At 38.6% G+C, this 288358-nt stretch overlaps 1 protein-coding gene across 5 annotated transcripts; it reads left to right on the top strand.

The window, feature by feature from the left end:
* The first annotated feature begins 2204 nt into the window (after nt 1-2204).
* Nucleotides 2205-236491, top strand: negr1 (neuronal growth regulator 1). 5 transcript variants are annotated; one of them, XM_055018587.1, is made up of 8 exons: nt 2205-2849; nt 67982-68220; nt 107746-107871; nt 142728-142859; nt 159503-159623; nt 166449-166597; nt 186760-186801; nt 224709-236491. In XM_055018587.1, the coding sequence occupies exons 1-8, from the start codon at nt 2680-2682 to the stop codon at nt 224807-224809; spliced, it is 1080 nt and encodes a 359-aa protein (XP_054874562.1). In that variant the 5' UTR covers nt 2205-2679; the 3' UTR covers nt 224810-236491. The 5 variants fall into 5 exon arrangements, with proteins under 5 accessions (XP_054874562.1, XP_054874565.1, XP_054874567.1 ...); XM_055018592.1 differs by lacking the exon at nt 224709-236491 and adding an exon at nt 189132-189190 and having other exon boundaries at nt 2207-2849; XM_055018597.1 differs by lacking the exon at nt 224709-236491 and adding an exon at nt 191765-191808 and having other exon boundaries at nt 2208-2849.
* The last annotated feature ends 51867 nt before the right edge of the window (nt 236492-288358 follow it).

Consider the following 288358-nt stretch of genomic DNA (forward strand, 5'->3'; position numbering starts at 1 on the left):
ACTTTAAAATAAACTAATATTTCTATTCCTCCCTTGAGCTCTTTATCACTGATTCTAGATGTGATGCAAACTTGGAGGAAAAGAGTGAAAAATGTCAATAAAATGGATGTTTTTCATTCCTCTGCTGCTGTTCTGTGTAATATTCTTCTTTTTCAATCATCAAAATCTGTTATAAACTGAAAAATAAGCAGATTTCAAACACAAAATATAAAACAAACAATAATAGAAGTGATTATTCTGAACCTAAATGATTAAAATGATTCGTATTCGGGTCATTTTGGACCCACTGATGGAGGAATCTGATCATTGGAGGATCTCAGAGTTAAATATCTCCAGTTAATCAGCTGCATTTTTATGTTTTTTTTTGCTAAATATCAACTCTTTTTTTTTTTATTAAATAAACTCTTTTGTTTGTTGCTAAATATCAACTCTTTTGGATGTCTTTTGCTAAATATCAAATTCTTTTTAAATGTTTTTTGCTAAATATCAGCTCTTTTCTATGTTTTCTGCTAAATATCAACTCTTTTCTCTGTTTTTTGCTTCATGGATGCTTCTGGACAGGTTTTCTTCTGGTCTAACGTGGGACAATATCAGTGTGTTTATGTTATTACATCATGAATATTTGTATTTTTTTAAGTCCACTATGGGGAAACGCTGCCTCCAGTTTGTGTAAAATAAAGAACATATAGGATTCAGAAGAAGGAGAATTTTTATTCAGGATATAAAGTCAGGAATAAATCCAATAATAAAAGTAATGGAAGCAGAAACAGCAGCTCTGAGGACCAACATCTGGTCCAAAATGAGCCGAATAGGAATCATTTTAGTCATTCTGGTTCAGAATAATCACTTCTATTATTGTTTTATATTTGTGTTTGAAATCTGTTTATTTTTCACTTTATAACAGATTTTGATGATTGAAAAAGAAGAATATTACACAGAACAGCAGCAGAGGAATGAATAACATCCATTTTATTGACATTTTTCACTATTTCCTTCCAAGTTTACATCACATCTAGAATCAGTGATAAGGAGCTCAGGGTACGAATAGAAATATTATAGTTTAATTAAAAGTATTAAAGGGAACTGAAAAATGTAAATGGAATGATGTCAGAAACACATTTTTAAGGAATAACTGGAATATAAAATGATAAAAACTTTTCATTCCACAGATGTTGTGATAAAATGTCACACTGATGATCTGAGGGTTAAATATCTACAGTTAATCAGCTGCTTTCACTTTCTGTTTCTGTTTTCTAGACTAAAACTAGTGTTCAGGGAACGTTCCCTAAAGTTTCCTTAAGGTTCCCTGAAGGTTTCTGTTTTCCGGACTAAAACTAGTGTTCAGGGAACGTTCCCTAAACATTCCCTAAAGGTTCCCTGAAGGTTTCTGTTTTCCGGACTAAAACTAGTGTTCAGGGAATGTTCCCTAAAGATTCCCTAAAGGTTCCCTGAAGGTTTACATTTTCTGGACTGTCTTTTTGTAAATGTCCACAAACACTAACCTTTAGGGAACGTTTCCTGGACTGTTTTTTTTAAACTGCAAGTTTCTTGTATGATTCCATAAAAACTACCCTTTCAGCGGGGAGCATTCCCTTAAAGTTCTCTGAAGGTTCTCTGAAGGTTTCTGATGCGTGGACTGTTTACAACAAACTACTAAAGTTACCATCAGGAAACCTTCAGGAAACGTTCCCTTAAGGTTCCTTTAGTCGAAAGAGGACAGTTGAGAAAAAAGAAACGTTTAGAGAACCTCAGGAAACACTGTGTTGTCGTGTTTTCTGGGCTTTATTTTTTTTATGCCTTTATGTTGTTTTTTTTAATGTTTTTTAGTAAATATTAAACTCTTTTTAATGTTTTTTGGACAGCTCTTCTGGTCTAACATGAGACAACATGAGTGTTTATGGTTCTTTCTATTTATTAATAGTAGTATTTTTGGGGAGATGCTGCCTCTGGTAAAGGCTATTGTCTTCTATTTGCTGTATTGTGGTGGCATCAGTCTAAATGTGTGTCGTTGCCATGGTTACAGGCGGTAAATGTTATGTAGGTTAAGTCAGAGGCTTAAAGCAGCACAAAGAGGAACTTTCTGCAGCTTAATGAGAAAAGAAGAATCCCTCTCAGCTCTGGCTCTGTCTGCAGGGATGATAGAAACACAGATCTGTGTGTTTTTGTGTTTATTTCTGTAGGACTGAGCGCATTTCCAGCAGTTCCCGGGACTTCTCCTCCTCCATCTCCTCCTCCATCTCCTCCTCCTTCTCCTGCTAAACGTTCATTTCCTTAAACAGAGGAGCTGCTCCGGTCGATGCCTTTAATTGCTCCCGGGTTCCGTCGATACCTGCCGGTTTCTCCGCTCCATCACGAGCCACTGGGATACGGGTTGCCCGGGAAACGGCCGCATGGCAACAGGATCAGAGCCTGGGGGTTGTCTGCTTCTAGCTCTGCTCCCATTTTGCATCGCGTTTCCTCACTAGATGGTGTGAGAGCCACTGGAGAGACGCTCCGCTCCGCTCCGCATCCAGCCAGAGAACCACCGGGGAACCGGACGGAGGCGCGTTTCTCCTCCTCCTCCTCCTCCTTCTCCTCCTCCTCCTTCACGGGCTGAGAAAAGTGCGCACACGAAGCGCGTCCACCGGGCCGACCCCCTCTATCAGCACACCGGAGGAGAAGCGACGGAACGCCGCTGTGATGGACATAATGACGGCGGTGCAGGACGCGTGTGTCTCCGGTCAGTGGCTCACGGCGGTCCTCCTCAGCCTGTGCTGCCTCCTGCCGTCCTGCCTGCCCGGACAGACCGTACCGGACTACTCCTCGGTGGAGAGCGTGGTGAGCAGACAGGGCGACACGGCTCTGCTCAGGTACGGTCCTCCGCTTCCTCCGCCGGTCGGTAGATAGATCTGCTAAAGATAGATGGATAAGTAGATGGGTAGATCTGTGTTAGATAGATGACTAGATGGGTAGATCTGTCTGTTGTTGTTCGGAAACACAAAGGGCGCTTTTCCCTCCATCTGCTCGGCCTGACCGGGAAACTTTACCAGCTACTTTCCCTCCGTGCTGCTCGGTTACCGGCACCGGGAGCCGCTGTTCGGGCTGCTGTGAGGCTGTTGGTGAAGTTTTGCTGCTTATGTAACGCAGGAGGTCCCTGAACGCAGCGTTTTAACGCATCGGAGAAAAGCTGTGATGTCGCAGTTTGAAAAGCAGCTGAACGGAGAGTGTGGTCCGAGTCTCCCCCATTATCCTCCCCCATCCTCCTCCCCCATCAGCTGCACAGGTATCTGCCCGTTAGGGAGAGCTAGATAACCGTGGGTGTGGTTCTGGTTCTGGTTCTGGTTCTGGTTCAGATGAAGCTGCAGGATTCTGGAGGGAAACTCAGCTTTTAGTTTTTCTGCCATAAACCTCAAGAAACATGATTATTTCCTCTAGAAACATCTTTATTTTTAATATCAGCACGTTGTGTAACCTACACAAGAACTATCCCGAACTAAAAAAAGACCCCCCAGCAAACAGAAACCTTCAGGGAACCTTACTGGAACGTCAAAGAAACCTTCAGGGAACGTTCCTGTTTGTTTTTTGGACTCTGCTTGGACAAAATGCGACTTTCTTGTGAAATTCAGCAAAAACTGCTGTCAGGGAATGTTCCCTGAAGGTTCCCCAAAGGTTTTTCTTCGTTCAAGGAACCTTTAGGCAGCCTTCAGGGAACGTTTCCTCACAGCAAGTTTTTGTAGAATTTTGATACAAAGTTTGTTGTAAACATTCAGGGAACCTTCTGGAAATATTCCCTTAAGGCTAGTTTTTGCAGACTTTAATAACAAAGTTGCACTTTTTGTAAACACAATAAAATGCAACTTTCTGGTAAAAGTCTACAGAAAACAGGAAACCTTTAGGGAACCTTCAAGGAACCTTCAGGGAACGTCCCTGTTTCTGTTTTCTGGACTCTGCGTGGGTAAAATGTGACTTTCTTGTAAAATTCGTCAAAAATTAGTTGTCAGGGAACATTCACTAAAGGTTCCCTGAAGGTTTTTGAGTTCTTGACCGTGTTTACAACAAAATGCAACTTTCTAGCAAAATTCTGCAAAAACTAGCTGTTAGGGAACGTTCCCTGAAGGTTGCCTAAAGGTTCCTTGAACGTTTCTGTTTTCTGGACTGTTTTTACAATAAAATACAATTTGCTTGTAAAAGTCTACAGAAAACAGTAAAACCTTCAGGGAACAATGAGGGAATGTTTCTGTTTTATGGACTCTGCTTGGACAAAATGCAACTTTCTTGTAAAACCGACAAAAACTAGTCATCAGGGAACATTCCCTGAAGGTTCCTTAAAGGTTTTTGAGTTTTTGACTGTGTGTAAAACAAACTACGAGTTTATTGTAAAACTCTCCAGAAAAGAAAAAACCTTTAGGGAATGTTCCCTGAAGGTTTCTGGGGGTTTCTGTGTTCTTGGCTGTGTTAGCACAAAAGGCAACTTTCTTGTAAATTTCTACACCATCAAGTCTACAAGGAACATTTGTTGAATGCTCCAGGAAGGTTCCCTGGTTTGCTTCAAGGTTCCTTGAAGGTTTCTGTGTTCTTACTTGTGTTTACGACAAAATGAGACTTTCTTGTTAAAACTACAAAAATGTAAAACTGGACCCTTCAGGAAACTCTCCAGAAAAGAGGAAACCTTTAGGAAAGGTTCCCTAGAGGTTTCTGTCTTCTGGAATTTCTTGTAAGTCTCAAAAACTAACCTTCAGGGAACGTTCCCTGAACAAGTACTTTCTTGTAAAGCTTGACAAAAACAAAGGGACGTTAGGGAACTTTACTTTAAGGTTCCCTGAAGGTTCCCTAAAGGTTTCTGTCTTCTGGAGTTTCTTGTGAATCTTTGCAAAAACTAACCCTCGGGCAACGTTCCTTGAATGCTTCCTGAAGCTTTTTGCTTTCAAGGAAGCATTGTGTTTCCAACAATGCAAGTTAATTGTAAAATCTGAGAAAAACTAACCTTCAGGGAATGTTCCCTGAACAAGATGCTGTGATTTTCTTGTCAAACTTGAAAAAAACAAAGGGATGTTAGGGAACATTACTTTAAGGTTCCCTGAAGATTCCCTGAAGGTTTCTGTTTTCTGGACTGTATTTTTAACAAACTGTGACTTTCTTGTAAAACTCTCCCAAAACAAACCTTCAGGGAATGTTTCCTAAAGGCTTTTGTTTTGTGTATTGCGTTTCCTGAAGGTTCTCTGACAGTTTGTTGTAAATGCAGTCCAAAGACGTAAACTACAACTTTTCCAAAAACAAAAAAATAGAAACCAGCTATCAGGCAATGTTCTTTCTAGGACAGTTTTCAGCTAACTGCCACTTTCTTGAAAACCTCTATAAGAACTATCAGGGAACGTTCCCTGAAGGTTTCTGTTTGCTGGGTTTAGAATCTAAATAAATCCAACTACAGCCTTGTTTTTATGAAGCTAAATGTTAAATCTCTAGCATTACTACCAAAATCAGCAGCCAGTAGAGATGTTTAGCTGAAACTAGCAAAGAATTCAAGCAAGTCAGCTAGCTAGCTAATGCTACAGCAAGCTCATGTTATTAGCTTAACCTAAAGTGTAGCAGCTAGCATTTCACACACATAATTATAGATTTTCAACAGCTGGTTAGCCGTTATGCTACAGTATTAGCTGATGCTAAACCTAATTTATCACAATGATTCCATTCATATTTTCCCTCTAAAGTTCTGATCCTACGTCTTTACATGTCAGAGTTATTTTTTTGTGCAAACAAATGGATTTCCCTTCATGTGACTCTCATGTAGACAGTAAAAATAGTTTGAATATGTTTATATATATTCTTTAAAACACACACAGAGGTAGATTTTGAATCGTCAACCTGCAGCTGATGGTTATTTCCATCATGGAGTCATCTGTTGATTGTTTTCCTCTTTAATTTTTGGTTGATTAGTGTGTAAAATGGTGAAAAATGTTGGTTAGAGGTTTCCAAAGTCTAAGATGTTGTTGTTTTACCGTCCAAGAAAGTTAAGATGCTAAGAAGCTGAAATCAGTGAATTTAGTTGTTTTTTTCTATAAAAACCACTCAAACTGATGAATTGATTGTCAGAATAGCTGGTGATTGATCTGATAGCTGACAGCTAATGGATTATTTGTTGCATCTCCCACTAGGTAGGGCTAGGGTGTTTATTTCTGGCTCTGCAGCGGTCGTATGGAGCTTTGTGGTGCTGGTTTCATGGCTGAAGATGTTAGTCGTGTTGGAGAATCAATTTTTGGTCCTTTCTGGAGCTGGAATGATTGTTTTTATAATCAGATCTTCCTTCTCAGTATTTCTCATTTTGTTGTGGATCCTGCATGTCAAAAAGCACCTTATTTCACATGAAAGTACAGAAAAAAGATTGATTAGTTATGGAAAATGAGGAAATGCAAGTTTTGTTTTTGTAGCAGCAGAAGAAGTTGCATCCTGAAGTGTTTGAGTGAATTAGCCTTCAGACAAAGTTTAAACACTGAGATCATTTAGTTCTCTGTGATCGCTGAAGTGTTTCTGTTTCATCCTAATAAGAAAATCACAGAACACACAGAAAACACTGAGAGTCTTTGGATGTGTGTGATAAGATCTTGTTGTGCTGATATCAAATATCCGCTGTGCAGCTGAGAGGAGGCTGAGGGTCGCTGCCCCATTTCAGTATGAATCCTGTTGACTCGGAGACGCTGCCGTCGACTTGAATACTGAGCAGCCTGCCGTCCAAACTCAGCTTTTAGTCGCTGATGTCTCGCGCCTGATTGCGGCTTCAGGTCGTCGGTTTTATTCGCGATGAGGAGGGTCAAGCTGCTCATCACCGTGGCAACGACGGAGGGTAGCTCACTTTTTATGGTGGTGCCGGAGGGCCGTCCCTTCACCTCCAACTGTCTTTTTAGCGTCTGATTCCCTGGTGTCAGGCCGGGCTGTGATCAGCCTTATTGGACCAGAGATTATCCCGCCGCTACATCGGCTCAATAAACAAGTCGGCAGCACTCAGTCTGCAGCAGCAAAGGTCACCACCCCAGTAAATACCATCTGGAAGCCCAGAGAATGGATCGTGGAAATATTTTAGATGCTTTGGTTGCAGTTAATTAGCGCTCGGTGTAAATGCTCACTGGTTCGGTTGGTGTTGAACTCTGCTGGGCTTTTGCCCCACAGGCCAAAAGATTTACACAAAATAAGATCCTAGTTTCACTGGTGCACTTAATGATTATTATATAAAGAGTTTTTACTGTAATTATCAGATGTCTGGACTCCTGTTCCTTCACTCAGCTGGTTCTTTCTGTGGTTCTTCTAGAGATGTGGACACAGTTGAGATTAATTTTTTTCTGCAAACTCTCAAAAGCCAAGAGCTAAAGTGAATAATGCAAACTGTGATTGGACTTTTTTTAAACTTTGCACTCTTGTAAATCTTCTAAACTCTAAAACTGAGTCCTTCTGTTCTTCTGTTAACATTTATTCAGCAGCTGTCTGGTAGCTTTAATGTACACCTGAAGGTAAACTGAGGAAAATGATTCCATGCCAGTGATCCTGCAGTAAATACATCCCAGAATAATCCATAGAATTCATTCTGGTTTCATAGACCAGACCGTTGAGTTGCTTCCAAACATACCTGTTGACCCAGCAGAGATCCTGAACATCCTAATCTCTGCTTCCATCTGATTCCTGAAGGCTGTCGTCAGCAGATCCTCCATGAAGCCTCCTCTGTCCTCGCTGGTCATTATCTCAAACCAAACAAAGCATGAATCATCTCTTTTAGGGCCGATGGCAGCAGCTGGCTGTCGTGTTGTTGAGGCTCTCCGACTGGTAGAGGGTAATTTCACCCTGAAACTGATCGCCGGCTAGAAATGTTCTCAAACACGACAAACCCAGAAGCACACATTTAGTCAGCAGCTCTGGATTATGGAGGCTCCCAGAGGTCTGCTGTCTTCGTTAATTTCCACCTCCTCGACTCTTAGCGGCGCATGTCGGACGTCTGGTCACATCAATTAGACCAGAGGAGTCAGAATCATCTTAGTCCAGCTTCCACATCCAGGACCGGACCAGTAAAATCAGTAAAACCACAGCATAATAACCTCTAAATAACCACAACTCCTAATGCTTCCTTTGTTTTAGTGCAAAAATGTTCACATTTAAGGAATTATCTTTTAACTAAACATCATCAACAACCTGAAATTTCTGAAGAAAAATAAATTTGGTTTCATCAACATTCAGCCTCAGTTCATCCTTTCCACATTACAACTTCCAGATCACAGAGTGTCTACACAGGTACACAACATTTAGTCATCTGGAACTGAACCATAGAGGATTTACTGGAGGATCAAAACCACAAAATCAGACAAAAAAAGACAAAAAAAACAACAAAAATAAGACAAAATATTATAAAAACGAGACACAGAATGACAAAAAACAAGACAAATGATATAAAACAAAACAAAAAGACAAAAAAATTAGACAAAAAAGTTACAAAGCGACAAAAAATAGACAAACTACAAAAATGAGACCAAAAATTACACAAAATTACATAAAGGAGACAAAAAAATTACAAAAGCGAGAAAGAAAATGACAAAAGTCAGACAAAAAAAGAGTGAGCAACAGTGAGCAATCTAGTATTTTACTTTATGATCAAAACAACTTGTCATGGTCTAGAAATTATTTTAAATTTATAGTTTTACTAATTTACAATCTGCAGTTAATGTCTTCTCTGGAATTTCTTACACTTTGAGGACCAGATTGGACCCTCTGGAGGATCAGTTTTGGCCCGTGGGCCACATGTTTGACACCCCTGATCTAGATGGTTTGATCTTCCTGGAGATAAGGACAGGGTTGGGGTTAGAGGAATGTTCTTCTTGTGCCTTGTTGCCTTTTTAATCTCCTCGTTTGCATTTAAGACTAGCACCTGCAGCAGGAACCTCGTTTAGAGCAGCAGGACGTTCTTCTTTCTTTCTGCATCCTTCGTTCTTTCTGCATCCGTCTGCAGGTTTGCTGTGGTTTGGATGCAGCTGAATAAACTCGACTCTCCCAGTAAATGACTCATCTGCTGTGAATTTGAGGACAGTTTCACAGCGCTGTCAGGAAACAGTGTCGATGGCAGCCTCTTCCACATGGATAAGCAGCTGTAATCAACAGCAAAGAGCTCAATCTGTAACTATAGGTTCCTGCCATACGTTCTTTAACTGAATCTGTGTTTTTATCTGCCGTTCTGCATTTATCTAAGAAATATGTATGATGCTGAGACTAAAGACACGACGGTTTATGCTGTAAAAGCTCTATTTTACATCCAGCAAAAGGCAGAAAACAGCAGCGGGACAAATAAAGGGCAGAATAAGACAATGATCCCGGCTTATTCTTGTTATTTAGTTTGACAGCCGGCGCCCACCGGCCTCAGACTCTGTAATGGTGCTAAATTGACCTGTCACCAGTTTAAAGTCTGGTATTGGTATAAATCTGGAATCATTGCCTTGTGTCAACAGAGCAGTTGATGAAAATCTCTTCTGTCTGAACATGATTGTACTGGAGCTGTGTTTTCCAGCCTTGTGCAGGACAAAGGAACGCTGCCATGCATCATTCTCCTCCACTGTGTCATTATTATGGCTCTGAAAGGTCTCGACATTTACCATTTGACCAGAGACTAGATGTCGTTTCAACCAGATGCTGCTAAGACGGAGGAATATTAAGAGACTGTTCAAACTCCACAGGACACCATTTAAAGGAGGGATTGTTGATGATCCTGACCGCCGCTGCTCCTCTTTTCTGCTCTTCAGCACTTTTTTAATTAGGCCACAACCACTGGAGTTAGAAAGCGGAAGCAGCTCGGTGGGCGAAGCGTCAGTTAACTGCCTCATATCAGCAGTTTACCTCCGATGACACATCTGGAGACACACCTGAGTCTGTCGCTGTTAATTAACCGCCCAAATCCTCGCCTGTTTGCTGCATCGCATGTTTAACGTCAGCACAATCCTCCCGATCAGCCCTGATGCTTGTCCTGATCTCAGGATCGAGTGTTCGGCCTCGTTTGTTTGGATGGAGAGCGACGGACGCGTAGAGAAGAAGCTGTTTTATCCCAAAAAGTCTGAATCTCCTGTTGCCCTGAAGGGACCTGGCTGCTCTAAAGTATTCATCAGATTCATTACTCCGCCATCCATCTAGAACAGATGTGCTCCTGCGTGGATGGAAACCAGTCGCCAAGGTGACATGCAGGGGGTTAAGGCTTTCACAGCACCTGCCTCCTCCAAGACCTGCAGTTAACCTCCTCCACTCCAAGCACTCGAACCACTCGAGTCTGACTTGTTTTAGTCGTTCAGCGGTTGGCTGGATCAGGTTAATCTCTGCTGGATGGAACTACATTTCTACACAACTAAACTGAATTCTCCAGTATCTGTGAAGGGAAATGCGGCTTAAATATGAAATAAATCAATGTTCTCACCTGTGATGTTGTAGAAAAGACGTCCAGGTTGACGTTTGGTCACCAGACTGTCACTAAAAAACAGGGTTTTCATCCAGTGATGGCCGAGGGAATGTCAGTTTCAGAACTCCGCTTGGTTTTCTGTTGTTGTTGTTTTCTTCCTGGGTCGGTTTGGGAACCAACACTGCTTGATTAGGTTCAGTAAAATATCCTGTTAGAAGCTTGTTTAGGCAGCAAAATGTATCAGTTCGGGTTAAAATACGGCCGTTTTGCTCCGTTTTTGAAGCTTCTCCTCCACTTCCTGTTACCAGGGAAACAAGGCCTGCCCCATTTAACATAAAACAACAACAATAATTATTTATTTATCTGTTTGCCATCTGTGGAAAACAGACTTAAAAAATGCTTCATCAAAAGACCAATAATGAAAACAAATTCAAACAGTTATATAGGTCAAGTCATTTTTAAAACAACAGCTGTTGTGTCAAAGTGTTTTCCAGTAAAAAAAAAAGATGATCATTAGTGTTAAAGGGACCTAAACAGTATAAATACTGGAGTTCAGACCCTATAATTTCATTTATGGTGTCATTTTACCAGAATAGTTTACATTTTAGGGATTAAAACCTACTAAAAATATCTAAAACTATGTGTATAGAGAAAGATGATTGGTTGGTTGAGAGTAAACTAAATGGGAAAGACGTTCTTTAGAAGCAAACAAACGTAACACAAACAAAGCATGACTGAGAATTCACTTTAGTCTCATAAGAACATGATTTTGTGGAGTCTTGGTTGGAAAATAAAGCCGTCTTCAATCTGCTTACTACCTTAGCAGTATCTACTGATTAGGCCAGAATGTAGCCTGTAGGATTCAGTGTGTAAAAAATACCCAAATGTGGTTCTGGTTTGGAAGAAAGTCCCTCGGCATGGACCGGATTAGTCCACCTCACCTTCCCCGTCCCACAATGCAACACTAGAATGTCTGGAACACCAACTAGTAGTTCCATGACAACGTTATGTGAGTATACATACTTCTACCACCAGAGGAGTTATTAGACGGCTTCTGTTGTAAACTGTGTTGTATGTCCACAGAAAACATGAGGTCATTTTATTTCAACTATAGAGCTGCTAAATAAAGGGGAAAGTGTTGACAGTACGACCCAACAAGGACCAGAATCTGATGTTACGTTACGCCTCCAAAGCATCACAAAGACGAGTCGAAGAGCCAAAACTCACGTTTATAATAAAGTTTTGAGACTAAACACAGATGACTCTGGTAACTTCTGGTTGACTAACAGGCAGATAAATGTTCATCTTTGGGAAAATCATCCGCGTTTTTAACTTCTCTTGGGTTTTTAAAGCATAAATAGATGCTACACGTCAGCCGTGTTTTTTACTTCTAGTTTCCCAAACCAGAAACCGACTAAACTTGCAAAATAAGATGATTTACCATTTCCATTCTGCACGTTGTGTCTGTCAGCAGTTTGCAGTTGGTGGTTTTGTGTCTAAAACAAGCATTTTTTAGTATCGAGGCTGTTTGTAGTAAACAAACCTCCGAAAGTGATACTCACTCAGTGATGAGAAACATGCTTACCTGTTTTCTGTCAATGTAGAAAGACGCTTTTTTAGAAAAATCAAGTGCTTTTTGAAGATTTCGATTTGGCCCCAGCTCCTCAGTCAGAGTCTATTTAAAACTGGATCTGGTGTTAGAAGTAAAGCAACCCACTTATTTCTGGCTCCTACGAGGCAGATTCCAGGACGCTGCCAGAGCTTTTCACATGCCGCCATTCATCACCTCATGCTGTAGCTATGTAGCAGGGGGTGCTAACATGCATTAAAAAGCCAAATTTACACACTACAAACAATTTCCAAATGGATTACATTCATGGCTGTCATTTGTCAGCCAAGTCAAATCATTGTACTTTCTAAAAATTAAGCATTTCTATTTCTAATATATTTCAATTAGCACTAAAGTGATTGAGTGCCCTGGTGAATTAAAGCCTAAATGGAAATGCATTCTCAAGGTAAATCCTTTGAGGGAAATAGATGCTATGCTAGGTTTTAAAGCGTCTTTCTAATACTCGTATAATCACCACAATTATGGGGGATAGGGAAAATGATTTGGGGTGGAAAATGGAGCTTTTACCCATCTCCAGCTCTGAGCGTCCACGTAATTGCAATAATTCTACAGGAGCTTCTCAGAGGAGTGTTTCTGTGTTGTGAGGAGCTATAAGCCTCAAAATTAAACTTGACAGACAGAGAGCGGCGAGGCAATAACAGGTTATCTAACGGGCAATTCTAAAGAGAACTTACTGCAAACTGAATTCAGAAGAAGTTCCTCCTGTGTGGAGACTTCTGTCTTTACTAATGTCACTGTAGGGTTTAAAGTATTTAATATTTATTATAAACAAATATTAAATACTTTAAACTCCGTCCACCTGTTATTTACTCGTGCATTTATTCCACCAGTGGGAGTACCTTAAACCAAACTCTGAGAAGTGACTTTAGTCTCATAAGAACGTGATTTTGTGGAGTCTTGGTGGGAAAATAAAGCCGTCTTCAATCTGCTTACTACCTTAGCAGTATCTACTGATTAGGCCAGAATGTAGCCTGTAGGATTCAGTGTGTAAAAAATACCCAAATGTGGTTCTGGTTTGGAAGAAAGTCCCTCGGCATGGACCGGATTAGTCCACCTCACCTTCCCCGTCCCACAATGCAACACTAGAATGTCCTGAACACCAACTAGTAGTTCCATGACAACGTTACGCAAGTATAGATAGTTCTACCACCAGAGGAGGTATTGGACGGCTTCTGTTGTAAACTGTGTTGTATGTCCACAGAAGACGTGAGATCATTTTATTTTAATTATAGAGCTGCTAAATAAAGGGGAAAGTGTCGACAATACGACCCAACAAGGACCAGAGTCTGATGTTACATTATGCCTCCAAAGCATCAGAAAGACGAGTCGAAAAGCCAAAACTCACGTTTGCATCCATTCATTCCTCCAAATGCTGCAACTTCTTCCAGGCTGCTTAAGCTCTGATTGTGGGCTGGATCAGAAAAGATGCCATTTTCTGAGTATGTTCTCCCAGATATCTGGAGGTTTTCATATGCAGGAGATTAAGCTGCTCTGTCTGACAGCTCTTGCGGGGTAAATTTGTTTTATTCGGCTCTTTGTAGGGTGCCGTGCAACCGTTCCTGCTCTGAATCAAATGCCAACACTCGCAGCTTTCATCACACAGAGAAATGATTCCTCAGAGCCCCTTCAATTAAAATCCTTAATCAATCAGTTAGTATCTCCATGTGTTCTGCCGTAATTAGTTTTGCTGCACTGACAACATTGCATAATCTCATCGTGGGTTGTATGGCAGGGCCTCTGGTGTCAGCAGGTTGTTCTCTAAACCTGCTGACGGTGGAGTCTGAAGCCTGACTGATGGAGAAGCAGTGAAAAGGATTTCAGTTTGAGGGCTGGAGCACTTTGCTGAGTGTAAAAACATCTCAACCTTCTGTGAGCTCCTGGTAAATTCCTGCATTTCTTAGCAGCAGCAGTAGGTGAAAATCACAGAATTCTGCTGCGTTCAGCCCAAGTTCTCCCCATTTATCTCACCTGTAGAGATGCTCTCCAGGTTTACCTCACCTGTAGGATGTTCTCCAGGTTTATCTCACCTGTAGAGATGCTCTCCAGGTTTACCTCACCTGTAGGATGTTCTCCAGGTTTATCTCACCTGTAGAGATGCTCTCCAGGTTTACCTCACCTGTAGGATGTTCTCCAGGTTTACCTCACCTGTAGGATGTTCTCCAGGTTCATCTCACCTGTAGGGAAGTTCTCCAGGTTTACCTCACCTGTAGGGAAGTTCTCCAGGTTTACCTCACCTGTAGGATGTTCTCCAGGTTTATCTCACCTGTAGGGAAGTTCTCCAGGTTTACCTCACCTGTAGGATGTTCTCCAGGTTTATCTCTCCTGTAGGATGTTCTCCAGGTTTATCTCACCTGTAGGATGTTCTCCAGGTTTATCTCACCTGTAGGATGTTCTCCAGGTTTATCTCACCTGTAGGATGTTCTCCAGGTTTATCTCACCTGTAGGGAAGTTCTCCAGGTTTACCTCACCTGTAGGATGTTCTCCAGGTTTATCTCACCTGTAGGATGTTCTCCAGGTTTACCTCACCTGTAGGATGTTCTCCAGGTTTATCTCACCTGTAGGATGTTCTCCAGGTTTACCTCACCTGTAGGATGTTCTCCAGGTTTATCTCACCTGTAGGATGTTCTCCAGGTTTATCTCACCTGTAGGGAAGTTCTCCAGGTTTATCTCTCCTGTAGGATGTTCTCCAGGTTTACCTCACCTGTAGGATGTTCTCCAGGTTTATCTCACCTGTAGGGATGCTCTCCAGGTTTACCTCACCTGTAGGATGTTCTGATCAAGGTGGGTAAAGGTGGATTTTTTTAGCTAATGAAAACCTCAGCCTGATTTAAAGGTAGATATACATTAAAATCATAGAATAAAACAGTAGTAGTAATGTGGCTAATGTTAGCTTTGATGGTAGTAGTAGTAATGTGGCTAACGTTAGCTTTGATGGTAGTAGTAGTAATGTGGCTAACATTAGCGTTGATGGTAGTAGTGGTAATGTGGCTAATACTAGCTTTGATGGTAGTAGTGGTAATGTGGCTAATGTTAGCTTTGATGGTAATCATAGTATTGTGGCTAATGTTAGCTGTGATGGTAGCAGCAGTAATGTGACCAGTGTTAGCTTTGATAGTAGCAGTAGTAATGTGGCTAATGTTAGCTTTGATGGTAGCAGTAGTAATGTGGCTAATGTTAGCTGTGATGGTAGCAGTAGCAGGTAGATTCAGTAACAGCCTTCCAGTGGTCCTTAAAGTTCAGGCCTGAGTCGAAGCTGACGCCGAGCTTTCTGGTTTGATTTGGGGCTTTTAGTGACATCTGTGATTTTTGACCTTCCATTTTTGGGTCCAAATACGATCACTGGAGTCCAATCCATCTTCTTCATTTGGTTTGATTGGAAGTTGATAAACTAGCCTAAAGGTGCGGTACTGCCACCTACTGGACTGGAGTACAGAAGAAGAAGAGCGCAGTTTGTGGCTAGTCACAGCTAAAATGTCTGTAGTGTGGAAAACAGAAGCAATCTAGCAGCCATGTGAGTAGTTCTAGAGGTGGAGGTACCAGAGCTACGTTCAGTAACAGCGGTTTGATACGACGTTATGAAGGAAACTCTCAGGGAACTCAGGTAAAAGCTGCACCAACACACACTGGAAAAGATGTCAAATGAAAGAGAAATGCCCTTGATACAGCGATAAAGCTAACAGATCATAGAGAGAGTACCAGGATTCATTGCCATGGTAGAGAATACAGGTTTTTATGGTGTTTTGGAGCTTGTAGAGCCACAGTAAACTCTCCACACGGCATTTCATGCTGGAGATGCACATTTTTAACACTTTTCCTAACCGATAGTTGGCAGCCTTATCAATCCGTAATCTACTGATATCACAGAAACCTTTCTGTCCTGATATTGCTTTGAATCAGTCACTAGATCTCAGTTACTGTTTTAGTTCATCTTACCAGCAGGTGAGAAGTCTCTGTCATGGTGCTCATTATTAGGTGTACTTCACTGTGAGCAGTTATTAGGCCACTGGGATATTGGAAAATTGTTCTAAAAGAGCCCAGATTGTTAGAGGTCATTAATCGTAACAGAAGTCTCTGTCATGGTGCCTGTTGCTGCTAAACTGCCACAATGCGCTCTGCTTTAACATGACCTGCCCGTATACAAGACAAATCGATCGCTGTGGACAGCTAAGTTAGCCTGTTCGATGTTTCACTGGGATGTAGAACACTGTTAGGAAGATCCTAGTTTGTCAGAGGTCATTAATCATAACAGAATTCTCTGTCATGTGGTGCCTGTTGCTAGCTAAACTCTCATAATGCTCTGATAATAATAAGCCTGATTCACACAAGCATCATAAAGGTAGAGCACAATCTGCGGCAGGACAATGAGAATGTAAATTAATAAGCCTATAACTGTCTTCATTTTTAACCACTAATCTCTTAATTCAAAAGTAAATAGGCCACTGAAATGTTCGAACACTTTTCTAGAAGGTCCCAGATTGTTGGAGGTCATTAATCCTAACAGAAGTCTCTATCATGGTGCCCATTGCTGCTATACTCCCTGCTCTCTGCTGACCACCCCTCAGGTCCTACAGCTCCTCTACATGTTCTGACCTGCATGTTTCTCTGAATATTGGTTCATTAAATAAATTATTGATCAATAACAGTTGCTCATTAACGTCCCTATTTCAGACGAAGCTTTCTGGAGCTTTTCCATGAGCTTCTTCACCACCTGAGGAACACGAAGGTACATTCACAGCTATTCAGCATATGCATTTAATTGTTTTTTCATTAAGTTAATTGCAGTAGAAGTGTGCGTTATCTGGGAAAATGGAATCAGATAGGGACTGGGTATCAGCAGTTATTCAATATTAAATGATTCTGATCTGATCGGGGCAGAAACACTTGATGGGAACATCCTTAGTCGCCAGGATAATCTGTTTCTCCTGTATTAGACCTATTTATAATGAGTGGAAGTGAGATTGAATCATCACCAGGGGAGATGTTCCCTCAGGATAGCGTCTGATGACATTATCTCCAGTCCTGATCTGTGTTTGCCAGGCCGGGTGGAGGCTGCAGGGAGCTCAGGTAAACATCAGGCTGAACCTGCGGGAATAATAAGTCAGAAGTGTTGACACGTGGATCTCATAGTGATGCCCTTCAGTGAATTAAAACAATCCAGAGGGATTCCAGCCCCTTGTAGAGGGTATCTGCTCGTCCTTTAATGAAATTCAGCAGTGGCCTTATATCTTGGGCTCACAGACGCTTCTATCGGGGAGAAATATGAATTTATTCCAGGAGAGAACCATTCCGGAAACTGTGAAGCTCGAATTTAAGTTGGATTTTTCAGCATTTGTGGCATTCAAGAAATGTCCTCATCTCATATTATTCCTGATTCCTAATGAGACGTCTTTATTAGTGTGTTTTTTTTAACTCTCTGTCCAGGAAATTCTGCGTAATAAAACAGTCATATTGACTGTAATTTCTGTTGCTCATGACGGCTGTTCCCCCACCGGCAGCTGGAACTTCTTATTGTCATGTTTGGTTTTATGTTGGCATGGCCAGAGAATTTTAATTGGAGTCGCAGCGAGCAGGTTCTGCTTTTTGTTTTCTGCATAATGAGTGTGTGGATTTCAGACTGCTGTAAGTGTAATTGGAGAGAGTGCATTGGTAATTATTAGTAAATGGAGGAAGAGTCTCTGGAACGCTGCTGGCTTTTGTTTCCGGAGGGTCAGGAGTTAAAGCAGCACCGGTGTCATGTTGAGATTAGTAAAAACAATTTGTGATTCATTAATACGGTGCACAGTAAACGTAGCCTCATATTCCATCCTCTGCTGCTGCTGACGACACGTCGAAGCGTTTTCTGCTGCAGAGCTTTAGTTTCTGGTTGGTGAGAGGCAGCCAGGACAAATTCACTGCTTCAGACAGGATTCATGACAGAGCATCAACTCTTTCTGCAGATGCCACCAATGGTTTGTTCCTGGAGACTAATCCAATTAAAGAGAACACAATCTGGAGTTACTCAAGTAGAATTTAAAACAGTCGCCCTGTACTTGACTTATTCCAGGAGTCCAACGGTTAGAGAACGCTTTCTGTAGAAACCCTCGTTGTGTGGTTGTAGTTTCAGCATCAGAAGGTTGTTTCAGCTCTTTGTTCAGTTAGACCAGAGGAGTCAGAATCATCTTAGTCCAGGTTCCACATCCAGGACCGGACCAGTAAAATCACAGCATAATAACCTCTAAATAACCACAACTCTTAATGTTTCCTTTGCTTTAGTGCAAAAATGTTCACACTTAAGGCATTATCTTTTTACTAAACATCAACAACCTGAAATTTCTGAAGAAAAATAAATTCAGTTTCATCAACATTCAGCCTCAGTTCATCATTTCCACATTACAACTTCCAGATCACAGAGTGTCTACAAAGGAACACAACATTTAGTCATCTGGAACTGAACCATAGAGGATTTACTGGAGGATCAACACCACAACAGAACAATGAACAATCTAGTATTTTACTTTATGATCAAGGCAAATTGTCATGGTCTAGAAATTATTTCAAATTTATAGTTTTACTAATTTACAATCTGCAGTTAATGTCTTCTCTGGAATTTTTACACTTTGAGGACCGGATTGGACCCTCTGGAGGACCACTTTTGGACCCTCTGGAGGGACGGTTTGGTTTGGACCCTGTGGAGGGCCGGTTTTGGCCAGCGAGCCTCATGTTGGACACCCCTGCTGTAGCAGATCCAGAGAAAGCAAAGACAGATGATTTAATTAGAAAAACTGTGACATTAATCGGTTGTCGGCTCCATCTGCGCTAACGCTAAATAGCATCAGCTGATCCCTGCCACTCGTTAGGATTCTAATTTTAGACTCTCTTCATTTCCTCCAGTCTTCTCTTTGTCTCTTCGTTTCCTCCAGTCTTTTCTTTGTGTCTTTGTTTCGTCCAGTCTTCTCTGTCTTTGTCTTTGTCTCTCTGTCCGACTGGCTCTGGTCACTTCCTCTTTTCTCTTTGTTTTCTGGCTGCAGCGTCTCTAAAGGTGATGAGGTGTTAATGGATGAGCTGCAGTCTGTGCTGTTTGGTTAGAGATGTTCTCTTCACTGTTTAATCAATAATTAATTATCAAATTATCAATTATGCCATTCCAGGACGAGGCTGGAGGCTTTCAGACAACCTCATTACCCATCAGCGTGTCAGTGGAGGCTCAAAAAGCAAACGGCCGTCTCTGCTTTTCCTTTTAGTTTATTTTAATAAAACGTCAGGAATCCAAAACTTCGAGGAAAACTGCATCCGACTGAACACTCCAAGAAAGAACATTTATAGCTGAGTGTCAGTAAAATCCCAGATATCTCATTGTTCTGTAGTTGTTTTGTGTCTCGTTTTTCTAATATTTTGTCTTGTTTTTGTTGTTTTTTGTCTTTTTTTGTCTGACTTGCCGCTTGTCTTGTGTTTTTGTGATTTTGTGTTTCCTTTTAGACTCGCTTGTGTTGTTTGTCTATTTTTGGCTCCTTTTTGTTTTGTTTCTTGTCGGTTGTCTCATTTTTTGTAGTTTTGTTTCTCATTTTTGTAGTTTTGTGTCTCGTTTTTGTAACATTTTGTCTTTTTTGTTATCTTTTGTCTTTTGTGTCTGACTTTTGTCGTTTGTTTCTCGCTTTTGTTGTTTTGTGTTTTCTTTTTGTCACACTTGTGTTTTTGTGTTTTTTTTGTTGCTTTGTGACTTTTTTGTGTGTTTTTTGTTGCTTTGTGACTTTTTTGTGTAATTTTTTGTCTCTATTCTGTTTAGTCTTGTGGTAATCTGTTGATCAGACTCCAGGATGTATGAAGAGTTAATAATGTGTTGAAGTTTACCCAAAATGCAGGTGAAGCAGTTTTTTCATGCCAGTCTTTGTGTGGTGTTGGTCGTATAATGTCCTTAAAATCAGGATTTAGCTGCATTTACATCTGCCACAGTTCACCCAGAGTATAAATATAAACTCACTACACAACAATCATCATTACTTGGGTTTGCATCACATCTAAAAATAAATCAGTGTAAATACACACTAGAATGACAGCGTTTAACATGTGGCTCTTTCATACTGATCCTCTGCAGTATTTGTGCTCTAATATGAATGGGGATTGTGCTTTTCCTTGAGTGCAGCGTATTTATTTATGAATGTTAGTGAAAGCAGATCCAGTCTTCAGCCCAGTTTCTTAACGACATAACGAGCTGCAGCGCTTCTCAAACCCGCAGAGCCTGATCTTGGCATCACTAAAAGCCACGGCAGAAGCTTCACAGCATTTCTCTCGGTACTCGTTTTAAACATATCAGAGTTACATGCCAGAGCTTATGAAAAAACACAGAATTAACCTTCTTCTCTGCGTTTTACCCAGCTAGCGTCATGAAAAGGGGATTACGGCTCCCAGCTAATTAGCATCCGGCTTTAGGAGCTGCTTCTGCATTTGTATTTGTAGATAATTCAGCACATGTAGCTCCACACCTCTGTCATGTTGGATTGAACACGCCAGTTGTTGGATTGAACACGCTGCACCGTTTCATCTTACTGTACTTCCTCATGAGCCACAATAGAAGCTCCCTGAGGCATGCAATCAGTTCCCAGCCTCTGCAGCTCCACTCTGCAATCTCTAAAGCAGCCTGTTGTCCTCTGGAAGTGTGTGGGCCTCGTCTTTCTGCTGCAAACCTCCATCCAGGCGTCGTCTTTGATTCCAGCACAACGCCCCACTGCCTTCCTCTCTGCTGACTGTCACTTTCATTTCAGAACATTCACCCGTCTTTTTTGGCGGTGCGGCTGCTAATGGCTCGTGTTTTCAAACCCCAGAGGATAGTCCTGTCATCTTTGTTTTCTCGGTCTCCTCAGGGCATCCAGCTCCTCTAAAGGAGGACTTCTGTTTACGAGGTCCGTCATTACAGGAGAAGCTTCATGTGAACAGGTCTGAGCTGGATGACTCTGAAGGGAACATCTCAGATCTTTATTACGTCTCTGATGCTGCTGCTGGTCCACAGACAGCAGAGGTTGAAGCTGCTGCAGATCAGGGCTACCACCGTGGCTGGTTTTTCCATCAGATATGTTAACATTTAAAACCCTGAGATGACTCCAGTTCTCTACAGCGATGCTCCTGTGGGTTAGGGTTAGGGTCTGTTTCTACATACTGCCGGTGCTTTGCATTACAAGGTGCTTTAGAAAACAGAAAAATAAAAGGTTTACAGAGAAGAGGTCTGCTGAGATGTTCACTTCAACCTGATTAGACTTTTATGATGAAGTTCATCTCTGTGGATATCCAGGTTAATATTATTATTATATAAATTATTATTAATATTAGTAATAATATTAGAGAAAGAAACCCAGACACTCCCCTTTAGAGTGAAAGAACCCAATCAGTAGAGTCTGTTCCAGTGTTCGTACTCTCAGGGATGTTGTGATTGATCACAAATATCACAATCAGGGTCGATCAAAGAATTTTTAAACTGATCTGATTCTTTATGTCTACCATCACACAGGTAAAGGTAGACAACTGTTTGTTGTAGGACACTAAGGATGCACATTTTCAATATATTTCTAAATAACTGGCAGCATTTTCAATCAATAATCTATTAACGGACAAAAGGACACTACAGAACATCTGTACTGTTGTACCTGTATATCTATAGTAGAAGAACCCGGTTTATCAGAGGTCATTAACCACCTCATGAGTTTCTGTCATGGCGCCCGTTGCTGCTAAATTCCCACAATACAGGTCAGGGGACAACTGGCAATGCTTTTAATCACTAATCACTCTTTCATATGGACAGAGGAACGCTGGTCTAGAAGATTCCAGTTAGTCAGACGTCATTAACCACCTCATGAGTCTCTGTCATGGTGCCCGTTGCTGCTAAACTCCTGCAATGCTCTGATAATAATACGCCTGATTCATACACCTGTCACAAAGGTAGACAACAATCTGTAGTAGGACAATAGGACCATAAATTTTGAGCAATTTTCTGAATAACCAGCATAATTTCCAATCAATAAACTATTAGTTAACAGCACAAACTGAGCACATTGGGTAAGCTATACAGATACGCTAGAAGATTCAAGCTGGTTGTAGGTCATTAACCGCCTCATGAGTCTCTGTCATGGTACCCGTTGCTGCTAAACTCCCACAATGCTCTCTGCTTTACCTGTAGTCTGAGTGACGCCTCCTCTGGTCTCTACAGGATTAAACAGGAAGAGGCTCCCCCTGGTGGAACAGCCAGGAACTACAGCCAATCTACATTTACTGACATCATGGAGAGAAAACAGGTTTTCTACAGTTTTTTAGAGCTTTTGGAGCCACAGTAAACCTGTTCTGACTCACCAGATGCTGACTGCTAGTACAATCCTCCTATTGGCCACTCCTGTCAGCTGACTTTCACCGTTTGTTTTCTGAAACTTCCAGCAGCAGCATTAACGCTAAAACATTCAGGTTTCAGTTGCAGTTGGACAGTTTTCTGTTGGTTTATCCACTTTAATGATGAAGCTCGCCTCCCTGCAGATGTTCCATTAACACAACTCAAACACCTTATCCTTTGTTTCTTTACTTTGTTTTTCCTGAAGCAGAATGATGCTGAGCTTCAGGGAATAGCTCTTTTTTCTGATGCATTGATCAGATCTATTCACTGGACTGATTTTAATAACTGTACCTGAAGAATTTTATTGAGGAAAACACATCATATCTGAATCCACGAAACATTAAATTTAAAGATTTGGATTGAGGGCAAAGAGAAATTCTTACCATACTACATAATATTCCAGAAAAAAGATTTCGTATCTCGAAATACACAGAATGACATAAAGAAACCAGGAAGTGCTGCCGATTGGATTTTACAATTTTCAGGTTAGCGTGCAGAAATCTCCTGCATCTTTCTGGGATTTTACTGTTAGCATCGCAGCGTACCATATTTTACTGTTAGCATCATGGCGCAGGATATTTTACTGTTAGCATCGCAGCACTTGATATTTTACTGTTAGCATCATGGCGCAGGATATTTTACTGTTAGCATCGCAGCACTTGATATTTTAATGTTAGCATCACAGCACACCATATTTTTCTGTTAGCATCGCAGTGAACCATATTTTACTGTTAGCATCATAGCGCACCATATTTTGCTGTTAGCACTGTAGCACACAATATTTTACTGTTAGCATCGTAGCACACCGTATTTTACTGTTAGCATCACAGCACACCATATTTTACTGTTAGCATCACATCACACCATATTTTACTGTTAGCATCATAGCGCACCATATTTTGCTGTTAGCGTCGCATCACACCATATTTTACTGTTAGCATCACAGCACACCATATTTTACTGTTAGCATCACAGCGCACCGTATTTTACTGTTAGCATCGCAGCGCACTGTATTTTACTGTTAGCATCACAGGGCAACATATTTTACTGTTAGCATCACAGTGCACCATATTTTACTGTTAGCATCACAGTGCACCATATTTTACTGTTAGCATCACAGTGCACCATATTTTACTATTAGCATCGTAGCGCACCGTATTTTGCTGTTAGTATCACAGTGCACCATATTTTACTGTTAACATCGTAACACACCATATTTTACTGTTAGCACTGTAGCACACCATATTTTGCTGTTAGCATTGTAGCGCACCATATTTTACTGTTAGTATCACAGCACACCATATTTTACTGTTAGCATTGTAGCACATCGTATTTTACTGTTAGCATCACAGCGCACCATATTTTGTTAGCATCGTAGCACACCATATGTTACTGTTAGTGTCGTAACGCACCGTATTTTACTGTTAGCATCACAGCACACCATAATTTACTGTTAGCATCGTAGCATACCATATTTTACTGTTAGCATCATAGCGCACCATATTTTACTGTTAGCATCTCAGCGCACCATAATTTACTGTTAGCATCATAGCATACCACATTTTACTATTAGCATCATAGCGCACCATATTTTACTGTTAGCATCACAGTGCACCATATTTTACTATTAGCATCGTAGCGCACCATATTTTACTGTTAGCATCACAGTGCACCATATTTTACTGTTAGCATCACAGCACACTGTATTTTACCATCATGCTTCTTTTTGGTTCAACATGAACACATTCACAGCTGGGAAGTAGGAATATGTCTATAAACTACAATCTGTTTAAGGTTGTTATTTTTGTACTTCCGTACAAAACTTTGCAGAATTAATACTTCTATGTCAGTATTTATAATCATAAAGAAATAATTCATAAATATATGTATTAATGTTATTTTGACAATCTGAACTATTAATTTAGCATATTTTTGATTTATTTTTGTATTTTTCTGCTGATATGCCATAAATCTTTGCTGTACCGGTCGTGATAGTCTGAGTTTCAGGCTAGCATCCAGGTGAAGTCGTGTTCATGAAACTGAACGTATCTAATCAGGACAGTTTTACTGTGGAGGTAAAGATCTGGAAAACAGCTGAAGTCTAATCGAGGCGTCTGGCTGAGAGTAAATCTGAGAAACAAGAGGATAAAAGCTCAACCTTTCAGAGCATCGCTGTTTGATTTGACTGAGGACTTTCCTGTGCTGAAGGAATATTTCAGATCGTTGTGAAGGAGAAACTCCAGAATCAGAAATGTTTACCTCGCTGCTAATGGCGGAACATGACAGGAATACTGACAGAGAATCTAAAGGTCTGAGACGAGGTGATGCCAGAACTTCAGAGGGATTCTCACTAAGAGCTGCTGCTTTTATCGTTTCACTTTTACACAAAGATTACACCAGAATATTAGTTAGATGAGGCGATGAAAAATCAGAGAAAACAGATAAAAACTGAACTAATTAATGCCATACGAGGACTGAAATCTGGAATATTCAGACATGTAGCAGTAAAACTAAGGGTCTGTACAGAAAAGAGGCTCTCTGAGAAGTGAAATTATATTATTGAGTCAACGGAGAACAGCAGAACTTTGAGGAGAGGAGAAAATAAAACATCTCTGCTCTGTAATTTGACAGCAAGCTGCTTTGAAATATGCATTATTTTTTATTTATTACGACATAGTTCTTCTAGGAGACTGAATTATGCAGAAGACAGAGTTAAAAAATAAATCTAATAATTATACGAAGACTGTGGAAAATGCAGAAATATACAAAAACAGTAGATCTGGAGAGAAGCGATATCCTTCCATCCTCCAGCAGAGGAAGCTTCCTCTACCTGTCGACAGGTGAGTTAATTAACTGCTGTGGCCTGGATCAGACAGACGAGAATGTGAGAGTCTGATGACACATAAATGAGGGGAATTTAATGCAGCTGTGCAAACTTTTACCTTCATACTGTGAATATTTTCTGTTCATTTTCCTCTTCTTAATTTGCTTTTATTATGAAATTATTCGGCCACAGAGTGAGTTCTGGGATCTAAAGCTGGTAAAATATGAGGATGACGTGTTCCGATCCTCCGTCCTTCACACCTGATGACAGAATCAGAACTTTACTGTTATCCTAACTGAACGTTTCACTGTTTCACTGCATCCTGGGGAAACTCAAACCTTCTCAACTAAATTATCAGCACATTTCTGCACATTGCAAACATTTTTTTTAACTTCTATTGTCATTATAATAAATAAATAATAAATTGGTGCTTTTGCTTCTTATTGGTTTTATTTATTGACTTTGGTCACTCAGACTTTCTATCTAGGGGCTGCACAGTGGTGTAGTGGTTAGAACTTTGGCCCCGCAGTGAGAAGATCCCTGGTTTGTGTCCCGGCCTTCCTGGGATCTTTCTGCATGGAGTCTCCATGTTCTCCTGTACATGTGTGAGTTTTCTCCAGGTTCTCCAGCTTCCTCCCACAGTCAGTCCAGAAACATACTGAGGTTAATTGGTGATTCTAAATTGCCCGTAGTATGAAAGTGAGTGTGATTGTTTGTTCCTATATGTAGCCTTCCGACAGACTGTTACCTGTCCAGGTGTCCCCTGCCTTCACCCGAGTCAGCTGGGATAGACTCCACCCCCCATGACCCTGATGAGGATTAAGCGGTGTATAGATGATGGATGGACTTTCTATCTTCTGTTCTTCACTGTCAGGACTATGCTTTTATTGTGGTAGTCCTGGTAACAAGAGACACAAAATGACCACACAAACATACAAAAACACTGTTAAAGTTTACCCAGAATGCACTCCATATCATCACACTCCCACTTCTGGTCTTCACTGTCAGGACTGTGCTTTTATTGTGGTAGTCCTGGTCAGAGGAGACACTAAACAACCACAAAAACACTCTTAAATTTAAGCAAAACAGTAAAACTGCAGCAGTTTAATGTGTATGACTTAGAGTCCTAGAAACAATCATTGGTTCCCTGGATGGTTTCTGATCATTTACCAGAGACAACTTTAAAAATCACTTCTAGGTCAATTTTAAGGGTGTTTCTGTGTCTGTTAGTGACCATTTTCTGTCTCTTTGTGGTTGTTTAGTGTCTCCTCTGACCAGGACTACCACAATGAAAGCATAGTCCTGACAGTGAAGCACAGATGTAGGAGTGTAATGATGTGGAGCTGGAGAAAATTTTAAAAAATGAATGCTGGGTAAACTTTCAAGGGTGGTTTTGTGTCTATTTGTGGTTGTTTTGTGTCTCTTCTGACACTTTCTAGCCTTCTGTGTTAAAATTGTTGTTTTTTTTGGAGGATGTGAACACAAAATGGAAAGAATCTGAATTTCAGCATGTCAAATGTCAAAAACTTGGATATTAACGCACCACAATGTCAAAAAAAGAAGAATAATGCAGCAAAATGTAAAAAAACCCCTAAATGTCACGGTCAAAAACGTCACCAACCCAACCTCACCAGTAAAAACCTTCTAAACTGAGAGCAGGATGTTTTATTTTAGGACGGAGCAGCGAGCCGAGCTGCTATCAGAGCTCTGTTTGTTTGTCCTGACTTCATTACGGCGACTTCCATAACCTGCGATGTGCATGAAGCCGTTACGAAGATGGATATTAACTGACACACTGTAGATGAAGCGCCTCGCTCAAGGACACATCAGCAGTTTGAACCGGACCTGGGATGCTTAATCCATTTAGGGCTGCAGCAGAGCAAACAGAAGGCTGCCGTCCTTTAGAGCTGTTTGCTGAACATGTTCACATCATGAATTCATCCACGGTGTCCTGTAAAGCAGCGCCGGACAATTACCAGCCTGGAAACCATATGGCTGAGAGACATCTAATAACGGCTGCATGTTCTCTGGGTTCCACTGAAGGACAAAGGTTCAGCTTTACTGATCACAGAGTATTATGTAAAAATGTCCTGGATAAACATACAGGATGGGCCTCCAAATCAGATTACGATATCGAAACACTCCATAGAACCGTTACTGTCGCTTCTCTCAGCAAACCCAGCAAACTGTTGTTTTCTTTAGTTTTTAAATCCTGTTCTGGTTCATTTTCTCCTTCACCCTCTTCCTCTCCTTGTTATTCTTCTCCTTTCATGTGCTGCTTTTATCCGATGTAATTGTTAATGTTTAAGTGTCTCCGGGCCCCGAGACTGAATAATTAGGACCTGTCACTTCCTCTGTGGCGAGTAAACCACGGCCAGCAGAAAATCACAAGAATGGAGGAGGAGATAAAGATAGAATGTAGAGGAACCTCTGGATGTGATGGATGAGGAGGTGAAGATAAAATGTAGAGGAACCTTTGAATTCGCTCTCTGGCTGCTTCAGAGAACGAACTCAGAACTTCAGGACGGCTCTCCTGGTTGATTAGCTGCTTCTAACAGCATTTATGGAAGCTTATAGCGTGAATTATTCTTATTCCATGTTTAATCTCTACAAAGGAACGCTCATATGAATTATTCATGCTGCTGTGTACAGTATCGCTCCTATTATTAACTCTGAGATCAAATAAAAATACAGATCTATCTGCAGAATAACTTTAAGAACTGAAGCAGACTGAAGAGCAGATTGGATCTGATCATTCACCGCAGAAACTTTCAAAACTGACTTCTGGGACGATTTTAATGGAGATTTTCTGTCTCTTTGTGACCATTTTCTGTCTCTTTGGGGTCATTTAGTGTCTCCTCTGACCAGGACTACCACAATAAAAGCATAGTCCTGACAGTGAAGCATGGAGGGGGGAGTGTGATGATTTGAAGTGCATTCTAGGTAAACTTTCAAGGCTGGTTTTATGTTTTTTTTGCGGTCGTTTCGTGTCTCTTCTGACACTGTCTAACCTTCTGTGTTAAGTAGGTTTTTTTGGTGGATGTGAACACAGAATGGACAGAATGTGAATATTAGCACATCAAATGCTGCTGTGTACCACATCTGTCCTGTTATTAACTCTGAGATAAAATAAAAGTACAGATCTGCAGCAGACTGACACACCAGAAGAGCAGATTGGAGCTGATCGTGGAAAATAAAATCAATCTGGAGGAACTGGCGAGTGTCCATCAGAAGCTCTCTAAATATTTACTCTGGGTTCCAGATGTGGTTGACAGAAATGTCTGCTTCAGCTGCATCTCATCTCTAATTCAATAAACAGTATAAAACACAGCATTTCTAGAAGTCAGATCCAGTAATCAGTATCTGTTCCTGCTGTTTCTGGTATTTCATGTTTCTGTGATCGCTCTCTCTCCGGTGTCAATAAAATGTTCTGTCAGCACCGGTTTCTGCTCCAGGCTCTGGACAGAACTCACCCTAACAGACTGCAGGGATTATACCAGCAATGGAAGAACACTTTATAGATGAAGAACGATTTAGAAAGGCTGCAGGAATTTCTAAATCTATCAGCAACCAAATATGAAAAAAATTTCCCTCTGACATCTTCAGAATCAGGCTGAATAACTTCAGAATATTTAATGAAGTCACGTGAAACTGTTCCTTCACACCAGGAATGTTTTCAGTTACAGACCCTTGAAATAAATTTTTAATCTGCACTTCTTCCCATCATTTCTGAGCATCAGAACTTCATCATAAAGCAGATAGACACCTGACATTTAGGAGGACAAACTGACCCCAGATCAGTTTAAATCCATCCAGGGGTCTCAGTCTAACACTGGATCTGGTTTTCTAATTGAGTTTTTCCAGTTTGTCCCCATGAATCAATTCAAAAACTTGATAAAGGAAAATGTAATCTATGTGTGTAGCTGCTTTTCCTGATCTGTTTTTTTCTTTTTCTTTCTTTTGCTTTTGTTTGAACCTGTTTCAGTATCTCTTATTTATATAAGTATATCTGAATTGTCTGAACAGTTTTTATATATTGTCAACATTTTACATTCTCTGAAATGGTGTGCTGCCTTGGCCAGGGCTCCCTCGGAAAAGAGATTTTTCATCTCAAGGGACTTCCTGTTAAAATAAAGGTAAAATTAAATAAATCTTGTCTATTGATGATTCTGGTGTCTTCTGGACGTAAATATGATCCTTTCATCATCTAGAACTTGTTCTGACCACCTGCCAACATACGGATATGAGCCTTAAAGTTTACCCAGAATGACCCTTAAAAGTTTCCTCCAGCCTCATATCATCACACTCCTACCTCTGTTCTTCACTGTCAGGACTATGCATTCACTGTGGTAGTCTTGACCACAAAAAGATACAAAACAACCACAAAGAGACAGAAAATGACCACAAAAAAACACCAAAGCAGCCCTAAAATTTACCCAGAATCACTTTTTAAAGTTTTCTTTGGTGAATTATCAGAAACCAGAAACACATCCAGGGAACCAGTGATTGTTTCTAGGACTCTAAACTGTTCACACTCGGATACATCCCATAATACTGATGATCACACTAGGATACATCCCATAATACTGATGATCACACTAGGATACATCCCATAATACTGGTGATCACAGCTGGTTATAGAGAAAAAGAACAGAAAGCAGATCGAGTCTGTGGTGGTTTTCTGTATTTGTGGTCTTATTGTGTCTATTCTAAACCAGGACTACCACAATAAAAGCATAGTCCTGACAGTGAAGACCAGAGGTGGAGTGTGATGATATGAGGCTGGAGATAAAATCTTCATAAAGGCTTTATACACATGGCAGGTGATGTAAGTCACATTTAATAAAGTCAGGAGAAGCTAACAGTGCTAGCTCTTTGTTTCGCTGCTCCGTCCTGGAGAACATTGATCTGTCTGGATTCTGTTCTTCATTGTCATCGTTGGACGTCTCGGTCATGATGTTTCTGTACGGCTGCTTTTTCAGATCTAAAATAGTCCACAGGGAGGTTCTCATCTTCTGTCGATATTATCTAGTAGATGTTCTGGACAGGAAAGAGAAGCAGAGAGCTGCTGACATGCTGGAAGGCTGGTGGACACTTCATCAGTTCTTCATCGGTTCTTCATTGGCTCTTCATCAGCTCTTCATCAGTTCTTTACCAGCTCTTCATCACTTCTTCATCACTTCTTCATCAGCTCTTCATCAGCTCTTCATCACTTCTTCACCAGCTCTACATCAGTTCTTCATCAGCTCTTCATCACTTCTTCATCAGTTCTTCATCAGCTCTTCATCACTTCTTCATCAGCTCTTCATCAGTTCTTCATCGGTTCTTCATTGGCTCTTCATCAGCTCTTCATCAGTTCTTTACCAGCTCTTCATCACTTCTTCATCAGCTCTTCATCACTTCTTCACTAGCTCTTCATCAGTTCCTCATCACTTCTTCATCAGCTCTTCATCACTTCTTCATCAGTTCTTCATCAGCTCTTCATCAGTTCTTCATCAGCTCTTCATCACTTCTTCATCAGCTCTTCATCACCTCTTCATCAGTTTTTCATCAGCTCTTCATCAGCTCTTCATCAGTTTTTCATCGGCTCTTCATCGGCTCTTCATTGGTTCTTCCTCGGCTCTTCGTCACCTCTTCATCACTTCTTCATCAGCTCTTCATCACTTCTTCATCAGTTCTTCATCAGTTTTTCATCAGCTCTTCATCACTTCTTCATCAGCTCTTCATCAGCTCTTCATCACTTCATCAGCTCTTCATCACTTCTTCATCAATTCTTCATCCTCACTTCTTCACTTCTTCATCAGCTCTTCATCAATTCTTCATCAGCTCTTCATCAGTTCTTTGTCAGCTCTTCATCAGCTTCTCATCCTCTCTTCATCGTCTCTTCTCTGAGTGGGCGGCTGGCTGAGACCTGGACCCCACATTCACAGGGAGGCCGTCCAATTAGTGCTGGGAGTGTAGCAGAGTGAGAGGGTGTCAGCAGGAGGAGAGTGCACCAGAGGAGGCGTCATCCATCACGGCTGCAGCTCCTTCCAGCCTGTTTCCCCTCTGGCAGGAGGAGGAGGAGGAGGAGGTCTAGCTCAACAAGAAATACAGAAAAACATCCCTTCAGTTCTGTGTAGAACTCAGATCTATTCAGAAACACTAAACTACACCTAATATGAAATGAAATGTCCCTAATTGTACCATTTTTCTTTAGTTTCTGTCTCTGAACATCGCTTCCATGTGATGCTGTTTAATATCGTGTTGCCCGGCTCTTTTCCTGCTTTTATTTTTGCTCTACTTAGGAAAAAAAAACAGACAGAGCCGAGGATCTGCACTAAGCCTGGATGGGAAGTTCTAGCTCAATAAGAAATACAGAAAATAAAAGCTGCCAGCTACATCCTTCAGTTCTGCTCAGAGTTCAGAGACAATAAATAGAGCAACCAATCAGTAACATCATGTTTTATCTGTAAATAAACGTCACTAATGGTTCGTTCCAACTGTCATCACCAAACACCGCAGGTATGCAAGATATCATTATTTTTAAACCGACAATTCAGTAAGAAAGGATGGTTTTACCTTGCCGACATGTTTTGACAGCATCTGTCGGCTTCTTCAGAGCGTCATCTGACGTGTGATGACTTGTCCTTTTTTTATCGCGTGAAGCAGCAGATGCTGTCGAAACATATCGGCAAGGTAAAACCAGACTTTCTTACTGAATTGTCGGTTTAAAAGTAACACTATCCTATAACAAGAAGCGATAAAATGAACATCATCCAATTACTGCAGGTATGCGACGCCACGACCTCCCTGAAATATTCTATTTTCCTACTATTATTTTAGCTTTACTTGGAAAAAAACTGAGAAACAGGCTCCAGGATCTGTGCTAAGCCTGGATTAGGAAGTCAGAAAGACACCATAGCAATGCTGCTCTTCTTTTATCAACAATAAAGAAACTAAATCTGAAAGCTACATCCTTCCAGTTCTTCGGAAACAATAAATAGAGCAACCAATCAGTAACACCACGTTTAAACTTCATCTGTAAATAAACGTCACTAAAGGTTCATTCAGTCCAAACACTGCCAGTAGTCAAAGCCAGACGCTGCTAACTCCATCAGATATTAGATTCCCCACTCGTTTTCCAGCCAGGACTTTAGTCTTATTTTAAAAAAAAGATGCAGATTCAAGGTTTTGCCCTAAACCTTTATTAGGAAGTCAGAAATGATTGAGGGTCTTCTTCAACAGCCAAACCTAAAGAACCCTTCCATCCTCATCCATCAATTCTGATCATTAATGAGATCTATTCACTAAAAACAACACAACCAATCAGTAAAGCTGGTTTCAACTCCATCTGTAAAGGAATTCTCTCCGACAGTAAATGAGACGTCAGCAATTATTCATCAAGGATCGATGGCGATGATGATGGTGATGGTGGTGATGGTGGTGATGATGGTGATGATGGTGATGGTGGTGATGGTAATGATAATGATGGTAATGATGATGATGATGATGATGATGATGATGATGATGGTGGTGATGGTGATGGTGATGATGATGGTGGTGATGGTGATGGTGATGATGATGGTGGTGATGGTGATGATGGTGATGATTGTGATGGTGATGATGGTGATGATGGTGATGATGATGGTGGTGATGGTGATGATGGTGATGGTGATGGTGATGATGGTGATGATGATAATGGTGATGTGATGATGATGATGGTGGTGATGGTGATGGTGATGGTGATGATGGTGATGACGGTGATGACGGTGATGACGGTGATGGTGATGATGGTGATGTGATGGTGGTGATGGTGATGATGGTGATGATGATGATGATGATGATGATGATGATGATGATGGTGGTGATGGTGATGGTGATGGTGGTGATGATGGTGATGATGATAGTGATGATGATGATGATGATGATGGTGATGATGATGATGATGATAGTATAGATGGTGATGATGATGTGACGATGATGATGATGATGATGATAGTAATGATGGTGATGATGATGATGATGATGAGAGTGATGATGATGATGGTGATGATGATGATGGTGATGATGATGGTAATGATGATGATGATGATGGTGGTGATGGTGATGATGATGATGATGATGATGATGATGTGATGATAAGGATGATGATAGTAATGATTGGTGATGATGGTGATGATAGTGGTGATGGTGACGACGACGATGATGATGATGATGGTAATGATGATGTGATGGTGATGTGATGATGACGATGATGACGGTGATGGTGATGATGGTGATGGTGATGGTGATGATGATGATGATGATGATGATAATGATGGCAATGATGATGGTGGTGATGATGATGATGATGGTGGTGATAATGGTGATGATGATTGTGATGAAGATGATGGCGGTGATGGCAGTCCATCATCCTATAAAATCATCTCGTTCAGCTGCTTTGTCTCAGTGCTTTCAGAGTCAGTGCCGCTAATGAAATCTTAAAAATCTGAATCTCATCTTTGAGGTGTTTTATCATGGATGAACTTCTAACAGCTTTCTTCTTTCACATTAAAATGATGGTTCCACTTCTGGCATGAGTCCTTTTGTTCATTTCACGCCGAGTCCTTGCGGAGGAAGCTTTCAGATAATCTTTTCTCTGGGAGGCTGTCCAGTAATAGAACACAGAGGCTGACCTCACATGGAGGGAATTCAGCTTTTATGGCTTCAATCAGGGTTTTAAAACACCTGCAGATCGTCGTTTTAGCATCAAACCAACATGAACTCTCTGACATCCACTCTTCATGATCATCAGCATTAGCTGGATGTGGAGTAATTAAGGTTTGTCCTCCATTAGAGCCATATTTCATCCCTCAGTGTTATCTCCGTGGTAATGGCCGGATGGGGATTGCTGGAGAACGTTATGAGAGGAAAGCAAATGACATGATTTCAGGAGGATGGCCGGCTTTATGAGGTCAGAGTTTGTGGTGTTTACAGAAACGTGATGTAGACCAGAAACAGCAGCATGTTCGTGAGGAGAGCTGGGATGGAATGACGTCTCCTCTGGTTTCTGGTTCTGGATCTGCTGTAATAACATCTCCTCTGGTTTCTGGTTCTGGATCTGCTGTAATAACGTCTCCTCTGGATCTGGATCTGGTTCTGGATCTGCTGTAATAACATCTCCTCTGGATCTGGATCTGGTTCTGGATCTGCTGTAATAACGTCTCCTCTGGATCTGGATCTGCTGTAATAACGTCTCCTCTGGTTTCTGGTTCTGGATCTGCTGTAATAACATCTCCTCTGGTTTCTGGTTCTGGATCTGCGGTAATAACGTCTCCTCTGAATCTGGATCTGGTTCTGGATCTGCTGTAATAACGTCTCCTCTGGATCTGGATCTGCTGTAATAACGTCTCCTCTGAAATGCAGCGCTGACCTACATGGAGGAGGAGTCACTGGTTCGTGTCTGCTGAGGAATGGAGGTCTTTCTGTCGGGGGGAGAAACGACGCAGCTGCAGAGTTTCAGCACAAAGAGGAGAAAAATCATAGAGAGGCGTGTGGTTGTGGGTTCCAGGATCATGTCTGTGGACGTGTTTGTACACGCGTGTTTGTGGTTTCATGTCTGTGTTTTTGACTGACGGCCTCCATCTCCCTCCATCCATCATTAATCACTGACAGAAAGGAACGTTCTGAGGATCATTTAGGGCTAAGAGAACATCCTGACAGAACGTCCAGACAGAACGTCCCGACAGAGCGTCCCGACAGAACGTCCCGACAGAACGTCCCGACAGAACGTCCCGACAGAGCGTCCCGACAGAACGTCCCGACAGAACGTCCCGACAGAACGTCCCGACAGAACATCCTGACAGAGCATCCAGAAAGAACGTCCTAACAGAACGTCCTAACAGAACAGGCCTATCGTCAGCAGCATTAACTCTGTCACCTACAACATTGCCAAACATGTAGCCACCATCTTGGCCCCGCTGGTGGGGAAGAATCCCCACCATGTACAGAACTCCTTGGACTTTGTGGAAAAGGTGAGAGGACTGAGATTGGATACGGATGAGACCATGGTATCCTACGATGTCACCTCCCTATTCACATGTTCCTACAATGGAGGTGGTGGAAACAGTGAGACAGCGGCTTTTACAAGACAACAACCTCAGTGACAGAACAAACCTCAACCCAGACCAGATTTGCCAACTTTTGGACCTCTGCCTGAACATCACCTATTTCCAGTACAGAGGGAGCTTCTATAGGCAGAAACATGGATGTGCCATGGGCTCGCCAGTATCTCCTATTGTGGCCAATCTGTACATGGAAGAAGTGGAACACAGGGCCCTGACCTCGTTTAACGGAGCAACACCAAGCCACTGGTTCCGATACGTGGACGACACATGGGTCAAGATCAGAATCCAGGAGGTGCAAACTTTCACCAAACACATCAACTCTGGTGGTTGATAAGCTGAGGCAACATCAACCACCACCAGAACTGAAGAAGCCTCTTGGATGAGAGGTGAAACGTCTTCAAGGAACTTTCTTAAAGTCCAGTTGGATTGATTTAAACAACCTTGGATAACCATGACCTGGATGAATGAGAAACTACACAGACAGCGTCCTAACAGAACGTCCTAACAGAACGTCCTAACAGAATATTACAGGTGAGGATTCTCCACCAACCGGGTTCTGAGCTGTGTTTGTTCATCCACCATGACGGATGAGCTGGTTGTCAGGAGTTCTCCTCCAGGATGGTTCTATCTGTGAAGGTCAGGGTTAGCAGGTTTATAACAGAGAGGAACCCAGAGAGCTGAAGCACCAACTTCTCCTGAACATCCATCATGGTAGATTTCAGGTTCAGAACCACCACACCTGGAAGATCTGACCTGAACAAAGATCTGACCTGAACAGAGGCAGGAATGAGGCTGAAGTTATTCAGAGTTACAGACTGCTTAAGAAATCAAACAGAATGTGCAGGTTGACAGATTTTTGCCTATTTTCTCCTCCAACCAGTTGACTGGAGGAGGAGTTGGTAGAACATCAGTGGATGAGAATAGTCTCCAGTTGGGTCCAGCCCTAAAGGTTTCTGCTACTGAAATGTTAGCTTCTAAAAATATTCTACAGGAGGTCCTCGGTGTACAACCTCTTTCTATCGGTTCTATCTGGTCTTATGTCGGTTCTGTCCGGTTATATCTAGTTTTATATCGGTTATATCTGGTTTTATATCAGTTATATCTGCTTTTATATTGGTTATATCTGGTTTTATATCGGTTATATCTGGTTGTTTATCGGTTATATCAGGTTTTATCTGGTATTCTATTAGTTATATCCGGTTATATCTGGTTTTCTATCGGTTTTATATGGTTATATCTGGTTTTCTATTGGTTATATCCGGTTTTCTATCCATGATGTTCAAACATGCATCCTGACATCAGGGTCCTCACACTAAAACAATCTAGAATATTTTATGCCTGACTTTGCAGTTTCTCTTTCTCTGTTTGCTTCTTCTGCTGGTTTTTCCTTTTTTTTTTTTTTTTAAAACACACATTTCGCTGGTTTTTCCTTTTTTTTAAACACACGTTCTGCTAACTTGGAGTTTTCCTGCTAACCTGCTGATCACTCTTTCAGTTGATTGCCTTCCGGAGGAGCTGCTGCAGCTCCTTTCAATCTCCTGGGCCACTAAAATTACCGTCCAGAATTCAGCACTTTCTATTGTTTTCCTCTCAGGCTGCAGATGATGATGCCAGAGACGATGCTCTGATGGAGCTGCTTACCCTCAGCAGCTTCACCGTTTCACTGCCGGATTCACAGAATTAGAAGACGGTAGAAAGACTTTAGGTTTCTGTGTTTATTCCTGCTGGTGTTCCTGCTCATAGATTCTTCATTTTAGTGGAAATTACTCTTCGAGAACATCAACAGCTGATGTTTTCTTGCTCCCATGAAACATCTGTAGAGCTCCAGGCTGATTGGTCGGTCAGTCTGCTTTGTGATTGGCGGGTCAGTCTGCTTTGTGATTGGTCGGTCAGTCGGCTTTGTGATTGGTCAGACAGCTGCTGTCGTTCTAACAGCCTTCCAGGATTATTGGTGTTATTTTTAGTGGTCAAATGAACCAACTACCTGTCAGTGTTTATAGAACCTCAATAAAACCTAAATAGAACCTTTGAACCAGAACTAGGGTCTACAGAACACTCTAGTGTCTTTCCCATCCATCATCCATTCTACTAGTTGCTGTAAAGCTGCTCACCCACCATCAGAAACAACTTCAGGATCTATCCCAGCTCACCTCGGCTCATGAGGGATCGAACCGGCAACCTTTCAGTTAGTGGGAGACCATCTCTATACAGGCTGTTATATTCCTCAGTAGTTCTAGTGGATCTAGTTCTATGTACATGAGCAGCTTCATGCTTCAAATCTGTTTGTGTTGTTTCAGGATCAGATGAACAGCTTCAAGTGATTAAATCAGAGCTTTACATGTTGATTTAGGCTAATAGGGTCATTCCAGAACTGGAGGATATTCTACGTTCCACCATCAAATGTCAAATAATCCATGTATTAAACCCTGAAACATGCAGTAGTTGTGTAAATGTTCTAGTCCTGAGACCAAATCTATAAAAATATTTTAAATACCAGGTAAGTCTGGAGTTCCCCTAAAATACCATTTTTCTCTTGTCCCACCCCGAGATGACCAAACTGAATCTCTAATAAAACAGTTAGAATCTAATTTAAATCTCTGTTTTCTAGTTTTTTTTCTTCATTCATGTCTCTTGTAATTGTGGGAACATTTTTTAATCAACATATTTTAAGTAATTATTATTCATGGTTAGTCTGGACCGTACTGTCACCAGCGGTTAGTCTGGACCGTCACCAGTGGTTAGTCTGGACCGTACTGTTACCAGCGGTTAGTCTGTAATGTTACCAGCGGTTAGTCTGGACCGTACCATCACCAGCAGTTAGTCTGGACCGTCACCAGTGGTTAGTCTGTACCGTCACCAGCGGTTAGTCTGAACCGTACTGTATTTAGCGGTTAGTCTGGACCATATCATCACGATGATGCTGTGTTCAGTGATGGTGTGTTCAGTGATGGTGATGGTGTGTTCAGTGATGGTGTTCAGTGATGGTGTGTTCGGTAATGGTGTTCGGTGATGGTGTGTTCAATGATGGTGTGTTCAGTGCTGGTGTTCGGTGATGGTGATGGTGAAGGTGTGTTCGGTGATGATGATGGTGTTCGGTGATGGTGTTCGATGATGGTGTGTTCAGTGATGGTGTTCGGTGATGGTGTTCGGTGATGGTGTTCAGTGATGGTGTGTTCGGTGATGGTGTTCGGTGATGGTGATGGTGTGTTCAATGATGGTGTGTTCAGTGCTGGTGTTCGGCGATGGTGATGGTGAAGGTGTGTTTGGTGATGATGATGGTGTTCGATGATGGTGTTCAGTGATGGTGTGTTCAGTGATGGTGTTCGGTGATGGTGTTCGGTGATGGTGTTCAGTGATGGTGTGTTCGGTGATGGTGTGTTCGGTGATGGTGTTCGGTGATGGTGTTCGGTGATGGTGTTCAGTGATGGTGTTCGGTGATGGTGACGGTGTTCAGTGATGGTGTGTTTGGTGATGGTGTTCGGTGATGGTGTTCAGTGATAGTGATGGTGTTCAGTGATAGTGATGGTGTTCAGTGATGGTGTGTTCAGTTATGCTGTGTTCATTGATAATGTGTTCAGTGATGGTGTGCTCAGTGACGCTATGCTAAGCTGTGTTTATAAATAGACCCCATTAATCCCTGATTCTCACAGCATCGGTTTGATTCATTGCCAGTAGAGAAGGTGAGAGTGCGATCAGTCTGGCTAAATATTTCCTCCGATCACTCCCTAAAAACGCCTCCAGACTCACTGCCAGATGTTTAATGAGCAGGTTGGGTTTCAGCGTTTCTGTTGAGCATTTATTCAGATGAAATCCTCCCGTCCAGCTCCAGGTGTCCGAGGCGTGAATTCAGAGTGAGAAAAGAGTTCCATCAGAAGCATGTCAGTGGAAAAAGCCATTACGTGTGGCTGCAGGCGCTTTCCTATTTAACACTCTTCTTTTAATGGGGTTATTCAGTGAAACCTGGCGGCCGTCTCCAGCTAATTGCATGTTTCATAAACTGATAAGAGGAATCACACAGGTTACGTCTTATTTAGATTCCTGCACTTCATCTGGAACCGTCCAATTTAGGAGCTTAGCTCACTTTCTTCCTTATCATCTTAAATTACATCCTCCATAAACGGGCTGCAGGGAGTTTCATGTTCTTATGAACCCAGTCCTGATGGAGAGGACGGAATGGTTTCAGTTTGTAGAATCATGGAGCCGTGTCGTACGTTTAACGTTGAGTTTGTTGTAGAATCATGGAGTCGTGTCGTACATTTAATGTTGAGTTTGATGTAGAATCATGGAGTCGTGTCGTACGTTTAACGTTGATGTAGAATCATGGAGTTGTGTCGTACATTTAATGTTGAGTTTGATGTAGAATCATGGAGCCGTGTCATACGTTTAACCTTGATGTAGAATCATGGAGCCATTTCGTATGTTTAACACTGAGTTTGTTGCAGAATCATGGAGCTGATTCATAAGTTTAATGCTGATGTAGAATCATGGCGTCGTTTCGTACGTTTACCATTGAGTTTGTTGTAGAATCATGGAGCAGTGTCATACGTTTACCATTGAGTTTGTTGTAGAATCACAGATCCATTTTGTACGTTTACCATTGAGTGTGTTGTAGAATCATGGAGCTGTTTCGTAAGTTTGTCTGTGGCTCGTTTGAATGCAGTGAGCAGCAGAATAATGGAGGAGAAGATCAGATGGATCCTCTTCCTCCCCTTGTTCTTCTCCAGGTTCAGAAATGCTAAAAGTCCCAGATGCTGAGCTTCATGAAGCTGTTCCCTCACGTGCTTCCTCCCTCCACTGCTGCAGAATTCCTCCTGTAATAGCTTCAGATCACAGCGGTAATATCTGGAGCTGTTTCAGTGACTTAATGCAACTGATCGAACGCTCTGAGCACGAGGAGACATTTTCTGCAGGGTTTCTGATTGGTTTGGTCATTAAGGAGATTAAGGGAAGAACAACAATCGATCATTGTTGTGTTATTGAATTAAAGCATCCAAGTGCTGCTGCATGGAAAAAACAGACATAAATAGACAGAAACCACTCCCAAAACAACACCAACAAGTTCACAAAATGACGAAAATGACAAAAACCAAACACAAAATAACAAAAACAAGACAGAAAGCAATAAAAACAAGACATAAAATGACAAAAATGACAAAAACAGACAGAAACCAAACACAAAATGACAAAAATGAGACACAAATGACAAAAACTAGAGACAAAACAATAAAAACAAGTTCACAAAATGACATAAAACAGACAGAAACCAGACACAGAATGACAAATGGACACAACACGAACAAGACAAAAAAACAACACAAATGACAGAAACCAGACAAAATAACACAAAATGACAAATTTTTTTTGTAGTTTTCGGTCTCGTTTTTGTTGTTTTCTGTTTCGTTTCTGTGGATTTTTTTCTCGAAAAAAAAAATTAAAACCAGTTTAAATCAATGCTGAGTTACGACGATAAAATAACGTTCAGTCAACAAACTCCATGAAGTTAGAAGAGTTAACTTCCCTTTATAATCAGATATTTTCTAAATTAGCAGCTTTAACTGTCTGTAATTGTCCAGATGTGTTCAGAAGGAGGAGACTTGAAATCCTGAACTCAAAATGAAGAAAAATGAAGCAAATTTAATTAAGCTGCATCAACTTGAATGTAGTTTTAATCAAACTAATGCAGGCATTTGAGTTTAAATCACACAATGTTGGATTAATGGAAGATTTTTGGCAGCACTGAAGGTTTATCTTCTAAATAAATTCGATTTTTTGTCGTGCAGCCGCTGCCATTGTGTTTTTATTTCTTCATTCTCCACAATAACAATCATTTCCAGAATCAGCTCCAACTAATTAAATTTAATGAGCTCATTCAGTAACAGGAGCCTAAATATGACCGGCAGGTTTGGGTACAACCAGAACAGTGTTAGGATGTCATTTAGAGTGAAACTGTAGAACTGAGCTTTATTTAAATCCTGTCCATCAACATTAACAGCATGTCTGAGAGTCTTTCTAACCGATAGTCCTCTACAGACAAACAGCAGAATAATAGAACATATCTTTATTTAAACCTGTTTAATAGCAGCATGTCTGAGAGTCCCTCTAACCGTTGGTCCTCTACAGACAAACAGCAGAATAATGGATCCCAGCTGCTTCTGTCCAATTATTTCCTGTCAGGTTTCTCTCTGTCTTTACAGTACAGCCACAAATCATTCAGACTGGAGCTGAACAATAGAACATCGACTCACTTCCAGGGTTTACAGGGAACCATGTTCACGTCTGATCTGGTGGAACATGAGAATCTTCAGTGTTTTTAACCAGATGGATCATTTTACATCCAATAATCCATGTATTAAACCCTAAAACATGCAGTAGTTGTGTAAATGTTCTTGTCCTGAGACCAAATCTATAAAAACTAGGAGAAAAGAATGTTTCAAATATTTTAAATACCAAATAAGTCTGGAGTTCCCCTAAAATGCCATTTTTCTCTTGTCCTCCCCCCTGATGACCAAACTGAATCTCTAATAAAACAGTTAGAATCTAATTTAAATCTACTTTTTCTGGTTTTATTTTTTCATTCATGTCTCTGTAATTGTGGGAACATTTTTTAATCAACATAATATTTTAAATAATAATTATTATACATGGAATGTTTCCCACAACATGCTAGCAGAACCTGTAGATGACGCTTTTTCGTGTCTCGTTTTTGTCGTTTTGCATCTTATTTCTGTTAATTTATATCTAGTTTTTGTCGGATTAGCAACCCTGTTACTGTGACTAGAGTAGGGTTAGCAAACAACACAGAAAACATGGAATAAATATGCTACCATTGATGTGGAAGCTGAGCCAATCAATACCTATTATTGATCAATATGGAGCAGAAACCTGGAAAACACAAGGCTGATTTGTTCTTGTTTTCTGGAATAATGACCCAGATAAATTGATTTATAAGGAGTATTTTGTGGCGTATTTGAGTTATGCTGTCACCTCTGGAAGCTAGAAATACCTCCTGGAACTTTAAAGGTCATCAAAGTTTAATTTTAAGTTGCTCTGATTCAGTCTTTGTGCTTCTGATTAATAATATTGTGATAAATTTGCTGTAAAACATGCAGGGAATCCACTCAAGTTTTAGTCATTGTGTTTTGTGTTTTAATCACAAAAACTAAAATCATTTCAATCTACTTGTCTCATTTCTGCTTTTTTAAAACATTTTTTTTTTATCATCCCAGTACTTTGAGGCCACAGCTGTCGCCATCTCTGTGTGTGGTTGCTATGGTTACGTGTGTTATTCACATCCACGGCAACGGTAAATAAAAAGTCTGCAACAGACGGACTCTCTTCAGTCAGACAAAACATCAGAATCACTCTGCCACCTATCATTAGCATTAGCATAGCATGACTTAGTGCTCTCTCAGCAGAAAACTAACTCACTGTTTCACCAAAGTTCTTCTAGTTGTCATGTTTTCCGTTTACCCAGCAGGATTTCTCCAGTTAATCCTGGAACTCCTTCTGAAAGCAAGAAAACATTTAGCTTACCTGTGTAGCATTAGCATGGTCAGATTAGCATTAGCTTAGCTGCTTTATTGATGTTTTTTGTTGTAATTTGAGTTTAATGCACAAGTTTGCTTATTTTAAAGGGACTCTGAGGAGATTCTAATTAACAGCAGCAGAACACACTTTAAACAGAAAATAACACCAGTTTGAATCAAAGTTGAGTTATAACAATAAAATAGCGTTCAGTCAACAAAATTCATGGAGTTAGAAGAGTTAACTTCCCTTTATAATCAGATATTTTCTAAATTAGCAGCTTTAGCTGTCTGTAATCGTCCAGATGTGTTCAGAAGGAGGAGACTTGAAATCCTGAACTCAAAATGAAGAAAAATGAAGCAAATTTAATTAAGTTGCATCAACTTGAAGGTAGTTTTAATCAGACTAATGCAGACATTTGAGTTTAAATCACACAATGTTGGATTAATGGAAGATTTCTGGCAGCAGAACTCATTAAAATAAGACTTTTCTAAAGCAGCAGTGTAGATTTTAGTCTTTCAGCTGCATTTAATCAAGTTAAGTTGAATTTCTTTAAAGAATTTAGATTTAATTAATAAATCTACTGAACATTTTGATTATTCTAAACATTACATTATGATTTAGTTTTTATTCAGTGAGGAAAGGAATGCAACATTTCCATCTAGAGACTTTTGATTTAGTTTTAGTCTTCATCATGACAAATATTTCACCAGCAATCATTTTTTCCCTCATAGTTTTTGTTAGATTATATATTATATATCTGTTCTGGTATATGTGGACTGGTCCGGTGTATCTGGTCTGGTGTATCTGGTCTGGTCTGGTATATCTGGTCTGGTATATCTGGTCTGGTATATCTGGTCTGGTATATCTGGTCTGGTATATGTGGTCTGGGGTATCTAGTCTGGTCTGGTATATATGGTCTGGTATATGTGGTCTGGTGTATCTGGTCTGGTCTGGTATATCTGGTCTGGTATATCTGGTCTGGTATATGTGGTCTGGTCTGGTGTATCTGGTCTGGTGTATCTGGTCTGGTATATCTGGTCTGGTATATCTGGTCTGGTATATGTGGTCTGGGGTATCTAGTCTGGTCTGGTATATCTGGTCTGGTATATGTGGTCTGGTATATGTGGTCTGGTGTATCTGGTCTGGTCTGGTATATCTGGTCTGGTATATCTGGTTTGGCGTATCTAGTCTGGTCTGGTGTATATGGTCTGGTATATCTGGTCTGGTGTATGTGGTCTGGTGTATCTGATCTGGTCTGATGTATCTGGTCTGGTGTATCTGATCTGGTCTGGTGTATCTGGTCTGGTCTGGTGCATCTGGTCTGGTGTATCTGGTCTGGTTTATCTGGTCTGGAATATGTGGTCTGGTGTATCTGGTCTGGTGTATCTAGTCTGGTCTGGTGTATCTGGTCTGGTATATGTGGTCTGGTGTATCTGGTCTGGTGTATCTAGTCTGGTGTATCTAGTCTGGTCTGGCGTATCTGGTCTGGTGTATCTGGTCTGGTATATCTGGTCTGGTATATGTGGTCTGGGATTCTGGCTGAGGTCCTCCAGCGTTTCATCAGACCTGGACTCTTCTGGTCTCTGGAGTTCATATATTTGGAGAGTAAACAGGACAGAAAGCTGACGAGGAAGCAGAGAACTCAAACCATCTTTCCTCATCTAGTCCACATTGTGGGGTCCAGCTGTGTATCCTCGTTTAGTCTACATTGTGGGGTCCTGCTCGGTGTTCTGCCTCTTTAGAACCGGACGCTGGTGTAGACTCTCCTGGAGGAACTGGATTGTTTGTCACCCTGCTGACCAACTCTTCAGCTGGTTAAGGTGGACAGGGGAAATAAGAGCCTCTCTATCCCATAATAAGAGCCTCTCCATCGCATAATAAGAGCCTCTCCAGCCCATCTTTAGCCCCCTGTTGGCTGTCATCAGGAACACATGTTCACTACTTCTTCGTCCTGAAGTCCACCTACAGATGCTCCACTGACTGATGGCTTTAATTAACGTAGAAGCATCATAACTGGAGAACATCTGATCTTCAACATGGTATCAGAAATCAACCTTCTCTTCTCCAGTTTTCTGCTCCATATTGATCAATAATAGGTATTGATTGGCTCAGCTTCCACATCAATGGTAGCATTTTTATTCCATGTTATGTGTTGTTTGCTAACCCTACTCTAATCACAGTAACAGGGTTGCTAATCCATGCTAATGTGATCTTTTTCTCAGCAGTAGAAGCTAGATATTTAGCTGTTACTGCTGACCAAGAGGACAAACTGACTGATGGAAAACAGTCAAAAGAATTAGTCTGATCCTGATAATATGAGGTAGAGTGAGACATTCAATCAAGGCTGACAATGGGATGAAAAGATGGAAAATAGAAGAGAGGACATAGCTTTGCTCTACCCATTCTTTAGGAACACTGTTGGATCATGGAAACAACAAAAACAAGACACAAAACGACAAAAACAAGACAGAAAATGACAAAAAGACACAAAAGGACAAAATAAGACAGAAAACAACAAAAAGAGACAAAACGACAAAAATGAGACAAAAATGACAAAAATGAGACACAAAAGGACAAAATAAGACAAAACAACAAAATGAGACATAAAACGACAAAAACAACACAAAAATGACAAAAATGAGACACAAAAGGACAAAATAAGACAGAAAACAACAAAATAGACATAAAACGACAAAAACAAGACAAAAATGACAAAAATGAGACACAAAAGGACAAAATAAGACAGAAAACAAAACGCTTCATGAGTAATGATTATTTAAAATATTATGTTGATTAAAAAATGTTCCCACAATTACAGAGACATGAATGAAAAAATAAAACCAGAAAAAGTAGATTTAAATTAGATTCTGTTTTATTAGAGATTCAGTTTGGTGGGATGTAGAATATTCTCCAGTAGTATTTTCAGTATTTTTATTCCAACTCAGACCTTCTAGTGATGAATCTCAGGATGGAATATTTGCTCTCTCTGTTGAATCTCTGACTCAGACCAGCGTTCTGAATCGGGGATCCTGTTTGTTTGGACCTGGATCAAGACGGACTGTCGATGAGCTGAACTGAGTCTTTCTGGTCCTGATAACAGCCTCTGCATCCAAATCACACTGATTCACTGAGCTTCTGTCTTCACCTCCTCCCAGACTAACAGGCTGATTTCAGGATTCATGACTCTGCTTTTGAATAATAATAATAAAGTCTGACATGTTCAGTTCTGTCCTGATAATCATTAATAATAATAATAATAATAATAATAATAATAATAATAATAATAATAATAATAATAATAATAATAATAATAATAATAATGTTAGCGGGTTTGGGCTGAAGTGTTCCCTGACGCTGTGGCTGTTGAAGCTGCTCCTCATGTAAATCCTCTAAACTGTGAAACTATGTGACTGTGAGCTTAGAGCGACTCGGCATAAATAGGGCATGTAAGATGTGAGTGAACCCGCAGGGAGTTCTCCTCTCCACGTTTTTATTCCAATATTTGCAGACGACTGAAGGCAGTTCAGTGTTGTAGCGATTGTCAGGATGATGAATGCGGTCCCAACTATCGGACTGTTCGGGGTTCTCGAGCTCTCTGACAGTGAAGGATTGTCCATTTGTTCCTGAGCCAATCAGACGGCTGGATAAAACCCCGCAGGACGCCAACAACAAACAGCTGTTTATGACGCTTTTAAAGCAGGAAGTGAAAGTTTGACATGAGAACATCTTTTATCAGGATTCAGAGAACGTGACCTACAGTATGTGAACATGGACGCAGTGGACTGACTGCAAATAACACCGTCCTCATGGACATGAACGTGTTTAAGATGTTAACGGCTGCAGGGCGCTGTTTGCTGCAGGACTGCAAGGAATCATGGGAATGTTAATGTTCACATCCAGACTGGTGAACCAGTCGTTTCTGATTGTTGTTCCAGTCGGGTTGCCACTGAATTTAGATTTTTGAGAATAGAACAGGTGTTTTTTGTTGCTTGTTGTTGTTCAGAGCATTGCAGGGTTTTAGCTATCAAAGGGCCACCATGACAGAGACTTCTGTAGCGGTTAATGACTTCCAACCAGCGCTTATAGAGTGTGAACCTGACTGAACTTTTATTTTAATTGAGAATAGATGACATGTTTTTTGGTGTTTGTGTTGCTGAGAGCATTGCAGGGTTTTAGCTATCAAAGGGCCACCATGCCAGAGACTTATGTGATGATTAATGACCTCCAACCAGCGCTAACATACAGAGAGTGAACTTTACTTAATTTTTATTTTAAATGAGAATAGATGAGGTGTTTTTATTGCTTGTTGTGATTCAGAGCCTTGTGTGATTTTAGCTAGCAAGGGGCCACCATGACAGAGACTTATGTAGCGGTTAATGACCTCTGACCAGCGCTTACAGAGTGTGAACCTGACTGAACTTTTATTTTAATTGAGAATAAATGACGTGTTTTTTGGTGTTTGTGTTGCTGAGAGCATTGTGGGGTTTTAGCTAGCAACAACCACCATGACAGAGACTTGTGGTGGTTAAAGATCTTCGGCTAAAGCTAACATACAGACAGTGAACTCAGCTTAAAATAAAACTTTAAAAAAATATTAGTTTCAGTTTTGTTCTAATTGAGAATAGATGCATTTTGTCAAGGGCCACCATGACAGAGACTTCTGTAACGGTTAGTGTCCTTCAGTCAGAACTTACATACAGAGAGAGTGAACTTTAACTTTTAATTGAGAATAGAACAGGTGCTTTTTGTTGCTTGCTGTGGTTAAGGGCATTGTTTGATTTTAGCTAGCAACGGACCACCATGACAGAGACTTGTGTAATGGTTAATGACCTCTGTTTAGAGCTTACATACAGACAATGAACTCAATTTAACCAGAAATAAAACTTTAAATGGCATTCCGAGTGTTTTTTGATATGCATGCATTTTTGATGTATTCCTGTTAGAAAGTAGAAACATGAATTCTCAATATTTCAAATTAATTTTTCAACTAAGAAGCTGTTCCTGATAAACCCAGATGTCTTAAATAACAAGTTAATTCAATAAAACAACTAGTTTAGCCAACTTTTATTATTATGTTTTGCAGAATTAAACATTTCAAATGAATCCAACAAGCTTCTCGGTTTAAATAACTTTTATTTTTGTCAAGTCCAGATGTTTTTGAAATGTTGGTTTCAATAGTCAGTCTGTTGGATTTAGTTTCAGATGTCTTGTCTCCAAAAATGAGTTGTTGATGGAACTTGAAACAACTTTTGTATTTATTCTGAGTCTAAAGAACTCTAGCAGCTGCTTATCGTGTGCTGAGACTTTGGGAAGTTTGGTAGAAAACAGGTTTAGAGACGATTTTGGTTCCAGATTTTACCAGTTTTTTGGTATAAAAGTAGACATTTCAACAGCTTCTTATTGTCTGGTTGTTTTCTGACTTTGTGAGCAGCTCTCAGTTTGATGAAAATTCTCACCACAGCTGTTGCCTTTAACTCGTCTGTTTGATGAGTTTGTCAAACAACTTCAGAAAATCTTTGTTCAGCTTGAAGTCGCTGCTGGTTAGCGTGAAGTCTTAATGAGTTTCAGTTTCCTCCTCGTTCTGCCGTCAGACGACAAACAGAAAAAACCTGTCAATGAAAACAGCTTTATTAAAATATACCAAAGCAGATCCTGTTTCCTCTTCGGGCGTCTGATCTTCAGCCAAACTCTGCTCCGTTCACAAACTGCCGTCTGGTCCGGATCATCTCAACTTCTGCCACATGAACGTTTTACGGTTAACCGAGTCGGACTAACACTGGACTAAAACCGAAGCAGCCGACCGACATCTGGAGCCAAAAACGTGGTCAGAAGTCAACAAATATACAAAACATTTGGTTTTCTGAGTTCAACTAACAACCAGGAATAGATTAATCAGAATATTATTGATCATGACAACTGATTCAGCAGCTCTACTCTGGTCTTCAACTTTATCAGAACCTTCTCAAAGTCTAGAAAACTCACCTGAAAGTGAGTCTCATAACAGAAAACTACACGTTTTAAACCCTGAAGATTTAATTCCACTGAGTTTTTTCACATATTTATTCCCTTCACTATTTATTTGCTTTCTTCTCATTTTTTGGCTAATACTGGCATGTAAGAGTTAAGTTTTTAGTCATATTTGACACAATATTGTTTTAAATAACAGTAAAATGTCTTTTTATTACTTGAGATCTTCATCAGATGGAAGATCTGATGCTGAAAAACATTCATTTTATTTAGTTTCTGGTGTTATTTTGTCAGAATATGTGCGAAAATTGTAGAATTTCAGCAGTTTTGACACCGACTACTAAAGAACTGGTGTTGTGACATTGGGATTGGAAAATAACTTGAAAAAAGGAAAGAAGAATTATCCTAATTGAGTTTTGTAGAGTTTTGTTGATGGATATGAACGTAGTCAAGGGTGTAAGAGCTCGTCAGTGGGATTAGAAATCAGTAAAAATGGTAAAAATGCACTCAAACACCAACTTTAAACGTGTTTTTAGTGCTTCAGATAAGAACACACTGCAGGTAACCGGCTGGAAGGACTCTGGCTCGTATTAAATCGAAGATTGAGTTGTTGTGAACAGAATAAAATCTCTCCTCTACAATCCGTTGAGTCCAGAGCTGAGCTCAGATCAGACGGAGGACGAATCTGTCAAGTATTTTCTTCGCCTTCGTTCCCTGGTCCGTCGCTGTGGAAACTCTGACAGAAGTGAATCTAAAAAAATACTTCAACTTTCATCCTTTTCTGAATGATTCCTTCTTCCTCCTAAAAGGAAACTAATTTCTGCCAGTCTTCTGTTCTTTATTAGAGATTAAACTGAACCGCTTCCTTTTTAGTGTTTATTAAAATGCAGTATTTAGTTTTTTATACACCAAATATCTGCTGAAAACTCAATTTACTGTTTGTGAAAATACAGATTTTTAAGGCATTTTTAAGGTGTTTAAAAGAAAAATGAAAGTCTACAGATTTACTGAGGTTATTTTATGTTTTTTATCTTGAGTCTACTCTGTAAAAAAATCTGTCAAAAAGTAAAAATCTGAATGCAGAGATCTCAGAAAAATACATTCAAAAGTTGTGAAAATAACAAATATCTGCAAAATAATGAGATTTTAGCTGATTAAAAAGTCAAACAGTTTAATTTACAGTCACAAATGGTAAAAAAACAAATTTCTGTTTGTAAAAATATAGATTATTGATGTGGACAATGTTTATGTTTTAGTTTTCTTGTGTTGTTTTGTTTGTTTTACCAACAATGTGATCTGTAATTATATTATTATGTCTAATTTAGTCAAACAACAAATTCATTAAAAAAAAGTTAAAGATTATTTGCCATTTTTCAACCCCAACATACATGTTTTTCTTTAAATTCATGGAAAATATCTGCAAAATAATGAGATTGTAGTCGATTAAAAAGTCAAACAGTTTAATTAACAGTTGAAAACTCTACAAGAAAAAAACACACATCAATGACAATATTTACTTTTTAAATTTTTTTGCAGGGTCTCAGAAATATACATTCAACAAACTAAAAATAACAGCAAATATCTATAAAATAATGACATTTTTAGCTGATTAAAAAGTCGGACAGTTCAATTTACAGTCACAAATTGTAAAAGAACAAATTCCTATTCATAAAAATCCATATTTTAGATGTGTACATTATTTATATTTTATGGTTTTGTTTGTTTTTTACAGTCAACATTTGCATTAAAACTTTTTTGCCAAAAACTTAAAAAAAATACAGTAGAGATGGTGTAATTTTATTAATATTAATAATAATAATAATAATAATAATAATAATAATAATAATAATAATAATAATAATAATAACAACAATAATAATAATAATAATAGTAATAATTATCATAATAACTTGAATACATTTTATTTATAGGAGCCTTCAGAAGACTCCAAGTCACCGTAGTTAAAATGAATCAACAGCATAAAACCTAAAGATGTAAAAAGTTTAAAAGAAAAAAAATAGCGATTTTAAAACAACAGAAGAAGAAAAAGGAAGGAGGTCAGAGAGAGGGGGATGATTTGGAGGGTTTAGAGATTAAAAATGTCCAGCGTGTTGATGGTTCTGATGTCAGGCAGGGAGGTCCAGAGGCTGAAGGTTCTGGAGTCCATGGAGGTCATGGTGGAGGGATGGTGAGGCTGAAGGTAGAAGATTATCTGAGATTCCAGCTGGGCGTGTTTATGTGGAGGAGATCAGTGAGGTATGGAGGGATGAGGTTATGGAGGACCTTGAAGGTTAGGAGAATGGTTCTATAGATGATATGGTGATCGGGAGCCAGTGAAGGTGACGGGGATGAAGGTTGATGTTACAGAGATGGACGTTTGCAGACCAGTGATGTTACTGATGTGGGTTTGGAATGAAGATGACACCCAGACTCTGGACCTGTGTGAGAGCGAGGAGCTGTTGATGGTGAAACTGCAGGTTTTAGTGAGAATGGATTTAGAACCAACGAGGAGAACCTCAGTTTGGTCACTGTTGAGTTTGAGGAATTTGGAGGAGAACCAGGATATGATTTCCTGGAGGTGGTCACAGAGGGAGGTGGGTTTGATCTAAAGGTAGAGCTGGGTGTCGTCTGCATAGCGGTGAACCTAAATGTTGTATTTATGGAATATATGACCGAGGGGGAGAAGACAAATGATGAAGAGGATGGGACCAAGAACAGAGACTTGAGGAACACCAGATGAGACAGGAGATGATGGGATGTAGAAGTTTTTAACTGAATGAACCAGAGATCTGATGAGAACCAGTCCAGGAGTGATCATGATGAACCGATAGATGGCATCTGTAGAGGAGCATGATGGGAGATGGAGTCAGGAGGTCAGGTAGAGGAAGACGATGGGAGATGGAGTCAGGAGGTCAGGTGGAGGAGGATGATGGGAGATGGAGTCAGGAGGTCAGGTGGAGGAGGATGATGGGAGATGGAGTCAGGAGGTCAGGTAGAGGAAGACGATGGGAGATGGAGTCAGGAGGTCAGGTAGAGGAGGATGGAGAAGAGTCTGGAGTCTGCTGCCATCAGGAGGTCGTCGGTTATTTTGAGTAGAGCTGTTTCTGTGCTGTGGAAAGGATCTGTTCATAGAGGTTATTATGGGATAGCTGGGAGTGGAGCAGGGAGGATGAAGGTAGATGGAGTTAGGACAGCAGGTAAAGTTCTAAAAGAGGAAAAGATTAAAAATCTATTTTTAATGTAAAGATTCTGTAGAGTTTCTACCTTTTCATGTCTTCTAACAAAACAAGATAAATCTGTAGAATAACAGTAAATGTTCAGTAAACGTCAGCGTTGTCCACATCCTCATCCTGTAGATCATCTGTTTAGTCCAGAGCAGCTCTAAAGTGCATCAGCTCTGGTTTCTGACCCATCATCTCTGGTTTCTGACCCATCATCTCTGGTTTCTGACCCATCATCTCTGGTTTCTGATCCGTCATCTCTGGTTTCTGATCTCTGGTTTCTGACTTGTCATCTCTGGTTTCTGATCCATCATCTCTGGTTTCTGATCTTTGGTTTCTGATCCATCATGTCTGGTTTCTGATCTGTCATCTCTGGTTTCTGATCTCTGGTTTCTGACCCGTCATCTCTGGTTTCTGATTCGTCATGGTGGGGCTTCCTCGTGTTTGAGGCTGTAGATGAACGATCAGACGGCAGCAGAGGGAGGAGGTAGAAGGTTGACAATGAGTGGAGGATTCGGAGCTTCAGGGACAGATGGTTGTGGAGACAGATGTCCCGCCGAGATGTTCAGGAGAACGCCAAGCAAACAGGAAACCTCCGAACGGGTGGACGGATCTGGGAAAACAGATGCTAAAAACTGTCCCGACAGGAAAACAACAAGCCTCTCACCAGCCCTGAAGTTTTAACTCCTCAGAAAACAGAAGAGAAATCCTTTCTCCAGTCTGTTCAACTTCTAACAGATTCAGCTTCGGCATCTCTGCAGGGTTCCGATAAAAACAGAAGCTGTTATTAACTGTTATTAACTTCAGTATCCTGTCACCTCGTTCCTCCAATAAATAAAGTTCTTCTGCAACTAAACTATAATCAGGACAGATTTTTATGAAGTAGTTTGAATTTTTTCCAGTTTCAAAAAACACAAAGTCTGAATTCTGGGTTTTGGTGCAGAACTGGAAAAATGAGACGTTCTTTCAGGAGATCTGGGTTCATCTGGGATCATTGTTCTCAGATTTAAGTTTCATTTAAAGTCTCTCTTTACTTTGATCTTCACCTGATGTTTGGTTAGATTCAGGGAAATACTTCGCTTTGGGTTCAAACTGACCGCCTCATAGTGTCGACTGCATGCTAGAAACCTGGTCAGACTTAAGAAAATATCTCAGTTTTTGTGGACGTTTAAAGCTTTAACTCTGTTTCTTGGATTACTGGAGTCCTGCTCCAGCTGATATCTGATTGGTTGGTTGAAAAGCAGTGACATTAGTTCTGTTTTTACGCTGCATTCAGACTTTTAATGCTTTTTTTTTACTGTAAGTAGCAGCGATTCTGCACTTTTTTCTTGTAAATATCAGCATTTTTGGCACTTTTTTCTTTTACCAGCTTGATTTATTGCATGTTGTTTTGTGCCATGGTAACCGATGCTACACAGCTACGTCTCCATGGTAACCGATGCTGCACAGCTATGTCTCCATGGTAACCAAAGCTGAACAGCCAGGTTACCATGGTAACCGATGCTGAACAGCTAACCTGCTCTGGATGAGTTTCCATTCAGAGTTTAGATTTCAATCCGCTGCAGTTCTTCTACTGATTCAGATTCTCAGGTTTTATCTGGAGCCTGGTGAGCTGATGTTGGAGGTCCACTGAAGGAACCAAACACTTTATGTGCTGCAGCAGAAACCTTCATTATTCAGCTGGAGAAGCAGGAAATGATTGAGTATGTTTGGATGTTTTGACTTCATTTCCTCGTCTCCTTTATTCTAGGATGGTGTCAGAACTAAATGTTGGTGTTTAAATGAATGAAGTTAAAGTTTCAGAGCTCTAATAAATAAATAAATATATTAACTTACATTATTTAAAGCTTCTACCAGCATTTGTCTTTTACATAATTACCAGAACTTCTCACATAATGTTTATTAATAACTCTCCTTTATAACAACCTGTTATTATCCTGAAGTAGTGCTTGTTCTGTTTGGTCCATTTGGTCCATTTAATAATTAGAGTCTGATAGAACAAAGTGGTTAAAGGAAAGTAACTGATTGAGGCTTTAGGTCTACTTTATGTTTTTCTGTTGGCTGTCTGGAAGTTTTTGGAGCTTTTTGGTCATTTGTGGCAAATCAGAATACTCTTAATTAGATTTTCATTTAGTTTCTTTCAGCCTCGTCGTCTGTTGGTTCATTTATTTCCATTATTCTACATCCAACTGAAAAAATACAGTTCAGATTAGTCCTGGATGTTCTCTCCATGATGGATACTGAACGTAGAACTCAGTTATTGGACAACAGGCTTTAATTTAACTTTAAAAAGCAGCTTCATGTTGTCTAGTGTGATCTTTAACTGAATATTTATGACTTTGGTTAAACACTAAAGATGCCATTTTGCTTCAGGACTTTATCTGTTCATTGATAAATCAATAAATTTATGAGCATATGATCAATAGCAGAATGAAAGGTTTCAGTCAGAGCTGCTTTCTGTCTGAGATGAAGCTGATTAAAAGGCCTCCACGTCTCTGGACTTCATCAGGTTTGAGCTCCAACTCTTTAACAGACAGAAATGATTCTCCTTTTCTTCAGAGATTCCATAGAAGCTCCTCTCCATAGGACAGATGGATTATTCATGGAGAATGTCACATTCCAGTCATTAGGATTAACAGTCGCTGCATTAATCAGACTATGAATGCTCGGTCTGTTTTCAGCTCCAGACACGTTAAAGACCACCCAGCTGCCATCCGTCCAGAGCTTCTGAAGTACGGTGGTCTTCTAATTGCTGGTGGTCTCAGAAACCTCGAGTCCTTAGAGCCACAAGACAGAAAGCTGTTTTATTAAAGCTCCTTTATGGGTTATTCATCATCATAGTAGAGGAGTTTTCCACCAAAACACATCCTGCTAAATGACAGGCGATGTTCTACTGACCTCTAGGATGCTGTCCACCTGTAGAACATCTGTCCTCCTGTAGAACATCCATCCTCCTGTAGAACATCCATCCTTCTGTAGAACATCTGTCCACCTGTAGAACATCCATCCTCCTGTAGAACATCCATCCTTCTGTAGAACATCTGTCCTCCTGTAGAACATCTGTACACCTGGAGAACATCCATCCTTCTGTAGAATATCTGTCCACCTGTAGAACATCTTTCCTTCTGTCTCCTGTAAATGTATTTCATCACAGCTGATTTACAGTAAATATGTTTGAAAGTGCCGTTACGTCTGAATGTTCTAACATACTGAGGTCATGTTAATATTTGGTGAGTCTGTGTTGAACTGAACTGAACCACATCAACTGGTTTTAACTGGGAGAGCATTAACTACCCATTTCATCTCTGTCATGGTGCCCGTTGCTGCTAAACTCCCACAATGCTCTCTGCCTTAACTGTAGTCTGAGTGGCGTCTCCTCTGGTCCTAATCCTGGTCTTTAATCCTCTACAGGATTAAACAGTGAGAGATGACAGATAAACTACAGTTTCTGACATGAACAAACTTCTTCTTTTTTTAACCTAACTGGGTGAATTATTAACTGCACTTAATCAGCTAACTGTTGCTCATTAGCATCCTGAATTACTACTGTTTGACTGAAATGTATGTTTAGATCCACCAAAGTTGTTTCTACATTTCATAGCCAGAAGATAATTTACTATAGTTAAAATGTTAGCGTATCAGAGACTAGTTTTGTCATGTTTATGGATGATTCTGGTATCAGATGATGGTAAAAATTATCCTAGTTCTGACCAACCACCTACCAACATGCTGATATGAGCCTTAAAGTTTACCCAGAATGACCTTTTTAAAGTTTCCTCCAGCCTCATATCATCACACTCCCACGTCTGTTCTTCACTGTCAGGACTATGCATTCACTGTGGTCGAAACCAATTTGTGCCAAAATTATTCAAATTTTTGATAGTTTTGGTCCTTTTTGTGGTGATTTTGCATGTTTTTGCTGGCATATTTGAACCTTTCAAGGTAGGTTTGGCTCTTTTTGTGGCAATTTTGTGTCTTTTTGGGGTTATTTTGCATGTTTTTTGTCCCAAATTTGAGTTTTTGTTGCAATTTTACTTGTTTTGTGGTAGCTTTGGTCTTTCTCATGGTAAATTTGGCCATTTTTGTGGTTATTTTCCATGTTTTTGCTGGCATATTTGAATCTTTCAAGGTAGTTTTGACTCTTTTTGTGGTAGTTTTGGTACTTTTCGTGATGATTTTAGTACTTTTTGGTGTTATTTTCCATGTTTTTCCTGGCATATTTGAAACTTTCAGGATAGTTTTGGCTCTAATTTTGGTGATTTGGTACTTTTTGTGATCATTTTGGACATTTCTGTGGTGGTTTTCCATGTTTTTTTGTTATTCTAGTTTCAGTTTATAACATCTGTTTTCCTCCTAAATGCCGTGTCTCTGCTGGACTGATGAAGTCTGAGCTGAATAAATCTTATTTCATCACTGAAGTAAACTCTGATGTTTCCGTGAGGATTCCTGCCATGTTGCTGCTGAGATGCTGCAGGCTTCCTATCTTCTGAAACCTTTAGAGAACCTTTGTGGAATGCTCAGTGCATCGTGGAAGTAGTCGAACGTCTTGCTTTGCTTTGCTTTGCAACGCTCGGAGCAAACTTCAGTGAAGTGGTTTAAAGAGCGTCTTCAGCCTACAGCTTCCTTCACACTTGTTCATCTCATCTGTGGAGCTTCAGAGGAATAAATGCTCTGCAGGAGAACAGAAGTCCTGATCACTAAACACTGATTTTTATGTAGTGGTTCGATCGTACAGATGCTGATGTCCGATAGAGAGCTCTAAGAATGTGACTGTTCTATTGAATAAGTGAGGAACCAGCCTGAGGAAATACATTCCCAGACAATCTGCTATTTGTTTAGCAGATAATGGAGCAGCGGACGGGTAAATGTTCAGTCATGCTTTGTCTAGCGGTGGCATTTAGCGGTATCAGAGTGAGCAGAGAGTCTGGATGTAGCACAGAGCTCATTCTCATATTTATTAGTGGGGAATGCTGGGCTATTATTCCTCTGCAGAGGCGACTCTTTATCCTCAGAATTCCTGCTCTCTACTTTTATTCAGACTCATTTGTAAGCCCCTTTCATTTTTATTCACTCATTCAGTCAATGTCAGAGCCTGAAAACAGAAGAATCAATAACGTGAATTAATCCACAGATTACTGGGCTACGACTCACAACGATTTCCTGTTCATGAATCAGTCGGAGCAGAAAGACTTCTGTTGACTTCTGCTCACATTCACAGAAACAACTCCTGAAATCCTCCAGTGTGGGAGGAAACAGCAGAAAAAGGATTTTATTCAAGGAATGATTCTCCTGTTACACAATAACGGGAATAAGTTGGACTAGAATGATGATTCCACACATGTGAAGCAAAATAAAACCATGAAAATGTTCCCTTTATATCAGGAATATCTTTATAGTTCGCAATGTAAGTACAGCAGATAGACACAGGATCAGAGCTGATGAACACATTTTAGTGCTGAAACATCAGGTTTACATCCAGTAGATCTGAGATTCTGTCCTTTGAAGAAATGAAAACCATAATAATGGTTTTGGTCATTTTTGTGGTAAATTTGGTCCGTTTTGTAGTGATTTTACATGGTTTTGCTGGCATAGTTGAACCTTTCAGGGTAATTTTGGCTCTTTTTGGTTTGATTTTGTGTCTTTTTGTGGTAATTTTGTAATGTCATGTGTCTATCTGCTGGACTGATGAAGTTCTGAGGCTCAGAAATGATGGAGAAAGTCCATTAAAAAGTGATAAATCTGGACCCACCTCTATGGAATTCAAGGACCTGGAACTCTGGAAATATTCCCAGTATGAAGGTAGAACTCTGATCATTGATAAAGTTACTGGAGATGAAGAACCAGATGTTCTGAGGAAGTTCTGGAGTTAACTTTAGTCCTTTTGGGTTGATTTGTTTGTGCTGAATTTGAGTTTTTGTCGCAATTTCACCTGTTTTGTGGTAATTTTGGTCCTTTTCGTGGTGATTTTCCATGTTTTTGTTGGCATATTTGAATCTTTCAGGGTAATTTTGGCTGTTTTTGGGGTAATTCTGCACGTTTTTTGTGCCAAATTTGAGTTTTTGTTGCAATTTCACCCGTTTTGTGGTAGTTTTGATACTTTTGGAACAACCTAAAACCATCGGGTTGGTACCATTTAAACCGGGGTTGCTGTGAGTTGGACTGAATGGGACTCAAACCTGGAGGAATAAAAAGATGCAGAAAAGGACGGAGACTTAAATTTTTTTGAATATACAGAGTTTCTCTCATTTCTCAGGGAAGAAATAAAAGCGCCTCAGAATGAATCCACTTCAAAGTGTCCTTCGTGTCAGCCATCTTCTGGACTTTAATGGTTTCTGTCCTGTTCTGTGACATTAGTTGCTACCTCTTCTGTCCCTCTCAACCCACCCGGCCAGCAGGCAGATAGGTCCCCCACATAAAGAGCCGGGTTCTGCTCGAGGTTTTTTCCCTGTTAAAAGGGTGTTTTCCTTGCCACTGTCACCTTTTGGCTGCTCTGCGGGTTCAGGCATATGGGTTCTGTAAAGCGTCTTGAGACAATTTGACTGTAATTGGCGCTATATAAATAAAATTGAATTGAATTGGTTGGACTGTCTTTTTGTCCTGTTCTGTGACGTTAGATGCTGGTTGGACTGTATTTTGTCCTGTTCTGTGACGTTAGATGCTGGTTGGACTGTTTTTCTGTCCTGTTCTGTGACGTTAGCTGCTGGTTGGACTGTATTTTGTCCTGTTCTGTGACGTTAGATGCTGGTTGGACTGTATTTTGTCCTGTTCTGTGACGTTAGATGCTGGTTGGACTGTATTTTGTCCTGTTCTGTGACATTAGATGCTGGTTGGACTGTATTTTGTCCTGTTCTGTGACGTTAGATGCTGGTTGGACTGTTTTTCTGTCCTGTTCTGTGACGTTAGATGCTGGTTGTGTGGATTACAGTTGCCAGGCTTCAGATGTCCCACCGGCCACGCTCCACAGGATTATTTCAGGGATTAAGAGGCTGCTCTGTACCTACTGTATGTCCTCATTCCCTCTCATCCTCTGGAATAACTCAATGCTCCTCCTCTGAATACCAGGAGACCAAGCAGCAGAAACTAGTCTCATATTTACAGAACAGGAGGATCCTGATTTAACAGATTCTACTGCAGTGTTGTGCATAAATCTTTCTGGATGTCGGTCATTTTATTAATAATTCTGCTGTTATGTTGTGCATCTGTCTGTATTTTTCCATCTACTTGTGCAGGAGTCTTCCTCCAGTTTAACTCACTGTTTTTCATCTAATATTCTCTTATTTTGCCGAACAGCTGCTGCCAGATGTGTCTTCTTAAACATTTAAACATGAAGCAGATTAGTGCAGGGAAAGAATCCCACCAGTGAATTTTATTATCCTACTGGGTAGACGGAGGAGTGAAAAACTCAAGTTTACGACTTCAAATGTCTGATTTCTGCTCCAAAACCAAAAGATTTAGATTTTTATGTGACAGAAGACAAAGAAAACTAAAATATATTCCAGGTAGTGAAGCTGAAATGTTTGCATGTTTTACCTTAAATATAAATATCTGTGATATATGAGCCAACGAAGGACCATGACCTCCTAATATACACTATTTATAATAATATACACTATATATATCATAATATATACTATATATATCATACTGAATACTATGTATATCCTAATATACACTATATATAGCATATTATAGACTATGCATAATAATAAACACTATATAGATCAGGACTGCCCAGCCAGTCGATCGCGGTCTACTGGTCAGACTCATCCTAAATCGACTGTGAGGGGTGTAGGAAAAAATGAAAAAAATTAAGTTTTTTTTATGTGTAACTGTATGTTTTCATGGCTTAAAGTATTCCGGCACCGTGCCAGAATGCCGGTGTTGGCGTTTGGCTCGGAAAAAAAAAGATAGGACTACATTGCCAATGGAGTTCATCTACCAATGGAATGAGGGGAATGCAGCTTTTGCTGTCATCCAAACTAACATCAGTAGCCAGTGGGAAGCGGGGGGGCGGGGCTTAGAAAGACGTTGCGATCCAGCTGCAGTTGAGTCCATACGGCACTCAGAGCGCAGTCCTCCTCCAAGGCTGCTCAGTCGTTGTATGAGTCCTGATAAGTCCTCAGCGGTGGATTTGTAGTAGGATCACAATCAGCTGACGTAGTGTTCGCTTGTTGCCATAGTTACAGTGACGCCATGCTGCCATCTGGCGGATGGACGGACGGACGGACAGACGGACGGACAGTCAGACAAACGAATGGACGTACGGACAGTTAGACAGACAGACAGAAGGACAAACGTACGGCAATCATCACAGAACTCCACTGCGTTCCTTGATGGAGTAATAAATAAAAGGTGCTTCACCTGGTTGGAAGAGTTAAACATAGACAGCGGCCCTTTGGTTACTGGAGCAGATAAATGAAGGAACCGGATGCTTGTGGACCTTCTGCTGAAAAACTCATGTAGCAACCAGCAGCAGAAAGGTTAGTGAATCAGGAGTCAGACCTAAAGAGCTGCTATCAGTCAGGAGTCAGACCCAAAGAGCTGCTGTCCTCTGAAACTCACAACTGGTTTACCGGCAGCAACATCCACCGCTGAGGTACCGGCATCAGACTGACCGGGTTTGTGATTTAAAAACACGCGTGTGCTCGTTCATTGCAGAACACGCCTTTACCAGATCTCAGCCACTCGTTAATCTGTGTAGAAACTGGCTGAAGATGAAAATGCTTTGTCCAAACTGTCCGTGTCAGATCAGCTGCTGGATCCATAAATACACAATATAGCAGCAGCATGAAGAAAAGTCTTTCTGAACAGCTCAATAAATGAATATGATGAAGCCACTAGCCAGAGCATGGACACAATTCTGAATATGTTTGTTTGTTTTTATGACGATGATGTGTTCAGAGTAACTCTACAAACAACATCATGTGTGTGAGAGAAGGAGGGTTTGTTGTGATGTCTGGAGGTTGTGTTGTTAAGTTAGTTACTGACGCCTGGAAACCATGTGTGGGTTTGGGATGTTGATAGATATATAGATACATTTTACACTATATATAATAATATTATACATTATATTTAATAATATGCACCATATATATCATATTATAGACTATATATATCATATTATACGCTCTGTTCCTTGTTTCATCCTGGATCATACGTCAGAACTTCCCGTTTTCCAGCCTTTGGATGAATCTGGTTTCTATTTTTACTGGATCATTTCTGTGGTTCTCCATCAGAACGTCTCAGCAGAACTCAGATGGATTTAAATTAATAGTTAAAGCAAATATTCTTCAAAAATTTTGGTTCCAGCTTCTTAAAAGTGAAGATAAGCAATCTGAGTATAGAAGTCTCATTTTTACTGAGTTTTATTATGAAAATGTTGTAAAAAATGTCAAAAAATTGTCATTAAACCAGTAATTCCACCTCAAATTACCAGAATCTGTTAGTTTTAGCTCATGTTTTTGATAAGAACTGTCCTAGCGGAGCTCAGATGGATTTAAATTAATAATTAAAGGAAAACTTATCCATAAATTAAGAGTTTCCAGCTTCTTAAAGTGCAGATTTGCAGCATTAATAGTCTAGCCTTGGCTTTGAGATGCTGTGATGGTCGCTGGCTGCAGGTGTTCTGTCTTTTTAAACATCAAATAATGAATCATTTCTTTAGTAAATCACTCTGTGGCCTCGATGCCATCGATGAGCTGCAGGTTTATGATACAGAAACACAGCTAATAAAATAAAAGCAGCGAAGCTCTCTGGTGATTCTACAGCAGCAGGATTTTAACATCCTGCTGCTGTTAAACGTCTTCTCTGAGGATCGATGGAGGTTTGAGGCTGCAGAGCTCCAAGCGGAAAGCTTCAAACATGCAGCCCTGAATTCCACCTTCTCACATCGTCTAAATACGAGTTTCATTCAGCAGAAGTTCCACCACGCCGACTTATTCTGTTTAAGAAAGAATCAGCTCCAGGTTCCTGATGGATGCGATCACTGCATCGATCAGATATTTCATTATTTCTCAGACCTTTGTGGTAAAAACATGCAGCTGAACTGTAGTTCTCCTCCTCTTCTTCTGCTTCTTCTTCTCTCAGCTAAATTTCAGATCCTCCTCCACAACATTTCACTAAAATAGAAGATTCAACTGAGAAAACTGGAGAGATTCTGGCAGCTCTCTATCTGGGAACAAATGTTTGGTTTTTTTTTATTTTTAGAAAAGCCCACAGCGGAGATATTGTAAAAAAAAAACAATAAAATAAAATAAACCTCCAGTGGCAACAACAGTGTAAAATAAATAGATAAACTTTGGCAACAAAGATATTTTTCAAAAATTTGATAAAATCTGGCATTAAAGTTTTCTTTAAATGTTAAAAAAATCACTTCTTTCTGTTTTAATTTCCACTAATTTAGTCCAATTTTAGAAATGTAATTGCAGTAATAAATAATTTAACTGTTTTATCAGGAGAATCCAAAAAAATATGATAAGTTAACAAAAAACTTCACATTTTCTTTAAATAAATTTAATTTTATTACCGTTCTAATGATGTTATTTTACATCTAAACTGCAGCTTATTTTTTTAAATTTTATTATTTTTGAGTGTATGAAAAAAGCAGAAGAATCCTGAAAATCCTTTAAAATAGAATTTTTTTCTGCAGATTTAGAGTTTTTCTGCTTCCTTTAATGTGAGTTCAGTGAAATGCAGAGAAAAGGTGAGATTTCAGCGTAAACATCCCGAGTGTTTGTTAGAGGATTATAGAACGTTACAAAACCCAGAAACCGTCCAGAAAGACAGAAAAGGAAAAAAATCCAGAAAAACATCCAGGATTTCTGCCAGAAACACAGAAAAGAGAAAATAAAACCTGCTGGATGTGAACTAGTCGAAACAAGACGCAGAATATTTAGCGATAATAAAGATGTGGGTCAGAGTGGTAATTATGGGATGTCATCAGAGTTTAGCAGCAGCTGAATACTGGAATTAAACAGCAGATCATCAGCACGCTTTCTGTGGGTTTGAACTGAACTCTGGTCTAAAAAAGAGGAGAACTCATATCAGAATAAATAAAATAAGAGGAATAATTATCTGATCTGTATCTGATCCGTGGAGTTTAAAGCAGCTGGATGAAGAAAAACCCACCAGAGGTTCATCGTTCAGAGCTGAGAGGGAAAGAAAAAAGATCCACCTGATGGAGGAATAAATTCAGAAGGTCAGGGTTTGGGTGCATGATACTGTAAAAAAATTAAACTTATAATAATAAAAAGATACTGCAAAATAATAATAATAATAATAAGATAAAAAATAAAATGTATAATAATAATAATAATAATAATAATAATAATAATAATAAAAAGATACTGCAAAATAATAATAATAATAATAATAATAATAATAATAATAATAATCATAATAACAACATACTGAAAAAAAATAAGATACTCTAAAAAATATTATTATTATTAATAATAATAATAATAATAATAATAATAATAATAATAATAATAATAATAATAATAATAATAATAATAATAATAATAATAATAAAAAGATACTGTAAAAAATTATATTTTTAAAATAAAATCTGGCAGCACAGATATTGTAAGTTTAAAAAAATTTATTAAAATCTGGCAGCAAGATACTGTAAATTTAAAAAAAATAAATTACTTAATATCTGGCAGGAAAATATTTTAGAAAAACAAAACAAACAAAAATAAAATAAATTAATTGATTAAAATTTGTCAGCACAGATATTAAAAATGAAAATAATGGCAAATATCTACAGACTGATGATATTTTATCTGATGTAAATACAGGAAGATGGTAATTTTATAGTCAGACATTTTACAAGAAGAGCAAATGTTAAAAAAAGCCTTTTAATGTGAACTTTTTGTGTGTGTGAGCAAACGGCAGATCAACACAGGATGCATGAAAACATAGAAGGTTCTATCACTTCATAAAGTCTCTATAACTGGAGTAATAAGTTCAGTGAACTCTAATAAATTATGTTGACTCAACACGAGGACATCAAGCTGGACCAACAGAATTAATTAAAGCTGAAATAGAGAGAGCTCAGATGCTAGCGAAGGCTAAAGTCATAAAAGACAGCTAGCTAGTAGCTACAGAGGTAGCATCATAGAAAAAATACGTTTCATATTTTTGAGACCAGTTTAATATATTTACAGACCACAACATGAGTCAGATTAACTTAAAGTGAATTAATGTCTTTATTTTAACACTGCATGAAGCTGGAGCAGCTTCATTTACTTCATTTATTAATGTAGTTTTTAATAAATTAGTTAAACTGAGTTGGATGAAACCCTCTGACTGTTGGAGCAACAGGAATCCCTGATGCTGAGAGAACCTAAGTGGAAATACGTTCTCTGATGTTTTTATGTTCATTCAGTTATTTTTATGGAAAACCCTCTGCAGAGTGTCTTTAAACCTCTGAAGCTCTTTGTAATGATGAGTATTCAAGCCGAGCGAAGCTTCAGATCTCAGACGTTTATCACACGGTGGATATTCTGAAAGCAGCGGAGAACAGAGGAGTCGATAGAAAGTAGAGGAACGTTTTCAGGATGCATTGATGAAAGGTTGTCAACACGTTGTTCACATCGGTGGACCAAACGTTCAGCCTTTAGCTCCACAAAATCCATTTATTAGTCCCTGAAAAGCAACACAGCAGTCTGCCAGCAGCAGAAAATACAGAACTGCACAGCTTTATTTACATTTTATACACAAAAATTCAGAAACAAGCAGCTTTATTTACATTTTATACACAAAAATTCAGAAATAAACAGCTTTATTTACATTTTATACACAAAAATTCAGAAACAAGCAGCTTTATTTACATTTTATACGCAAAAATTCAGAAATAAACAGCTTTAGTTACATTTTATACACAAAAATTCAGAAATAAACAGCTTTATTTACATTTTATACACAAAAATACTGAAATAAACAGCTTTATTTACATTTTATACACAAAAATACAGAAATAAACTGTTTTATTTACATTTTATACACAAAAATAAACAACTTTATTTACATTTTATACACAGAAATAAACAGCTTTATTTACATTTTATACACAGCTGTTTCAGGCAGGAAGGAGCTGAATTTTCTCCTTTTGTGAGGACTCTGGGGTTTGTTGAAGCAATAAAACACGCTAAAAGAAAAGCAGAAACCCAAATTAGGCCAAATGATCCCATAAAAGCTCACATATTTAGCATTACTTGAAGGTGTAGCATGTTAGATAATCAGCAGCTCTGTAAGGCTGGCTAAAGTGAGACATCTAACAACACATGAGGCATCATAGAAAGATGGCTACAGTGATGGCTAACATGCTAAAGGTATACAGAGAGCTAAGATGCTAGTCAAGATGCTAGCCAAAACTACAGTCATAAAATACAGCTAGCTACACATGAGGCATCATAGAAAGATGGCAACAGTGATGGCTAACATGCTAAAGGTATACAGAGAGCTAAGATGCTAGTCAAGATGCTAGCCAAAACTACAGTCATAAAATACAGCTAGCTACACATGAGGCATCATAGAAAGATGGCTACAGTGATGGCTAACATGCTAAAGGTATGCAGAGAGCTAAGACGCTAGCCAAGATGCTAGCCAAGACAAAAGTCATAAAAGACAGCTAGCTACACATGTAGCATCATAGACAGCTGGCTAAAGTGATGGCTAACATAGCTCTGAGGGCTGAACCAGCTGCTAATGCTAATGCTACTGTGTACCATGGTGACGTAGATAAATAAACAAGGACTTTGAAGGTGTTTCAGGCAGGAAGGAGCTGAGTTTTCTCCTTTTGTGAGGACTCTGAGGTTTGTTGAAGCAATAAAACACACTAAAAGAAAAGCAGAAACCCAAATTAGGCCAAATGATCCCCTAAAAGCTCCCGTATTTAGCATTACCTGAAAGTGTAGCATGTTAGATAATCAGCAGCTCTGTAACATCTGTGTTAAGTTGGAAACAGGAAGCAGGAATTCTGCCTGAGGCTTCTCCTCTAAATCTGGCCTGAAGGCAGAAACGCTGCAGCTCAGGTGGTCGTTGTTCTAACTAACCGACTAACCTCCGCTCTGCTTCCCTTACCTCCGTCTTCTCTCCGGGATTTGGAACTTTCCTCTGAGGGTGGACCGGTCCGGACCGAACCATCGTTCTCCCAGACGGACGGTCGGTGCCGGACTGATTTCCTCGGTGGCTTCGCTGCTTCGTGGCTCGTTGTCTAACCGCCTGTTTCCCTCCTCATTATTACACAGAAAATGATGCGATTTTTAAAAAAGAAAAACCCAAACGAGGCTGAAAACAGCTGCTGACCCTCGGCCTCATCATGTCCTCCGATTCACGGAGCCTTTGTGTCGCCATGACGAGCTCTCAGGAGTGATTTGTGTTGGATTTGGTCTATAGAACAGAAGAACGCTGCTTTAATCCGACGTTTTCAGGCTGAAGTTCTCTGATTATCTGCAGCAGTTTGTTTACTGGACGGCTGCAGTGATGAACATGAAAAGCTGCGTCTTCATCCAGCACTAGAAGTAAAGAAAATTAATAAAAAATATGAACAAACTTTAAAGATCCAGAACCATTTAAGAACCAGAACCATTTAAGAACCCTTATTTTTTGGTAAAACACATGGTGAACACGTTGAAAAGCTGCGTCTTCATTCAGCACTAAATAAAACCTGTTAGTTTCCACTGTTGTGTTTTATTTCACTACAAAATGAACAATTCTGAATGTTCTCGCTGTGAATCAGACTTTTATATTAAGATGCAAGAAAAAACTCCAAATAATGGAGCCAACTGGAATCTAGAATGGATGTTTGTAGAATTTAATTTCACAAAACACCTTTTAGCAACAGGTTCTTGAATAAAGTCCTAACAGAATCATTGAAATCTGGCTCATTTAGGGACCATATCTGACGTTTTTTAAATGCTTTTTGAGTGTTTTTTCCAAATCAGATGGTACTTTGAGCATTTTAAATCAAATTATGTACGGACGTTGAAAAACAAGTTTTTGGACGTTTATTCAGTTCCTTTTTACTCTTTACGTTCAATTTCAGGCCATTAAATTCTAAAAAATGTAACCAAACACAAAATCTGTGAATGTGAGAAGGAATGTAGAACTTTAAAACCCTAAATTAACTTCTGAATCTGATGCATTGACTTTAAGAACTTCAAGTGTTTCAAGTGTAAATGTATGGCTTTGCAGTGTTTCTGGGTTCTTTTCATTAGAACAAATTTAAAATTTTAGGTTCCAGAACAACATTCCGGGTTGGGATTTGAGAAATTGTGGACATTTCTGACTGTTTTCTGATGTTTTTAGATGAAATAATTAGTTGATTAATGGAGAAAATAACCTGCAGGTTGATAAATAATGGAAATAAGTGGTAGTTGCAGCTTTAATTGTATGATTTTAACTGCAACGAAACCAAATAAGTCAAATTAAAGTGAAAAAAAATCTCATAAAGTACAAGAACAAGTATAAAAACTCTTATTTTTACTTTTTAAAGTAGTTTCTTGCATACATTTCCAGTAAAACTCCACCTTGTAAAGCCGGTTCCTCATATTCGGAGGCAGCTCCACCTTTAATCAGCCGCTGGAATAGAAATAAAGTCTTTGAACCCGTTAGTCAGCAGGAAAAGCTGCACTTTTCACCCGATGTTCTCCTTTGAAGCTTCGACAGCAACACGGCAGCAGCTTCTTTCTGCTCAACTATCACTCATGATTCACGCTTTTTTTCTTCTTTTTAGCCTGGAGGCAAATCAAGTCTTAAAGCAGCTCTAGCGGGTCGAGTCACGACCAGAGAAGCAACGATTTCTGTCCCGGATTATTCTGGCTCCAGAAAAAAATCAATACTGAGCGAACAGTTAGAGTGTAATAAACCAGAGAACAGCTGAAAGTGCTGCTTGTTTATTAACTCTGGGATCGTCTCTAATGGATGATTTGAAGGCGTTCTGCTCTGACAGGTGATCTAACTGTCTTCTGGTCCTCCAGGTGCTACCTGTTGGATGGGATCTCTAAAGGCGCCTGGCTCAACCGCTCCAGCATCATATTTGCAGGGAAGGACAAGTGGTCTGTGGACCCCCGGGTGTCCATCGTGTCCAGCGTGGGGGACAAACACGAGTACAGCCTCCAGATACAGAAAGTGGATGTTAGCGATGACGGCCAGTACACCTGCTCCATCCAGAGCGAACGCAACCCTCGGCCCAAGCTGCTCAACCTCATCGTCAAAGGTGAGTCTGTCTTCTTGTTTTAGCTTCAGATGTTGTTCTCACCGCTGCAGGCTTCTGTTGTCTGCTGAGAGATTGATAATATCTGTCATCCTGTTTGCTGCTAACAAGAGAAAAAGCTGCAGAATTTCACTCCCGGCGAGTTCAAACCCTCAGTTTGTGCCTGCAGGCGATGCGACAAACTAGAAGAAAAGATTCAGACTGGGCAGCTTTAATTAGGCCACAAAACTCATACAGGCAGGAAGCAAACAAAATTTAAAATACAAGAAATGAGCTTTATTCACATTTTACGCAGTTTCTGGTTTGTTCTTTAGTTTTAGGGTCTACTTGAATATTGTTTCATGCTTTAACAAAAAAGCATTATTTTTGTCATATAGTACACTGGAAAAAATTTAAAAACAAAACTTTTTGAAATATTTGTAACAGATTTTTTGGAACAATATACAATTTTCTTATTCTTTTTGTTTGTTTGTTTGTTTGTTTTGTTTAAACAGAGATAAATAACAAGTAAAATCACTCAACAAAAGTCCACTACTGATTTTTATCAGTTGGTTTTACAGCATTTTATGGCAACTTTACATTTTTTAAACATGCTTAGCAGATTTTTTTGAACAATGTGCTGTTTCCTTATTCTTTTTTTTGCTCGTTTCCAACCATTTCTAGAAAAAAATATTTATTTAAACATAGTTTTTTATTTTATTTTATATATTTTACCTGTTTTGGTCAATTACAGATAATCACCAATAAAATTACCTAAAAAATGTTATAATTTATATATTAAACATTTAAAAACAGCCACAACTGTAAAAGAAAAAAGTCCACATTTATTTTCTTTCGCAGGTGATTTTTACAGGCCTTTAATTGTAGCTTTACTCTCTTGAATATAATATGTTTTCTACTAATTTTAATATATTTATGGCATTTTTCTTTTACTCTTCAAGATTCTGTTGTTTGCCTGTATTTTAAAGGTGGTAAATATTGTATAAGTAATATTTTTGGTCTTTGTTATGTTTGTTTTGCACTAAATTACTATAAATTGATTAATAAAAACACATTTATGCTATATTTAAAGTCCATACAACAGGTTAGCTGTTCTTAAACAGATTTTTAACAGTCAGTGGAGTCTGTTTTTAGATATCCGGTGATAAATTAGAAATTTTAAGTTTCAATACGTCTTATATTTAAACCTAATCTGTTGTCTAATCTATGTGTTGGATTAATGTCAGACTTTTTCTTGTGTCTCATAGAAGATGCTTGTAGTTTTTTAACCACGATGATAAAATTCAGACTAAATTCTAAATGTTGTGTAGATTTTGTAAAGACAAGCTCACATTTCCTGTGTGTCATAAGTTAAATATTAGTTGTAAACATTATATCTGGAGGTTTCTGTTGTCTGCTGAGAGATTTGTGATATCTGTCATCCTGTTTGCTGCTAACAAGAGAAAAAGCTGCAGAATTTCACTTCCGGTGAGTTCAAACCCTCAGTTTGTGCCTGCAGGCGATGCAACAAACTATAAGAAAAGATTCAGACTGGGCAGCTTTAATTAGGCCACAAAACTCATAGAGGCAGGAAGCAAACAAAAAATGCAAGAAATGAGTTTTTAAATATTTTATGCACCATTACAGGTTCAGCTTTTTCTGCTTTAATGCTGAAAAACACGTTAAACACGTCACTACACCGGTCTGTCAACAGTACAATAATATTCAAAATGTGCTTTATTTACATTTTATGCACCATTACAGGTTTTTTTTTTTTTTTTTTTTAGTTTTAGAGTCACTTGAATAACGTTTCGTGCTTTAATGCTCAAAAATACATTATTTTTTTCGTATAGTTCACTGGAAAAAATGAAAAATCAAAACGTTTTTAACAGATTTTTTTTGACCAATATACAGGTTTTTTTTAAACAGACTTTCCCAGATTTACTTAAATACAGATAATAAGTAGTAAAGTAACTCAACAGAAGTCTAGTATTGATTATTCTCTGCTGATTTTATCTGCATTTCATGGCAACCATTACCTGAAATTTAAAAAAAAAACATTTATTTAAACATAATTATTTTTTATTTAATTTATAGATTTTGCCTGTTTTGGCAAATTACAGGTAATCACTAATACAATTACCTAAAAAAAGTTAATAATTTATATATTAACCATTTTAAAAAAGGTCAAAACTGTAAAAAAAAAATCAATATTTAATTTCTGTTTTGCAGGTGATTTTTTTTTACAGGCATTTAATTGTAACTTTACTCTCTTGAATATATAATTGTTTCTACTAATTTTAATATATTTATGATATTTTTCTTTTACTCACTAATAAGCTTCTATTATTTGTGATCATAGATCTGTTTGGGATTTGTGTTAATTACAGAGTTTTTGGAACAAAACTGGTTTTAATTCTGGTTAAACGGTGTCCAGCTGGTTGTTCCGGTTTCTTCCTCCTGGATAGTCGGATTTATCAGTCCTGTTGGTAGAAGATTCCTCTTGGATGGTCGGGTTCTAATAGTCCTCCTGTTGGTAGAAGATTCCTCTTGGATGGTCGGGTTTATCAGTCCTGTTGGTAGAAGATTCCTCTTGGATGGTCGGGTTCTAATAGTCCTCCTGTTGGTAGAAGATTCCTCTTGGATGGTCGGGTTCTAATAGTCCTCCTGTTGGTAGAAGATTCCTCCTTGATGGTCGGGTTCTAATAGTCCTCCTGTTGGTAGAAGATTCCTCCTTGATGGTCGGGTTCTAATAGTCCTCCTGTTGGTAGAAGATTCCCCCTGGATGGTCGGGTTCTAATAGTCCTCCTGTTGGTAGAAGATTCCTCCTTGATGGTCGGGTTCTAATAGTCCTCCTGTTGGTAGAAGATTCCTCCTGGATGGTCGGGTTCTAATAGTCCTCCTGTTGGTAGAAGATTCCTCTTGGATGGTCGGGTTCTAATAGTCCTCCTGTTGGTAGAAGATTCCTCTTGGATGGTCGGGTTCTAATAGTCCTCCTGTTGGTAGAAGATTCCTCTTGGATGGTCGGGTTCTAATAGTCCTCCTGTTGGTAGAAGATTCCTCCTTGATGGTCGGGTTCTAATAGTCCTCCTGTTGGTAGAAGATTCCTCCTTGATGGTCGGGTTCTAATAGTCCTCCTGTTGGTAGAAGATTCCTCCTGGATGGTCAGGTTCTAATAGTCCTCCTGTTGGTAGAAGATTCCTCCTGACCCGAGCAGATGTTCTGTGGTTCTTCATCAGCGTCTCTGCAGCTGATTGGTTTCACAGTTGGATGAACCAGATGTGTTCAGACGTGGTCATGTGACAGATTTTAGACGGTAGACGGTTTAGTTTTGGACATTTAAGAGTCCGTCTGCAGCAGAAACTGACCTGCAGCATCCCCATGTCCTCGTCTTCCTCCTGACATTTGAATAAAAGCTGCTTCTGGAGGCGACTTTCTTTCTTTCTTTCACGCTGTTTGATCTCCGTCCTTTAAAAACTCCTGACCAGAGTCTGGATTCACTCAGAGTCTCTCAGCAGCTCAGAAACTTCTGCTGAATTCAACCTGTTTTATTTGCAACAATAGAAAAATTCTGAGCTGTTTGTCAGAAACATGCTGTGTTTTTAGATTCTCTACATGTTCATACGGCTTTATAGTGAGATGTGAGTTTTGTTTTCTGCTGTTCTTTAATTGTTCTTGGTGCATTTATTCTTAAAGCTGTAATAGAAGCTGTTCTTATGATTCCAAACCAGTCAGCTCCTCGTGATCTGGCGGTTCTCTTCTGCTTTAGTTTGCATTATGAGTTCACTTTACATCTGTGCACAAAATATAGAAAATACATGTAATTATTTCACCACTATGATGAAATTCAAACTCATTTATTAATGCTGTGTGGAATTTGTAAAGAAATTAAGTTTAACCATTTAACCATTTTTGCATTTTCTGACATTTTTACAGACTGTAATTGAGTTTTTTGAAATATTTTTCATTTGCTTTCCATCAACATAACCCTTATATCTCAAATTTTAAAAATATGTACTGAGTTATGTCTGAACTACAACAATAAATAGCTTAAAAGTGCAATAAACCTAAAAAAGAACAGCAAAAATTAGCAACAAGTAGACACAAAACAACAACAAATCTTGATGGTGTTCAGGCTAATCAGAGAAGCAGCTCTAAAGGTGGATATGAGCTGTATTTGGTCAGAAACCTTGTTTAACCCTCCTGTTGTCCTCATTTATGGGCACCCAAAGATATTGTTTCATTATCTGAAAAAAAATCCCAAAATTTATCTAAAAATTTCCCCAAATTTCTGAAAATTTGCAAAACCTTCAGGAAGAAAATTCCAATAATTCCTTAAAAGTTTCCCTTAAAAGTTTTATTTTAAAAAAAAAAAAAAAAAAAATTTGGCAAGAAAATTCTTGTAAATATTTTCAAAAATGAGTAAAAATCTTCCAACAAAGCTAAAAATATCTAAAGTGATTACATATATATCAGTAAAACTTCTAATATTTTATATAAGAACATTCACAAAAAATGTGAAATTTGCTGGATTTTGGTTGATTTTTCTGTGAATGTTCTGAAGAAACATTTTTAACATTTCTTTTTTTCCACCAAAAAAATTTCAAAAATTTCCCAAAAATGTTGAAAATATGGACATCAGAAGTTTCACTGTGAAAATATATTTTTTTCCCATATTTTCAAACTTTAAAACAGGTTAATTTTGACCCGCCACACGAGGCTTAAAACTCCAGAACCAGAAATACAGTTTATTTTTTACAGGATGAATATTAAAGATGGAGTTCCTGAGATGAAAACAGGATTTAAGACCTACCACTGTTCCAGTCCTCCAGGACATTTTCTTACATTTCTACAGACTGTAGAGGAATTTTTTGGAGTATTTTTAATTTGCTTTACATCAATATAACCCTTATATCCCAGCTTTTAATAATATGTACTGACTTATGTCTGAACTAGTACATAAATTGCTTCAACGTGCAACAGACCTAAAAAAAAAAAAGAAAATCATTGTTGTTTTGTTCACATATATTTCAAAACAAACCCATCAGTGCAATGAAAAAGCTCTGAGACCTGGTGAATGAAGAAATGTCAGTGGAACTCCCCAGGTTTATATGCAGAGAGAATGATGGATCTATCTGACCTGGTTTAAATCTACCACCAGGCAGATATTAATATGCTATCGTAGCCACGCTGGGCTCCACAGGGTTCATAGTTTTCCACATCTGTACATACAAACTCATACATACTGGTGGAATATCTTGAGGTGTAGAGTTTTATTTTTGCATTTTTATCCTCCACATTTGAACAGTTTAGTTATATTCCTAACCCTGTGATTTATTATATCCATGTTTTTGGAATCAGCTTGAAGTGGTGGCTGAACTGAACCGTATTAAATATATTATATATATATTATATATGAGCAGAGCAGCTTCTGAATGCTGCGTTTCCACTATTAATCACCTGCTTCATACATGGAGCTCCCCGTGTGACCCACTTTGGTGCAGGTGTAGCCGGTAAAATATCCACTCTATATCTGGGTCAGTCCATAAAATAATCAATCAGAACATCCCATCTACCTCACCTCTCACATATCAGCTGGTTCTGTCAAAACATGCCTGATTTAGAAAGTCGTTTTTTCCACAGAATGAATCATAGAACATGATTCTGGTATCAAATGATCTGAAAAAGGATCCTTTCATTGTCTAGAATTTCTTCTGCTAAAATGAGCCTTAACGTTTACCCACAATGCACTTTTTAAAGTTTTCTTCAGCCTCATATCATCACATTCCCACCTCTGTTCTTCACTGTCAGGACTATGCATTCACTGTGATAGTCCTGGTTAGAGGAGACACAAAGCAACCACAAATAAACACAAAACAACCACAAATAAACATAAAATGACCACAAAAACACACAAAACCAGCCTTAACATTTCCCCAGAAGTCACTTTTTAAAGTTTTCTCTGGTGAATTATCAGAAACAAGAAACACATCCAGGGAACCATTGATTGTTTCTAGGACTCTAAACTGTTCAGACTAGGATACATCCCATAATACTGATGATCACACTAGGATACATCCCATAATAGAATTTTCAAGTTAACTTCTCATCTGGAAGTTTTAATAATAATGTGCTTCCTTTAAGTTACTTAGTTTGAAATTGTTAAAAACCGAATTCCTCTGGTTTGATGGGTTCAGGTCTTTAATGTTCTGGTTCCTGTTCAGGTGTTGAAGGTTTCCTTGGTTTTGGTTTTATGAATCCTTTAGAAAATCCTTCAACTCTGTGGCTTTTATTCACGCCTTTATTGTGTTTTCAAAACATGTATTTCCAGTTTTTCCTTTTAGACACATTCCAGTATTTCCCTGTTTGTTTTTCATCCAGTTCTTTCCAGAAATTTGAGTTTAATTTACAGAAATCATGACCGACATTATTACATCAAACCAGCTCATGAAAATAATGTTTGCAGCTTCATCTGAATGAATGACTGGTTTAGATTCTTTTTAGGTCCCATTATTACGCCTCTTTAATTACTGTCCCCTGTCGAGTCGCCACCTTATCGCGGTGGAGGGGTTTGAGTGTCTCTGTGGTCCTGGGAGCTGTGTTGCCTGGGGCTTTAGCTCCTGGTAGGGTCTCCCAAAGCAAACTGGTTCAGGGGGAGGGACCAGACTAAGAGCAATTCAGAAAACCTCTATGAAAGAACAACAAGATGAAGCCGCCACCTCGCCCGGGTTAGGGATACCGGAGCCTTCCCCTGGAGCCAGACCTGGTTGGGGAGCTCATCAGAGCACATCTGGTCTGGCACGCCTTTGGGCCCCATGGGGCTCGTGGGGCACAGCCCGAAGAAGAAACACGGGGCCCTGTAGACCCACCACCTGCAGGGCAAGAAATCGGGGTCTGGTGCTATGCCCACCTGGGTAGACAGGATCGGGTGCCTGGGAGCACCGCCCCCTGGTGGCGTAGACCAGCTCTGGGGATGTGGAACGTCACCTCACTGGAGGCAAGGAACCTGAGCTGGTGGAGGTGGAGCTAGATATAGTTGGGCTCACCTCCACGCACAGCAAAGGTTCTGGAACCAGAATCCTGGAGAGGAGTTGGACTCAGGGTGAGAGGCTCTGGGTGGGTGTGGGGATACTCATGAGCCCCTGGCTGAATGCTGCTTTGTTGGAGTTCTCCCCGCAGAACCAGAGGGTCGCCTGTCTGAGGATAAACTCTGACTGTTGTCTGTTCTCATGAACCGAACAGCAGCTCAGAGTATTCGGCCTTCTTGGAGTCTCTAGGTGGTTCCTGGAAGAGGGACCACCTGGGGACTCCATAGTTCTCCTGGGGGACTTCAACGCTCACGTGGACAACGATGAAGAAACCTGGAGGAGGTGATTGGGGGAATGGTCTGATCTGAACCTGAGCGGTGTTTAGTTATTGGACCTCTGTGCTAGTCATAGATTGTCTATAACAAACACCACATTGGAGCAGAAGGCTGCTCATAAGTGTACCTGGTACCAGAGCACCTTAGGCCAAAGGTCGTTGATCGACTTCGTGGTCGTATCATCAGACCTTCGGCCGTATGTTTTGGACACTTGAGTGAAGAGAGGAGCAGAGCTGTCAACTGATCACCACCTGGTGATGAGTTGGATCCGATGGAAGACTGCCAGACAGACCTGGTAAACCCAAGCATGTACTGAGGGTGAACTGGGAACATCTGTGGAGGACCTGTCCATGGGGTTTTCAACTCCCACCTCCGGAAGGGTTTCTCCTGCATCCCAGGGGAGGTTGGGGACATGGAGTCTGAGTGGTCCATGTTCAAATCCTTCATTGCAGAAGCAGCTGTTAGGAGCTGTGGCTAGGTACCTGTCGTGGCGGCAACCCAAAAACCTGCTGATGGACACTAGCGCTGAGGGAAGCCATCAGGTTGAAGAAGGAGGCCTTCAGGGCCGGGCTGGCTCGGGGGTCTCCTGAAGCTGCTTACAGGCACCGGTTGGCCAAAAGGGCTGCAGCTGCGGCAGTAATAGAAGCTAAAACTCGGGTGTGGGAGGGGTTCAGAGAGGCTATGGAGAAGGACTTTCAGTTGGCCTCAAGGAGGTTCTGGCAAACCGTTGGATGGGGAGGGGGAGGCAGGGCTTTGGTCAGACTGTGCACAGTCAGGGTGGAGAACTGTTGACCCATACTGGGGACATTGTCGGGCAGTGGAAAGATCCCTTTGAGGAACTCCTAAATCTGGTAAACATGTCCTCTGTGAAGGAGGCAGAACCTGTAGACTCGGGGAAATCTTCCTGCATATCCGTGGCAGAGGTCAACGAGGTAGTGAAGAAGCTCCTCGGTGGTGGCAGGTGTGGATGAGATCCTGAGATGCTGAAGGCTCTGGACATTGTTGGACTGTTTTGGCTGACACGTTTCTACAATGTGGCGTGGGCATCGGGTACAGTACCTGTGGAGTGGCAGACCGGGGTGATGGTTCCCATTTTCAAAAAGGGGGACCGGAGAGTGTGTTCCAACTGCGGGGGTATCTCTAGTTGCAGCCAGGGTGAGGGGGGTGTCTGGTTTGGGGACCTCAAGATCGCATCTCTGCTTTTAGCAGATAATGTGGTTCTGTTGGCTTTCTCAGACCGTGATCTTCAGGAGCACTGGAGCGTTTTGCAGCTGAGTGTGAAGCGGCAGGGATGCAGATCAGCACCTCCAAGTCTGAGGTCAGCAGTAATGTGGGCGTTGTACAGAACCGTCATGATGAAGAGGGAGCTGAGCTGCAAGGAGAAGCTCTCAATTTACTGTCCATCTACGTTCCAACCCTCACCTATGGTCATGAGCTCTGGGTAGTGACCAAAGAATGAGATCGTGGATACAAGCGTCCGAAATAAGCTTCCTCCGCAGGGTGGCTGGGCTCAGCCTTAGAGATAGGGGGAGAAGATCAGACATCCGGAGGGAGCTCAGAGTAGAGCTGCTGCTCCTTCACCTCTAAAGGACCCAGTTAAGGTGGTTTGGACATCTGATTTGGATCCTTCAGGGAGACTTCCTTTGGAGGTTTTCTGAACATGTCTGCCTGGGAGGAGACCCCAGGGTAGACCCAGAACCCGCTGGAGGGATTATATATCTCATCTGGCCTGGAAACGCCTTGGGATCCCCCAGGAAGAGCTGGAAAGTGTTGCTGGGTGGAGGAACGTCTGGAATGACCTGCTTCATCTGCTACCTCCAATGGATGGATGATGGACGGATGGAGGGATGGATGGATGATGGATGGATGGATGGATGGATGGATGGATGATGGATGGATTGATGATGGATGGATTTAATTACTGTGAGTGTTTATTACCGCACTTCAGCTTTTTTCCCTGGGACCATCTTTTCTTGATTATGCAGTTTTTGGTCATATTTAGCTAATTGTTTAGCATTTCCTGACCTTTTTATAGCTCATTTCTGTCTAGTTTCTGCTATATTTACTCGACAGTGTGACGTTCTGACCCACATTTGCTGTAAACAGGAGTCAGACTAATGGAGATCAGGTCCGTGTTGTTGTGATTGGAGGCCAGGTTAGCTTCAGAGCATGATGTTGGAATCTGCATCGAGCAGTGAAATGTGAAATGTGTGAGCAGAAGCAGCTCCAGCTGGCGTCTCTGCTCCAGCATATGGAGAGATTTATTTTCAGCGTGTGATCGTACCTTCAGTTTGTTCCGTTTGTTGTAAACCCTAAATGAAAGTATTTGTTCATCCACAGTTAAAACCTAAAAACTCAGCAAAGAACAGGAGAACGTCCCTCAGGATGGAGTCTGGATGGCGTTTAGATGAACCTCAGAGGATCAGAGGATCAGTCACAGCAAATCTTCCTCCTCAGGTGTTCCTACCTGGACTAAAAAAACAAAAAACAAAAAACATCACAGCAGGAAACAGGAAGCAGAGAAACACAGCGAGACTCATGATTTCATGATTTCCTGATCTGACAGTTTTCTTCTCAGGGTGGAATCATTCAACTGAGCTTCTGCCTGGAAGATCTCATAGTCTGAAATTATTCTGATGGTTAATGAGAGTCTGACTCACCTCTCACTGGAATCATCCTGCTGCTTAATGATAATAATAATAATGATAATAATAATAATGATAATAATAACAATAATAATAATAATAATAATAATAATAATAATAATAATAATAATGATAATAATAATAATAATAATAATAATAATAATAATAATAATAATAACAAATAATAACCAGTAGACAACAGAAGGCCAGTCAGTCCAAACAGACAAACTGAATTAAACATTTTTATAAGAATTTAATAAATTAATAAACAACATTCGATAGAATAATAAAGGAAAGTTGAATAAAATAAAATGTAGGATAAAACAATAAAAACAGGGATAATAATAATAGTAATAATAATAATAATAATAATGATAATAATAATAATAAGAAGAAGAAGAAGAAGAAGAAGAAGAAGAATAACAGTAAATAAATAATAATAGTAAATAAATAAAATGAATAAAGGTTAAAAGAGAAAAAAATGTACAATAAAATAAACAAAGAAAAAATAGACAATAAAAATAAGCAATAAAAATATAATTTTAATTTAAACTAAATAAATATAAATATACTAATAGTAGTAGTAATAATAAATAAATAAATAAATAAATAAATAAATAAATAAATAAATAAATAAATAAATAAATAAATAAATAAATAAATAAATAAATATAAATATAGGAATAAGTAAATTAATAAAGGGTGAAAGAGAGTAAAATAAATAAACTAATGAAATTTAATAATAAATTAGATGATAAAATAGAGGCTAAAAATTAAATTTAAATTTAAAAAAGCAAGGCTAAGAATAACAAGAGTAGGATAGTAAATCAATAAAATAAATATGTGAATAAATAATAAATAAATTAAATGGACAAATGAAATAAAAAGAATAAAGGTATGAATCAATTAGATGATGAAAAAAAGTAGTTTAAAAGCAAGGCTGAAAATATTCACAGTAGTAATAGTAGATAAATAAGATAAATATCTTAATAAACAAACAAATAAATAAACAAACAAACAAATAAATAAATAAATAAATAAAGGATAACGAGAACAAAATAACCAAACAAAATAAATAACATTTAAAATCAATCAGATGATAAAAATAGATGATAAAAAAGTAATTTAATTTAAAAAACAAGGTGAAGAATAATGATAGTAATGATAAATAAATAGAATAAATTTGAAAAAAAGGATAAATGAATAAAATGAAATAAATAAAATCTAAAAATCAGTCAAGTGATAAAAATAGATGATAAAAAATTTTAATTTTAATTAAAAAAAACAAGGCTAAAAATAATAATAATAATAATAATAATAATAAATAAATAAATAAATAAATAAAATAAATGGATAAGTAGCCAAATAAGTACAGGGTAAAAGAGAAGAAAACAAACAAATAAAATATATAAATAATGATTTAAAAAATAACATTTAAATTTTAAAAAACAAGGCTAAGAATAATAACAATAGCAGTCACAGTATATAAATAAAATAAGTATTTTAATGCGGAAATAAATTAGATGTAAAAGAAGAAAATGAAAAAAAAAATTATTTGTTTAAAATCAATCAGATGACAAAAATAGACAATAAAAAATTACATTTGAATTAAAAAAAGCTAACAATAGTAATAATAATAATAATTAAATAAAATAAATCTGTAAATAGATAAATTAGGGCAAAACATAAGAAAATATACAATAAAATTAACAAGAAAGCATCAGTTTGTTGATAAAAATACAAACTAAACAATAAATGTAAAAAATATAAAAAATTTAAATAATACTTGACAACATCACATAAAAACAAGCCGATGCAAACGAGTTTTAAGAAGTGATTTAAAGAAAATTCTGCAGCTTCATCTCCTCTGCTCAGGGTTCAGGTCAGGGTTAGAGTTATCCTGGTCCAGAGCTCCATTACCTTTATTTCAGTCTCACCTGAGGATCAGGACTCATTTCTGATCAATAACTGTCAGACCAGTGGAGGCAAAAAAAACAGTAAATCTTCCAGATGCAAAATTAAAGCTGATTAAGACTCTGAACATGTTGGTCGGCCTGGGTTCTAGCAGGAACTCTCTGATGGAACCCACTGATGGAACTCTCTGATGGAAGTCTCTGCTGTCTAGTCTCACTTTCATTTTCATTTTCAGTTTCAGTCTCTGCTGTCTGGAAGGTCAGAAGGAAACTGCTGCTGCCAAACCGTCCATCATCTGCTTCTGCTTCGTTAAAACTTGCTTCTTTCTTCTCCTCTGTTGGGTTCTCCATGTTTTAGAACCTCACCTGTCTGCTTTTATAGTTTCATCCAGCTAACCTTGGAGCTAACGGTATTTGGCATCAGCTGGAGGAACAAACATCACATAAAATTAATAACATTTTAACAGCTTCCATCAGACTCTGTTTAAAGGATGCATCATGTGACCGAATGGACCAATCAGAAGAGGAACAGGTCATTATGACTGAGAGCTGTGAAGAAACGCGATAAATTATAGAAAATATGCAAATTAGCAGCGCTGCTAGAAAACTGCTGTGAGTTAATGCATTTATTTTCATCTGATTTATCTCAGGGTCCACGGCATCAGGAAGGAAAACAGAAAGTAAATAAACAATAATAGAAAAACAAAACAGAAAATAAATAAACAATAATAAACACAAACAAAACAGAAAATAAATACACAATAATAAACACAAACAAAATAGAAAATAAATACACAATAATAAAAAATAAAGAAAAGAGAAAATAAATAAACAATAATTAAAAACAAACAAAACAGAAAATAAATAAACTATAGCAAAAAATAAAGAAAACAATATAAATAAACAATAATTAAAAAACAAACAAAAGAGAAAATAAACAATAATTAAAAGCAAACAAAGGAGAAAATAAATAAACAATAACAAAAACAAAGAAAACAATATAAATGAACAATAATTAAAAAACAAACAGAAAATAAACAATAATTAAAAATAAACAAAACAAATAACAATAACACAAACAAAGAAAACAATATAAATAAACAATAATTAAAAAACAAACAAAAGAGAAAATAAACAATAATTAAAAATAAACAAAAGAGAAAATAAATAAACAATAATAAAAACAAACTAAACAACTAAAATAAATAGACACTCATTTTTTCTTCTCTTTACATCTCGTCTCTTATTACTTCCTGTTTACATCAGATCTTCTACTTTTATTCTCTTTTGAAACTCGAGAACATTTTGACTTTTAGACGTTATCAGAGTTTTCAGGTTGAGCTGTTTTTTAGTTGGACTCATTTTTTAGATTCTCATCAGTTCTTTTTTTTTTTACACAAACAGAAACTTTTAAATGAAGCATTTCTTCTGTTTTACTTCTGAACAGTTGTTGTTTAAATTTTATTTCCTGCAGTAAATCAGGAAATGTCACATCAGCGTTCTCTTTATATCCTTCATTATGTTCCATCCTTATAGCTGTGTTTACTGGATTAATGCAGGTTCAGGATGGTAAAACCAGTAGAACCAGTAAAACCATGATTCATGGACCAGTAGGTTTGTGGTTGGAGAACATGAAGATCTTTGTAGATGATTCATGGACCAGTAGGTTTGTGGTTGGAGAACATGAAGATCTTTTCCTCTGAGGCTCCTCCTCACCTGCAGGAATAAAACCGTTCAGCAGCAGCAGGAATCTGCAGCTTCCTGTCATCTCTGAAGAACCTCTGGATCTCTGAGGACTTTTGTTCCCCTCTGAGACCTTCTGTCACCTCCACAAATTAGATGTTTGCATCTTTTCTGGCCCTGCAGCTTCTCTGGCATTAAAAAGAAGCTTCTGACGGCTGAGATGTTAAGGCCACGGGCATCTTCAGTCCTGCTGCATGTGAAGGAAACATTCAGAAGGTAGAAAACAACCTGAGATGAACATAGAGGGAAATATTCAGAAGGTAGAAAACAACCTGAGATGAACATAGAAGGAAATATTCAGAAGGTAGAAAATAACCTGAGATGAACATAGAAGGAAATATTCAGAAGGTAGAAAATAACCTCAGATGAACATAGAAGGAAATATTCAGAAGGTAGAAAACAACCTGAGATGAACATAGAAGGAAATATTCAGAAGGTAGAAAATAACCTCAGATGAACATAGAAGGAAATATTCAGAAGGTAGAAAACAACCTGAGATGAACATAGAAGGAAATATTCAGAAGGTAGAAAACAACCTGAGATGAACATAGGGATCTACACGTCATCAGGATGATATTCTGCTATTTATATCATTTTTATGAAGAGATTACTCTCTGATGCCCCGCCCACAGCTCTCTCTGATTGGCTGTGTGTCACCAGTAACAATCAATCAGCATTAGAGTTATTGGGACAGGAAGCTGCTCAGTTTTACTAAAAACGTCTAAATAACACAGTTGGTTTCATGCTAAGCTAACGCTAACGCTGAGAGGGATGCCATGTTTGCAGTTTTTCTTGTTTTGTTTCTTGTTATTCTTTAATATCTCATTTGTGTCTCGCTTTTGTCATTTTATGTCTCATTTTTGCTTCATGTGCATTTTCTTCATGATTCTTTTTTTCTCCTCTGTCATTTTGTGTTTTGTTTTTGTCGTTTTCTGTCTTGTTGGTCCATTTTATTTATTTATTTTTCCATTCCCATTGTGAGTTTTCATACCAGCCTGCTGTTAACGCTCATATTCTTGTGTTTGGATCTATAAATGCATCAGATTTAGCTGTTTTTTTTTTAAACTTTATTTGAGAAAACTAATCATTATGTCATATTTTTGATGCATAATAAATAATACATTTATTACAGCGTGAGATCATTTTATCAGTTTTTTTCTAAGGGACAGACTTTAGCAGAGACACAATCTGCAAAAACTGAACAAAAAAACCATCAAAAAACATCCCCACAAATCAGAGCATTCATCTATATTAATCATCAATAATATTCATCAAAAATAATAACTGATAATAATCTGTATTAATAAACAGTAATATACGACAGGCTTCCTGTTGCTAATTAAGGGTTGGGACTGAATTCTGATATTAAACTAAATGTTTAAATTCTGGAGAATCCACATGTTTATAAATGAGGAATAAATAAAACAGATTTCTTCTTTATTATTTCTCAGTGGAATCGATGTCGTATACGAGGGCTTTGGGTGAATAAACAGTTCTGTAACCCAACTGAGAGACTAGAAGGTGTAAATATGAGAATCAGAGGAAGCTTCCTGCAGCTCTGGACATTAAACTGGATCAGAGTTAAACCTCCAGACTGAGTGGTTCTGCAGCAGATGAAGGGTTAAACCTCCAGACTGAGTGATTCTGCAGCAGATGAAGAGTTAAACCTCCAGACTGAGTGATTCTGCAGCAGATGAAGAGTTAAACCTCCAGACTGAGTGGTTCTGCAGCAGATGAAGGGTTAAACCTCCAGACTGAGTGGTTCTGCAGCAGATGAAGAGTTAAACCTCCAGACTGAGTGGTTCTGCAGCAGATGAAGAGTTAAACCTCCAGACTGAGTGGTTCTGCAGCAGATGAAGGGTTAAACCTCCAGACTGAGTGGTTCTGCAGCAGATGAAGAGTTAAACCTCCAGACTGAGTGGTTCTGCAGCAGATGAAGAGTTAAACCTGGAGGTCACGACTCGTCTGTAATGTCGGCTCAGAGATGGAGGATAATAACAGAGGAAGAAACCACAGTTTAGTCCTGAGGTGCTGGGATTCTGTCTCTCATTAAATGCGTTTAAAAAAAGATTTAATTTCCTCGTGACCTGAGTCCTAAAACTCCGCCCACGGGAGAAAAAAACACCTTGATGGTGACACGTTTCCCTCGTTTATAGTCGAGGATCCTCCGGAGGATTCCTGACATTAGCATTAGAACGTTTAAACTCTGCTGTTCTTTATTTAAAACAGATCAGGTGGTAAAAACATACAGTTATTATTATCACTATTGATTGCTTATTAATCAGTAAACTTTAGAAAACTGAGAAACTCAGTCAGGAACCAAAGATCCTAAATATAAGTTCTATTCATTCATCTATTCGTGTGTGTGTGTGTGTGTGTGTGTGTGTGTGTGTGTGTCTTTACTTTTCTCAACATCCGTTCATCTGATCCACTTCACTTTTGGAGGGTTTATTACTAGATAAATGAGGAAGTGTGCTGTAAAGTTTGAAGTCATTTGGATTAGCGGTTCTTGACAGCATAAAAAACAAAAACATTAGACAGCGACTTGTTGATTAGAAAATCTGTGAATCCCAAAGATGACGGCGTGCAGCTGAAGAACCATGTAGAGTTTAGGAGTATTTCAGCTGATCAACACTGGTAGAACTTCTAAACAAACACTCGAAGTGAAAGCAGTGAGTTTTGCACCGTTATTTATCTAAATGGAGTAAATCAAGGAATGTGTGTGTGTCTGTTCTTTTTTCTCAACATCCGTTCATCTGATATACTTCATATTTGGTGGGTTTGTTTCTGTAGAAGCGAGGAAGTGCTGTGTAAAGTTTGAAGTCATGGGGATTACTGGTTCTCAAGAAACACCAAATAAAACAAAAACAGAAGCATAAAATGACTGCCATGTAATTTCACTGGTTATAACAATGATGTATCACAAAAATGACTTTTCCTAGTCAGAGTATGGATTCCCTGCAGCTGAACTGTAAATAATAAATACATTTATATTTTGTCTTTACGTTAATGGACGTGTGTGAGTGAGAAAAAACTGCATAATTAATCATTTCTGTCATATTTTTTTACATTTCCAGTGATTCTCTTCAGTCCAAATCACTTCAGAGATAAATTTAATCATGAATAACACTGATCTTTTCTAGTTTATGGAACTTTTACTGTGATTAAATTCATCTTTGTGTTCTCTTGAAGGTGAGGCATCTGATAAATGGGGTTTATTTTTTAAGATGAATGTCAAAACAAAATGAGAAGATAATAAGATAATAATGAGACATGTTGTTTTTAAAATATTTATCAAGTAATTAAAAATGTTCTTCTGAATAATTTATAGATTGGTTGTTATATTATTTGCCTAATTAGAAAAAAACATTGTATTAATAAATAAAAGATGAGGATTGTAACTGTGTTATAATGAGAGTCGTTGGAGGGTTTGGGTCAGCGCTGGTTCTGGTTCTGGTTCTGGGTAATGAGGAACCGGTTAAACCCAGTTTTCTTGGTGGATGTAGACTGTGGAGGGTTTGGGTCAGGCTGGTTTTGGTTCTGCTTCTGGTTCTGGGTAGTGAGGAACCGGTTAAACCCAGTTTTCTTGGTGGATGTAGACTGTGGAGGGTTTGGGTCAGACTGGTTCTGGTTCTGACTGGTTCTGCTACTCAGGAACCAGTTAATTCCAGTTTTCCTTGTGTGTGTGTAAACTGGAGTTCTTTGTTTTGTCGGTCGACCTCCCAGAAAGCTGATGAACATGAAACCGAGCATCGACCCGTTTGAACGCTGGAGTTCTGCAGCCTGATTGAAATTCCTCCAGGATGTTGTTTTCTTCTTCTGCTGGTTCTGAAAATATCTTTTCCACTGTGGTCCTAATGAATGTAGGCTGGACTCAGAGAATCACTGTGTGGGTTCAGAACCAGGACTGTGGTGCATCAGACAGAAAACAGGTTCTATTTGGAGGAATATTGATTTAAATAGTCAAATTAATGCCGTTTACTCTGTTCATGCAGTTTATACCGCTATTGGGGGGCTGTGGCAGGTGGTAGAGCGGGTCGTCCAATGATCGAAGGGTCGGCGGTTCGATTCCCTCTCTGTCCTGGTCATGTGCTGTTGTGTCCTTGGGCAAGACACTTTACCCACCTGGCCTCCAGTGCTGCTACTCACACTGGAGTATGAATGTTGGTGGTGATCGGAGGCCGTTTGTAGCAGATTGGCAGCCACACTTCCGTCAGTCTGCCCCAGGGCAGCTGTGGCTACAAATGTAGTTTACCACCACCAGAGTGAGAATGTGTGAGTGAATGAATAATGGATTCATTGTAAAGCGCTATATAAATCTAATCCATTATTATTTATCTGTAACTGTAGGTTTAGATTTAGATCTGTATTTATCCACATTATATTTCATGCTGCTGTCATTTTGTTGGGACAGTTGCATATTAGACTTTATTTTCATTTTTCTGATTATCGTATCTGTACGTTTATTGACTGATTATTGAGAAATCAGGTGTGATGCAGCCTCGTCTCTCTGTCTGTCCTCTGTGGTCTCAGAAACGTCTCTTAACGAGCAAAAACTGACCAAGAACCAGGAAATTAGCTTCTCTCAGAATGGCTAAAGCTATGCTAACAGCCAACGGCTTGTGGCTAACAGCTAGAGGCTAGCGGCTAACAGCTAGAGGCTAGCAACTAACGGCTAGCAGCTAACAACTAGGGGCTAACGGCTAGCGGCTAAGCTAGTAGGCAGCCACACAATAACCTGAAAGTGAATCTGGATTTCTGCATTCATTTTTATCTCAGTACTTCTTCTTTGTGCAACGACAGTAAAGTTGAATCTATGCTAAGTTATGCTGAGCTAAGCTAAGTTAATATCACAGCTCCAATTGGAGAAATGTGCAACAAATTTGTTTATTTTGTCAGTTTTTACAAAAAAATTAAAAATACAAAAGAATTTAAAATGAAATGAAAATAAATGCAGCTCTAGTCACCCTTATTAATGAAGAAGTCTAGTTGTTAATGACACGTTTTCTACTGTTAAAACATCACATTTTTGTAAATATCTGCTCCAAATCTCGGTTATCAGTCTTTCTGGATTACCAATGATCAGCATCAGTGTCGTCCCTGAAACTAAACAAACACTCATGTAGATTAATGCACTTTACTGATGCTCAGCTGCATTCTGTTGTCTTAGTACTTGGACTTTAATATGCTAAGCTAATCTCACAGCTACAGTTACAGAAATGTGCATATAAATTAGTTTTTAATACAAAAAACACTGAAGAGTAGAGCTGATGATGTTAAATGAGGTTTTCATACTTTTGGATGTATTTGTTGTTTTATGTGACACGAGATGCTAACGCAGCTAATGGTACGTTCCATTAGAGTTCTCCAGAGGTTCTCAGTGTTTCTGTCTCCAACTGGACTAACGTGCACGAGGTGGAATAATGTGCACGAGGAGGAATAACGTGCACAAGGCATCTGGGAGAATCAGGAAGCACTAGATTGGAGCTGCAGGTTTTTAATTTTTTTTCAGTTTTTTTTCCATTTTTTTTTTTCAAGTTTTGAGTCTAAAGCAGCAGATCTGCCTTCATGGCCGCTGACATTTAGTGAGACACTAATCACTGACACTGTGTGTGTGTGTGTGTGTGTGTGTGTGTGTGTGTGTGTGTGTGTGTGTGTGTGTGTGTGTGTGTGTGTGTGTGTGTGTGTCTCATGGAATGGGCTGATATTAGCGCTGGTTAATTAAAAGCAGAGGTCAGAGGTCAGACTCTCAGCTCTCTGGAGAGGGAATAGATTTATTCCTTCTCCTGGATGGTTTTTACAGATGGAATAGTTCCTTTATTTTATTTTCAGTTTTCCAGATCTCACAGTGATCTAATGATGATTCTACTCCTGGTTTATTCACGGTGAACAGCAGGCTGATGTTTTCTGATCTTTGTGATTTAAACGCTGGAAACTGGATGACAGAATTAACTTCAGGTTAAATAATAATAATAATAATAATAATAATAATAATAATAATAATAATAATAATAATAATAATAATATTAATAATAATAATAATAATAACAATAATGGGTTGTTCCAAACAGTAAATTCTAGATTTACTGCCACAGAATTTCCTCTTCAGTTCCTGTTTCTGTTGAAAGTTGCTGTCTGCATGTTTATATCACTGAGAGCAGAAATGGCAGAAAATATTTAATAAAACACAGATCATAGGAGTTCATAGAACAACAACAATAATAAAAAATAAAATAAAAAATAGAAAAAGAAAAAAGTAAACTCAAGAAGAACACTGAAGAGATTTTCAAAATAAAAGAGTACAACAACACCAGATAAAATAATAAAAAGCCACATTCAAGTAAAGGAAAGAACAAGTGGAATAAAAGAAAAATATAGAGGATAAAACCATCAACACAAGCCAATAATAGCAGTAAAAGTAAAATTAATGCATAAATAAGTAAATTAAATATATATATAAATAAATGAAATTAAAACATTTAAAAACTAATTACACGATAAAAATAGGTGATAAAAATAATAAAAAAATAAAAATATAAATGTGAATTGTGTTAGTTTAGCTCCCAACAGGCCACCATGACAGAGACTTCTGGAGCAGTTAATGACCTCTGCTGACATGCAGAGAGAGAACTCAACTTAACATGGTATCAGTAATTAAGCAGAATAAATGTTCATTAATGGTTTCTATGTGGGACTAATAGGAACCAGAAAGATCAGCGACATAAATACTGGACTGTACTGATGTTTCTGGTTGGATGCTCAACTGCATTCGGCTGTTTTAGTACTTATACTTTACTAAATGACAGTAAAGTTGAATCTATGCTAAGCTGTGCTAAGCTAAGCTAATAGCACAGCTACAATTAGAGAAATTCACCCACAAATGAGTTTATTTTGTCAGTTTTAGCTAAAAAAAAATACCAAGTGTATTTGCGAATGACTGCTTTTCTGTTAAAACATCACATTTTTGTAAATATCGGCTCCAAATATCAGTTATCAGTCTTTCTGGTTTACCAATAATCAGCATCAGTATCGTCCCTGAAACTAAACAAACACTCATGCAGATTCATGCACTTTACTGATGCTCAGCTGCATTTTGTTGTCTTTGTACTTGGACTTTACTAAATGACAGAAAAGTTTAATCTATGCTAAGCCAAGCTGTGCTAAGCTATGCTAAGCTAATATCACAGCTACAATGAGAGAAATTCACCCACAAATGAGTTTATTTTGTCAGTTTTTGCCAAAAAAAATCCAAAGTTCTGAATGATAGATTCTTGATAATAATAGAGTAATAACTGATAAAATCTGATAAATAAATATAATTACTACCAGGAATTACTAACAGTAGATAAAACATGATGAATAAATATGAATATTACCAGGAGCTGCTAACAGCTGTCCAGGAGGATGTAGAGGATATTAAACATACATCCCCTCATGATATGTTCAGATATTTAACCACAAGATGACATCTGACAGTGAAATGCATTCATATCTGGATTTTATTTTCCAGTTTGATTTGGAGTCTGTTTGAAAGTTAGACTAGTGTGAAGGATCTAAACTCAGCTTCTCCTCTGCTGCTGTTAGCCGGTGGCTTTGTGCTGTTGAACCTCTAGATAAGGAACACGGTTCCTTCCTCTGCAGGCTGATCTGATGGAGGTGGAGCTGGATGGTGTTTATCCTCCAGCTCCACCTCCATCAGATCAGCTGGAGCAGACGTCTCAGAGATGCTCCGGCTTTAACTGGGCAGATAAATATCAGAGGTGGTGCTCTCTGGCCTCTGTGGCAGGCGTTAGAGTCTGATGTTAACGGACAGTCATTGGTTTACAGTGAGTCCAGCAGAGGGCCCAGCACACAGCCCTGGGGGACGCCGATGTTCAGGTGAGGGGGACGCCGATGTTCAGGTGAGGCGGACAGGTGTTTTCCCTCTCCATCTACCTGGGGTCTGCTGGTCAGACAGCTGGTGATGTATATAGAATAAACAACACATGGATTTAAATCCTGGAAATTAGTTTTACTGCCAAACACTGTAAAAATTCTAACTATTCAACCAAAAATACTAACTCTGGTCACTGACATTATTCACAGTTTTACTCATTTATGTAGATTAATACTTATTTTTCTCAGATTTTACTCGTTTTCTGTAATTTAACAAAACCATTTACTATTTTTCAATTTCAAAGTTAATGACAAGTATCTGTAAAACTACTGATTTTATTGTTGGCTGATAAAAATGCTGTAATATTACTGTCAAATGCTGTTCATGAACAAGTAGCAATAATAAAAATATACACATTTTAAGTTCCAAAATTATGCCTGTTTTTTTCTTCTTTTTTTCTTTTTTATGGTTAATGTTTTAAATAATTTTAATTAGTAAAGTAAAAAAAAAAAAAATCTTTACTACTTTTTTACCCTTAATATAAATAATGTTTCTTTAAAATACTGGACAATATCTGTAAGAATACTAAAAGTTTTTGCAGTAATGTGATTTTCAAATGTTGTAAAAGAGTAAGTTATTTAAAAACAAGAAAATAAAACAAATAAGCAATCTCTCTCTCTCCATATATATATATATATATATTTATTTATTTATAAATATACAGTACTTTTTTCCTGATCTGTAAAATAATAATTGACGCTGATTTAAAAACAGTAAAATTGTGTAATTTTATTGTAAAAATGGTTGTAAAACAATAAATTAGCAATTAGAAATATATTAACTTTTGATGTGAACATTATTTACAGTTTTAATGTAATTAATTAATTGTAATTAATGTTTTTGTGAATTCAGCGGATAACTGTAATTTAACAGAGACAGGAATAAATCAGTAAAATGAGAGAAAATCTTTCGTAAAATGATAGACTACTGAAAATGCAGCTGGAGGATTATTATTTCTGCCAGACTGATTGTAGATGTTTTAGAGAAGCAGATCTACGCAGCATTTCTGATCACAGACACACAAACTATTCAGAGACTCAATATTTCAAACATCTTCATCCTTCCAGAGCGTGAACTGAAACCGGAGTTTAATCTGCATTCAGAGCGACGCTGAGCTTTAATGATCACTTCTACTGAATATTCATGACTGTGGCCTTTAGGTCCTCAGCTGCTGCCTTCAGACCTCCTCCAGCCTCCATCACCCACAGAATGTGGCAACACACGTGCACACAAACAGCCGTGCACGTGCCTCTGTGTGTGTGTGGGCGTGCACGGAATAATCACTAATCGTCTCCAGCACTTGAACTCTGAATAGTTTGGCAGCCGGAGCTCTTTATCCAATGAGAGAAATAAATCAGAGATCCATAAACAAAGAAGGAACGTTTCAGAGCTTCAGAGCTCTTTCAAAATAAAACACTAATCAGAGCTTCATCCCTCAGAACGTTCCTGGTTCCTCCTTCAAAATAAAATAAATAATCAGAGCTTCTTCCCTCAGAATGTCTTTATTCCTGGACAATCTGCTGCTCTTTCTGAATAAAAAAACTAATGAGAGCTGGAGTATTTCAGCTCAGCGTCAGGACAAATGGAGGGACAGAGGAGATTCCGGCCACATTTCTCAGCATCCAGAGGAGGAAACGTTGAGACTACGTTTGTAGACAACCATCAGAAGAATGCTGCAGAGCTTCCACTTTACTTTAAATTTAATTTCCCTGCAGTAGTCGATTCAAACACTATCTGTGAAAATGCAAATGGAGGTTCTGTATGAGTGGATCTCCTGTAGGTTCAGAGATAAAAAGCTCTTTGTGTTCAGTTCTATTCTACACTGAATTAAACACTAAACGGTCTGCAGTTATAGAACATTAGACCATGTTCCAGCAAGCACCAGGTCCTTAAATCTTGTCGTAAATGACCCAAAAGCAGTCCCAGAAAACTCTTTATTCAATACTGGTACAAAATGACTCAAAATCTGTCTAAAATCATTTATAAACCCAGTTGAAATTTTTCCAAAACTACTTGAATTGTTGTAAATGACTTGAAATGTTTTGATAATGAATTGAAACTTGTGCTCAGTGACTGGAAATGTGTCCTAAATTACTGAAAAATCATCCAAACTGACTCAAACTTTATCCACTATGACTAAATATTTGTCCACAATGACTTGAAACCTGTTCAAAACTACTCAAAACTTCTAAAAACATGTTAAAATGGTCCAAAATTAGTTCAATCTGGTCCCAAACGACCCAAAAGATGTCCCAGTTAACCCTGAACAAGTCCCAAGAAACTCAAAGTTAGTTCAAAATGATTCAGTTTGAATTAAAAATGACCAATAATGACTCAGAATCTGTCCATTCTGTTAGATTCTTTGATTCCTGCTTTGAACACTCTTGTTATTCTCTGGATGAGCTTCATGAGGTAGAACCTGAAATGGTTCTCCAACAGTCTTGAAGGAGTTCCAGAGATGCTGAGCACTTGTTGGTCCTTTTGCCTTCACTCATCCCAAACATCTGGATTGGGTTTAGGTCAGGTGACTGTAGAGGCCAGGTCATCTCCATCATCTCCTTCTTGGTCAGATAGTCAGATATAAATGATTTTAGACAGATTTTGAGTCATTTTGTACAATTTTTGAATAAAGAATTTTTTTGGGGATTTGTTCAAGATCATTGGGGACTTCTTTTGGGTCGTTTGGGACCAGATTGAACTAATTTTGGACCATTTTAACATGTTTTGAGAAGTTTTGAGTAGTTTTGAACAGGTTTCAAATCATTGTGGACAAATATTTACTCATAGTGGATAAAGTTTGAGTCAGTTTGGATGATTTTTCAGTAATTTAGGACACATTTCCCGTCTCTGAGCACAAATTTCAATTCATTATTGAAAAATTTCAAGTCATTTACAACAAGTGTAGCCGTTTTGGACAAATTTCAACTGGTTTTATAAATGATTTTAGACAGATTTTGAGTCGTTTTGTACAATTTTTGAATAAAGAATTTTTTTGGGGATTTGTTCAAGATCATTGGGGACTTCTTTTTGGGTCATTTATGACAAGATTTAACATATTTTGAGTCACTTTGTACATTTTTTAACATGTTTTGGGAAATTTTGAGTAGTTTTGAGCAGGTTTTGTGTAATTTTGGACTAATTTCAACTTGTTTAAAAAAGTTATTTTACACAGATTTTGAGTTGTTATTATCAATTTGTAATTCAAATTGAATCATTTGAAAAATCTAAAATCTAAAACATGTTTTGACTTTTATCACACCGTTTTTGCTTCCTACATGATTCCATCTGAGTTCATTCATAGTTCTGATGCCTTCAGTGAGAATCTCCACTGGAAACAGTCATGAAGATAAAGATTAAATGTGAAGGTGTGTCCAGACTAAAGACTGCTAGTGTAGATCTAACTGTAAAAGCGGAACTTATTTTAGCTCCTGAGTGATAAAGTGAGGAGCAGAGGTCCAGTAAAGATCACATCCAGCAGATCTTCCAGCAGCTGCCATCTCCTCCTCCTCCCATTAATCACCACCGACTCTTGAAGACCTCCGACCTTCCAGCGCTGGTGACAGATGGAGACGGAGCTCCACGTCCTCCAATCGAATCACGCCTGAAACACACCGAGGGTCGCCGTAGCAACGGTCGCCGGTCACCGGCTGGTATTTTAGAGTTCAGGAAGCATCGCTACGCCTCCTTCCTGACAAAAATCCATTCTAAAGGACTCTGTAGAAGCTCAGCTGGAACCCTGAAGGCCCTGGAGAGCTGGAGAGGAGTTTCTGTTTTGAAGCAATAAATAAATGAGATATCTGTGGATTACTGCAGCTCACATCCAGATTAACTACCTCTCAAGGTGTTTCCAAAAGTTCATGTTCATCAGTTGATTCCCCTTCATTCATGAACCTGGTGAGGAGCTCTGAATCATCAGTTGTTCATCTCCAATCATCACACATTCCAGCTGACATTTACAGGAAGCTGTTGTTTTAGCACCATTAGGTCAGAAATATTAAAGACCCTGAAGCTTCAGAAGCAGAACCTGAAGCTTCAGAAGCAGAACCTGAAGCTTCAGAAGCAGAACCTGAAGCTTCAGAAGCAGAACCTGAAGCTGGAGTCCAGCAGGAACGTCTCCTCTGGTCTCTCGGCTGGTTTGAGACGTTCTAGTTGTTCTTTTAACCCTTTATGGACCTGATGGGCTCGATTTCTGATAAAATCACCACCAGACGGTTAATAAACTCCAACATGTTCGTCAGACAAACACCATAAAAACGTCATAAAAAACCCTTTTCTGATCTTTATACACTTTTAGATTAGAAATAATATTTCTACTGTTAAATGAGGTAACAAAAACAAAACTAAAAGAATGACCATTTTTAACCTTTAATATGTAGAATATTTCTTTCATCTGATGGCAAATATCTCTAAAATATTATATTTTTTGCTGATTTAAATACAGATAATAAAAAACTGTGTAATTTTACTATCAAATATAAAAAAAATGAAATACCATTTGTGATTTTGACATTTTTGTCCTGCTTTATAGTGATGTAAATTCATGAACAATTATACTTTTTTTCTGTAATTTCACTAGTTGTTATCTAACATTCAACAAAACAGGGACAAGCTGTAAAATTACAGTTTAAGAAAAATAATTTGCCATATTTTAATCCTTAATATAGATAATTATTTTTGAACTACTAGTAAATACCTGTAAAATAAAATATCTTTTGCTGATTTAAATACAGATAATAAAAAAATTGTGTAATTTTACAGTTAAATATCATAAATAACTCTTTAAAACAATTATTTACCATTTTTCAACATTTAATATGTATAATTTTTGGTTCACTTGATGAAAAATATCTCTAAAATATTATATTTGTTTGTTGATTTTAATACAAATAAATAAAAAATGGTGTAATTTTGCTGTCAAATGTTAAAATAAAGATTTTCACTTTTTTGGTCCATTTTGTATCAATTTAAATTAATAAATTAATGTAAATGAATACTTTTTGGTGTAATTTTATTAGTTATCTATCATTTAGCAAAACAGAGAAAAACTGTAAAATTGCAGTTTTTAAAAAATGATTTACCATATTTTGAACCTTAATATAGATAATTATTCTTTCAGATAATAGTAAATACCTGTAAAATAAAAAATATCTTCAGCTGATTTAAACACTTGCAGCAGCTTCCATCAAACATCTGGACGTTGTGGGAATGTTTCTCTGATGTTTCCTCATCCTCTGAGGTCGTCGTCGCCTCGCCGATACGTTGTTGTTCCCGAGGTATCGGGGTCATTCCTGCTCCGGGAACGCTGCCTCCGAGTGGAGAAAGTGGGCCACAGAAATAAATGGAGAGAAGAAATAGAAGCTGAAGCAATAAATTTACTGTAAGAATCCATCCAGGTGTGTTTCCAGCCAGAAACCAGAAAACAACTGGGTCACAGAGAAACCACCAGACGGGAATCCATTTAAAGACCTGAACATGTTTGTTTCTGCTGCAGTAGATCAGTTTATTTCTGAGATGTTTCTGCTGCAGTAGATCAGTTTATCTCTGAGATGTTTCTGCTGCAGTAGATCAGTTTATATCTGAGATGTTTCTGCTGCAGTAGATCAGTTTATCTGAGATGTTTCTGCTGCAGTAGATCAGTTTATATCTGCGATGTTTCTGCTGCAGTAGATCAGTTTATCTGAGATGTTTCTGCTGCAGTAGATCAGTTTATCTGAGATGTTTCTGCTGCAGTAGATCAGTTTATCTGAGATGTTTCTGCTGCAGTAGATCAGTTTATTTCTGAGATGTTTCTGCTGCAGTAGATCAGTTTATCTGCGATGTTTCTGCTGCAGTAGATCAGTTTATCTGAGATGTTTCTGCTGCAGTAGATCAGTTTATCTGAGATGTTTCTGCTGCAGTAGATCAGTTTATCTCTGAGATGTTTCTGCTGCAGTAGATCAGTTTATCTCTGAGATGTTTCTGCTGCAGTAGATCAGTTTATCTGAGATGTTTCTGCTGCAGTAGATCAGTTTATCTGAGATGTTTCTGCTGCAGTAGATCAGTTTATCTGAGATGTTTCTGCTGCAGTAGATCAGTTTATTTCTGAGATGTTTCTGCTGCAGTAGATCAGTTTATCTGAGATGTTTCTGCTGCAGTAGATCAGTTTATCTGAGATGTTTCTGCTGCAGTAGATCAGTTTATCTGAGATGTTTCTGCTGCAGTAGATCAGTTTATCTGAGATGTTTCTGCTGCAGTAGATCAGTTTATCTGAGATGTTTCTGCTGCAGTAGATCAGTTTATCTCCGTTTATCTGCGATCTGGAGCAGCGTTCCTTCAGGCAGACTGCTGCTCTACATTAATAGGCTCCACCACTGGATTCATCATACCTAATGACACCATTATGGAATAATGTTCATCAGCTAATGTGCACTTGCCAGGAATCTATTTATGTCTTCAGCCATTTGCTGTCTGCTGCAGCTCCTCACGTCTCGGCCGTTATTAACCCGCTGGAGCAGATCTCTGAACATGAAGAGTTTCCAGAAAGCGACGGCAATAGGAGTTGATGAGGTTTTATGTCCAGCTCCTCCTCAGTTGCTGCTGGGCTCCAATAAATGGATAGAAAAGGAAAACATCCCTTTTCCTCAATGTTTTTATTGCTTTTTATTATTGCCGTCTGGTTGTTTTTCCTGCTGGAAGTGATTGAGATTGATCTGTTTAATAATGCTAGCATAATGCTAGCAGAGCAGCAGCTAAACCCAGAGTGACTTCCAGAGTTTATGGGCTGGAATCAAGAACAGGTATTTGTTTAAAAGCTTCAGAACATCCATTACAGGGATGTTGAGGATTGATTTTCATTAATAGTTGAACCAATAAAAGTATATAAACGATAAGAGAGAGGATGAATTTCAGGAAATCTGCTGTAGAACAGATCAATACAGGCAGCTCCATGTTAGCAAAGAATCATGGGAATATTAATGTATAAATCCAGTCATTTAATGAGTAGTTTGTAGTTTTTGTGGTAGTTTTTAATTGTTGTGTATTTGTGAGGTGGTGTTCAGTGTTTGTGTAGGTTTAGCTAGCAAAGGGGCACCATAACAGAGACTTCTGTAGTGGCTAAAGACGATACAGAACAGAATATTATGTCTGTTTTAATGCATTTTTCTGTTTTGAGAGTGTCTAACATCAGTGTGTCTTTCGGTGTCAAATACATTCAGTGTTTCATGATTTTTTCTTTGGATTCATCAGTTATTTTTTAATTTAAGGTTTAAGACGTCACAGAGAGTGATTCTGTTTGTTTTATTTTATGTTTCTCAGAAATCGACATTTTAAAAAATATCTTCGTTAAGTGAAGATAAATGGAGCGTTAATAAACAACCAACAACTGGATTTTTGTAAAAGAAGAATTTATTTTGACTTAAGACTCATTTTAAAAGAGGTTCTTTACTGATCCAAGTGGATCTACAAAGAACTATCTTAAAAATGTACAAGTCGAACAGTTCCATGTTACCGAGCACAAAGACTCGGGAATATTAATGTTCAAATCTAGTTGTTGAATGAGTAGTTCAGTGATTTTTATTGCAGTTTTTAATTGTTGTGTATTTGTGAGATGGTTTTCAGTGTTTGTGAGTTTAGCTAGCAAAGGGGCACCATGACAGAGACTTCTGTAGCGTTAATGACTTTACAGAAAAGAATATTCAGTGTGTTTTAATGGATTCTTCCATTCTAGCTGTCTAAGATTGTATAACTTCCACTCATTGTCCTTCTATGTGAGTCAGTTGTATTTCTTCATCTTAAATTTCAGCTTCTGGAGGAACTCTGCTGTGTTTCATCCATTAAAACAACAAACTGAACGCTGATTGTTAACGTGGATGACTATCAATTCAGAAAATCATTTAAATCTGCATCTCTAATCATTGTCAGACGTGTTTGGGAGGATTTAAGTCCATCAGGAGTCGACTGACTGAGCCTGAGGGCTTTGAAACAATATGTGAAGCTCAAATCTACACAAGAAAAAACCTTTACATCTTCTAAATGACAGATTTTTCTTTCTGCTTGGATAAACTTTTCCCCAAATTAAGAGCTGCAAATGATCCCCGCCTGCTTCCTGACACTGCAAATGGAGGTAATCCGTTGAGTAATATAATCTGTCAGTGTTTGTGTTTAGTTCCTGACACCTAATTAGCAGGCTGGAGTCAGGAAAGCAGCTGAAAACCTCCAGGAAGAGCTAAAATACAGCCTGGAAACACGGCTCACGTTGCTTCTAATCCGTCTACATTATCTCAACAACCCCCAGGAAACTGTGGAGGAGTCATTTCTGAATCGTAACGCAGCTATTGAAAAACCTTTCAGAGATTTGTTTGCAGAGCTGGAAAGTAAAACTCAGATCTGCTCCTAATCCAATTCCAAAGTGCTGCTCGCTGCTGATTAAAGAAATCTGCGCTCAGATCAGGAAACCTTCACGGCGTTTTGTGTTTGGAGGAGAACCGGCGTCCATTTCAGCAGAAAACCAGGGAGGACTTTCCTCTCTGCGTCTGCTGGCCGCCTCACACCGTTGTACGTTAAAATAAAGTCCAGGAGAGCCGCTGTCCGTTAAAATAAAATAAAGTCCAGGAGAACCGCCGTCTGTTAAAATAATAAAATAAAGTCCAGGAGAACCGCTGTCCGTTAAAATAAAATAAAGTCCAGGAGAACCGCCGTCTGTTAAAATAATAAAATAAAGTCCAGGAGAACCGCTGTCCGTTAAAATAAAATAAAGTCCAGGAGAACCGCCGTCTGTTAAAATAATAAAATAAAGTCCAGGAGAACCGCTGTCCGTTAAAATAAAATAAAGTCCAGGAGAACCGCTGTCCGTTAAAATAAAATAAAGTCCAGGAGAACCGCTGTCCGTTAAAATAAAATAAAGTCCAGGAGAACCGCTGTCCGTTAAAATAAAATAAAGTCCAGGAGAACCGCTGTCCGTTAAAATAAAATAAAGTCCAGGAGAACCGCTGTCCGTTAAAATAAAATAAAGTCCAGGAGAACCGCCGTCTGTTAAAATAATAAAATAAAGTCCAGGAGAACCACCGTCCCTTAAAATAATAAAATAAAGACTGTCCAGGAGAACCTCGGAGATCTGATGGTAGCAGGTTTACCTGGTAATGATCCGGCAGTCTGGAGGCAGAAGTCATGAAACTGTCAGAGGGGTGTCCAACATGCGGTCCGTGGGCCAAAGCTGGTCCTCCAGAGGGTCCAATCCGGTCCTCAAAGTGTAAAAATTCCAGAGAAGACATTAACTACAGATTGTAAATTACTAAAACTATAAATTTAAAATAATTTCTAGACCATGACAAGTTGTTTGGATCAGAAAGTAAAATACAACATTTCTCATTGTTCTTTCGTGGTTTGCATTTTTGTACTATTTTGTCTTGTTTTTGTCTTTTTTTGTCTGTTTTTGTCTGACTTTTGTCGTTTGTGTCATGTTTTTGTCATTTTGCATTTCCTTTTTGTCTCGCTTGTGTTTTTTTGTCTATTTTTTGTCATTGTGTTCCTTTTTTGTCAGTTTTGTCTCTTTTGTGTCCATTTTTTGTTGCTTTGTAACTTTTTTGTCTAACTTTTTTGTCTCTTTTTTGTTTTGTTTTATGTCGTTTCTCTCATTTTTGTAATATTTTGTCTGTTTTTGTTGTTTTGTTTCTCATTTTGGTGATTTTGTGTTTCCTTTTTTGTCTCTCTTGTGTTTTTTGTCTTACTTTTCTCATTTTGTGTTTTGCTTTATTCGTTGGTTTGTGTGTCGTTTGTCCATTTTTTTGTAGTTTTGTTTCTCCCTTTTGTCCTTTTTGGTCTCATTTGTGTCATTTTTTGTGTCATTTCTTTGTCTCATATTTGTCATTTGTCCATTTTTTTGTCCCTTTGTAGCTTTTTTGTCTAATTTTTGTCTATTTTTTTATTTTGTTTTGTGTCTTTGGCTCATTTTTTGTCATTTTGTGTCTCATATTTTGTCTGGTTTTTATTGTTTTTCTCTTTCTTGTCTGACTTTTGTCATTTTGATTTGAAATTGAATGTTATTTTATAATTTTAGTAAAAAGATAATTCCTTAAATGTGAACATTTTTGCAGTAAAACAAAGGAAGCATTAGGAGTTGTGGTTATTTAGAGGTTATTCTGCTGTGGTTTTACTGGAGATCAGACTGGACTGGATGTGGAACCTGGACTAAGATGATTCTGACTCTCCTGATTTAGAGGTTTGTTTATTCCGAGGCAACGGAACCCAGATCAGCCTTTTAGAGAGAAACATGCTAATCGTAGCGGCGTTGATGAATGAAAGGAGACATGTAGGGAGGCTGAGATGTTCTCCTGACGTTCTCCTGATGTTCTCACGTCCAGACTGCAGCAGCAGGAGCTCTAATGGACGTTTAAACCTTTAAAGGTTTGTTTTCTGAGAGTTTAGCAGCCGAGGATCCGTCTTATAGAAGATTACAGGATTCTGTTCAGGACGTTTTTGTTTCTAAAAGAGGAGCAGCAGATGGTGGAATCATCTTCTGTTTACGCTTCAGCTGTGTCCAAAGTCACGCTTTGTTCACTCCTCACCACACAACAAACTCTTCATAGTGACGCCGAATTCACAGGAAACCAGAGGAAACGTTCAGAAACAGCTCTAGTCTGGTTCTACCTGGAGATCTCTGCAACACGTTCACTGCTATTTCACATTTTACCTTTCATACTGAATTACAGTAAATTAAATGATAATAAAATCACAGAAAAAACATTTATTTACATGTCAGTCTTTAAAAATAAAAGAAAAACAGACTCAGGTCAATACTGTAAAATGTTGATGTTAAATTACTCCTAATATCCAGTAAAATCACAGAAAATATATAAAAAAACAGAACAAAGCTGTAAATGATGTCATGAAAACGGTTCAGTTTTTTTCTTTTATTTGCAGTAAAATATAATAAAATAAATGATAGTGAAATCAGTGGGAAAAAAGCATGAATTAACATGTTAATGATTAAAAAATAAAATTAAAAAAAGACAGATTAATATTGTAACGTCCACGTCAAAACTTTTATCTTAAATTACACAAAATATCTAATAAATAAATTAAAAAAAACATTCAATACAAAAAAACAGACCAAACTGCAAATGATGACATGAAAAAATAATGATTTTATGAATAGATAATTTGTTCATTTACAATAACAGGTTAAAGAAAAAAGTTCACATTTGATGACAAAATGAAACTATTTTGCTGAATTACAAAATAGTTTCATATCTAATAAAGTCACAGAATAAAGAAAGTCACAAAATAAGTTTACATGTCAGTCTTTTCACACTGTGTGATTATTAAAATGATTAAATTACTGTTTCATTGAGTTTAAATCATTATTTCACAGATTTTTAGCGTTTTTCTTTCAGTTTCTGAATATTAAAATCTCCCAGCGGTTCTTAACAGATTTTCTCTGGAAGTCTGGCTGCCAGATTTACAAAATAAATTCAGTTTTATTTATCTCATTATAGTTCAGGGCTTTTACTGTAAAATGCATCAAATGATTGTGAAGAAAAGTTTAAGAATGTAATTTAGTTTAAAAAGCGAATGCAGGAAGTCAGTTTGAAGGTTTCTGAAGCTGTTCTCCTCCAGAAGATGAAGGTTTTCCTCATCTTCTTCTCTCATTACTGATATGATATATGATCTTTTATTCTGCCTCAGAGCACAGAGAGTTCTTCATCTAAACCTCTGGAAAGCTCTCCATCCTGCCGAGCTCAGATAGGATCAGCAGACAACTCCAGCATTTTCAGTTTGGTGCTATCAGACGCTGAGGAGACGTCAATAGAAGGTCGTACAGCGAGTAAACAGCGATCTGACAGCAGTAACGTCGTCCAGCATGGCTCTGAAGGCCCAACTCCTCATCCTGATCTGCCCCTGAATACAAACCCCTGGCTGGGAGACTCCATCAACAGATCCAGGTTTTATTTCAGCTTCAGGAGGTCCAGAGATGTGAGGATGGAAGCTGTTCATGAAGCTGCAGGAGGTTTACTCTAAATACACCATTACACTCTAAATACTAACGTCCAACAGCTTCCATCAATGATTCTCACTAAAAAACTACATTAACTTTAAAAAAAAAGTTTTTCCTCTTCGTTCGACTAAAGCTCATTTTAATCACTTATGATCAGTACACTCTACATTTTATAATAAAATCATGACATAATAGAAAGTACCTGAGTATATTTACAGAAATATGCACCAAATGGTGCTTAAACAGTAATAATCTAATGTTTCTTTATTAGCATCTTTTCTTGTTCTTTTTCTAGTTTAAGTACATTTTGCTAAAAATACTCATATCTGCTTTTGTTTGATTTTATTTTGGATTTCAGTATTTCCTCCATCAGTCGAATCTGGGCTGTTTTTAATATCATCAGGTGTCTTTTAATGGTGTTTATACCAATAATTAGCATTCTGAGTTTAGTTTGTTTTGGTCTTCAGTATGAATTTGATGGTTTTATTTAATACTCTGGTGCTTGAAGTGTCTGGAAACTAGTTTTCATTCTAAAAACCCCCAAACCTCTCAGCTGTTTTTTATATTTTATTTAAAAATGACCAAAATTCCACCATTTATCAGAATCAGAAACTCTAAAAACAGCATAAACACAAGTTATTAAGCTGATTACTCTTAAAAACAACTTGTTCCAACTAGTTTTAATATGTTATTTAGAGGGAACTATTAGGTTGGAACAAACAGTTTTTCCTCTTCAACTAAAGCTCATTTTAATAATATTAATGATCAGTACACTTTACATTTTATAATAAAATGTAGCAATAATGGAAAATAACTGAGTATATTTACTCAGATACTCAGCAAATGGTGCTTAAACACTAATAATCTCATGTTTTTTAAACAATTTTTTCTTGTTCTTTTTCCAGGTGAAGTACATTTTACTGAAAATCTTTGCTTGTTTTTGCTTAAATTAAATCTTAGAGTTGATATTTCCTCCATCAGTGGAATCTGGGCTGTTTTTAATATCTTCAGGCATCTTTTGATTAAACCAATGATTTTTATTTTTACTTTCCTTATTTCGAGTCTCAAGTATGAATTTGATGGTTTTATATTTAGCTGAAAGGATCTGAATAACTTGTTCTCAATTCTGAAAACCCCAAAACCTGCCTGCAAAAATAGCAATAAGACAGTAACGGTGACAAAAAACAAGTTTTTAAGCTGATTTAAGTTAAAAATGAAGTTATTCAACTAGTTTTCAATGCTTTTTAAAAGGATTTTTGTGTTACCTAATGACGCTTTTAAATTGACACACATTTAAGTCATTATGTTGCTCTAGTTTGTTTTTTGTCTGCAGTTTTTGACTTTATTTTTGCATTTCTTCAGGCTACAGGTCCTCTAACAGACAACATTAACATCTGGAACTGTGTTGATTTGTTGAAATAACAGAAAAAATGTGAAATACTGAACTCAAGATGAAGAAAACTTCAGTTATAATGAAGTCACTGCTTGAATTTAGTTTAAAATATCAATCAGATTTAGAAATTTAAGTTGAATTACACACAGTGTTACATGATTTTGTCAATAAAACTCATTAAATACTATGAACAGGTTGATGTGAATCAGTGTGAGTTTATGTTTAATCATTAATGAGGAGCTGGAACAGACCCTGTAGATGACTTTAGAGTATATTTAGGAGATAACAGGCTGTTTATGGCTTGAACAGTGATGATAAATGATCAGGTTATAGTTCACTGTAAATCCTTGAAAAGGATCCCGGCTATAAATCAGAATAAAGACTAAAGATGGTCTTTTCTTTGACTGTAGAATATTAGGCTCTAATAACGGGGCTGGAGTTGGATCTCTTCATTATTCTTCTGTTCTCTGAGCGGCTCCTCTGCATTGTGACGATAATAAACGAGGACAGAGTTCAATGACAAAGGAGACCACGAGGCTTTCAGGAGAGGTCTGAAGACGAACTCTGGAAATTGTTGAATCAACTTTTCTTTTGTTGGTTTGTGAGCGGATCAGAGGGAGAACAGTTGGACCCAGAAGACTGAGAATCCATTACTGAGCAGCAGAAAGGCTGCTTCTGAGATTCAAATCGAGCAGATTAAAATAGTGCCTCATCAGCCTGTGTGTGTGTGTGTGTGTGTGTGTGTGTGTGTGTGTGTGTGTGTGTGTGTGCGTGTGTGTGTGTGTGTGTGTGTGTACGCGTACACGTGTACCTGCATGTGCATTTATTTAAATGTGTTTGAATGCCTTCTGTGGGAGGCTGCTGTGTTTTCAGCAGCTTAAATACCGAAGCTTTTAACAGAGAAGCTCCCGGAGGATTTAAGAGCCCACAAACTTCCACTGATTCTGCACTGGGAAAAAAAAAAAAGGTTGTTTTTACGGTGAAATTCCAGCAAGTGTGGTCTCCAGAACATTACCATAAAATCACGGAAAAACATTTACGGTAAAGAAATGCATTGATATTGTTGATTTTAGAGTTAAAAAAACATGCTGCATCCCATATTTTACTGGAAAAAAAGTTTTAACCTTTAAAAATTTACAGGAAAATACCATATAAAATAAAGTTTGTGTAACTTCTTATAAATATTTCAGCATTTTTCCATTATCAGAACAACAATATGTACATTTAACAGGGAAAAACTGTATTCTTTTCGAAAATTAAATGCAAAAATTACAAAATTGTTCAACATATTATGGGATTTTTTCCATTAACAACTGTGCAGCAGTAAGGAAAGGTATTTTATCAAGAGAAAAAAAAATTAAAAATCACACTTTTCTCCTGATTAACATGTTTACGTTGATTCAGTGTTATTTAAACTGCATCAGACTTTCTTAGAGTTTACAGATTTTTATTGTCATGGTTTGACAGTTTTTCACTGTAAAATGTATAATTTTTTTTACACTGTAGTAGTGATGTCCGTAAAGTCATGATGGTGCTAGTAGTGATGTCCAGTAGAGACTGATGATGATGATGCTAGTAGTGATGTCCAGTAGAGTCATGATGATGATGATGCTAGTAGTGATGTCCAGTAGAGTCTGATGATGCTAGTAGTGATGTCCAGTAGAGTCATGATGATGATGCTAGTAGTGATGTCCAGTAGAGTCATGATGATGCTAGTAGTGATGTCCAGTAGAGTCATGATGATGCTAGTAGTGATGTCCAGTAGAGACATGATGATGCTAGTAGTGATGTCCAGTAGAGTCTGATGATGATGCTAGTAGTGATGTCCAGTAGAGTCATGATGATGCTAGTAGTGATGTCCAGTAGAGTCATGATGATGCTAGTAGTGATGTCCAGTAGAGTCATGATGATGATAGTAGTGATGTCCAGTAGAGTCATGATGATGCTAGTAGTGATGTCCAGTAGAGTCTGATGATGCTAGTAGTGATGTCCAGTAGAGTCATGATGATGATGCTAGTAGTGATGTCCAGTAGAGTCATGATGATGATGCTAGTAGTGATGTCCAGTAGAGACTGATGATGATGATGCTAGTAGTGATGTCCAGTAGAGTCATGATGATGCTAGTAGTGATGTTCAGTAGAGTCATGATGATGAGCTGCTCTAAGACACCAGAAAATCACTTTTTTAAAAAAAAATCAAAAACACTCTTTCTAAGGGCTTCCTAGGATTTATGATAGACAGCATCCAAAACCCCCGAGGTGGGTCCAGATCTACAAATCCACTGGTTTTGTTGATTATAAAACATTCTTTTGGTTCTTTTGCTGCTTAGTTGCAGCTCATCTTATACTAAACCATGTCAGACTTAAAAACAAACAGAATCTGAGATCTAAATGTTTTAACAGAGAGTTGAATGAGTCATTACCAGTTAGCAAACGGTTCATGGGCTCATATGAATCAGAATCTAGCCACAAGTCAGAGACCTTCATGTTCATTTCAGGTTTTATTAGTTATTATGTGATGATATAAAGTAGAACCAGCAGTCTAGGGTTAGGGTAAGGGTTAGGAGTATGTAAATAACTATTTTCTTTTTCCCCATCAGCTATATAGTCACAGTCAATCATCCATTACCTGTCCAAATGATTAAAATACACAAAATACATCTTTCCTGTATTTTGTCATGGTGCCTCTTACTATCTATACCTACCACTTGGATATAGGAACATTGTTCTAGAAGGTTCTGGTTTGTCATGGTTCATTAAGAGTCACATAAGTCTTTGTCTTGGTGCACCTTTACTATTTATGTATGCCACAGAGATATAGGAACATTTTTTCTAGATGATTCCAGTTTGTCAGAGATCATTTAACCGCCACAAAAATCTTTGTAATGATGGCCCTTTACCATTTACGTATGCCACTGACATATATGAACATTGTTCTTCAAGATATTGGTCTGTCAGAGGTCATTAACCACAACGAAGTTCTTTGCCATGGTGCCCCTTTACTATTTATGTTTTCCATTGAGATATAGGAACATTTTTCTAGAAGATTCCAGTTTGTCGGAGGTCATTAACCTCCACACAAGTCTTTGTCATGGTGCCCATTACTGTCTACGTATGCCATGAGGATATAGGAACATTCTTCTAGAAGGTTTGGGTTTGTCATGGGTAAGATTCACACGAGTCTTTGTCATGGTGCCCTTTTTGATGTATGGGACATAGGAATTTTTTTCTAGAAGACTGCAGTTTGTCAGAGGTTATTCAGAATCACACAAGTCTTTGTCATGGTGCCCTTTAAGAGCTACACATGCCACTGGGGTATAGTAACATTCTCGGAGAACATTTTGGTTTGTAAGAGTTCACTAACCACCATAAGGGTCTTTGTCATGGTGCCACTTTACTATCTACATATGCCACTAGGCTATAGAAACATTGTTCTAGAAGTTTTTGGTTTGTCAGAGATCATGAAAGTCCATACAAATCTTATTATGATGCGAGTTTGCTATCTACATATACCACAGGGTTATAGAAACAATGTCCTAGAAGATTTTGGTTTGTCAGATGTCATTAACCTTCACGTAAGTCTTTGTCATGGTGCCCCTTCACTATCTACATATGCCACTAGGGTATAGAAACATTGTTCTAGAAGATTTGGGGTTTTGTAGATCATTAACCTTCACGAGTTTTTGTCATGGTGCTCTTTCACTGTTTTTATATGGTACTGGGATACAAGAACATAGAATATTTTGGTTTGTCTGTGACATACTGTGATATATGAACATTTTTCCAGAAGAGTCCAGTTTGTCGGAGGTCATTAAGAATCAAATAAGTCTTTGTCATGGTGCCTGTTTCTAGCCAAACCCCCACAATGCTCTCTGTTGCCAACATTTAAGTGCTGCCATTTTCTGTGACCTATTTTCTGGATGAATGAATGAAATAAACAAGTTTTAAGAAGCAGATCTTTTATTTGTCTGGTTTTATTTACAGAGTGTAGGATGAGAGGCAATGTTCCCATTTTGCAATCTGATGTAAGACGTTTTGTTGGTGTTTTAACTTTCTCAGTAAATACAACAGTAATGTGATAAAATATCAGAGCATGAGCAGGAGTGTGTGCTTAATTAAGTCTTTATTTAGTTAGTTATCCTGCCAGCCTGAGCAGCGTGTTACTCTCTTTTCCCTGCTGAAAAAAAATAATAGTTATTTGTCGCGGGTTAATTAAAAGCAGCTCCCTCTTGTTTCCTTGCTGAGTCTCTGTGTTCAAACCAAAATTAGACCCCTTGAGGTGTCGTGACATACTAAAATAATGGGTCGCTCTCTGGTTTTCTTACATCAGGACACCCGTTCATGCCATAATGCTTTTTAGCAGGTCTCCACTGCACACCTGCTTAACCCACACTAACGCCAACACAACCCATGGAGGCTCAACACAACCTACTTGGTGTGATATTGAAGCATCACCTGTATTTCTAAACTCAGAACTGGAACATGGGTTACTTCTTACTGCTTCCTGTTCTCTTTAATGTAATCTTACATACATACATGATAAATTTGGATGAAGCATCATCTTTTCTCTGTTTTTTTGTTTGCAGTTCCTCCCAAGATATACGACATTTCGTCCAACATCACGGTAAACGAAGGCAGCAACGTGTCGCTCATCTGTACAGCGAGTGGGAAACCGGAGCCGAGTATTTCCTGGAGACACATAACCCCATTAGGTGAGTTCACTTCACCCGCACATACCTGTTAATGAATGGATGAATGGATAAATGGATGAACAGGAAATGAGGAAAGATGGATCAATAGGTGATCGTCTGAGGAGGAGAGAGCTTTGAGAGTAGGGTTTCAGATGAAGAGATGGGAAGGAGGAGGGCTACGGTGAGAAATGGATGTGATTGGATGGATTCATGACTACATAAAAGAAGCTCCTTCAAAAACAAGTTGAAAACACCTGGAATTGTGTAATTTTGTTGTGTGGTTAAAGGCTAAGCGAAGCTGGCTCATTGTTTTCTGTGGCTCAGTTATAAAGAAGAACCAGCAGATGCACCTTAAAGGGATATAGGAACATTGTTCTTGAAGATTTTGGTTTCTCAGATGTTATTAACCTTCATACAAGTCATTGTTATCATGCCCCTTTACTACCTACATTTACCGCTGAGATATAGGAACATTGTTCTAGAGAATTTGGGGGTTTTGTAGGTCATTCATTTCTACTCAAGTCTTTGTCATGGTGCCCCTTCACTATTTATGTATGCCATAAGAATATAGAAATATTGTTCTGGAAGATTTTGGTTTGTCAGAAGTCATTAACCACAAGTCTCTGTCATGGTGCCCCTTAATATCAACATATGCCACTAGGATATAGAAACTTTGTTCTAGAAGATTTGGAGTTTTCGTAGGTCATTAACCTCCACTAAAGTCTTTGTCATGGTGCACATTGCTAGCTACTGCTACTCCTATTACTGCAAGTAATCGACAATACTTTTTTTGACATGCACGACCTTCTTCTTCTTCTTCGTCTTCTGCCTTATTGGTGAATATATTTGTAATTGGTTAAATTGCTCTTCCTATTTCACACAATTATTTGCTAGAAGTGTTTGTAAATTATATCAAATTTGAAAAACAAAAAGAATTTGTTTAATGTCAATGTCAATGTCAACTTTATTTATATAGCACATTTACAACTAAAAAAGCTTGTTTAGTATCTGAATAAAGAAACCATCCAGCCAGAAGATGATTAGATATTTATTTTAGTTCGTTTTTGGTCTTCGTTTGTTTGTCAGGTTGTTTTTCAGTTCTTTTTATAATCAAAACACTGACTGATAAATGCATGTTTGTCAAATGAACTTGATGCAGGTTTTTGTGCGTCATTGGGAGGATTATAGGAATATAGTAGGTGGAAAGGGTTAACAGACATGTGAAGGGTGGAGAGTTGGTTTAGTGTTCGTGTTGTGTTTCTATAGTTTTACCTGTACAGCAGATCTTCTCCCTGTATTCTGGAGACATCAGTGTTTCCTCTGTACAGTGAACTGGTGTGAAATCAATAAACTGACATTCTGTATGCTGAGTTTAGCTCCATCTAACATAACGAGGAAACAGATGTACCTTAAAGTTTTAACTGTATAAAATGATAAAGATCATCTCAGTGTGAGGTGAACTGTAATCAATATTTCCATGAGCAGCCGGTTCCTGAATCATTCAGAGGAGTTTATTTTAAAAGTAGGTCATCTCCAGCAGTCTGTATTAATGTACTGATCTCAGGTAACCAAACAGCTGAAAGATATTTTAAAAAGAAATATTTCTGCTCAAATATGTCTTCTAAGAGCCAGAACATTCTGTTAGCTGCTCAAGGCATGAATAAACACTCTGATGAGAAGAATTTCTGCTCACATCTGTGCAAGCAGAGCTCTGATTAACTGGTTTGTAAACTATCACTTAAGGTGCATCAGCAGAATAGATCTTTATTATTACGGTTATAATTTATTGGTGTGGCTGCTGGTCTGGGCACACACATCATTAAATGCTTTAAATCCTGAATGGCTCCTTTGGAAAGTCATTCCAGTGCATTTAAGTGTTGCTGCAGAGCCCCCACCCAGCCACTCCTGGCCTCCCTCATTTTCATATTAATGGATTAGAGCATGCTGTGCTTATCTGATCGCTGTGAGGATGACTGCATTTATCTTATGACTGTCAAATCCTCCTCTCCGGCGTGCTTGCCCTGATTGCGTTCGGGGAGTTTTCAGAAGATGATCAAAAGAGTCGTCCTCCGAGTCCGAGTGGCAGTCGCTCGTTCTGCTTTGAAGTGTCCACACTTTGAAGTGTGCCAGGAAGAAATGATATGCTGGTCAAATGAAAGGGCCGGGACTAAATGTAATCACAGACAGTCTCCCAGCACATCAGAAAAGAGCCGTTTGCCACGAGATCTGTGAGCCGCTGGTAGTGAAGGCGATTTGTCTAAAGGACGTGCTCCAACTGAAAGGCTGTAACAGGCTAATTACCTGTCGATAAATCTCTGAGATATGCAGAGCGGCCAACTGCAGCCGCTGCACGGGCAACGGGAATACGCAATTACAGCATATGGAAATATTTATCTCTTTTACGAATGATCCATCAAAGAGTCCAACATGATCTGAAGCACCGAGGCTGCAATGGTTTCATTAAAGCCTGTAAATATCAGGTAATTAAATCCAGTCACACTGCTGCTTTCACTGATGGAGCTCATAGGTTTGCACAAATAAAGTGACAAAAAATACCAAAAAACACAAACAAATAAAGGAAATATTAACAACCAATACATATACCACTGGTATATAAAATACCAGTGGCATATGTAGATAGTAAAGGGGCACCATGACAAAGACTGATGTGGAGGTTAATGACCTGCAAAAAAACAAATCTTCTAGAATCATATTTCTATATCCTAGCAGAAACCATCAATACAACCATTGATGAGTTGTATTTGCTAATATGCCAAAAAAGTTTAAAATTAATTTACATAATTGACAACAGAAATGCAGAAAATAGATCTGTGCCAATATTTTTTTCCATTTGTTTGTGTAATTGTTGCATCAACACAACAAGACAGTTTTAGAAAAGGGTGGCTGGAGCAAAATTTTACTTAGTTAAATGTAAAAATTTCAAAAAAAAAAAAAACCCACAAGATTTTAGGAGTCTGGAAGAACTTTAGATTAGTAAATAAAGGAAATATGAGCTACCAAACTACTGCAAGTCATGAAAAATGTGATGAATGCAACAACTTTTAATTTAACCGATTAAAAACAAGGCAGAAGAAGAAAAAGAAGGTCGTACATGTCATGAATGTGCTGTACATTAGCTGTAGTAGTAGTAGCAGCTAGCAATGAGCACCATGACAAAGACTGGTGTGGAGGTTAACGATCTGCAAAAACCCCAAATCTTGTAGACAGCAAGGCAGCTTTAGAAAATGGTGGCTGCGGAAAAGTCTTACTCCATTAAATGTAAAAATCCAAGATTTTAAGCCTTTGGGAGAACTTTAAATGATCACACAACAATGATTTTTTCTGAGCAGAGTTCAAATGTCAGATCACATCACAGCCACATCTTTCCATCTGTTAGCTCCTATTAGCATCTATTAGCTTTTCTCCTGCGCTCTGTACTCATTAAACTGCATTTTAAAACAGCTGCTCTCATTTATGGATGTTTCTGTTGTCTGACAGCAGAACAGGGATGAAGCAGAGACTGAAACGCATCCAGACCACATGTTTTTCTAGATTCCTTTCCAAGCTGTTGCTCTGCAACTTAAATCTTCATTTTTACAACATCATCTAACAAACACAGGAGTTCAAATGTTTACAGAGAATCCAAAGCTGCTGCCAAAGAGAACAATCAGACAACAAAGAGAAAAGAGTTTCTTTAGCTGCTCAGCGCTCTAAGAAATCCTCCGTTTTTCTTTTGGAGTCACACCACTAACTGAGAAAATAATCCCTCCCTTTTTAAATTCATTTTGATCATGTTGGCAGTTTAACTCGACAGTTTTGAGCTTTAATCTGTGAACTTTTGTTTCTATTTGTTTCTATAAAAACATACAGATTCTAACAATAAAACACATTAATGCATTCATTTATCAATTTATCAGAGAAACTTTGCCTATTTAAGGGAAAAAACTCATTTATAATAGTTATTGATTGAGAAAATATTTGTTGTTGTTCGTGGCAGCCCTGGATATTAAATAAAGATAGCGGTTGGACATTTTTGTAGAAAACGGTATGGTCCTTTTTTACTTTAACCCTCTAAACTTCTGCTTTGCAACCTAAAATATGGAGACAGGAAGCGTTTGTGCTTCTCTAATTGAATTTGTTGTGCTTTCAGTGCTGCTGCAGATACAAATGTGGCTTCATTGTGTATATTTGATGTCTATTTGGGGAAATTCCTTAATTTACTCGTCTTTATCTGTCTGCGGCAGCATTCTTACACTGCAGTCAGTGTGTTTGGTCAAACTAAGTGCTGTTGGTTTGCTTTCTGCTTGTGATTTCCTGCAGTTGTATTGAGGTCTCAGAGGCTCCACGTCTTCTTATAAAACTGGTTGATTTAGTTGTTAATGCAACAAAGAGGGTTCTGGTTCTTCTTCCACCTTATCAGTTAGGATTATTGTTTCACTAATTTATAAACAATTAATGATTCATTTGTCTGACTGTCAGAAAAGTCATGGTGGCCCATTGTGAGCTAAAACCCCACAATTTTCTTGGTGACCTCACCTGGCCATACATAGACAGCAGATTGTTTTCAACATGTGAGTCTGTCCAAAGGTCACTAACCTCCACTAAGGTCTTTGTCATGGTGCCCCATTACTATCTATATATGCCACTGGGATACAGGGCAAGGCAAGTTTATTTGCACTGCACTCTTCATGTCCAAAACAATTCAAAGTGCAAGGACAGTGTTCTAAAAGATTTTAGTTTGTAAAAGGTCAATAACCTCCACTAAGATCTTTGTTATGGTGCCCCATTACTATCCACATATGCCGCTGGTATCCTACATACCCGTGGTAGATAGTAATGGGGCACCATGACAAAGACTTGTGTGAAGGTTAATAATCTCCGTCGGAAGTCACTAACCTTCACACAAGTCTTTGGTCTCCATATGCCACTAAGATACGAGGACAGTGTTCTAGAAGATTTTGGCTCATCAGAGGTCCTTAACGTCCACTAAGATCTTTGTCATGGTACCCCTTTACTATTTACATATAGAGTTAAAATTAGATATATAGGGTACCAGTGGCAAACATAAATAGTAAAGGGCACCACGACCAAGACTAGCATGAAGGTTCATGACCTCTGACCAACTGGAATCGTCAAGCAACATTTTTCTAGAAGATTCTGGTTGGTCGGAGTTAATTAAAATCCACTAAATTCTTCGTCATGGTGCCCCTTTACGATCTGCATATGCCACTAGGATATGGAAACATTGTTCTAGAAGGTCGGGGTTTCTGTAGATCATACATAAGCCACTGGTATGTAGGATACCAGTGGCATATGTAGCTAGTAATGGGGCACCACAACCAAGACCTGAGCAGAGGTTAATAGCCTCCAACCAACTGGACTCTTCTACAAAAATGTTGCTTGAGGAGTCCAGTTGGTCGGAGGTCATTAACCTCCACTCAGGTCTTCGTCTTGGTGCCCTGTTACTAGCCAAACCCCTACAATGCTCTCTGCTTGCCAACGTTTAAGTGCTACTGTTTTCTGTGACCTATTTTCTGATGAATTCTGGATGTTCTGGATTTCCAAGTAAATCTGTAAGAAAAAGCTGTTCAGAATAGCAGAAAACATTTCTGGCTTGAAGTCTCAGTCGAGCCTGATGCATTGTGAGTGTTTCAAAGCATGAGTTTTACCAGATGAATGGTAGTAAAATCAATAAAGCCTGATTATTACACTTGCAGCACAGAGCTGTGGCTCCTTATGTTTGGCAGGAGTAATGGCTTTCACTGGCAGGAGGCCAAGCAGGTGCAATAACTATAAAGTGACAAACAAGTCTACATAGCAGGTTTGAATTTTCGGCCTCGCTCTCCTCGACACTCAGCCGTTTTGGAGGAGGGTTGGGAATTTTCACACTGTAGATAGTTCTGCTGCTGCAGTCAGTGAAGTTTGACAGAATGATAAATTGCCCTGACTGACTGTCAGGTTCCTATTCCCTATCCCACTGTTTTGTGCATTTTTCCCTTCCTGCCAACCAGCAAACTGCCAGCTAATAATAAACTTTGTGCATCCAGTGAAGTGTGGCCATAAACTGTTTATGGAGGCGATAATTTGGCTCAGTATCCGTGCATATAAAGTGAATGCATGCTGTTCAATTAGAGGCAGAAGTGCTAGAGAGGGTCTGTGTTGACATGCTAGCAGGAGCAGGAACGGCAGCAGCAGATGTCTGGACTTTAATGTGCAGAAAGAGTCATTGCTGTTTTGTGTAACAGTTTAATTAGCCTTGCAAGAATTGTGCTTGACAGCGAAGTTCCCGGGAGTTTGGGGTGATCACTGCATGATAAGGTTGCTTATGACTGGAAAGCTCGAGTTCCCCTATCGGCTGCTGGAATCTGGAAATGTTCTACGCTCCCCGTGCTCTTATCCACCACTGCTGTTATGCCCTTGAGCAAGGATTCTCCCCACCACTAATCGACTGCTGCAGCTCAGTTACCCGTAAAAAATAATATGAAAAATGTGTATTAGGCTGATCATTAATCAATTAATAGCCATTAATAATTTAACCATTTAAAAAGTAAATTACCTGATAAGGCAGAAGGACGAGACGTATGAACGTACAGGAGATTAGCTGCAGCACCTGGATAATGTTTAGAATGTTTAATGAGTAGTTTTGTTGCTGTTTCTTGTTGTGTTTGATTTTAGATTTTTGTGGATGGATGAGAGAGCTAGCAAGGGGCACCATGACAAAGACTTCTGCAGCAATTAGTGAAATTATTCATCTAACAGGTTCAAATAATATCAACAGATGAGGCACAAGAAGGTGACGTACGTTAGAAGAAGTATTGTAAATTAGCTTTAGTATCTAAGGACAGTTTAAGTTGGCAAGCAGAGAACATTGCAAGGGTTTAGCTAGTAAAGGGGCACCATGACAGAGACTTCTGTGGCAGTTAATGACTTCTGGACAGATTCACATGTTGAAAAAGTCTATGGATGGTGAGGTGAGGTCACCAAGAAAATTGTGTGGTTTTTGGCTTCCCATGAGTTTAGTGTAAAGAAAATGAACCACTACTTGTTTATGATTTCATCAGTTAAACTAATATTAACCAGTAAGACTAAAGAAGAAGGTCATGCATGTTAGAAGACATATTGTAGATTAGCTTTTGTACCTGATGGAGCCTTATACAGTTCATATTAAAGCAGAGAGCATTGTGGGAGTTTAACTAGTACAAGGGTACCATGACAAACACTTCTGAGGAGGTGAATGACCTCCGGTAAGAGTTCACAACCAGCTGCAGTTTATGGAGACGGTGTTTCTGTAGCTGAATGGCCAAAAACTGAGCTGATTATATGATAATGTTTAGTGTTCATGGTTTAAAACGGCCTGATTAGCATATGGAAGATCTATGTTAGCTTTAGCCATTAATTGCTATTGATTAATAATGCAATGCATACAAAACAGTTTAAAATTAGCATCTCTATTAGAAGTTAATGGTGTCTTTTTGTGCAGAAAACCAGCTCATGTGTATCAGGATGACATTTCTGCAGCCGTGTGTCTTCTAGAACAAAAATAAAGTATCTGTGATTAAAAATAACTTTATTAGCACATGGAAAACTTACGTGATTTATCAGTTACTGAATAATGATGTGGTTATTTTTTAAACTTGTTTAAAATTTGCATCGGTGTGCAACAATGCAGCCACTTCCTGTTCTGGATCTTCTCCTTTAAACATGCAGATGATGCACGTTGATCCGTTCTGTTGTTATTAATGCAGCTCTTGGTTTGTGGTTTAAACTTCCAGCAGCATTGGGTGACATCTCAGCCGTCCAGCCTTCGTATGGAGCTCTGCTGTGCTTCATAGGTCATCGGAGGGGGTGGAACAGCCTTTAACATAGTCTGTGTCAGTCTGGGGTGGCTGTGTGGACGGCTGGATGGCTGGGAAAATTGCTTTGATAAGCTTTTTCTGTTGAGATTTGAATCCGCGGGATAGAAGTGTGACCTTTGAAAAGGCTGACTGGAACACCAGAATACATATTTGATTGTTTCCTACGATAGGACTCAACTGGGACACATTTCTCTCTCTTCCCAGGCAGCTACTGTACGTTTATCAGCTCTATATGTTTTGAGTTTTGATTTAAGTGCACGAGGCGTATCTCCTGCAAAACACACCCTCAGGAAAGCGGCTGACTCACTACTGTACAGAACTGCAGCTCACCTAAAGATGGATCCAACAGAACCGACTCGGCCTGAGCTGAGCAGCGCCTGGATGAATTATTCAAACATGACGCTACATCACGGCTACAGAGCTTGAGCTGCGTCTGCGTGTCGCAGGAATGTGGCAGCTCTTTTGGAGGCTTTTAGTGGGTCTGCTCTCCAGGGATTTCCCATTCAGCTCCTTCTCTCATAGTTTGCATTGAAGTGATGTGCGGTTCAAGGGCTGACACTTGAGCGAGCTTTAAACACGATGGGAGGTGAAAGATAAAGAGTTCCACGCTTTATTTCAGGTTTCAGATATCAGCAGCGGGAGTCGCATCGAACACTTCCCTGTTGAACTGCTCACTAAAGAGATGGGATCAGCCTTTATTGGACCGTCTGTCCGAGCTGCCAAACACTTTAGTTCTTCCCAGGCAGTCCTTTTTAATCTCTAAAATAACACAAATAAACAATTCCTCATTTTTAGATTTGTATTAATTTGTAATGAAGATCAACAAATGGTTTCTGAGGACTTTAAAGCTGCAACTAACGATTCATTTGTTGATTATTTTTCGTAGAGATATTTACTGGTTCAGAAGATTAAAGGAAATCAGAAAACACAGAAGTGAGAGATTTTTTTTGGACTTCTTTCTCTTAAAAAATGAAAAAGGAATTGATCCTTTGTCAGAAAAGCTGATGAATCATTGCAGCTTCAGAAACAACAGCAGTTCTGTTATGAAAGCTATGAAGTAGACTAGTGAGGGAGGCCACCAAGACTCCTATGACTCCTCTGAAGGAGAAAGAGACTAGTGAAGGAGGCCACCAAGACTCCTATGACTCCTCTGAAGGAGAAAGAGACTAGTGAGGGAGGCCACCAAGACTCCTATGACTCCTCTGAAGGAGAAAGAGACTAGTGAAGGAGGCCACCAAGACTCTTATGATTCCCCTGTACATTGTAGTAAATCAGTGATTGTGTTTCTGGGATGTAAATAGAGGTTCTTGTGTAACTGAGGTTCTAAAGTTCATTAAAGTCAGTTTCCTCCTCAGTGCTGCAGATGTTTAAAGGTGTTTCTGGTTAAAGGTGTTTCCGGTTTAAGGTGTTTCCGGTTTAAGGTGTTTCCGGTTAAAGGTGTTTCCGGTTTAAGGTGTTTCCGGTTTAAGGTGTTTCCATTTAAAGGTGTTTCTGGTTCCAGACGCTGTTTGTTCTGATTCAGTTAAATTACAGGAACCTGTTTTATTTCTGTTCTTGTTCATCCAGACTGATTCAGTTCCAGATGGTTCATTAAACAACCAGCAGCTGAGTCTGTAGAAAATTCCATTTTAATAGTAAAACTATTTCACATCCTGAAGTCAGATCCTGTGAGACGGAGGGATTCATGCACCAAAACCTTTTTATTTAGATCTAATTAAGCTCTTCTCTGTTCCGCATTTACACTGTTTATTCTGGAAACACACAGCTCCGTGCAGTGTTATGTTCAGGGTCAAACTGATCCATTTTAATGTGAGAAAACCTAAAAACAAACTGTTAAACGTATTTGTTTTGGTCTGAAGCTTCTTCTGCTTGGCTTAATGAGTGTAAACAACATATAAAATGGTTCAATTCCCATTTTCATCCTGAGCAGAAGACATGAGTTCATTTAACAGCATCACTCTATGAAAAGAAAAAAAACAAAAATGTAAAATAAAATAAATAAAAAAATCAATGTCATGTAAAACTGTTTTTATTTTATAAATGGGTCTTTAAAAATGTACATTAACGAAGGTTTGAATCTGCATTTTAATGAAAAACAAGTGAATTATCCTCGAACTGATCTGTGAGATAAAGAACACCTCAGCACTAAATACTGATGGAAATGATTATTAATGGATTTAATAATGAGATACAAACTATGTTTGTTGGGATTTTTTGGTTTCTGAGAAACGAACAGCAGGGTTAAACAGACAGACTGAATCTCTGTAATGTAGATAAGTTATTCCAGAACTGGAGGACATTTTCATCCAATAATCCACATATTAAACCCTAAAACATGCAGTAGTTGTGTAAATGTTCTTGTCCTGAGACCAAATCTATAAAAACTAGGAGAAAAGAATTTTTTAATATATCTTAAATCCCAAATAAATCTGGAGTTGCCCTAAAACGCCATTTTTCTCTTGTCCCACCCCCCTGATGACCAAACTGAATCTCTAATAAAACAGCTAGAATCTAATTTAAATCTACTTTTTCTGGCTTTAGTTTTTTTTGCATTCATGTCTCTGTAATTGTGGGAACATTTTTTAATCAACATAATGTTTTAAATGATAATTATTATACATGGAACGTTTCCCACAACATGTTAACAGAACTTGGTGATAATGTTTCTGTCGTTTGTCTCATTTTTGTCATTTTGTGTCTCGTTTTTGTCGATTTGTGTCTCTTATAGTTGTTTTCTGTCTTGTTTTTGTCATTTTATGTCTTGTTTTTGTCATTTCATGTCGTTGTTGTTTTGTGCCTTGTTTTTGTTGTTTTGTGTCATTTTTATCATTTTCTGTCTTGTTTTTGTCCTTTTATGTCTTGTTTTTATCACTTTGTCTTGTTTTTGTTGTTTTGTGTCTTGTTTTTGTCGTTTTGTGTCTCGTTTTTGTCATTTTCTGTCTTGTTTTTGTCGTTTCCATCATCCAACAGTGTTCCTAAAGAATGGGTAGAGCAAAGCTATGTCCTCTTTTCTATTTTCCATATTTTCATCACATTGTCAGCCTTGATTGAACGTCTCACTCTACCTCATATTATCAGGATCAGACTAATTCTTTTGACTGTTTTCCATCATCAGTTTGTCCTCTTGGTCAGCAGTAACAGCAGCTAAATATCTAGCTTCTACTGCTGAGAAAAAGATCACATTAGCATGGATTAGCAACCCTGTTACTGTGATTAGAGTAGGGTTAGCAAACAACACAGAAAACATGGAATAAAAATGCTACCATTGATGTGGAAGCTGAGCCAATCAATACCTATTATTGATCAATATGGAGCAGAAACCTGGAAAACAGAAGGCTGATTTCTGATAGCATGTTGAAGTCTAAATATTCTCCAGTTCTTTATTTATTTGATCGCAGTGCACAAAACCAGTGAAATATTTCCCTGATCAAACTAACTGCTTTGTCTTTGTTGCTGCTTCGTCTGTTTCTCTGGTAGCTCGTTCTCCAGATGACGTCTAATCGTCTCTCTGATGTGTTCGCTGCCTGCAGAGCGTTGGGTAAACATGTCAGTGGAGGAGCTAGCAGGGAGGTAATTCTACGAGTCAGGGAGGTGGCAGCTCATCCAACCAGACGTGACTGGAGGCTCCTCTGGATGTCAGCAGATTGACAGCTGGCTGGGGTTACGTATGGAGGGAAGCTTACGGGCTGTTGTTGAGACGTCTGTTTTTCCAGCCAGGTCCCTGAACACAGCACTGCGAGCCCTACTGCTAGCCCTACTGCTAGCCCTACTGCTGGCCCTACTGCTGGCCGTACTGTTAGCCCCACTGCTGGCCCTGCTGCTGGCCCTACTGCCCTACTGCTAGCCCTACTGCTAACCCTACTGCTGGCCCTACTGCTAGCCCTACTGCTAGCCCTACTGCTAACCCTACTGCTGGCCCTACTGCCGGCCGTACTGTTAGCCCCACTGCTGGCCCTGCTGCTGGCCCTACTGCCAGCCCTACTGCTAACCCTACTGCCCTACTGCTAGCCCTACTGCTAGCCCTACTGCCCTACTGCTAGCCCTACTGCTGGCCCTACTGCTAGCCCTACTGCCCTACTGCTAGCCCTACTGCTAGCTGTACTGTTAGCCCTACTGCTGACCCTACTGCCCTACTGCTAGCCTTACTGTTAGCTCTACTGCTGACCATACTGTTAGCCCTACTGCTGGCCCTTATGCTGGCCCTGCTGCCCTACCGCTAGCCCTATTGTTAGCCCTACTGCTAGCCCTACTGTTAGCCCTACTGCTAGCCCTACTATTAGCCCTACTGCTGGCCCTACTGCTAGCTGTACTGTTAGCCCTACTGCTGGCCCTACTGCTAGCCCTGCTGCTAGTCCTACTGCCCTACTGCTGGCCCTACTGCTAGCCCTACTGCTGGCCCTACTGCTAGCCCTACTGCCCTACTGCTAGCCCTACTGCTAGCTGTACTGTTAGCCCTACTGCTGGCCCTACTGCTAGCCCTATTGTTAGCCCACAGCTTGAGCCGGGGCCAGAAGGCAGCAGCATGGGTTGCTGTACGCTGTAATGAATTCCTATCTGAGGACTGCAGCCCTGTAGGAAGTGTTCCCTTAGCTCCTCTGCACAAAGAGGGAAACTGCTTCCTGCGACAGCACTTAGCCAACGCTGGCACTGAAGACTGAGTTAACCTCGCTAGGATTTCTGTAATTTGCTTAGAGTGACGCCTCCCTCAGGTCAGTTCCTCAGATTCCTCTCAGCATGGAGTAGTTTCCTTCTGGGTCCTGGCTGATTTAGTGTTACTTCCACCAGTGAAAACCAGTGAAATATTTCCCTGATCAAACTAACTGCTTTGTCTTTGTTGCTGCTTCGTCTGTTTCTCTGGTAGCTCGTTCTCCAGATGACGTCTAATCGTCTCTCTGATGTGTTCGCTGCCTGCAGAGCGTTGGGTAAACATGTCAGTGGAGGAGCTAGCAGGGAGGTAATTCTACGAGTCAGGGAGGTGGCAGCTCATCCAACCAGACGTGACTGGAGGCTCCTCTGGATGTCAGCAGATTGACAGCTGGCTGGGGTTACGTATGGAGGGAAGCTTACGGGCTGTTGTTGAGACGTCTGTTTTTCCAGCCAGGTCCCTGAACACAGCACTGCGAGCCCTACTGCTAGCCCTACTGCTAGCCCTACTGCTGGCCCTACTGCTGGCCGTACTGTTAGCCCCACTGCTGGCCCTGCTGCTGGCCCTACTGCCCTACTGCTAGCCCTACTGCTAACCCTACTGCTGGCCCTACTGCTAGCCCTACTGCTAGCCCTACTGCTAACCCTACTGCTGGCCCTACTGCCGGCCGTACTGTTAGCCCCACTGCTGGCCCTGCTGCTGGCCCTACTGCCCTACTGCTAGCCCTACTGCTAACCCTACTGACCTACTGCTAGCCCTACTGCTAGCCCTACTGCCCTACTGCTAGCCCTACTGCCCTACTGCTATCCCTACTGCCCTACTGCTATCCCTACTGCTAGCCCTACTGCTGGCCCTATTGCTAGCCCTGCTGCTAGTCCTACTGCTAGCCCTACTGCTTGCCCTACTGCTAGCCCTACTGCTAGCCCTACTATTAGCCCTACTGCTGGCCCTACTGCTAGCCCTACTGCCCTACTGCTAGCCTTACTGTTAGCCCTACTGCTGACCATACTGTTAGCCCTACTGCTGGCCCTTCTGCTGGCCCTGCTGCCCTACCGCTAGCCCTGCTGTTAGCCCTACTGCTAGCCCTACTGTTAGCCCTACTGCTGGCCCTACTGCTAGCCCTGCTGCTAGCCCTACTGTTAGCCCTACTGCTGGCCCTACTGCTAGCCCTACTGCCCTACTGCTAGCCTTACTGTTAGCCCTACTGCTGACCATACTGTTAGCCCTACTGCTGGCCCTTCTGCTGGCCCTGCTGCCCTACCGCTAGCCCTACTGTTAGCCCTACTGCTAGCCCTACTGTTAGCCCTACTGCTGGCCCGACTGTTAGCCCTACTGTTAGCCCTACTGCTAGCCCTACTGTTAGCCCTACTGCTGGCCCTACTGCTAGCCCTGCTGCTAGCCCTAGTGTTAGCCCTACTGCTGGCCCTACTGTTAGCCCTACTGCTGGCCCTACTGCTAGCCCTGCTGCTAGTCCTACTGCCCTACTGCTGGCCCTACTGCTAGCCCTACTGCTGGCCCTACTGCTAGCCCTACTGCCCTACTGCTAGCCCTACTGCTAGCTGTACTGTTAGCCCTACTGCTGACCCTACTGCCCTACTGCTAGCCTTACTGTTAGCTCTACTGCTGACCATACTGTTAGCCCTACTGCTGGCCCTTATGCTGGCCCTGCTGCCCTACCGCTAGCCCTATTGTTAGCCCTACTGCTAGCCCTACTGTTAGCCCTACTGCTAGCCCTACTATTAGCCCTACTGCTGGCCCTACTGCTAGCCGTGCTGCTAGCCCTACTGTTAGCCCTACTGCTGGCCCTACTGCTAGCTGTACTGTTAGCCCTACTGCTGGCCCTACTGCTAGCCCTGCTGCTAGTCCTACTGCCCTACTGCTGGCCCTACTGCTAGCCCTACTGCTGGCCCTACTGCTAGCCCTACTGCCCTACTGCTAGCCCTACTGCTAGCTGTACTGTTAGCCCTACTGCTGGCCCTACTGCTAGCCCTATTGTTAGCCCACAGCTTGAGCCGGGGCCAGAAGGCAGCAGCATGGGTTGCTGTACGCTGTAATGAATTCCTATCTGAGGACTGCAGCCCTGTAGGAAGTGTTCCCTTAGCTCCTCTGCACAAAGAGGGAAACTGCTTCCTGCGACAGCACTTAGCCAACGCTGGCACTGAAGACTGAGTTCACCTCGCTAAGATTTCTGTAATTTGCTTAGAGTGACGCCTCCCTCAGGTCAGTTCCTCAGATTCCTCTCAGCATGGAGTAGTTTCCTTCTGGGTCCTGGCTGATTTAGTGTTACTTCCACCAGCAGTAGAGTTTATTCTATGTTCTATATTTTTGTCATTTTCTGTCTTGTTTTTGTCATTTTCTGTCTTGTTTTTGTTGTTTTGTCTTATTTTTGTTTTTTGTGTCTCATTTTTGTTGTTTTGTGTCTTGTTTTTGTCGTTTTGTGTATTGTTTTTGTTTTTGTGTTGTTTTTGTTTTTATCTTTTTGTCTCATTTTTTTCGTTTTCTGTCTTATTTTTGTCTTTCTGTGTCTTATTTTCATTGTTTTCTGCCTTTTTTTGTCATTTTGTGTTTTGTTTTTGCAGTTGTCTGTCTTGTTTTTGTCATTTTGTGTCACATACATTTCTGTTGTTTTGTGTCTCGTTTTTGTCGTTTTATCCAGGTGTCTTTATTAGTCTCCCTTGGGAGAAATGCGTCTTGAACAGAGGGGTCTGCTGCACAGACAACACATCCCATTCATACAACAATAAAAATGAGTAACATCCAGAATAAACAATGAATCAATAAGTGAAATAAAAGTGCAATGCATCATCACATCTGTGACAGCACTTAGTCAGCGCTGGCACTGAATACTGAGTTAACCTCGCTAGGATTTCTGTAATTTGCTTGGAGTGACGCCTCCCTCAGGTCAGTTCCTCAGATGCCGCTCAGCATGGACTAGTTCCTGTCTGGTTCCTGGATGGTTTAGTGTTACTTCCACCAGCCGTAGAGGTGATTCTGCTATTTTTAATGCACAGTGTTACACCTGCTTTGTTTACTGTACTGTCAAGGTTGAGCTTGCAACATATAATGCTCTTCAAAGCACATATCAAGGATGGGATTCTGCTTTAATGGCTTCTGTGACCTTTGCAGATCCCCCTTCCTGCTGGAATCGATAGGAATAGCATTTGCAGCCTGAGCAGGATGATGCAACCAGAGCCTGTGTGAAAATAAAACATCTCCTGTCATTCATGAAGATATACTGCAGCCTAATCTCATTTTCAAAATGGAAATTTGTCCATTTGTTTCAGACATAACTGTATTTATGGATTTGTTCAAATGTAAGACCTTATCTGCTGAGGAAGAAAGGTTCGCCATGAGATTGATGTTGGTTTGATTTGAGGAACAGAAAATATGTTTTGTCAGAATTAAACTGTTTCAGTTTAGGAGGACATTCAGCTCTGAATCATGACTGATTTATTTCACTCTTTAAACAAGAATTTACAAAGCAGACTATTTCATTTTATTATTATTCCACTTATTTCTGCAAACTGATGCCTGTTAATTAAAAATATAAAACAAATGAGTGAAGAAGTTTTCCCCTTCTAAAGTGATTCATTTAATTAAACCCAGAGCAGCCAGTTGGTTCTAGAAGTCATTAATGCACGATCTGAGGTCAGTGATTGGAGGATAAAGACACCTGGATCTGGAAGGTCCAGTCTCTGGTGGATCAGAACTCCTGGACAGAACTACACCATGAAGACTGAAGAACACTCTGAGAAACCAAGACTCCTATGACTCCTCTAAAGCAGTTACTAGAAAGAGACTAGTTAGGGAGGCCACCAAGACCCCTATGACTCCTCTGAAGGAGTTCCAGTTTCAGACTGTTCATCCAACAACTGTTGTCTGTTCTTCACCAGTCAAAGCTTTATGGAGACAAAGAGAAAGACTCTGTTGGAAAAAGCTCAAATTAAATCTGGACTAGAGTTCACCAGAAGACATGTGGAGACTCTGAAGATACCTGGAAGAAGGTTCTTTGGTCTGAGGAGAACAGGATGGAGCTTTATGACCATTAGACTAGATGATATGTTTGATGGACACCAAACACTGAACATCATCACAAACACACCATCCCCACTGCGAAGCACGGTGGTGGCAGCATCATGATGTGAAGCATGGTGGTGGCAGCATCATGTTGTGAAGCATGGTGGTGGCAGCATCATGGTGTTCCTTAGCAGCAGGACCTGGAAGGCTTGTAAAGGTAGAAGAGGGTAAATTAAATCCTGGAGGACAACCTGATGCAGTCTGAAGAGAACTGAGATGTGGAGAAGATCAGTTCTCCATCCAGACGATGAGTCGAAGCAAACAGACAAAGATCCTCAGAGATGGTTTGAAGACAAGGACGAAGTTCTGGAGGAGTCAGAGTCCAGACCTCCATCCAGCTGAGAACTAGAAAAGTTCTGTTGATCAGGAACCCCGAGGAACCTGACAGAGTTTAACAGTTTATGAAGTAGAAGGAGGAGAAACTTCAGATGTTCAGACTGATGGAAACCAACAGGACCAATGATGGACCTGAAGGTTCTTCTACTGACTGGAAGGAGGACAACACTTACTTTCTACATCGATAATTACTGGACATTGCTTTATAGAAATCTGTTTTTATTTTGACACGTGAACGAGTTTTTAGTTTTTTATAATTTCTGCCAAAAGAAGCCAAATTATTCTGGTGATTGTCTGTTAGACGCTGTAAAAAGAGCAGCATAGATGAAGATAAACTCACTGTACATCTGTTTCCATCAGAGTACAGGACTCTGTTCTATTAATGCAGGAAATAGTGTTTTTCCTTCTTGAATGAACCTCTATGGAACCAGGATCCAGATTAATAAATCCATATTTTGGGTCTCAGCAGCTCTCTGGCTTTAATCTACCTTCATCCTGTCACTTTAGCTTTCCTCGTTCAGTCAGCTGGGTTTCCTTGAAGTCTTTGAGCCTGAACGGCATTTTATTGTCCGTCTGTTTGGATGAATTCTGCAGGAAGAGAAGCAGAAAGGAAGCCAATCGCTGCTTTGTGTGAATAGCTCCAACTTTTGGTTCTCTTCTTTTAGAAACTACCAACAGAACACTGCTTTGCTGTAAAATTAATCTGGCAGCAGGACTCAGAAAGCAGAAACTTATTTCTGCAGCGTTCCTTCAGATTCCATCAGAACATCTCAGCAGGTGGACGATCCTGAATCTGATCTGAGCTCCATGCCTAACTGCAGATTGTCAATTAGTAAAACTATAATTTTAAAATAATTTCTAGACCATGACAAGTTGTTTTGATCAGAAAGTGAAATACTAGATTGTTCATTGTTCTTTTGTCATTTTGTGTCTCATTTTTTGTAATATTTTGTCTTGTTTTTTGTTGGTTTTTAGTCTTTTTTAGTCTTATGTTTTTTGTCTATTTTTTGTCATTTCGTTTCTTGCTTTTGTCATTTTTCATCTCGTTTGTGTCATTTGTGTAACTTTTTGTCTTCTTTGTGTCGTTTCTCCATTTTTTGTCGCTTTGTATATTTTTTGTCTATTTTTTGTTCCTTTTTTGTTTTGTTTTGTGTCATTTATCTAATTTTTTGTCATTTTGTTTCTTGCTTTTGTCGTTTTGAGTCTCATTTTTGCAACATTTTGTTTTGTTTTTGTTGTTTGTTTGGCAAAAAGATATTTCTTTAAATGTGAACATTTTCAGAATGAACTTTTTTTCCACTAAAACAAAGGAGCCATTAGGAGTTGTGGTTATTTAGAAGTTATTATGCTGTGGTTTTACTGGAGATCAGACTGGACTGGATGTGGAACTTGGACTAAGATGAGATGGACGCCCTTGCTATTAGTGTTAGCTCTGGAAGGCTTTTCCTGATTCTGCTCAGGTGTTTTGGTTTTAGGTGTTAATATAGAAGCTGCCGTCGTAGCGGATTGTTTAAAGATGTGTTTTAGTTCTTGTTGGATCAGCTGGAAGCTTCTAGAGGAGGAATGTCTGTCAGAACCATCCAGAGCCATGCTGGATGGATAGTAAAGGGATGTGAAGCTCAATGAGAGGACTGATAGCATGGAGATGATGCTGCACCTCTCATCCTAACATCTGAGCATCTCCAGGATGTGATTAAACTCATTTTCCCTCTGAATCATCAGCACAGCACTCCATGGTCTTCCTCTCTATTGTGAAGTGGAGTATTTGGCTGCAGGAGTTTAACTGGAAGCCTTCATCCACCTGTGGATCTACTGAGGGCTTCATCCACCTGTGGATCTACTGAGGGCTTCATCCACCTGTGGATCTAATGAAGGCTACGGTTGAATGTGGGAGTCATTATTACTCACACCTATTTGTCATGATCATGCCGTTTTCATACAGCCTTGTTCATATATATATACACACACACACACACACACACACACACACACACACACACACACACACACACACACACACACACACACACACACACACACACACACACTGAACAGCTGTTTTAATGGCAGAAATTCAACTCTGTTTAATCTGCTTATTGAATGAAATCATGCTAATGTGTTTCCAAAGCATCAAGGATAGTGTCATTTTAAAAAAACAACAAATATTTAGTCAATGGAATAAAGATAATTAGTTATTTTAATTTATTTTAAAATGATTTTACATGTGTTTAAATCACTCTCTAGTCTGATGTGCTTCCAGCTATGAGCAGGACTAAACTAAACATCTGTCTGAAGAAGCTTTTATTATTAATACAAGACAAGAGTTTTTTCGATAAGTTAAGATGTGATATAAGCTAAGCTAAGAAACCATAAGATATGATAAGCTCAGTTAAGTTAAGCTTAGCTACGCTAAGATTACTTCAGTTAAGACAAGATATGCTAAGCTAAGTTAAGCTAAGAAAAGATATGATAACCCATGCTAAGATAACATAAATTAATTAAATAGCGCTCTCCAGGATTTGCTTGATTTGGTGGCACCAGCAAAATTTCGAAAATGCTATCATAAGAGTTATGCACTCTGGCTAAATGAGGATTTATTAGCTCTTAGAAAGATCTGTAGGAAAACTGAGAGCCAGTGGCACAGCTCTAGATTAGAGGTGCATTTTCAATGGTGGCACAAAAATCTGTCCACATACCAGACTAGAATGACTACGGCGAAGGCAAATTATTATTCGATGTTGATAACCAAAAATAGACACAATCCTAGATTCCTGTTTGTCACTGTTGCTCAATTGACACAAGGCCACCAGCAAAATGGTGGAACTGAAATATCTGCTTTTGACTTTTCTGAGTATTTTGATGAAAGGGTAGTTACTATTAGAGCCAGAATTCCCCAGTCATCTCAAGGGGGATTCATTTCTGATGTCACCCCTCCCTCTTATTCTGGACATGTCATCTCTAAGTTTGAGTCTACGTCACTAGTGGATCTCTCTACAGTGGTTTTGTCCTCTAGATCTACCACATGCCCGTTAGATCCTTTACCAGCCTGGGTCATTAAGGAGCTATGATCAACTCTGGGACCCTATGTTTTATCCATCCTGAACTTATCACTTTCTATTGGAGTCTTCCCCACTTGTTTCAAATCTGCAGTGGTTAAACCCGTCTTTATGGAATGCCCTTCCATCTGACATTAGGCAAGCTTGCTCAGTAGAGGTGTTCAAAGCAAAGCTAAAGATCCACTTGTTCTCTGCTGTATATGAATCCTAACTGTGAGGTTCTGTGTCTTCTTAGGTATTGTTCTTATCAGTTTTATCGTTGTTATTGTTGTTATTGTTGTTATTGTGTCTTATCATGTTTTTATCATTTTATTGTAATTTATTTGTTGCTTGCTCTGTGAAGCACTTTGATTTGAAAGTATATAAATAAAGTCATTATTATTATTATTTTATTCAGTGCTCTGTTGTTTTGTGTTTTTATCTCGCTTGTGTTGTTAGTGTAGTTTTTTGTTGTTTTGTTTCTTGCTTTTGTCATTTTTGGTCTTGTTTGTGTCATTTGTTTAACTTTTTTTGTCATTTTATAGCTTTTTTGCTAATTTTTGGTCTCTTTTTTGTCTTATTTCATGCTGTTTGTCAAATTTTTTGTCATTTTGTGTCTCATTTTTGTCATTTTGTGTCTCATTTTTGTAAAATTTTACTTATTTTGTTGTTTTGTGTCTCTTTTGTCTGACATTTGTGGTTTTGATCCTCCAGTACATCCTCTAATGTTCAGTTCCAGGTGACTAAATGTTGTGTTCCTTTGTAGACACTCTGTGATCTGGAAGTTGTAATGTGGAAATGTTAAACTGAGGCTGAATGTTGATGAAACTGAATTTATTTTTCTTCAGATATTTCAGGTTGTTCATGATGTTTAGTAAAAAGATAATTCCTTAAATGTGAACATTTTTGCATTAAAACAAAGGAACCAATAGGAGTTGTGGTTATTTAGAGGTTATTATGCTTTTACTGGAGATGAGACTGGACTGGATGTGGAACCTGGACTCAGTTTGACTCTCCTGGTTTAGGTCGCCGTGTAGAACAGCTACCTGGTAAACTGCTCCATTCAGCTGCATTCAGCTCCATTCAGCTCCATTCTACGTGAATAAAGTTTATTTATGAGAGTCCTTCACATGCAGAACACTTAACCCGCTGTGTGACACCGAGCATTGATCATCCAGTCAACAAGGAGACAGAGAGCAGCACTAATGGTCCATAATAACCCATAAACTCATGTTTGCAGCATGCAGACATTCATCAGAATGAACATACGTGATTTCAGTTGTCACGTGTGGCGGAGATTCATGGTTTTTCTGCTGTCTGATGTCGTGTTTTTGTTGTTTCTGGATGTCTGAGTGTAAAATAGCAGCCTGTTGTCAGATATCTGCTGCTTCTGTGATCTCTGCAATTACCTTCACCTGCTTCCTATTATCCTCTCCTGTTTACTGCTGCCTCTCCCTGGTTGGTCTCATGTTCCAGCATTTCCTCCTCAGGCTTCACTGGTAGACCTGCAACCGCTAGTCTGACAGCAGAATAATCTGTTCAGTGTTAGATGATGAAATGCAGAGTGACTCAACGGCTCTGATTTAGCTTCAGGACAGAAGATAGCAGAGATACTCGTTGTGTACTTTTGTAAAATATAGAATTTAAATGTTTGATGGGATTTGTGTGGATTGTGGTGACAGCATTACATGTGTTGATGTTTTCACGGTGCGACGGTCCGTACACCTCTACAGCCAGGAAGCAGTATCTGATTAGCATAAAGGTAGCTAACGAGAAGCATCTAAACATCATGATGCTGCCACCACCGTGCTTCACATCATGATGCTACCACCACCATGCTTCACATCATGATGCTACCACCACCGTGCTTCACATCATGATGCTGCCACCACCATGCTTCACATCATGATGCTACCACCACCGTGCTTCACAGTGGGGATGGTGTGTTTTTGATGATGTTCAGTGTTTGGTGTCCATCAAACATGTCTAGTCTGATGGACATAAAGCTCCATCCTGGTCTCCTCAGACCAAAGAACCTTCTTTCAGGTGTCTTCAGAGTCTCCACATGTCTTCTGGTGAACTCTAGTCGTAGGTGTCTTGGTGGCCTCGCTCACTAGTCTCTCAGTTCTTGAGGACGTCCTGCTCTAGTCAGATTTATTCATATTCCATCTTCCTTCCATTTCTTAATGATGATCTGTTGTGCAGGACTAGATGTTTCTATCCCTTCTTGCGTACATGAGACCCCTAAGACTCTGTAGGATGGTCCAGTGAGTGAGGATGTCCTCTGGGCTATTAAGTGGATGCCCTCCTTCCTCGGTGTTTGGCTGATCGGCCCACGACACCTCCAAAGGGTTCAGCAGTGAATCCCAGGTTCACCCCCTAGATGCCGTCTACTCACCTGAAGGCCCAGGCGGAGTCCTTGCTCTTCATCCACAGCCACTGACTTCCCTTTTCAGCAGCTCTGGAGAGGTCCTTGATTTTCTGCCGGTGGGCCTTCCCGTGTGCTCTCATCTCCTGGACAAACCTGGATGTCTAGGTGGCTACAAATCCTCTATAGCCTACTTCTACTGGTTGAACCCTCGCCTTCCAGCCTCGCTGTTTTGCATCAGCGGCAAGCTCCATATATCTGAGCTTCTTGCGCACGTAGGCCTCCTCTACTGAGCTCTCCCAGGGCACTGAGAGCTCCATGATGTAGACGTGCCTAAGCAAAACTAACCATGGCACCAGGTCTGGTCACAGATTGGTGAATGCAGTGGGAAGCAGAGCTTTTGGTCCAGGTCTACCAGCATCCTCAAGTTGCAGCCCCTCTGAACTGCCCAGGATCTGGGGCCTGCCCAAGAGGACCCTCACCCCCCTGGGCAAATGTTGTTTCTTGCCATCGGGTCGACGTGGGTGGAAGGGCGTTAACACTCCCCCGCTGTGTCTCCAGCACTAGTGCCAGACACTTCAGCACCTGGTTGTGCTGCCAGGTGTAATGGCCTTCAGCAAGGCTGGTCTTGCAGCCCACTAAGATGTGTTTGAGTGTAGCTGGAGTCAGTGAGTCTGTAGGGTCTTCACCATACCATTGGTTGAGGTTCTTGGGTGATGGTAGGACATCATAGGCAGCCTTTATGGTGAAACTTGCTCTAAACATCTCTGTATCCCACAGCTCTGGACCAGAGATCTTCCTCTTTTCCACTCCTTCCCAGGTCATCCACTGCCCTTCCTTCACCTGTGTGATAGCTTTTCTGCACCTGTCTGCTTTCTCTTGCTGCCATACTTCCTGAACCACCAGCTTGTGTCTTTGGGATGGAGTGGCCTTGTTTCAGGCTGGAGTGCTGTCCCCAAGGCCAAGACCACCTCTTCCCTGCTGCACTTGGCCTACATGTCCCTATGTCTGAGTGCTGCCTTTGCCTGTTCTGTTGCCTCTGACGGGATCCACCTCCCCCCAGTTGCCAACTTTGGGGCAGCTTGAGCTATGATTGGATCAGTTGAATCCTGTAGCATCATCTCCATTCTTACTTTGGCACACTTGTACTCCTCAGATAAGCTGGAGATGGGCAGATCTAGAATTCCTTTGCCACAGAGCTCAATACTGCTGAGGTCCCTGGGAAGTCCAAGCCATTTCCTTGCATAGAAGCTAACCAGTTTCCCCAGCTTTTCCACCTTAGACACTGGTACTTCATACAGGGTTAGTGGCCATATGAGGCATGGAAGTAGCCCAAACTGCATACACCAGAGCTTCAGCCTGCCAGGAAGCGGGGTTCTATCAATGTTCACTAGGCTGCTGGTTACCTCCTTCCTTAGCAGGTCTACTTGCTCTTTGTCTTTGAGGGAGGCATTGTACCATCGGCCTTGGCTTTTCACAGGCTTCTCTGACACAGCTGGAATAATCTCATCACCAGTGTGAAAGTGATGGTCTGATAATTTCCCCTTGATGATGGAAATGCTTCTGGACTTGCTTGGCTTGAGCCTCATGCGAGCCAGCTTGATGTTTTCCTGCAGCTTCCTCAGCAGTCGGACAGTGCAGGCCTTGGTTGTGGTGAGTGTTGTGAGTGGATTTAACTGGACTCCAAGAGATCTTCAGGAACTTGGAAAAGTTCTTGTATCGTCCTGACTGATGCTTTTCAACAACCTTTTCTCAGAGTTTCTTAGTTCTTTAGTCTTCATGGTGTAGTTCTATCCGGGACTCCTGATCCACCAGAGACTGGACCTTCCAGATCCAGGAGTCTTTATCCTCCAATCATTGACCTCAGATCATCCATTAATGACTTCTAGAACCAACTGGCTGCTCTGGGTTGAACTTTGTCACCAGACTTCTTCATAATCCCTCCAGTCACTGAGATTTATTAAAATAATGGATGTCATTTTGCTGAACTAAGGTGTGAGTTTACCTGATTTCAAATCCATTGAAGAGACGTGACTCCTGGTGGACAAACGGATCTAAAATGATTCTCTCCAATGAAAACTAGCTGATTAGTGGACAGTAAAACATCTGACCGTGTCCAACCGTCTACTAACAGAAACACTCATTTAGTTCATAATGACCAGCAGCTGAGTGTGGATGATCATCTGAAGCTCCATCTAAGACTCACCTGAAGGTCATCACCTGGACAGGACTGCTGCTAAAACGAGGCTAATTAACAGGTGAAGAATAGATAATAAAAAGACCATTTCACTTTAATTAAACTATGTTTTATCTCTTTTCTTTTCTTAAACCCGAGGAGATCTGCTTCACAAATGACGGTGAAATTACAACATTATTTCTGAGGCACTTTAAATAGTTGGCTGTAACATAAACACACACCTTTTTTTTCTCGTTATACTTTTAAAAAAAATCATCTGTTGCATAATTTAGAGGACGATTTAATGTTTTTTTTTACCTGGGGAAAAGGTGCTGGCTTTAACAGGAGACCTACTTATTCAGTGAACAGATAATTCCTGATCCCTCTGCATCTGTCACAGCTTTAATTGGAGTTATATTACTCAGCGGGGTTACTGCACAGCCAGCGACATGCACCGAAGCTTCAGCAGGAACAATTCACACATTTAACATACATTTAATCTCAGTATATTGTTCTTCAGAGCTGAAAAAGCCTCCTCTGATTGGACTTAATAGCCTGTTGCCTCATAAATATCTCTGACATTGAGACTGATTTGACAGAAGCACGCTGCGTCTTTCAATCCAGTCCTTTATTATTATTAGTTTCTGCTTGTAACTGAGTGGAAATATCCCAGATACGCTTCAAAGGAAGCTGTCAAACTGGTTTTCCTGTCGCCATGCTTCTATCGCTGCACCAAAAAATTACACAAATGACACAAGCAAGACCAAAAATGACAAAACCATAAGAAACAGAGTGACAAAAAAGTAGACCAACAACACAAGCAAGACAAGAAAGGAAACACAAAATGACAAAAACATGAGACAAACAACGAAAGTGAGACAAAAAAAGACAAAAAACAACAAAAACAAAACAAGCTATTACAAATGCAACACACAAAATGACAAAATCAAAAAACAAACGACAAAAGCATGAAATAAAATGACAAAGAAATAGACAAAAGATGCAAGCGAGATAAAAAAAAAACACGAAGCGACATGAACGATGCACAAAGCAACGAATAAAGCAAAACACAAAATGACCAAAACAAGACAAAGAACACAAGTGAGACAAAAAGGAAACACAAAACGACAAAAACAAGAAACAAAATGACAAAAGCACAAAAAATGACAAAAACAAGACAAAATATTGGAAAAAAATTGACACAAAATGAGAAAAGCTGAAATGAAAGAGAAACAAAACCGACAAAAGCATAGACAAAAAAATGACAGAAACATGACAAAATAGCCTATTACAAAAATGAGACACGAAATGACAAAGGAACAATGAACAATCTAGTATTTTTTGTTCTTCAGAGCTGAAAAAGCCTCCTCTGATTGGACTTAATAGCCTGTTGCCTCGTAAATATCTCTGACATTGCGACTGATTGAACAGAAGCCCGCTGTGTCTTTCAATCCAGTCCTTTATTATTAGTTTCTGCTTGTACCTGAGTGGAAATATCCCGGATACGCTTCAGAGGAAGCTGTCAAACTGCTTCTATCGCTGCACATGGCCTCCCACATTAGCAGGATTAAGTTAAGACAACAGAAATTGTGCAGCTGAGAGCCTCCCCAGCAGTGTAGATCTGGCCATGTGCCGTTCAGCGCCGCTAAAATCGAGGCTTTAGAGCTGCGTTTCCATCGCTGTGCTCTCCTGGCATATTAACAGGTCCACTGCTGGTTTGTGGATCACTCTCTCAAACCTTTTCTTTTCTTTTTGCTGTTGTTTTGTGCAGGAACCGATATCTTCGCCAACACTCTGGGACTCTATTGTTAGCGTGAGAGGAGGCAGGAAAGCTCATTATCGACAGCGCCTTCAGTTTCAAGTTTTTTTGACGTGGCGGTTAGCAGATAAAAGCCACCGGGGTTGCAGTAGAAGGAGGTGGTTATGTAATAACTGGCAGCAGAATGGCAGCAGCGTTCCCCCTCCTGGAGCCGGGATTGTCTCCGTTCTGGCTGCTGTTTTGGGAGATATTGCTGAGTCAGAGTCGGGTCGCGGTGGCTTTCTGAACAGCATGTCGCCTGATTGTGTTGCTCTGTTTGATCCCAAATCCTTCCACGCATCTTGCCAATCCGAACCACCCCGAAAAGTTGTATAAATAGATTCACAGTGAGCTCGACCAGGCTGGAAATTAATTGTAGTCTGGGGAGAATCTGCCTCCATACGAACACAGAGCCACCTGCTGAGATCCTAAAACCATTTATTATCCACAGTCACATTATCTACCATGTAAACAAAGAGGTGATTAATAATGTCTGATATGGATGATCATTTAATACACTGATGAATATGTCGAATAATATTTGTGATCATCTGCATTGTGGCTTATTGGCTGTCATTACACAGACTCTTACAGATTATTCCACTTTATTCAGCTTAAATCATCTCATAAGGTCTCAGTCTATTCACTGATAATAATGCTTCCACTAATGATCATTTTCAGTGTCTCTGAATGTCACTAAAACGCTGAAAACCGTTCAGTCAGGACAAAGAAAAGCATCTCATTGTGAGTGTTTGATAAACGACTGAATGAATGATTGTTTGTTAAAGAGTTGCCGGTTTATCCTCCAATGAAGGGACCATTCATCGCAGCTCTGGTGTAAATAACACAAAGCAGCTCAGTGTTGATGGAGATAAACTTCATTTACATTCTTTTGTTCCGGATCAAACTGAGTCACTGTTTGCTTTCTAGCTTTAGTCGCTCTGACTTTGCTCGAGCGCATAGACACGTCCTTCAGTCTGCAGGAATCCAACCTGCAGTCAACTAAAGTCTACATCCATGTTCATTACAGTCTACATCCATGTTTATTAGTCTACATCCATGTTCATTAGTCTACATCCATGTTTATTAGTCTACATCCATGTTTATTTCAATCTACATCTATGTTTATTACAGTCTACATCCATGTTTATTAGTCTACATCCATGTTCATTACAGTCTACATCCATGTTTATTAGTCTACATCCATGTTCATTAGTCTATATCCATGTTTATTAGTCAACATCCATGTTTATTACAGTCTACATCCATGTTTATTACAGAGTACATCCATGTTTATGATAGTCTACATCCATGTTTACTAGTCTACATCCATGTTTATTACAGTCCACAGCCATGTTTATTACAGTCTACATCGATGTTTATTACAGTCCACAGCCATGTTTATTATAGTCTACATCCATGTTTATTACAGTCTACATCCATGTTTATTGGTCTACATCCATGTTTATTACAGTCTACATCCATGTTTATTACAGTCTACATCCATGTTTATTAGTGTACATCCATGTTTATTAGTCTACATCCATGTTTATTAGTCTACATCCATGTTTATTACAGTCTACATCCATGTTTATTACAGTCTACATCCATGTTTATTGGTCTACATCCATGTTTATTACAGTCTACATCCATATTTATTAGTCTAATCCATTTTTATTAGTCTACATCCATGTTTATTACAGTCTACATCCATGTTTATTACAGAGTACATCCATGGTTATTGGTCTACATCCATGTTTATTACAGTCTACGTCCATGTTTATTATAGTCTACATCCATGTTTATTAGTCTACATCCATGTTTATTAGTCTACATCCATGTTTATTACAGAGTACATCCATGTTGATGATAGTCTACATCCATGTTTACTAGTCTACATCCATGTTTATTACAGTCCACAGCCATGTTTATTACAGTCTACATCGATGTTTATTACAGTCCACAGCCATGTTTATTATAGTCTACATCCATGTTTATTACAGTCTACATCCATGTTTATTGGTCTACATCCATGTTTATTACAGTCTACATCCATGTTTATTACAGTCTACATCCATGTTTATTAGTGTACATCCATGTTTATTAGTCTACATCCATGTTTATTAGTCTACATCCATGTTTATTACAGTCTACATCCATGTTTATTACAGTCTACATCCATGTTTATTGGTCTACATCCATGTTTATTACAGTCTACATCATATTTATTAGTCTAATCCATTTTTATTAGTCTACATCCATGTTTATTACAGTCTACATCCATGTTTATTACAGAGTACATCCATGTTTATTGGTCTACATCCATGTTTATTACAGTCTACGTCCATGTTTATTATAGTCTACATCCATGTTTATTCGTCTACATCCATGTTTATTAGTCTACATCCATGTTTATTACAGAGTACATCCATGTTTATTGGGCTACATCCATGTTTATTACAGTCTACGTCCATGTTTATTATAGTCTACATCCATGTTTATTAGTCTACATCAATGTGTATTACAGTCCACATCCATGTTTATTACAGTCTACATCCATGTTTATTACAGTCTACATCCATGTTTATTGGTCTACATCCATGTTTATTACAGTCTACATCCATGTTTATTACAGTCTACATCCATGTTTATTACAGTCCACATCCATGTTTATTAGTCTACATCCATGTTTATTTCAGTCTACATCCATGTTTATTAGTCTACATCCATGTTTATTTCAGTCTACATCCATTTTTATTAGTCTACATCCATGTTTATTACAGTCTACATCCATGTTTATTACAGAGTACATCCATGTTTATTGGTCTACATCCATGTTTATTACAGTCTACGTCCATGTTTATTATAGTCTACATCCATGTTTATTCGTCTACATCCATGTTTATTAGTCTACATCCATGTTTATTACAGAGTACATCCATGTTTATTGGGCTACATCCATGTTTATTACAGTCTACGTCCATGTTTATTATAGTCTACATCCATGTTTATTAGTCTACATCAATGTGTATTACAGTCCACATCCATATTTATTACAGTCTACATCCATGTTTATTACAGTCTACATCCATGTTTATTGGTCTACATCCATGTTTATTACAGTCTACATCCATGTTTATTACAGTCTACATCCATGTTTATTACAGTCCACATCCATGTTTATTACAGTCTACATCCATGTTTATTACAGTCTACATCCATGTTTATTACAGTCTACATCCATATTTATTAGTCTAATCCATTTTTATTAGTCTACATCCATGTTTATTACAGTCTACACCCATGTTTATTATAGTCTACATCCATGTTTATTACAGTCTACACCCATGTTTATTATAGTCTACATCCATGTTTATTACAGTCTACATCCATGTTTATTAGTCTACATCCATGTTTATTACAGTCTACGTCCATGTTTGTTGGTCTACATCCATGTTTATTACAGTCTACATCCATGTTTATTACAGTCTACATCCATATTTATTAGTCTAATCCATGTTTATTACAGTCTACATCCATGTTTATTAGGCTACATCCATGTTTATTACAGTCTACATCCATGTTTATTAGTCTACATCCATGTTTATTTCAGTCTACATCCATGTTTATTAGTCTACATCCATGTTTATTTCAGTCTACATCCATGTTTATTAGTCTACATCCATGTTTATTACAGTCTACATCCTTGTTTATTACAGTCCACATCCATGTTTATTAGTCTACATCCATGTTTATTAGTCTACATCCATGTTTATTACAGTCTACATCCATGTTTAGTAGTCTACATTCATGTTCATTACAGTCTACATCCATGTTTATTAGTCTACATCCATGTTTATTAGTCTACATCCATGTTTATTACAGTCTACATCCATGTTTAGTAGTCTACATCCATGTTCATTACAGTCTACATCCATGTTTATTAGTCTACATCCATGTTTATCACAGTCTACATCCATGTTTATTACAGTCTACATCCATGTTTATTAGTCTGCATCCATGTTTATTACAGTCTACATCCATGTTTATTAGTCTACATCCATGTTTATTACAGTCTACATCCATGTTTATCACGGCAGTCTTCAGTTTCTTATGACTCCTCAAACTCTTTTCTATGGGGAATCATTGGAACATGAATCTTTGTCACTAAACAATCATGCATTCTGGTTCTTTCATAGATTTACTAAAGGTCTTCTGGGAATATGACCAAATCTGCTGAATCATAAATACACAAACAGAAATGTTAATAGTTGGTTAAATTTGTCCATTTCCTCCTCAGTTGAGTTCTTCTGGTTTCAATCTTCTGTTTTATCTTTGACTCTTCTTGACTCTATACCTACCGTCAAGCATGGAGGTGGCGGTATCATTATAGTATCAATTTAACTGACTCAAGTCTGAGTCAGAAAGACAACAAATGTAGCTGAGCGGCACCAGTTCTGGTTCAATTCAGCTACGTGTCATCTTTCTGACTTGGTTCTTCAGGTTCTTTATGGGTTTAAGTCAGGACTTTGGGGAGACCAGTCTAGAACCTTCATTCCAGCCTGATTGAACCATTTCTTTACCACGTCTGATGTGTGTTTGGGTTCATTGTCTGGTTGAAACATCCAGCTGTGTCCAAGATCAACCTTCTGCTGATGGTTTTAGGTTTTCCTGAAGAACGTAGAGGTGATCCTCCTTCTTCATTATTCCATTTACTTTGTGTAAAGCTCCAGTTCCACAGAGCATGATACTGTCACCTCCATGCCTGATGGTAGGCTTGGCGTTCTTGAGGTTAGAGGCCTCGCCTTCAGTTTTTGTTCCATCTGACCACAGAATTTCCTCCAGAAGACCTTTTCTTTGTCTCTGTGATGAGTGGAGCTTTAAGGTTCTGCTTCTAGAGGAAGAACTTCCTTCTTCATGGATCCTCTAGAACCCTGTGGACACTGATAGCTGTGTTCCAGCAGCTTGTCATCCATCCAGACCTGCTTTCTGATGGTTCCTGGTTGACTCTTGACCATCCCGACCAATCGGCTCTCAGCAGCAGGTGGTAGTTTGTGTTTTCTTCCTGACAGTGGAAATAACACACCTGGACCATGAACTTTACTCTGACAAACAGATGATTCTTTATCTGAAGCTGCTTTGAAATGGCTCCAGGTGACTTTCTGACTTGAATAATTAGATGTATTTCCAGTTACCATGGATGATTCTGGAGTCAATCTGGACAATTTTAACATCAGTTTATTCAGTTTTTCAGTCATTTTAGATGTTTTCAGTCACTTTGGAATAGTTTGGCATAAATTTTGACTAATTTTGAGTCAATGTGAACTATTTTTGTGTCAATTTGGGAAAATTTTTAAACATTTTATACATACTTTAGTTAAATTTGGACAATTGTTGAGTGAGTTTATGAGTCAGTGTAGACATCTCCATCAGTCAGTTTGGACCATGTAGAGTCAATATGGACAGTTTTGGCTGGTTTGGGCAACTTTTTAAATTCATTTTATTCTGAGTTTCAGTCAGTTCGGACCATTTTGCATCATCTCCTGTTTTTAGACATATTTCCAGCCAACTTGGACTATTTTTGAGCCAATTTGGACATTTTTGAGGCAATTTGGTCAATTTTAGCATCAATTTGCACAGTTTATGAATCATTTTTAGAATGTTTTCAGTCACCTTGGACTAGTTTTGAGTAAATTTGGACTAATTTTGAGTCAACTTTAACAGTTTTGCATTGCTTTGGGCAGGTTTTTAAATAATTTTAAACATGTTTTTAGTCACTTTGGACAATTTACTGAATTTATGAGTCACTGTAGACATCTCTTCAGTCAGTTTAATCTGTTCTTGAGGGATTTTTAGCAATATTTGCATCAACTTCAGAAACTTTTGAGTTCCAGTCAATGATTTTCTTCTCCAGATCTTTGCTGAGCTCCTCAGACTCTCCCACTGTAATGTTTGAGTCTAATGAGTGGATCTAATCTTTCTATTTAAACTGGACCAGAGGAGTCAGCAGCTGTAGTCGACTGGAATCACGCAGGAGAAGTTAAGAGGCCATGGAACTAACAACATTTGATTAATACAACTTTCTACATCAACAAACTGATAATTCAAGTTGCTGTATGTATATTAGACCCAGTAGATTTTGTCATATTTCTTGTAGACCTTTAATAAATCTATTAAAGAACCAAAATGTCCCATTGTGTCAAAGATTCATGTGTTTCAATGATTCCATCTTATAAAATTCAGAGTTTTAGGAGTTATTGGACACTTAAGAATGTCATTAAATACATACTATTTACAAGTGGGTGTAAACTTTTGTTCATGACTGTATATCTGTCACATAAGATGCTAAAATTAATTTTATTCCTGTAGATTCCAGCTGAGTTTTATCACACAAACACACATTCAGCTGCTCATAGCAGTACATTTCCATAGTGAGTTCATCTGTAACCGTGTTGGTCTATTTTACTTTCCTGTTGATTGGAGCATTTTGTGCTGATGCTCGTGTGGATTTGCTCTTTTTTTCCACTCCTGCCAAAGTGTCAGTCATGGTCTCTGCTGCTAGCTAACTATAAAGCACTGACATGTGCATTGAGCCATCAAATCTGCGAGTCTTCCAGGAAATAGCTCTAACCGGAGTCGAGCAAATGATGAGCGCATGACTGGGAATACACAATTATTTCCTGCCTCCCTATCGATATGAATAAATCGATGCGCTGCTGATCCGCTGCTATTTTAGGATACAAGGAAGGTAATCAGGAGTTCAGTACAGAAACCTTCTGCCCCGGCTCAAAGTTGAGATATTTACTGCCAACGAAGGTTTCCACAGACGAACCACAGCAACAGTCTGTATGTATTTATATATACATCAATCAGAAGACTATGACCACCTGCCTGATGTTGTGGTGGTGACCCATCAAGGTCTGGACTCCACTAGACCCTGAAGGTGTGCTGTGATATCTGGACTCCTCTAGACCCTGAAAGTGTGCTGTGGTATCTAGACTCCACTAGACCCTGAAGGTGTGCTGTGGTATCTAGACTCCACTAGACCCTGAAGGTGTGCTGTGATATCTGGACTCCTCTAGACCCTGAAGGTGTGCTGTGGTATCTAGACTCCACTAGACCCTGAAGGTGTGCTGTGGTATCTAGACTCCACTAGACCCTGAAAGTGTGCTGTGGTATCGAGAATCCACTAGACCCTGAAGGGGTGCTGTGGTATCTAGACTCCTCTAGACCCTGAAGGGGTGCTGTGGTATCTAGATTCCTCTAGACCCTGAAGGTGTGCTGTGGTATTCTGATATGTTTGCAGCAGATCCTTTAAGTCAGGGGTGTCATCTTAGTCCAGGGTCCACGTACACCCCAATCTGATCTCCAGTGGACTGGACCAGTAAAATTAGAGCATAAGAACTTTTAAATAACCACAAGTCCTAATATTTCCCTTTGTTCTAGTGCAAAAAATATATTCACCTTTAATGAACTGCCCTCCCAAAACAGTCTAAAACCAGTTCTAAACCACCTCAAAAGATCTAAAATCAGGACCAAAATCAAACCTAAACCAATCCAAAAGAAATGTTCAGAACCAGTTAGAATACCGTCTGGAACCAGTCTAACACCAGAAGTGAAAACAGTTATAGAAACAGTCTGAAACCAGTCCGTAAAAAACCAGTACAATATCAGGACCAAAACAAACATAAACTACTCCTGAAAAAAAAACCAGTCCTCATCCAGGACCAGATCCAGAGTCAATTAAATCCTAAACCAACTTTAAATCACATCCAAAACCAGGAGAACCAAGACTGGAACCAAACATAAATCAGTCCCTAGAAAGTCCAGAACCAGTCCAACATCCAGTCTGAAGCCAGTCCAGAAGCACTTCTAGAAGCCCCAGAGCATGATACTGCCACCTCCATGCCTGATGGTAGGTTTGGTGTTCTTGGGGTTAAAAAAAAAGATCCACTTAAGACAGTCTGAAACCAGTCCTAAACCAGACCTAAACCAGTCCAAGACCAGTACTAAAAAACTGTTCAGAACCAGTCAGAATGCAGTCTTGAACTAAAACTGAAACCAGTTTTAGAAACAGTCTGAAACCAGTCTAACAAAAGTCCAGAACCAGTCCAACATTCAGTCTGAAATCAGTCCAGAAGCTCTTCTAGAAAGCCCCAGAGCATGATACTGCTGCCTCCATGCCTGATGGTAGGTTTAGTGTTCTGTGTTCCATGACGGTCTGTAATTTTACCGTTAGTTCTTAATTTACACAATTTTCCATTCAAATAATTAAATACAGTCAAAGACTTTGTGTGATTTTTCTGCCTAATGCTGTCAATGAAGGATTTACTGTTTGTGAAAAAGCAACTTTTTGATCTAAACCTTATTTAAAGTTTTGGCTTCTTTTGCTTTTTTCATTTAACATGTAAATGAATTTTCAGGTGTTATTCTAGTTCTTAGCAGAGCGTTGCATCATACCAACATGACTGATGTTCTTCACCCATCAGTGGTCGTAACGTTGGACCTGGTCTCTGTATATTTGCTGCTTTTGTGTCTTCTGTGTGGACTCTCTGTAAGCGTTTGCCTCCATTTTTCTATCTCCAGCCAGGAAGTATGACAGCGGAGAATATCTGAACATCACCGGCATCACCAGGGACCAGGCCGGAGACTACGAATGCAGCGCTTTAAACGACATCGCCTCTCCTGACACCAAGACAGTAAAAGTCACAGTCAACTGTAAGTACATCTCTTTCTTCTTCTTCTTTTTCTTTTTTCTTGGTGCAGATGGTACCAGTGTCACTTCCCCAAAGAAAGTACACCTTCTGAAAGTTTGAAAAAGTAGAAGTTTCTTAATATTTAATGTGAGAATTCCCTTTTTGACTGCGTGTAGGTGATTAATTCACACTGAGGAAAGGTCTGACTGTTCTAAGCACTATTCCATTATGCAGGTAATGAGTCTTTGAGAAGTGTGAGGAGGCAGTAATGAGGAGCCGGGGCATTAATGAATGATACCGGGCCTCGGCTATCCTGGTCGCTGCTAAGGAACGGGAACGGCTGCTCGACAATTATTCCCTCTCTTTTTAAAAAGCGCTCCTTCACTGTTATTCATGGAGGTTTCTGATGCCCTGAGTTAAAATCTCCCTTTCATCAGGAGAGGAGGACGACTTGGCCCAGTTACTGAGAGCTAATCAGAGTTTTCCATTTCACAATGAAGGGAATTGACTTATTTTATTTCAGTTTTCATTATTCAATTCTTGCTCTAATTTTTTAAGCAAAACTTCTTTAAGTTGCAGATTCTGTATGTGGCCTCATATATAATTTTAGCCTTTTTTATGATTAACATGTAAATTAATATTTTTCAAAGTTATTTTACAAGTTATTATGTGCATGGAAAAAGCTGAGAAGTGTGATGCCCAGTAGGATATTCCTGTTGGAACTCACTCTCCGGTCCCCTTTTTAAAAATGGGAACCACCAACCCAGTCTGCCACTCCACAGGTACTGTACCCGATGCCCACGCCACATTAAAGAGACGTGTCAGCCAAGACAGTCCAACAATGTCCAGAGCCTTCAGCATCTCAGGGGGGATCTCGTCCACACCTGCCACCACCGAGGAGCTTCTTCACTGCCTCGGTGACCTCTGCCACGGATATGGATGAAGATTCCCCCCAGTCTTCATGGTCTGCCTCCTCCACAGAGGACGTGTTTACCGGATTCAGGAGTTCCTCAAAGGGATCTTTCCACTGCCCGACAATATCCCCAGTATGGGTCAACAGTTCTCCACCGGACTGTACACAGTCTGAGTAAAGCCCTGCCTCCCCTTCCTGAGGCATCCAACGGTTTGCCAGAACCTCCTTGAGGCCAACAGAAAGTCCTTCTGCATAGCCTCTCTGAACTCCTCCCACACCCGAGGTTTAGCTTCTATTACTGCTGCAGCTGCAGCCCTTTAGGCTGACTGGTACCTGTCGGCTGCTTCAGGAGACCCCCGAGCCAGCCAGGCCCTGAAGGCCTCCTTCTTCAGCCTGATGGCTTCCCTCACCGCTGATGTCCACTAGCCGGTTTTTTGGTTGCCGCCGCGACAGGTACCAGTGACCTTCTAGCCACAGCTCCTAACAGCTGCTTCTGCATTGGAGGCTTTGAAAATGGACCACTCAGACTCCATGTTCCCAACCTCCCCTGGGATGCAAGAGAAGCTCTTCCAGAGGTGTAAGTTGAAAACCCCACGGACAGGGTCCTCCACCAGATGTTCCCAGTTCACCCTCACTACATGCTTGGGTTTACCAGGTCTGTCCAGCAGTCTTCCACTGGATTCAACTCACCACCAGGTGGTGATCAGCTGACAGCTCTCCTCTCTGAGCAGTCTTCTGCTCCAACATGGTGTTTGTTATGGACAATATATGACTAGCACAGAAGTCCAACAACTAAACACCACTCAGGTTCAGATCAGGCCGTTCCTCCCAATCACCTTCTCTAGGTTTCTCCATTGTTGTCCACATGAGCGTTAAAGTCCCCCAGGAGAACTATGGAGTCCTCAGGTGGTCTCCCTTCCAGGAACCACCCAGAGACTCCAAGAAGGCTGAATACTCTGAGCTGCTGTTCGGTTCATAACAACAGACAACAGTCAGAGTTTATCCTCAGAGAGGCGACCCTCTGGTTCTCCAGGGAGAACTCCAACAAAGGGGCGTTCAGCCAGGGGCTCATGAGTATCTCCACACCCACCCAGAGCCTCTCATCCTGGGCAACTCCTGAGTCCAACCCCTCTCCGGGATTCTGGTTCCAGACGTCTTGCTGTGGAGGAGAGCCCAGCTATATGTAGCTGGTACCGCTCCACCTCCACCAGCTCAGGTTCCTTCCACCCAGTGAGGCAACGTTCCACATCCCCAGAGCTGGTCTACGCCAGCAGGGGGCGGTGCTTCTAGATGCCTCCTGCCTGGTGGACATAGCAGCCGGGCAAGTTAGGATTTAGCCCAGCAGCCTGCTAAACTACTAAAATAAAACATTAAGAATATTTCCCATTTTTCAACCCTTAATATAATAATTATGTGAGCTTCATTTATAATTTTAGCCTTTTTATGATGAACATGCAAATGAATACTGTTTAAAGTTAGTTTGCTAGAGCCTTATATATAATTTCAGCGTTTAAAAAAAAAAAAAAATTAGCGTGTAAATAATACTTTTCAAGGTGTAAAAACGGCTGTACTCCATCTCCACCTTCGTTATGAAACAGCAGCCATTATTTCCCATGATTCCCGGCTCTAATGAGAGCAGCTCCAGTTATTTTTAGCTCCATTCAGGGTCTTTCTGCTGCAGAACAAAGCAGATATTGTTTCTGATTGATAAGTCGAGTCATCGCTGGACGCTGACTCTTAAAGAGCCGGTCAGAGCTGAGCTTCACACTGAGCGGATCGATTAGAAAGTCTTTCCTCTGAGGCAGCAGAGCGAGGAGGAGCTGGAGGTGTTCTGGACTTATCTGAAGCCCACAGAGCTGCAGAACCGTTCCTGCCGGTGACCGTCATCCTTCTGTGGAATCGATCCCAGAACTTCCACATGTTGTACTCTGGTGTTTCTGAAACCTGCAGGGTTTGTTGGTTTTTAAAAAACCTCTCAGCAGAAACAGAAACGTCTCTGATCCAGAGGAGGTGAATAAACTCACATTAAATCTGCCTTTAAGTGGACTCATACAGGAACAAACTGACATTTTTATAACAAAACTAAAAATATTTCCCATTTTTCAACCCTTAATATAGTAATTATGTGAGCCTCATTTCTCATTTCTGCCGTTTTTATGATTAACATGTAAATTAATAGTTTTCAAAGTTATTTTGCTAATTATTATGTAAACAGGCAAATTCGATTTTATCCCAATGGCCTGATGAGCTACCATTTGTAAAAAAAAAACCAAAACAAAACAAAAAAAAACCATTAAAAAAATATTTCCCATTTTTCAACCTATAATAAAATAATGCAGGTTCTTTTTGTGAATAAAGAATTATGTTTTATAAAGAACTATATAATTCTTTTTGTGAATATGTGAATAAAGAATTACATATATATGTGGGATGGTATTCCAGTCCAGAAAGAGATGCTTTGGGATGGTATTCCCATATTCCCATTCAGAAGATCACTCCTGCTCTGCTCTCATTTTTCAATGTGCAGATTTTTTTTCTTACAAATACCAGCAAATACCTGTAAGATAATTCTATTTTTATTTATTTATATTTATTCAAAATAATGCAATTTTAAAGTCATATATTGCAGAAGAATAAATTGATATTTTTAAAATACAGATTTTTAATAATGGAATATTATTTACAGTTTTGGTCCATTTATTGTTTTTAATCCTGTATTTTTTTGTTATTTTACTAATAATTGTCATTAATATAACAAAACTATAAATATTAAACATTTTCCACTCCTTTATGTAAATTTCCACCCTAAAAATAATTGTAAAAATAGTACATTTTTGTTGATTTATAGATAAAATAAAATAGGTCTGAAAATGATGATAATAATAATAATAATAATAATAATAATAATAATAATAATAATAATAATAATAATAATAATAATAATAATAATAATAATAATAATAATAATAATATTTTAAAAAATGGTGAATATAACTAAAAATATCTATAAAATAATGGCATTTTAGCTGATTTAAACAACAGGAAATTACTGTCAATTTACTGTCAAATGTTAATTTGTTTTTTTATTTTGATTTATTCTTTTGCTGTTTTTCATTTCTTACTGTACTTTTTTTTTTTTTTTAACAAATGATGGCAAATATTGATTTCTAGACAGTAGAAATGTGTTTTTAGGAAAATAATCTCTTTTTAGACGCCATACATGATGATAACTGAACTAGTTCTTGTTGTTGTTGTTTTCATGCAGGTTTGTTTGGGTTTTGTTGGTAAATGATGCTGGTTGTTCATCAGTTAAATGAAATAAATCCTGAACATTAATTATTCATATCTGTAGTTTTCTGTGTTATCTGTGCAGCATTGGGACTGAGTGACATTTGGAGGGTTAACGTCTAATTAAATCCAAACTCTTTCCTTCCAAACAACGGACTTTTATTAACAGTCCAGCTGACCTCTGGGCTAATTGCAGATTAAAGCCACTAATTAAAATAACCAAAGTAATGAGAATTAAATGAAGCTGCAGCATATTTACAGGTTTAATAACAGCAGAGCGCTAAGCTGCTGTTTGGCTTCCTGTGATACAAGAACGGAGGTTTAAGTCCTGAACATGGAGACGATCAGAAGCTTTAATTCAATTATTAACATTAACAAACCTGACGATGATCAGATGCTTTAACTATTAACGGGAATAAACTGACCTGAAGATGGTCAGAAGCTTTAACCCTGTAAGACCCAAATATCGAAATAAAAGAGCATATATATATATATATATATATATATATATATACACACACACACACACACACAGATGATAATAATAATATAATAATAATATAACAATAATAATACATGCGACGATTAAAAAGAAGAAAGAAAGAAATGTGAAGAAGCGGGGACTGAATGTAGAGGGAAAAAAAAAAAAAAAAAAAAAAAAAAAAAAATATATATATATATATATATATATATATATATATATATATATATATGTATATATATATATATATATATATATGTATATATATATATATATATATATATACACACACACATATATAAACAAATACAGAAGAAAATGAACAAAAAACTCAACAAAAAAAGAATACAAACATGTATATTATATTTTTTTAAAAATAAAAGTAACAGTGGGTTTTACAGGGTTAATTATTGACGTTAATAAACCTGAAGATGACCAGAAGCTTTAAGTATTAATTTAATGAACTATTAGCTGTCCAGGAGGCGGAGCAGCAGCAAATCTTCCTGCTGGGATTTTTCTATCTGATGATTTCAATCTTCATCTCCCAGCAGGAGGTTTATTCCAGTTATTCTGTCAGAAAGATCCCAGAGAGGAAGAATGAGATTAAAACATCGTAAAATAATAAAACCTCCACTGAGACAAAAGCAGCGTTTGATTCAATAACGGAGCAGAGGGAGAGAAAACTACAGGAAGGATCATTTAATGTCTCAGATTTTACCAGATATTATTCAGAATTTAACCAAAGAGAGAAACTACACTATAAAGAATAACAATAAACAGATATTTAAATATATGATAATATATATCATCTAATAGCACCAAATATCAGAGAAATAATCACATTTTGTTTGATAAAAATAAATCCAAAATATTATAGATTTTATAGATATTAGATTTTACTGTAAACACGAAAAATAATCAATAAATATTTTGGAAACTGTTTTATTAATTACAGTAAACATGTAAATTAATACTTTCTTCAGGTATTTCACTAGATATTGTTAATAAATCTGTAAAATAACTGTTAAAACATTATTTAATAGTTTTCAATTCTTAATATACATTCACATTTTCATTCCTACATTTTTACCAGATATTATTTGTAAATTAATAAAATGAAAATCATAATAATAATAATAGTAATAATAATAGATATTTAAATATATAATAAGCATATAAATTATTTTTTCCAATTACACCAAATATCAGTGAAATATTCACATTTGTTGTTTGTTGTTTGTTGTTAATTGTAAATATTTTCTCTACAGAGAGGATTTATTGAACTGTGTTGGTGGATTCGTTCCTCCTTTGTCTCCATCTGAACCTCCATCGGTGGATTTCTTTACCTGGAGCCGTTTAAACCCAGACAATAAACCCCCTGAGCTCTAAGCTGCTATTTCTACGCCTTCTATTGTCTAAAGAGAAGGAACACAACGTTCCCCGAATGGAAATCTTAATGAATTAATAAATCTTGGCAGCAGACGCACTCCTGAATGACAAAAAGAGAAAAAAAAGCTTCAGAATGAAGCCACAGATGGAAGGAGTCGCGCTCTGATGAGTCCATTCCTTAATTGCAATGAAAACTCATTTTCAAATCTGGCTGGAGAGGCTGACTTATTAATTGATCTTTTAATTAAAAAGCTGCGTCTCTCTGGTTCCTCCTGGCAAACAGTCGTACATAGCTAAATAAATCATTTCAGTCTCCAACAGCACCAAATAAAGCACCAATTAATCACCAGTAGAATCTAAGTAATCACCAATAGTCACCAATTAATCACCAACAGAATCTAACTAATCACCAATAGTCATCAATTAATTACCAAAAGAATCTAACTAATCACCAATAGTCTCCAACTAATCATCAGTAGTCTCCAATTAATCAACAATAGTCACCAATTAATCACCAATAAAATCTAACTAATCACCAATAGACACCAGTTAATTATCAATAGTCTCCAACTAATCATCAATAGAATCTAATTAATTACCAATACAATCTAACTAATCATCAATAGTCTCTAATTAATCATCAATAGTCTCCAATCATCAATAGTCTCAAATTAATAACCAACAGAATCTGACTAATCATCAATAGTCTCCAACTAATCATCAAGATGTAACGGAGGACATAATCCAGATGTAACAGAGGACACAATCCAGATGTAACGGAGGACATAATCCAGATGTAACGGAGGACATAATCCAGATGTAACAGAGGACATAATCCAGATGTAACAGAGGACACAATCCAGATGTAACGGAGGACATAATCCAGATGTAACGGAGGACATAATCCAGATGTAACGGAGGACATAATCCAGATGTAACGGAGGACATAATCCAGATGTAACAGAGGACATAATCCAGATGTAACAGAGGACATAATCCAGATGTAACAGAGGACACAATCCAGATATAACAGAGGACATAATTTAGATGTAACGGAGAACATAATCCAGATGTAACGGAGGACATAATCCAGATGTAACGGAGGACATAATCCAGATGTAACAGAGGACACAATTCAGATGTAACGGAGGACATAATTTAGATGTAACAGAGGACATAATCCAGATGCAACGGAGGACATAATCCAGATGTAACGGAGGACATAATCCAGATGTAACAGAGGACACAATCCAGATGTAACGGAGGACATAATTTAGATGTAACAGAGGACATAATCCAGATGTAACGGAGGACATAATCCAGATGTAATGGAGAACATAATCCAGATGTAACAGAGGACACAATCCAGATGTAATGGAGGACATAATGTATATGTAACGGAGGACACAATCCAGATGTAACGGAGGACATGTTGTAGATGTAACAGAGGACACAATCCAGATGTATCAGAGGACATAATCCAGATGTAACAGAGGACATAATCCAGATGTAACAGAGGACAAAATCCAGATGTAATGGAGGACATAATGTATTTGTCACAGAGGACGTAATCCAGATGTAACGGAGGACATAATCCAGATGTAATGGAGGACATGTTGTAGATGTAACGGAGGACACAATCCAGAAGTAACAGAGGACATAATCCAGATGTAACGGAGGACATAATCCAGATGTAACGGAGGATGGACTGGGATGGACCGTCCTCCGTCCATTTGTCTCCTGGTCGTCTCATTCTTCTGCTGTTATTCCTGGACGAACCTTGTCCTCCATCTGTTGGATGATTTCCTGCAGCATCTTCCTCGCTCTAAATTTCCTGGATTATCGACCGTCAGGACTTCAGTGATCTGATCTGCATTCTTGATGGTGCGTTACGACATTAATAATAATATATAATAATATGTAATAATATATGATGATGGAAGATGTGGCAGCGGCTGGAATTATTGGCCTGGGCTGGTTTTATGGCTGTGATCCATCTTATCAGATCCAAACTGGAGGATATTATAGATATTATGAACATACATCATAGATTCTGGACCACCTTCAGTCCTCTAAAACCTGCAGCAGATGAATGATTTACTGCTGAGAAAGGATGATTCTGTTGCTCCGATTCGCTCATTTATGGAAGAAATTATGTTTCTAATGATCTTTTATGGCTCTCAGGACGAGAATAATGATGGTAGAGGAGAAATTTTATTTTATTTCTCAGTTATATCCACGTAAAATGTAAAAACCAGAAAAATCTACAATTATTCATCAGCTTTAAAATAATAATATTTAATAATTAATAATTAAATAATAATTTAAATAATTATTAAATTAAAAAAAACATTTTTATAATTTACATGTTTTTTCTGTTTTGTTAAATTAGAGATAATATCCAGTGAAATCCCAGGAAAAGTATTAATTTACACATTAAACCTAAAAATCAAACCAAAATTGTAAATAATGTTCACATCTAAAATCTCGTTTTAAATAAATGGTCTCTACTTCAAAATTGCACCTCTTATTTATTCATTATTTATTTTTACTGTATTTAAATCAGCAATAAATGCAACTATTTACAGATATTTGCTATGTTTTTAGTTTTTTATATATATTTTAAAAATTTAAATTATGTATATTAAGGACTGAAAAATGGTAAATAATTTTGTAACTGTAAGTTTGATTTATATTTTAAATGTCAACGTGAAAGAAATAAAACAAAATTGCAAATAATGTTCACATCAAAAATCTCTATATTTTTTTACACACCTGATTGGACCAGGTGTCCAGGTATCTGTAGAACAGGACAGCAGGTCTCCAGCTGCTTTCAGGACCGCGGTCAAGGATTAAAGGTTCTCTAGGAGGTTCTCTGAGCTCCAGCGTCGATTCCATCATACGTGTTATTGGTTCATACTTCTGCTTCTCTTTCCTCCTTCGTTTCGTCTTTTGGAGTATTTTCAGCTCCTTGTCAAACGTTGATGTTAATCTGATGTTTCTTTCTATATATATATATATATATATATATATATATATATATATATATATATATATATATATATATATATATATACACACACACATATATAAACAAATACAGAAGAAAATGAACAAAAAACTCAACAAAAAAAGAATACAAACATGTATATTATATTTTTTTACAAATAAAAGTAACAGTGGGTTTTACAGGGTTAATTATTGACGTTAATAAACCTGAAGATGACCAGAAGCTTTAAGTATTAATTTAATGAACTATTAGCTGTCCAGGAGGCGGAGCAGCAGCAAATCTTCCTGCTGGGATTTTTCTATCTGATGATTTCAATCTTCATCTCCCAGCAGGAGGTTTATTCCAGTTATTCTGTCAGAAAGATCCCAGAGAGGAAGAATGAGATTAAAACATCGTAAAATAATAAAACCTCCACTGAGACAAAAGCAGCGTTTGATTCAATAACGGAGCAGAGGGAGAGAAAACTACAGGAAGGATCATTTAATGTCTCAGATTTTACCAGATATTATTCAGAATTTAACCAAAGAGAGAAACTACACTATAAAGAATAACAATAAACAGATATTTAAATATATGATAATATATATCATCTAATAGCACCAAATATCAGAGAAATAATCACATTTTGTTTGATAAAAATAAATCCAAAATATTATAGATTTTATAGATATTAGATTTTACTGTAAACACGAAAAATAATCAATAAATATTTTGGAAACTGTTTTATTAATTACAGTAAACATGTAAATTAATACTTTCTTCAGGTATTTCACTAGATATTGTTAATAAATCTGTAAAATAACTGTTAAAACATTATTTAATAGTTTTCAATTCTTAATATACATTCACATTTTCATTCCTACATTTTTACCAGATATTATTTGTAAATTAATAAAATGAAAATCATAATAATAATAATAGTAATAATAATAGATATTTAAATATATAATAAGCATATAAATTATTTTTTCCAATTACACCAAATATCAGTGAAATATTCACATTTGTTGTTTGTTGTTTGTTGTTAATTGTAAATATTTTCTCTACAGAGAGGATTTATTGAACTGTGTTGGTGGATTCGTTCCTCCTTTGTCTCCATCTGAACCTCCATCGGTGGATTTCTTTACCTGGAGCCGTTTAAACCCAGACAATAAACCCCCTGAGCTCTAAGCTGCTATTTCTACGCCTTCTATTGTCTAAAGAGAAGGAACACAACGTTCCCCGAATGGAAATCTTAATGAATTAATAAATCTTGGCAGCAGACGCACTCCTGAATGACAAAAAGAGAAAAAAAAGCTTCAGAATGAAGCCACAGATGGAAGGAGTCGCGCTCTGATGAGTCCATTCCTTAATTGCAATGAAAACTCATTTTCAAATCTGGCTGGAGAGGCTGACTTATTAATTGATCTTTTAATTAAAAAGCTGCGTCTCTCTGGTTCCTCCTGGCAAACAGTCGTACATAGCTAAATAAATCATTTCAGTCTCCAACAGCACCAAATAAAGCACCAATTAATCACCAGTAGAATCTAAGTAATCACCAATAGTCACCAATTAATCACCAACAGAATCTAACTAATCACCAATAGTCATCAATTAATTACCAAAAGAATCTAACTAATCACCAATAGTCTCCAACTAATCATCAGTAGTCTCCAATTAATCAACAATAGTCACCAATTAATCACCAATAAAATCTAACTAATCACCAATAGACACCAGTTAATTATCAATAGTCTCCAACTAATCATCAATAGAATCTAATTAATTACCAATACAATCTAACTAATCATCAATAGTCTCTAATTAATCATCAATAGTCTCCAATCATCAATAGTCTCAAATTAATAACCAACAGAATCTGACTAATCATCAATAGTCTCCAACTAATCATCAAGATGTAACGGAGGACATAATCCAGATGTAACAGAGGACACAATCCAGATGTAACGGAGGACATAATCCAGATGTAACAGAGGACATAATCCAGATGTAACAGAGGACATAATCCAGATGTAACAGAGGACACAATCCAGATGTAACGGAGGACATAATCCAGATGTAACGGAGGACATAATCCAGATGTAACGGAGGACATAATCCAGATGTAACGGAGGACATAATCCAGATGTAACAGAGGACATAATCCAGATGTAACAGAGGACATAATCCAGATGTAACAGAGGACACAATCCAGATATAACAGAGGACATAATTTAGATGTAACGGAGAACATAATCCAGATGTAACGGAGGACATAATCCAGATGTAACGGAGGACATAATCCAGATGTAACAGAGGACACAATTCAGATGTAACGGAGGACATAATTTAGATGTAACAGAGGACATAATCCAGATGCAACGGAGGACATAATCCAGATGTAACGGAGGACATAATCCAGATGTAACAGAGGACACAATCCAGATGTAACGGAGGACATAATTTAGATGTAACAGAGGACATAATCCAGATGTAACGGAGGACATAATCCAGATGTAATGGAGAACATAATCCAGATGTAACAGAGGACACAATCCAGATGTAATGGAGGACATAATGTATATGTAACGGAGGACACAATCCAGATGTAACGGAGGACATGTTGTAGATGTAACAGAGGACACAATCCAGATGTATCAGAGGACATAATCCAGATGTAACAGAGGACATAATCCAGATGTAACAGAGGACAAAATCCAGATGTAATGGAGGACATAATGTATTTGTCACAGAGGACGTAATCCAGATGTAACGGAGGACATAATCCAGATGTAATGGAGGACATGTTGTAGATGTAACGGAGGACACAATCCAGAAGTAACAGAGGACATAATCCAGATGTAACGGAGGACATAATCCAGATGTAACGGAGGATGGACTGGGATGGACCGTCCTCCGTCCATTTGTCTCCTGGTCGTCTCATTCTTCTGCTGTTATTCCTGGACGAACCTTGTCCTCCATCTGTTGGATGATTTCCTGCAGCATCTTCCTCGCTCTAAATTTCCTGGATTATCGACCGTCAGGACTTCAGTGATCTGATCTGCATTCTTGATGGTGCGTTACGACATTAATAATAATATATAATAATATGTAATAATATATGATGATGGAAGATGTGGCAGCGGCTGGAATTATTGGCCTGGGCTGGTTTTATGGCTGTGATCCATCTTATCAGATCCAAACTGGAGGATATTATAGATATTATGAACATACATCATAGATTCTGGACCACCTTCAGTCCTCTAAAACCTGCAGCAGATGAATGATTTACTGCTGAGAAAGGATGATTCTGTTGCTCCGATTCGCTCATTTATGGAAGAAATTATGTTTCTAATGATCTTTTATGGCTCTCAGGACGAGAATAATGATGGTAGAGGAGAAATTTTATTTTATTTCTCAGTTATATCCACGTAAAATGTAAAAACCAGAAAAATCTACAATTATTCATCAGCTTTAAAATAATAATATTTAATAATTAATAATTAAATAATAATTTAAATAATTATTAAATTAAAAAAACATTTTTATAATTTACATGTTTTTTCTGTTTTGTTAAATTAGAGATAATATCCAGTGAAATCCCAGGAAAAGTATTAATTTACACATTAAACCTAAAAATCAAACCAAAATTGTAAATAATGTTCACATCTAAAATCTCGTTTTAAATAAATGGTCTCTACTTCAAAATTGCACCTCTTATTTATTCATTATTTATTTTTACTGTATTTAAATCAGCAATAAATGCAACTATTTACAGATATTTGCTATGTTTTTAGTTTTTTATATATATTTTAAAAATTTAAATTATGTATATTAAGGACTGAAAAATGGTAAATAATTTTGTAACTGTAAGTTTGATTTATATTTTAAATGTCAACGTGAAAGAAATAAAACAAAATTGCAAATAATGTTCACATCAAAAATCTCTATATTTTTTTACACACCTGATTGGACCAGGTGTCCAGGTATCTGTAGAACAGGACAGCAGGTCTCCAGCTGCTTTCAGGACCGCGGTCAAGGATTAAAGGTTCTCTAGGAGGTTCTCTGAGCTCCAGCGTCGATTCCATCATACGTGTTATTGGTTCATACTTCTACTTCTCTTTCCTCCTTCGTTTCGTCTTTTGGAGTATTTTCAGCTCCTTGTCAAACGTTGATGTTAATCTGATGTTTCTTTCAGCTTCAGCTTCATCCATCTACAGGATCCACTGCTGCTCCACATTGACAGAATTCTGCATCTTTATTATTTATCCATTTATTAACCTTCACTGTAAAAAATGTTTGTTCATTTTTACTATGAAAAACTGTCAAACCATGGCAGTAAAAATCTCTAAACCCTGAAACACTTTGATCCAGTTTATAAAACACTGAATAAATTAAGTTGTTTTCTTTCTCTTGAAAAACTACATTTCCCTACTATGCCATAATAATAATTATAATATTCAACACTGTAATTTTTGCAGCCACTTCTCAAAAAGAAAACCAGTTTTCACAATTAAATGTAGCTGATAATATTTATAACAAGCAACATGACGGTTTTTTGCATTTATTTCATGTAAAAATACACTTTATACCGTCCGATTGATGTACTTTTGTTAATATTTTTCACAGCTATAACTTCAGCTGTTTCACACATATTAAACGTTAAGAACACTAACTGTTGTGCCGATGATAGGAAAATGATGTGATATTTATAACAGGTGACACAAACTTTACTTTTATAGGTATTTCAGGATAAATTTTCAAATAAAACTAATTTTCTTTTAAGAATTAAAACTTTTTTGTACAGTCAAATATGGAATGAATCTCATTTTCTAACGGTAAAAGCAACATATCCTTGCATTTCTTTAATGTAAATGAAGAAAATGTTTAATGTAAAAAATACAGTCCTGTGTTGGCCAGCATTTAACAGCAATGGGCACCATGACAAAGACTATTGAGGAAGTTAGTGACCTCCAACCAGAGATTATGTTTTATTAAAACACGTCTGAGTCTCCTCAGTGCTCTGATTGTGTAGTGGCTTATTAAACTGAGACATGTTGTGATGAAAACGACACGTATTCAAAATAAACCACTATTGGCACATGAAATCCCATTTGTTTACTTAATTTGCATTACTAATCAATAAATTATTGATTACCGGTTCAGAAAATTGTTGAAAAACATGTTTCCCTGGTTGAAAGTTCTTCTTATTAAGCACACTTAATAATGACTAAACTGAGGCATTTCTGAATTTTGACACCAACATTTTTATTTTTATTTTGTATCAGTTTGCAGAGTCGTCATTTAAAATAAGGAGAAAAACCATCAGTCAGCCACGAAATCATGAAGTTTGAACTTTAGTTTGAGTTTAGGAAGCAGAAAAGTGTTCATTCTTTGGATATTTACAGCTTACAGCATTCAGAACACTCCAGTCAGGCTCTGCTAGAACCACCAGCATGGAACCAACAGTTCTAGAACCCTCAGCATGGAACCAACTGTTCTAGAACCCCCTGCATGGAACCAGTGGTTCTAGAACCCTCAGCATGGAACCAACATGTCTAGAACCACCAGCATGGAACCAACGGTTCTAGAACCCCCTGCATGGAACCAACGGTTCTAGAACCTTCAGCATGAAACCAAGACTTCTAGAACCACCAGCATGGAACCAATGGTTCTTGAACCCCCTGCATGGAACCAACAGTTCTAGAACCACCAGCATGGAACTAACACGTCTAGAATCACCAGCATAGAACCAACATGTCTAGAACCACCAGCATGGAACCGACGGTTCTAGAACCCTCTGCATGGAACCATCACTTCTAGAACCACCAGCATGGAACCATCACTTCTAGAACCCCCAGCATGGAACCAACACCTGTAGAACCCTGTGTAATTTCTCCGTGTCCCTGGTCCCAGAGCTGGATGCTTCAGATGTGTGGTTGTTCTCCCCAACTATAACCCTCTACCTGTAACCCTCTACCTCTATCCCTCTACCTCTTCCCCTCTACCTCTAAGCCTCTACCTCTACCTCTTCTGTCCCTCTCAACCTGCCCGGCCAGCAGGCAGATAGGTCCCCCACATAAAGAGCCGGGTTCTGCTCGAGGTTTTTTCCCTGTTAAAAGGGTGTTTTCCTTGCCACTGTCGCCTTTTGGCTTGCTCTGGGGGTTCAGGCATATGGGTTCTGTAAAGCGTCTCGAGACAATTTGACTGTAATTGGCGCTATATAAATAAAATTGAATTGAATTGAATTGAACCCCCAGCATGGAACCAACGCCTCTAGAACCCTCAGCATGGAACCATCACTTCTCGAACCCCCAGCATGGAACCATCACTTCTAGAACCCCCAGCATGGAACCATCACTTCTAGAACCCCCAGCATGGAACCAACACTTCCTGCAGAGATGAATGAACATGAAGAGCTACTTATAGTGAGTTAGCAGCTTATAGTCTGGATCCATGGATTAGTTAAAGATTTCTGTATCACTGCGAAATGGTGGCATGGCGTCACTGTAACCATGACAACAAGTGAACACTACATCAGCTGCCTGCTGATGATCACATGATTGTGATCCTGCTGCAAATCCACCGCTGAGGACTTATCAGGACTTATCCATCAGAAATGATCCAATGAGTGAGCAGCCTTGGAGCAGGACTTTTCTTGTTTGTCTTTACCTTTCAATCTTCCCTTTCTTAACATATTTTTTTCTGGAGCCTTTGCGTCCAGATTTGTGCCATTTTTTTTCAGTTTTTTTTTTACAGTGTGTCTTGAGTGTATAGAGTGAACAGCAGCGTCTTCTTTAAAGCTGATTCCATCTTATGCAGCACGTTGTTCCTCCTATACATCTGGAATCTAAACACTCCTGTGTTCTGTGGAAACACTCAGTGTTGGATTTCTCTGTTTGCTGTCTGTAGAGTGTGATGGTCACTGGATCCATGCTGAGGTGTTTCAGATGCAGGTTGAACAAATGTTTGCAGGCGTTTGACGGGTCGCCTCTAAAAGCTGATTGTCACCAACAGAAACATCCAGATTTCACTTTTAGTCGATTCTCTGCAGCTGAATGTGAGCTTCCTCCACGTTTCATGTTCTTTTAATCAGAAACAGACTAAAGCAGCTGGTAGTGAACATCAGACGTTCAGAGTTTTATTGTTAGTCAGGTTTATTCACCGTCAGACTGAGATGTTCTGATTGGTTCCTGCTTCGTTCTTTAACAGAGAATCAGTGGTAAACACACATTCAGTTCAGTCTGGACCAGGTTTTACTACAAATATAACAACGACAGCTTTTAAAGAAATGCTAATAGTGCCTGTATTTTCTTGTCGTCCATTCAAAGCGGGTTCTTTAGTTTCCTTCAGGGCCGAGCTGCCAGCAGAATAAATCCTCCAGGTACAGAAGCAACGTGTTGCTTTAGAAACTGCCTTCAGACACCAGAGAGAGATTTACAGCACATGAAAGGAGAACCTGCCTCCTCCGTTCAGTCTTTGAACTTCCATTAAGCCATTTATCGGTGTGCATTCATTTCATTCCCCAGACTCTGAGCGGACGCCAAACATCACAGATCTCCTCTGGTTTCTCGCTGACGTGTTGAATGTCTGTTTTTTCTGCAGTTGCTCCGTCCATCCATGAAACCAAGAGTCACGGAGTCGGTCTGGGACGCACGGCTCTGCTCAGGTGTGAAGCTGCTGCCGTTCCTTGGCCAACATTTGAGTGGTACAAGGGCGAGAAACGGTGAGTCCAGGCTGAAAAACAGTACTAGAAGCAACATCTCTTCAAACTGACTGTGCACATTCAGATTTTTGAAGGTATTGTTTGCTGCAGGTTTAGACAATGGCAGAACCTAAATTGAGGAGTTTCCAAAGATCCAGAGCTTCAAGACTCTGGGAGGAACTCAGATTATCACAGAACAAAGATGTCAGAACACAGGAGGAACTTTAGCTTTAGCATCCATTAGCTTCTCTCCTGCTCTCTGTGCTCATATGTGCTGCATTTTAATATATAAAGAAATCAACTGGACTTCTCTTGGAGGTTCTTGAAGACGTGAAACATCTTTGATTTCTACTGAAACTCCTATGATTAACTGCAAATACTATCAAACATGGCCAGTTGTTTTTGGGTGGAATTCAGCCATAAGTGAGCACAGAGAGCAGGAGAAAAGCTAATGGATGCTAAAGCTAAAGTTCTCAGTTTACTTGCATTTTTTTGACAATGGCAGCAGCTGAAATGTAGACATTTCCAAAGATCCAGAGCTTCAATAGTCTGGGAGAGACTCAGATTATCACAGAACAAAGATGTCAGAACCCAGGAGGAACTTTAGCTTTAGTGTCCATTAACTTCTCTCCTGCTCTCTGTGCTCACATGTGCTGCATTTTAATGTATAAAGAAATTGACTGGACTTCTTTTGGAGGTTCTTGAAGATGTTTAACCTCTCAGGGAATTTGATTTCTATCGAAACTCCTATAATTAACAGCAAATAATTGAAAACATGGCCAGTTGTTTTCAGGTGGAATTTAGCCATAAGTAAGCACATAGAGCAGGAGAGAAGCTAACGGATGCTAAAACTAAAGTTCCTCCTGGGTTCTGACATTCAAACTCTGCTCAGTTTCTAAAACCGAAAATGAAAAACACTGAGTAAGGCAAAATCGGCCTCATATGTTGGTTCAATCTGAGAAATAAAATACAAATTCAAATAGAATTTACTGTAAAAATGCAGCTGAACTCCAACAGCAGCAATTGTTTTTTTCCAAAATACAGTAAAATACTGCAAAATTGGATGCTTTTTTTTTGGAACCAAAATCAAGAATTCTGACAGAATTGAGGAATTATGTTGCTGCAGTAAAATTCGGCACCTTTTTTCCAGTTTCAAGAACTAATAATTACACATTATTTTCATTTGGACAATTTAGAGTCACGTTAGACACAATTAAAGTCATTTTGGACATATTTAAAGTCTAAATATCTAAAAATTGGAACCTTGTCTGGTCAAACTTTAATCCATCAGAATCTACTGATGTTAGAGCCTCAACAGTTGCTGAAATGTCGACCAAAGATGTCAACCAAAGACTGTATTTTAGTAGAAATATGGACCCATCCATAGATCAAATAAAGATTGTGTATAAAAAATAGGCATTCGGTTTGTTTAAACACATTTATTAGGTTATAGCATGAATCAATTATAAATCACAGGTTATAATATCATACTGTGTTCCCTTATTTTGCTGTTATTCTGCCAGAGCCCGCCACCTATGGCTGACTTGGGGATCTCATACCTCTATGATTCTTGACCACACTTACAGGAACTTTATGGAGACACTAGACCAACATCGTTCGAAAAATTAGCACCTTTTTTTTCATTTTCAAGAGCCATTAATTACACATTATTATTATTTTGCATATCATTTTGGACAGTTCTGAATAATTCTGGGCAGGTTTCAAGTTGAAATAGCCAAAAAAATTTGGACCAATGTCAAATTCAACTAGAATTAAATGCTTCAAAACTTTCTGGGGACACAATACCACGCTTGATTGATAATTTGCACCTTTTTATTCATTTTCAAGGACCAATAATCAACACTTTGGCCTCTGCTGGAGAGATTTAATTAGATCTGCTGGAAACCCTTTAGAGTGCCCTCGCCAAATGTCATTGGCTGTTGGAAGAGTATTTCTGGTGATGTTGACTTCTTTTTTGGGTGAAAATCCTCAAAAATTCCCATGAAATTCTCTAAATTCTGCCAAAATTATTTACAGAACTTGTTAGTTCTGGGTTCCAGATGACAAATCAGTAAATATTGGTGTCTGAAATAACACAAACTGAGCCTGTTGTACACACTGGTTCACCGTCAGGGCTGTCTGGGACACCTGGGAATAGAAGAGTATTTTTCTGCTATAACCAGTGAAAACAATGGAAGCACATTTAGAATAAACAGGACTAAACATCAAAGTTGTGTTAAAAGTTGGACTTCCATCTTTCTTGCTGACACTAATGGATGAGATATTAGCCGATCCTGTTTCCTGATAGAAAACGTTCACTTTGTTTTCCGTCCTCCAGAGAGAGACCTCAGAAATGTTCCAGCCTTGTCTTCACCTCGCATCCTAATAAAACCGTTTGCTGCCGACTGCCTTAAATCATTCGCGACGCATACATCAATCAGTCGAGATTCAAGTGTCAGTTCTTGAATTTAAAAACCAAATTACCCCCATTACCCATCATTTACCCACTCCCGGTGAGCACAATTTCAATCATCAGCTCACACTGTGCTAATTGTAATTATGGGGTGGAATCAATTTATTCAAATTGCTAAGGAGGCAAGTTGGCATGATTCTAGTATTGACTTAATTCAAGGACTTGTTCTTTCTCTGACTTCGCACTCGGCTAAATGCTGATTTCTCCATTTCCCGCTCATTAAGAACAGGACAGCCTCCGTTTAACTCTTCCTGTGGAATAAAAAGCTTCTTTTTTTTGGCTCCGTGTCGATGCAGAAACAACATTCCAGCTCAGAAACGCTGTGACAGTTCTGACAAGGAGATCTTCCTCTTGATGTTCGCTCTTGAATGGGAGTGGGTGGGTGTTTATGTGGAGGGCTGGGGAGGAAGACAGAGGTTTTCTGTTGTCACCCTCAAAAAGAGAGATCTATCTGTATGAGAACATTCAGTAGAATCAGCCTCAGATGTTGTTAAATCTCCTCATGAATCAACATGAAATAGCTCTGCTCATCTACCACCAACATCTAGACCTCTATGAACATCTAGACCTTTATGAACACCAACATCTAGACCTCTATGAACACCAACATCTAGACCTCTATGAACATCAACATCTAGACCTCTATGAACATCAACATCTAGACCTCTATGAACACCAACATCTAGACCTCTATGAACATCTAGACCTCTATGAACATCAACATCTAGACCTCTATGAACATCTAGACCTTTATGAACACCAACATCTAGACCTCTATGAACACCAACATCTAGACCTCTATGAACATCAACATCTAGACCTCTATGAACATCTAGACCTCTATGAACACCAACATCTAGACCTCTATGAACATCTAGACCTCTATGAACACCAACATCTAGACCTCTATGAACATCTAGACCTCTATGAACATCAACATCTAGACCTCTATGAACAGCTAGACCTCTATGAACACCAACATCTAGACCTCTACGAACACCATCATCTAGACCTCTATGAACACCAACATCTAGACCTCTATGAACATCTACACCTCTATAAACACCAGGTTCTGGTTCCTACCAATGACTCCACATCAGCATTTAAACATCTAAAAACTGGAATCTTGTCTGGTCAGACTTTAACACATCAAATTCTACTGATGTTAGAGCCTCAACAGTTGGAGAAATGTCTACCAAAGACTGTATTTTAGTAGAAATATGGATCCATCCATAGATACACACTTACAGGAACTTTATGGAGACACTAGACCAGTCTGGATTTTAAATTGTACACTTTTTTCCATTTGAAGGGGCCAATAACTATTTACTATTGAGATTTTAGACAATTCTTAGTAACTCTGGAGAAGTTTAAAGTTATCTGGGCCCATTTTGGGACATTTTGGACAAAATATGGGTAATTTTGGACTGATTTCAGGTCAAAATAGCAAAAAAAAAAATTTCACTCTCTCTTTCCTCGCATCAGATTCTACTGATGTTAGAGCCTCAACAGTTGAAGAAATGTCGACCAAAGACTGTGTTTTAGTAGAAATATGGATCCATCCATAGATAGACACTTACAGGAACTTTCAAATGACACTAAACCAGCCTGGATTGAAAATTCTTCACTTTTTCCCCATTTTCAAAGGTCAATAACTATTCATTACTGTCATTTTGGACAATTTTTTTATATTACTTTGGACAATTTTGAGTCATTTTGGACAGTTCTAAAGTCAAAATAGCCAAAAAAGTGAAATCAGGCAAATTCCACTGATGTTAGAGCCTCAACAGTTGGTGAAATGTCGACCAAAGACTGTATTTTATTAGAAATATGAATCCATCCATAGATATACACTTACAGGAACTTTATGGAGACACCAGACTAACATTGTTTGAAAAATTAGCACCTTTTTTTCATTTTCAAGGTCCAACAATTATATTTTATTGCCATTTTGGATGCTTTTGAGTCAGGATAGACACAATTAAAGTCATTTTGGATGCATTTCAAGCCAGAATATTGACAAAATAGAAACGAGGTTGAGGGAGGGAAGCGTGGACCGGTTTGATGTGGAACTAGAGAAAAACGCACGCCGAGATCATCAGATAACATTAGAGGATGCCACCGTGGGAGGGGGAACAACAGATTTGTGGATATTTACAGGACATAAGGTCACACATGGAGCGTCTGCCAAAGCAGAGATCACAGGAGGAGCAGCGAGGCCAAGATAGAAACATGTCTCCTCTCTGGGAGCTTTTAGGGTTTCTGATGCCAAAGAGGAAACTGTAGAGATGGAAAACAAACAGCCGCAGTAATCCCACCATCAGGACGCCAAGCATATGCCGTTAACGGAGCGGGTTTTAATCTCTACAGGCTGTTAAAGATCATCACAGCCACAGAAGTAAGCAGTCAAACATTTGTCAGTTTGTCAGCACAGATGCCAGCCACCACTGGAACAGGATTTATGGAAAACCACCTGCAGCAGAACGATGAACAGCATGTCGAGTGGCGCCCAGCTGCTTCACCTCCGGGTCACGCCTCGCTCAGCTCGGTCCTCCAGAGCGGCAGACCGAGGGGTAAATAGATCCGCTCGAGAGGCGCTGAAGTACCGAACAATCTGAAGATCCAACGACAAACATTTGTGTCATCAGAACTCATGCTTTGTGTGGAGCAATGAGACGAGTTCTGAGACTAATAAACTGCATCCTGAGGCGTGATTCTGGTTTGAAATCAACCTGTTTTCTCATGTGACATCGCAGTAAAGATGTCTAGTTGGAAGTCTGTATGTATCGTTTATAAAAGCCACCATCAGTTCATTCTGGAAGCTTTTATAAAGACGCTTCCTGCTCCTCATTCGCATAAAGTTGGGTTCTTTTAAATCAACCGTTGTTCCAGATTCAGCAGCTTATTTCTCATCTCCAATGTTTTCAGAAACACAAGTTTTGCTGTGGGGGTTCATCTGGGTTCTGTAAAGCGTCTTGAGACAATTTGACCTGTAATTGGCGCTACATAAATAAAATTGAATTAAACTGAATTGAAGTGAAAGTTTCCAAACCAGCCGTCATCTTTGTCCGAATTTAAACCCAAAAGTAGTGACGCTCTCGTCCAATCAGGTGCAGCCGGTGTTGGGTGGCAGAGCTGAGGACCAACTTCTAGACCTCTATGAACACCAGCATGAACACCAACATCTAGACCTCAATGAACACCAGCATCTAGACCTCTATGAACATCTAGACCTCTATGAACATCTAGACCTTTATGAACACCAACATCTAGACCTCTATGAACATCTAGACCTCTATGAACATCTAGACCTCTATGAACACCAACATCTAGACCTCTATGAACACTATCTAGACCTCTTTGAAAACCAACATCTAGACCTTTATGAACACTATCTAGACCTCTATGAACACCAACATCTAGACCTCTATGAACACTATCTAGACCTCTATGAACACCAACATCTAGACTTCTATGAAAACCAACATCTAGACCTCTATGAACACCAGCATCTAGACCTCTAGACCTCTATGAACACCAGCATGAACACCAACATCTAGACCTCTATGAACACCAACATCTAGACCTCCATAAATAAAAATACAGATTTTTCATGTGGTCAGTATTTGCAATTTAGACTTGTTTAAATTTTTAAAATTTTTATTATTGCTTTATTCTGTTATTTTTCTAAATATTATCTGTAATTTCACACAGAAGGGAAAATCTGTAAAATTACCATATATTTTTTGAACCATTTTTCAATAGTTCATGTAAATATTTTTTCTTTCAAGTATCAGCTAATAATCTTTAAAATAACAATATTTTTTAAAATTTTAATACTATAGAAAAGAGTGCAATTTTACAGTCAGACGTTGTTAAAGAATATATTATCTTTTATTAAATACAGATTTTTGATGTTTTTTTTGTTTTTTTTTACAGTTTTTGCCTGTTAGCATCCAGATGAATACTCACTGTCTGTGATTTTATTAAATATTATCTGTAATTTTAACAAAAACAGGGAAAATCTGGAAAATACCAGTTAAAAAGCGGAAATATTTCTGGTCCAGAACACTTTAAGTTCTGTTTAGTTCTTGTTTAGTTTTATTTTCTCTCTTTCTAGTTTGGTTTAGAAACACTCAGTCAGGTTTAGGACTAATTTCATGTTTGTGGGTAAAATCAAACCGTTTCACTCCATCTTTGAAGCTTCGCCTTTTTTTGGGGTTACCACGGTGACAAGTCTCCATCTGACGTCTGATTGGTTCCTGAAATGAATTAAAATAACACATTGATGGGATAAAACAATAATCTGTTTCTCTCAGAACATAATTTAGCGTAAACGATGATCAATAACACTTGGTTTGTTCTGTTTTCAGGATTATCAAAGGTCAGGGCATTGAGATCAAGAACCTCAACACCAGATCCATCCTCACCATGACCAACATGACGGAGGACCGCTACGGGAACTACACATGCGTCGCCTCCAACAAGCTAGGGACGGCTAACGCCAGCGTGCCTCTCAACCGTAAGTGTTCTCCTGCTGCTGCTGGCTTTAGGTGGAGGTTCTGGGTGTGATTGAGGCGTATCTGGCCTCATCTTCTGCTGCAGGACTTCCTGTTGGAATGCTAGAAGCTAAAGCTAGGAGTTGAAGTATCGCCAGATGAGGCGGCTTCTGGTTTCCCAGTGGTTGGTCTCTTGCATATTGGCGCTGTTCTGAGTGCGAGGGCGGATGTGTTTAAAGTCTGCATGTTGTAAAATAAAAACCACCACCTGGAGGAGAAGTTTCGCTCTGAGGGGAAACAGAATTACAAAGACAGCAGGCCAGTCATGCTAAGCTAAATGCTAAGCTAAATGCTGAGCTGAACACTGAGCAGTGACTCAGACCGGTTCATGCTTTCCAGAGCCGTAAGGAATCTGTAGTTCCAGATAGTCAGAGGCCTCGATGATGCTCTGCACAATTATTCACTGGGGTTAAATGAAGGTGGTTCTGAATCGGCAGAAGGTTTATTAAACAGCGGTTTAATAATCTGGAGTTAACTTACTCATCACACACCGATGCCTAAAGGCCTCTACAGACTGTCCCAGACCAAAGATACCAAAGGTGAGAGAATGGTGGTGATATCTTTGATCTTGGCTCTAAATCGGTGGTCACTGAGAGACAGGTTCAAGGATGGCTGTTGTCATGGCGACAAGCTGCCATAAACTCTGGGTGATCGTCTCCCAGTGTGGCAGCTGCTGGACCTACGACATCTAACTAACCGCCTCGTTAGCATAAATTAAGCTACTTTATGCTAATGAGTTCCATGGCGACACCACATCCCATAATAGACCACATTAGAAGACAGTGAAAGTGCTGGAATTTATATAAGTCTTAAAATATTGAATATAATCGCTATAACTGAGTTTGCACTAATCTGATGAAAAATGCAGATAAACAGAAATAATTGTTTATTGTTTAACTTCACATATATGAATATTTAATCTGCCCTGTCTTGTCCAAATAAATAAATATTCATCCATTCAGTCTCAGCCACCATTTATCTGAACTGAAAACTTTGATTATTGGGTCAAATATTGATGTTTGACAAAAATGTGATTAATTAATTAAAAAAAACAAAAAACTTTAATTATTTAGATTATTTGTTTTAATTGCATCCCACCACTAATGGAAAATAACTTTTATTGAAGCAGAAATATGTGCAGGTATGTGAAATAAACCGTTTTTATTTAATAAGTTGATTTTTAAGCCGAGTAAAAGAAGTTTCACAACGAAAAAATACTTCAATTTTTCTTTTAAATATGATAAAATATAAAAAATACTAAATAGAATAAAAAATAAGTGGACATTATTTGCAATTCAGGCCTGTTTTTATTTAGTTTTACATTTTTTAAGACAGTTTGTAAATTATTATTCCTTTATTCTGTTATTTTATGACAGGGAAAATCTGTAAAAATACCATTTTTAATATATATTTCAATAAACAATATACATAAATGTTCTTTCAAGTATCAGTAAATTTGGCTGATTTAGTTACAGTAAAAATTATGTAAATTTACAAAGAATATATTAGCATTTATCAAAATACAGGTTTTTGATGTGGAAATTATCTGCTTTTTTGGCTTATTTTACTTTATTTTTAAATAGTATACAGTATATACATTTTTATTCCTTTCTTCTATTATTTTACTTTAAAGTGGATCAGTTTAACAGAACAGGAGGTTAATCCTACAGGAACCAACCAGGAGCTTTCTGTGCTGGTTTATTTCTTTATCGTGTTTTTAAGTAAATTTTTTTTTTTTTCTGGACTCCTCTGCATCGGCACCATAACTGCATCCATATTAAATCAGAATGGACGAGGTGTTTTCAGTCCGGCTGATCCGACCTCCGACCTCCCGGTGGAGGCTCTGACTCTGGAGGTTTATTCTCCTCCAGACCACAGCCAACCGTCGGAAGCGCTGCCATTGTGTGGAATAAATGGAGACAGAAACACAAAGCTGGAGCCAGAACCTCTCAGAAACTGTACGTGGTGACGGAGATAACGATAATGGAGCTGCCATTCAGAAGAAGCTTCATAAAGCCGTCCAACAAAAGGCCAGACATGGTGCAAGAACATGGAGAGGAGAGTCAAATTATCAGTATTTTAAAAAGTCTCCAAACAATAGTAGATCTGTTAATGAAAAATCAGTCAGTTACTCCTCCATGACCTCCTCAGAACCAGCTGAAGTTCTACCTTCATACTGGGAATATTTCCAGGTCCTTGAAGTCCATAGAGGTGGGTCCAGATTTATCATCATTTTTGAGCCTCAGAACTTCATCAATCCACCAGATAGACACATGATATTACAAAAGTACCACAAAAAGACACAAAAAGAGCCAAAACTACCCTGCAAAGATCAAATATGCCAACAAAAACACCCAAAATCACCACAAAAAGCACCAAAATTACCGCAAAACAGGTGAAATGGCAACAAAAACTAAAATTTGGCACAAAAAACCATGCAAAATTACCCTAAAAAGAGCCAAAAATACCCTGAAATGTTCAAATGTGACAGCAAAAACATGGAAGATCACTACAAAAATTGCCAAAATTACCACGTGGTAGTTTTGTGGTACCACAAAACAGGTGAAATTGCGACAAAAGTCAAATTTGGCACAAAAAACATAGCAAAATAACCACAAAGCCAGCCAAAATTACCACAAAAATACACAAAATCAACCCAAAAAGAGCCAAAACTACCCTGAAAGGTTTAAATGTGTCAGGAAAAACACCCAAAATCACCACAAAAAGTACCAAAACTACCACAAAAAGTACTAAAATTACAATAAAACTGGTGAAATTGTGACAACTAAAAAATTGGCACAAAAACTTGCAAAATTACTCCAAAAAGAACCAAAATTACCCTGACACGTTCAAATATGTCAGGAAAAACACCCAAAATCACCACAAAAAGGACCAAAATTACTATAAAACAGGTGAAATTGCAACAAAAACTCAAATTCAGCACAAAAAAATCAACCAAACATGACTAAAGTTCCCTCCAGAACCTCCTCAGAACATCTGGTTCTTCATCTCCAGTAACTTTATCAATGATCAGAGTTCTACCTTCATACTGGGAATATTTCCAGAATTCCAGGTCCTTGAAGTCCATAGAAGTGGGTCCAGATTTATCACTTTTTAATGGACTTTTTCCATCATTTCTGAGCCTCAGAACTTCATCAGTCCAGCAGATAGACTCATGGCATTACAAAATTACCACAAAAAGACACAAAATCACCCCAAAAAATATAAAAATTACCACAAAACAGGTGAAATTGTGGCAAAACTGTAATTATATCATCACACTCCCACCTCTGTGCTTCACCATCAGGACTATGCATCCACTGTGGTAGTCCTGGTCAGAGGAGACACTAAACAAACATCATTTTCGTGGTAAATTTGATTCTTTTTGTGGTAATTTTGCTTGTATTTGTTGGCATATTTGAATCTTTCAAGGTAATTTTGGCTCTTTTTGGGGTTATTTTGCATGTTTTTTGTGCTAAATTTGAGTTTTTATTTTGGTGTTTTTCGTGGAAAATTTTGCCATTTTTTGTGGTGATTTTTGAAAGTTTCAGGGTAATTTTGGCTCTTTTAGATGTTATTTTGCAAGTGTTTTTGTTGGCATATTTGAATTTTCAGGGTAGTTGTGTCTCTTTTTGGGGTGATTTTGACCATTTTGTAGTGATTTTCCATGTTTCTGTTGGCATATTTGAATGTTTCAGGGTAATTCTGACTCTTTTTGGGGTATTTTAATTTTTTTTTGCTTCAATTTGACCAGTTTTGGGGTGATTTTGGTTCTTTGTGTGGTAATTTTGCATGTTTTTTGTGCCAGATTAGATTTTTTTTCACAATTTCACCAGTTCTATGGTAGTTTTGGTACTTTTTGTGGTAGTTTTGGACTTTTTTTTGGAAGTGATTTTCCAGCTCTTTTTTGTTGTTATTTTAGTTGCAGTTTTTACTAGAACTCAGATGTGTTTCTCCTCCTAAACGTCATGTGTCTATCTGCTGGACTGATGAAGTTCTGAGGCTCAGAAATGATGGAAAAAATCTATTAAAAAGTGATAAATCTGGACCCACCTCTATGGACTTCAAGGACCTGGAACTCTGGAAATATTCCCAGTCTGAAGGTAGAACTCTGATCACTGATAAAGTTACTGGAGAGGAAGAACCAGATGTTCTGAGGAGGTTCTGGGAGGAACGTCTGTCAGGTTTAGTTGACTTTAGATTGAAGGACTGAAAACAGTGCTGGTAGATTTGTTCTTTTTCCTGACTGAAGCCTTCAGCAGCTGATGAACTGGGATGGATCCTTTCTGTATTCCAGGACTAACTGTTGATTTAAGGATCTTTGTAGATCATTATGAATGGAATTATCCAGTTATGTCTGGTTTGTAACTGAATGCCCTGAAGCTCAGAGCCACTAGAGTTCCACCCAGCAGGCTATCCGCTGGTTCATTAATGAGGGTTTCCAGTTCCTGCTTGCATCAGAATATTTTAATATTTCCACAAAAGAAGTCCTGCATAATTAATATCCAGAGTGGTTTGAAGATTTAAAATCTCGGTGGGAAGTGGATTTCAACCACAAGAACAAGACTCTTCCTCTGTCTACATTCACTACTGTTCAACAGTCTGGGGTCGCTTAGAAATGTTGATGCTGATTGTTGAAAGAAAAGCAGAACATAACATGAAATTAATAATAAATCCAGTGTAGACATTGTTAATGTGGTAAATGATTATTCTAGCTGGAAATGGTTGATTTTTAATGGAATATCTCCATAGGGGTACAGAGTAACATTTCCAGCAACCATCACTCCTGTGTTCTAATGCTACATTGTGTTAGCTAATGGTGTTGAAAGGCTCATTGATGATTGATACAGTTATGTTAGCACATGGATAAAAGTGAGAGTTTTCATGGAAAACAAGGAATTGTCTGGGTGACCCCAAACTTTAGAATGGTAGTGCAGGTCATCTTTAACTCATTTAGAGCAACTTAAACTCATGTCGAGCAACCTTAGCTAATATAGAGCAATTTTAACTCATTTAGAGCAACTTTAGGTAATATAGAGCAACTTTAAGTAATATAGAGCAACTTTAAGTAATATAGAGCAACTGTAACTATTATAGAGCAACTTTAGTGAGTATAGAGTAACTTTAGTGTAGAGCAACTTTAAGTAATATAGAGCAGCTTTAACTAATATAGAGCAACTTTAAGTAATATAGAGCAACTGTAACTATTATAGAGCAACTTTAGTGAGTATAGAGTAACTTTAATGTAGAGCAACTTTAAGTAATATAGAGCAGCTTTAACTAATATAGAGCAACTTTAGCTAATGTGGAGCAAGTTTAACTAATACAGAGCAAATTTGAATAAAATAGAGCAACTTTAACTAATATAGAGCAACTTTTACTGATATAGAGCAACTTTAGCTGGTGTTTGATATTCCGACACCAGATGTTGTCCACCTCTGTCGTTGTCAAACAGGAACAAACCGAAGCCAGCAGAATGACAGCAGAGGGCTGGAGGGGAACATCTCTGTCAGAGTTTCACCGTGAAAAATATTCCATTTAATGTATTCAGTGATGAAATATGAACAGGTGAGTTCAATTATTCAGCGGTTAGCGCTGCTCTCTGTGATGAGAACGTTGTCCCTAGCAGGCCGGAGACTCGAGAACAAAAAGATATTTCTGTAGAGTTGGCAGTCGTCAGAGGAGCTGTTTGTGTATTCACAAAGAACATCAAAGCCTCGTCTCAGATTCTCTAACGGAGGGTCTTAATGTGACACCAGCGATCCTCAAAGGAAAGAGAAACCTCAGAATAGAAGCAGCTGAACCCAACTCTCCCTCTTTGTCTTCCATCGCTTCATCTGCTCAGTCTCTATCCAGGCTTATCTGAGCCACTCTCATCTCCTTCTCTTGATTTCTCTTTTGTCATTATTCTTCTCTTTCTTTCTCCTTTGTATCTTGTTCTTCTTCTATTTATTCCTCTTTTGTCTCTCCTTCTTCTTCTTCTCTTCCTCTTTTGTCTCTCCTTCTTCTTCTCTTTCTTCCTCTTTTGTCTCTTGTTCTCCTCTTTCTTCCTCTTTTGTTGTTCTCTTTCTTCCTCCTTTGTATCTTGTTCTTCTTCTATTTATTCCTCTTTTGTCTCTCCTTCTTCTTCTTCTCTTTCTTCCTCTTTTGTCTCTCCTTCTTCTTCTCTTTCTTCCTCTTTTGTCTCTTATTCTTCTCTTTCGTCCTCTTTTGTTGTTCTTCTCTTTCTTCCTCTTTTGTCATTCTTCTTCTCTTTCTTCCTCATTTGTCTCTCATTCTTCTTCTCTTTCTTCCTGTTTTGTCTCTCGTTCTTCTTTTTCTCTTTCTTCCTCTTTTGTTTTTCTTCTTCTTCTCTTTCTTCCTCTTTTGGCTGTCCTTCTTCTTCTTTTCTTTCTTCTTCTCTCCAGATCTCCACTAATGGAATAGAGGCCATTGCTGTTGTTGTTCTTAATGAGAAATGGCAAGCGGTCGCCTCGCCGCCACGTCGACGTGAAAAACAGAAACCCGGAGGTTAGATTTCACCGGCGGTGACTTTGGATTGCTATTTTAGAGGCAGTCGATAGCTATTGATGAGCGCGATGCGGAGGGGGACGGGGGCATGCATATTTGATAAAGCCTCGTATATTGAGGTGAATTTTAAGCAGCAACACGATGTGGGAGGTTTGTGATGAAGAACGTTATGTGCAGGAAGAGCTGAGGTTGTAGTGCAGTCAGTGATGATCGAGTCGGGGTTATTCATGGAGAAAACAACTTGTAGAAGCAAAAATAGTGGTTCAGAAGAAGAAATATGAAGCTAAATATGAAGCTTTAAGGGTTCAGTTTCATTTGTCTTAGGTTTTATGGTCTGCATCCTTCAGCAAAGTCAATATTTTTTGCCTTTTTGTGTGATTTTATTTGCTTTTAGCACATTTTTAGTTCACTCAGTTATGTTTTTTTGCTAATGCTAAGCTACGTCAGCAAGCTGCGGCTGCTCCATTGGAGATCTCCTGGTTTTCACTAGACTGAACATGAATTATTGGTATTTATGCATGTTTGTAAGGTTATCTTTATCCCAAAACAGCCACTGGTCAAAACAAATACACAATATGAAGCTAAATACTCAGCTTTTAGGGCTCAGTTTCATTTTTCTGAGGTCTAATGGTCCTTATCTTTCAAAGAAGTAAACTATTTTTAGTCTTTTTATGTGGTTTTATTTCCTGTTTGTGCATTTTAGTTCACTCGGTTGTGTTTTCTTGGTAATGCTAAGCTACGTCAGCTAGCTATGACTGGTCCGTTGGAAATCTCTTGGTTTTCAGTAGAATGAACATCAGTTCTTGGTATTTATGCATGTTTGTAAGGTTATCTTTATCACTAAAGAGCTCTTGAAACAGCCACCAGTGGAAGCAAAGATACAAGAAAAAGTGAAATACTCAGAATTAAGGGTTCAGTTTCATTTTTCTGAGATTTAATGGTCCTTATCCTTCATCAACATCAAGTATTTTTGTCTTTTTTTGTTCTTTGATTTAATGTTTGCACATTTTCATTCAGTCAGTCATGTTTTCTTGGTAACGCTAAGCTTCATCAGCTAGGTGTGGCTGCTCCATTGGAGATCTCCTGGTTTTCAGTAGAATGAACATGAATTCTTGGTATTTATGTATGTTTGTAAGGTTATCTTTATCCCAAAAGGCTTCTTCAAATAGACACCAAGCAAAACAAATACACAATATGAAGCTAAATACTCAGCATTAAGGGCTCAGTTTCATTTTTCTGGAGATTAATGGTCCTTCTCTTTCAGAGAACTAAACTATTGTTTAGTCCTTTTGTGTGGTTTTATTCACATTGTAGTTCAGTCGATCGTATTTCCCTGCTAATGCTAAGCTATGTCAGCTAGCTGGGGCTGTTCCATTGGAGATCTCTTTGTCTTTATGTTGAGCATGAATTGTTGGCAGTCTTGGCTCCTCCATGTTTGTTAGTTTATCCTCTTTGCAAACACTTCTGGAAACAGCCACTGGGCAAAACTAATATAAAGTGAAACACTCAGCATTAAATCTTCATCCTTTAGCAACGTAGATCCTTTTTGCAAGATTTCCCAGAGCTAGCTGACCTTAAAGTCTGTGCTTCTCATTTAGAACAACTTGTTAAAGGACTACATAGCTAATCAGACTGTGGTTGTAAGGAGCTAACTGCTGTTATTGTTAGCATGCTTTAGTTTGCTCAGTCATGTTTTCTTGCTAATGCTAAGCGATGTCAGCTAGCTGGGGGTGCTCCATTGTCAATCTCTTTGTGTTTACTTTATGTTGAGCATGAATTGTTGGCAGTCTTGGCTCCTCCATGTCTGTAAGTTTATCCTCTTTGCCAAACACTTCTGGAAACAGCCACCGGCTAAACAAAGACCGCTATAAGGCCGAACCCTCGATGGTTTCATGACTCTCTTGTCAGGATTGTGGAGCTGAAAGGTCCTTATCCTTCAGCAGCGTAAATCCTTTTTGTCTTCACCTCACTGAGAGCTTTGTGATTATCTCTGAGACGAACTGTGACTCGGGGAAGTAAACACCTTCTGGAAGGCTCTGGTTTCTGTTTCACATCTGACAGGGATGGAAACACTCATTTGCATTCTGGCTTTGTGCTGCTGCTTCTGACTCATTTCTGTCTTTCGGAAATGAGCTGGATGCACATGTCCTCGCTGTCTGCTGCTGTGCTGCAGTTGTCAGACCATTCTGGGTTTTTTAGCCATTAGCAGGGATTGTGATCTCTTTTAGCTAAGCACCACTTTAAGCTGCGTGTTAAAAGCTGCTGTGGTGAAACACAAACTGGGTTCTTTGGAGCAGAAAGAAGCATCCACACTCTTTGTCACTTCCTGCTGGAGGCCTCAGTGTTCAGGTGTGAGCGTGCACGTCTTTTCATGCCATCAATAGCCGTGTCAACAGTGAATAATAATAAAGCCCTTGTGACGATTGTCGGTACTTCTAACGCTTGTTAAGTTACAAAGGTGTAATGAACCGAGCTGGATAATCGGTGTGAGCAGAGCGCAGAAAGCCTGAGAAATAACCTTTTGTTCTTCGATATGTTTCCAGGCGGAATATTTGCATTTCATTGATTACAGCTTAGCCAGACGTAGTTTTCACTGTAATTCATTGTCAGCCAGTTAGATTCAATCATGAGATGCAGAATCTTTTTTCTCCACATCGCTCTCCGGATCAAATCGAAACCTCAAAGAGCACAGAACAGAAAAGCAATCACAGCTCATGAGGTATCAGCTTTGGGAGAAAATTACAGCGTAATTGTTTTTTTGTCAGTTTGTATTATCAGCCTTCCAGAATCAAAGCAGTCGAGCTGGAAGAAAACCTGCCGAGTTGGAGGCTCAATCGATGCACTTGTTGCTTTCAGACGTCAGCTTTATGTTCCAACTGCTGTTGATGTTTTTGTGAGTAAATCAACAAAATTGCGAGTGACATTATTTGAGAACACTGGCTGCTAATAAAAACCAACGAGCTGAACTGACACAGTCTGAGCTGCTCATTTTAGACAAGTTGATTAAAGAGTAAACAGTTAATCAGACTGTGGTTGAGTCAGACAGAGGGTTGTTCTGTTTGACTGTGTCAGGGTGAACTGCTGCTTTTATTTACTGTTAGCTCACTTTAAATCACTCACTTTCCTCTTGTGAAAGGAAGCTACGTCAGCTAGCTGTGGCTGCTCGTGTTAAGGCTATTATTTGGTTGAATTTCATTGCTCTACTGTTGCTTTCAGTACTTGATGAGCATGAATTATTGGCATTCTGCATGTTTGTAAGTGATGTCGTGCTGCTGGATGCTCAATTTGCTATCATTCAACCGTCTGTGTATTCATTTGCATTTGTTTTGTTCCAATAAATTATGACATGCTGTGCTCCAGAGTGCAACAAGCCACCAGAAATCTGCTATTAGGAGTCAATATTTAACTGGAGAAAGATCCGGTATCAACATTACATCACATTTCACTCAGACTAACGTGTTTTTGGTCAAACAACAAGTTTCTGAACGGAGACTGGAAGCTTCTCTGTGCACAGCTGCTTCCTGGCATTTATGGAACATCTGCAAATCAAATGTTTAGAGAACATTAGTAAACTCTAGTGTCTTTTAATGCATGGGATGCATTCAGGGAGCTTTGCGAAAGTGTAGCATCTTCTAATGCATCTTAGACATTGAGGGAGCATCAGTCAATCATAGCATCTACCAATGCCTCTGAGAGGTTTAGGGAATATTGGGAAGTCTTAGCGTCTACCAGCCGTGTGCATGTGATGCCTTCAGGGAGCCTTGATAAAGCGTACATCTTAGATGTTGACGGTGACATCGGTAAGTTCTAGCATCTACCAGGAGACAAAAGTGTAGCATCTTCTAATGCATCCTAGACATTTAGGGAGCATTACTAAGTTCTAGTGTCTACCAGCATCTACCAGTCGTGTGCATGTGAGGCATTTAGGGAATCTTAGATGCATCGGTAGATGCATCTAAAATGTTGAGGGTAACATCGGTAAGTTCTAGCATCTACTAGGAGTCTGCATGTGAGGCATTTAGGGAATCTTGCGAAAGTGTAGCATCTTCTAATGCATCTAAGACGTTTAGGGAGCATCAGTAAATAATAGCTTCTAATAATGCTTCTCAGATGTTTAAGTAGCATTGATAAGTTCTTGCATCTACCAGTCATGTGCATGTGACGCATTTAGGGAATCTTGATAGCATGTAGCATCTACCAATGTTTCTGAGATGCTTAAGGTAAGGTATGTAAATTGTGTTGTCTACTGATGCATCTGAGAGGTTTAGGGAGCATTGGGAAGTTCTAGCATCTACCAGGACTCTGCCTTTGAGGCATTTCAGTGAAAATCTATAAACTGCAACTTCAGAAAACAACCTGGGCTACAATTTCCTCCTCCAAACTGCACCACATCAGTCAAACTACAATACTCAGTACCACAAGTTACTCTCAACCTGTCAGAAACACTGAGATACAATAAAACAACCGACGATATGCATTTATTGTAAATACTGTGGCCGGGAATGTTGCATTTACCATTAGAGCACTGAGGTTGTGAATGGAAACGCTCATAAAAGCGTTGGACAGGTGAGTGGCAGCAGCAATGAGCACTTAACACTGATAATAATAGACTCACAGAAGAGATGCCTTTGACTAGATCAACTCCCAGATCAATCTGATGAAAAAAGAGCAGGTTAAAAGGTGTTTATCTGCGCCTTTATTCCAGTTTACAGTCATTTACAGAATGTTAAGAATCACCAACATGTACAGGACCTGACAGCAAAGGTTAGAGAGCATTATTCAGAGGAAGAAGCCTTTATCTGTCACCAATACATTACAGCAATCTGGAATCCTCTTTTTGCATCTCACAGTTGGGGTCAGAGCTCAGGTCAGCCATGATAAGGCTCCCATGGACCAGATGGAGTTCAGGGTCAAAAGGTGCAGCCAAAAGTTTTCTAAATTATGAGCTGGTGCAACCAACAGAAGAAGCTCCACCCACCTGAGCAGCTAAAAGCTTCTATTTCTCTGCTCATATCCTAATGGAATCCATATCGGAACTTATTGTTATTTTAGTCAGGTTTAAATGAGGAGAGAAGGCCTCACATAAAAGCTCCATTGCATCAAGATGCTTTTAGTATCTGGCTGTCTTCATTTGAGAGTAATCAATACTATTGAGTTATTCCTCAGATTAAAAGGACATCTTTGCATTTAGCTGCAACATTCTGCTGCATCTCATCAGTTAGACTCATTATAGTTCAGTGTTTCCCTTTATTTAGAATAGTGGCGTATCCTGCTGCATGTTTGACAACACGGCACTGACAAATCATTGCAAAGATGTTAACATGTTAGCAAACAGAAGCTAATTTATACATCCAGAGCAACATTGTTACTCATTTAGAGAGACGTTTGCGTCCACTCAGTTAATAATATGAATTTAATATAATATTCACTTCCTTTTAGCTCCATTTTTGGTCTCCTCCACCTCCTGAGGGAAATATTTAGCTGCTAGAAGCTCCACTGTGTTGGTTAGCTTGTTGCTAACTGTGTTTATCTGCTGTTTGGTGCTGCACAGGTGGAGTACAGTGGCTGTGTTAGAGTTTTTTTCTTAAAGAACAGAATAAAAATGACACCATTAGAGCAAGAGCAGTGAACTAAAATGCTAAAATTGCAACTGGAGATCCAAACAATGAGCTGAAACTCGACATAAAGCTTCCTGAAACTGAGGAAAGCTGCAGATTTATGTGATTTTAGGATATTTAGCACATTTAAAACTGTCCAGTAAAGAAGAAAGTGCAATAAAATACTCATGTTGAAATAAATGTATTCTGATGCATAAAGATGAACTCATTTTCTGGCCACATAGAGAAACAAACATGGCACTGACAGATCAGTGCCATTTAAGATAAAGTGTGTTGCAGTAATTTTGAGGGTTTTTTTGGAGATTCTCAGAAGGAATTTCAACAGTGTTCAGATTCACTGAGAGTTTCAAATAGAAAAGCCTTTTCCTCCAGATCTAACTTTGTTACCTAAACGTTGTAGTAATCATTGATCGACAAATTGTATTTACCGTTTTAACTGGATTACAAAAATATCAACCGATAAGGCAAAAAAAAAGAAGGCCATGCATGTCAACAAATGTATGGTAGATTAGCACTTTTACTGTTTAATACTGTAGAGATGACAGTTCATGTTAAAGCAGAGAGCATTGTGGGAGTTTAGCAGCAACGGGCACCATGACAAAGACTAATGTGGAGGTTAAAGACCTCTGATAAACCAGAATCTTCTAGAACAATGTTCCTATATTCTGTCCATGTAGATGGTAAAGGGACATCATGACAGACACTGAGATGGTTAGTGATCTCCAACTAGAGCTGGTGTGTTTTAAGTAATGAGTCTTGACTCAAGCACACTTCAAGTTTCTATCTTGTACTGTTTAATACTATAGCGACCAGAGGAGCAGTCAAACACAGGGCATTGTGGGGGATTAGCAGCAACGGTCACCATGACAAAGACTTCTGTGACTCTTAAAGACCTCTGACAAACCGGAATCTTCTAGAACAATGTTCCTATATCCTGTCTATGTGGATAGTAAAGGCACACCATGACAGAGACTTTTGTAGTCCTTAAAGATGTCTGACAAACCAAATTTTCTAGAACGATGTTCCAATATCCTGTCTATGTGGATAGTAAAGGGGCACCATGACAGAGACTGTGCTGGTTAATGATCTCCAACCACAGCCGGTATGTTTTTAGTAATGAGTTCTTCAAGTTTCTATCTCGTACTGTTTAATACTGTAGCGACCAGAGGAGGCGGTCAAGCAGAGAGCATTGTGAGGCATTAGCTAGCAATGGGCACCATGACAAAGACTTCTGAGGTGGTTAATGGATTCCAATCAGAACTTACATATTCACATCAAGTCTGCTCTGAAAGTGTTTGTATAATCAATCAGCTGCCTAAAAATCAAGTCTGAACTTAAAAATAGCTGCATCTGCATGTGGTGAAATAACCGCTGTACTCTTTTTCGAATGATTGATTGATTGCTAATGCTGCTGACTCTCAGTTTAGAAGGCTCTTCCTGTAGGTGCTCATGCCTCTGACATCAGGGTGAATGGATGGTCTGCTCCGGTGAAGTGAAGCTTGTCGGCTGATTGGCAGCAGCTAATTTCGGTTTGCGTTTCGAGGATCCTTCAGCGCTGGTCGTTGAAACATCCAGTCATTTTAATTCAGGAGTATCAGAGGATATTATAACTTATCAGAGTTGCTCTGACAGTTGATTCATTTTAACGCCGTTACCTCCTCCTTTATGTGATTATTAGGTGAGATAAGCTCGACAAACGTAGCGCTTAAACAAAAACCCTGTTCAGTCAGTCTAAGAGTCTGCAAATGACGCCATCTGTACCGGTCATGGAGGTTTTAACAACAAAAAATAAGTTTTAACAATAAATTTAAAGCAAACCAACATAAATGAAACAGAGACAAAACTACAAAAATGAGTCAATTACTTCCTCCTTCTCTTTCTTTATGTATAAATTCATCGTTCCTCCTTTTTTTATAGTTATTTTTGTCTGCACTAGTTATAAACCAAACCTGCAAATTTCCTGTATTTGAATTGTAAAGATAAACAAAAAGACATATTTTTAGCTCCTTAAATTCTCAATATATATCAGAATTTTCTGCATAAATTCAACACGGTGAGGTTGTAGATTCCTTCATTTTCCTCCTCCCAGTGTCATATCATTTACCTGTCATCTGAAAACCTGCAGAAAAATGGCAAACGAGACACAAATTTAAGGCAAAACAACACAAATGAGATGCAAAAATACTAAAACGAGACACAAATGAGACATGAAATGAACAAAATAAGACACAAAACAACACAAAACGAGATTCATAACTACAAAAAAACAGGCAATGACTCCCTCTTTTTTAAAAATTATTTTTGTCTGCATTAGCTATAAACCAAGAATGCAAATTTCTTGTATTTGAACTGTGAAGATAAACAAAAATACTTTTTTAGCTGCTAAAATTCTCAAAATATATCGGGAAATTCAAATTCAACATGGTGAGGTTCTAATGTCCTTTATTTTCCTCCTCCCAGTGTTGCACCATTTACCTATCAAAACCACACAAATGACACACAAAACTACAAAAACTAAACAGAAAATGACACAAATCATAGATAAAAATGAAAAAAAACAAGCCAATGTAAGACCAGACAACACAAGACAATGCAAGAGAGACACACAACTATGAAAACAAGACACAAAATGACACAAATGAGACACAAATTTGATGCAAAACAACATAATCGAGACAAAAAAACTACAAAAACGAGGTCATGATTTCCTCTCTGTCTTGTTTTCTCTGTGTGTATATATATAAATTCAATACTGTGAGGCTGTATTTTCTTTTATTTTCCTCCTTCCAGTGTTGCAGCTTTTACTTGTTATATGACAATCTGCACAAAACGACACAAACGAGTCATGAAATGAAAAACAAGGCAGAAAACAACACAAGACGACACTGTTTGTACAGTCCATGGAAGTTTCTGCAGCTTTTTTACTGAACCGGAGAATACAAGAAATCGTATTTCCAGAAGCATCACTTCAGGGTGTGTTTGTCACAGTCTATTCAGGCACATACACAATAACACCGTGCACACTCACACACTTTATGATTTTAGCTGAGGTATAACAATCACCAAACTGCCAATCCCTATTTCAACTTCCCATTTCATGTGCGACATGGAGGCGAGCTGCGGTGAAAGACTGAGATGCTCGCTCCAATTTTCTGAGGAGCCCTCCAGCTTAATTGGTGGAGCTCTTATCCCCCGGCCCACCTCGGCTTAGCCTCCAGGAGATTTCCTTCATTTCATGAGCAGTAATCGGAAGAGACTGATGGAGGAGAGGAAGAGTCGGCGCTCATCCTCCCTCCGGCAGCAGCCACTCTCCGGCTAGTTGCTTAATGACCGCCGTGTTCATTTGTCACGCTTATCAATCACCGCATGCGTGGGCGTCATCCTGACATGTCTGCTCAGCTGCCATCGTTGTTGATGATGTTGTTTGTTCCACAATGAGTCGTCGTACCTGAGTCAGAACGAGAGCTAAAGGTGAAGCCTGAAATGTGGAGGTGTGATGATGGCGTTGAGTCCGTGTGGATGTTTGGATGACCTGAGCAGCATCGAGTCCATGTGAAGGTTTGGATGACCTGAGCGGCATCGAGTCCATGTAGAGGTTTGGATGACCTGAGCAGCATCAAGTCCGTGTGGAGGTTTGGATGACTTGAGCGGCGTCGAGTCCATGTGGATGTTTGGATGACCTGAGCGGCATCAAGTCCATGTGGATGTTTGGATGACCTGAGCGGCATCGAGTCCGTGGGAAGGTTTGGATGACCTGAGCAGCATCGAGTCCATGTGGATGTTTGGATGACCTGAGCGGCATCGAGTCCGTGGGAAGGTTTGGATGACCTGAGCGGCGTCGAATCAGTGTGGAGGTGTGATGACGGCGTTGAGTCCGTGTGGAGGTTTGGATGACCTGAGCGGTGTTGAGTCCGTGTGGAGGTTTGGATGATGGAGTGGCGTCATGTCCTTGTGAAGTTTTGGATGACCTGAGCGGCGTCGAGTCCGTGTGGAGGTTTGGATGACCTGAGCGGCGTCGAGTATGTGTGGAGGTTTGGATGACCTGAGCGGCGTCGAGTCCATGTGGAGGTTTGGATGACCTGAGCGGCGTCGAGTCCGTGTGGATGTTTGGATGACCTGAGCGGCATCAAGTCCATGTGGAGGTTTGGATGACCTGAGCAGCATCGAGTCCGTGGGAAGGTTTGGATGACCTGAGTGGTGCCGAGTCTGTGTGGAGATTTGGATGACCTGAGCGGTGTCGAGTCCATGTGGAGGTTTGGATGAACTGAGCAGTGTCGAGTCCGTGTGGAGGTTTGGATGACCTGAGCAGTGTTGAGTCCATGTGGAGGTTTGGATGACCTGAGCGGCGTCGAGTCCATGTGGAGGAGTGATGACGGCGTCGAGTCTGTGTGGAGGTTTGGATGACTTGAGCGGTGTTGAGTCCATGTGGAGGTTTGGATGATGGAGCGGTGTTGAGTCCGTGTGGCGGTTTGGATGACTTGAGCGGTGTTGAGTCCGTGTGGAGGTTTGGCTGACCGGAGAGGCGTTGAGTCCGTGTGGAGGTTTGGATGACCGGAGAGGTGTCGAGTCCGTGTGGAGGTTTGGATGACCTGAGCGGCGTCGAGTCCGTGTGGAGGTTTGGATGACCTGAGCGGCAACTGAAACACAAAACTACTAAAACAAGACAATGATTTCCTTTTGTTTTCATAAATTTTTGTCTGCCTGGGTTTTAAACCAAACATTTCCAGCTGCTGATTGAAACTGCAAAGGTGAACAAAAAGACATATTTTTAGATTTTTTGTGTGATTTTAGACACAAAAGTACAAAAACCAGACAATTACTCCCTCGATTTATTACTATTTTAGTATGTAGTGATTGAAACTGTTAAGGTGAAGAGAGGGACGTCATTTTAGATGCTTTCCTGTCCAAATATCAGAATATTCTGTATGTATTCAGCACGGTGAGGCTGTAGTTTATTTTCCTCCTCCGGTGTCGGACCATTTACCCATCATCTCAACGCCTCCATTTCCATATTCAGGCAATCAGGAAAGACATTAACATTTTCTGGTTCCACTGCGACGAGGAAATGTTTTGAGCAGAATGTTCCTCCTGAAGCCTAGCGGGCAGCCGACTCTCGACCCACCCATAACCCACCCACCGCCACCCAACACCCACCCACCTCCACCCAACACCCACCCACATCCACTCAACACCCACCCACCTCCACCCAACATCCACCCAACACCCTAGACACAAAACATCACAAAAAAGATTAACATCAAGACTCAATAAGGACAAAAACGAGACACAAAATGAGACAAACAAGACAAAAGACGACAGAAAAGAGGCACAACGTGACATAAAATGACAAAAACAAAAGTACACGCAACACACAAAATAACAAAAAACTGACACAAAACAACACAAGCTAGCCACAAAACAATATACACCATATACAAAACTGCAAATCAAGACAAAAAACTTCATAATGCATCACAAACAAGACACAGAATGAGACAAAATGAAATAAATGTGTCACAAAATGACCAAAATTGGACATAAAGCAACAAAAAAGGACAAAAACAGATGTAAAACAACACAAAATGGCAAATATGACACACAAAATGAGACAAACGAGACAAAAGACAACAAAAAAGATGCAGAATATGACATAAAATGACAACAAAATGGCAAAAACAAAGCTAAGCACAAAACACAAAATGACAAATAACCGACACAAAACAACAAAAACAAGACAAGAATTGAGACACAAAACAACAAAAACGGGATAAGACGACCAAAATGAGACAGAAAACAATAAAATCCAGGCATAAAACAACAAAAAACAGACACAAAACATCACAAACTTAGACAAAATGAGACACAAAATGATCAAAATGAGATATGAAGCAACACAACAGGACACCAAACAGACGCCCTGAAAGAGGAGAAGTCTGAGTCACGAGGATCTATATGATGGAGGACATTCCACGGTAACGGAGCTCCTCCAGTGATTCATGGTGGATTCATCAGAGAGCAGCAGTCTGAAAGAGACCGGATCCCCCAGGAGTCTTTAAAGAGGAAACATTTGTGGAAGAAAAGATGAATTCCACTGTTTCGTCGCCGACACACCGAGGGAGCCCACAGATCATTTCACATATGAATACCGATTCTACACACTTTCCCTTGAAATGGAGTGATGAAACCAGGAGAAAGAGGCTGGATGATTGTTGAAGAAGACCTCCTCCTGCCCTCAGGCTGCATGGAAATGGATTAAAGTGAGTCTAAGTGAACCTTCAGCTCTGGTTCCTGAGCTGTCTGAGGGGGAAACCTGGTCGCCGGGGTTTCCTCTACCACGGATCAGATCCTCGTCTTCAGGGGGAAGGTGGCCGAGATCTAAATAGCTTCACAGGTGGCGGAAGTCGAGTTTTTTTTAACTTATTTTGAAAAATAAATTTAAAAACTTGACTTCCTGTTTGGTATACAAGCCCCGAATATAACAGGAAGTCATGTTTACCGAACAGGAAGTTGTGTTTTTTACTTATGAAAGCCCCAAATCAAACAGGAAGTTGTGTTTACTGAATGGGAAGTTGTGTTTTTTTACTTATACATGCTCTGAATCAAACAAGAAGTTGTGTTCACCAAACAGGAAGTTGTGTTTTTACTTATTTTGAAAAATAGGTTCGATACGCAAGCACTGAATCAAACAGGAAGTTGTTTTTGCCAAAAAGGAAGTCGTGTTTTTTACTGACAAAAGCTCTGAATCGAACAGGAAGTCGGGTCTACTTAACAGGAAGTCGTGGTTTTTACTTATTTTGAAAAATAAGTTCAATATACAAACTCTGAATCAAACAGGAAGTTGTGTTTACTGAACGGGAAATTGTGTTTTTTACTTATACAAGCTCTGAATCGAACAGGAAGTTGTGATCAGTAAACAAGCTCTGAATTCAACACGACTTCCTGTTCGATATACATGACTTCCTGTTTGATATACAGCTTGCTTACCAAACAGGAAGTCAAGTTTTTTACTCATTATTATGAAGTTTTTTGTTATTAAAGTTTTTGATTTGCGTAAAAGCAAAATGTCATAAAGAAATCTCTCAATAAACTGATTGTTTTAACTTCCTTTCCTAAAATAAAGTTAAAAACAGAATCATTGAACCAACTTTAAAGATTTGCTTCATTCACTGACATTCGACCAATTGAACCAAACTAAGATTGATCTGAAATGAACAGTTTGCTGCGACTTCATATCAAGGAGAATCAACTTGAAGCTCTTTACCTCAATATAAAATGTTAAACATTATTTTGTCATTAAACGTGAGGATCTCTTTTTCTTTCCTCTGTAATCTTACCTGTGACAGAAAGTTTGCTATAAGATGGACATCATAAAGTCAGAAACACTGTAGCTGAAATTAAAACACCAGTTTAAAGGACAAAGTGTAATTTCAAGTACAGTTTTGACAGTTTTGACAGTTTTTCCGTGTCTCGTGCAGACGTTGGATCCCTCGCTGCCACATTTTCCATCCAGACTCTTTGACAGCAGCTTCGTTTTTCAGAACGTTCTGTGGATGTCACATTATTCCATCTCCTAAATGCCGCCAGTGGCTCAGCCTGAAATGAGTTCATGAGGTAATCAGATTGAGACTCTGATTCCCTCCTCAGAGGGATCAAAGACGACTAAAAGCTCCACTTCTTTTTTTTTTTGCTTCAGTTCATAGAAACCTAAATACTGAGTGCAGGTGGAGTTAGAGGTGAGCAGAAAGCAGGAATTGGTGCCAGTCGGAGCCACCTGAGGGTTGATTCTTCAGGATTTTTCCGTTTTTCTGAGCATGTCCTGCATCTGGAGCTTTAGTGCATGGAGAAGATTCGTCTCCATCCCCCGTCCTCTTGTCCTTGCATGCATTCTTTTCTTTTCTTTTTTCTCTTTTATTTTACGTCTCCATTCTGTTAATAATACATGAATGTCCTCTTTCCCTCCCCCTCCCTCCCTCTCCTCCCCTCTCCTCCCCCTGTAGCTATAATTGAACCCACCACCACTAGTGCTGTCTCAAGCCCAGGTCAGTATCAGTCACCGCTGTACACCCGACCAGCCTCCTACTAACCCAAACCCTCCATCCTGGTTGATTTCAATTGGCTGCCTGCTGGGTGTACAGCTTCACTGGATGTTCCTTTTTTTTTAGTTTGCATTCCTTTTTATTTATTTACTTTGGTAGTTTTTATTTTTTGGCTTCTACGATCTGCAGCCTGTTCCATCTCAACACTTCCTCCATCTCAACCCTCCACCTCCTGCAGTAGCGTCATGCAGTGACTGTTCCATCTTCCTTTTGGGTCTTGATGCTTCTCATAACGCTGATGGCTTCTTCTTCTTCTTCTTCTTCTTCTGCTTCTTCTTCTTCTTGTCCTCCTTTTTCTGGCTTCCTCTCCACTCCTCTTCTGCATCAGAAAGCTGCTGGTGACAAACAGGGTTTTTTTTTGGTTTGTTGTCGTCTTTAGAAGTTCTGAACACCTCAGATAATTTTTCTACTTTAGATCTTGAGACACTGTGACACATAGAATATATTATGTTTTACAATAATGTCTTCACATTTCTACAATATCATGTTTATTCGATGTGCTATATGTCAAACTTTAAGCTTCACCAAGCGTCTAACATGTAAAAACATCGACTGAAGCTTGATGTTTTCCTAAATGAACCAGAACCTGAGTGAAAATCAAAGTTAATCAGAAGAAAACTAAACCATGAATTCTGGTTTGTATTTTAAAAGCAAAAATGAGCAGTTGAGTTTGACACAACGCTGTACAAAATATCTATTATTAATAAGGTTGTTCAATAATTTTGTCATGAAACATCAGTATTTGAACCCAAATCAGGAGTTTTCCTAAATCTAAACCAGTAATTTTGCTGCCCAAACTTAACCCAGTGTCTAACGAGTGAAAGCATCGACTGAAGCTCGATATTTTCCTGAAATGAACCAGAAGCTGAGTGAAAATCAAAGTTAATCAAAAGAAAACTAAACCCAGGACTTGAATTCTGTCTTTTTGGGTGAAAGTTCGGTTGCAGATTTATACCTTCGACCCACAGTTACCTCCTTTTGTGCACATCGTGGCTCTTTAAAACTGGAAACTCCATTTATTTCTGATTTAAAACAACAATGCAGTTTAGTTGTATAGGAAAACAAGAATTGAATTTAACATTTGATTCCAAAGTAGGTGATACTGGTCGTCTTATGTTGGGAAAACTGTAAGACAAATAGCAAAAGAACTTTAAGAAACGAAGCTGAACCAACTTCTAGCTTCATAGAAACTGTGCAGTCATTAGTTTAAATCTTTGACACTAAATTTCTGCATTTTCTCATAAAATCTACTCTTTTCCTCAATGTAAAGCCAGCAAGATTTAGTATGTTGGTTAATTTATTTATAATACATCTATTTTTACTATATTAAAGATCATATTTCTACTGTAGATACCATAAAATATGCCATTAAATATAGAATATATTGCGTTTTGCATTAATATAGCATCATATTTCTACAATATGACGTTTTTTTAGATCTGCTATATGTCAACTTCAGAATAAAAGTCATTGTTTGCAGACACTGAACTCACTGTATATTTAACTTGGTCATTTAAATGTTATTTTCTGTAGTCTTTTTCTGTATCTCTGATATGTGACAGCTGAATTTTATCCCTGAGGATCAATAAAATCTGCTCCTTTATATTTTCTATCTGATCCTCCTTTATATTGATCTCACAGATGTTTTCACACCTGTCAGGTAAACTGTTTTTATTCTGCTTCAGGAAAGGTTAATAATTAAAGCTGCAAGTTTCTCTCACATGTGGATTTAAAGAGAGTTTAATGGCAGAATGTAGCATGTTTAGATAAATACATATAGTATTTATCTAAACATGCTATATTTTGCCATTAAGCTTGAGGTTCTCTTTTTCTTTCCTCTTTAATCTTACCTGTGGCAGAAAATTTTGATAAAAGATGGACGTCATAACATCTTGCTGAAATGAACACACCAGGAAAAGTTAATAATTAAAGCTGCAAGTTTCTCTCACATGTGGATTTAAATGTATTTATCTAAACATACTGCAGCGTTTCAATGTTTCCTCTCTGCCTTCTCTCTGCTGCTGTTTTCCTTCTCCTCTCTGCTGTTTTCTTTCCTTGTTTCTGGTCTGATCGGTTGCCGCCTTTTTAGCCTGATCTCCTGCTCGACTGAAGCCTTGTTTTCCTTCTCCTCTGCTGCTTCCACATCCCAGAGTAAATCCCTTCTGCCTGGTCGTCTTTTCTGCCTCTCTAATGGTTTTATGCAAGTCACAGAATGTAATCTCTCATGCTGGTTACATTAGTTTTTTTCTCTTTTTTTGCTTAATGCTGCACAGTAAAAAGCTCCGTGAGGCTCTGGAACGTTCCAACACGTATGTAATCACATGCAGGGATTGCACGGTTAATCTGCACAGCATTTTTTTTCCACTTTGCATCCAAGTCTGCCGATCCTCTACCTGTCTGTCCGAGCCAAATATAATTATCCATGGAGATTTTGTCAGATAACAAGTTAAAATAAGCTCGGCACCAACAAACGGTCCTGGCACGGCCCTGAACCCTCATTTGATGTAACGCTTGCAGAACAAATGACAATTTCATGGTCCACAGGAACACCGGTGGTGTCAGTGGTGGAGATAAAGTCACTCAGCGAGCTCTTCTTGTTTCGTTCCAACTCGTATTTGAAGTTAATTTTTTGATGGCGCCCTCACTAACTGGATCTGTGAAGGGAATTATTATTTTAGATCCCTGCAAATGGCTCTTTGTCCCAACCGTTGTGTAATTAATTTTAATAATTAATTCTAACCAGTTATTATCTGCGTTTATTTCCCCTGTGAAGAGCTTTGGGAAGATGCAGTTGCAAAAAAACTCAAATTAAAAATGAAACAAAAGCCTGAATTTTAACTGGAATCAGAAGATCTGAAGTGCAGAAAGTGTTCACCCCCCACAGCCCCGGCAGCGCTTGTTTCAGTCCATTGATCAAAGGCAAATGACAAAAAAAAAAATCAAATTACAAGAGAAAACAATGTTAATAGGAAACATCAGTCATTGTGCTTTTATTTCTAACCTTCTGCACCAGTTTGGCTCTAATGAAATTCATCTCAGATGGGCCAGAATGCTTTTGTGGAGGCTAATTAAATCCTGTTTCCATGCTCGATATTAGCTTGTTTGACTCTGATGTTTTAAAGACACAACAGCCCACATGGAGGTTTTCTCTGCACAAATAAGATAAGATAAGATAAGATAAAGTTCTTTATTTCTCCCCACTCCAGGGGAAATTTACATTGTTACAGCAGTTTTATTTACAATATATACAAGGGTGGCAAAATTTTTAACAGAAAAAATAAAAATAAAAATAAAGTTTAAAAGTGCAAAGATGTGCAGTGCAAGAATGAACAATTTAAACGAGACTCAGGAGGTAGAATCCTAAATAAACAGACTCCAGTGGTGGTTTGTTACCCAAAAAATTTGCAAGAAGCTGCATATGTCTTTAAAAACAGTTCATGTCCTTCCAAATCCTTCTGTATTCACATAAAACAGCCACTTTCACGCCTGAAAAAGTTCATCAACAAAACTAAAAACACAATACCTGACACCTGGTAAAACTGCTGTCATCCAGAGAAAGTATCGTAAGTATCGTCCAGATCAGCCAAACTGGACCGTTCAGAAATGCTGCCCCCTTCAGGGAGCTTTAATAGAAAACTGACTTCCTTCAATTTGTACAATGAGCTGATGAAAGTCTGAAAAGTCTTTAATGACCTGAAAACTGCTTTCGGTTGAGTAGTTTCTGCAGGAGAAAGGATTAGGATCAACTGTTGTTTGTGTTTTTAATGATGTTAATCACTGCGATCGCACCAGATCTGACATTAAGTCTAGAGAAATGCCAAGAAGAACGGGATGTTTGGTTTATGTCAGACCTGCCACAGCATCATGAAGCTAAAAAAAGGGAAAAACTACCAGCTACAAGTCCAAACATCTCATATCGTGTTTACATCTTTAGAAACCCAAGAACACCTTCACTGTTCCACACAAGAAGTCTTTGTTATGAAAAACAGAAACCATGAAGTCTGTGGTGAATGTAGATCTTTAGATCAGTGAGAGTGGATGGATGGATGGTTGGTTGGTTGGTTTTTTGGATGGTTGGTTGGATGTTGGTTGACTGGTTGGATGGTTGGTTGGTTGGATGGTTGTTGGTTGGCTGAATGGTTGGTTGATTGGTTTTTTGGATGATTGATTGGACCCAAAAATAAATAAATCCCTGTTTTTGTTTCTTCTACCCTGATTTCTCCCCAACCATAAAGTCTTTATTTTCACCCCAAGAGGCTCATTTTTATCCAAATATGCACCATAATAGACCTGGTTTTAATATTCTGTCTAAACAGGGTTTTACTGTTAGAAACTACATGAACATATCAGTGATTCTGGAAAACTTCAGGACAATAAGTTCTGGCACAAAGGAAGTCAAATCAACCAGACTCCAGCTTCTTAAAGAAGATTTAACTCAATAATTACTGTCTGCCAAGAGCTCAGGTTCATACGTTTAACTTAATAACATCTGAAAATAATCAGCTGTATGAAATGATCAGATGTGGAGCATTTAAGGAACTGAGAAGAAATATTTAATTCCACAGAAACGACGAGACGAGACGTCATTAAAACGGACTGTAAATGTTTCTGTTGGACGATAAAAGTCAGAAATCTGGACCTGAAGCCTCCTCAGGTCTGAAGTTTTCATCTGAAGTGATGTCTCAGTCGACTTGAAGAATGTAGAACTCTTTAGGAAATTCTAAAACCAATAACAGCCAGAAGGAAGAGTTTGTTCACTGATGTTAGATCAGGTTGTTTTATGACTGAGGCTCATCAGACGGTTTTTATTTATTTATAAAGTTAAATCCACATTCAGTTCTTTTTCCTGCTCAAACCAGAGTTCAGGTTCAGATTTAAAGTCATCTTTCCTCTAAACCCCCACCAGGCAGCAGAGAATCTAAACTCCTGCAGTAAAAAACCTCCAACATCTGCTCCAACATCTGCTGCAGGTCCTCCAGGATCCTGGATAAAGATTATCATCGATGACCTGAACACCGGCTCGGAAACATCACAGGCAGGAACAGACGCAATAAATTCATTTTAATCTGATTATTATCGATGACCTGAACACCGGCTCATCCTCCGCTGAATAAAGACGTCCACAGACTGGAAAAGACTCCATAATAAGTCATTAATTTCTATCTGATTATTGGACGCTGTGCAGGAGAACGTTAATGTTCAGATTTCTTTTAGATTGATTTTCTGTCATTTTTTTTTAGAGTTTTTGCCTGTTTTAAAAGTTAAATTAATAGTTAAATTATTTTTACTTTTCTGTGGTTTTACTAAATGTTTTCTGTAATTCACCAAAATGGAGGAAATCTGTAAAATAATCTACCGTTTTTTTAAATCTATAAAATAAATAATTTTTCTGTCAAACAACAACAAATATCTGTTAAATAATGACATTTTGTTGCTGATATAAATACACTGAATACTGGAAAATTATAGCAAATTGCTTTAAAAAACAATGTATACATTGGAACAACAATAACAATAATAATACCTCTAATAATAATAATAATAATAATAATAACATCTGTGTTGTTTTTTGTTTTTGCTATTTAACTGATATTTTACAGATTTTCTCTGTTTTGTTAAATTATAAACAGTAAACTTGTTAGTTTACATGTTAACCTTAAAATTTAACTATTTCAATTCATTTCAATTTACAGATGACATCCAGCCAAATCAGAGAAAAAAGTAATATTTTATTTATTAACCAAAAAGCATGCAGTGAAATCAAAATCTGTATTTTTCTAAATGTTTATAAATTCCTTCTTTTACATTTGACCCTAAAATTACAGTTTTTAGTTTAAATTTAGACAAAACAAGCTTGTTTTACATGTATTTCCTGTTATTGTTTAGCTTTTTAAAATTTATAGCATTCCACCATTTTTAATATATTTCTACATATTTCACAGTAGGTTATTTTATTATTTATTGTTATTTTACAGATTTCCCCAGTTTTATTAAATTACAGATAATAAACAGTAAAACAAGAAAACATTTAGTTTTGTTTTTTTTTTAGTTTACCTGTTAATGCTAAATAAATTAAATTAAAACTTCAAAATTGCACAATTTTTACTGTATTGAAATCAGTATATATATATATATATATATATATAGATAGATAGATAGATAGATAGATAGATAGATAGATAGATAGATAGATAGATAGATAGATAGATAGATAGATAGATAGATAGATAGATAGATAGATAGATAGATAGATAGATAGAGATAATATAGTTGAACCAGCAGGACTTATGATATTTATTTAGATTTTTCTTATTTCAGACTATCAGTGTAAAGAAAAAAAACATTTTTAGCAGCGTTTAAGTGTTGTTTTTTTTTGGTATAATATACTTTTATTTCACTGATTTTCCTTTTTTGTTGTATCACAGATAATAACCAGTAAAATTACATGAAAAAAGAGGTAAATTTGCATAAAAAGAAAGAAAAGTTGTAAAAACTATAAATAATGGCCACATTAAATTCTCTACTTTTAGCATTTTATTTAAATAAATTCCTTGTTTTACAACTTTTGACCCTAAAATTACAGTTTTCACTTTATACATTAGCAAATAAATGTAGTTATTTGTGAACTTCACAGCCTCTGGAAGCTTCAGCTGTAATAAATCAAATGCAGATTTTTCTTTTCCACCTCTGGAGCTGGACGCTGAACCAGAACCAGAAGCTGAGTAGATGTGATCGTAGTGATATTATTTCTAATAAATTCTGCTTCTTCAGGATGAATTCTTCTGTTCAGATTTCTGCTGTAAATCCTGGATGTGTTAAGTTTCCCAGCATGCCCTGCAGCGTCTCTCCACAGATAATCCTTTATTGTCTGCAGCCTTATCGCTTCTACGGAGCTCACATCACAACGTTCTCTGGTTTGAGTCCAGCCGACCTTCAGGTTTAGTCCAGATCTCCTCCAGACGTCCTGATAGGAGACGGCCTATTGTCCTTCACACTCCACGAATAAAAACTCAGATTTACATCAAACAGTTAAAAATGAAAAGTAAACCGGAACATGAAACCTCCAGTGACTGCAGACAGAATCTAAAGAATAAATAGATACATAGATAAATAAATAAATAAATAAATAAATAAATAAATAAATAAATAAATAAATAAATAAATAACCTGGAAATAAAAGATAAAAATCTGTATAAACAGTAAAAAGTCATTTCTTATCAATTCATCAGTAAAATGATGATTTCTTTAAGCTGATTCAAACTGGAGAGAAATAGAGCAAGAAATTTTTAAAAAATTATACAAAAGTAAGAATGAAAAAATTTAAACAAATTGAAAAAAATATTTTTGATGTAAACATCGTATATTTGATATATTTTTATTACAGTCAAACTGTAAATAAATACTTTATTGAGCTTCTTCTGGAGATTATCTTTAATTTAACAAAACAGTAAAAACATATATTCATTATTTCTATAAATATTGACAAATATCTGTAAATGAAATTACACAATTTTTACTGTTTAATATATATATGTATATATATATATGTGTGTGTGTGTGTGTGTGTGTGTGTGTGTGTGTGTGTGTGTGTATATATAGTTATATATATATACATATGTAGAATTTATTTATTTATTTAGCTTTCCTGATTTAACAGTAAATTTATTATAAATTGTGTAATTTTACACTGTTTTCAATCAATCTTTCAGTCTTTATTGTTGTCATTATCTACATTTTGACAATTTTTTATGGTTAAACTATAACCTAATGCTGTTTTTCTGTGATTTCACTACTAACTTAACTGTTGAATACAACATTTATACGTAGATATTCCAGTAGCAAGCATGAATATTCTCTCAGTGTTTACCGGATATTTTCCTGCTGCAGCTGCTTTTATTGATCAAAGTGTTTCTGGATTAATTCGGCTGATCTGAAGTCTGCGTTAACATCCTGTAAGAACATTAGAGAAGAACGTTTTCTGGCTGTAATCTGGCTTCTATATTTCTACATATGTTAAATATTACACACATAATCATCTAATAAATATAGTATATTTTACAGATATTTGCTGTTATTTTCACTTTTATTTTACCATTATTTCCATTTTTACAGTGTGTTTACAGTATTCTGCTGTTTTTTTTCTGTATTTTTTTCCAACTTGCTGCCACTTTTTCACCATTTTCTGAAGGAATTTTCCATTTTTTCTTCATTGTGGAGCTTTCAGAACACATTTGGCCTCCCACAAAGACCCATTTACCGTCTCCTCCCCGGTTCTGAGCCACATAAATGGATTTTTATCCATACTTCATGATCCTTGTCTCCATTGTCCCCCTGTAAAGCCTCGTTTTCTCTCGTTAATCTGAATCCAGGCCGTCCTCCTCCTTTATTTAACTCTGATTATCTGTTAATGCTGTCGCTGTGTTCAGGAAAATCTTTCCTCTCTCTGCGCTTTTTTCATGGATGTTTCTCAGTGTTTGTTCTGATATTGTTGGTGGAGGATATTAAAAGTGAGACGTGTTTATTCCCACCTCGTATTCAGACTTCATTTCTTTTTATTTTCCTCCCCAGAATAACTTCTAGAGTATTTCTGATTATTTAGATTGTTGTTGTAGCTCCTCCAGGATCCGACGCCCTTTTTCTTTCAAATAATTACAAATAACAATAAACAATTTTAAAAATAAAATTCAGAACAAATAACCATTTATGAAAATAAATTATAAATAAATAAACAATATAATAATAATAATAATAGTAAGAAGAAGAAGAAGAAGAAAAAGAAGAATATTATGAAATAAAAAAATAACCCTAACCCTTCAAACTTTTTTTGTTGATTTTACTAGATATTTTCTATAATTTAGGAAAATAGGAAAAATCTGTGAAATAATAGTTTCAAATAACAAAAAAATTTGATTAACAATATTTTTTACTTTTTTATTGGTGAATTTATGAGATATTTTCTATATATTTACTAAATACTATGTGTAATTTAACGAACCAGGAAAAATATGTGAAATATTAGTTTAAAAATATATTTGTTTTTATTAACAGTATTTTTGAATAATCTCATTTTACAGTCAGAGTGAAAATAAAAAACTATATTCCATCTATAAAAACTCAGATAAAGGGGAAAGGAAAACATGTTTTTATTTTTTTAGATATTTTATCATGCATTTATTATATATTGTCTGCAATTTAATGAAGCAGGAAAAATCAGTGAAATATTTATTTCTTTTTATTGACAGTATTTGTGAACAATCTAATTTTAGAGTCAAACAATGTAATAAAAACAGAAAAGTTTCTATTCATAAATAATGTTATAATGTATGTAATAATACTTTTAATGTGGACATTATTTACAATTTCAGAAAAAGCTAACAAAAAGTTAATTAATATTTTTGGGTTATTTTGTGAAGTATTATTTGTAATTTTACAAAAAATCTGTGAAATAATCATGTAAAAAAAGTATGTATTTTTATTAACAGTATTTTTACTAATTTAAATTCAGTAAAAATATTGTGCTTTTATAGTCAATATTTTAAAAATGCCATTTATAAACAATATTCTCTATAAAACGTGGAATAATAGTTTTCATGTGGCAAATATTTACAATTTTTTAAACCGACATGTAATTTTCTTTTTTACTTAATGTTATCTGGGCTGCACAGTGGCGTAGTGGTTAGCACTTTCGCCTTGCAGCTAGAAGATCCCTGGTTCGCGTCCCGGCTTTCCCGGGATCTTTCTGCATGGAGTTTGCATGTTCTCCCTGTGCATGTGTGGGTTTTCTCCGGGTACTCCGGCTTCCTCCCACAGTCCAAAAATATGCTGAGGTTAATTGATCATTCTAAATTGCCCGTAGGTGTGAATGTGAGAGTGATTGTTTGTCTCTGTATGTAGCCCTGTGACAGACTGGTGACCTGTCTAGGGTGTCCCCTGCCTTCACCTGAGTCAGCTGGGATAGACTCCAGCACCCCCCATGACCCTAGTGAGGAATAAGCGGTGTATAGATAATGGATGGACTTAATGTTATCTGTAATTTAACAAAACCGGAAAAATTGGTGAAATAAATGTTTTAAAAATATTTTGATGATAATTTCATAATTCTAAATTTTTTTTTGCTGATATGAAAACAGGAAAAAAAAACTAATTTTACAATCAAGTGGTGAAAAATAAAAATCTATTTATAGAAATACAGATAAATGCAAAGGAAAATATATTCACAATTTTGACCTTTGATGTAAATTCTTTATTCTTATATTAGATACTATATAATAATAATAATAATAATAATAATAATAATAATAATAATAATAATAATAATAATAATAATAATAATAATAATAATAATAATGAAATCTAAAATTTATATTAAATTATTTCATCATTTTATAATATTTTTATATTTTTTATTATATATTTTATTTTTATATATATATATATAATTATATATATATTAGTTTTTTTAACTGCTTGTAAATTTTATAATTTTATAATTTTTTATAATTTCCATTTATAAAAATACAGATGAAAGGAAAAGGAAAATATATTCACAATTTTGACCTTTGATGTAAATTCTCTATTCTTAGATTAGATACTATATAATAATAATAATAATAATAATAATAATAATAATAATAATAATAATAATAATAATAATAATAATGAAATGTAAAATTTATTTTAAATTATTTCATCATTTTATATTATTTTTATATTATTTTATTATATATTTTATTTATATATATATATATATATATATATATATATATATATATATATATAAAAATAAATATTTTGTATATATATTCGTTTTTTTAACACTGTTTGTAAATTTTATAATTTTATAATTTTTTTATAATTTCCATTTATAAAAATACAGGTGAAGGGAAAAGGAAAATATATTCACAGTTCCGACCATTAAAATTTTTATTAGATATTTTATCATACATTTATTATCTGTAATTTAACAAAACAAGAAAAATCTGTGAAATAATACTTTAAAAAATTATGTTTTTCTTTTTGTCTTTTTTTGTTTTTCTTTTTACATTTTTTTTAATTAACAGTATTTTTGAATACAGTCAAACTGTGTAAATAAAAAACTAATTCCCATCTATAAAGAAGAATTGTGCTCTGGGGATTAATAAAGTCTGTCTATGTCTGCAGTACGGATGAAGGGAAAGGGACATATTTTAAATCTTTTACTCTTTAATTGGCATCCTCACCACAGCGGTCACTGTGATTAATAAGACAGTTGAGAGGGAAAGATGAGTTTTGGTGCTTCTGATGTGAGAGCCGGAGCAGAAAATGGACAGACATTTCCCTTTTATGGCCACGAACGGCTGCTGTGTAGGTTCAGTCCTGCTCTATAATTGAGACACCAGGGTATATTCTGTTTCTGGACAGACTCTAATGGTTAGTGCATTAAGGAGGATGATTGAAGAAAGCCACACACTTACAGTAGAGGCCACACTAAATCAGAAAAGATGGCTCTTTTGGCCAATTTGTAGATTGCGGCGGGTTCACGCTGTGCAGCGCTTCAGGTCTTCCCTCACTCTCATCTGAGCTGAGAGCTCTCTTCGGCAGAGTTAAATGGGTGTAATTTTCAGGTAAAAGCGAGAACACTTTCAGCCGTAATGGAGATAAGGCTCTGGACATGTTGGAAATGGAGTAAATGCACTTTGCAGGCCTCTCGCTCGTTACAGAGCTCCTGTCAGCGTCTCTCAGCTTTTTGGATTCGACTCTTGAAGGAGTTGAAGCGGTGACTTTATTAAGATGTCAGCTGGAGTGAGGATGTTCACAGACCTGCAGCTTCACAGTTTATAGCTCAGAGTTTAGCTAAAATACACTAAAATACATTTATATGTGTTTTAGAGAAACCAGGATATACAAAAATACATTTGTAAACATTATGGGGGACCAGGATACACTAAATTACTGTTACATGTGTTTTACAGAAACCAGGACACACTAAAATGTGTTTATATGAGTTTTAACAGAACCAGGATACATTAAAATACATGTATGCACGTTTTAAGGGGACTAGGATACACTAAAATATGTCTATTTATGTTTTATGGGGACCAGGATACACTAAAATATGTTTATAGATGTTTTAAAGGGACCAGGATACAATAAAATACATCTCTATATATATTTTAGGGGGACCAGCATACGCTAAAATACATTTATATGTGTTTTAAAGGGACCATGATACACTAAAATATGTTTATTTACATTTTAGGGCAACCAAGACACACTAAAGTATGTATATATATGTTATAGGGGAGCCAGGATGCACTAAAATGCATGTATGTACGTTTTAGGGGGACCAAGATACACTAAGATGCTGTTACATATGTTTTAGAGAAACCAAAATACATTAAAATATATTTATATATGTTTTAACAGAACTAGGATGCATTAAAATACATGTATACACATTTTGAGGAGACCAGGATACGCTAAAATCGGTTTATATATCTCTTAGGTGGGCCAGGATACCTTAAAAATAGCATGTTATATACGTTTAAAGAAACCAAAGCTGTCCTTTGAGTATTAGTTCTGTGATTTCTCTACTAGTTATATTTTATCTTAATTTTATTGTACTTATATCTAATTGCAGTTCTATAAGACATAATTTATTTCATAGTTTTGTAATTTTCTGGCATCTTTCCATTTTTATTACTGTTAACATACTTTCAGAAGACACTTTATGTGTACTACATGTGTGTGCGTACATGCGTGTGTGTGTACCTCATACAGTAAATATGAGTTAAGATATAATATATACAGGCGTCTGTATAGCTCAACGCGTTAAGAGGGTGATCCATGTACAGAGCTGGTCCCTGATGCAGCAGCTCGGGTTGCTGCATGTCTTCCCCCGACTCTTCTCCCCATTTCCTGTCTGTCTCTCACTACGCCTGTCAAATAAAGCCAACAAAAGGTCATAAAAATAACTTTTAAAAAAAGATATAATATATATGTCCATATGTGTGTGTTTGTTTACTGTATGTGGTGATTATGTGTCATCTGGCTGCAGCAGATTACTGGTCCTGTGATTATGTTGCATCCTGATAAACGTCTGACATTCAGACTCGTCTTCTTCTTCCTCTTCATGTGTTTAATCTGCTGCTATATGTGGCTCCATGATAAGTGTTGGAATTACACAGTAATTAGTTTGGCCATTTTAAACAGACTGAGGACTGAAGATACTGAACCCTCTGACTCCAGAACCAACCTCTGACTCCTGAATTTACATAGAAATTATTCCATAAATCAAACATACAGAGGCAGCGATGTGCAGATGCATTTAAGCTGCTCTTCTTTTGTTAAAGCCTGAATCATTTTATTTTTTAATTCAGCAACCAGAGAGGGAATACTTCAGAGTTGTACTGGAAAGATTTACAGTATTCTAATACACAATATTATACAAATGTATGTGGAAATGCAAGATTGATGGACGTAAAATGCAAAAATAACAATATTCTAATCCATGTTATTGATCACTTGTTAAAGCTATTTCATGTTAAGGTAGTTTTCTGTTTTTATAATAGCAATTTTATTTTTTACTATCTGCATGAGATTTTCATCAATAAATTAACTATTTAATAACTGAATTAGTCAAACTCCCTTAGTAAGATAAGAAAAAATAGGACAAAATATGCTAAGCTATGCTAAAATAAGATAAGATAAGCTAAGATAAGCTAAGCTACACAAAGCTGAGATAAGATATGATAAGATGAGATAAGACAAGTTAAGAAAAGCACAGGTAAGCTTCGCTAATCTAATCTAAGATAAGCTATGGTAAGCTACGCTAAGCTAAGCTAAAGTAATGTGATTTTTTTTAGAAAACCAACAACAGTAAACAGTGTACTGGTACTTTACTGATGGAAAACATGTAAACAATTTACTGAACTGATAGTCGGCCACGGCAACAATCAGTAATCAATTAATTGTTAAAGTGATCAAGGTAAAGTGGATGCATTTCTACATTCTGATAAAACAATCGACTCAACTACAAAAGGATTTAACAAACAAATTTAAATAAACGACCTGTTGTGTTATTTATTTATACAGTGGAGTTAACATTAGTTCAGCTGCTGGAAGTTCCTGGAACAGATGAATATAAAAACTTTTGTAGAACTTTATCAGAGCAGAACGTCAAAGATACACTTCATCCTGCAGCATCTCTGTTATGTTAGCATTAGCTTAGCATTAGTCTCAGGTAGCTCGCTACCTTTATTCCTAACTTTATGCTGCAGAGTTCAGAGTGCTGCAGCTAGCAGCTAAGCTTCATTACGTCATGCTGTTTTAAACATTTCTAATCGTTGTGTCTGCATTATTGTGCAGTTACTCGTCTGAAACGTTAGTTAGCGATAGTTAAACGTTGCTTTCTTTGTGTACTTCAACTGTTGAATCCTTTAAATGTTGCACAGCAGTGACTTTTATCAGAAATAAAGCTGACTGATTGGTGGAGCTCTATAAACAAGAAAGTAATTCATTGAGCAGAATACTGGCTCTTGTTTTTATCATTACAGTTTATTACATATTTAATTTTATTTTGCAGAAGGATTATCTTTGCTCAGATCACTATGTTGTCTCTGGAAGTTTATCAATTTATGCAGCGACATTTACTTTATTTATATGTGAAATACAGGCCACCTGGTCAAACAGACTTCTACCTCATAGCAAAGTTTTTGCACACATGCTGATTGATCTGTTTACCACTGGTAAAGACTTGTGTATTGTTTTTATTGCTTTGTCATTTCCCTTATTCTTCTTTATTTTTCTTTATTTACATCTTTGGTATAACACCTCAGGACACAGTACTAATAGTGTTCCATCACATGCGACTACGTCCCAATAAAGACCCTTGAATCATTGAATTTAACAGCATTGTTTTGTGCAAACACACCTGTAACTCCGTCTCATTCAGCGGTAAAAGGCTCTACGTTTAATTACTCTGTACACGAGATGATTAAAAATTAAACTTCTCCAGCCTCTTTGTAAAAACAGAAAAATGACAGTTAATGATAATTAACAGTTATTCTGATTACATAAATACAAGTGGAAAAGAGAAGACAATAAAATAGAAACTAGCATGTTAGTATGTGATCGTTCTTCTGCCTTATGAATTATTAATAAACAGCCGTTATATATAGAATGGATTCAATAATTAACGCCAATGAATCAATTAACAATGAACCTCTACAATCCCATGATATCACAATGTAACATTACATGGTGACATAATCTGACTTTTCTTTAGCGTGCTGCTTTATAGCACCAATAATGTCAACAGTAACTCCTGCTGTGTGAACAAATAATGATCTATTTATGAAAAAGACCAGTTTGATTCCATGCAGACCGGTCAGTTTTTGTTTTCTGAGACCTTCTTGTGGTTGTAGCAGGTGTGTTTCCTGGTTCACCTGAGTTCAGTTTCTCCATTTAATAACACTCAGATCCTAAAACACAAGTGTCCAACTGCCGCCGATCAGAGTTACGATTGTTGTTGGCGACTGATTTGTTTCATCGAGCTTCCATTGAGTCGCTTTTAATCAAAGCAGACAAACAGCTCAGTATTCATCCTGTATGTGGATCACGTGGCAGGAGTCGGAGTTTTCTGATTCGGTTCATAAGTTTTCTGCACTTTCCTGACTTTGTCCACAGAGAGAGATTTTCTAAACGAACCCTGTTGTCTTGTTCCACCTTCAGAAAACATTGTGTTATCGATTACGTGGATCCATAAGCGCCGTCCTTATGACACGGCAGAGATTTTGGTGTCAAATCACACCCCAGATACCTTCCCCTCAGCTCCTCTTTCATTCCTGCTTTACTTCGTCTTTCATCTTTGTGATGTCTTCAGTGTCGCCCTCTCAGGATGAACTGCCCTCGTTTTACACTCCAGCAGACAATTATCTGAGCTCTTCGGACACTTTCCTCACACGCTCTGGATATCACGCTCCCCAAAACTCTTTTCATTTCTGTTTTTGCTGCTATCGAGACTGTCTGTTCTAGAGTTTATCAGGCGAACACACACGGCGCTTCAATCACTGTCAGCATCCTGAGGAAAACCCTCTCAATCAGCCCAACAACAGATGACAAGCAGCCATTAAAAGCCAAGCGTACGCATCGCATCTCCCCATCTCTGTTTGCCGCCGCTCAGGAATCCACCAGTTCTTTTTATTGACAAACCACACCTTGAAGACCTGGGAGGTTTTTAAACGCGGTTAGAAAAGGTCGTGACATTCAGAAATGGCATTCTCTTTGGGGATGTCTGGACCATGAACAAGGTTAGAGCTCCATCGGCTCCATTTCTGGCCTGCTTTGCGTCCTCAGCATCTCTGCAGAGCGGTCCTCCCTCCGGCCCTACAGGCTCGGCTCGGCTCGGCCCGGCGTCGCTCTTTATGGTGGCTAATAAAGGGAGCGGAGCAGCGGATAAACAGCTGAGGATGCTGCTGCTGGGTGGATGCATTAGAGGAGGACGGCTGGGGGGATGGAGCTGACACTTAATGATACTCCTCTGCAGGAAAACAACCCTCCTGCACACAAAACCACTTTTATGCATCGTGCACAGCTCACTGCTATCTCGGCTCCCCACTCACTGTTTCTTCTCATGCAGCAGAGGAATTGAAATGCTTGAGGGGTAAAACCTCGCAGGGCCCGAACAGAAGCCATTAACCCTTTAGAGTTCCCCCGGCCCTGCAGCTGACGGGTTATTCAGGGATCCACCGTCTTTACATCCACTAATGAAGAAGAAAGGTCACCCGATGTGCTGACAGATGCCTCTGGCGAAGTAATCTCGGGATTCGATGCTGCGTCTGAAGTGGTAAACGGTCCCTGTTTTATCCACTTCCTGTTGCATTACTTTAACATGTTTGAACCAATCACTGAGCTGAGAGTCCTGTCAGCGCCGACGCCGTTAATTAGCGCTGAAGACTCCCGGCAGCCTTTGTCTTTTGAACGCAGACGAGCAGATCAGACCGTTTTGCTTTACATTCGTTATTCCTGACGCCAGATCTCAGCGATGGGCGGCTCCCGGCGGGACGCAGATCTGGAGCCCGACATGAAGCAGCAGAAATGACTGGAAAGAGGCCCGAGTTCTTTACTCCAGAACCGGCGGAATCAGAGGATATTCCCTCCTCCCCGGATGCTTCATTTGCATCGCTGCCACTGGTGGCTCTTTGGCTTTGTTTGTTGACATTTGGATGATTGATGTGGGTTTTGAGACGACTGGAACTCCTTCTTCACTGCAAATCAGGCCAAAGCTTAATTTATTCTGAGGCAGAGGAGGGAGGAGAGAAACCACCGGGACTGTTGGTTTATCAGAGCAGGGATCAGCAGCAGCAGCACGTTTTAAAGGGACTCTCATTTCTGACTTCTATAGGAACAGAATCTACACATTCAGCCTCACCGTTCTCTGCTTTTAAACTGCAGATTAAAATGACAAACATCGCTGCCGGCGGGTCGTATCATCTGTCACTAATTAAAATTAATTCTGTGAGTAACTTCATAAGGGCGCTACATTAAACTTGTCTCTGGCTGAAGTGCTCTCAGCCAAGAATCACCGACGATGGAAGAACCTCGACTTCATCACTCCGACGTCGAACTCCGACTGCAGCTGATCACTTTCAGGAGCCGCATTTTTCTAATTAAACCTTGTCAGGTCTGTAGTTTTCAACTCATCCAGGCTACAAAGACATATCAGCGGCCCAATTTTAACGGATTAGGTCTCTGATATCCATTTATAAAGCGTGACAACATGTATTATTTTAATAATTGGCCTCAATATCTGTGTTATGTGATGAATATGCATTCAAATAATCAAACAAAATGTACTTTATGCCAACAAATTGTCTGCATATGCCAAGTTTAATCAGCTGTAGTCATCCATTGTGTTAAAAAAAAAAAAAACAGAAGAACTGAGTGCAGGGATGTACATTAATCACACTTTACTCCTTTTTGAGTCAGGTTTACTAAAACTGGAACTATTTTAGCTATTTAAAAATTCAGTCGTATTTATAAACATTAACAAATTTGTTCAGCTTAAGTTGAGTTTGTAACATCTTGAGTTGGGAAAGATATGCACACATCTGAGCTCCTTAAACTCAGAATAAATAGTTGAGGTGCCAAAAGGTGAAGCTGCCAAAATAGTCTGAATGAGTTTTTACTAAAAATGTAATCAACTTTTTAAAAAAATATAAATAACAGCAAGACATTTCAAGTGATCTAAACTTGAATTACTGCTGAGAAACATAAAATTAGCAGTAAAAAACAACAAACTTCTACCTCTATCTTGAGTTGCACAAACACAAACAAAGCACCTTAGTTGAAATAATGAGATCTAGTTGTATAAACAGAATAATAAAAGTTGGCACAATTAAACATCTGATTGAATTAATGTATTTTTTAAAGCAGCCAGATCATTTCTTCTGGAAGATTTTATCTACGTTGAATTGTTGTGTTATTGAGAAATTTTAATGTCTCATACTGACTTCACTCTCTGCACATTAGCATTAGCCGGAGGTGGTTAACCATTACAGAAATCTCTGTCATGGTGGCCCAATGCTAGCTAAAACCCACAAACTACTCATTTAGCAGTTTGGATTGGAACATTCCCATGATTCTTTGCGCTGCTAGTATGGAACTACCTGTAGGCAACTGCAGTATAAGGCTCCACCTGGTGGAACAATCAGGTACTACCGCCGATCTACAATATATTTTCTGACATGCACAACCTTCTTCTTTTGTCCTATTGGTTTAAATTGTTAATTGCAACTCCTTGATTAGTCAGTGACATCCCCAGTGCTAACGCCAATAGTCCTACAAGAAGAAAACTGAAGTAATACAGGTTTCTGCATGTTTTTGCTTTTCCATCGCTAGCTCCTTGTTTTTGGGACTTCCTGTATGTTTTTTCATGGCTAACCCCTTGTTTTTGTGGTTTCCTGTGTTTTTTGATGGCAAACCTCTTGTTTTTGTGGTTTCCTGTGTGTTTTTTCATAGCTAACCCTTTGCTTTGGGGGTTTCCTGTGTGTTTTTTCATGGCTAACCCCTTGTTTTTATGATTTCCTGTGCATTTTTCATAGCTAACCCCTTGTTTTTATGATTCCCTGTGTGTTTATTCATGGCTAATCCCTTGTTTTTGGGGTTTCCTGTCTGTTTTTGCAGGTGCTACTCATACATAGTTGAGTGAACCAGGAAATCCATGTAGCCTGAGTGACTCTGATTAGTTTTGCGGAGTAAAACTTGACATTTCAAGTACATCCAATATTTCAGTTGAACAAATTGAGGAAAATGAGCTGAGGTAGCAGAAACCTCCAATCCTTTTTTACGGTGAATATCAAATATAGTTGTGACCTGTTTTTAACACCAGCTGAAGCCAAGTGGCTCAGACAGTCTAGAAAAGTTGTAAAGCAATGACTAAAACGTGTTTTTTTGGGGGGATTTTTTTGTTTGTTTTTTTATTGGATTTGCTGAGGATTAAAATACATATACGCTTGTCACCAGCTGTATCCCACATGACTGGATATTTCTGCTGAGGAGCGTTGAGATGTGAAGAGTTGCACAAATGCTGTCTGTCTGGCTGCAGTTTGGTTTTATTTTCAAGGTGAGAAAGGATTCATTTGCAGTGTGAAGCTGAATAGCGAGACGTTGCACTGGATGCTTATTTGATGCACAATCAGCGGTGAAACTGTCGCCGTGGGTTTCGCAGGTCGGCTTAATTAAATCTCAGAAAGTTTCTAACAAGTTTGAATGATTGTGTTTTTGTCTCGGCATCATATTTTATGTCGCAAACGGATATGTTTTTAGTGTGGGGGTGTGTTTTGCTTGAATGAGATAACAGCCTTACTGGGAAATAGTGCTTTAACACTGCGAGGAGTCTTGATGGAAAAGTGCAGATTCAATTAATCCTGGTTCCCTCTTTCTCCTTCACATTATACTGGCTCAAATTAACAGTGATAGAGGGACTCGGTAATTGGATTCTGGGTCTTATTAACCAATAAAACAGCATTTTGAAACTGCTGGTGGAACTTTGATCATTATTTTCTGGACAGATGACATTAGCCTCTTTATTACGGCCACTTCCTGACCCTTTACATTCGCCCATAATTGCCTTTAATGGTGTGAATGCAGGATAATTGAAATGACATTTCCCATATTCATCGTCTCCAGCAACAGCGAGTCTACTCGATGATGAATACTGGATGTAAATGTGGATCCATCTGCTCGCTGACAGAGTTTCACCACACGTATTGATATTTGCGGCTCCTGGAGCCCGGCTGGGTTGAACCGGGGGTCAATCCGCCGGCCCAATTTGTTGGTAAACGCAGACTCATTCCCCTCAGCGATTCCAGTCAATAATGTCTGACCTCCTGGGAAAAAGCAGGAACACAAAGGCAGCTGGAGCGTTACTCTCAGAGCTGCACGTGTCGCCGTCATCGGTTCTGGTATTTATGCAGCCGTGAAAGTTGCACATCGATAGCGTCAGCAGAGAGGATAAGCCCACAGAGGAGAGGCTAAAGTGGATTTGAAGTGGAGGAGATGTATGTGGAGGAGCTGATAAGGCCTTTTTGGGGGATCTGACACGTATCAGTGTGAGGAGATACCGTCTGGCTTTTATTCATGGGAGCTAAACATTGGGGGGGGCTGCACAGTTCTTCTCATTGTACTGACTTCAGACGACAAACAGCAGTGAAACCTCCACCTGTCTGTCCAGAAACTGTTCAGATCTTCTCAAAAATTCAGACTGCATTGAGACTTATGCAGCCAGATGTAGTCGTACTAAGAAGGATGTCACGTTAAGACTGAGGTCATTTAGTTTATACTACTAAATACTTTAGTTCCACGACATTTCAGAGAGAAATATCATGCTTTGTACTACTTTTATTAAAAAACACTGCATTATAACAGATTATATCAGTGATTCCCAATCTTTTGGTGTCACCTTTTGTTTGGGGTGTTTCTAGGTTTTGTGTGAAATCAAGATTCACCATTTAAAAGCATTAGAGCAAGGGTGTCCAACATGTGGCCCGTCACATACAAAGTTTTAGGACTCTCCATCATCTGTGAAATATTTCATTAAGAATCACTCTGAGGTCTTCAGTGTAATTTCTTTTAGTGCAATCGCAGCCATAGTACTAAACAAATCCTTAAAAAAGACATTAAAACTCCAAACTGATTGGTTCCATAAAAATAAGAAATGTTTAGTATTGGGTCATTTTGATAGAATTTAGTTTTGTTGGTTTTTCTTGTAAACAATAAACAAAAAAATGTTATTAGTATATATTTGTGTCTGTCTAATGCAGCCACACCTTTAGAAACACTAAAAAGATTTTTACACAAATATTTTATGATAATTTTTGAGATTGTGTAAAATTTTAAGGGTGTCTTAAAACTTTTTTCCGTCACTGTATCTGAAACCGAAGTGACTCGTACTGAAAATTTTTTGCTACAGATGTGTATATAAATGTACCGTTACTTTACTGGCCTACGAATCCAAAAATAGATGCTATGTGGTCCTAAATACTCTTTCTGTCTGTCTGTCTGTCTGTCTGTCTGTCTGTCTGTCTGTCAGCAGCATTACTCTGAAACAGATCAACAGATTTGGATGAAACTGTCAGGGAAGGTCAGAAATGACACAAGGACCAAGTGATTAGATTTTGGCAGTGATGCAGCTTATAGTCTGGATCCATGGATTTGTTAAAGATTTCTGTATCATTGCCAGATAGCAGCATGGTGTCACTGTAACCATGGCAACAAGTGAACACTATGTCAGCTGCCTGCTGACGATCACATGACTGAGAACTTATCAGGACTTATCCATCAGAAATGATACAAGGAACCACTGATTAAATTGTGGGGGTGTTTCTGAGTCCCATCAATTCCTGCCGCCTGCTACATATTTAGGTCACGTGATCCGGTATCCGTACATAACATACACATGCAGAACACACGCCTGTGATCAGAGCAGGGTCATTGTGTTTGTGGGTACATCTATATTAAATGTTGCTGTGATTTCTGATCATTAACTAATAAACAAATGCTGCATTTCTGACATACGGGGGAATGAACAGCCTTGGAGGAGGACTGCGCTCTCTGAGGGCTTTTCTGGTTTAATATGTGCAGCTAGTTTAGCAGGTGGCTGTGGCTGTTTAGACATAAGAGCGTCTGATAAACCGGCCTTTCTGTCATAATATATAACTGTATTTGCGTTTCATGTTGATCAGATTTGTGAAACTATAGAAGTTCTGTCTGACCCGTTTCACATTCAGCCTCGGTAGATCTTTCATTTTATTTTATTATTCAGCTGTTGATTGTTTCAGTTGGACTTGAGATGTGTGACATGTTACAGCTGTATTTACCCCTCTAATGGAGGATTTCATATTATTTTACTGCTACTCAAGGATCTAAATGCATGTATTAGCACTGATAGAAACTCAAGGATGGTTTATGCACGAAAGAATTATCTTCCAGCACCCTGTATCTCTTCATGTTGAACTCCCATAAGCTGAATCTTTCATATTTCCCATCTGCAGCGAGCATACGGAAATGTCAGGAGAACAGCACCACATCAAGCTCGCTCCAAATATCCTCCTTAAATACAGTCCCCAGATTAACTGCCGCTGACATTAGCGACTTAGTTTTTAGCCTTTTTAGTGCAGCCCATCTTCAGCAGGACAGACGGAGGCTATTACAAATTAATTAACAGCTTCACAATTAGTTTTCTAGTTTCAGAGTTAAAGGATTCATTCCGGCCTCCCAGAGCTGCTCGTGTCGAGAGGGTGGCGTCGGCAGCATCAGGACTCTGCTTGTTTGCAGCCGGAGAAGCCGAGAGGTTGTGAATGTTTAGAACCACTTCTGAGACCTCCAGCTGTTAACTAGATCCCTCGGTGAGTGAATGAGAAATTGTTATCGTCTCTCACAGGAGCCGGGCTGAGTTGGCTGTTGTGTTCGTGGAGCCGGGACGGCCTCGAACCGCTGCACAAAATCCTCCTCAGAATCAATGCTGCTCACTTCAGGACACTTTAGCTTCTATCTGAAGCTCCCGCAGGCAGCCGGCAGCGAGGCGGGGAGCAGAGAGCGTCCAACGCCTCAGGTTCTGTCCTGCTGCAATAAAGGAATACCTCATGTGTGACGCTCACACAGCCTGTAGGCGTTTTCTATTTAGAGCCGACTCTGAGTTAGCAATAATTAACGCAAACATACGGCGTGAGGCACGGCTCCAACGCCTCGGCTCGAAATAATCCACTGAACATGCTAATCACTCACCAATCTGTAAACAAAAAAACATGCAGACCAGAATGGAACCATACAGTATCTAACGATACGTTTAGTTTTAGGGAGGTTTTAGTTGGAATTCAGGATGCTAATGAGTGATAATTAATCAAAAAATCACAGTTAAAGAAACTGATTAAACATATTATAACTGGTCAGGAAGACAGAGAAGAAGGTCATGCATGTCAGGAAATGTCCTGTAGGTTAGCTGTAACAATGAATAAAGCGAAACACAAAATAACAAAAATAAGACAAAAAGCACAACGGAGACAAAAAGGAAACACAAAATGACAAAAACCAGAAAGAAAACAACAAAAACAGGAGACAAACGACATAAAAAAACAAAAAAACAACAAAAACAAGACAAAATATGACAAAAATGAGACAGAAAATGACAAAAACGAGACACAAAAGTGAGAAACAAAATGACAAAACAATAATAGACAACACCAGCGAGAAAAAAAATGGAAAACAACAAAAACGATATTCAAAACAACAAATAAAGCAAAACACAAAATAATGACAATTGAAAAAAATGGACAAAGAACACAAGCGAGACAAAAAAAATTGCAAGTCGATACACAAAACAAAAAATAAAGCAAAACACAAAATGACAAAAAAAGGACAAAAAACACAAACGAGACAAAAAGAAACAAGAAACGACAAAAACGTGAGACAAACAAACAACAGAAGTCAGACAATAAAAGACAACAATGAGACACAAAACTACAAAAGAACAATGAACAATCTAGTATTTTACTTCCTGATCAAAACAACTCATCATGGTCTAGAAATTATTTTATATTTATAGCTTTTTAATTTACAATCTGCAGTTAATGTCTTCTCTGGAATTTTTTACACTTTGAGGGCTGGACTGGACCCTCTGGAGGGTTCAGGATAATTAATAATGAAGGTAAACGTACGGCGTGAGCCTCGGCTCCAACGCCTCAGCTTGAAATAATCCACTGAACACACTAATCACTCTCCGATTGATTCGGGCCCTTTTTGGTCCAACAATTTCTGTAAACTGCCGAATTGATCTGAGAGAAATCAATTAACAGCTGAGGGTGGGTAAATATGAACAGAACTATGGATCTTCCTGAGCTAACGGTCTGAGAGACGCTGAACAGATTCCAGCCCCAAGTGAACTGTGATAACCAGGCAGTCTGCAGATAAACTTATCTCACATCCATCAAGAAGAAAATGCACTTAACCCTCTACATGCAGGCCGCTGTGTTATCAGCCCCATAATGGAAACGGATAAAAGAGAGCCGTCTTATCATAATCCCACATACACAACGGCAGGGGGTTGCTGTTTGAGGCGGCTACAGGTGAAGGAGATGTTCGGATCGGATGCTCTGGGCTCCGTTTGCTGTGAGACGTTCCTCATCAGCACCTGACTCAGCGAATCCTCAGCCTGCAGCAGGACTGGAATAAAACCCGATAAACACTGGAAAGAGAAACGGGGGAATTATTAGAGAGCCGGAACATGAGAGAGAGATTATTAAAGAGACAAAGAGTGAACTTACTACGTGCTGACGCCATTTGTTTGTGTCCCTGAGCTTTTTATTAAGCCTCTCACATTAAACAGATTCAGGGGAAGCAGCAAAGTCAGGCAGGAATTCTGGAAACGCTGTGATTAAAAACGCTCAGACTATCAATCCACACTGTGCTGCCTTCCTTTGTTTATTCCCAGAACATTCTGATGTGAATTTACCCTCTAGATCAGGAGTCAGAATCATCTTAGTCCAGGTTCCACATCCAGTCCAGTCTGATCTCCAGTAAAACCAGTAAAACCACAGCATAATAACCTGTAAATAACCACAACTCCTAATGGTTCCCCTGTTTTACTGCAAAAATGTCCATTCTGAAAATATTCCCAATTAAAGAATTATCTTTTTACTAAACATCATGAACAAACTGACATTTGTTAAGAAAAATAAGTTCAGTTTCATCAGCATTCAGCCTCAGTTTATCATTTCCACATTACAACTTCCAGATCACAGAGTGTCGACAAAGGAACACAACATTTAGTCACCTGGAACTGAACCATAGAGGATTTACTGGAGGATCAACACCACAAAATTAAACAAAAAAAGACAAAAACCAACAAAAACAGAACAAAATATTACAAAAATGAGACACAAAATGACAAAAGTGAGAAAGAAAATGACAAAAAATGAGACATACGACAGAAAAAAACAAAGGGCCAAAAAAATTTGACAAAGAAGTTATAAATCAACAAAAAAAATGGACAAACGACAAAAATGAGACAAAAAATGACAACAGCATGAAACAAAATAACAAAAACGATACACAAAACAATATATAAAGCAAAACAGAAAATTACAAAAATAAGCCAAAAAAACACAAGCAAGACAAAAAGGAAACACAAAACGACAAAAACTTGAGACACATGACAACATCTGACAAAAAAACTACAAAAAAATAATAAAAGCAAGACAAAATATGACAAAAATGAGACAAACGACACAAAAGAAAACAAAAAAGAGACAAAAAATTTGACAAAAAAGTTAGAAAGCAACAAAAACATGGACAAACAATAAAAATGAGACCAAAAATGACAAAAGCGAGAAACAAAACAACAAAAAAATAGAAGCACAACACAAGTTAGACTAAAAAAACACAAAAAGACAAAAACAATACAAAAAAACAACAAATCAAGCAAAACACAATATGACAAAAATAGGACAAAAAACAAAATCGAATCAAAAAAGAAACACAAAATGACAAAAACACTAGACGAACAACAAAAGTCAGACCAAAAAAAGACAAAATATTACAAAAATGAGACACAAAACCACAAGACAACAAAAACAAGACAGACACAAGGCAACAAAAACGAGACACAAGACGACAAAATGAGACACAAAATGACAACAGAACAATGAACAATGTAGTATTTTACTTTCTGATCAAAACAACTTGTCATGGTGTAGAAATTTTTTTACATTTATAGGTTTACTAATTTACAATCTGCAGTTAATGTCTTCTGTGGAATTTTTACACTTTGAGGGCCGGATTGGACCCTCTGGAGGACCGCTTTTGGCCCGCGGGCCACATGTTCGACACCCCTGCTCCAGAAGAAAAAAACGCTATGAGGGAAAATTCCTAAAACATTTTATAAAATGGAGATTTCTCCGTCAGACATGCATATAAAGCACATCATTTGCAAGCTGACTGATTTCCTGCATAAAGCACGTCCTTGAGTAAAGAGGTAAACACGCTGAGGTCATTCACAGGCTTCAGATTCTCTCAAATAATCCTTCCACACATAGTAGAGGAGGAGGAGTGGATCGATGAAGAAGAAGAACAGTATCTGAGTGGAAACGTCTCCTTCCTCCGGCTCACACTGAGCTGAGGGCTCTCTTTAAGTGTCCAGAAGCCCCACAGAGGTGTTGATTAGGTCCAGCTGAAGGCCAGAGCTCAGCCAGGAGCTATCAGGTGACCAGATACCGGCGCTGACAGCAGCTATTAGAGCCCGGTCCAGAAGCATTCTGCTGGGTGTCGATAACCGGCAGGTAGCGGGAGGCAGGGGAGGAGGGTGAGGATGCGCTGGGAGGCGGAGGAGGTAAACGATCTCTGAAGGCCGTCTTATTAACAGAGGCTTTTCATTAGTAGCGCTAATGCAGATGATTGGTGGGGCTAATGAGCTGGAGGTGTCCGTGAACGAGGCCTCTGTGTGGTGATCGCAGCGGGAGGCCGAGCTGATGAGTTGCTACATCATATCAGGGATGAACGCTTTGCTTGTAAGAAGGAAAGGAGACAGAAGTGGATGAATGAGGCGATGGGTCGGAGAGTCAATCGAGACTCAATACAGCAGCTGGAGGGTGGAGAGGAATGAAGGGACGGATGTATTCCACCGTCAGAGGACTGAAGCGAGGTAAGGCATGGAAAATGTCTCCATCCTCTGAAGCTCTCTGTCGGTGTGTAGAGGACCGTGAAGCAGAGACATTCTCTGAAGACGTGGCATCGCCTCATCATCATGGATTCCATTTATCAAAGACTGGCTGGAAAAAGCTGCTTTCATCGTTAGCTGCACTGTGTTATAGAGTCTATGGTAAAACTGCAGAAAAACAGCTAGAAAAATACAAAAACTAGGTTAGAAAATGTAGATATATAGATACTGGTCAAGCTCTATTAACTTCATCTGAGCTTCCACTAAAAATTACTTCAAAAACTGCAGAAAAACAGCTGGAAAAGCTACAAAAACCAGATTAAAAAATACATAATCCTACATACATCACCATTCAACAGTTTAGGGTCCCTTAAAAATGTCCTTATTTTTGAAAAAAAAAAGCATTTTTTTCCCATGAAGATAACATGAAATGAATGATAAATCCAGTGTAGACATTGTTAATGTGGTAAATGACTATTCTAGCTGGAAACAGCTGATTTTTAATGTAATATCTCCATAGGGGTACAGAGGAACATTTCCAGCAACCATCACTCCTGTGTTCTAATGCTACATTGTGTGAGTGGGAGTTTTCATGGAAAACAGGAAATTATCTGGATGACCCCAAACTGTTGAATGGCAGATACTGATATAAGTAGATCTACAAACCAAAACCATGCAGACCAGAATGGAACCATGCAATATCTAATGTTATGTTTAGTTTTAGGAAGGTTTTAGTTGGAATTCAGGATGTTAGTGAGTGACAATTCATCAAATAATCACAGTTAATAATTTAACCAATTAAAAATTATACTAACTGATGAGGCAGAAAAAGAAGAAGGTCATGCATGTCAGGAAATGTGTAGTAGGTCAGCTGTAGCCTCTTCCTGTTTAATCCTGTAGAGACCAGAGGAGGCGTCACTCAGACTACAGTTCATGTTAAAGCAGAGAGCATTGTGGGAGTTTATCAGCAACGGGCACCATGACAAAGACTAATGTGGTGGTTCATGACTGCACGGTGTTAAAGACAGCCTCAAGGCAGCTGTGATTCCATATAGGGATTTAAGGACAGTCCTGAATAAAGTTAGATCCATACTGCCCAATAAACTGTTATTATTATTATTATTATTATTATTATTATTATTATTATTATTATTATTATTAGATTAATCCTCCAGTTGTCCTCATTTACGAGCACCAACAAATATTGTTTCCTTGTCTGAAAAAAATCCAAAAGATCTGCAAAAAAATTGCAGATTTCTAAAAATTTGCAAAACCTTCAGGAAGAAAATTCCAGTAATTCCTTAAAAGTTTCCCTTAAAAGTATTATTTTACAAAAAGATCTCCAAATTTGGCAAGAAAATTCTTGTAAATATTTTCAAAAAATGAGTAAAAATCTTCCAAAAAAATCCTAAAAATATCTGAAGTGATTCCATATATATCAGTAAAACTTCTGGTATTTTCTTTGAGAACATTCATATAAAAATCAACCAAAATCCAGCGAATTTCGCTGGATTTTGGTAGATGTTTTTGTGAATGATCTTAAGAAACATATTTAACATTTCTTTTTTTCCCACCAAAAAATGTTCAAAGATTTCCCAAAAATGTTGAAAATGTGAACATCAGAAGTTTCACTGTGAAAATATATATTTTTTCCACATTTTCAAACTTTAAAACATGTCAATTTTGACCCGCAGGACGACGTGAGGGTTAAACATGAAAGCCAGCACGGAAACATGCAATGTATAAAAACACAAGTAGTATCTGAGGCTGTGGATTGTAAAATCATTTTCACTTTGTTTTAGTTTGGTATCAGTTGGAATTAGGGGTGTTGGTGAATATTTTAATCAGTTCAAAATATATTTAACAATAAGACAGCAGAAGAAGGTCATACATCGGATGTTATTGTTATTTTAGTTTTATTTAGATGTAAATGATGAACAATTAATCAAATAATAATGCTAATAACGAATAATGCAGAAGAAAAAGAAGAAAAAGAAGAAGGTCGTACATGTCAGGAAATGTATTTTAGATCATTTGTAGATTTTTATTTAATACAGTAGCGACCATGTGTTCATGTTAAAGCAGAGAGCATTGTGGGAGTTTAGGTGGTAAAGGGCACCATGACAGAGACTAATGTGGCAGTTAATGACCTCCAATGTATTCAGATTGAGCTGGATCTGACAGGATTTCTATTATGGAGTGTTTAATGTAACTGCGCTGATGCTTGAGGTTAGAAACAGCAGCATGTGTGGTGAAAACGTAGGAACAGTTTTAGAGTCAGTTTGAGGCTGGAAGAGCATGAGTGTGTTTCACCGTCAGAGGACTGAAGTGAAGTAAAGCATGGAGAATGTCTTCATCACCTCCTTTAGAGCTCTCTCTGTGTAGAAGATGATGCAGAGCACATGGCATCCCCTAGCATGATATTCCATTCACCAAACAGCAGCTGGAGGAAAAAATCAGCTTTTAGAGTTAGCTGCAGTGAGTTAAAGACGCCCTGCATGGAGGAGGATTTGGTCCGATTTACAGCGGGGTGTGGACAGGATCAGCTCTGCCTCTGGAGGGTCTCCTGTGGGGACGACCAGAGGCCACTGATTGATGGTCAAGGACACCAGACCCTCCCCCAGCCTTCAGAGGAAGCTGGTCCTGGGGGGTTTGGATGCTGCCTGGATGCTGGTGACGGCCTCGGAAGAATCCAGCAACTCAGGGATGAATCATCGTTTAAACCAGGAGAGTCAAACTGAGCCTAGTCCAGGTTCCACATCCAGTCCAGTGTGATTTCCAGTAAAACCAGTAAAACCACAGCATAATAACCTCTAAATAACCACAACTCCTCAGGGTTCCTTTGGTTTAGTGACAAAAATGTTCCCATTCTAGGAATTATCTTTTTACTAAACATCATGAACAACCTGAAATTTATGAAGAAAAATAAACTCAGTTTCAAATCAAAACGACAAAAAAACAAGTCAAAATATGACAAAAATGAGACAAAAGACACAAAACAAAAAAATTGTCAAAAACATTAGAAAGGCACAAAAATGGACAAAGAACACAAGATGACGCAAACGATACACAAAACAACGAATAATAACAAAATAACAAAAATAAGACAAAAAACACAAGCGAGACAAAATATTACAAAAATGAGAAACAAAATGACAAAAAATTAGACAAATGACAAAAGTCAGACAAAAAACAACAAAAACAAGACAAAATATTACAAAAATGAGATGCAAAAAGAGACAAAAATGAGACAAAAAAAGTTTGGGATAAAAAATGGACAGACGACAAAAACAAGACAAAAAAATTACACAAATGAGACCAAAAATGGCAAAAACAAGAAACAAAAAGACAAAAAAATGGACAGAGAACACAAGCAAGACAAAAATGAGACACAAACTGACAAAAACGAGACACAAGACGACCAAAATGAGATAACGAGGAGATCAGTGGAGATGAAAACCATCTGCTTCAGTTTGAAATGAGAAACTAAACCTCCCAGATCCACCAGAGTCACAGGAAAACAGCAACAATCTGATGCTGGACTGGAGCCATGAGCTCTACACCTCCCAAACCTCCATCCCCAGCAGGTTCTTCTCCCACACATCATATTATATCATATGCAGAACAAACGATGAGGCCTGGACCTCCGTCACTGCTGACACACAAAATGAATCACACTGAAGAAGCAGCAGCGACACTCAGAGCAGCTCAATGCTGAAACTCCAGATATATCCATCCATCCGTTATCTATACACCGCTTAATCCTCACTAGGGTCATGGGGGGGCTGGAGCCTATCCCAGCTGACTCAGGTGAAGGCAGGGGACACCCTAGACAGGTCACCAGTCTGTCACAGGGCTACATACAGAGACAAACAATCACTCTCACATTCACACCTACGGGCAATTTAGAATAATCAATTAACCTCAGCATATTTTTGGACTGTGGGAGGAAGCCGGAGTACCCGGAGAAAACCCACGCATGCACAGGGAGAACATGCAAACTCCATGCAGAAAGATCCCGGGAAAGCCGGGACGTGAACCAGGGATCTTCTAGCTGCAAGGCGAAAGTGCTAATCACTACACCACTGTACAGCCCCACTCCAGATGTAATCCACTAAATACCATCTATTAACCAGCTCCATCCACTGAATATCATCTATTAACCAGTTCCATCTAGTCCTGCTCTAGTCCTGCTCTAGTCCTGCCTAGTCCTGATCTAGTCCTGTTCTAGTCCTGTTCTGATCTTGATCTAGTCCTTTTCTAGTCCTGATCTAGTCCTGGTCTAGTCCTGATCTATTCCTGGTCTAGTCCTGATCTATTCCTGGTCTGGTCCTGTTCTGGTCCTGTTCTGGTCCTGATCTAGTCCTGTTCTAGCCCTGTTCTAGTCCTGTTCTAGTCCTGATCTAGTCCTGGTCTAGTCCTGTTCTAGTCCTGATCTAGTCCTGTTCTAGTCCTGATCTAGTTAGGATCAGAACAGGACTAGCAACAAGAAAAGACAAATAACCTGTACTGGATTAAGTCTCCAAATTATTTATTTATTATTACTACTGGTTTAGATCAGTGGTGTCCAACATGCAGCCCGTGGGCCGAAAGCGGTCCTCCAGAGGGTCCAATCCGGTTCTCCAGAGGGTCCAATCCAGTCCTCCAGAGGGTCCAATCTGGTCCTCAAAGTGTAAAAATTCCAGAGAAGACATTAACTGCAGATTGTAAATTAGTAAAACTATAAATTTAAAATAATTTCTAGACTATGACAAATTGTTTTGATCATGAAGTAAAATACTAGATTGTTAATTGTTCTTTTGTCGTCTTGTGTCTCGTTTTTGTCGTCGTGTCTCGTTTTCGTCGTCTTGTGTCTCGTTTTTGTCGTCTTCTGTCTCATTTTTGCCGTCTTGTTTCTCATTTTTGTCGTCTTGTGTCTCGTTTTTGTCGTCTTCTGTCTCGTTTTGTTGTTTTGTATCTCTTTGGTCTCTACTTATCTCCCTTCGGAGCGCTGCTCGTCTGTTGGTTTCTGTGATATATTGTCTGGATTCTGGTACTTCATTGTCGTCGCTGCTGACGGCAATTAAATCCAAACCCAGAAGAGCAAGAGCTCCGTCTTCCCGTCTTTCTCTGCTGCAGCCTCACACTACTTTCAATCACTGTCTCTTTTCCTCGCCTCCCATCTTCTGATTTGCCTGCTTCCTTCCCTTCATGTTAATGAGCAGAGTGATGGTGTTCTTCCTGGTTGGGGAGTTAATTAAACGGCTAGTTGCAGCCCACACAGTCAGACAATGGAGGGCCGCTGCTTCTCTCAGCGACACGAGGAGATCTGAAACGGAATCAAACGGCGTGAGGAGGAACAGCGACTGAACCCGACGTCACCCAACACCCCGAAGAACTGAAGAACTGGTTGTTTGTCTCTGCAGCGTGGGTCACAGCCGAGCCGCTAATTACTCCTCCAACCGCTGTGTTCTAAAAAGCACCTTTAGCTGCAGATACTAATGCGATTAGTGCAGCAGACGGTCAGAGGAGGAAGACAGGAAGGGAAATATCCTTATCTTGTTTTTTTGTGTCTCATTTTTGTCTTTTTGTGTCTCGTTTTTGTCATTTTGTGTCTCATTTTTGTCATTTTGTGTTTCATTTTTGTCGTTTTGTGTTTTGTTTTTGTCGTTTTGTCTCGTTTTTGTCATTTTGTGTCTCATTTTTGTCGTTTTGTGTCTCATTTTTGTCATTTTGTGTCTAATTTTTGTCGTTTTGTGTCTCATTTTTGTCGTTTTGTGTCTCATTTTTGTCGTTTTGTGCCTCATTTTTGTCATCTTGTGTCTTGTTTTTGTCATCTCGTTTCCCCCCTGTCTCTGGTGAAAACTGTCACCAACGAGAACAGAGGAAGGGAAATAGTGACATCTGCCTCTTCCCCAGCCGTGGTCACACAACACCTCACAGACACACAAACACACAGGCACACACCTCACACAGACACACAAACACACAGACACACACCTCACACAGACATACAAACACACACCCCGCACAGACACACAAACACACACCCCGCACAGACACACAAACACACACCCCGTACAGACACACAAACACACACCCTGAGCGGCTTCAGTGCGGCGCTCTCAGGCGACGGTGTTCCGGCCAAGCAGGACGGGAGCTGTTGCTATGGTTACCACTTCTGGGCTGGCTCAGGAAAACTGTGTCATTATCCTGGATGGCAGGAGGGAGAGGAGAGAGGGGAGAGAGAGGGGAGACAAAGACAGAAAGGAGAGACCAGCTTCTAACGCATACATCATCACAACCTGCTCCCCTATTGGCCGTTTAACCCTTCAGGTCCCGCCCCTCCTGCCGTAGTTCCACTCGAACAGGTAAACAGCTGACAGGTGATGCTCCAAACGTCAGGTGAAGGCAGAGCGCTGTCAGGTGATTATAGGATGTCTGTTTCCCTCCGTCTCCGGTGAAAACTGTCACCGAGTGAATCAGTGCATCGTTTTTATTTTAACACACCAGTAATCATCTCCTTCTAATGACACAGCTCAGGTTCTTATTGGATAAAAACACAACGCTGAGAAAAACCTGCATCTGGGAGCTACTTCTGACCTGTGTGTGTCGTTTTTGTCATTTTTTTGTCTCATTTTAATCATCTTTTGTCTCATTTTTTTTATTTTGTCTCGTTTTTGTCATTGTGACTCGTTTTTGTCATCTTGTGTGTCGTTTTTGTCGTTTTTTGTCTCATTTTATCATCTTGTGTCTCGTTTTTGTCATTTTGTGTCTCATTTTTGTTGTTATTTGTCTCATTATGGTCATGTTGTGTCTCGTTTTGTGTCTTGTTTTTGTCGTGTTGTTTCTCTCTGTCTCAGGTGAAAACTGTCACCAACCAGTTATTGTGTTGATTAAAAAAAGGATCAATCAGTGGATCGTTTTTATTTTAACACGCCGGTAATCATCTCCCTCTAATGACACAGCTCAGGTTCTTATTGGATAAAAACACAACGCTGAGAAAAACCTGCATGTGGGAGCTACTGCTAACCTCGCAGAGAGAAACAGTGACATGTACATGGAGTGTGTGTGCTTGTGTGTGTGGTTGTGTGTGCACGGTGACGTCCACATCAGAGCAGCTACATCGTGCACTAATTACACGGCGGTGTAAATGGAGGCGCCCTGCTGGGCCGGGCTGTGCTCCACATGATTTCCCCCGGTACAGCCGGCCTGTTTGCACCGCCTCGCCGTGTGTTTTCTCAGCGTGTGCAGGCATGCGTGTGACCCGTACATGCAGGTGTATGTGTGCGCTGATGGAGTGCATGTTTTGTAACCTGCGAGGTGCTTTATTGAGCTACAAGCTGAAAGAGTGAGAATGTGAGGCCGCCTGACGCAGCTCTCCAGAGATCTGTTCATATTACTGAGGAACTAAACGAAGCCTCCTCCATTACCAGAGGAGGAACAGACCTGGAGGAGCCTCGCTGCTCTGCTGGAGGCTCTAACGGACCTCCGGTACCAAGGAGGGGGAACTGAGATTAAGGGTTTTAAATAAGGTTGTTTTTTAGCTACTGATTAAACCTCCAGTTAACACTGAAAACTGCAGCATTATGATAATAATAATGAGCAGAAAAGCATGCAGAGAGAGCAGTCCTCCTCCAAAGCCGCTCAGTCCTCCTCCAAAGCCGCTCAGTCCTCCTCCAAGGCCGTTCAGTCCTCCTCCAAGGCCACTCAGTCCTCCTCCAAGGCCGTTCAGTCCTCCTCCAAGGCCGTTCAGTCCTCCTCCAAGGCCACTCAGTCCTCCTCCAAATCTGCTCAGTCCTCCTCCAAGGCTGCTCAGTCGTTGGATGATATCTGAAGGATGAAATCTTTAACCCTTAGATGCTCCAATGATTAAACCAACACTCCTCCATTAGTGGGTCCAAAATGACCTGTAGAAGATTTTTGGTTTTGGTCAGTTTGGTTCAGAATAATCATTATTTTTATTGTTTGTTTTATATTTTCAGGGAAGGTCAGAAATGACACAAGGACCAAGTGATTAGATTTTGGCAGTGATGCCGCTTATGGTCTGGATCCACGGATTAGTTAAAGATTTCTGTATCATTGCCAGAAAGCGGCACAGTGTCACTGTAACCATGACAACAATGATCGTCAGCTGCTTGCTGACGATCACATGATTGTGATCTGACTGATCCGTTAGAAATGATCCAAGGAACAACTAATTAAATTGTGGGGGTGCTTTTGAGTCCCATCAATTCCCGCCGCCCTACATATTTAGGTCACGTGATTTGGTATCTGTACATAACATACACATGCATAACACACACCTGTGCTCAGCGCAATGTCATTGTGTTTGTGGGTACATCTATATTAAATGGAGCCGTGATCTCTGATCATCAATAACTAATAAACAAATGCTGTATTTCTGGCATATGGGGGAATGAGTAGCCTTGGAGGAGGACTGAGCAGCCTTGGAGGAGGACTCAGCGGCCTTGGAGGAGGACTGAGTGGCCTTGGAGGAGGACTGAGCAGCCTTGGTGGAGGACTGCGCTCTCTGAGGACTTTTCTAGTTGACTATTGATCGATAACGCCGCCTGTTTGTGTTTAAAAAGATCTGATTACTGTCTTTCATACCAGACCAGAGGAAGCGTCACTAGGACTACAGCTCCATGTTGTCCAGCAGAGAGCATTGTGGGACTTTGTTTCTATCAATAATTGATTATTGATTGGTATTGCTGTTGACTATCAAGTCAAGTATTGGAGCCTCTTGCTGTTTTACACTTCAGTGATCAGAGCAGGTGATAGTTTGGACAACAGAGAATATTTTGGAGTTGAACTAATGGGCACCATGACACAGTCTTCTGTTGGTTAATGACTACCAGCTACAGCTTTAAATCCGTCAGTTATCAATGCTTCCTTTGCTAAAACTGATTATATCAGCATGTAAATCATATAGTTGATTATTGATTGATAATTCTGTGTCTCCAGCAGGAAAAGAGGACTGAATGTGACTATAAAGAGTGTTCTGACAGGTGACGAATTAAAGGAAAAAGCTGTTCGACCCCCGATCGTTTGATAGAATGGCCTGGCTGAGTGTGAACGCTGGATTTGTGACACTAATCTTTGGTTCTCACCTTGAAGCTGTTGTGATTGAATGGACCCTCTGTGATAAGTGTGAAGCTTTTAGAGTTTCCAGCTTCTCTGCAGAAATGTTTGAAGCATTGTCTGCTGTCATGACGACGAGTTTGTCTCCAAAGCGTGTGAAGACAGAAATTAGACTCTGCTTTAATGTTTTTCTGAGTAAAATCACACACTTTGTTGTTGTAAACTGCAGCTCGATGGGCTGACGAGGCTCCAGTGAATCTAATTTAGGATGTTCATGGTTTATTTAGTGCAATGCACCATATATATATATATATATATATATATATATATATATATATATATATATATATATATATATATATATATATATATATATATATATTCATAGGGGAGTCACGGTTGGTTTTACAGGAAAGTTCGTCTCTCATTCGCCTCCCAGCAGAGAGAATAAAGTGAATAAACTCTTCTGCTAATGAGGCAGACTCCATTTGTGTTCACCGTCAAGCGATAAGACGTCCAGGTCAGGACGATAAAACAAGACGGGATGAGAGATGAACCTTCAACCAGAGAGTTTATGGATCATTTCAGAGCTGGAGGACATTTGGGCTTCAAAATGACAAAATCAGCCTTCTGTTTTCCAGTGTTTTGCTCCATATTGATCAATAACAGGTATTGATTGGCTCAGCTTCCACATCAATGGTAGCATTTTCATTCCATGTTTTCTGTGTTGTTTGCTAACCCTACTCTAATCACAGTAACAGGGTTGCTAATCCATGCTATTGTGATCTTTTTCTCAGCAGTAGAAGCTAGATATTTAGCTGTTACTGCTGACCAAGAGGACAAACTGACTGATGGAAAACAGTCAAAAGAATTAGTCTGATCCTGATAATATGAGGTAGAATGAGACATTCAATCAAGGCTGACAATGTGATGAAAAGATGGAAAATAGAAGAGAGGACATAGCTTTGCTCTACACATTCTTTAGGAAAACTGTTGGATCATGGAAACGACAAAAACAAGACAGAAAACGACAAAAACGAAACACAAAACGACAAAAATAAGACAGGAAACGACAACAAGAGACACAAAATGACAAAAACAAGACATGACATGACAAAAAGAGACACAAAATGACAAAAACGAGAGAAAATGAAAGAAACAAGACATAAAACGACAACAACGAAAGAAACAAGGCAGAAAATGACAAAAATGAGACTAGTGCTACATTGTGTTAGCTAACGGTGTTGAAAGGCTAATCGATGATTGATGCAGTTATGTTAGCACATGAATAAAAGTAGGAGTTTTATGGAAAACATGGACTTGTCTGGGTGACCCCAAACTTTAGAACGGTAGCGTGTATAAATCATGTAAAGGACCACTTATAGCCCCCCAGTGTCTCCCCCTGCTGTCCATTCTACAGCAGTGTGTTTATGCTGAAGTGCTTCCTGATCTTACCGACTGAAATCAGTGGCGGCGGAGCAGTAATTGTCACTTTTGCCGTCTCATTTGGCAGCTGCAGGGTTTAGAAACAGTGGGTTTCGGTGGTGTGAAAAGCCCAATCAGAACTAATCAGAGCCTCTCTTGTTTGTGCCCACAGCGCCCAACACTGCCCCCTATGGGAGCACGGGGAGCGCCGACGCCCCGCTGGCCTGCCGCTACCTGGTCCTGGCGCTCTCGTCCTTCATCAGCGTCTACTAGCGGAGGCCCGGCCGGACACAGTGACTGTGGAGAGCATTTATGAGTCCTTTTTGACATTGCCGATGGCTGGAATCCAATCTGGTACAGTTTGTTGCAGAGCTGTGATGGAAATAATCCGTTTCTGAGGGGAGTTTCTGTTCTTTTTTGTTTTTGGTGAAATCTCTCATGTAAATACTCTGATGTTTTTTTTAATTATTATTATTGTTTCCTCTCCCTTCTGTTGGTTTTTTTATTTCCTGATTGTGAATCCCCCCCACCCACCTCCCATCAAATCAAACCCCCCAGAAATCCTCCAAACCCACTTCATGCATCGTTCTCCCTGCGAGGCGATCGGTGCAAAAAACTGACATTTTCATCTGTTTTTATTTTTTTGTTTGTTTTTTTTGTACATGGCTGAAAAGAAGCAACTGTGCCAAGTCTCTCAGTCCACAAAACTACCATTCCAGTGTTGTATTGAATGTATTATGGGCTGCTGAACAAAGGACAGACATTTAGATCCCTAACAATACAAGATTTTAATTATGGGGTGTGCTGAAAAAATACAGAAAACGAAAAAACAGAAAAAACAAAAGACGAAAAAAGGCAGGGCTCTTTCAGGACCCGTGTTGTCATGATTACTCCGTAGATGGATGAACAGTGTTCAAGGTGTGCTTTGTTGTGTTCTCTAATAGCTCCATCAGTTCCTATGATCAGGCGGCCGTCGAAGTAGCAGAAAATATCGTATCGTATCATTTAATTTCATCTAGTTAGGCTTTTATTTTGAAGTGGTACCACAACATGACGAAAAGAAGACGCAAAACGACAGAAACTAGACAGAAAAGGACAAAAACAAGACAGAAAAAACAAAAATGTGACACAAAAGACAAAAATGAGACAGAAGTCAACCAAAACAAGACACAAAACGGCAGAAAAGACACAGAACGACAAAACAAGACACAAAATGACAGACACAAGACACAAAAGACAAAAATGAGACAGAAAACGACAAAAATTAGACACAAAGTGACAGGAACTAGACAGAAAATGACCAAAACGTGCCTGCCGAGCAGCTTAGACCAGGCGGCCGTCGAAGTAGCAGAATATTCCGTCTCATACGTCATGATTTCATCTAGTTAAGCTTTTATTTTGAAGGGGGAACAGCTTTCTTCATCCAACCACGACTCTATAGGACGGAGGAACATCACTGCCCTGTGTTCACATCCTTTATTAAAATATGAAATGCTCCTTTTCCTCTGAGTCCACGTCTGTGAACATCACAACAGAAAGCCAGAGCTGCATCACGTTCCAGTGTCGGGATTCTGGGAACATTTCTGCAGAAAACTCAACCCTTGAACTCACAGCGGTCTCTTTTACAGTTTATCGTTTCCCAGAGAGCCAAAGCCTTCCTCCCCAAACAGTTCAGTACAGAATCTACAAGAAAACATAGAATAACTAAACCTGCTTTGACTTCTTGTGTTAATTATGAGAGATAAAAACAAAGCTCAGAAACACGATCAGCGCTCCAACCGTGGTCTAAGGTGCTGACAGATCCTCCAGGATGAGCGACTTTCACAAACAGATGACAAAAACGAGACACAAAACGTCAGGAGCAAAACAGAAAACGACAAAAACAAGACCGAAAACGACAGAAACAAGACAGAAAATGACAAAAACGAGACACAAAACGACAAAAATGCGACAGAAAATGACAAAAACAAGATAGAAAACAACTTAAACAAGAGAAAACGAAAGAAAGCATAAAACGACAACAACAAAAGAAACGAGACAGAAAACGACAAAAATGAGGAAAAAAACGACAAAAACAAGACACGAAACGACCAAAACGAGACACAAAAGACGATCAGAGTCAAATTAAATCACCAACCTGGCGACTTTCTGTTGAAATTCAGCGTTTGGAGGCTCTAAACCAGGGCTGCTGTCAGAGTTTCCTTTGTTTCGGCATCTTCATCCTCCAGTATCTATCAGAGATGCTGTAATGCCTTAATAGATTTCTCTCCTCCAGAAGCTCTCAGATAAACTCATAGTGTTCCTGAAGACTGAATGTTCAGAAACTTCCAATCAAACCGATGGTTCCTGCAGGTATTTAAACTGCAGATCTCCAGAAGAATAGCCATCCCAGATAAAAGAAGCACAAACACTGTTCTGACTTCAACGTTTTGTGGTGGTTTTGTTTGAAGCTCTGCTAAACTTCTCTTTCTTTTATTGTTTGTACTGAAAATACTGCACCGTATGATCTTGTTTAAATGTTAAGGTATAATGAAATGGAGTCAGAAGTATATTTATTCTCTTCCTTTATGAAAACCATGTATAAAAAAACACCTTTGAACGTGTAACACTGGATATGAGGCGCAGTGTGGCATAGTTTCTACTGTTGTCGGTTCATTTAGATGCCATGACTGTCGCTGGTTTGTTAAAAAGAACGATGTTTGCCGTCAGATGATCTACTTTTTGGAGCAGGGAGGGTGTGAACCAGTAATCCAGTATTATAGAGCAGAATAAATGTGTGTATATTTGGAGAATATAGGAACCTTTTGGTCTTAGAGCCAGTGTGTAGTGTAGTTTTCACACACTCTGAGTGTTTGACGATGTGCAGAGAGTCTGGTTGTGCTGCATGTCAAAGTTAACCTGTGTTTTTGAGGTGGCCACTTTACACATATTCAGACTTTTTATGAATTTTCTTTGGTCTAAGAACACTTACCTCCTCCAGACCTCCAGGCCACGTCTGTTTGTGGTTTATTGCTGATGAAAACTACTGCTGTTCAGAGTCCTGATGATTATTGTGGCACCATGGTGACAGTCTTTCTGAGCACCATGCTAGTATTCCATATGAAATGTACTGGATGTTTTCAAATTATGCTATTAACGAGTCCCTTTTATCCAATTATTATTATTATTATTTGCAATAAAAGTCTTCATGTTACAACGGAAACCCACATCTGAGTTCATGAGCGCTCAATGACAAAAACGAGACACAAAATGGCAAAAACGAGATACAAAATTACAAAAACGAGACACAAACTGATAAAAACGAGACACAAAATGGCAAAAATGAGATACAAAATGACAAAAACGAGACAAAACTAGAAAAACGAGACACAAAATGACAAAAACGAGACACAAAATTACAAAAACAAGACACAAAATGACAAAAACGAGACACAAAATGACAAAAACGAGACACAAAATTACAAACACACAAAATGACAAAAATGAGACACAAAATGACAAAAACGAGACAAAATTACAAAAACTAGACACAAAATGACAAAAATGAGACACAAAATGACAAAAATGAGATACAGAATTACAAAAACGAGACACAAACTGACAAAAACGAGACACAAAATGACAAAAATGAGATACAAAATTACAAAAACGAGACAAAATGGCAAAAATGAGATACAAAATTACAAAAATGAGACACAAACTGACAAAAACAAGACACAAAATGACAAAAATGAGACACAAAATGACAAAAACGAGACACAAAACTACAAAAACGAGACACAAATGACAAAAATGAGACACAAAACTACAAAAATGAGACACAAAATGGCAAAAATGAGATACAAAATGACAAAAATGAGACACAAACTGACAAAAACGAGACACAAAATTACAAAAACAAGACACAAAATGACAAAAACAAGACACAAAATGACAAAAATGAGACACAAAATGACAAAAACGACACACGAAATGACAAAAATGACACACAAAATGACAAAAAGAGACACAAAATGAAAAAATTGGTCCAAAAATTACAAAAAATGAGACACAAAATTACAATAATTACACAAAAATGACAAACAAGACAGAAAATGACAAAAAGGAGTCAGAAAATGACAAAAACGAGACACAAAATGACAAAAATGAGACACAAATCACAAAAACGAGACACAAAATGACAAAAATGAGACACAAATTGACAAACACAAGACACAAAATGAAAAAAATAGTCCAAAAACTACAAAAACGTCACAAAAATGATAAAAACAAGACAGAAAATGACAAAAAGGAGACACAAAAAAACGAGGCACAAAATTTCCATAATGAGACAAAAATGACAAAAACAAGACATAAAATGTCAAAAATAAGACACAAAACAAAAACGAGACACAAAATGACAAAAATGAGACAAAAAATTACAAAAACAAGACAGAAAATGATTTTAAAAAACTAAGAGAAAACAACAAAAGAAGACAGAAAATGACAAAAATGAGACAAACAAATGTACCTTTAGTGGTATCAGGCATTAAAATGAACAAGAAATTGAAGAAAACCAGGGTGAGCTCATCATTTTTTCCTGACTTTAATTGGTATCAACATGACTCAGCTAAACCACGAGCTGCACCAGCTACGATGAAATTTAAACAACAATTAACTGTCTTCACACGAATAAACCACTAACTCTGATAACATCAATTAAACTGAAGAACTGTGGTCCAAGAAAATCTCCATGAAGACAAATGAATGAGTCAGCAAAACATCTCAACTAGTACGAGTTAGAAAAACACAGTATCAAAGGAGCAGAAAACACGTCTGTTCTAAACGCTAGAATCACATGACCTTATTAACGTCTGCAAACATGGATACATACGTGTTCCCAAGTACAGGGCCGAGAAAAAGTACTCAGATTAAACCTTTTACTGCTTTTCAACAAATAATAGTCACTTTAATTTGGTATCCAAACATCATGATGCCACCACCACCGTGCTTCACATCATGATGCTGCCACCACCATGCTTCACATCATGATACTTGCTCCACCGTGCTTCACATCATGATGCTGCCACCACCATGCTTCACAGTGGGGATGGTGTGTTTGTGATGATGTTCAGTGTTTGGTGTCCATCAAACATATCATCTAGTCTGATGGACATAAAGCTCCATCCTGGTCTCCTCAGACCAGAGAACCTTCTTCCAGGTATCTTCAGAGTCTCCACATGTCTTCTGGTGAACTCTAGTCCAGATTTAATTGGAGCTTTTTCCATCAGAGTCTTTCTCTTTGTCTCCATAAAGCTTTGACTGGTGAAGAACAGACAACAGTTGTTGGATGAACAGTCTGAAGCTGGAACTCCTTCAGAGGAGTCATAGGAGTCTTGGTGGTCTCCCTAACTAGTCTCTTTCTCCTTCAGAGCAGTCATAGGAGTCTTGGTGGCCTCCCTCACCAGTCTCTTTCTCCTTCAGAGGACTCATATGAGTCTTGGTGGCCTCCCTCACTAGTCTTTTTCTCCTTCAGAGGGGTCATAGGAGTCTTGGTGGCCTCTCTCACTAGTCTCTTTCTCCTTCAGAGGACTCATATGAGTCTTGGTGGCCTCCCTCACTAGTCTTTTTCTCCTACAGAGGGGTCATAGGAGTCTTGGTGGCCTCCCTCACTTGTCTCTTTCTCCTTCAGAGGGATCATAGGAGTCTTGGTGGCCTCCCTCACTAGTCTTTTTCTCCTTCAGAGGGGTCATAGGAGTCTTGGTGGCCTCCCTCTCTAGTCTCTCAGGTCTTGAGGATGTCCTGCTCTAGTCAGATTTATTCATGTTCCATCTTCCTTCCGTTTCTTAATGATGGATTTAACTGGACTCCAAGATCTTCAGGAACTTTAAATGTTCTTGTCGTTGACATTATTTAGTGGAAATCTGTTTTCACTTCAATTTTTGTCTAAAAAGTGAAACTGATCATGATTAAATGTTGAAAACCAATAAAAGGGGAAACCTCCATGAAGGTTGAATACTTTTACTGGCAGCTATATGAAGGAGTCACCTGGTTTAAAATGAGCAGGAAACACCTGGTTGTGCTAAGCTAACGGAGTTAACAGTATTTACTCTTTAGGTCCAATAAAACAACCTACTGTGTTATTTTAGTGAAATCTAATGAAACCATCAGGACTTCTGTCATTCTTTATCAATATATGATGGAAGTCTTGTTGGTTTCAACAGATCCTTCAGGTTTCAGGTCAGACGTGTTCATAGCGTGTTTTACTCCTCCTAGCTTTAGTTTCAATCAGCTATCCTGAAGTTTCTGGTGTAAAAGTTAACAACAGCTTATCTCTTTGTAAAAGCATTTTTTTAAAAATCTCCACTTCCATCAGAACAGCTGGTGCACCTACAGAGGAACAAACCCACTCTGAAAGCTCAGGATTCTGTCTTTCTACTGTGAGTCACGGTTCTGTTTGTCATCGACCGTCTACAGAGTTAGTCATAGAGACAGACAGATAACGTTTCACCCTCTGAACACCAACACTTTATAAAGTCCTGCAGAAACACAACAACCATGAAGAGATCTCAGATGTTTTCTGTGCAGAATGACAGAATGCCAAGGATCACTAAACAAAATTCAGTTTCTTGGATTATTATTAATTATTAACTAATCGTCAAAAAGCAACCAGGAATCAAGATGTCCAACATTTTTCCACAGATGTCACCAACACTGGAAAATACTATGGTGACTCTATATACTACAGATATTTAACTATTTATCTTTAATCTGTTCTGATTCTTGTCTCTTCTCAGTTCTGCGTGAACACTGCCTGCAGTTCAGTCCAGAAATTACACAATTTTTATCATTTTACTGTAGCCAGTTAGCGTCTTGTAATTTAGGGTTTTTTTTTTTTTGCCCTGCTTTAGAAGACCTTGTGGGTCCATCAGCTGTGTTTTTGTGGCGTTGTGTAGCCGTCTTAATCATGCTGTATCACGTTCATCTGATCTGCTCCCCTCTGGCCTCCAGCTCCATAAATCCTCCTGAGCCCAGATGGCCGGATGCCACAGAACACAGGATTAACCACTGTTTGCTCATCACTGACCGGACTCTGCTGCTCACATACAAACTCCCTCCATCCCATAATGCACCCACACTAGATTATACCTTTTTTTTTTTACCCCTTCCTCGTAGTGCGGGGCTTTCCAGTATCCGATGACCTGAATACGCTCTGAACCATCCGCGGTGTGACCGACCTCATAAAGGCTCAGATGTGGTGTTGAAAGGAGGCCAGGCCACCACCTGCAGAGATCCTCACCTCACCTGCAGCTTCGCCTGACAGCAGCTCACTTTTAAATTTAACAGAAGAGGATTTTAAATATTCATGCCAGATCGTATTATTAGGGCCCCGCAATCCCCATCCTGAATTTTTAAAAGTCCCATTTCAAAGTGTCCTCCCGAGCCGACGCATCGAAGCGACGGTTCTGAATGAATGCGTTTATTAGCAGCTCCAGTTTGTTGCTTTACAAGACAACAGCTGTTCAGAAAGAGTCTCAGAGGGGACGGGTTCTGTCCTGAATGTGCCTTTAAAGGATTTTATCAATCAAACCAACTGTTACTTAGAGCATCTCACACCAAGCTCAAAAGATTCATTCCATTGGCTCACAATCTGAAGCTAACGTCCCATACAGGAAGTCCTCGGTTTACGGCGTCCTCGACTTACGGCAGGGGTGTCAAATTCATCATAGTCCAGGTTCAACATCCAGTCCAGTCTGATCTCCAGTGGACCAGACCAGTAAAACCACAGCATAATAACCTATAAATAACCACAACTCCTAATGGTTCCTTTGGTTTAGTGCAAAAAGTATGTTCAAAATGACAAAAGTCAGACAAAGAAAGACAAAAAACTACAAAAACAAGACAAAATCTGACAAAAAGAAGAAATAAAAAGACAAAAACATGAGACCAATGACAAGTCAGACAAAACAGGCAAAGAACAACAAAAACAAGACAAAATATTGCAAAAATGAGATACAAAATGACAAAAAATGAGACAAACAACACAAAACAAACAAAAAAGAGACAAAATGTTAGACAAAAAAGTTAGAAAGCGACAAAAAAATGGACAAACGAGACAAAAAAACATGAAACAAACATGATGCACAAAACAACGAATAAAGCAAAACACAAAATCACAAAAATAAGACAAAAACCACATGCGAGACAAAAAGGAAACACAAAATGTCAAAAACCAGAAACAAAACAATCAAACATGAGACAAACAACAAAAGTCAGACAAAAAAACCCAAAAAACAACAAAAATGAGACAAAATATCACAAAAATGAGACACAAAACAACAAAAGAACAATGAACAATCTATTTTTTTTACTTTCTGATCAAAACAATTTGTCATGGTCTAGAAATTATTTTAAATTTATAGTTTTACTAATTTACAATCTGCAGTTAGTGTCTTCTCTGGAGTTTTCATCCTGCGAGCCGCATGTTGGACACCCCTGACCTACAGCGTTTCGTCGTTACGTCAGAACTGGTTACATGGAACTAGTTGACCAGCGGATGAATACGTCGTCACGCAGCGCTATAAGACGGTTTTATTTCCATTCTCTGGTTGTACGCCACCTTGGATTGTGTTACATTCACTAACTTTTTGCCCTTCATTATGGCTCCAAGTGTAAGTCAGACTCTTCTGATGCTTGGAAGAAAAGGAAAGCCGTCTCCATCCAACTAGTTAAACTCGTGCTTGCAAAATGAGTCACGAGTTGCAGCAAACTGGACTTCTTTACTTTACAGAGTGAAAACTGCAACAAAAACAGAATAAAACATCATGAATACGTGTAAATGAATCCTTTCATCTGAACCAGAAAGTCCAAAAATGAAGTTAATTACTCACAACATTACCTCTGTGGCGTTTACTAAGTAGAGAGCTGTAGCCGTCGTAGATGAATAGCGGACAGAAGAACAACAGCTGTCAACGGACAACTTCAAAATAAATCTTTTTCAAAATAAAAGTACATTGATAATTCTGCCTTAAGAGCAACACACCATGGTAGTGAAATTAGATACAATAAAACGCTGGGAACAGAAACACTGACAAGCATCGACATTATTAGATCAAGTTGTAAAAACAGGTCAACATGTTCTGTTATCTTCTAGAAAAAATGATTCATACATGCATGGAAGTTGTTGGTATTCAGGACTTTTATGAAGAACTGATCGACATCGTGATGCACGGAATGGCCTCGTTTAGATTTTCACCGTAGTTCTGAGAATCGACTTCCATTAATCCGTAGGAACAGAACTCTGATGTAAGTCGAGGACTTCCTGTATCTGCTGGTTCTGTTCATTTGCTCCACTCTGAGGTGATTTCATGAAACATTAACAGGTTTAACAGCCACTCTGCCCCCAAATACTGTAAAAAAAAAAAAAAAAAAAAAAACATGTATTAAACACAGTTAAATGTCATCTTAATCAGAATAATTCTGACTACAGAATCGTTGGGTTCCGGCGTATTAATCTATCTGGATATTTTCTGGTCAAACTCTTTCTTCTCACGTTTATTATCAACACACTTCACCTGCTGCAGAAAGTAAAGCTTAGAAACTGAGGGTTATTCAGCAGATCAGGTGTATTTCAGGCCTCAGACTGTATTTTACATCCATAAACGCTGACGGTGAGTCATTTTCTATCACAGCTGATGCAGATCTTTAACCTCTCAGCTTATGTTTTCTGCACAAACAAAAAGGAAACACAATGCTGTGATGTGACAATCAGCGACTGGATGCAAATGAATCTTTATAGAAACAGATTTACATCCGAACTCGCTGCAGGTCGTGGAAGTGATTAGCATCGTGTTTGTGGCCGGCGTGAGCAGAGATCGGCTGCAGGAGATGTGAGGATTCCTCCTGACCTCCGGTTAATGAAACCCTTCCCGTGCCTTTGTCGGTTTAACGGGGAGATGGTGTCGTTCAACACGCCGAGCTCCTGCAGCCGCCTCCCTGAGCTGTCAGTACCCGAAAAAGCAGAAAAAAAGAATAAAATCGGGGCTTCTTGAGTGCATTCGGTTTGGTAGATGTGTTTGTTGCTCAGCAGGCGAGAGCTTTCCCCTCCTGTCAGACCCGAGCACAGAAGGAAGAAGAGATTTCTTTTTCTATAACCAGGCTGGGAGCAAGTTTCAGTTCTAAATGGAAAAAAGAAAGAGCTCATGTTTTGCGAAACAGGAGCGTTTCTCACCAACATTTCAACACAAACAGCCCGTGGTTTCCGCCTCCAGTTTTCTTTGAAATCCATCTGAAAGCTGCCAATGCAGAGGGACGCTGTTTTAAAAAGAGGCTGCATCAAGTATTTGTCAACCTGTCCCTCATTATTTCCACTGAACTGGAAAATAAGTTGCCGGCCGATGATGCGGAGCCGGAGATAATGCCGGGTTTAGAGGCAGATATCTGGAGCAGGGCTCTCCGTGACGCCGGCGGCTGCAAAGTGTTTCTCATGAAGCCGATTGAAAGGTTTCCGTAGAGCAGAGGAGTCAAACTCATCTTAGATCAGGTTCAACATCCAGTCCAGTCTGATCGCCAGTGGACCGGACCAGTAAAACCACAGCATAATAACCTATAAATCACCACAACTCCTAATGCTTCCTTAGTTGTAGTGCAAAAAGTGACAAAACTGAGACACAAAATGACAAAAAATGAGACAAACGACACGAAATGAAACAAAAAACAAAGAATTAGACAAAAAAGTTAGAAAGTGACAAAAAATGGACGAACGACAAAAATGAAACAAAAAATGACAAAAGCAAGAAACAAAATGACCAAAAAATAGACAAATACAAGCGAGACAAAAAAACACAAAACGACAAAAACGACCCACAAAACAATGAATAAAGCGAAACACGATGTCAAGAATAAGACAAAAAACACAAGCGTGACAAAAACGAAACACAATGACAAAAAACAGAAACAAAACACAAGTCAGACAAAATAAAGACAAAAAACAACAAAAACAAGACAAAATATTACAACAATGAGACACAAAACGACAAATATGAGACAAACGACACGAAACAAAACAAATAAGAGACAAAAATGAGACAAAAAGTTACAGAGCAACAAAAAAATAGACAAAAAACACAAGCAAGACAAAAAGGAAACATACAACATCAAAAACATGACACAAACGACAAAAGTCAGACAAAAACAAGACAAAATATCACAAAAATGAGACACAAAACAACAAAAGAACAATGAACAATCTATTTTTTTTTACTTTCTGATCAAAACAATTTGTCATGGTCTAGAAATTATTTTAAATTTATAGTTTTACTAATTTACAATCTGCAGTTAATGTCTTCTCTGGAGTTTTTACACTTTGAGGGCCCGATTGGACCCTCTGGAGGACCAGCTTTTGGCCCCATGTTGGACACCCCTGCCATAGACGAAGCGTCTTTACTCCACTGACAGTAAATGTGATCCTATTTTTCAGTTTTCAGGCCGATCACACGTAGTTTTTATCTGGTCGCTCGGTTCTTGGTAGCATCACGTGGGTCTGAGGTGCAGCTTTTCTCCTCTTTCTTTCTGTAAATTCAATATTCTTTTCATTTTTACAGGAAAAAATGAAGAAGTTTTCAGTATTTGTGTTTTATTGAAATCTTCATGCTGACCAATAACGTGATGAGAAGGCTGGAATGGAAATGTTGGAAGGTCCTTTATAGCCACCAGTTGTACATTTATAGGCTCTAGATCACTGGAATGATATATACGGCTTTAAATGGCATTGATATATCTATCTATAATATATATATATATAAATATACATATAAATATATATTGATATTTGTCCAGAAATAAGAAATTTCATGTACTTTACTATTACTTTGAAGCTGACATTGTGTATAGCACGTATGCAAGTCCATCTTCATCATGTTTGATGTAATTTTGTAGCAGTGGTTTGATACTAATAAATGGAAGTTGATGATGGAACTGGACTCCGTGTTTCTGTTGAAGCTTCTACTGACCAGATACCCTACTGGTCTGGACCTAGACCTCATCCTGTACCAGGAGGACCCTACTGGTCTGGACCTAGACCTCATCCTGTACCAGTAGGACCCTACTGCTCTGGACCTAGACCTCATCCTGTACCAGTAGGACCCTACTGCTCTGGACCTAGACCTCATCCTGTACAGACCCAAACCTCATCCTGTACCAGGGGTACCCTACTGGACCAGACCTCATCCTGTACCAAGGGTACCCTACTGGACCAGACCTCATCCTGTACCAGGGGTCACTTACTGGTTCAGACCACATCCTATATCAGGGGTCACCTGCTGGTCTGGACCTAGACCTCATCCTGTATGGACCCAGACCTCATCTTGTACCAGGGGTACCAAACTAGTCTGGACCTAGACCTCACGCTGTAACAGGGGTACCCTACTGGTCTGGCTCTAGACCTCATCCTGTACCAGGGGTACCCAACTGGCCTTGACCTAGACCTCATCCTATACTAGGGTCACCTACTGGTCCCAGACCTAATCCTGTACCAGGGGTCACCTACTGGTCCAGATCCAGACCTCGTCCTGTACCAGGGGTCACCTACTGGTCCCAGACCTAATCCTGTACCAGAGGTTACCTACTGGTCCAGATCCAGACCTCATCCTGTATGGACGCAGACCTCATCCTGTACCAGAGGTCTCCTACTGGTCCCAGACCTCGTCCTGTACCAGGGGTCACCTACTGGACCAATACCTCATCCTGTACCAAGGGGTCACCAACTGGTCCAGACCTCATCCTGTACCAGGGGTCACCTACTGGTCCAGACCTCATCCTCTACCAGGGGTCACCTACTGGACCCAGACCTCATCCTGTACCAGGGGTCACCTACTGGACCCAGACCTCATCCTGTATCAGGGGTCACCAACTGCTTCCAGACCTCATCCTGTACCAGGGGTCACCTACTGGACCCAGACCTCATCCTGTATCAGGGGTCACCAACTGCTTCCAGACCTCATCCTGTACCAGGGGTCACCTACTGGTCCAGACCTCATCCTGTACCAGGGGTCACCTACTGGTCCAGACCTCATCCTGTACCAGGGGTCATCTACTGGTCCAGACCTCATCCTGTACCAGGGATCACCTACTGGTCCAGACCTCATCCTGTACCAGGGGTCACCTACTGGTCCCAGACCTCATCCTGTACCAAGGGTCACCTACTGGACCCAGACCTCATCCTGTACCAGGGGTCACCTACTGGACCCAGACCTCATCCTGTACCAGGGATCACCTACTGGACCCAGACCTCATCCTGTATCAGGGGTCACCAACTGCTTCCAGACCTCATCCTGTACCAGGGGTCACCTACTGGTCCAGACCTCATCCTGTACCAGGGGTCATCTACTGGTCCAGACCTCATCCTGTACCAGGGGTCACCTACTGGTCCCAGACCTCATCCTGTACCAAGGGTCACCTACTGGACCCAGACCTCATCCTGTACCAGGGGTCACCTACTGGTCCCAGACCTCATCCTGTACCAGGGGTCACCTACTGGTCCCAGACCTCATCCTGTACCAGGGGTCTCCTACTGGTCCAGAACTTTTCTGGCTTCATTGGACTTTTTGTGTCATTTTTTAGTTATTTAAGATTGGTTTTGTCATTTTTGTGTTATTTTGGCGTTCTTGTGTGTCTCTTTGTGTAATTTTTCAGTTATTTAGGCATGTTTCTGTGTCATTTTTGTCATTTTATGCTGTTTTGCCATCCTTTTGTGTCTTTCTGTGTCATTGTTGTGTTATATAAACATCATTTTGTCATTTTTGTGTTAAATTTGACATCACTTTTTGTCATTTTGTGCAAACAGGTTGTTTTAATGGAGAACAAGAAGGAACAGAAATGTCAATGACGGTAAAAAGCTGCGACTGGAGATGATGTCAGACAGGAAGACCGGTAGAAAACTGCTAAACGTGCGTTAATCTATTTGAACATATAGACATTAATATCTCCCACTAACTCAGGTTAGACATTCTGATGTTCCAGATCTTTGTTTTCATACATTTCTCTGTGATCTTAGCTGAATATCTCTGTTCTACTGTATCTGCAGTCTGAACACATGCAGTCACACTGGAATAGAATAATTTATTCATAACAACATGTTTCACACTAAAAATATCCAAGTAGTCCGTTTAATGAGGAGACACTTTGTGGTTTCCTCTGAGCTCCTTCTGTTCAGAAAGGACGTCTGGATTTATTAGTTTGAACATATATCTGGATGTCAGCACTTTCTCATGGTTCCAAACTTCCTAAAGATGTTTCTGGGAAACAGAAACTGTGATTCTTGTTGCTGCTGTTTCAGAAACTGGCCTGTGGAGGCAAAAGTGAAACTATAGCATCAACAAATGAACACAAATCAAGAAAAAAGATCATAATTAGACCAACAACATATTAAATCCTCATGTTTCATTTATCTAAAACCCCACAGGGCTTCTAGACTTTTAGTGTTTCTGATTCAACTATTGAAGCTCTAAACACAAATTATAACTCCTCATTAATTATATTTACACTGCTGGAGCCCCAATTTGTTCATTTTTTAACTTGAAATTCAAGAAAAATAGTTTGATGAGTCAAAAGTTTAGAATACATTTTGGCTTCTAAATAGATTTTTTAAAGCTGTGTAGAAGATGTTTCACCATGCTGAATGGATCTCCTCTGTTCTCTGTTTCTGCTGCATTTATTTATTCATCCAGAAGCTTTGATTTTCCTCTCATTTTCATTTCTAACAAGCTTTAGGGCATTTAGAAAAATTTTTTTTCAACAATTCTGCACAGATTTATGCCATTTCTGACAGTTTTTAAGTCATTTTTGCACAAGTTTTTGCCATTTGGGACAAATTGTGAAGCATTTTGAATCTTATTATTATTTTTTAACAACTGCGGACAAGTTTCTGCCATTTTAGACCATTTTTGAGCCATTTTAAGTGAGTTCATGTAATTTCATAAAGTTTTTGAGTCATTTTGACCATTTTTATACCAATTTGGCACAAGTTTATGTCATTTTGGACAAATTTTGAGTCATTTTGAACATGAATAATTACAGCTGTAGAAAGGGCTTCAGTGCCACACATTTATGGAACTTCTGCTACAGAGCTGGAAGAACTTTCTGAAGAATATTTGAATTCCATTGAGGGAAGAATGAGTGAGTTCAGCTGTAATATCTGCCAAAGGTGGTCCAAAGTTTAGAAGACATTTTGGTTTCTAAATTGATTTTATAAAACTTTGTGTGTTTTTTTGTTCGATGCTTTCATATCAGAGAACAATCAAACATTAACATGCAGAATTTACACTAAAAAATTAAAGAATTGGGGCGTTGTAAACCTTTTTACCCGTGGTGTGTCTTTATTTACTGTTCAGATGTTAGAATGACTCCTGTTAAGTGTCTGAAAGCTCAGTTTACTGCTCATTAGTCACTAAACCACTGTTAACAGCGTCTGTGGACCAGGACGGGATTTCAGCAGAAGACGTTTTGCAGGAATTTGGTGGGAAACCAAAAACTCAGATTGAATATTTTGATAAGGAATGTTGGATGGAAAACAATAGAATCAGTAGAATTTATGATGAGGAGAACATAAAGGTTAGATTTTATGACAATCCACCGACAAGAGACTCATTTAACCGTTAATTTTTATTGTTGCATGAGTGATAAATGATTAAAAAAACCTACATCAGAACCAGAAAACTTTATTAATTCTGGTTGGGAGATTGCTGCTTAACCTGCAGCTAGGAAAATACAAATATTAATAAAAACAGAGATTAAAATGTAATAAAAATGATAAAGAAAATAATAAAAAACTAAAATAAAATGGTAAAAAAAAAGAATAATAGCAATAACAAAAAATAACAATAAGAAGAAAAATAATAAGAATACTAAGAATAAAAATAGTAAGAATGAGAATAATAAAACACATTAAATGAATAGAAAATATAAGACAACAAATGTTGAACAAAACAAAATGCTAAAACGTAAAATCTGCATAGATTCACAATTACAATGAAAGAAGACAATAACAAACAGATGGTGGGAATTTTTCACTAAATGTCTTCAGAATATTTCTGGGAAATGATGATTTGGAAATGAACATTTTATTTGTTTTACGAGACCTGAAGACAGAAATTCAGACCATAAAGTTGCTCTGTGCAGTAATAAGTTTTAATTTCCTGCTGATATTAATCAGCTAACTTTAGTTTTACTCAGACACTGTTTGGATTAACTTCTGGATCTGAAGAGTGAAGTTTTACACCTGCCACAGCCAGCAGGGGGCGACTCTACTGGAAGTCTGACTGCACAGAAGTCTATAAAAATATTAGTCAACTTTTCACTTGAGTTTTTTTTTTTTTTTTTTTTTTTTAACATCCTGTTCAGTTTTTGGTCTCATTTGCTGGATTTTAAGTCTCCTTTAATGCAACAGGATGTTCATTTAGTAAACAATGATCCAATTTAGAGGAAAATAGACGTCACATTGAGTTTTAACAAACCAAGATGTTGACGAATCCCAAACTCAAGGCTTCAAAACAAAACTCCACCAGTCAATAAGGGACACCACGGTGGCTCCAGGTATGTTTTATGAACCAGGTTTAGTTGTGAAGATAGTCAACTGTACTGTGATGTGAACACAGCGTTAGCTATCATTATCTGAAGTCTTTTACTGATCAAACCTGAATAAACTGTGCTACAGTTAGCAGTTTCCATAGCAACTGAACTTTCTGCTGACAGGAAGCAGCTGTTGTCCCGAGTCCTCGAGGACTCCTCATCAGTGCTGGTTTAAAAGTTCAGCATCAAAGTTAAACATCAGCAGCAAATCAAACCCAGGATGTCTGGAAGGTTTCTTCCTCTTAGAACGACGATTGAACGACTAACTCCACGTTCTCCTGTTGGGTTCTTCAGGTTCTCCAGCTTCCTCGAACAATCCAAAAACATGCTGAGGTTAACTGGCGATTCTAAACTGTCTGTAGGTGTGAATGTGAATGTGGTTGTTTGTGTCTATGTGTAGCCCTGTGATAGACTGTTACCTGTCCAGGTGAACCTTCACCCTAAGTTGCCCCCCACAAACCTAATGAGGATTAAGCAGTGTATCGATAATGGATGGATGGATGGATGGAACTGGAGGACATTTTGGCTTCAAAATTTCTAAGAAAATCAGCCTTGTGTTTTCCAGGTTTCTGCTCCATATTGATCAATGATAGGTATTGATTGGCTCAGCTTCCACATCAATGGTAGCATTTTTATTCCATGTTTTCTGTGTTGTTTGCTAACCCTACTCTAATCACAGTAACAGGGTTGCTAATCCATGCTAATGTTAGCTTTTTCTCAGCAGTAGAAGCTAGATATTTAGCTGTTACTGCTGACCAAGAGGACAAACTGACTGATGGAAAACAGTCCAAAGAATGAGTCTGATCCTGATAATATGAGGTAGAGTGAGACGTTCAATCAATGCTGACAATGTGATGAAAAGATGGAAAATAGAAGAGAAGACATAGCTTTGCTCTACACATTCTTTAGGAAAACTGTTGGATGATGGAAACGACAGAAACAAGACACAAAATGACAGAAATGAGACACAAAAACAACAAAAATGAGGCATAAAATAACAAAAACATCACCACCAGGTTCTGCTAACATGTTGTGAGAAACGTTCCATATATAATTATTATTATTTAAAATGTTATGTTGATTAAAAAATGTTCCCACAATTACAGAGACATGAATGCAAAAAAATAAAACCAGAAAAAGGAGAATTAAATTAGATTCTAACTGTTTTATTAGAGATTCAGTTTTGTCATCAGGGGGGTGGGACAAGAGAAAAATGGCATTTTAGGGGAACTCCAGATTTATTTGGGATTTAAGATATTTTTAAAAATTATTTTCTCCTAGTTTTTATAGATTTGGTCTCAGGACAAGAACATTTACACAACTACTGCATGTTTTAGGGTTTAATACGTGGATTATTGGATGGAAAATGTCCTCCAGTTCTGGAATGATCCAAACGTTGTTATTTCCTGACTCATGTCCGGCGTTCTTCCACCTTCCTCCTTCGTCCTCCAGCCGTTCTAACAGGGAGTCTGATATGATGACAAATGGTCAAATCCAGCGGCTGAATTATTGACTGGAACCAAAATGTGAGGACAGAATTCCTGAGGGACGAGAGTTGAGTGGAAGCCGCTCTGCTCTCTAATTGCCCCCCGCCCACCGCCTGGTTCTTGGCAGCCCCATGTCGAGTGCTACGCAGCGCTGATGAACTCCACCGCACGCTTTAAGTGCTCCCGTAATTAAAGCTAACAGAGATTGTCAAGATAACAACAATACGCCGCATAAATTCAAGAGACTTAAACTACACCTCTGGTCGTGTTGCTTAATTGCGTGTCGTTGGAATCGTCCTAACCTGAGAGATTCTTTCTGCTTCTTTTTCTAGCCTCTCACCTGAGGAGACAGCCGACTCTGTGGCTCCGCAGAGGATATGCAAATGAGAGGAGATGGAGTTTATCATCCAGAACTCCTCGGCTCAGAGATGGAACAATAAGTGACAGCGGTTGAAGTCAGGAGGAGAGAATCTGCAGTATTTGTGAAATGAAAGTCAGAATAATGAGACCTGTGTCTGAGGCTCCAACTCTGCAATTAGGACGAGTGTGGTGAGCTGGATGGTCGTTCACATTCATTCCCTCACATTCTGTCACCTCAACACATCAGGGCTTGTTTGCTTTTATTCTAAATATCCAGGCTGACAAGAGACAAAATGACAAAAACAAGAGACAAAATAACAAAAATAAAAGACAAAACGACAAAAACAAGACATAAAACGACAATAGCAAGACTTAAAACAACAGAAATGGGACATGACACGACAAAAACAAGACATAAAATGAAAAAAACAAGATATAAAATGAAAAAACAAGACATAAAACGACAAAAACAAGACAGAAAACGATGATGCAGCTTATAGTCTGGAGCCACGGATTTGTCAAGGATTTTCCATATATATATATATATATATATATATATATATATATATATATATATATATATATATATATATACACAGACATATATACACTTTAATATCTCCATATATATACCATCTCCCCAACAGCATTTGCACCCATTCAGCCCCATATCATCATACCGCCACCTCCATGCTTCAACGTCAGGACTATGCATTCACTGTGGTAAGTCCTGGTCAGGTTCACACCAAACATGCTGGACTGATGAATGTGCAAGAATAAACATTGCAGTAAAACAAGCAAGGATGTTGTTTCAGCAGTGTTCAGTAGTGGTTGATGTTCACGTACTTCACACTGTGACTTGTTTTGGTCTTTATATTAGGATGTGCAGAGTAACTACATAAAACTAGTGAATCTAGAGAAAGACAGAACTTGGATGTAAACATGCAGGAGTCAAGAAAAAAAATGTTTAACAGGTGATTTATGAGGAAGGAGCTGCATTAATCATGGACCTGAAGGACACATATGGTGCACGTTGGTGAGTAACAGAACGTTTCTTTGTGAAATCTCACCATCGCATGACACAATAATCCTCTGCAGATGAAGATTATTTTATCATCTGCCAACATTAAAGCTCAAACCTCAATAAAAAGTCCTTCCAGCTTTTCAATCAAATATTCTATTTGGGTCTGCGACAAACATTTGATCCTAAAATGAAATGTGACATTAAGATGTTGGGCGTCTGAATATCACCTCCAAATGTATGTAATTAAAGTCTAAATGTCACCAGGCGAGGATACGAGCTAACGCTAGCTCTGGACGGATATTTAACGCTGTTCCTGCAAGATTCATGAAGCACTTTGTCTGACTGAGTTCATGGTGAGATAAAATCCAGAATCATGTGGAGGCTGCAAAGGTAAGATGCAAGAAAATGTGACTGTATGGGCAGTTTTTACAGAAATAAAGCAGCATAACTCCTCAGGAGGTCGGGGTTAGAGAGCATTCAGACTTTATCTTTTGGCTCAGATCTACGTAAATACTTAACGAGACCACAGAAGGGATCATTTCGGCTGAAAATATGTGCCGACGCTGGGAATCCTGACGGATTCTTGCAGGTCTGCAGTCCTAAAACACTGTGGGTTTGTAATAACTGCGGCAATTTACATCGCTCTTTATTAATTTAGGCGCTCAGGCACCACTGACAGGAGCATCTGGAAAAAAAATGAAAACATTTCTATGAATAACACAATTTATTCCATAAATGACGGGCTGTGAAATGCGGGGCTTTCCATCAGAAGGAAGCTTCAGGGAGAAGCTGCATGAAGAGACATTATCAGGCTTGTCAGCACGGCCTGTCGAAAATAAGTACCATTTGCATCTTTCTTCTGTTTATCATCTGTTGCTTTCTGCCCGCTGTCCTCTCTTGTTGCTGATTAAATTCCCATTAGCCATGCTCACTGGCGAAGCTGTGGAGGAAGCTCCTGAAAGACGCTCTGTGGATGTGATTTTAAAGAGACGAGGTCGGTAATGACACGGTGGCGGCTTTCTTTCTGTTTCGAAGGGGGGATGACAGCGTGTCTTCTGCTGGCTGCTGTCGGGCGTCCTGGCAGCAGCAGAATGGAAAATGCAAAGAAGGAGACTCCACATGATTGAAGGGGTGGAATAGAGAGAAGATGGACATTTCAATCCAGATGAAAACATATTTTTGCGCGCTCCATTCATGTATTAAGATGAGAGCTGCTGCTTGAGGGTGTTGAGGAGAAAATAATCCTTCAGAAAGCTTCGTGTAAGAACGCCAAGACCGCCGTTCACAATGTAGCATGGAGATGAAGTCTCAGTCGAAGTCGTGTTTTAATTAGGAGAAGTGCCAGCTTTAGCGTGTTTAAATTAATAAACCACACTGCCTCGACCCCTTTTACCTTCAATAACTAAACCAACACTTTCTGGGTTGTTGGGAAATTTATTGTAAAGAAAAGGGAGAAAGATAAACACAAACCTGTTTCCTATTGGCTCGTTGTAAATAAATCGATTTAAACCTGCAGAATTCTTATTTACCGTAAATAAACCAGGAAAGAAGCAAAGCTGCACATTAGCAAAGAAATAAGTCTTTGATTTGATTAAAATAGGAATAAAGGATATCTGAAGAACTTACAGCTGATTTTACTGACAACAACATATTCAGACACACAAGTAGAAAACCTTGACGACCCTCTCAGGTTTTGAAAGGATCCTTCAAAAAAACTCTGTTTCTGGTTTTTATCTTCTTCCTGTTATTGCTAATAATTCATATAATTATTATTAATAATGTGGGATGTTGTTGTTTTGGTCATTATGTCTTTTTGTGGTCATTTTGTGTCTCTTTCTGACCAATTTTGTGTTTTCTTGTGTAATTTTATGTGGCTTTGTGTTTGTTTTGGTGTCTTTTTTTGGTTGTTTTGTGATTGTTTTGTGGACTAGTATATCCACAGACATATATACACTTTTATATATCTATAAATATCATCTCCCAACACCTTTTGCACTCATTCAGCCCCATATCTTCATACCGCCACCTCCGTGCTCCACTGTCAGGATTATGCATGCGTTTTTTTGGGCGTCATCAACCTCTAGGTTGATGATCACATGTTCTTGTTCTCGTTTTGGTCATTATATTAGGATGTGCAGCGTAACTCCATAAACTCGTGACCATCTTACAGAAGCTGCAGATGTTCCCTTTCTGGCAGCATTTGAAGCTTTCTGTGGGTATGAACAGAACTTCCTAACTATCTGAGTTCCCCTCAGTTCCATTAGCGGCCGGTGGGATTGATTAGTGCGGGAGGATGGCCCATCGCCTCATTACTCTCGGTTTGCAGGTGTTCTCGACGCCTCGGTGCTCCTGCCGCCGTGGCAAAGAGAAGACGGAGGACAGAGACCGGCGCCTCCTCGTTCATCTCCGCCCTGGGATGGAGGTCATACAGGAAAGGCTCTGGGTTGACAGATGGAGCTGGGAGGCGAATCAGCTCAGCCTCAAAGTGTTCCATTTGTTTTTCATCTGATGACGGCACCGCCAGGCTGACTTTCTGGTTATGTAAGACGCCCCGACTGGCTGCGTTTGAATCTGACTTCATCTTGATGGATCTGTAGATGTGTGTACTGATTGCATGTTTATTGCGGGGGTTACAACAGCGCAATACTCCTGTGCTTTGGTGTGTTGGAATAGCTGCAATATGAAAAACAATGCACTCATTTTCTCAGGATGTATTTCACTGCAGAGGAATGTGGAACATGCACACGTGATGGAGATATAAAACGTGTCTCACTGGCATGTTGTGATGGGAATGGCTGTGGTGTGTTTCTACATTACTGTGTGGAGCACTTAGAAAACAAATCTCATCTCAGTGTGAGTCTGAAAGCTTCCTGTAGATACAGATGGAGCTGCTGCAGTACGTTTAGGAAGCAGTCAGGGTTTTGGTTTCACTCCCAAAATACATGTTTACTTGTGTAAACCCTGCTTAGATGGTAGTTTGTGCTCCTGCAGGGGATTCACTTGGTGATACTTAAAGCTCTGTGAACCTGCTGTGCATATATGAACACAAACTGGAGCTGAGAGTCCAACAGGTGTGCTCAGAACAAGAGGAAACAGCTTTATGAGGATGGTAAGTCTTGATTTTTTGTAAAGTTATTCTGTATCTTTTATGGTTATTTGGTGTTTTTATGGGATTATTTGGCTTTTTTGGGGGTTGCTTTGTGTACTAATGTTTTCACAGACATATATATAATTTTATATATTTCTATAAATATCATCTCCCAACACCTTTTGCACTGTGGTAGTTTTCATCTTTTTGGGGTCAATTAGTATATCTTTGTGGTTGGTTTTTTTTTTTTGCCTTTTTGTGGTGATTTTGTGTAGTTGTTTTGTACTTTAGTTTCACACATGCCCATGTGCTTCACTGTCAGGACTATACCTTCACTGTTCTAGCTGTGATAGGTTTAATCTTCTTGGGGTCAATTTATGTATCTTTGTCTTGGTTTTTCAGCCCTTTTCAGTGATTTTGTGTAGTCATTTTATGGTTTTAGTACATCCTCAGCATCTAGAAATATCATCTCCCAACACCTTTTGCACTCATGCAGCCCTGTATCATCATCCCGCCACAATCTTCAAGTGAATCCCCTGCAGGAGCAAAAACTACTGACTAAGAAAGGTGCAAAGATGTTGGTAGATGATATTTATTTATGTACCGTGAATGTCTGGGGATAAACTAAAAGCACAAAACCACAGAACAACTACAAAAGAATGCAAAACGACCATATAGACACAAAATAACCAAAAAAAACCACAAAACAAACACAAACCCACATAAAATGAAACAAGAAAACACAAAATGGGCAGAAATAGACACAAAAAGACATTTAATGACCTTAACAAGACACAATGTGAAGGACGTGAACATCAACCTCTGCTGATGATGTCAAAAAAGAAACAACATCTTTGCTTGTTTGTTTGCAAATTTTATTGTTGAACGTTCATCAGTCCAGCATGTTTGGTTTGAACCTGACCAGGACTACCACAGTGAATGCATAGTCCTGACGGTGAAGCACGGAGGTGGCGGTATGATGATATGGGGCTGAATGAGGTCAAAAGGTGTTGTAAGATGATATTTATAGATATATAACATTTAATATGTCTGTGGATACACTAGTACACAAAACAGTCACAAAGCAACCAAAAAAAGATACAAAACAACCTCAAAAATCCATCCATCCATCCATCCATTATCTATACACCGCTTAATCCTCACTAGGGTCATGGGGGGGCTGGAGTCTATCCCAGCTGACTCAGGTGAAGGCAGGGGACACCCTAGACAGGTCGCCAGTCTGTCACAGGGCTGCATACAGAGACAAACAATCACTCTCACATTCACACCTACGGGCAATTTAGAATGATCAGTTAACCTCAGCATATTTTTGGACTGTGGGAGGAAGCCGGAGTACCCGGAGAGAACCCACGCATGCACAGGGAGAACATGCAAACTCCATGCAGAAAGATCCCGGGAAAGCCGGGACGCGAACCAGGGATCTTCTAGCTGCAAGGCGAAAGTGCTAACCACTACACCACTGTGCAGCCCCTACCTCAAAAATCACCACACAAAATAAAAAACAACCACAAAGATACACAAATTGACCCCAAAAAGATGAAAACTATCACAGTGGATGCATAGTCCTGACAGTGAAACATGGAGGCGGCGGTATGATGATATGGGATTGAATGAGTGCAAAACGTGTTGGAAGATGATATTTATAGAAATATAAAATCATATATACATATATATACCTGTGTGTGTGTGTGTGTGTGTGTGTGTGTGTGTGTGTGTGTGTGTGTGTGTGTGTGTGTGTGTGTGAGTGTGTGTATATATGTGTGTGTGTGTGTGTGTGTGTGTGTGTGTTTGTGTGTGTGTGTGTGTGTGTCTGAGATACAGTAGTACACAAAGCAATCGTAAAACAACCCAAAAAAGATGCAAAACAACTTAAAAAAACCCCACCAAAACAAACACAAAGTCACATAAAATTATTCAAGTAAACACAAAATGGTCAGAAACAGACACAAAACAGCCACAGAAAGACATATAATGACCACAACAAGAAACAGTATGATGGCCACGTGATCATCAACTTCTACTGATGACGTTCAAACAACATTCTTCTTTGCTTATTTTCAAATTTTATTCTTGCACATCCATCAGTTCAACATGTTTGGTGTGAACGTGACCAGGATACCACAGTGAATGCATAGTCCTGACAGTGAAGCACGGAGGTGGAGGTATGATGATATGGGACTGAATGAGATCAAAAGGTGCTGGAAGATTAAATTTATAGATATATAAAATTTTATTTATATATATATATATATATATATATATATATATATATATATATATCACCATACCTCCACCTCCGTGCTTCACTGTATACACTAAAACACAAAACAATCACAAAATGACCATAGATGATGCAGAACAAATGTTAAAACCTCAATAAAAATTCCAGCTTTTCAATCTGATATTCATTTTACATCTGCAACAAACATTTGATGCTAAAATAAAATGTGACATTGATCCATTTGCCGTCTGGATGTCCTTACATGTGTGTCCTTCAGGTCCATGATTAATGCAGCTCCTCCCTCATAAATCACCTGTTCATCCTTTATTTCTTGACTCCAGCATGTTTACATCCATGTTCTGTCTTTCTCTCCTCACCACCCGTACATAAGCATCCTATAATACTCTGAACTACATCACGCTTCTAGAAAAACAGCTCCACCAAGTTCAAAAACTCCACAGGGTTCCTTTAAAGTCCTACAGTAGCTGAACACGAACGGCACATATTTGTTTTCCATTTAATTCAAAGGCGTCGTGAACAAAGAGCCACAGGTTAGCAGAGGAATCCTTTATTCAGCCGACTCTCTGCTGGGATGTAAAAAAGAAGGTTTAAATGTCGGATAAAGCAGGAATGAAATAAGTGCATCTGAAAAGCAGTGAGTTCAGAATGTCGATATGAGTAAAAGCATTTCTGAACAAAAATAAAACGCAGCTTATGGCGCCTGCAGAGGTTAACGGGAAGGTGTGAAAACAGCGAGAGCTGTGAAGATGGAAAGTGTTGACGGTTCGTATCAGAGGGTGGAAATGGTCGTATTTATAGTAAATTACTGTATGTGAGCTACAACCAGGAGGATAAACAAGAGGGAATGGGCCAGAAAATACAGATTTTTTCACAGTTTGTTCTCTAAATTGGAGTTCTCATGAAACAACGTTCAGGATGAAGTTTCCTCCAACAGGTGGCTTCATCTGGATGACCTGCTGCCTCAAGCAACAGAGCTTAAATAATATAGAGCAACTTCAACTAATATACAGCAATTTTAAATAATATAGAGCAATTTTAAATAATATAGAGCAACTTTAGCTAATATCGAGCAACTTTTACTATTATAGAGCAACTTCAATTAATATAGGGAACCTTTGGCTAATATAGAGCAACTTTAGCTAAAATATAGTAACTTTAACTAATATAGAGCAACTTTAAGTCATTTAGAGCAACTTTAACTAATATAGAGCAACTTTAGCTAATATGGCAACTGGAATAAAAGTGTAATGCACAAAGCGGAGCGTTCTCACTGAAAACTCCAGCTATTGTTCTCACGGTAAAGGCAGCTGTTGCGTTTGAGAAAAATTCCACCCTGGATGCCGTATTCCAAAATTTCCATTTTATAGGTGAAGGCCTCTTCACACTGTGTGATTTTAACAACCTTAAAAGTTCACAGCTGTACGACATGAATCTAATAATCTTTGGATACGACGTGAGGTTGGCTCTGTGCAGACTGGACAATGAAAACGCAGCTAAATCTCAGCCTACAATGTACGTCAGTCAACCTGAATGTGCAATAAGTGTGCTTCGTCCATCCATGAAAAATAAACAACCGAAGCATAAACAGAGCTCCTACAATCACAGCGAAACTAGCCAAACATGAACGGAGCCCTACAATCACAGGGAAACTAGCCAAACATGAACGGAGTTCCTACAATCACAGGGAAACTAGCCAAACATGAACGGAGCCCTACAATCACAGGGAAACTAGCCAAACATGAACGGAGCCCTACAATCACAGGGAAACTAGCCAAACATGAACGGAGCCCTACAATCACAGGGAAACTAGCCAAACATGAACGGAGTTCCTACAATCACAGAGAAACGAGAGAACATGAATGGAGCTTCTACAAGCACAGAGAAACTAGCCAAACATGAACCCTACAATCACAGGGAAAGTAGCCAAACATGAACCCTACAATCACAGGGAAACTAGCCAAACATGAACACAGCCATGCAATCACAGGGAAACTAGCCAAACATGAACAGAGCCCTACAATCACAGGGAAAGTAGTCAAACATGAACGGAGCTCCTACAATCACAGGGAAACTAGTCAAACATGAACAGAGCCCTACAATCACAGGGAAACTAGCCAAACATGAACGGAGCTCCTACAATCACAGAGAAACTAGTCAAACAGAACGGAGCTCCTACAATCACAGGGAAACTAGCCAAACATGAACAGAGCCCTACAATCACAGGGAAAGTAGTCAAACATGAACGGAGCTCCTACAATCACAGGGAAACTAGTCAAACATGAACAGAGCCCTACAATCACAGGGAAACTAGCCAAACATGAACGGAGCTCCTACAATCACAGAGAAACTAGTCAAACAGAACGGAGCTCCTACAATCACAGGGAAACTAGCCAAACATGAATGGAGCCCTACAATCACAGGGAAACTAGCCAAACATGAACGGAGTTCCTACAATCACAGGGAAACTAGACAAACATGAACGGAGCTCCTACAATCACAGGGAAACTAGCCAAACATGAACAATACAATCACAGGGAAACTAGCCAAACATGAACAGAGCCCTACAATCACAGGGAAACTAGCCAAACATGAACAGAGCCCTACAATCACAGGGAAACTAGCCAAACATGAACAGAGCTCCTACAATCACAGGGAAACTAGTCAAACAGAACGGAGCTCCTACAATCACAGGGAAACTAGCCAAACATGAACAGAGCTCCTATAATCACAGGGAAACTAGCCAAACATGAACAGAGCTCCTACAATCACAGGGAAACTAGTCAAACAGAACGGAGCTCCTACAATCACAGGGAAACTAGCCAAACATGAACCTTACAATCACAGGGAAACTAGTCAAACATGAACAGAGCCATGCAATCACAGGGAAACTAGCCAAACATGAACAGAGCCCTACAATCACAGGCAAACTAGCCAAACATGAACAGAGCTCCTACAATCACAGGGAAACTAGTCAAACATGAACGGAGCTCCTATAATCACAGGGAAACTAGCCAAACATGAACAGAGCCCTACAATCACAGGGAAACTAGTCAAACATGAACGGAGCTCCTATAATCACAGGGAAACTAGCCAAACATGAACAGAGCTCCTACAATCACAGGGAAACTAGTCAAACAGAACGGAGCTCCTACAATCACAGGGAAACTAGCCAAACATGAACCTTACAATCACAGGGAAACTAGTCAAACATGAACAGAGCCATGCAATCACAGGGAAACTAGCCAAACATGAACAGAGCCCTACAATCACAGGCAAACTAGCCAAACATGAACAGAGCTCCTACAATCACAGGGAAACTAGTCAAACATGAACAGAGCTCCTATAATCACAGGGAAACTAGCCAAACATGAACAGAGCCCTACAATCACAGGGAAACTAGTCAAACATGAACGGAGCTCCTATAATCACAGGGAAACTAGTCAAACATGAACGGAGCCCTACAATCACAGGGAAACTAGTCAAACATGAACGGAGCCCTCGTTCTTCTAACATTCATGTATTTGGAGAGAAATCCCAGAAAATGGAGGAGGAAGAGAATATGGACACAGTCGTGGCTCGGAAAGAGAGGCCAGTTTGGGATGCCTGTTTTGCAAAGGGAGCTTGAATTAAGTACTTATTATCATCTACTGGCATTTTACGTTAGCATTTACTGTTATGGTCTGTCATTTTCCAACAAAACACACTTCTTCTCTGTTTAAATCCCACATACTTGTTGTGATGCATTTTGTGAAATCATCTATTTGGGTTTATTGATCAGTATGTCATTTCATCCTACATTTCTATTGGTTAGTTAGTTGTCATAGGTCCAGCAGCAGTCACACTGTGACACACGGTGTGTCTCATTTTTCTCATTTTGTGTCTTGTTTTTGTCATTTAATGTTTAATTTTTGTCATTTCATGTCTTGTTTTTGTCATTTTGTGTCTCATTTTTCTACTTTTTTCTGGTTTTTGTTGTTTTGTGTCTCGTTTTTGTCATTTTCTGTCTCATTTTTGTCATTTTGTGTCTTGCTTTTTTTGTTTTGTCTGGTTTTTGTTGTTTTGTGTCTCGTTTTTGTCATTTTCTGTCTTGTTTTTGACCAACGTGACAGCTCAATCGTAAACTATCTCTTTTATTACAAAAACAGTAAATACAGTAAAAAAAATTCTGTTTTACATATTTTAACTGTTTTTGTTGAATTATGCATGACAATTTTTAGAAAACAATTAACAGCATATACGTCAAGCAAGTGTGAAGTTAACTGTTGACAGAAGGTGGTGGTATGGCAACTATAGGCATCCTGTAGCATTATTTATACCGTAGAAGAAGCTGGAAACACAACCAGAATCGCAATGAATTATCCACACTAACATATTACACAGCAGGGTCGCTGACTGGTCCGGCTCCAGACCCAGATGATGTCTTATACGGACCCGGACCTGTAATCAGTAAATTGTAACAGGATTTTTGATTTCATTGGTCGCTTCTATTTTAGCAGCACAGCTTTTCCAGTGTTTACGGCTTTGGTTATCAGCTCAGGAAACACACAGATCAATTAGGTACGAGTTCAGACATCCCACCCGACGCTCCTCACGGCCGTCCTTGAACCTGTCTCTCAGTGTGACGTAGGACCACTGATTTAGACCCAAGAACAAAGATATCACCGTTATTCTCTCACCATCGTTATCTTTGGTCTGGGGCGGCTGAAAATCAGTGTGTAGAGGCCATAGAACACCGTTTCTGTGTGAACGGGAGACAGCGACACAACAAAACATTTGGTTCCATCCTGAAACCACTGTGGTGTAAACTGGCCCTGAACCATTAACCCTAGGCGGGACAGGAGATTCTCACTCAGATATCCTGATAAGCAGCAACAGAAAGTGTCTTAATGAGTCATTCTTGGTCGTCGGTTTCATCACACCTCGTCCTGCTCAGATCTCACCCACCAGTGGTGTCGTCAGCAGCAACAATGGGGAAAAGGGAGGCCACAATGAGGAAAAATTTGCTTACAGTTGCAAAAACTGAGGCCATGGTAAGAAAAATTTAAGAAAGGAGGAAAATTGAGAATACAGTGAGGAAAAATGAGGATATTGTGAGGAAAAATGAGACCAAAATGAGGGAAAATGAGGTTACAGTGAGGAAAAATGGGGATATGAAGAGGAAAAATGAGAATACAGTGAGGAAAAATGAGGCAGTGGTCAGGAAAAATTAGCCTATAGGGAGGATAAATTAGGCAACAATGGGAAAAATGAGGCCACGATGAGGAAAAATGAGAATACAGTGAGGATAAATGAGGATACGTTGGGGAAAATGAGGATATAGTGAGGGAAAATGAGGCCAAAGCGAGGTAAATTAGGATAAATGAGGATAAATTAGGCAACAATGGAAAGAAGTGAGGCTAAGATGAGGAAAAATAGACTACAGTGACAAAAAATGAGGCCAAAGTGAAGGAAAATGAGAATATAGTGAGGAAAAATTAGACCACAATGACGATAATTGAGAATACAGTGAGGAAAAATGAGGCCAAAATGAGGGAAAACGATGATATAATGAGGAAAATGAGGATACAGTGAGGAAAAATTAGACTACAATGAGGATAAATGAGAATACAGTGAGGAAAAATGAAGCCAAAATGAGGAAAAACGATGATATAATGAGGAAAATGAGGATACAGTGAGGAAAAATTTGTTTACAGTGAAGAGGCCACGGTAAGGAAAAATTAGAAAAATTAGACTACAATGAGGATAAATGAGGATAAAATGAGGAAAAATGACGATTTAGTGAGGGAAAATTAGGCCAAAGTGAGAAAAAAATGAAAATACAGTGAGGAAAAATGAGGCAGTGGTCGGGAAATATTAGGGAGGATAAATTAGACAACAATGGGAAAAAGTGAGGCCACGGTAAGGAAAAATTGTACAAGAATGAGGAAAAATGAGGATACGGTGAGGAACAATGACGATACAGACTCAGATATCCTGATAAGCAGCAACAGAAAGTGTCTTCATGAGTCACTCTTGGTCGTCGGTTTCATCACACCTCGTCCTGCTCAGATCTCACCCACCAGTGTGTCGTCAGCAGCGATGATGATTCAGAATCACCGAGTGCATCCAGAGGGTCGGCCTTGGTGTCACTCTGTCCTGGATGCATTTCCAGCGTGTAATTTCCATGTGAGAGGGTTTTGTTGTTTGCTCATATCGGCGTGCTGCAGCCAGGTGCTCCAGAAACACAGCCTGTCATTAGCACTAATGCAGCTGTCAGGGGAGAAGCTGAACTGTTGCTTTCACTCGAGTGCAGCTCAGACGCTTCCACTCGTCCCTCTCTTAAGTTTTCTTTTGTTTTGTTTTTTTAATCCGGCTGGTAGCTCGCTGTCGGTGCCGGTGTACATCTGTCCAGAGCTGCTTCCCTGCAGAGGAAACACTAATCAACTCCTGTTTTGGTCTTAAGCAGCGAGCGGTTGGACTTCAGAGCTGCCACAGATCTGCAGTCATTAAAGGAATCCTGGCGCCACTTTCTATAATATCACCCTGAATCCTAAAAGCACTGCTGGACTGATTGTACTCAGCATATATCATGTTTTTAAAGCTGTTGTTTCCCCACAGAGAGAGAACAGAATCCTTCACTCAGCTTCCAGCTATATGCTGCTCAGATAATCCCTCGTAAACAGCTAAGATTTAAAAATAAGAAGACGCTGGCCTCCCTCTCTGGCTCTGAAACGTGCTAAAATCTGCAGCGCGCACCCACATTTCTACATGACAATGAAATAAGTGGAATCTAGTGAACATATTGGTCTGGGAACAGCGAGGACTCGGAGGAGCAGGCGGCGCCACGTCCTGCTGAGATAACACAAGTTTCACAGACATCTTTTTTTTCCTTCCTTCAAAACAGTGACAAAAACAAAACAAGCACAGGACCAAGTTTCAGGACAAAAGAGAGAACGAACGAGACAAACTCTAATGGAAGTCCACGTCCTGACAGCTCTCTGTTCACATGAATCTGTCAGCGTCCATCTTTAACCCTCAAATTTCCCTCAGGATTAATAAAGTATCTATCTATCTATCTATCTATCTATCTATCTATCTATCTATCTATCTATCTATCTATCTATCTATCTATCTATCTATCTATCTATCTAAAGTCTGGACTTCACCAAACACATAGGCTGAAAAACAGTCTCAGTCGCAGCGCCACCTGGTGGATATGCTTGGATTTGCTGACCATCAAAGATGCGAGGACCCGTTCAACGCTACTTGCAGCTTTAATTAGGGTCCGAGCACCAAATGGTGCAAAGACCCTATTGGAATGCAAGGAATTATTATTCTTTCTTGTGCCTAAAACTACTCAAAAATGCGTGAAAACTTGCACACACATCAGGACCGGCGAAAAATTTGATATTTTATGGGAATTGCGTAGGTATATGGTAAAATGGCTCCATAGCGCCACCTGGAAAATTTCAAACAGGAACTATGGCCAGTACGTGTCACCTACAGCTATGAAATGTGGTACACATATGTAACTCATCAAGATGCACAGAAATGTGGTTGACATCCATGCCCAAAACAAAACAGGAAGTCGGCCATTTTGAATTATGTGTCAGATTTTTGATGATTTTGGACCAATTTTTGCACATTTTCAAAAGCTATAAACTCAAACAGGCTAACCCCGACAGAGCTGAAATGTGGCCAGGATGTCCACCAGGCATGGGTGAGCAAAAGTTATCAAAATGCTCCACAACAGTCTGAGGGCGTGGAAAATGGTGGCTGGCGGAATTTTGACAATTCGCCATGATAAAGGAAGTGCTGCTTAACTCTCCTGAACATGCTCCAGTCAGCCTCAAACTTTACATGCTTGATCAGAGTCCGGCCCTAATCACATCCATAGGCTGAAATACACTCTCAGTCCCAGCACCACCTGGTGGACTTGCTTGGATTCGCTGACCAGCAAGGATGTGAGAACCCATTCAACGCTGCTTGCAGCTTTAATTAGTGCTATTGTTTGTATTATATTTTATTCCACACAACAATGATTTCATATTTGACAGGCAAACATATCAATCAATATGTAGCTATATGAATAAATACACACACATTCAACACATAGAGTAACGTTAGCTAGCTTAGTTAGCTAGCTAGTGTTAGCTAACTGTAAAGTAGGCTAATCTGATGATTCATAATAATTACACAAGAGTCATGAATGTGAAAATGATTGATGACATCAGGTAATAAATGTCGATAATACTTCCATGTTTCAGCTCTTTCTGTGTAAAATAATTTTCCTGATGGGTGAGATTCTGACATAGTGTGTAAATATAACAGGAAATATATTCCTGAATAACAGTCACAGGTTTCCATGAGATAAAATTAATGCAAATCGTTTCTGACCCACCTACGGTAGCTTGGGGTGGTCATATAAATGTTATAATTTCTTTAAAAGTATAAAAGGTAACATGAGATTTTAAATCGAATAATATCAAAAATGTGTTTTGAGGAAAAATTGGAATATGAAGTGATAAACATTTTTCAGTATCCAAGTTATTGGTGTTTTGGTGTGTTAATATCCAAGTTATTGGTGTTTTGGTGTGTTAATATCCAAGTTCTTGATGTTTTGGTGTGTTAATATCCAAGTTCTTGATGTTTTGGTGTGTTAATATCCAAGTTATTGATGTTTTGGTGTGTTAATATCCAAGTTATTGGTGTTTTGGTGTGTTAATATCCAAGTTATTGATGTTTTGGTGTGTTAATATCCAAGTTATTGATGTTTTGGTGTGTTAATATCCAAGTTATTGATGTTTTGGTGTGTTAATATCCAAGTTATTGGTGTTTTGGTGTGTTAATATCCAAGTTATTGGTGTTTTGGTGTGTTAATATCCAGAGCTGGAATGTGAAATGCTAAAAACTTTTCATTACAAAGGTATTGTAAGAAAATGACGTCACCGGATCATTTTAGACCCTCTGATGAATCCAAGGGTTAAACAAATAAAGTTAAAAAGCTGACTTCAGATGTCGACCCGGCTGACTTGTGGGGAAATGACGACGATAATTGTGGGTTTTTTTGTTTGATGAAGAGGCCTTCGGGAAACGAGTCGTGTCCCTGTGCGTCAGTAGCGTCCTGGTGATTAGAAAAGCATCCGTTTGATGGCTTCCCTCCTCCTCCTGTTAACCAGACACCTCTCTGGACGGGGAAACGATCTGTTAAAGGAGGAATAACAGCTCAGTAAAAGTGGAAAAACAAAGTAAAAGGCGTAAAATAAAAGGGTTCATATGAGCGTTGGAGATATGGAGATTTGCAATCTTCTCAGCGTGAAGCTCACAGTTAGTATGTTTTCCAGAAACCAGTTAAAACTCTGAATATTTCTGACAGCTATTATTCTGCTCAACAGGCCCTTTGTGCTGAAATGTTCCATCTGTGTTGTTTTCTGTGATTCATCCTTAAGTGCAACAGACTCCATCTCTGTCACGGAGCATCGTGACGTCGCTTTTCTTTGGGTGAGTTTCTGCTTCTTTTTTTTTTTTGCTGCTCGAATGGCATCTGTTACTTGTTTGTCAGAGGCCTGATCAGATCATTTTGTGTCTTGTTTTTGTCATTTTTTGTCTCGTTTTTGTCTTTTTGTGTCTTGTTTTTGTCGTTTTGTGTCTCGTTTTTGTCGTTTCGTGTCTCGTTATTGTCGTCTTGTGTCTTGTTTTTGTCATTTTGTGTCTCGTTTTTGTCGTTTCGTGTCTCGTTTTTGTTGTCTTGTGTCTCGTTTTTGTCATTTTGTGTCTCGTTTTTGTCATTTTGTGTCTGGATCCACGAATTTGTGTCTTTTTTGTCTGCGCTGAGGCAGATTCATGATTTGTCTTATTGGACTTTCTAAAAAATTGACTTGATACCAATCAACATCCACTGAACTCTACAGAAATGTCAGAATGCTGCCGAATGTTGAGGATTTGCAGAAAAAGCACACATCTATTTGTATCGTAGTGCTTTGTGTTACTGATTTAAATGAATAACTGAATTAAAAACAGCAGTTAATCAGGAGGTTTTCTAGTAATTAACTCTACAAAATGCAGACCAGTGTTATTGTTCATAGCTTCTGTTTTCCTGTTTGCTCAGAAAGCAGCAGAAGGAGAAAAATCTAATAAATCTTGGGACAGACCGGCCTTGAAAACTTTCGTGTGTTTGGTTGATTTTGGCGAAGCGGCAGAAGGACCAGCGCTTTCTGAACAAATCCATCACCTGCTTTTATCTGATCCAGGACCAACAAATGGCTCTCAGAACATAAGAGCTGCTGTCCTTGTAGCGGCGAAATGGTCGATAACAGACGGAAAAAAACATAAAAAAGATTCACGATGCGCCCAGAGGAGCTGGAAATGATCTGACTGAACACTTTTAGGGCTCTTTATTGTTGTTTTACGTGTCTTTTTTTTGTTTTGTGCCTCGTTTTTGTCATTTTGTGTCTTATTTTTGTCATTTTGAGTCTTGTTTTTGTAATTTTGTGTCTCGTTTTTGTACCTCGTGTCTCATTTTTGTTGTTTTGTGTCTCATTTTTTCATTTTGTGTCTCATTTTTGGCATTTTGTGTCTCGTTTTTGTCATTTTTGTGTCTCATTTTTTTCGTTTTGTGTCTCGTTTTTGTATCTTGTGTCTCGTTTTTGTTGCTTTGTGTCTCATTTTTGTTGTTTTGTGTCACGTTTTTGTCATTTTGTGTCTCGTTTTTGTATCGTGTCTCTTTTTTTGTTTTGTGTTTTGTTTTTGTCGTTTTGTGTCTTATTTTTGCTGTTTTATGCCTCGTTTTTGTCATTTGTGTCTTGATTTGTATGTTGTGTTTCATTTTTGTCATTTTGTGTCTCGTTTTTGTCGTCTTGTGTCTCGTTTTTGTATCTTGTATCTCGTTTTTGTCGTTTTCTGTCTCGTTTTTTCGTTTTGTGCTTTGTTTTTGTCATTTTGTGTCTCATTTTTGTCATTTTGTGTCTTGTTCTTGTCATTGTGTGTCTCGTTTTTGTCATTTTCTGTCTCCTTTTGGGCGTTTTGTGTCTCCTTTTTGTCATTTTGTGTCTCGTTTTGGTTGTTTTGTGTCTCGTTTTTGTCATTTTGTGTCTGGATCTATGAATTTGTGTCTTTTTTGTCACTTTGTGTTGTTTTGTTTGTCTCGTTTTTGTCATCTTGTGTGTCTTTTGTGTTGTTTTGTGTCTGTTTTGTCAATTTTTGTTCATTTTTTGTTGTTTTGTGTCCCATTTCTGTAATTTCTTCATGTTTTTTGGAGTTCTGTCTCAATTTTTGTCCAGTTTTCTTTTTATTCAGGACTAGTTTTGAGTGATCTTGGACACTTTGGTCACTTTGCAGACTTTTCAATAGAGCTTGTCATTTTAGAACAGATTTTGCATAATTTTGAAAATGTTTTAAATAATTTTTGACGTTTCTGTCAATCTGGACAATTTCAGTCATTTTGGACACATTTCAATTTTTTTCATTTTTTGAATCAGGTTTTTGTCTTTGAACATGAATATCTCCATGTTTCTGAGCCTGCAACTACCTTTAATTTTATCGTTCCATCCTCAGGGAGTGTTTATCAGATAATAAAATAAAGATAATTAGATTAATTCTCCTGATCATGACACAATTAGCATGTAAACATGATCTCTGCATGACGTTCCAGGCTGATAGCTTCCAGTTCCTCACGTCTATCCACAGGTCTGATGAAATAATAAAAGCTCCACCAACAACATTAGCCATCAATTAAGCTGGAAATAAGAAATATCTGAGCTCCGACTCCGGCAACACATTTCAGATTACAAGAAAAACATAACCACAGTGAGGAAAAATGAACCCAAACCCATTCCAGATCCTCCACAGCCGATGACTTCAGAGCGTAAATGAAATGGTTTTCAGTCTGGGATGAGGATGAGGCTAATTGAGTTGACCTTAAAGTTGTGTTTTATTTAAAAATGCCACCAGAACGTGAAGCAGTAATTAGTTTCTGTAGGTTAGTCGAGTTTCATTCTCTAAATGTGCAGCTTCTCTCCACCTCCAGACTCTGTTTCTTCATTTCATGGCAGATAAACCTGCAGTCGAACACAACCGACAGGATATTTGTTGCTCTGTCAGTTTCTGTTTGCATCTCCCAACGCTCGCTCTAATGACTGGAAAATACTAACCTGAACCATTTCTGGATGCAAATGAACATTAGTAGAACACAGACTTCAGGTAGAGTCGGTTATAGAAGCTGACAGCAGCTTCATCTTCAGGAGGAGCTTCAGGATCCTCATCCACAAACATCAGCTAGTTAGCATTTAGCTGCAGCTAGACGTCACCGACAGGACTTTAGGGGGTGTAAATCATTTTATATTGTTGAGCTTTCAAGTGGACGCAATCATTCATCGTCGTTTCAAGGACAAACCTACAGCCTACAGTAGAGAAAAATGAGGATGAAGTGAGGAAAATTAGCCCATAGTGAGGATAAATTAGGCAACACTGGGGAAAAGGGAGGCCACGATGAGGAAAAATGGGGATACAGTAAAGAAAAATGAGGATACAGTGAGGAAAAATTAGACTACAATGAGGAAAACTAGAATACAATGAGGAAAAATGAGGCCAAAGTGAAGAAAAAATAGGATATAGTGGATATAGTGAGGAAAAATGAGGATATAATGAGGAAAAATGAGGATACAGTGAGGAAAAATTTGCTTACACTAAAGAAAAACGAGAATCCAATGAGTAAAAATGAGCCTATAGTGAGGAAAAACCAGCTTACAGTGGAGAAAATTAGGCCACAGTGAAGAAAAATTGTAAGCAAATTGAAAGAAATTGAAAGAAAAATGAGGATACAATGAGAAAAAATGAGGATACAATGAGGAAAAATGAGGATATAGTAAGGAAAATGAGGATGCAGTGAGGAAAATTAGCCCATAATGAGTGATAAATTAGGGTACAATGGGGAAAAGGGAGGCCATGATGAGGAAAAATTTGCTTACAATAAAGAAAAATAAGGATACAGTGATGAAAAATTACACTACAATGAGGAAATTTGGAATACAATGAGGAAAAATTAGGCCAAAGTGAGGAAAAATGAGGATATAGTGAGGAAAAATGTGGCCACAGTGAGGAAATATTGGGTCAAAGTGAGGAAAAATTAGGATATAGTGAGGAAATATGAGGCTATAATGAGGAAAAACTAGGATATAGTGAGGAAAAATGAGGCCACAATGAGGAAAAATGAGGATACAATGAGGAAAAATGAGGATATAGTAAGGAAAATGAGGATGCAGTGAGGAAAATTAGCCCATAGTGGGGATAAATTAGGCAACAATGGGGAAAAAGGGAGGCCACAATGAGGAAAACTGGGGATACAGTAAAGAAAAATGAGGATACAGTGAGGAAAAATTAGACTACAATGAGGAAAAATGAGGCCAAAGTGAGGAAAAATGAGGATATAGTGAGGAAAAATTTGCTTACAGTAAAGAAAAATGAGAATCCAATGAGGAAAAATGAGCCTAAAGTGAGGAAAAACCAGCTTACAATGGAGAAAATGAGGCCAAAGTGAGGAAAAATTAGGATATAGTGAGGAAATATGAGGCTATAATGAGGAAAAATTAGGATATAGTGAGGAAAAATGGGTCAGTGGTCAGGGAAAAATTGTCCATAGTGAGGATGAATTAGGCCACAGTGAGTAAAGATGAGGCTCAGAGAGGACTGTAGGTGGTATAAATCATTAGATATTGTTAATCTTTGTCATCCATCGTTTCTTCAAGGAGACAGCAGCAGCTTTAGCCTCCTGATGACGTGTTTGCAGAGAGTTGATAACGGGATGCTGTTTATCTGCTGCATTAAGGGATGGAGATGGTTCCAGTAAATTATCACCTGTCACATCTGGAACGTTTGATGTGTTGATGCTGCAGATATGAACTCTGTAAACGTTGCTTCTTAACCGCCTTATCGGCCATCTTAAGACCACGGATGGAAGCATGAAACAGATCAGAGCTTTGGATCAGCTGATCTGGAATTCACCGTTTCTAATCTGCTGGAAGCTGTGATGTTAACACATGGAGATCCATACGTCCAGGTGGAAACGCTCAACCCAAAGTAATTAAATGGTTCTTTATCTGTACGCAGAGACGAAACAGGCTGGATTCTAATGAGGAAAAATTAGGCTATGGTCAGGGAAAATCAGCTTATAGGGAGGAAACATGAGGCAACAATGGAAAAACGTGAAGCTCCGGTGAGGAAAAACTGATGAAAAAGGCCATAATGAAGAAAAATTTGCCTACAATGAGGAAAATGTGGATACAGTGAGGGAAAAAAATAGCTTGTAGTGAGGAAAAATGAGGCTGTGGTTAGGAAATTTAGCCTATAGTAAAGACAAATGAGGCCACAGCGAGGAAAAAATTGTGTAGTGAGGAAAAGTTAGGAAACAGTGAAGAAAAATGAACCAATAGTGAAATAAAATAGTTACAACATCTTCTAAAACACATGAGAAAATGTTGTAACCATCCAATACAGGCGGTAAATTGTTACAAATGTGATGGATTTGAATGAGGCTGTAGTGAGGAAAAATTGGGCAACAATGAAGAAAAGTGAGGCTACAGTGAGGAAAAATTGATGAAAACGGCCATGATGAAGAAACATTTGCCTACAGTGAGGAAAAATGAGGCTATAGTGAGGAAAAATGAAGCTGTGACAAGGAAAAATTTGCCTATAATGAGAAAAAAATAGGCCATGCTAAGGGAAAATTAGCCTGCAAGAAGGAAAAACTACAATAGAGTGAGGAAAAATGAGGCTGTAGTGAGGAAAAAATCCTTATAGTAAAGACAAATGAGGCCACAGCAAGTAAAAAATAGCTTATAGTGAAGAAAAATTAGGCAACAATGGAAAAATGTGAAGCTCTGGTGAGGAAAAGGAGGGAAAAGGAGCTTTAAGTGAGAAGAAATTAGACCACAATGGAAAAACAAGAAACCATGATGAGGAAAAGTTAGCCTCCAGTAAAGAAAAATGAGGCTGTGAGAAGGAAAATCAGCCTATAGTGAGGAAAAATGAAGCCATGGTGAGGTAAAATGAGGCTACAGCTTGGAAAAATGACCGGCCGATCTTAAGACGTCAGATGGAAACATGAAACAGCAGCGGTTTGTCGCCTGAACGCAGATCAGCACTAGAAAAAAGGCTAAAAACAAGAATCAAGGAACTTTTACCTTGAAATAAGTGAAAAAATCTGCCAATAGAACAAGTGAAAAATGTCTTGGTAAGATTTCTTGAAATAAGACATGATATTTAGAATCTTGAGATCTTAAAATTAGCTGGGAAAACTTATTTTAAGCTCTATTTTACCAGGATTGCCAAGCTGAGGTGTCTCCAAAAAATCAGCAAAAAAATTCCCTAAATTTCTGAAAATTTGCAAAACCTTCAGGAAGAAAATTACAATACTTCCTTAAAAGTTTCCCTTACAAGGTTTTTTTTTTTTTTTTTTTTTTAATCAACCAAATTTGGCAATATTTTCAAAAAGTGAGTAAAAATCTTAAAAAAAATCCTAAAAATATCTAAAGTGATTCCATATATATATCAGTAAAACTTCTAATATTTTCTTTAAGAACCTTCACAAATAAACAACCAAAATCCAGTGAATTTTGCTGGATTTTGGTTGATTTTTTTGTGAAGGTTCTTAAGAAACATTTTTAACATTTTTTTCCACCAAAAAATGTTCAACATTTTCCCAAAAATGTTGAAAATGTGGACATCAGAAGTTTCACTGTGAAAATATATATATTTTCCCACATTTTCAAACTTTAGAACAAGTCAATTTGACCCTCAGGACAACAGGAGGATTAAACTTATTTTGAGTTTTCTTGTAAAATTCAACTCAAAACAAGATAATTTCAAGTTGACTTAACAAGAAATTTAAGATGCATTGTCTTAAAACAAGTCCCTCCATCTGCTGAAATGTCACTTGTTAAGTGAATTTATCTTAAATCAAGTGGGATGAGACATTTTGACCTCCCCCAAAAAATAAGACAAATAGACTTGGTAAGATTTAGAGTTTTTGCAGTGTGGTGAAGGAAAATGAGGCTACAGCTTGTAAAAATGACCGGCCGATATGAAGACGACGGATGGAAACATGAAACGGCGGCAGTTTGTCGCCTGAACGCAGGTCGGAGCTTTGGATCAGCTGATTTGGAATTCACCGTTTCTAATCTGCTGGAAGCTGTGATGTTAACACACGGAGATCCATACGTCCAGGTGGAAACGCTCAACCCACGCTGCTCTCAGATGAAACTCTCAGAGTAATTAAAGGATTCTTTATCTGTGAACAGCCTGGACTCTAATGAGCAGCACCTGTAATTACCTGTCAGGTGACAGAGTGTTTGTGCTGCTGGTGTTAGCTCTGAGTCATTTTGTTTTTGTGGGTTGCTTCTCTGCTTCTCTAATCGTCTTGTTTTTTCTGCTCCTGAGGGAGAACTGGCCGAGGAGATGGAGGCGACTCTCTTTTCCCCCATGGGATTCTTCTGGAGCAGTAAACCTTTCAGCTCGGCACGTTTCCCACCATCAAAACATTTCCCACAAAATGCCATTTAGCATTCTGAGGCAGGAGGACGGCAGCGTGGGGTCGTTTGAAGAGGTTCTCAACGCAGGAAGAGTTTAAAACCAGAGGAAAGCGTCCATATTGTCTCCAACTTTTCTGAGCTGAAGATGAAACGGGTCAGTGGTCGGTTTCCCCAGAATGACCGACAGCTTTGGAGATAATTATTGGACCATCTGTGGTTTTCAGCAGCAAAGTTTAGACAAAGGGCCTTCAGAGGCGTTTGGATTTTTAAAACAACTAAAGCATCCTCTAAAAGTCCAGTAATCATCCAATACAGGCAGTAAAATGTTAAAAATGTGATGGATTGAAGCTGTAAAAATGTCAAAATTCACGCTAGATTCCTGAAAACATCTCGTTTTTGTGCTTGACAAGGAAAAATTAGTCTATAGTAGAAAAAATGAGGCTGTGACAAGGCAAAATTAGCCTATAGTGAAGAAAAAATAGGCCACACAAAAGAAAAATGAGGATATGGTGAAGAAAAATTAGCTTACAACGAGGAAAGATTAGCCTACAATGAGGAAAAATTAGCCTACAGTCAGGAAAAATTAGCCTAGATTGAGGAAAAATTAGTCTATAATGAGGAAAATTTGCCTACAATGAGGAAAAATTAGCCTAGATTGAGGAAACATTAGCCTACAATGAGGAAAGATTAGTGTATGGTGAAGAAAAATCTAAACCAGCCTCTCATGGATCTAAACCGGCCTCTCATGGCTGTAAACCAGCTTCTCATGGATCTAAACCAGCTTCTCATGGATCTAAATCAGCCTCTCATGGCTGTAAACCAGTTTGTCATGGGTCTAAACCAGCCTCTCATGGCTGTAAACCAGTTTCTCATGGATCTAAACCAGCCTCTCGTGGATCTATACCAGCCTCTCATGGATCTAAACCAGCCTCTCATGGATCTAAACCAGCCTCTCATGGATGTAAACCAGCCTCTCATGGCTGTAAACCAGTTTCTCATGGATCTAAACCAGCCTCTCGTGGATCTATACCAGCCTCTCATGGATCTAAATCAGCCTCTCATGGATCTAAACCAGCCTCTCATGGATGTAAACCAGCCTCTCATGGATCTAAACCAGCCTCTCATGGATCTAAACCAGCCTGGATATGTTCATAAGGTTCAGGAATATTGACACAATATTAATAAAATATCATAAAATGTGTTCTGAGGAAATAAAAGCAGAATAAATCCGGTGGTTTGATCACAGCGGCGCCTCATCAAAGGTAAAAAAGCTTCTAATCATCGGATGTTTTAAGTCCTAATAAATAAAAAGGTCATCGCTGGTGTTCAGGTTTTTTTTATAGAAACGATATTTTGACGTTTTTCCTCAAAGATCTGAAACTGTTTTATCATATTTACAGGATCTTTATCCAGGTTTTAGCTTTTTTTTTTGTCAATTTAATGTGCAGAGAGAGACTTTAACAGGCAGAGAAAACAATCATAAGGAAACTTTAGATTAACCGCAGTAATTAGAATGAATTATTTACACACATTCTGTATTTATTAATATGTATGAATTATACATGTGGTTTATTACAGTCTAAATGTTTGCTGTCGAGCTGCTGAACAGGAAGAATTAAAACATGATCTTTTGTTATTTTCTGTAATGCTGCAGCTCGTCTACTGTAAAAATCAGCGTGTTCTGAGCTTTCATTCACTCTAAATGGACTCCAGCTGTAAATTTTCCATCAGTTCCGAGAAAACTGGATGCAAAACGTGTTGAGGAGAAGAAAAGTGCAATTTCCTCTCACATAAATGTGTTTTATGACCCAGTTTCTGTTGGTTTTCTGTGTTTATTGGTGACAAAGATGCAGCTGAGAATCAATAAAATCATGTTTCAAATTTCTGGAGGGAAAAGTTCTTCACTACAGACATTACTGTAAATAAATCAGCAGACTGCCCGAACAGCAACACTGATTATATTATTATATTATACTTATTATATTTTACTGATTATATTATTAACCGGTCAGGAAATTGAATAATATCAGACAGAAGTTTAGGAAAAAAATGTGGCCTCATTTTTTGCATTGTAGGTTCATTTTTCCTCACAGCATCCTCATTTTTTTTGCCTTGTAAGCTAAAATTTCCTTATCATATCCTCATTCTTCCTCACTTTTAGCTCATTTTTCCTCACTATCGGCTCATTTTTCTCATCATGGTCTCATTTCTTCTCACTTGGTTCTGATTTTTCCTCACCATAGTGTATTTTTTCCCCACTAGTAGGCTAATTTTCCTCATTGTAGGCTCATTTCTCCTCACTATATCCCAATTTTTCTCATCTCATCCTAATTTTTCTTCATTGTATCCAAATTTTTCCTCACTATAGGCTCATTTATCCTCACCATATCTTCATTTTTCCCCGCTATATCCCAATTTTTCTCACCATATCCTCATTTATCCTCACCGTATCCTCATTTTCGCCATTGTAAGCTGGTTTTTCCTCACCATAGCATCATTTATCCTCATTTTAGGCTACTTTTTCCTCATTGGATTCTCACTTTTCCTCACTATGTCCTCATTTTTTTTCACCATATCCTAATTTCTCCTCACTATATCCTCATTTTCCCCACTATAGGCTAATCTTTCTTCACCATTTCTTCATTTTTCCTCACTTTATCCTCCCTTTCCTCACCACAGGCTAAGTTTTCCTTACCATGGGCTTGTTTGTTATTAATAACAAATGGTTTTAAATGGAGCTGATGACAGCAGATCTGATCTAGTTTTTAATGTTTTTAATGGATTTACTAAATTATTCTCATTTATATTAGTGGCGCTAAACAACCAACTGCTCAGACCCACAAACAACACAGAAAATAAATAAATAAAAACTGTTTTGTCAGTGAAAGAATGCAACAGGTCAGTAAAGTGATTATTATAATTATTGTTATTCCTCACCGTATCCTCATTGTAGGCTCATTTTTCCTCACTATGGGCAAATTTTTCCTCATTGTAGGCTAGTTTTTCCTAATCATGGCCTCCCTTTTCCCATTGTTGTTACTCACTGTAGCCTCATTTTTTTTTACTAATTTTAGCCTCAATTTTACTCACTGTAACCTCATTTTTATTCATTGTGGCCTCAACTTTATACACCGTATTCTCATTTTCCCTCACTGTGGCCTCATTTTTACTCATTGTGGCCTGATTTTTCCCCATTGTAGCCTCATTTTGACTCAATTTTACTCATTGTGGCCTCAATTTTACCCACCATAGCTTCATTTTTATTCATTGTAGTCAAATTTTTACTCACTGTGGCCTCATTTTTATTCATTGTAGTCTCATTTCTACTCACTGTGGCCTCATTTTTACTCACTGTAGCCTCATTTTTACTCACTGTGGCCTCATTTTTACCCATTGTGGCTTCATTTTAACTTATTTTAATTCATTGTAGCCTCATTTCTACTCATTGTGGCCTCAGTATTCAGCAGTTGTAACATGTATATTTCCCTGCTGAGGGATCAATAAAGTTAATCTTATCCTATCTTAGCTTAGCTTATCCTATCTTAGCATAGCATAGCTTAGCATATCTTCTGAGTCTCTGTAATTGCCAGTATGTTTTCAGACTTCCTCCTTCCATGTTCTTTTTCTGTAATTCTGGATTTGCACCCCGTCCTGCGTATAAAACGCTCCATGGATTCTGCACATCTTTAGTTTCTCTAAATGATCCGACCTGCGATGTAAAGCCAGCATTCTCCGCTCTGTGATTTCATAATGTGAGCGGAGGAGGAGGAAGAAAGAGCCGAAGGTGCGTCTCGCTACAATAAAAGTCCCGTCTGGATCCGACGAGGGCAGATACGTGATTGGTGTAATGAAGGTATTCATAAAATCACAATAGAGCCACAATGGAAGCAGCCACGTGGAGCGCAGACCAGAGGAAGTTCCACTCCTTCATTTTCTAGGACAAAGCAGCCATTTATTCCGTGTTCCGCCGAGGCCGAGTCGGATGGTAACGATGAGACGTTAATGAATTGAATGTGGGATGTTGTAGCTGTGAGTCCTTCATGTACAGAAAGTGTTTCAGTCCCTCCAGAGATAACACCAGAGGAGGGAAAGGAGGCTTCTGGAGACAGCCCATCTCTGAGTGACAGGAAGTGATCCGGTGAGGAGATGGAGAGGAAAGTCTTCGTCACGTCTGGTATCCAGCAGGCCTCCTGTCAGGATGAACGCCGGCTGCAGGAAACACTGAGGACCGCACATGGAGACGGATTTATTTAGTTGTTTACCAACTATCTGAAGAAAATGAGGGATTTTCACTCACTGTAGGCTAACTTTGCCTCACTGTGGCCTCATTTTCACCCTCTGTAGTTTTATTGTTCCACACTTTTCACTCTTGTTTCCTCACTTAGGGCTCATTTTTCTTCACTATAGGTTTATTTTTCCTCACTATAGGTTTGTTTTTCCTCTGTCGACTCATTTTCACCCACCTTGGTCTATTTTTACTGACTATAGGCAAATTTTTCCTCTCTTAAGCCTAATTTTCCTTCACTATAGGTTTATGTTTCCTCTGTAGTCTCATTTTACCTCAATATGGCCTCGTTTTTCCTCACTTAAACCTCATTTTCACCCACTGTGAACTCATTTTTCTTCACTATAGCCTCATTTTTCCCCACTGTGGTCTATTTTTTTCCTTTGTGGCCTCATTTTTTCTCATCGTGGCCTCATTTTTCTCCAGTTGAACCTCATTTTTCCTGTAGTTGTATTGTTTCTCACTTTTCGTTAATTTTTCCTTACTGTGGTCTATTTTTTTTACTGACTATAGTCTATTTTTTTCTCCCTTAAGCCTCATTTATCTTCACTGTGGCTTCAGTTTCCTCCTTTAACATATCTGTAATTAAACTGATTTCCTCATCTTAGAGGTGTAGAAGGCTTTACATGATGGATCCTGTGGACACAACCCACAATAGTTTCAACAGGAGGGACTCACATGAATTCAAGGCTGGACCAGTAAAACACATGAGATGATTAGATTTCATTGTCTCAGCAGAGGAAGCCATTGTTCTTCCATATCTTTGTAACGCAGACAGAAGTTTGCTTCCATATTATTTATGTTCAAAGTCTCCTAAGGTGCACCTTTAAAATGAATATTAAATGACGGCTAAATCTAACGACATTAATAATACTAATAATAATCTGCTTGGTTAAACGATTTACACATCTGAATTAATAAAGACCTCCTTTAGAGAGGAGCTTTTCATATCTTTCTGTCTCTCTGACAAACGCTGGGAGGTTTCACTGCTCTGCTCATCATTACTGATTAAGACCGACACTGTGGAACAAAGGATTCCTCGTTTAGCAGCTTCAGCTCCTCCGTCATCATCAGGGAGGAGCTTCAGTCAGAATGAGGAGCTGGAGACATCCGTCAGCACAACGAGAACCAGCCATGGAGATCTGTTAGCATAACTAGAACCAGCCATGGACATCCGTTAGCATAACTAGAGCCAGCCATGGACATCCGTCAGCACAACGAGAACCAGCCATGGACATCCGTTAGCATCAGGAGAATGTTCACCCACCAATGCTATCACCATCCCTGCTTCCTGAATGGATCTATGTCTAACCCTGCAACGGGTGGTTGGCGGGTGCTATGCCTTGCCAAAGGGCAACTCGCGATTTGGTCCGGGACTGCTATTTGCAGCTAACCCTCATATCTGAGGGCCATTCCTCTATCCACCACCTGTGGACCCAGTGGATGGGAGTTGTCATCTCCACACCACATGTGGATCTACCACAACACTGTGTTTCACCAATCAGACGAAGCAACAATCATCACGTGACTCTGTTTTACCAGACGTCGCCCTGCGGTCACATGACCACATACGAACTGTGGCGGCATAGTGGACAAACTCTTCACACGTAGCAGACGTGGAATGAAAAAAACGGGGGCGTTTTCAAGACGTTTGATCTTGCTTCGGAGTCTTGACAACATTAGCATAGCATTAGCATGGATACTTTGGCTCTTGTCTTCTGTTTACTAACACAGGCGAAGTGAAGTGTGACGTCAGGCTTGGTAGCCCCGCAATGATACAGCAGGGGGGTGGGAGAATCCGACACCCGAATATTCGGATATTCAGGTCCAGCCCAAGTTGTATTGTTATATTCTATCTACTGAGCCTGTGCCATTTGGAGGGAAGTGAAATACAGCATATCTTGTCACTGGAAGTAGTTTGCACTGTGAAAAGCATACAAATGTTACCTTACTACAGGTATTTGTTTCAAAAGCTTTATGTTGTGAAACACAGATTTGGAAATTTGTGTTTCTTGTACCTTGTCATTTTGTAAAGATGTTATTTTTTGACTATTTTTATTTTATCTGGAAATACCAGAATTTGCACATTATTTTACATTTTTGTCTGTCTGATCACATCATTTTTAAAAAATAAATCGGACATTACAGTCAGTTACTCAGTACTTGAGTAGTCTTTTCACCAAATACTTTTTTACTCTTACTTGAGTAATTTTTTGGATGACTACTTTTTACTTCTATGTTATGATCCTGCTCTAGCCCCTGCCCTTCTTCTCCCTTCTTCCTCTTTTTTCCTCCTTTCTCCCTTGGTTCCTGATCTGTTTCTGTTTTGACCTGTCCCTTTGGTTCCCTCTATATGTCATCTCTGTCCCTCTTGTCTCTCGTCCCTGTGTCTTGCTCTCCCTGCTCACCTGTCTGCACTCAGCTGATTATTGCAGGTGACTCACATTGCAGTAATCAGCTCACCTGCCCTCAATATCACCTGCTCACTATTTAAACTCTGCTCAGTCACTCATTCCCTGTCGGACCATCGATTCTGTTCCCCTCCTAGATACTGTTCCCCACCAAGCCTGCAATTTCCGGACTGCCTCATCCCCATGGACTCTGCTGCTTTCCCCCCTCTTGGACTCTGTTGTGTTCCTGTTCGTCTGTTCATGGATTTTCCCCAGCCTGTTTTCCCCTCGGTTGTCAGTTTCCCCATATTGTGAGTATCCCTGTCCAGCTTAGTTTTGTAATTCAGTTCAGTCTTTTAAACTTCCGTTTTTTTTGTATTCGTAGAGTTAGAGTTTTAGTAGTTGGTTAAGTTCTGTTCCCCCAGTTCAGTTCCCCATTAATGTATTGGTTCAGTTGTTGTTTAAATAAATCTTTCTGTTATTCACCTGTCAAGCCAGTTTTGTGTGTCTGCGCTTGGGTTCTCCTGCTTCCCTCGCCGTAACATTCTACTTGTGATATTATTTTGAAGTAACCTTACTCTTACTTGAGTACAATTTTTGCCTACTCTACCCACCTCTGATAATACTGATAATCACACTAGGATACATCCCATAATACTGATGATTACACTAGGATACATCCCATAATACTGATGATTACACTAGGATACATCCCATAATACTGATGATTACACTAGGATACATCCCATAATACTGATGATTACAGCTGGTTGTAGAGGAAATGAACAGAAACCACTTCCACTGTTCAGACTGAGACTCCTGGATGGATTTAAACTGATCTGGTGTCAGTTTTTACCAGAACTCAGATGTGTTTTTCCTCCTGTAAATGCAGATGAATCACATTTTTGTTCTCTTTCAGGTCCATTGGAGGCGCTGATGGTTGCATGATCTAAACTTGAAGCTACATTTTCAAAATATGAGCTGTAATTTCTGTAAAACTTTCTTCAGAGCCAGATTTCACTGCTTGAACAGAAGAAGAGACGAGCTCAGGATGGAACTCATGCCAGATATTTAAACACTAGATTGGTTTTGTTGATGTGTAATGAGGAGGGAAATAAACTCGACGTGTTCATCAGACTCCAGGTCGGACGGGAAGATCTGAAACTGAAGCATTAATATCTGCTCTGGTGTCACTTTAATTGAGTGGATGAAAGTCATTAATAAGGAATTTCCCAGAAAAACGCTGTCAGAAAATCAGAAAACATCGTTCAATCTGCGGCAGCCAGCGGCGTCTAATCGCTGCACACGTCACCGGTGTTTTATTGCTCTCTTCTCCTGAAAGTAATGTGATGTTTCTGTGAATAGAAGAGGACAGAGAGGAGTCCTGCGGCCTGAAAATGGTCAGAAACAGCGGAGATAAGAGCAGAAAGCAGCAGCAGTGGAGCTTCTGTTTGGGCTCTTTCTCCCGACTGGGACATAAATCACTTCATGAATAATTAATAGCTCCCGAGAGGACAAAGAGTCGAGATGTAAACCATAAGACAGCTCCTATCTCTGATTTGTTTCTGTGAGTCGGCAGCACAGCAGCTCCTGTCATATCTGCAAATATTTTGTCACTCAGCTCTGGTGGTTTTCTGATATTCTTCCTCCTCGTGTTGCCAAAAAACCTCAAAAAACCCAGCAGCAGACCTCCTATAATGGAATCATTTCCTTCCTCCAAGCAGAGCTGCAGCAGCAAACGTCAGCTGAGAAACTCTATAATTAGTCCTGTGGAAATATAAATACATCATCATGGCTTTTTATGTGTCCGTTTGCAGGAGGTGCGACTGTTTGGGAGGAAACAAGAAGAAATCCTTTTCACTGTCTGAGACACAAACATGGGACACTGTAGGGTTTATTATAGTAAAGCTAGTTGTTGACTCGAACCCTGATTCACTGTCAGAACCATGCATTCACTACTGGTCACAGTAGACACAAAACAACCACAAATAGACACAAAATCACCACAAAGAAACAATAAATAACCACAAAGACGCACAAAATGAACACAAAAAACACATAAAACCAGCCTAGGCAGTTTATCCAAAACACACTTTTTAAAGATTTCTCCAGCCACATGTCATCATCTGTCAGGACCATGCATTCACTGTGGAAGTCCTGGTCACAAGAGACACAAAACAACCACAAATAGACATAAAATGACCACAAAGAAACACAAAACCAGCCTTAATGAAGACGAAACCACATCCAGTGTTCAGACTGAGACAGCTGGATGGATTTAAACTGATCTGGTGTCAGTTTTTATCAGAACTCAGACGTGTTTTTCCTCCTGTAAATGCAGATGAATCACATTTTTGTTCTCTTTCAGGTCCATTGGAGGCGCTGATGGTTGCATGATCTAAACTTGAAGCTACATTTTCAAAATAAGAGCTCTAACATGATGTGAAGGAGAGATGAGGGGAACCTCCTCAAACAGAGAGAAGTCCTGAATGAAAGGAGGCGGTTATTGTCTGGAGTGACAGGATGAACAATCCTCGCCTCCCTCCGGCTGCTAATCCTCAGGCGGATAATTAAAAAGTGTTTGCTACAGTCGAAGAGGAGGAGAGAGAAAAGATGGAAATAAATAAATAAGAGCGTGGAAGGAGGAGAGCCCGGGGGAACCATTAGAGAATGTTTTCTTGGATTGAGGTGAGGCGCATTGATCTCTGTCCAAGCTGCAGCTAAGAGGTAACTCACATTCATTTCATACATTATTCCAATTAGAGCAGAGCTGTGGTTTCTAGAGATGGAAGGAACTGGCAGCTAGCGTCGGATATGAGTGAAGGCCTCCATCCTCCTCCTCTTCTGGCCTCCATCCTCCTCCTCTGGCCTCCATCATCCTCCTCCTCTGGCCTCCATCCTCCTCTGGCCTCCATCCTCCTCCTCTGGCCTCCATCCTCCTCCTCTGGCCTCCATCCTCCTCTGGCCTCCATCCTCCTCCCCTGGCCTCCATCCTCCTCCTCTGGCCTCCATCCTCCTCTGGCCTCCATCCTCCTCCTCCTCTGGCCTCCATCCTCCTCCTCCTCTGGCCTCCATCCTCCTCTGGCCTCCATCCTCCTCTGGCCTCCATCCTCCTCCTCCTCTGGCCTCCATCCTCCTCCTCCTCTGGCCTCCATCCTCCTCCTCTGGCCTCCATCATCCTCTGGCCTCCATCCTCCTCCTCTGGCCTCCATCATCCTCTGGCCTCCATCCTCCTCCTCTGGCCTCCATCATCCTCTGGCCTCCATCCTCCTCCTCTGGCCTCCATCCTCCTTCTCTGGCCTCCATCCTCCTCCTCTTCTGGCCTCTATCCTCCTCCTCCTCTGGCCTCCATCCTCCTCCTCTGGCCTCCATCATCCTCTGGCCTCCACCCTCCTCCTCTGGCCTCCATCCTCCTCCTCTGGCCTCCATCCTCCTCCTCCTCTGGCCTCCATCCTCCTCCTCCTCTGGCCTCCATCCTCCTCCTCCTCTGGCCTCCATCATCCTCTGGCCTCCATCCTCCTCCTCTGGCCTCCATCCTCCTCCTCTGGCCTCCATCCGCCACCTGATGGAGGAGAAGACGGCTGACTGAGGTGATGTAACGATTGGACGTCCACGGTGATGAATCGTCCACATTATCCGGCTGCTAATAGCTGACTGTCCGGTACAGTAGCCGGCGTGTCACCATGGCGGTCACCATGATGTATGGAGGAGCAGCGCCACCATCGTTCTGCTGCCGTTCGTTCAGAGGTAAGGAAGCTCCATGACTGAGCTGCTGCAGGCGTCTGGAGGTGTTTATTAGAACCTGGTGTTGCATTCATGACTGTAGGAACACATATTTACAGAAAGCTGAATATTTATTTTTATGAAACAGACAGACTCAGCTAAAAAGATGCACAAACTACACAAAACCTCCACAAACAAAGAAAAAACAAACGTAAAGACACACAAAAAAAAATACCTGGAGTAGATGTACAATAAGTGCAAGATGGTAAGAAACAGGCAGAATGGACCAAAAAGATGCTTAAGACGGCCATAAATAGATGCAAAACTCCTACAAATGGAGACAAAACAAATGTGAAGTTGCAGAAAAGCACAACTTTTTGTCATAATTTTACATTTATTTGTGCTCACCTTCTTGTGCAGGTAAACTGTCAGAAATCAGTTGGTTTCATATGTTTTTGCATCATTTTCTGTCTGCAGTGCATCAAATTTAACTAAAACTGTTAAACTAAAGCTGTAATTTTCAGCTTTAAGGTGTTTATCAGAGCCTCGTGGTGCGTTCACTGACAGTGGGACCACATATTTACTGAAAACTGAATTTTTATTTATATATTAATAGACCATGTGAGGACAGAAACAGGCCGAACGTTGCCTCATGTTGTTTAAATCCAGAAATCACACTGTAAAAAATGCTCACATTTTATGTTAGAAATCTGTAAACTCTAAAACAGTCTGAAGCCATTTAACACCAGATCACTGTAAATAAACTAATCAGGAGAAAACTTTTCTCTTGAAAAAAATAAATTTCCTTTCTGTTGCAGTTATTTCATGGAAACATGCTGTAATAAATTTGACATCAGTACTGTGATTTTTGTGTTGATTTTTTGAAAAGAATTTAGTTTTCACAGTGACATGTACGAACTGATAATGGAAACATGGCATAATATTTGTTAAGAGTAACATTTTTGCATTTACTTCATGTAAAAAAATGTTTGTAGCGGTCAGATTGATATACTTTAATGTGATGTGATAATAACGGACATTAACATTTCTAATATTTCTGACAGCTATAACCACAATTTTTGCTAAAAATCCACATATTAAATGTTAAATACACTAAATGTTGTGCTGATCATGGAAAAATGCTGTAATATTTATAATAAGTAAAAAAAACTTATTTTATTTGGTGTTTTCATGTAAATTTTCAAGTAAAAATAAAATTTCTTTCAAGGTTAAAACTTTTTCTAACAGTAAAATCTGGAATGAAGCAGATTTTTAAACTGCAAGATCAACAATATCAATGCATTTGTTTACCGTAAATGAAGAAAATGTTTACGGCAGCGTTCTGGAGACCACAGCTGCCCGAATTTTGCTGGAAAAAGAACAACTTTTTTTTTTATAGTGCAGCTGTTTTCATGTGTTTTTGATCAAATTTAAATAAATCTATGAATCTAAAGCTGTGATTTTCAGCTTTATGCTGTTTTAAACATTCAGGATGACTTGAGTCTGTAAAATTAAACATACCGTGAAAAAAAATCATCAAAAAACTAAAATAAATATTGCAGTAGTGGTGTATTATAACTTTCAAAAACTATCAAAAGAACCTGCAAAATGAACCAAGAATATCCATAAAAGACATTTTTAGCAGATTTAAATAATCTGTAAAAACGGTTTAATTTAATTTATAATCACACATTTGAACCGTTATATTATTAATTTTATATCTTATGAAAAATATAGATAAAAATATATAGATATTCTTTTAATTTACTTATTTATTTTAGATAAAAAAAATACAATTCTACAATTTAATGTTGCTTTAATCCAAAGTGATGTACATCTGAAAGTAGATAAAACAGATAAATAACAGACAATATTGACATCAAAAATTTGTATTTTTAATTTTTTTTTACAGAGGATCATTCATTATTTATTATTATTGTCAGTAAAATTACAGTTTTATTGTCAATCAGCTCAAATTTGTGAATTTGTGAATGTAACAAAACATTTGCCCTATTTTTATTATTTATCTTAATTTTTTTTTTACTGTCTTTAAATCTCTTTTTCAGGTATTTGTTGTAATTTGAAAGAAAAAATCTGTATATGAAAGACAAAGAAAAATGTTAATATTGCATTTTTTTTTTTAAAAATTTATAGACGTATATCTAGAAAAATAAATAAAGAAAAGTTTCAGTTTGATTTACATGTTAGCAGTAAAAATAAATAAATGAATAAAGTATCAGGACAAAAATACTCCTGCAAGGAGGCAGAGGAAAAAAACTACAACCAGAAAAAATACAGTCAGAAAAAATACAACCAGAAAAAATACAATCAGAAAAAAACTAAAACCAGAAAAAAATACAACCAGAAAAAATACAATCAGAAAAAACTACAACCAGAAAAAATACAACCAGAAAAAATACAATCACAAAAAACTACAACCAGAAAAAATACAACCAGAAAAAATACAATCACAAAAAACTACAACCAGAAAAAATACAATCACAAAAACTACAACCAGAAAAAATACAGTCAGAAAAAATACAATCACAAAAAACTACAACCAGAAAAAATACAATCACAAAAAAACTACAACCAGAAAAACTACAGCCAGAAAAAATACAATCAGAAAAAACACAACTAGAAAAAATACAATCACAAAAAAACTGCAAACAGAAAAACTACAACCAGAAAAAATACAATCACATAAAACTACAACCTGAAAAATACAATCAGAAAAAAACTACAACCAGAAAAAATACAATCACAAAAAACTACAACCAGAAAAACTACAACTAGAAAAAATACAATCACAAAAAAACTACAACCAGAAAAAAATACAACCAGAAGAACCAATGTCTAAACTGTAGTTTCCCCTCAGTTTCCATCCATCCACAGACACTTTTAAAAGTTTAGTTTAGTTTGGTTGTTTTTTTATGTTTTATCTTTTTTCTTTTTCTTTTTTGTTTTGTTTTGTTTTTGTTTTGTTTTGTTTTGTTTTTTCCAAACAATGGTTTTTAAATCTGAAACTGGAAATAAAAATTTGGGGAAGATGTGAGATTTACATTCAATAAAAGAATATAATGTGGGAGGAAAAGGAGATAAAAATAATAATATTAACGATGATAATAATAATAATCAGAGTGTGGTAAACAGTATTGATCATCTGTTTAAATATTTTGGCTTTTTACTGTGTCAGTGTCGTGAACATCTATGTGCGTTTTCACATGTATTTATTCCTGAATTGGCCTGTATTATGGGATGTGATGTCAGCGTTGATGTGTATTATGGGATGTGATGTCTATATTGGCCTGTATTATGGGATGTGATGTCTGCGTTGATGTGTATTATGGGATGTGATGTCTGTGTTGATGTGTATTATGGGATGTGATGTCTATATTGGCCTGTATTATGGGATGTGATGTCTGCGTTGATGTGATTACAGCAAACATTAGATTACATAACGTCAGATTAGAAAAGGTCAAACCAGTCAGCAGATCGTTAGTAATCTGATGACAGATCATTAGTAATCTGATTACAGGTCGTTAGTAATCTGATTACAGGTCGTCAGTAATCTGATTACAGATCGTCAGTAATCTGATTACAGTCAATGAGAATCCATAAAGGAGGAATTATTCATCAGACAGTTTATCAGTTTAAAGCTTCTGTAAATAAAACAACAACCAGACATTTACATATTTATGATCCAGAGGATCCTCCAGTTTGTTCAGTAACTGGATCTGAGCTCTGTGGGCCACAAATAGAAACATGGAAATGACACGCATGATCTAAGCATGTTCCTCCCTCATGTTTCCATCTGTTTACGTCTGTTTCCTCCCTCCGCCTGCTCTCTATTCTCTCTCCATGTCTCTGTTAGTGGAGCTGCAGTTAACCTTCACTGTGATTCAGCTCCTTATATTTATACTTATATCTGCACTTTAACACAGAAAACAGCAGCAGAATCCATCCAGCTCCTCTCACTAACGTCTGCACTGGAAAAATAAATAAATAAATACATAAATAAAAATGTTTAAAAAATGGAGAACAATCCAATAAAAGAGGGCTGGAAACTGGACACACAACATAACATAAATGTTATTATTACTTATTATCATGATTTATTATAACAACTGACTAATCATTTTTACTGTTATTGTTGTTTTTGTTGTGCTTGTTGTTCTTCTTGTTATTGTTGTTTTTGTTGTTCTTGTTGGTGTTATTGTTGTTGTTATTATTTTTCTTTTTGTTGTTGTTTTTATTGTTGTTGTTGTTGTTGTTGTTGTTGTTATTGTTGTTTTTGTTATAATAGTTGTTGTTCTTGTTGTTTTTGTTATAATTGTTGTTGTTCTTGTTGTTCTTATTATTGTTGTTATGAAAATAGTCCTATTGTTTTTCCCGTCTTTACAGTCAGTAAATTAATCCTTTTTTCTTTACTAATTATCTGTCATTGTTTGTTTTTGTAGAAGCTTCCAATAAATTCATTGACTGATAAAATCATTCATTCATTCATTCATTCATTCATTCATTCATTCATTCATTCATCCATTCATTCATTCATTCATTCATTCATTCATGTATTTGCTCATTCATTCATTCATTCATTCATTCATTCATTCATTCATTTGTTCATTTATTCGTTTATTCATTCATTTATTCATTCATTAATTCATTCATTCATTTATTCATTCATTCATTCATTCTACAGTTAATTTACTCTACTGTTTATTTATTTATTCTGCTGTTTATTTATTTACTCTACTGTTTATTTATTTGTTTATTATAGAGTTTATTTACTCTCCTTTTTATTTATTTATTATAATTTATTTAATATACTGTTTGTTTATTTATTTATTTACTCTGCTCTTTATTTATTTATTTACTCTGCTCTTTATTTATTTACTCTGCTGTTTACTTATTTGTTTATTATAAAGTGTATTTACTCTGCTGTTTATTTATTTATTATAGTTTATTTACTAATTTATGATAGGCTTTGTTTATTTATGTATTTATGTACTATCCTCTTTATTTATTTATTTACTCTGCTGTTTATTTATTTATCATAGTTTATTTACTATACTGTTTGTTTATTTATTTACTCTGCTGTTTATTTATTTATTTATTTACTCTGCTGTTTATTTATTTTACTCTTATTCTTCCCAGATCTACATTCTAACAACCTGTGGCTGAAGTAGGCGGCATGTGATTGGTCCATTCTGTGCAGGAGAAGAGTCACATGAAAAGTTAAATGCTGCTATTTTATTTTATTTTATTTCATTTTTTACGTGAATTTCAAAAACGCGGCAAAAAAATCTGTTGAATAAGCAAGAAAAACTGTGTAAAATTACAATGATTGTCTGTTTGTTTTTCCTGCTCATCTGTGAATGAGTTCTCTGGACGTTTAGTATGAAGCTAAAATATTATTTGGATTAAATATATTAAAGTCATTTTACAATCTGCTTGTTCTAAAGGTTCAGGAGGGAACATCATTTAAATAAACATTATTCATATTTCATCCTGTTTTATGGTATTTTACATTAGGCATTTAAATTCTGTTCATGTTGTGTTGATATTTTAGTGAATTTTGACAAAAATCTGCTGAATAATAAGTTTTATTTAAAGACGATCTTTAATTCTCCTGAGTGGTTTTAAAATCTTTCTGTCTCTACATTTTATTTTAACATGACTTTCTACATCGACTCATAAATTCATTCAACAATTGTCAAATTTAACAAAAATATGCATAAAATTATTAAAAACTTTCCCAAATTGACACAAAAACAGTTCAAGTTGACGCAAAATTAGTCTAAATTTATGCCAAACTATTCCAGAGTGACTGAAAACATCGAGAATGACTGAAAAACTGAACAAACTGACGCTAAAATTGTCCAGATTGACTCCAGAATCCAGAAACACGTCTTTCCTTCTCCCGACTGGTTTTAACGTTGAGGTTCTACGTCGTATTTTTAGAAGATCTTCTCCTGACTGCTTTTAAATCGTTGTGTCTCCATCTGATTTTAACTCAGGGGTGTCCAACATGTGGCCCGCAAGCCAAATCCGGTCCTCCAGAGGTAACATTGGGTCTTGCTTTTGAGTATTTTTGTCTTTTTTTGTCTGACTTTTGTCGTTTTGTGTTTCCTTTTTGCCTTGATTGTGTTTTTAGTCTTACTTTTGTCATTTTGTGTCTCGTTTTTGTTGTTTTATATGTCACTTTTGTCGTTTTGTGTGTCATTTTTTTCGTTTTGTGTCTCCTTATTGTCATTTTGCGTCTCGTTTGTGTCGTTTTGTGTCTCTTTTTTGTCATTTTGTGTCTCATTTTTGTCGTTTTTTGTCTCGTTTTTGTCGTTTTGTGTGTCATCTTGTGTCTCATTTTTGTCTTTTTGTGTCTCGTTATTGTCGTTCTATCTTGTTGTTGTCATTTGGTGTCTCGTTTTTGTCGTTTTGTGTCTCGTTTTTTCATTTTGCCTCAATTTTTTCATTTTGTGTCTCATTTTTGTCATTTTGTGTCTCGTTTCTGTGGTTTTGTGTCTTGTTTTGTTGTTTTGTCTCATTTTTGTCATTTTGTGTCTCGTTTTTGTTTTGTCTCATTTTTGTCAATTTGTGTCTCATTTTTGTTGTTTTTTTCTCATTTTTGTCGTTTTGTGTCTCATTTTTGTCATTTTGTGTCTCGTTTTGTGTCTCGTTTCTGTCATTTTGTGTCTCGTTTTTGTTGTTTTGTCTTATTTCTGTCAATTTGTGTCTCATTTTTGTCATTTTGTATCTCGTTTTTGTAATATTTTGTGTTGTTTTGATTGTTCTTTGTCTGATTTTTGACTTTGTCTCATGTTTTTGTAGTTTTGTGTTTCCTTTTTGTCTCGTTTGTGTTGTTTGTCCATTTTTTTCTTGCTTTGTCACTTTTTGTCTAATTTTTTGTCTGTTTTTTGTCTTGTTTTATGTCTCATTTTTGTCCTTTCTGTATTTCGTTTTCGTTGTTTTGTGTCTCATTTTTGTTATTTTGTGTCTTGTTTTTCTTATTTTTTGTCTCATTTTTGTCATATTTTGTCTTGTTTTTGTTGTTTTACGTCTTTCTCTGTCAGATTTTTGTCGTTTTGATCACACTGCACTGAATGTGGAACCTGGACCTCTGACTCTCCTGTCCTGACTGGTTTTAATGTTGTGTCTCTACATCTTATTTTAAGATGGTTTTTTCCTCCTTACTGGTTTTAGATCATTGTGTCTGGTTGTTCTTTCTTTGCTTCTCTTTACTGGTTACAACGTTGTGTCTCTGCATCTTATTTTAAGATGATCTTCCTCCTGACTGGTTTATAACTGGTTTTAAATTGTTGCGTCTCATCGTTCTTCTTTCTTTCCTCCTAACTGCTTTTAGAAGCTCTACATTTTATTTTAACATGATTTTTTCCCTCCTAACTGTTTAAATCGCTGTCTCTGGTCATTCTTCTTTTTTTCCTGCTAACTGGTTTTAATGTTGTGTCTCTGCATCTTATTTTAAGATGATTTTATTCCTCCTGACTGTTTTTTTACTGGTTTTAAATTGATTTGTCTGGTCTCTCTTATTTCTTTCCTCCTAACTGGTTTTCCGAATATTCATAAAGATGAGAAAAGAGGAAAAAGCTAATCCCAGATTTTCCGTACGTCCCTACTTTCCGCAGACTTCCTGCTGGAGAGAAACTAATGGGAAATGCATGTGGGATCAGAGCAATCCGTTTTAATCCTGGAGGTAATTACTGGGGGGCTGTAGGCCGGCGGATCGGCTGATGGATGGGAGGAAAAAGTCACTTTAACAAAGTCAACCTGAAGCACCTGAATGCAGCTGAGACGGAACTTTAATGCTTTATTAATGCCTCCCATGAAGGAGTGCAGAATGGGGAATAGAGGACGGCGCCCCCGACAGGCCGGGTGAGTCGATGCCGTCGATGCCTCCGGAATTATAAACTAATCCGGATTTCTCTCATGGATCTGGATGTCGTCGATCGGTGACACGTTGGCGACGCCGCAGCGCCTCGGTTTGTTAGCAGCGAGCATCAGCCTCCCGTTAAACAGCCCCGCTCCGTATCCTAGCAACAGGGCTCGATCGCCCACATCCAGAGGAGGAGGAGAGGGAGGCCGAAGGCCCAGATGGTCGACTCAGACTCAGAATTCATCTAAAGACATGAATCTGAGTCAGAAAACTGGATTTTACTGAGTCTGAAAATATAAATATAACTCTGGAAATATAAATATTACTCTGGAAATATAAATAGAACTCTGGAAATATAAATTTTACTCTGTAAATATAAATATTACTTTAAAAATATAAATATCACTCTGAAGATATAAATATTAAGCTGGAAATATAAATATAACTCATAAAATAGAAATATTATTCTGAAAATATAAATGATACTCTGAAAATAGAAACAGATTTCTAAAAATATAAATATTATTCTAAAAACAAATAAATAAATATAATTCTAAAAATATAAATACTACTCTGGAAATATGAATATAACTCTAAAGAATATAAATATTATTCAGAAAACATAAACATTAAAAAAAATACAACTCTGAAAATATAAATATGATTCAGAAAATATAAATATTACTCTAAAAATATAAATATTATTCTGAGAATATAAATATAATTCTGAATATATCGATAATATGAGGGTAAAACTCTGCACTGATTCATTAAATGCACTGAAGTTATTGTAGATTTTAAAAATCAGCTAAAAATAAATGCGTTTTACTGATAATATTTTTGTGGATTTACCAGTGAAAGACTGTGACTTAAAGACTGTGTCACTTAAATATACTTTGCATTGTAAAACAAAAGAGAGATTTATTTAACAGCTGATTCAGAGATGGTAAAATGCTGCACTGATTCATTAAATATGCTAAAATTATTGTAGATTTTAAAAAATCTGATGATTCTGAGGAGGTCAGGAGGAACTTTTCTGTGATTTTAATGCAATGTCAAGAGTCTAAATCAGGAAACTGAACTTTACTGACAATCTGAATCTAATACGTTGTGGTAAAAACATTCTTTAAGTTCCTGAAACTCTGAAAATATTCAATGTGAGGGTAAAACTCACTATTCAATTCACTAAAGTTATTTTAGATTTTAAGGAAAATCTGCCTGTTCTAATCCTGTACATCTACACAATGAATCAAAGCTGAATTTAAGAGCTTTGAAAAGTCACTTCCTGTTGTTTTCAGTCTGTATTAATTTACCGTTTTCTTGATTTTAATCTTCATTTTTGCACATTTGGAGAAAATTAAGCAGCAGAATCATCTATTAGCAAAGAACTTTTCTTATACTTTTGTTTATTTTTTGTTTATGAACTAATGTTTCATTTAATGTCAAGAGTCTAAATCAGGAAACTGAACTTTTCCGAGTCTCGGTCAGAGCAGGAAGTCTGAAAATATAAATGTAAATCAGTAAATCTTCATAATATGAAGGAGAAACTCTGCATAGATCCATTAAATACACCAGACTTCCTGGAGATGAAGAATCTGTTTATTCAGGAGGAACTTTCCTCAGATTTGGTTGATTTTATGCAGAAAAAGAACATCTGAATCAGGAAACTTTCCTGAGGTTTTGCATCATCAGAGTCTTTAGATTAAATATTCTCTTCCTGCAGCAGAACTGTGACGTTTCTCCTGTTGGAAGTTTTAATCTGCTGGACTTTTCCTGGATCCAGAGACTCTTTGTGGAGGTTTGATGATGTTTAAACCTGAACTTCCACCACGTTAGAACAGCTGGTGAATCTCTGGCTCCATGAATAATCTCCATCCTGTTCTCTGAAGAGCTCCTCCTCCTTCGATGCCACTAGAAGCATTTTTAAAATTTATTTTATAAATTTGTTTTGTGTCTCGTTTTTGTCATTTTCTGCTTCGTTTTTTGTCATTTTGTGTCTCATTTATTTCATTTTGTATCTCGTTTTTGTCATTTTGTGTCTTGTTTTTGTCATTTTGTGTCTCGTTTTTGTCATTTTGTGTCTCGTTTTTGTCATTTTGTGTCTCATTTTTGTTGTTTTGTGTCTCGCTTTTGTAGTTTTGTGTCTCATTTTTGTCATTTTGTGTCTCGTTTGTCGTTTTCTGTTTCGTTCTTGTCATTTTGTGTCTCGTTTTTGTCGTTTTGTGTCTTCCTTTTGTTGTTTGTGTCTCATTTTTGTCACTTTGTGTCTCGTTTTGTCATTTTGTGTCTTGTTTTTGTGGTTTTGTGTCTCATTTTTGTTGTTTCGTGTCTCGCTTTTGTCGTTTTGTATCTCATTTTTGTCATTTTGTGTCTTCCTTTTGTCGTTTGTGTCTCTTTTTTCTGTCTAGTTTTTGTCGTTTTGTGTCTCGTTTTTGTTTTCTGTCTCGTTTTTGTTTTCTGTCTCGTTTTTGTCGCTTTGTGTCTAGTTTTTGTCGTTTTGTGTCTCGTTTTTGTTTTCTGTCTCGTTTTTGTCGCTTTGTGTCTAGTTTTTGTCGTTTTGTTTCTCGTTTTTGTCGTCTTGACAGTGTGCAAAGTAATATGTGCAACTTTAAGAATTTATCTAAATAATAAATTCTAATTGTTACCTTGCAGCTGATGGTAGACAAACTGCCTTGATTGACTTTTTCATGGTTTATTCCTAAAATATAGAAACTAACTGACTAAAATCATCATTTATCTTCATCAGAAGATGTAATTCAGGTTAAAACATTCCAGCAGCACATGTAAATGAGTCTGATAATTATGGGATGGTTTCTGGTCATAGAAACATCCAGTAGTAATGGAGTTACAGCTCTAATTAACAGCAGCAGCATGTAGCGCTGCTTTTTAATTTGACGCTGCCACAAACATCCAGAAACGTCTTTAAAATTTGAGAGCTGAGAAGCAACGAAGGTGAGAAAAACTTCATCTAACAAAAAATTGGATTCTGTTTGTTTCTATACCTGTAATTAGAGGAATATTTCACACATTTCTGACTATTAATCAGCTGCTCTTATTAAAAAACAGCAGAATTAAAGGTTGACCGCTTAATTCTGGATTCTTTCACACCTCAGGAAGACGACTGCTGCTTGTTTTGCCGGTCAATCCTCCTGAGGATAATTAATCTGCTGTTTGTGGAACGAATATCTGCTTTTATTGGCTTTTAAACGTCCTGATGTTATTTAGTTAGGAGGGAGAAGCACTCGTCCTGTTTTCTCCTCAGCTCAAACTGAAATCATAGCCATTAATTGGCCCATATTTATGACACTGACCCAGATTTTATGCTAATAATATAATATTATAATATAATAATGTCACAAAACAAAACCAGAACACAGAATCCTGTTGAAGCTGGTGGAGGAAACGTTCCTTTAAGGTTTTTACTGTTAATTCTACACAGTGGTGAGGCTGAAGCACATTTATTAACCGTCATATTTAACTAAATATGTTAAATAGATCCTCCATGACTGGACCAACAATCCTCCATCATTGGGTCTAAAATGACCCATAGAAAAATCATTTTAGTCATTTAGGTTCAGAATAATCACTTCTATTATTGTTTGTATTCTATTTTTGTGTTTGAAATCTGTTTATTTTTCACTTTATATCTGATTTTGATGATTGAGAAAAGAAGAATATTAAATAGAACAGTAATAGAAGAATGAAAAACATCAATTTTGTGGACATTTTTCACTCTTTTCCAATGGAATGATGTCAAAAACATGTATTTTGAGGAATAGCTGGAATACAAAAATGATAAAATAAATTTTTCATGATAAAGATGTTGTAATAAAACGACGTCACACTGATGATCTGAGGGTTAAATATCTGCAGTTAATCAGCTGCTTTCACTTTCTGTTTCTGTTTTCTGGACTAAAACTAGTGTTCAGGGAACGTTCCCTAAAGATTCCCTAAAGGTTCCCTGAAGGTTTCTGTTTTTGTGTTCCAGCTTCAGTCCATCTTAATAAACGCGTTTCCTGTTTTAAAACTCTACTAAATGACTTTTAGTAGCTGTTTGTTTTTCTTTGAATCCACCAGGAGTTTAAAAAGTGTTTTATGCAGATGTTTGTTGATCTACCAGCAGCAGGTCCTCGGTTCATCCAGATGTTTGTTGGTCTACCAGCAACAGGTCCTCTGTTCATCCAGATGTTTGTTGATCTACCAG

The sequence above is a fragment of the Amphiprion ocellaris genome, chromosome 2 (genome assembly GCF_022539595.1).
Source record: "Amphiprion ocellaris isolate individual 3 ecotype Okinawa chromosome 2, ASM2253959v1, whole genome shotgun sequence".
NCBI classification, from domain to species: Eukaryota; Metazoa; Chordata; class Actinopteri; family Pomacentridae; genus Amphiprion; species Amphiprion ocellaris.

Coding starts and splice junctions, on each gene's coding strand:
- negr1 (XM_055018587.1), top strand. CDS start 2,680: ATGGACATAATGACGGCGGTGCAGGACGCGTGTGTCTCCGGTCAGTGG. Junction 68,221..107,745: donor GCTCAACCTCATCGTCAAAG/GTGAGTCTGTCT, acceptor TTTTGTTTGCAG/TTCCTCCCAAGATATACGAC. Junction 142,860..159,502: donor AGTAAAAGTCACAGTCAACT/GTAAGTACATCT, acceptor TTTTTTCTGCAG/TTGCTCCGTCCATCCATGAA.